The 251,943-nt window shown below is 42.3% G+C and overlaps 31 protein-coding genes, 2 long non-coding RNA genes and 2 other non-coding genes across 56 annotated transcripts; 17 read left to right on the plus strand and 18 right to left on the minus strand.

Annotated features, from left to right (window-relative positions):
* Positions 1-4,410: 4,410 nt before the first annotated feature.
* LOC135679779 (uncharacterized) lies at positions 4,411-17,663 on the minus strand. Its single transcript, XM_065193762.1, has 2 exons — positions 14,766-17,663; positions 4,411-5,937 (listed from the first exon to the last, which is right to left on the minus strand). Exons 1-2 carry the CDS (start codon positions 17,661-17,663, stop codon positions 4,411-4,413), a joined length of 4,425 nt encoding a protein of 1,474 aa, XP_065049834.1.
* Positions 17,664-20,281: 2,618 nt separating this feature from the next.
* Positions 20,282-22,003, minus strand: LOC135585421 (anthocyanidin 5,3-O-glucosyltransferase-like). The gene has a single exon (XM_065193338.1). The coding sequence runs from the start codon at positions 21,804-21,806 to the stop codon at positions 20,376-20,378; it is 1,431 nt and encodes a 476-aa protein (XP_065049410.1). The 5' UTR covers positions 21,807-22,003; the 3' UTR covers positions 20,282-20,375.
* Positions 22,004-22,115: 112 nt separating this feature from the next.
* LOC103992755 (neutral ceramidase) lies at positions 22,116-30,396 on the minus strand. The gene is made up of 10 exons (XM_009412594.3): positions 30,203-30,396; positions 28,823-29,220; positions 25,920-26,128; positions 25,343-25,711; positions 24,974-25,232; positions 24,622-24,886; positions 24,412-24,537; positions 23,711-23,774; positions 23,279-23,448; positions 22,116-22,744 (listed from the first exon to the last, which is right to left on the minus strand). Exons 2-10 carry the CDS (start codon positions 29,122-29,124, stop codon positions 22,199-22,201), a joined length of 2,310 nt encoding a protein of 769 aa, XP_009410869.2. The 5' UTR covers positions 29,125-29,220; positions 30,203-30,396; the 3' UTR covers positions 22,116-22,198.
* Positions 30,397-31,685: 1,289 nt separating this feature from the next.
* Positions 31,686-32,667, minus strand: LOC135680050 (uncharacterized). Its single transcript, XR_010515401.1, has 2 exons — positions 32,294-32,667; positions 31,686-32,028 (listed from the first exon to the last, which is right to left on the minus strand). It is a non-coding gene; the product is annotated as an uncharacterized LOC135680050 (long non-coding RNA).
* Positions 32,668-36,007: 3,340 nt separating this feature from the next.
* LOC103992757 (heat stress transcription factor C-1b) lies at positions 36,008-37,470 on the plus strand. Its single transcript, XM_009412597.3, has 2 exons — positions 36,008-36,473; positions 36,563-37,470. Exons 1-2 carry the CDS (start codon positions 36,246-36,248, stop codon positions 37,313-37,315), a joined length of 981 nt encoding a protein of 326 aa, XP_009410872.2. The 5' UTR covers positions 36,008-36,245; the 3' UTR covers positions 37,316-37,470.
* Positions 37,471-38,739: 1,269 nt separating this feature from the next.
* Positions 38,740-42,294, minus strand: LOC103992758 (GTP-binding protein At2g22870). The gene is made up of 4 exons (XM_009412598.3): positions 41,696-42,294; positions 41,409-41,478; positions 40,427-40,589; positions 38,740-39,143 (listed from the first exon to the last, which is right to left on the minus strand). Exons 1-4 carry the CDS (start codon positions 42,237-42,239, stop codon positions 38,925-38,927), a joined length of 996 nt encoding a protein of 331 aa, XP_009410873.2. The 5' UTR covers positions 42,240-42,294; the 3' UTR covers positions 38,740-38,924.
* Positions 42,295-43,425: 1,131 nt separating this feature from the next.
* On the minus strand, positions 43,426-47,720 carry LOC103992759 (uncharacterized). Its single transcript, XM_009412599.3, has 5 exons — positions 47,123-47,720; positions 47,003-47,040; positions 45,680-45,950; positions 45,042-45,328; positions 43,426-43,954 (listed from the first exon to the last, which is right to left on the minus strand). Exons 1-5 carry the CDS (start codon positions 47,522-47,524, stop codon positions 43,522-43,524), a joined length of 1,431 nt encoding a protein of 476 aa, XP_009410874.2. The 5' UTR covers positions 47,525-47,720; the 3' UTR covers positions 43,426-43,521.
* Positions 47,721-48,064: 344 nt separating this feature from the next.
* Positions 48,065-60,435, minus strand: LOC103992762 (uncharacterized). Of its 2 annotated transcripts, XM_009412601.3 has the most exons (15): positions 59,982-60,435; positions 58,100-58,493; positions 57,835-58,012; positions 56,027-56,166; positions 54,712-55,939; positions 54,523-54,623; positions 54,249-54,393; positions 52,678-52,746; positions 52,541-52,586; positions 52,041-52,429; positions 50,737-50,822; positions 50,468-50,603; positions 50,019-50,184; positions 49,023-49,105; positions 48,065-48,705 (listed from the first exon to the last, which is right to left on the minus strand). In XM_009412601.3, exons 1-15 carry the CDS (start codon positions 60,100-60,102, stop codon positions 48,571-48,573), a joined length of 3,417 nt encoding a protein of 1,138 aa, XP_009410876.2. In that variant the 5' UTR covers positions 60,103-60,435; the 3' UTR covers positions 48,065-48,570. The 2 variants fall into 2 exon arrangements, with proteins under 2 accessions (XP_009410876.2, XP_009410877.2); XM_009412602.3 differs by lacking the exon at positions 59,982-60,435 and having other exon boundaries at positions 57,835-58,026; positions 58,100-58,237.
* Positions 60,436-61,765: 1,330 nt separating this feature from the next.
* LOC103992760 (sulfite exporter TauE/SafE family protein 3-like) lies at positions 61,766-66,999 on the plus strand. Its single transcript, XM_009412600.3, has 12 exons — positions 61,766-62,440; positions 62,558-62,717; positions 63,109-63,309; positions 63,396-63,460; positions 63,553-63,580; positions 63,660-63,751; positions 63,833-63,919; positions 63,997-64,047; positions 64,129-64,350; positions 66,048-66,141; positions 66,335-66,475; positions 66,676-66,999. The coding sequence occupies exons 1-12, from the start codon at positions 62,219-62,221 to the stop codon at positions 66,759-66,761; spliced, it is 1,449 nt and encodes a 482-aa protein (XP_009410875.3). The 5' UTR covers positions 61,766-62,218; the 3' UTR covers positions 66,762-66,999.
* Positions 67,000-68,376: 1,377 nt separating this feature from the next.
* On the plus strand, positions 68,377-69,858 carry LOC135679504 (probable WRKY transcription factor 65). Its single transcript, XM_065193339.1, has 3 exons — positions 68,377-68,778; positions 68,861-68,998; positions 69,111-69,858. Exons 1-3 carry the CDS (start codon positions 68,612-68,614, stop codon positions 69,661-69,663), a joined length of 858 nt encoding a protein of 285 aa, XP_065049411.1. The 5' UTR covers positions 68,377-68,611; the 3' UTR covers positions 69,664-69,858.
* A 6,178-nt stretch (positions 69,859-76,036) lies between these two features.
* On the minus strand, positions 76,037-84,910 carry LOC135679505 (probable sugar phosphate/phosphate translocator At1g06470). Its single transcript, XM_065193340.1, has 12 exons — positions 83,627-84,910; positions 83,342-83,514; positions 82,515-82,600; positions 82,343-82,392; positions 82,179-82,246; positions 81,021-81,121; positions 80,899-80,911; positions 80,489-80,673; positions 80,250-80,336; positions 79,627-79,721; positions 78,811-78,965; positions 76,037-76,573 (listed from the first exon to the last, which is right to left on the minus strand). Exons 1-11 carry the CDS (start codon positions 84,130-84,132, stop codon positions 78,851-78,853), a joined length of 1,479 nt encoding a protein of 492 aa, XP_065049412.1. The 5' UTR covers positions 84,133-84,910; the 3' UTR covers positions 76,037-76,573; positions 78,811-78,850.
* A 171-nt stretch (positions 84,911-85,081) lies between these two features.
* LOC135679506 (RING-H2 finger protein ATL3-like) lies at positions 85,082-86,276 on the plus strand. Its single transcript, XM_065193341.1, has 3 exons — positions 85,082-85,219; positions 85,296-85,366; positions 85,436-86,276. The coding sequence occupies exons 1-3, from the start codon at positions 85,082-85,084 to the stop codon at positions 86,064-86,066; spliced, it is 840 nt and encodes a 279-aa protein (XP_065049413.1). The 3' UTR covers positions 86,067-86,276.
* Positions 86,277-86,564: 288 nt separating this feature from the next.
* Positions 86,565-91,941, minus strand: LOC135679507 (uncharacterized). The gene is made up of 4 exons (XM_065193342.1): positions 91,686-91,941; positions 89,070-89,192; positions 86,993-87,112; positions 86,565-86,909 (listed from the first exon to the last, which is right to left on the minus strand). Exons 1-4 carry the CDS (start codon positions 91,720-91,722, stop codon positions 86,845-86,847), a joined length of 345 nt encoding a protein of 114 aa, XP_065049414.1. The 5' UTR covers positions 91,723-91,941; the 3' UTR covers positions 86,565-86,844.
* Positions 91,942-94,219: 2,278 nt separating this feature from the next.
* Positions 94,220-97,996, minus strand: LOC135680051 (probable alpha,alpha-trehalose-phosphate synthase [UDP-forming] 7). The gene is made up of 3 exons (XM_065194040.1): positions 95,975-97,996; positions 95,311-95,584; positions 94,220-95,093 (listed from the first exon to the last, which is right to left on the minus strand). The coding sequence occupies exons 1-3, from the start codon at positions 97,975-97,977 to the stop codon at positions 94,749-94,751; spliced, it is 2,622 nt and encodes an 873-aa protein (XP_065050112.1). The 5' UTR covers positions 97,978-97,996; the 3' UTR covers positions 94,220-94,748.
* Positions 97,997-100,147: 2,151 nt separating this feature from the next.
* Positions 100,148-102,234, minus strand: LOC135679508 (receptor like protein 29-like). The gene has a single exon (XM_065193343.1). It carries the CDS (start codon positions 101,870-101,872, stop codon positions 100,283-100,285), a length of 1,590 nt encoding a protein of 529 aa, XP_065049415.1. The 5' UTR covers positions 101,873-102,234; the 3' UTR covers positions 100,148-100,282.
* Positions 102,235-104,450: 2,216 nt separating this feature from the next.
* On the plus strand, positions 104,451-107,239 carry LOC135679510 (uncharacterized). 2 transcript variants are annotated; one of them, XR_010515272.1, is made up of 4 exons: positions 104,451-104,586; positions 104,684-104,779; positions 104,911-105,040; positions 106,467-107,239. It is a non-coding gene; the product is annotated as an uncharacterized LOC135679510 (long non-coding RNA). The 2 variants fall into 2 exon arrangements; XR_010515271.1 differs by having other exon boundaries at positions 106,516-107,239.
* A 1,314-nt stretch (positions 107,240-108,553) lies between these two features.
* Positions 108,554-120,327, plus strand: LOC135679509 (serine/threonine-protein kinase 12-like). Its single transcript, XM_065193344.1, has 12 exons — positions 108,554-109,081; positions 110,663-110,737; positions 110,833-110,928; positions 114,677-114,762; positions 114,891-115,011; positions 115,632-115,711; positions 115,824-115,886; positions 116,012-116,130; positions 117,362-117,447; positions 118,265-118,386; positions 119,312-119,423; positions 119,985-120,327. The coding sequence occupies exons 1-12, from the start codon at positions 108,749-108,751 to the stop codon at positions 120,084-120,086; spliced, it is 1,395 nt and encodes a 464-aa protein (XP_065049416.1). The 5' UTR covers positions 108,554-108,748; the 3' UTR covers positions 120,087-120,327.
* Positions 120,328-134,019: 13,692 nt separating this feature from the next.
* LOC135679780 (protein S40-1-like) lies at positions 134,020-134,349 on the plus strand. Its single transcript, XM_065193763.1, has one exon. The coding sequence runs from the start codon at positions 134,020-134,022 to the stop codon at positions 134,347-134,349; it is 330 nt and encodes a 109-aa protein (XP_065049835.1).
* A 6,192-nt stretch (positions 134,350-140,541) lies between these two features.
* Positions 140,542-142,007, minus strand: LOC135679511 (uncharacterized). Its single transcript, XM_065193345.1, has 3 exons — positions 141,747-142,007; positions 141,310-141,535; positions 140,542-141,178 (listed from the first exon to the last, which is right to left on the minus strand). The coding sequence occupies exons 1-3, from the start codon at positions 141,951-141,953 to the stop codon at positions 140,769-140,771; spliced, it is 843 nt and encodes a 280-aa protein (XP_065049417.1). The 5' UTR covers positions 141,954-142,007; the 3' UTR covers positions 140,542-140,768.
* Positions 142,008-150,333: 8,326 nt separating this feature from the next.
* Positions 150,334-152,886, plus strand: LOC103992774 (probable L-type lectin-domain containing receptor kinase VII.2). Its single transcript, XM_009412613.3, has one exon. The coding sequence runs from the start codon at positions 150,473-150,475 to the stop codon at positions 152,654-152,656; it is 2,184 nt and encodes a 727-aa protein (XP_009410888.2). The 5' UTR covers positions 150,334-150,472; the 3' UTR covers positions 152,657-152,886.
* Positions 152,887-155,395: 2,509 nt separating this feature from the next.
* LOC135585445 (probable hexosyltransferase MUCI70) lies at positions 155,396-162,308 on the plus strand. Of its 2 annotated transcripts, none has more exons than XM_065193347.1 (10): positions 155,396-155,577; positions 155,691-156,084; positions 156,819-157,097; positions 157,200-157,413; positions 157,589-157,698; positions 157,804-158,003; positions 159,408-159,511; positions 161,007-161,194; positions 161,318-161,517; positions 161,863-162,308. In XM_065193347.1, exons 2-10 carry the CDS (start codon positions 155,832-155,834, stop codon positions 162,067-162,069), a joined length of 1,755 nt encoding a protein of 584 aa, XP_065049419.1. In that variant the 5' UTR covers positions 155,396-155,577; positions 155,691-155,831; the 3' UTR covers positions 162,070-162,308. The 2 variants fall into 2 exon arrangements, with proteins under 2 accessions (XP_065049419.1, XP_065049418.1); XM_065193346.1 differs by having other exon boundaries at positions 155,766-156,084.
* Positions 162,309-164,077: 1,769 nt separating this feature from the next.
* Positions 164,078-175,680, minus strand: LOC135679512 (dolichyl-diphosphooligosaccharide--protein glycosyltransferase subunit STT3A-like). The gene is made up of 23 exons (XM_065193348.1): positions 175,474-175,680; positions 175,257-175,319; positions 174,565-174,620; positions 174,400-174,471; positions 174,208-174,313; positions 174,066-174,116; positions 173,789-173,884; positions 173,554-173,613; positions 173,366-173,479; positions 173,154-173,240; positions 172,379-172,482; positions 172,142-172,237; positions 170,530-170,650; positions 168,849-168,929; positions 168,640-168,771; positions 168,283-168,519; positions 167,720-167,863; positions 165,616-165,802; positions 165,433-165,530; positions 164,944-165,023; positions 164,769-164,856; positions 164,478-164,567; positions 164,078-164,396 (listed from the first exon to the last, which is right to left on the minus strand). Exons 1-23 carry the CDS (start codon positions 175,591-175,593, stop codon positions 164,331-164,333), a joined length of 2,349 nt encoding a protein of 782 aa, XP_065049420.1. The 5' UTR covers positions 175,594-175,680; the 3' UTR covers positions 164,078-164,330.
* Positions 175,681-179,041: 3,361 nt separating this feature from the next.
* Positions 179,042-181,172, plus strand: LOC103992777 (GATA transcription factor 12-like). Of its 2 annotated transcripts, none has more exons than XM_009412619.3 (2): positions 179,042-179,737; positions 180,105-181,172. In XM_009412619.3, the coding sequence occupies exons 1-2, from the start codon at positions 179,420-179,422 to the stop codon at positions 180,900-180,902; spliced, it is 1,116 nt and encodes a 371-aa protein (XP_009410894.2). In that variant the 5' UTR covers positions 179,042-179,419; the 3' UTR covers positions 180,903-181,172. The 2 variants fall into 2 exon arrangements, with proteins under 2 accessions (XP_009410894.2, XP_009410893.2); XM_009412618.3 differs by having other exon boundaries at positions 179,047-179,737; positions 180,102-181,172.
* Positions 181,173-183,311: 2,139 nt separating this feature from the next.
* TRNAF-GAA (transfer RNA phenylalanine (anticodon GAA)) lies at positions 183,312-183,384 on the minus strand. The gene has a single exon. It is a non-coding gene; the product is annotated as a tRNA-Phe (tRNA).
* Positions 183,385-183,546: 162 nt separating this feature from the next.
* On the minus strand, positions 183,547-194,173 carry LOC135679515 (uncharacterized). Of its 5 annotated transcripts, XM_065193355.1 has the most exons (8): positions 193,265-194,173; positions 190,991-193,166; positions 189,496-190,625; positions 187,781-187,838; positions 187,526-187,689; positions 186,525-186,629; positions 186,258-186,363; positions 183,547-183,702 (listed from the first exon to the last, which is right to left on the minus strand). In XM_065193355.1, the coding sequence occupies exons 1-2, from the start codon at positions 193,981-193,983 to the stop codon at positions 192,518-192,520; spliced, it is 1,368 nt and encodes a 455-aa protein (XP_065049427.1). In that variant the 5' UTR covers positions 193,984-194,173; the 3' UTR covers positions 183,547-183,702; positions 186,258-186,363; positions 186,525-186,629; positions 187,526-187,689; positions 187,781-187,838; positions 189,496-190,625; positions 190,991-192,517. The 5 variants fall into 5 exon arrangements, with proteins under 5 accessions (XP_065049427.1, XP_065049425.1, XP_065049426.1 ...); XM_065193353.1 differs by lacking the exon at positions 186,525-186,629; XM_065193354.1 differs by lacking the exon at positions 183,547-183,702 and having other exon boundaries at positions 186,100-186,363.
* LOC135679517 (jasmonate-induced oxygenase 4-like) lies at positions 184,040-185,905 on the plus strand. Of its 3 annotated transcripts, none has more exons than XM_065193361.1 (4): positions 184,040-184,188; positions 184,290-184,809; positions 184,907-185,234; positions 185,353-185,761. In XM_065193361.1, exons 2-4 carry the CDS (start codon positions 184,292-184,294, stop codon positions 185,593-185,595), a joined length of 1,089 nt encoding a protein of 362 aa, XP_065049433.1. In that variant the 5' UTR covers positions 184,040-184,188; positions 184,290-184,291; the 3' UTR covers positions 185,596-185,761. The 3 variants fall into 3 exon arrangements, 2 of the variants coding, with proteins under 2 accessions (XP_065049433.1, XP_065049432.1); XR_010515274.1 differs by lacking the exon at positions 184,040-184,188 and adding an exon at positions 185,771-185,905 and having other exon boundaries at positions 184,234-184,809; positions 185,353-185,664; XM_065193360.1 differs by lacking the exon at positions 184,040-184,188 and having other exon boundaries at positions 184,234-184,809.
* Positions 189,913-192,112, plus strand: LOC135679514 (uncharacterized). Its single transcript, XM_065193350.1, has 3 exons — positions 189,913-190,019; positions 190,148-191,901; positions 191,977-192,112. Exons 1-3 carry the CDS (start codon positions 189,959-189,961, stop codon positions 192,025-192,027), a joined length of 1,866 nt encoding a protein of 621 aa, XP_065049422.1. The 5' UTR covers positions 189,913-189,958; the 3' UTR covers positions 192,028-192,112.
* Positions 194,174-197,280: 3,107 nt separating the features above from the next.
* LOC135679516 (putative leucine-rich repeat receptor-like serine/threonine-protein kinase At2g19230) lies at positions 197,281-200,985 on the plus strand. 2 transcript variants are annotated; one of them, XR_010515273.1, is made up of 5 exons: positions 197,281-197,426; positions 197,702-198,263; positions 198,752-199,230; positions 200,343-200,456; positions 200,558-200,985. XR_010515273.1 is itself a non-coding variant. In XM_065193356.1 (5 exons), the coding sequence occupies exons 1-5, from the start codon at positions 197,351-197,353 to the stop codon at positions 200,631-200,633; spliced, it is 1,329 nt and encodes a 442-aa protein (XP_065049428.1). In that variant the 5' UTR covers positions 197,281-197,350; the 3' UTR covers positions 200,634-200,982. The 2 variants fall into 2 exon arrangements, 1 of the variants encoding a protein (XP_065049428.1); XM_065193356.1 differs by having other exon boundaries at positions 200,321-200,456; positions 200,558-200,982.
* Positions 200,986-203,248: 2,263 nt separating this feature from the next.
* LOC135679513 (dolichyl-diphosphooligosaccharide--protein glycosyltransferase subunit STT3A-like) lies at positions 203,249-214,851 on the minus strand. The gene is made up of 23 exons (XM_065193349.1): positions 214,645-214,851; positions 214,428-214,490; positions 213,736-213,791; positions 213,571-213,642; positions 213,379-213,484; positions 213,237-213,287; positions 212,960-213,055; positions 212,725-212,784; positions 212,537-212,650; positions 212,325-212,411; positions 211,550-211,653; positions 211,313-211,408; positions 209,701-209,821; positions 208,020-208,100; positions 207,811-207,942; positions 207,454-207,690; positions 206,891-207,034; positions 204,787-204,973; positions 204,604-204,701; positions 204,115-204,194; positions 203,940-204,027; positions 203,649-203,738; positions 203,249-203,567 (listed from the first exon to the last, which is right to left on the minus strand). The coding sequence occupies exons 1-23, from the start codon at positions 214,762-214,764 to the stop codon at positions 203,502-203,504; spliced, it is 2,349 nt and encodes a 782-aa protein (XP_065049421.1). The 5' UTR covers positions 214,765-214,851; the 3' UTR covers positions 203,249-203,501.
* Positions 214,852-218,203: 3,352 nt separating this feature from the next.
* On the plus strand, positions 218,204-220,343 carry LOC135586172 (GATA transcription factor 12-like). 3 transcript variants are annotated; one of them, XM_065193357.1, is made up of 2 exons: positions 218,204-218,908; positions 219,117-220,343. In XM_065193357.1, exons 1-2 carry the CDS (start codon positions 218,591-218,593, stop codon positions 220,071-220,073), a joined length of 1,275 nt encoding a protein of 424 aa, XP_065049429.1. In that variant the 5' UTR covers positions 218,204-218,590; the 3' UTR covers positions 220,074-220,343. The 3 variants fall into 3 exon arrangements, with proteins under 3 accessions (XP_065049429.1, XP_065049431.1, XP_065049430.1); XM_065193359.1 differs by having other exon boundaries at positions 218,213-218,908; positions 219,276-220,343; XM_065193358.1 differs by having other exon boundaries at positions 218,218-218,908; positions 219,273-220,343.
* A 2,139-nt stretch (positions 220,344-222,482) lies between these two features.
* TRNAF-GAA (transfer RNA phenylalanine (anticodon GAA)) lies at positions 222,483-222,555 on the minus strand. Its single transcript has one exon. It is a non-coding gene; the product is annotated as a tRNA-Phe (tRNA).
* Positions 222,556-222,717: 162 nt separating this feature from the next.
* Positions 222,718-233,344, minus strand: LOC135679519 (uncharacterized). Of its 5 annotated transcripts, XM_065193367.1 has the most exons (8): positions 232,436-233,344; positions 230,162-232,337; positions 228,667-229,796; positions 226,952-227,009; positions 226,697-226,860; positions 225,696-225,800; positions 225,429-225,534; positions 222,718-222,873 (listed from the first exon to the last, which is right to left on the minus strand). In XM_065193367.1, exons 1-2 carry the CDS (start codon positions 233,152-233,154, stop codon positions 231,689-231,691), a joined length of 1,368 nt encoding a protein of 455 aa, XP_065049439.1. In that variant the 5' UTR covers positions 233,155-233,344; the 3' UTR covers positions 222,718-222,873; positions 225,429-225,534; positions 225,696-225,800; positions 226,697-226,860; positions 226,952-227,009; positions 228,667-229,796; positions 230,162-231,688. The 5 variants fall into 5 exon arrangements, with proteins under 5 accessions (XP_065049439.1, XP_065049437.1, XP_065049438.1 ...); XM_065193365.1 differs by lacking the exon at positions 225,696-225,800; XM_065193366.1 differs by lacking the exon at positions 222,718-222,873 and having other exon boundaries at positions 225,271-225,534.
* On the plus strand, positions 223,211-225,076 carry LOC135679521 (jasmonate-induced oxygenase 4-like). Of its 3 annotated transcripts, none has more exons than XM_065193369.1 (4): positions 223,211-223,359; positions 223,461-223,980; positions 224,078-224,405; positions 224,524-224,932. In XM_065193369.1, exons 2-4 carry the CDS (start codon positions 223,463-223,465, stop codon positions 224,764-224,766), a joined length of 1,089 nt encoding a protein of 362 aa, XP_065049441.1. In that variant the 5' UTR covers positions 223,211-223,359; positions 223,461-223,462; the 3' UTR covers positions 224,767-224,932. The 3 variants fall into 3 exon arrangements, 2 of the variants coding, with proteins under 2 accessions (XP_065049441.1, XP_065049440.1); XR_010515275.1 differs by lacking the exon at positions 223,211-223,359 and adding an exon at positions 224,942-225,076 and having other exon boundaries at positions 223,405-223,980; positions 224,524-224,835; XM_065193368.1 differs by lacking the exon at positions 223,211-223,359 and having other exon boundaries at positions 223,405-223,980.
* LOC135679518 (uncharacterized) lies at positions 229,083-231,283 on the plus strand. The gene is made up of 3 exons (XM_065193362.1): positions 229,083-229,190; positions 229,319-231,072; positions 231,148-231,283. The coding sequence occupies exons 1-3, from the start codon at positions 229,130-229,132 to the stop codon at positions 231,196-231,198; spliced, it is 1,866 nt and encodes a 621-aa protein (XP_065049434.1). The 5' UTR covers positions 229,083-229,129; the 3' UTR covers positions 231,199-231,283.
* A 3,106-nt stretch (positions 233,345-236,450) lies between the features above and the next one.
* LOC135586208 (putative leucine-rich repeat receptor-like protein kinase At2g19210) lies at positions 236,451-244,178 on the plus strand. 3 transcript variants are annotated; one of them, XM_065193370.1, is made up of 13 exons: positions 236,451-236,595; positions 236,871-237,432; positions 237,921-238,399; positions 239,490-239,625; positions 239,727-239,798; positions 240,295-240,366; positions 240,446-240,526; positions 240,850-241,022; positions 241,159-241,418; positions 241,795-241,921; positions 242,745-242,813; positions 242,898-243,084; positions 243,615-244,178. In XM_065193370.1, exons 1-13 carry the CDS (start codon positions 236,520-236,522, stop codon positions 244,039-244,041), a joined length of 2,721 nt encoding a protein of 906 aa, XP_065049442.1. In that variant the 5' UTR covers positions 236,451-236,519; the 3' UTR covers positions 244,042-244,178. The 3 variants fall into 3 exon arrangements, with proteins under 3 accessions (XP_065049442.1, XP_065049443.1, XP_065049445.1); XM_065193371.1 differs by having other exon boundaries at positions 241,165-241,418; XM_065193373.1 differs by lacking the exon at positions 236,451-236,595 and adding an exon at positions 236,604-236,738.
* The last annotated feature ends 7,765 nt before the right edge of the window (positions 244,179-251,943 follow it).

The raw sequence follows: 251,943 nt of genomic DNA on the forward strand, positions 1-251,943 counted from the left end.
CGTATATCGAGCATGGTGCTGTCAGACCCATACGGTTTCTACTCGAGTCTCGCTCTAATCGGATTCTCCCGGAGAACTCTTTCTCTCTCAACCCGAATGACCCTGGCCAGGGATTTGTCTGAGCAAGAACACATGGGATATTCCTCTCATGATACCGAGAGTGGATGATCCTCTATCGACACTCAATAGCCCTCGTAAGGTCGACTACCACTCCCAATGACCAGCTGTACTAGATCTGGGAACAGCCAAACCTATAAGTCTGGTATCAAAGAGTGGAGCACTCATACAGGACATCCTTGGTGTCTCAAGTCTAAGAACCAGATACACCACTAGGACTACGGAATCGTTGTCTGACAATAAGGCATCATCAACCATCCAGCATTCCGTAATCGGATCAATCAGTGAACTCATTCTCCAATGAGCACCTGTACTGTATCCCTAGTGTCCCTACACGAGCAGCTATGAGACCAGCTGCATCCATCATATGGACGAGTATACAGCACACCAGTCTATCCGGTTATCACGATGTCCCTCTCGAGTAACCTATGACCGGGATTATTTAGGATATGTGTTTAAAGGTGAATCGATCTCATTATCGTGATCTCATCACGATCCGATTCCCATTGCACAAATCCAAGGACATCACAATATATATGCATTTATGCAATAGTTATAAAGTGATATACGCCAAAATATAATAAGCAAAAAGATTCTATATCAAGTCACACGTGCCATCACTCACGTGATTGGCTTGCTGGGCACTTATGACTAGCAGTTAATGCGCCTGGGACGGCGTCCCAGGGTTTCGTTTGACCGTGGAGTGAAGTCACGGTACAGGGTGGCCGACGTCATTTACGTCGTTTCGCCATTATTGCACTCATCATATTCCCCCCCGGAAAGAAGTTATGCGTCGGTAGTCATAGCGAGAGTTCGGGGCATGGCTTTCGTTCTTCGAGTCAGTCGGGTGCGGAGTCGTAGACCCTGGGGGTGCGGCAGAGGAATGGACTCCCGTGCGGCCCAAGGCCGAGGGACCGGAAAGGGCCCTAGTATGTGTCGGGAGGTGGAAAGCCGAAGGGCCGAGGGGCGGCCGAGCATGTCTTGGGTGGCGTAAAGCCGATGTGCCGAGGAGCGGCCGAGCATTGTCTTGGGTGGCGTAAAGCCGAAGGGCCGAGGAGCCTCCCAGCATGTCTTGGGTGGCGTAAAGCGGGGGGTCGAGGAGCGGCCGAGCATGTCTTGGGTGGCGTAAAGCCGAGGGGCCGAGGAGCGGCCGAGCATGTCTTGGGTGGCGTAAAGCCGAAGGGCCGAGGAGCGACCGAGCGTGTCTTGGGTGGCGTAAAGCCGAGCGGCCGAGGGGCGGCCGAGCGTGTCTTGGGTGGCGTAAAGCCGAGCGGCCGAGGGGCGGCCGAGCATGTCTTGGGTGGCGTAAAGCCGAAGGGCCGAGGAGCGGCCGAGCGTGTCTTGGGTGGCGTAAAGCCGAGCGGCCGAGGGGCGGCCGAGCATGTCTTGGGTGGCGTAAAGCCGAAGGGCCGAGGAGCGGCCGAGCATGTCTTGGGTGGCGTAAAGCCGAAGGGCCGAGGAGCGACCGAGCGTGTCTTGGGTGGCGTAAAGCCGAGCGGCCGAGGGGCGGCCGCGCATGTCTTGGGTGGCGTAAAGCCGAAGGGCCGAGGAGCGGCCGGGCGTGTCTTGGGTGGCGTAAAGCCGAGCGGCCGAGGGGCGGCCGTGGCAGCTCTTAAATGCTGTCGTGTCGATCGTTGCCTTGTTGACGGGGGTTACTTTCTTTGCACGTTTCCCGGCGCTGAGGTCGAGGAGGTCCTTGGGCGGCACCGTGTCGTCCGGGCTCGCCACGTCAGGGCCTTTCTTTAATTCGGGGCGCCTTCGGGCGCTCTTCGATGTGACGTAACGGCCGCGCCTTTGCGCCAGTGCGCTGCCGCCCATTCTCGGGAAGCGATGAAGCATTGACTCCGGGGGGGGGTGTCTCTTTTAATCGTTTGGGCGCCTGTCCTGTCCTCCACCCCCTTGCTGCCGTGCTTCCTCCTTCGAGCCCCGTCATCGTGTCCCAGAGCTTGTCCCCGGCTTCTTCCCGGTTTTTATCTTCTTCTCGAGGTCAGTCGAGATGTCGTCCTCTCCTTCTTTGCTTTCCTCTCCGTCTTCCTCTCCCTCTTCTTCTTCCGTGCTTGGGGCTGGAGGGGGCGGTCCTCCTTCCACCCTTGACAAGTCCCCTGACGGGGAGGTAGCGCGGTCGCTTGAGGCTTTGATGTGGTCGCACGATATTGACTCAACTGTGAATGAACCTTTGCTGGAGGGACTCCGCGAACGCTATTGCATCCCGGGAGATCACACCCTCGGTATACCAGAGCCGGGGCAGCGGGCGTATGACCCGATCCCGAAGGGTTTCGCTTTGTCCCTTGATGCTCTGGAGGCGGGCTTGCGTTTCCCCCTTCATCCCTTCATTGTATCTTGTTTGTCCTTCTGGCGGGTTTCTCCGTCTCAGGTAACGCCGAACTCCTGGCGTTACCTAGTGGTATTCCTGGGGGAGTGCCATTATGCCCGTATCACCCCCACCCTCAGCCTCTTTCTTTCTTGCTACCGCTTTTGCAAAGGCTCGGAGGGTTACTTCTTAACGGCTCGAACTGGATTTCGCGTTGGGGGTGCCCCTTCCAATAACAAGGGATGGAAGGGGAGGTTTTTTTATGTCAGCCGTACGCAGGACTGGGGCTTCGGAGTTCGGTGGTCTGCGAGGGTGATTGACAACACCCCCCCTTGTTTGGGCGAAGTGGATCGCCGAGCTCGGGAGAGGCTCAGAGAGGTTCTCCCTAAGTCGCAGGCCATCCGGACCATGACTGAGCAGTGGTTGGTCGCGGCGGGCCTTAGCCCGGTGCCTCAGGGTATGTGAGTGATAGTTGTGTCGGGTCTTCTGGTGGCTGGTTTCGGACGCTAATGTTTTTCATTTCCTGTAGAGATGGTGAACCTTCGGTCACTCCTGGAGAATCCGGCGTCGCAGCCCCCTTCCCCGACTCCAGATACCACCTTGCGGCCTCCTCCCCCCGCTCCGGCGACCGAATCACAACCTCCACAGCCTACTCTGGCAACCGAGCCGTCGCCCCCTCCCTCGGCGGCGGTGACCGAATCGCAGCCCGGTACGGAGGGTGCCACCTTGGAGGTCGGGGACGGGCGCCCTTCAAAGAAGGCGAAGGTGTGTGCGTCCAAAGGGCCGGGAATGAGCTCCCATCAGGGGGGGGGGGGGGACCCGATCGGCGCGTGGCGGGGAAGGGGCCCCACCCTGTCTCCGTGCCTGGCTTGTGCCGGCTCCCGGCAGGGGATGGGGAGCCGTTCCTGGCACGGCTGGTAGGCGAGATCCCGCGTGGCGAACCCCGCGAGCCCCTGGTCGCCCGCTGGGAGGGTCTCTTCCGGGGGGATAGGGTGTGGGCCGGAGGGGATCCCTCTGCGGCGTTCCTCCGAGGGGCGCTCCACCCCGACCTGGCTCGGGATTTGTACACCCTGACCTCGGAAACGCTCCTTAACAAGTCTGCTCAGTCGCTGGTCTGGGTAAGTATATCTTTCTTTTGATGTTTGGCTGCTCGGTGTCGACTTTCTTGACACTCTTCTTCTTTCGCAGGGTCTTCATTATGCGACGGCCCTGATGGACAGGGTGCGGGATGCCGGCCGAACCGTCGGGGATCTCGTTTGTCGTAACGCTGAGCTCAGCCACCAGATGGCGGAGATTCAGGCAAAAAACGGGCCGGAGGTCGTGGCGGCTGCTGAGGAGCGTGCCTTGGGTTTTGAGGCGGAAGTCGTCCGTCTCTGATCGGAGCTTGAGGCTTCCCAAGAAGCTAACGACGCCATGAAGGAGGCCAACGGGGAGCTTCAAAAACTGATACGGATAGAGCGGACCGAGCTCCGTCTGGTGAAGGCCGAGGCGAGTGCCCTTAGCAAGAAGCTGGAGGGCGCAAACGCCGAGATAAAAAAGGCCTCGGAGGCGTTGGCGGAGGAAACCCTGCTTCGACCTCTGAAGGATAAGGCACTCATCGAGGCGTACAAGAAGTCGGAAGGGTTCGAACTTGGGCTGACGCGGACAGGGCGGGTATCTTTTGAATACGGGTATCGAATCGCTACTTCGCGCTTCCGTGCTCGTCATCCTGGTCTTGTGGTGGACGAGGACCCCTTCAATTCTCACCCCGAGGACCGAGGTGTGGACATGCCCGAGGAGGTTCCCTTTGACGACCGTTTGGAGGTCCCCCGGCCGTGAGGACGGTCTTCCGCCCTGTGGATTTTATGTGTGCCGAGCCTTTGTGCTTCTTCTGGGCGCCGATCCTTGTATTTCTCCATTTTTGAAATAAAGGAAGCTTTCTATTATTCGTGTACTGTCCGCCCAGAGAGGCCCTTTGCTTATCGGCGCGATCTTGCCTTGTTCTAAACAAAAAATCTTTTAAGGTTCCGGACGTTCCAAGTTCTCGGCAAGCGGGACCCGTCCATTGTCGCGAGCTTGTATGTGCCCGGTTGGACTACCTCGATGGTCCGATAAGGTCCCTCCCAGTTGGGGGCCAGCTTGCCCCCGGCCCTGGTCGGGTTGCTAACTTCGGCCCTTCGCAGGACTAAGTCGTTCATTTTAATGGGCCGAGGTCGTACCCTGCGGTTGTACACCCGGGCAACTGCTCTTTTGTAAGAAAGCTCCCTCCGGTGTGCGCCGGCGCGCCGCTCTTCGATCAGGTCCAGACCGGCGCGCAGCCCCTGGTCCGATGTGGTCTCTTGATATTCTTCTACTCGAGGGGTGGGGAATACTACCTCGGGGGGAAGGACGGCCTCGGTCCCATACGAGAGGCTGTAGGGTGACTCCCCGGTGGCTGTTTTGGGGGTGGTCCGCAAGGACCACAAGATGCTGGGTAACTCCTCGACCCAGGCCGTTCGGGAAGCTGATACCCTTCTTCTGAGCCCATCCAGGATAGATCGGTTTGTTACCTCGGCTAGTCCGTTCGTCTGGGGGTGGGCTACCGAGCTGTGTTTTAACCGGATTCCATAGCTGGCGCAGAATTCCTGAATCCTTTTGCCGGAGAACTGGGTCCCGTTGTCCGTGACAATGGTCCTGGGGAGGCCGAACCGGGTCACGATGTTTTTCCATATGAACTTCTCGATCTGCTGCTCGGTGATCGCCGCCAACGATTCGGCTTCCGGCCATCGGGTGAAGTAGTCTATTGCGACCACGATGTATCTTCTCTGCCCTGAGGCTGGTGGGAAGGGGCCGAGGAGATCCAGCCCCCATTGCGCGAATGGCCACGCGCATGTGATGGGGGAGAGCGGGACCGCCGGAAGTTGGGGGGTCCGGGCGTGCTTTTGGCACGGGCCGCACTTCCGTACGTAGGCCATCGCGTCCTGGACTATGGTGGGCCAGAAATAGCCTTGGCGGAGAATCTTGCAGGCCAGGGTCCGGCCGGCGATGTGCTCTCCACAAATCCCTTCGTGGACCTCAGCCAGGACAGCCGCCGCCTCTTCTGGCTCGAGGCACCGTAGAAGAGGGTGGGAGAAAGACCGCTTGTACAGCCGGCCGTTGGATTCGGAGTACCATGCATGTTTCCGGCGAATACGTCGGGCCGCGGCTTCGTCGGTGGGGAGGGTCCCGTCGCGTTTGTAGCGCAGCATGTCCCCTAACCAGGTGGCTTGGGAGCCGGCCGCCGAAACACACGCGACCGGGATAGAGGGGGAGGGGAGCTCCTCGATCCCGTGGGTGGCGCCCGGGGGTCGCTTCGAGGCTAGCTTGGCCAACTCATCGGCACGGTCGTTTTGTAGTCTTGGCACCCTGGATATCGTGAAGTGTGCGAAACAGGAGGCTAAGTTTTTTACCTCCGCTACGTATTTTGCCATGGCGGGTTCTCTGGCCACGTATCCGCCGTTAAGTTGCTCGGTCACTAGCTGCGAATCGGTGAGGACTTTGATGGCGTGGACCTGCATTTCGCGGGATAGTCTGAGCCCCGCCAGGAGTGCTTCGTGTTGGGAAATCATAGGGGGCGACATCATATGCGCAGCGGAAGAACAAGAAAACAAAAAATCCCCGATTCCCAAAAAGATGTTCATCGTCGTGCGAAGATTGGTGCGCAAAATCCGCAAAAAACACAAAACTGCGTATAGAGATTGTGTTACCTAGGGAGATCGTATATCCCTGTTTCCTTGCAGATCCTTAGGAGAGGGTGAAGGAGGTCAAGCGTCCTCCTCTCTAGCGGTGATCCACACAGCAGGGTTGCGACGACGCTCCTCAAAACTCCAGGCCTACTCTGAGGTGGAGAGGGAGAGGAGAATAGGAAGGGCAAGCAAAGACTCTAGCCTATGAGGCTGTGAATCCCTCCTATTTATAGAGATCCCGTGTCAAAACCCTAATGGGTCCTTTCCCTAGTGGGTATTGGATCTGCATCCAATAAGACAAGGGCTCCGTCGGATATCTCATATCCGAACCTCTACTCATCGCAATGCCTACCATATGTGTGTGACCCTCTAGGCCCAATATCGAGCTGGCCGTGAGTCATACCTGTCAGAACTCCTTCTAACTCAGTGAATTATTATCTCTGTAATAATTCACTCGACTCATCGACTACGGAAGTACTAGGCCACTACGTCGTAGTCCCCAGACGATACAGGGGAATCCAATCCATTGGACCTGTCTGTCCTCAGTTACCATGTACCTATAGTCCCTCATCCATCTAATATCCCAGAGACCGTATATCGAGCATGGTGCTGTCAGACCCATATGGTTTCTACTCGAGTCTCGCTCTAATCGGATTCTCCCGGAGAACTCTTTCTCTCTCAACCCGAATGACCCTGGCCAGGGATTTGTTTGAGCAAGAACACATGGGATATTCCTCTCATGATACCGAGAGTGGATGATCCTCTATCGACACTCAATAGCCCTCGTAAGGTCGACTACCACTCCCAATGACCAGCTGTACTAGATCTGGGAACAGCCAGACCTATAAGTCTGGTATCAAAGAGTGGAGCACTCATACAGGACATCCTTGGTGTCTCAAGTCTAAGAACCAGATACACCACTAGGACTACGGAATCGTTGTCTGACAATAAGGCATCATCAACCATCCAGCATTCCGTAAGCGGATCAATCAGTGAACTCATTCTCCAATGAGCACCTGTACTGTATCCCTAGTGTCCCTACACGAGCAGCTATGAGACCAGCTGCATCCATCATATGGACGGGTATACAGCACACCAGTCTATCCGGTTATCACGATGTCCCTCTCGAGTAACCTATGACCGGGATTATTTAGGATATGTGTTTAAAGGTGAATCGATCTCATTATCGTGATCTCATCACGATCCGATTCCCATTGCACAAATCCAAGGACATCACAATATATATGCATTTATGCAATAGTTATAAAGTGATATATGCCAAAATATAATAAGCAAAAAGATTCTGTATCAAGTCACACGTGCCATCACTCACGTGATTGGCTTGCTGGGCACTTATGACTAGCAATCTCCCACTTGACCTAAAGCCAATCACCTATGTGTCTGATCCCCATCAGACCCCTGTGACGCTCAAAGACAATCTGAGACAATGACTTTGTTAGTGGATCTGCAATGTTATCTTCGGATGGAACTCTTTCCACTGCTACATCTCCTCGGGTCACGATCTCTCTGATAAGGTGGAACCTCCTCAGAACATGCTTAGATTTCTGATGAGACCTAGGTTCCTTCGCTTGAGCAATTGCCCCGTTGTTGTCGCAATATAGGGAAATCGGCTCCTCACTATCCGGCACGACTCCCAAATCTGTGATGAACTTCTTCAACCAGACTCCCTCCTTTGCTGCATCTGATGCAGCAATGTACTCCGCCTCTGTGGTCGAGTCAGTAGTGGTATCTTGCTTGGAACTCTTCCAGCACACTGCTCCTCCATTCAAGATGTACACATACCCTGAATTCGACTTGCTATCATCGACATCAGACTGAAAACTTGAGTCAGTGTAGCCTTCAACCTTAAGGCTATTACCTCCATATACTAGTAAAAGATCCTTAGTCCTTCTCAAGTACTTAAGGATACACTTTACTGCTTTCCAGTGCTCCAAGCCTGGATCCGCCTGATACCTGCTCGTGACACTCAGAGCATGCGCTATATCAGGCCTAGTACATAGCATGGCATACATGATAGACCCTATTGCTGAGGCATAAGGTATCATATCCATGTTCGCCCTTTCTTCTGGAGTCTTTGGGGACATACTCGTAGAAAGCGATATCCCATGTCTCATCGGTATGAGACCTCTTTTGGAATTTTCCATGCCAAACCTTTTGACAATAGTTTCTATGTACCTGGACTGGGACAAGCCAAGCATCCTTTTGGATCTATCTCTATAGATTCTAATCCCCAAGATATAAGATGCTTCTCCTAAGTCCTTCATGGAGAAGTGTCTAGATAACCAAGCCTTTATTGTGGATAGCATTCCTATGTCATTCCCAATGATGAGGATGTCATCCACATATAACACCAAAAAGCTAATAGCGCTCCCACTTACCTTTCTGTATACACAAGGCTCATCTTCGTTCTTAACGAAGTCATAAGATCTGATTGCCTCATCAAATCTTATGTTCCAACTTCGGGAAGCTTGCTTTAGTTCATAAATGGATCTAAGCAACCTACACACCTTATCTGGGCAGTTCTTGGACACGAATCCCTCAGGTTGCATCATATACACCTCCTCCTCCAGGTTCCCGTTGAGGAATGCGGTTTTCACATCCATCTGCCAGATCTCATAATCATAGTGTGCTGCAATAGCCAATAGAATTCTGATGGATTTTAGCATTGCTACGGGTGAGAAAGTTTCGTCGTAGTCAACACCTTGCCTTTGACGATACCCCTTAGCCACTAGCCTTGCTTTATAGGTCTCTACCTTTCCATCTACTCCGATCTTTTTCTTAAAGATCCACTTGCAACCGATGGGTACAATACCTTCGGGTGCATCAACTAGGTTCCAAACCTTATTGGAGTACATAGAATCCATCTCAGAATTCATGGCTTCTTTCCACTTCCCGGAGTCTATACTCATAATAGCCTCCTCGTAGGTCTGAGGATCAATATCCTCTACATCCTCTGCTCTAATATGTCCCACATATCTCTCAGGAGGATGGGATACTCTATCAGACCTGCGTAAAGTTGAAACTTGTGTATTAGATACCTGAACAGACTCGGGCTGTAGAGTGGTGCTTGAGCTTGGTTCTCCAACCTCGCTCAATTCTATCATTCTCCCACTGTCTCTGTCAAGAATGTGTTCCTTCTCAAGGAACACTGCTCTCTTAGCTACAAAGACCTTTTGGTCCTCGAGATGATAGAAGTAATACCCACAAGTTTCCTTGGGGTATCCCACAAATTTACATCGCCCTGTCCTTGATTCTAACTTATCGGGGTTGTGTCTTTTAACATGGGCAGAGCAGCCCCAAATCTTAACTACTTTAAGATCAGGCTTCTTCCCTTTCCATATCTCATATGGTGTAGACACCACCGACTTAGTTGGAACTCTGTTCAGAAGGTAAGCTGCGGTTTCTAGGGCATATCCCCAGAATGAGATGGGTAGGTCAGCGAAACTCATCATGGACCGTACCATATCTAATAATGTACGATTTCTCCTTTCAGAGACACCATTGAGCTGAGGTGTATAAGGAGGTGTCCATTGGGATAATATCCCATGGTCCTTGAGGAAGTGAGTAAACTCTGTACTTAAGTACTCACCTCCTCGATCTGATCGAAGAGTTTTGATACTCTTTCCAGTCTGGTTCTCCACCTCATTCTTATACTCTCTGAATTTCTCAAAGGCCTCGGACTTGTACTTCATTAAGTACACATATCCATACCTTGAGAAATCATCAGTAAATGTAATGAAGTAGGAGTAACCTCCAATGGCATGAGTTGACATGGGTCCACATACATCACTATGTATGAGTTCCAACAACTCAGTGGCTCTCTCTCCAGTTCCACTAAATGGAGAGTTGGTCAGTTTTCCACGAATGCAAGGCTCACAAGTTGCATATGACACATAGTCGAATGGATCTAGATATCCATCATTTAGCAACTTTTGAATCCTTCTTTCATGGATGTGACCTAGCCTACAATGCCACAGGTATGCACTGTTCAACTCATCTCGTTTCCTTTTGGACACATTTATATTCATGATATGTGGAGTGGTGTCTAACATAAATAAACCATTATGCAATGTTCCTTTCGTGATGATCTTATCATCTAATAATATTGAACAACCATTGTTCTCAAAAACAAATTTATATCCACTAACTGTTAAACATGAAATGGAGATAATGTTTTTGATAATAGAAGGAACAAAATAACATGCATCTAATGCAATAAAAGCTCCACTAGGCAGATGTAGGGCGACCTCGCCAACAGCTAATACAGCAACTTTTGCTCCATTACCCATCTTGAGGTCCATCTCGCCTCTCTCTAGTCTCCTAGGCCTTGCCAGAACCTGCAACGAATTGCATATATGATAAGCACTACCGGTATCTAATACCCATGTGTTATCATAAGAGTCTGACAAATGGAGACTGATCATGAATGTACCTGAAGCTTCATCAAGCTTTTGTTTCGCCCTTTCTGCAAGGTACTCTTTGCAGTTTCTCTTCCAGTGCCCATCTTTACCACAGTGGAAGCACTGGCCTTTGTCCTTTGTTGGGTCTTTCTTAGCAACCTTTGCTTTACCTTGTTTGCCCTTGCCCTTTCCCTTCTTAAGGGACCTTTCTGCTTTCCTTTTCTTTCTGGTCTCACCAGTGTAGAGAACTGGCTTCTCTTTCTTAATAGTACTCTCTGCCTCCCTCAACATATTGAGGAGCTCTGGGAGAGTCACCTCAAGCTTGTTCATATTAAAGTTCATTATGAACTGTGAAAAGGAATCTGGTAGGGACTGAAGCACAATGTCCACACACAAGTTATCCTCTAGGACCATTCCTAGACCTGTGAGTTTCTCTATCCACTCAATCATCTTTAGGACATGGTTCTGAACCGGTGTCCCCTCAGTCATCCTAGCGCGGAAAAGGCTCTTGGATATCTCATATCGTTGAGTCCTTCCCTGTTCCTCAAACAATTTACGGACATGTAGGAGAATGGATCTGGCATCCATCTTTTCATGTTGTCTCTGTAACTCTGGAGTCATAGAGCCCAACATATAGCACTGAGCAAGAGTGGAGTCATCAATGTACTTCACGTAGCGAGCGATCTCATCCTCGCTTGCCCCTTCTTCGGGCGTAGGCATCACTGTATCAAGGACGTACACGATTTTCTCCGCTGTGAGAACAATTCTCAAGTTACGGAGCCAATCCGTATAATTTGGACCAGTGAGGCGGTTGACATCAAGTATGCCACGTAAGGGATTTGAAAGCGACATTTTCTGAAAATAAAGATGTAGCAAAAATGAATAACATGCAGATTTTGCAAGAAATAAACTATCAAGATATGGACTTCTATCTTAATATGCTCCCACTATTTTACTAACGAGTCACGCGACACCCTCAGCACGTGAAACGGAAGTCTCCGGCAGACTTCTAGTGGGGATCAGGATCCAATCAGCGTCTTAGTGTAACCTCGAGGGACTCGACCAATCACACTGAGCCTAAAAGGTAGACAACTCTTGCCGATCACAACTCCTTGTGATTCCCGTCCTGTTCGGCCTCCGAATCACCATGGCCTCGAGGGACTCGACCAACCATGATGCTCGGTTAAGTCAACACCTTCGTTACAAGATGAGTCTGATTTGATGATATACCCTCGAGGGACTCGACCAAGCATATCATGCCCTCAGGTCACCGGTGACATCTCTATGTCTTAAGCAAGATAGCAAATCGCGATATAGGTGAGTCTCGAGGGACTCGACCAACTCAACCTACACCGGGATTCGGTTCCTACTCATAACGATGGAAGGCCACGTGGGTCAATCTAATTGCCTCACGTTTACCGACTTAATTTTATCGAGAGATGTTTCTATGATTTGGTCTCCTAATATGACATGTCACACATATACATATTTAATACATATCTACATCGCATGCAAATATATATACATATCTAGTATGTGTATAAGTAATCACACCAGATGATCATGGACCACAACCTAATATGATTAGGCCCGAGCCAGTAGGCCTAATCACTCACATCAAGATCTATGTGTGCAACGGTGCATCTCCATGCCTTGTGATCGTCCATCTCGTCCTCGTCGGTTCCGTCGACATCTTGATGCATCTCCATGCATCACGATCGTCCGTCTCGTGGGTCCCGCTATGGCATCCACGCTCCCGCTGCGCCTCCTCATGTGATTACAACTTAATCATAGGCACGCAGGCCCGACAATAAACGAGAAATATAATGGAGGTTCGCAGACCTCAATAATAATAATCACAAGTACACACATCACACGGTCCATGATCATCCGTCCACTCATCATACATCACATGTATAAATAATCATCATCATGTAGGACTACTAGATAATAATAAAAATAATAATCAACTAAACCTTTTAATTAATTAATATTTTCTGAAATCAGGGATATATAGGGAATTTCTCAATTCCTAAGGGTATTTTCGTAATTTGGACAAAAGACAGAAACTGGAATTTCTCAAATTCCGAGGGGCAAAACTGTCTTTTTCCCAGAAAACCCTAATGCCCTTTCCCCTTTTCGCTGCTGCCGCCGCCGCCACCCTGCCGGCGGCAGCCTGTGCGGCGAGGGGCGGGGCGCTGCCCTCGCCTGCGGGCGGCACGCCCGCTGGGGTCGCTGCCGCTGCAGGTGGGCGCCCCCGCGGGCGCCGCCGCCTTCGCGGGCGGTTCTGCCCGCGAGTCAGCGCCCGCAGGTGGTGCTGTCTCGCTGGCGGCCGCCCCTGCGGGGTTTTTGCCCGTGGGAGCAGCGGCCACAGGCGCCGCTGCCCTGCGGTGCCTCAGCCCGCGCTGCTGCCCCGCGGCGCCTCTACCCGCGGGCTCAGCGGCCGCAGGCGCCTCTACCCGCGGGCTGCCAGCCCCGCCGGCAGCAAGCCTGCTGCAAGCAGGCCGCCGGCCGGCTGCTGCAGACACAGCGCTTGCGCATGCGCCGGCGCTGTGCTGCCTGGCTGCGACTGCGGCTGCCGCTGCAGGTGGCTGCAGGCATGCAGATCGAGGGCAGCAACTGTTGCTGCCCTTCCTCGCTTTTGCGTCAACGATTTTGACGTCAAAATTCTTCCTAAACACAATACACGCAGTTCAAAACCAATCATTCGCACGAACAACCTGGCTCTGATACCACTGTTGGGAAATCATAGGGGGCGACATCATATGCGCAGCGGAAGAACAAGAAAACAAAAAATCCCCGATTCCCAAAAAGATGTTCATCGTCGTGCGAAGATTGGTGCGCAAAATCCGCAAAAAACACAAAACTGCGTATAGAGATTGTGTTACCTAGGGAGATCGTATATCCCTGTTTCCTTGCAGATCCTTAGGAGAGGGTGAAGGAGGTCAAGCGTCCTCCTCTCTAGCGGTGATCCACACAGCAGGGTTGCGACGACGCTCCTCAAAACTCCAGGCCTACTCTGAGGTGGAGAGGGAGAGGAGAATAGGAAGGGCAAGCAAAGACTCTAGCCTATGAGGCTGTGAATCCCTCCTATTTATAGAGATCCCGTGTCAAAACCCTAATGGGTCCTTTCCCTAGTGGGTATTGGATCTGCATCCAATAAGACAAGGGCTCCGTCGGATATCTCATATCCGAACCTCTACTCATCGCAATGCCTACCATATGTGTGTGACCCTCTAGGCCCAATATCGAGCTGGCCGTGAGTCATACCTGTCAGAACTCCTTCTAACTCAGTGAATTATTATCTCTGTAATAATTCACTCGACTCATCGACTACGGAAGTACTAGGCCACTACGTCGTAGTCCCCAGACGATACAGGGGAATCCAATCCATTGGACCTGTCTGTCCTCAGTTACCATGTACCTATAGTCCCTCATCCATCTAATATCCCAGAGACCGTATATCGAGCATGGTGCTGTCAGACCCATACGGTTTCTACTCGAGTCTCGCTCTAATCGGATTCTCCCGGAGAACTCTTTCTCTCTCAACCCGAATGACCCTGGCCAGGGATTTGTTTGAGCAAGAACACATGGGATATTCCTCTCATGATACCGAGAGTGGATGATCCTCTATCGACACTCAATAGCCCTCGTAAGGTCGACTACCACTCCCAATGACCAGCTGTACTAGATCTGGGAACAGCCAGACCTATAAGTCTGGTATCAAAGAGTGGAGCACTCATACAGGACATCCTTGGTGTCTCAAGTCTAAGAACCAGATACACCACTAGGACTACGGAATCGTTGTCTGACAATAAGGCATCATCAACCATCCAGCATTCCGTAAGCGGATCAATCAGTGAACTCATTCTCCAATGAGCACCTGTACTGTATCCCTAGTGTCCCTACACGAGCAGCTATGAGACCAGCTGCATCCATCATATGGACGGGTATACAGCACACCAGTCTATCCGGTTATCACGATGTCCCTCTCGAGTAACCTATGACCGGGATTATTTAGGATATGTGTTTAAAGGTGAATCGATCTCATTATCGTGATCTCATCACGATCCGATTCCCATTGCACAAATCCAAGGACATCACAATATATATGCATTTATGCAATAGTTATAAAGTGATATATGCCAAAATATAATAAGCAAAAAGATTCTGTATCAAGTCACACGTGCCATCACTCACGTGATTGGCTTGCTGGGCACTTATGACTAGCACTTCGTACTCGGCTTCATTGTTGGTGGCATGGAACCCGAAGCGGAGGGAACGCTCGAACGTCTGCCCGTCGGGGGCCGACAGCACCAGTCCTGCGCCTGCGCCGGTTGAAGCGGACGAGCCGTCCACCTGTAGGACCCATGTTCCGCCTAGTTCACTCGGCCGCTCCTCGGGATGGGTGAGCTCGGAGATGAAGTCGGCCAGTGCTTGTGCTTTGATGGCGGTCCTGGGCGTGTAGTGGATGTCGAACTCTCCGAGTTCGACCGACCACTTGAGGAGTCGACCTGCGACGTCGAATTTTGATAGTACTTGACTGAGAGGTTGGTCGGTGATTACCTTGATCGGATGAGCTTGGAAGTAGGGGCGTAACTTTCGGGCTGCCAGCACGAGCGCGAGGGCGAGCTTCTCGATTGGAGGATATCGCTCCTCGGGCCCGGTCAGGACATGACTAGTGTAGTAGACGGGGAGCTGTTCGCCGGCTTCTTTGACGAGTACCGAGCTGACTGCGTGCTGTGAGGCAGCCAGGTAAATGCAGAGCTCTTCCCCAGTAGCGACTGAAGCAAGGCGGGGAAGGTTGGCTAAATGCTGCTGGACCTGTCGGAAAGCCTCCTCACACTGGGGCGTCCATTGGAATTTCTTCGGATCTCTTATTGCGCGGAAGAAGGCTAGGCAGCGATCGCCCGAACGGGACAGGAATCGGGATAGGGCGGACAGCCGTCCGTTCAGCCGCTGTAGGTCTTTGACCGTCCGAGGGGCCTGCATGTCGAGGATCGCCTGAACCTTTTCCGGGTTGACGTCGATCCCTCTTTCGTGTATAATGAATCCGAGGAACTTTCCTGTGCTGACGCCGAAGGCACATTTTGCGGGGTTGAGCCGAAGGCCGCAGTTTCGGAGTGTGGCAAATGTTTCTGATAGGTCCGTTAGGTGATCTCCCGAGACCCGGCTTTTTACAATCATGTCGTCTACATAGACCTCCAGGTTTCGCCCTATCTGCTGGGCGAATATCTTGTTGATGGTTCTCTGATAAGTTGCGCCTGCGTTCTTTAGTCCGAACGGCATTACTTTGTAAAAGTATGCCCCGAGGTTGGTGATGAAGGCTGTGTGTCTCTGGTCCTCAGGCGCCATTCGGATCTGATTATATCCGGAGAAGGCGTCCATGAATGAGAGTCGGGCGTGCCCCGCGGTTGCATCCACGAGCTGATCGATTCTTGGAAGGGGGTAGCAGTCCTTTGGGCACGCCTGATTAAGACTGGTGTAGTCAACACACATTCGCCAGCTCCCATTATGCTTTTTTACCAGAACTACATTGGATAGCCACTGTGGGTATTTGACCTCTTCTATAAAGTCGGCCGCTAAGAGCCGTTCTACCTCCTGGCGGACAGCTTGCTGCCTGTCCGGGGCCTGGGGTCGCGGCCTTTGTTTCACCGGGCGGGCATCAGGCGATATGTTGAGGTGATGTTGGGCTGCCTTCGGGTCCACGCCTGCCGCGTCAGATGGCGACCAAGCGAAGACGTCGGCGTTCTCCTGCAAGAGGCCGACGAGTTGTTCCCGCTCGTCCTGGGGTAGGTCAGCCCCGACCTTAATGGTTCGGTCCGGGCGTCCTTTTTTGAGTGACACGTCGTAGGTCGGGGACGACGGCTCGGGATGAGGATTTGGCCGCTTCATTTTTCTGGGATCGTCCAGGGGTGTTTCGGTTTTTGCCCTGTTGTGTAGGGAGACCGCCGTCAAGTCGCATCGCCTGGATTCCCGAGGGCTTCCCCAAGCCTCCCCAGTTCCCGCATGAGTCGGGAATTTCACTGTCTGATGGTAAGTGGAAACCAGGGCCCTGCTTTTGTTGAGGGAAGGTCGGCCGAGGATGGCATTGTACGCTGTGGGAAGGTCTACTATCAGAAAGGTCGACATCACCGTTTTAGTCTTGGGCGGTGTCCCCAGCGTCAGAGGTAGTGTGACTGATCCCAAAGGCGAAACCGAGTTGCCGGTGAATCCGGTGAGGTCCGAGCGGACGGGTTTCAGGGCTTGCTTCGTAAGTCCCAGCTTCTGGAAGGCGTCGTGGAACAGTATATCCGCCGAGCTTCCTGTGTCAATCATAATCCTTCTTACCTGGGCATTGGCGATTCTGGCGGTTATTACCAGCGCGTCGTCATGCTCCAGTCGTCCGGCGACCTCGGGGGGAAATGTGACCTGGGGGTCGGGAGTTCGATGGGGACCCTCGTCCCAGGCCGAGCGGGCGTAGGCCTTCCTTCCAGACATGCTATCCCCTCCGGACGCTGGTCCGCCAGTGATGACGCTGATCAGGCGCTCGGCCGGGCCGTCTGGGCAGGTGGGGGGGATGTTGCCTGTCTGATCGCCGGAGGGGTCGAGGCGTCCTTCCCGGCGGAGTTCGTAGATTTGCCGCGAGAGCTCGCGGCATTCCTCCGTGTCATGTCCGTTTTGGCGGTGGAAGCGACAGTACTTGGACCGGTCGGCCAGTTCTCGCGGGTTGTTCATCGGGTAAGGGGTTTTGAGCAGTCCCCTTTCCCTGATCTGGAGAAAGACTTCTGTGCGGGATGTACCCCTGAGGGGTCCTAGCAGGGGAGGATCGGGTTGGTGGAGCTTGCGTCTGGGAGGGGGAGGTCCCTGAGCCAGCTCTGGTCTTTCCCTCTTGTGCTCCTGCCGTTTCCCCCCCGTCCAGGCCTCGACTTCCACGAACTGGTTCGCGCGCTGGAGCATCTCGGGGACCGAGGTAGGAGGTCGCTCCACGAGAGACCAGAAGAGCCGGGAGGGACGCAGGCCTGTTACGAACGCCTGCATTGATAGTGAAGGGTGAGCGTCCGGGAGTTCCCGGATCCTTGTAGCAAAGCGATTTACATAAAGGGAGAGGGGCTCATCCTCCTTCTGGGTAAGCCCGAGGAGGAACGCCATGGAAGGCTTTGGGCGAGCGCAAGCTATGAAGTGGAGCTCGAAGTTCTTGGCGAGCTGATCGAATGAGGCGATCGTCGCAGTCTTCAAGCCTCCGTATCACGCGAGGGCCGGCCCTCTCAACGTGGTGGGGAATGCCCTGCTCATCAAGGCGTCAGAGGTCCCGTACAACGACATCTGTGCGCGGAAGGCCGCTGTGTGGTCGGCCGGGTCCGCGGAGCCGTCATAAGTGTCCAGGGGGGGGAGTCGGAAGCCTGGGGGAATGGCGTGCTCCAGTATCTTCGGCACGAACGGCGACCCCTGATCTGGGCCTTCCGTGGGCTCTCCTGGTGGTCCGGCACGGATTTCTCTTTGCACATTGTCAAGCCATTCGTTGACGAGACGCAGCTGAGCGCGGAGGGAAACTGCAGAGTTCGAGGATAGAGCCTCTGGCTCCGAGTGGCCTTCCGGGCAGACCGCCGCCTGCTCGCGGGCTTGAGATAGCAGCACCCGTGGTGAGGTGGGGGGCTCTCGAAGCTGGGTGGGAGCTTGAGTAGGGACCCCCTGTTGATACAACGGCTGGGGGCCCGGGGGCCGAGATGGACGAGAGACAAGGGGGACAATGGTTTGTACCATGTCGGTGAGTAGCTGGACTTGGTGAGTGAGGCCGTGGAAGGCTTCCGCCGATACGGGCGGCGGGTTGCCAGTGGTTCCGTCGGGGGGCGATAAGCCCGGATCGTTGAAGATCCGCCAGTAGCGCTCCGAAGCCGTAGCGGGACGCTCTTCCCGAGGTCCTCGGAGAGGGGGGAGTTCTCCCGCAGCCTCAGTCGGGAATGGTCCCCCGATCGCGAGTCTGGCACGCTCGTCGTGATGATCGCTCGACATGCTGGTGGCCCTCCTTCTAGCGCCAAAATGTTACGGTAAGTAACTTTTTAAGCCGTGGCCTCGGGGCCGACGCGGCTCGGTTCTGGGGCTCGGAATGTCGAGGATCTCGGGCGCAGCTCCCTCGGAGTCTCCCGGTCGGGATGGTGGCTGCGGGCAGTAGATCGGGTCGGCAGCCCCGCAGCGGCGCCGGGAAGAGGTCACCTCGTCTTCGCTCCTGCACACAGGTCGGGTCGGAAGCTCGGCCCGACCCCTCCGACGATCAAGTTAGGGAGAGATGTGGAGGAGGTTTTGGAGGACGGAATGCCTCCGTACAAGTGTGGTGTCCGAGTGTCTCCCCCTTTACCTCGTCTGGAACCCTCTAGTATTTATAGATGGGCCTGGGTAAGTACCTCGCGCTGCGTCTGACACGCCCATTGGGGCTGTGTTGGGGGCCGGGCTGCTGCAGGGTATGGCGCGTCTCGATTGGCGTGTTCCTTACCTTTGACCGAGCCCTGGAAGGCGCAGGGCTGGGCTCGTTGGACGAGGGGTGAGGGTGTTGTGGTGACGGACGGGATCCAGTCCGGGCGTTAATGCGCCTGGGACGGCGTCCCAGGGTTTCGTTTGACCGTGGTGTGAAGTCACGGTACAGGGTGGCCGACGTCATTTACGTCGTTTCGCCATTATTGCACTCATCAGAACTGTTAGCTAATCGTACCCCCAATAGGTCTCATTCCAGGAGGAGGAGAACAATGAGATCTATCAAATTGTTCATATGCATTCTCAACTAATTTGATCATATAGAAAAGGTTAATCGATCACGAATTAGGTTATTTCTCGAACAATGTCAATAAGGTGTCGAATGTCCAATTAGGCGTTCTGTGAGTAAGAATTACTTAAAATAGGAAAGAAGACTAGCATTTTACAAAACCTAAACCTACCGATCTCAACTCAATGAACGAAGCAAATGGGATCTTGATCAAACCAATATTTTTTAGATATATTATTAACAAAATCTTTTTTATCAGTAACAGAAAGAGGATTCGTACGTTTTTCGACGGTCAAGACAAGGAGGATGACTTCTCTCATTCAAAGACGCGATAGATCTCAGCCAAAATGGCATTGACATTGGCAACAAACGGCTTATAGGATTTATTGTCATTCAAATCTGAAGACAAGGAGTCATCGTGGAGCGACGACGACGAATCCCTCCTCACGCTTTGCCATTGTCGAACTCCATGCTTTCAACCGCATTAGCATAGACGAACAACCTTTATTTAATCGTCAGAGGAGTAGCATTAGACCCATAACTTTCTAAAGACAAAAATGGTATAAAAATTCAAACAGAAATGTTCTCCGATAAAAAGTGAAAATAATTTTTCTAAAGAATATATCGAATGAAAATTTTTTTCCCATACCTAAAGAATATTTTTTTTTGTCATTAAAATAACTTTGAAGAATATTATTATTATTATTCAACTATGCATGATAAAAATAAAATATTATTATTTACGATTTCATTTTTCAATTTTCACTATTTATAATTTATTTTAAAATTTTTAAGACAAATATATCTTCTTTTTTTTTAGGATAATATCTGAGTGAGTACAAACAATGATGATAATAAGCGAAGTGAAGTTAACAATAAGAGAGAAAGAAATAAGAAATTGTAAAAAGGTCAATGACGAGCGACGTGGACAAACGACAGTGGTAATAAGTGAAATGACGTTGGTAGCAAGGATGAAACAAGGGATTACGAGAAAAAAAAAATACTAAGATCCTAAATAATAAAAATAATATTTTATTATTTGTTATTATCTTTATTAGGGGCTAAATAATAAGCCTCTCCTTCTATCGACCACAAATCGTTATCCGTTAATTCCATGAAGAAGCCTTCAACGATTTCACGACTTCTAGCCACGCTCGCTGAGACGAACCCCCTTCTCTCCTTGCCTCCGCCGCCGTCTCCTTCATCGCCACCGCCCGCGCCCTCAGTTCCTGCCCTCCCTCCGACTCTATCAGCCACCTGATCTTGGCCTCCACTTCCTCCGCCGCCACCAGTTCCTTGTCGTAGCCCTCCATCGCCACCGCCATTCGCATCTGGTCCACCAGCAACACCTTGTTCAGCTTCTGCTCCGCGTACAGCGGCCACGCCACCATCGCCACCCCGGCCATGATGGCCTCCATCACCGAGTTCCACCCACAGTGGGTGACGAATCCGCCCACGGCCCGGTGGTTCAGCACCTCCACCTGCGGTGCCCACGACTTCACCACCAACCCCCTCTGCCTCGTCCGCTCCAAGAAACCTTCGGGCAACAGAGTCTCCAGGTCCGATTCGGTTAGTGGCTCCGACACCTGGTGCTCTACGCTCTCAGCCTCCGGGGCTCGCACCACCCACAGGAACCGCTGTCCGCTCCTCTCCAAGCCGGCGGCGATCTCCATCAACTGCTCTGCACGGAAGGTGCCCATGCTGCCGAAGCAGAGGAACACCACGCTCCCTCGCGGCTGCGCGTCCAACCACGCCACGCACTCCGCCTTTTCTTCCTTTACACGTCGGTCGTCCCCGCTCCAGTCCGCGACCAACGGCCCAATGCAGTAGACCGGCGGCATCCGACGGCCCGGAATGAAAGCACCATCCTGGAGGACCCTAACCGCCTGAACCTCCATGGATTCGAACGTATTGATCAGCAATCCGTCGGCGTTCGGCCCGCGTTCGGCGATGAGCAGCAATCTCTTATAGGATTCTCTGTTGCGGTCCAACGCGTCGGGAGGCATGTGGGAGGCGGGGACCGGCGGCAGCCCCGGGATGTGGAGCGGGGCGTCGTCGAGGTCCTTGAAGCTGAGGTGGGTGGTGAAGTGGAGGGTCGGGAAGTAGAGGAAAATTGCAAGATCGGCGGCGCCCGAGGTCCAGAAGAGGTAGGAGGGGAGGCGAAGCTCGGCGGTGACGTCTGCGTCGGTGCAGAAGAAGTCGAGGACGACGGCGCGGACGTCGTAGGTCTGGGAATGGGCGGCGACGAAGTGGAGAAACTGCGGGTTGTTGAGGCGAACGACGTCCAACAAGCGGACGGTGAACACGGCTTCCGGGTCGGGAACGGAGGAGACAGGCGGGAGGCGGTGGAAGGAGATGGAGGGGTAGTCGGAGGAGACGCGGGTAATAATGGAGTCAATGGAGGGGTGGTTGATAGGGGTGTCCATGAGGACAACGGTGACGGAGAAGTCGTGGAGGAGGAAGAGCTTGGCCAGCTCCAACATGGGCACCAGGTGGCCGATGCCGGGCACTGGGTACAACACCACCGCTTCCTTCATCGCCTTAATTACCTCCCTTTCGCTAGCCCTAAACGAAGCGAGTAGCGCAGGAAGATGAGAAAGATGGTGGCGGCACTCATTCCACCACTGCAAGGAGAGGATAAGATGAGGCTGCCGCTGCGCTTGGACATGTACGGACAGTTGCGCCGACAGTCCATGTCTTGTCGCGTTCTGCGTGTTCGGACACACACCACCATGTCAAAAGCCCCACCAAAGGAACTGTACAATACCAAGGCAGCAAAATGTCCTCAGCAACGCTTCGACCTTTATGCAATCAAGCGGAACATGAAGTGAACTTTGTACCTCAAGTGGCTGCAAAAGATTTCAGCTACTGCATTATTGATGAGGTGACAAGACCAAGACAGCCAGCTAATGGGGATGCAGTAAGCTTGCTAAAGCACAACAAAGGCGCGAGAAGTGCCAGTGAAATGGCTAATTTTCCCAAGCAGACTCTTCGACGCACCAAAATGCCTCAATCGATAGACGCCCGCAGTAGCCGATTCAGGGATTCGCCATTCCAGCGTTGCATGGCTATAAGAACTGAGCTGCGAAGGCCGAGACCACTTAAAGCGCAAGCTGAAATCATCATCGTCATACGCAGGAACCCAAGTGCTGCTGTCTAAGAACTCCACCAGAGAGAATGTACCCTTAGTCAGGAGGTCGTTCCTCGGGCAAGCAGACCAGAATGTGGCCGTCACCATGTCGCCGGGCCGGAACGTAGAGTTTTCAGGAACATCTGCGCTGGTGTCACCAAACTTAACGCCGGCTGGTGTTGCGTCCATGACAACAGGAGGAAGAAGACTGATTTGTTTGTCCAAGAGATCCGGAGGTTGCAAGTCTGATCCAAAGCTTTTGCCATTTAGAAGGGCTGAAGCAAGTTTTTTGAACTCCTGAATGTAACCACTGAGTGTGTGTGGACCATATAGTGTTGATGCTCCCTACAGAACAAAATAAGAGATTTAATGTAAGAATGTTCAAACTATAATTAACATTAAAGTAGATCACATGAAAATGGAAATAATAGCACAAGGCTTAGAAGAACTTTGTGGTTTATAAAGTCTGTGACTAAGCAATGTATATTTATTGGGAATACAACAGTGCAAAAGGATAAGATTGATATTACTGGTTTCCGATTGGCTTCTTCGACACACTAGTACAAACAGAGGCATACATATCAAAAATTTAAAGATGGTTTTCGCAGCCGACCCCAAATGGTTGGGACTTTCGATCTTGTTGTTGTTGTTGTTGTTGGTTTTCTAACAACTCATTCTAGATTGAAAAGTAACATGTCAAAGATAACATAATGAACGGTATACGATTAGTGCTGGCAGGTTAAAACTGATAAAATTTTGGATCTTAGAAAGGCTAAGGATGACTGGATGGATAAATGTAGACGATAAAAGAATGCTTTAAAAGAAATAGTTGCTATGTGAAAATGAACTAATATTGGCATAGCTTCTCATTTAGTGCACCTCATATCTTTGGATCTGGTACTCCTCAAATGTGGTCACATACTGTGAGTATGTGTTTGACAGCCCAGCAATGACAATCTGAACATTACTACCAAATTCACCACTGCCGTCACTGGTAAGTACTGTTCGCACCGCATCTCGGAGACGCCTTCCAGCCATTGTAGTAAACTCTGCAGAGAGAGAGAGAGAGAGAAAACACAGATAATTCATAACTCTTCCAAAACTCCACCTGACCTAGGAGTATTTTAAGGATAAAAAAACTAACATATCTGCAGAAGTAAATACTGAATATGTAAAAATAATAAACAAGAGAAATTTTCTATCTCAAAAGCTTTATGGTATGGCAAAGAAATTATAGATAAAGCATATATTTTTCTAAATACATGCCAAGATTGCAATTCTTTCTATGTGCCAAAAAACATAAGTATATACCTCCAGGGACACAGAGGATGACCACCTGTCCTATTCGGATTATTTGTACTGGAAGTATTGAAGGCTGGAAGGGAAAAGAAAATATCAGCCATAATAAAAATGGAAGGTTATATTCATTAATGTAGAAACAGCAAGAAGCCAGGCCATTGAATGATTACAATCACAGCAAATGCAAGTATCCACATAGCCATTGTAAAACAGCCATCAGTTATATGGATAGTTATCCGACTGAAATTGATGCAGAAACACATTCAATAGTGTCTTCTCAGAAGAAAGAATGCCTATTTAGTTGATGGTTATGATACATTCTGAATGTAGATTACTAGTCCTGTTGTCATATATCAATTTCATCAAAATCTTCATTCAATATTAATATTAGTCATTGGATATAGCTTCTTTAACAAATATCAGGAAAGAGAAAAGAAAATCCATGTTTCAACATCTCAGAGATAAAGATCATCCGACAGATAACTATTGAAAAACCTTTTCTTACAGTCAAATATTTTATTCTGTTTTTTTTAAACCTATATTGCAGATGCCATACTTATGAAGGGGAATCGAATCAAGTAAAGGCAATACAACTAACATTTGCTTGATATGGATAACCATTGGGCAAGACTTTCTACTTATGGTCAAATATTTATTAACAGACTCCTGTATGCAGTAGATCAAAGAACTTTGAAGCATAAGATGAAGCTCACCGCCCAATCATATGGTACATTCATGTCACCAGTGTCAAGTAAAATTGGCTTTGGCTGTTGACAAGCAATTTGCTCCTGGCTAGGTGTTTTCAGTATGTTCCTCACTAATTTCCAGAAAGCATTACCCTGAAGCAGCATTAATGATTACTGTTTAAATAGTTATCCAACATGCTTAACGAAAATGATAAAGACTAATTCCTCGTGACGAACCTTGTCATCCCCTTGCTTAAAATCAAACATTCCAGGACCATCTGTGGTTCCTGCAGCAAAAGCAAACCCCATGGCCACAGGGCATGTTTTAACAACCTTTTGATCTCCATCTGTAAGGGTGATCTGTAGCTTTGAGAAATCTAAGTAGGTCTGTCGATAGTCGACTTTTCCTTTTACCAGCTCAGAAGCTGTATCAAAGAGTTCAACAGCCTTAACAAATTGCCTGTCACCAATGATCCTTGTGCTTTCAAATTCATCTGGGTATCTGACAGATGAACCAGATCCAAGGGATTAACAGTTTATGAATTTTAGTACATAAAAGTTAAAGGACTGGAAAATTAAGTATGGATACCCTGGGCCTCGTCCATAGCAAAGTTCATTCTTCCCATTACAGGTACTGTGATTGAAATCACAAGGGAGTCCAGTATCGATGCAGAATGCCCCAAGCACATTCGGACTTACATCTCCACAATTTGATTGGCAAAACGCTGATACAAATTTAGGTTTGCCATCTTGCCTATCTCGAACACGTTGTGAGACACTTTTAGAACTTGCTAAATGCCTTCCACCTGATGCCGGGAAAGAGGATGCCAGCTGCTCTAACTCATAAACTGCAAAGGATTTGTACAAAGTCAAAGGATTGGGAGAAAGAATCTAGACATTGTAGGTAAATTTTAGTACATAGATTGACTAGAAGAATGTAGAGCATATCAAAACATACCATTCTCATGTGGCTGAGGAATGATGATTGAAACTCTTCGATAAAATCTGCTATGTCTGGGTCCAGTCACAACTGCACCATGATATCTACTGTCACTTCCTTTTGGAAGACCTTCCTGTTCTGCCCAATCCTCCATAAATCGTGCAGCAGCTCCTTTGTTATCTCCACTAATCAAAGAGTTTGTACGACTCATTGAGGTACCATGAGTAGCAAACCAGTTAAAACTCCCAACAGCACCCCATTTTTCATCTACGAACTTCAACAAAGTCATTTCTTTGTCAACATCATACTTATAGTGGCTTCGCTCTATAGCCGGATTATTTAGGTAGGCACTAGGACTACGATTTATGCTAGCATCCAAGAGCTCTCCTGAAAAAGAAAATAAGTAACTGCATTATGCACGAACATGCAGATAAGTACAGTTACAAGTTGCTCATGGCTAATATGAAAATGCCTGCATGCTCTAATTTCTTTCTCTAAACAAATTTTAATGGTAGATTTAATACAGAAATTAGGCATACTTTCTATGGTTATCTAAACAAAAACAACCAACATGAAACATGAGAGACTTCATTACCATTGTTAACAAAGATATTCCCAGGTCGGAGATTTTCATGGGCTTCTATGATGCTCTGCTCGATGCCATCAACAATGGCATCAAATGATTGCCTAACGAATCCAAGAGATGTTACAATATACACAACATATTGGAGGTAACCCCCAGGACCACTATGTGTATGAATTCCACTGATGGCTACATTTTTTTCATTATACATGTTCCCATACCTGCCAGAAAGTAAACACAGCTCACTATTTGCCAATATGGGGATAAGCTGAAAATTTGAAACATTTAAGTCAATGGAAAGATTCAAGTATAGGAATAGTTACATATGATATTCAAGTAAATGTCACTAGACCAACATTGCAGTATATGTACATGACTGATATATGGATGAATTCCCAAAGCTACACTATCAACTCCAGAAAAAAAGGCTTCAATTTAAATGCCAGAGTGATAGTTACATGAAAGTTGTGTAGAGCTTTCTTCATGTATCAGTAAACAAAATTGGTCAAATAAAAAAGACCAACAATATAAGTGAACCCAACATGAGTGTAATATTTTATTCCATGTGTTTGTAAGTTATATAAAAACGGTGCCGCTATCACGACCTAAAAGCCAGAATCACTGAGACGATGTAATTCGATCTGTAATTCTGGTATTACAAAGAAGCAGCAATGAAGCAATATTTAATCTTAGACTCTTACACTCGTAGAACTCCGAGAGTTCATATCAACGTGCACCGATCCACAGGCAGCCTAAAAGCCGTCAGTACAATCAGTACATCCTAAAATGGTAAATTAACTAAAAACCAACAACCAAAAGTTTCACAGAGAATAAAGGGGTGTAGTATAGAGATCAATCAGAAAACCCACTTTGCAACAGCACTCATTCAATAGTGAAACAACTAAAGGGAAGATATCTTTCTAAAGGAAAAAACAATGTAAATGTCTCCATCTCTTTCATGGAGAATGCCCCAATGATTCTTCAATTTCTAGTATAAAGATTTCGTGTGATATCTGAGCAGGTATGTAATACAAACCGCATAACCAGAAAGTTCAGTGTTTGATAGCAAACACACCCTAAATATTGCTAAAATCCTCATGGTATTAGGCAAATTGCCAATATGAGAACAGACTACCAATTGTGGTTTCAGATGCATTCAACTGTGTATGCACCCACAGATTGACTCCATAAATGCAGGTTCCTTGCAAATGTCAGTTCTTATGACAAGCATTAAAACAGTTCTGATAGGAAGAATATCATTCGATCAATCATCATCCAATACGTGATCTCCGTGTGACATTCAGGTTAGAAGGAGGCAGAACCTGTCCCCTATCAGTCTGCCCACGTGGACAAAGGTCCAAGGGATGCAGTTGCAAGCTGTCTCAACCCTTGTCACCCACGTGAAGAAAAGACCAAATGGAGGTTGTTAGAGATGGTTGAGGGCTAATTCCCCATAGAATATTCTACAGAATATTCCATCCATTTATGACCATGTATAAAAGCTCACTTTTAGCGCAAATGCAGGGAGTCACTTTACAGGATTCATCACCACATTCCCTTTCCTGGGGTTACTAACTTGAGCGTCGAAGAAACCGAATTGGAAACCCTTTCCCGACCTTGATCTTCATGCAGGTGGTGCGTTGGGAGCTCGATGTTTTCACCTCGGAGATACCTCGAACAACCTTGCACACACGGGTCTGAACCATATCGGGCTGAGCAAGACATCAACGATATCTTCCCATAACAAGTTTTATCTTGCTTTCCTTTCTACTGCAAAATTCTGTATTACTACATCATGTCATTTTCACCACCATCAAAGATATCATAAATCAGCATTATTTGATCGCACAATTCCTTACCACTAAGGTATTCAACAATGGACCATTAGTTATTGTAATGTTAGATAAATGTAAATGTCTCCATCTCTTTCATGCAAAATGCCCCCAATGGTTCTTCACTTTTGAGTATAAAGACTTCATGTGAGATCTGAGCAGGTATGTAATGCAAACCAAGAAAGTTCAGGTGACTGATAGCATCCACCATGGTATGCAATTTTGAATAGTACCACCCGGTACGGACGGTACGTACCAGTCCGACGATATACCGATACGCGAACTGCCCACTACTGGACGGAACGTGCTATAGTGCTACAGTGTAGCACTACTACAGTACTACAGTGCTATACGTAGCACTGCTACGGTACTACAGTAGAGGAAGAAATATTTAAAACCACTCGGTACGTCCTAGTGTACCGAGCAGTATATGGTACCGTACCGTACCGAGCCAACCTCGAAACACCGGTACGGTATTGCATACCTTGGCATCCACACCCTAAATATTACTAAAATCATCATGGTATTAAGTAAATTGGCATGATGAGCACAGACTGCCAATTGTGGATTTAGATATATTCAAACCATGGATCTACTCACAGATTGACTCCATAAATGTGAGTTCCTGCAAATGTCAATTCTTATGACAATAACTAAGAATTATAACAGTTCTATTTCTGCCTTCGTTTTTACTGCAAAATTCTCGATCGCTACATATAATTTTCACCACCATGAAAGACAATCAGAAATCAGCATTATTTGATTGAACAATGCCTTACCACTAGGGTTTTGGGTAATGGACCGTTAGTTGTTGCGATGCTATGCTTTACAAGAACAGGCTACATGATCATGTCCTATTCACTACAGAAAGTTATATGTGTAACATGCTTTTAGTGAAAAGTCTATGAAGCAGAAGCAGCAACAACAAAAAGCCATAAAGTTCAGTGGTGAAAAAAATTGCGAAGAAATATATGATCCATTTCATGCTATATAAATGCCCAAATTCAGTGGTGGCACTTAACAAAGCACTTTAGAGTTTAGAACTTATTGTAGCTGTCCTATAAAAAATTTAGCTTGAAATACCTTGACTTTAGTCTCTCATGCACTTTAATCGTCACAAGTTGAGATGCCATGCACGCATCAAGGTTCACGAAAACAACACGATTCCCTCCTGGCTCTGCAACAATAAATGTCCGTGCCTTGAGCCTGAAATGGACGCCAGAGGCAATCTGTTCCGCATTAGCATATCCCATCATATTGACATCAGCTGCTGGTCCTGTTATGTCATAGCTCCCAAGCCCAATTAAATATGTTGAATCTGATAGAGCTCCTCCAATGTTAAGAACAGAAACTAATAGCAAGATGCAAAACCACATGTCCATCATCGAATCAATGGTACAACAGAGAAGGGGAACTCTACTAGCACTGACAAAAAGACCTCCCAATCAAATTCATGTACACCAAGTCATCTTGAACCGAACCTATGAAGAGAAAAATAGCAACATATTGGAACAAGGAAAAACAGAAAGGAAAAAAAAACGATTGTATCAAGACATGATTATGCATGGCCGAAAATAAAATCTTGTATAATTCTATGATCGAATATGACACCTCAATTTAGTCTCTTATCGGAGGTGGGAGGAGGTTTGAGTTGATTATAGGACTAGAGCAGATATACTATTATCAAACTCATCCTATATGCTGTCAAGCTGGAATCATGCTATGGGCAGAAGATGTGGCAAGATGCCTTATAGAGATGGTCCTAAATAATCACCAAAAGTTCACCTTCCAACCTGAGGTTAATCTCGAAAAAAGCCAGTTTCCTATGTAGGTAATGGTGAAGCATAGTGTGCACAGATGGAAGTAACATTACCACGGGCATTAAATGAGAATCACACAGCTAGCCATATTTGCCTAAACAACTATTTGATCTTATCATAATTGAGTTCAGATCTGCTCTGGATACATATCCATATTGGGAGAAGCTGCGAATTAATTGTTTGTCATCAAAGGATCAGTATGGGAGAACATCTCTACAGTGAGAATATGTCTGAACAAGAAATATGATAGTGACATTGGGCACAAACATCAGACAAAGAATTGTGCAGGGTTTGCTTGTGACGGTGAGGATCGCAGAGGGTTGACGGAGGTGGGACTATACGGCCTTTCGATAACCATTGCCACTGAAAAATGAAGTGTTTTTACGGCGGCCATCGGCAGGGTCGGTGGTACCTTAAAGGCTTCCGATCGCACACCCAAGGCACAAGAGAGCGACTGAAAGAGAGGGGACGACATTGAAGCAGTGAGCAACTACTAGGTCAACCAAAGCAGCGAGATTTTGTCGGGATCCTACCCGCCGAAAAGTACAACGAACCACGCCTCGCCATGGATTCAGGTGACACTTGGCGTTAAGAGATAGATTCGAGTCGAGGGCACGAGAATGGAGGCGGACGATCGACTCACCTGGAACGGAGGGAGAGATATGCGTCGAGCACCAGCGGGTGAGACGATCCACAGCTCCTTCTCTCCCCTTTATACTCGGAAGCGAAGGGGGAGGGATGAGGGCGTGGTTTGGACACTACGGCGCTGCTTCTTGCCTTTCGTTGTCGAGGGGAACGACGACAAAGCGGCCTCGGGCTCCTCGCTCTCTTCGGTGAAGCGAGTGAGGTCGAAGCGACAAGAGACCGTGGCGTGAAGCGGGACGCCTTAAATTACATGTCGACCAGACCCATATGCGACAACCACGTGGCATCCTGGTCGAACCGGACTGTTCCCGGATCAGCCTTAAGCCGAACCGGTCTGAGATGGCAATTTCAAACCCTATTCCCGTACGGGAGAGAGGGAGTATGTTATTTAGTATTATAAGAATATTTAGTCTCATTCAAGAGTATGGGAATCAAGGGCAAGCGGGTGCGTCCATCGTTCAAAGCGGATAAGTCCAATGACCGATCGATCAAAGAGGGACTGTTCAACTCCATTCAACGAATCATTCGTCACTCTCGTCTACATGTACAGTTGCTTAGCAGCATGTTTTAGCTTGGTTTTAAGTTTTTTTGCTTGTAAAAATATAAGTTCGAACCGGTTATAGCGCTACAGTGCGACCGCTCACCGAATCAAGCAAAACAATTCCAAAATAGCCCCGTTTTTGCATGCCACGGGCTGATTTTCTATAGCCCATTGCTACACGCAAAACGTCAGCCATTTTAGCACCTTGGAACCCTGCAGATGGCATAGGGCTAGATGAGGCTTCGGTATAATGTCGGGCATTGAACAATCTTTCACAAATTTGCATGTTACCTTGATGAGAACTTGTTATCGCGCCCGACACTCGGTGACCAGCTGTTTGTGGACTTGTAGTTGTTCGTTCAACCTTCTAAAGTCCTTGTTTTCCCCCCCTCTCTCTCTTTTCTCTTGTGCACGCAAGGTGCTCGCTGAATTGCTTGTAAAGCTTTCCCTTTTCGTGAGACGTCGGGACTTGTCCGTCGCTTGTTCTTCGAACTAATCAACTTTTTCTTTTTACAAGTCCTTCGGGACCTGCGAGATGTTGCAAGTGGGCTGATCTTTACGGACGTAAATCACAAGGGCGAAGCGCGACTTAGGCAACGCAAGCTAAGTTTGCGTCTTTACCACAAGGGTGCCTCACGCCTTAAACAATTCCAGCTAAAACCATGACATTATATATATTATATATATATTCATAATAATATCTCTAATAAAACTTAAAGTTCATAAATCTCTTATTTTTTTTAATTTAATATCTTAATCCTTCCTTTATCTCTATTTGCTATATAAATCTTTATGATTCATGTCATTTGTTGTGGACATGATGACGAAGCATACCATTGTTTTCCTTAGGAGTTCACTGACTCAATCGTTCACAAATTAAATATTAATATTTCTTGTCAAGCAATTTCTAATAATTTTATGCATCAGTCAAATAAAATAATACAGGAAAAGTAGTTGTATTAAATAACGAACACATTTTACATTTCCCATTGATAGATATATCATGATCGTAAACACAAACAAATTACAAGTGTGGGTGAGTATGTATGCACAATATGTAGATGACGAGTCTATCTTCGTCCTCACGAACTAGCTAAAGCATTCCCATAACTGGAGCCAGGAGGTGCACTTGCTTGAGTAGAGGAGACAGTGCCTCCATTAACTTCTCGCATGGATGGTTGTGAACTCCTTCGTACGTGGTGACGACGATGCTCGTGTCCTCGGACATGCGTTGGACTTGCTTCTTCACGTTGCATGTGTGATGTGTACATCGGTAATAGCTTCTTCATTCACAACACAACACCAAATTCCATCAATCAGAATGACATGAAACGGAGAAGTGCATAGCAATATGTAGTCGATGTTTGTAGTGCTCCTCTTCCTTTCTATTCGAAGCTATCGCATATGGCATGGCTCGCTAATGGTTCTCATAGATTTGTGATGAACTATGGGATTTCTTGAGATTATTTCATGTATGTTGGATCAGTACACCGGGGAAGCTGCTCACCATCTCCGAGAACATTAAGGATGGGTGGAAGAAAGCCAAACCTGGGGAACATGCTGTTCTTGACCGCCTTCTGGCCGTACTTCCTCCACCGATAGCCATCGTCGAGGACGTCGTTGGCGCTCCTCGTCCGGAAAGCGAACCTCGGTCTGCTCACGACCTTCCTCGTCCTCCCGGAACTCCTTCCCTTCTCCCTCCTCGTTTCGCCTTCTCCCTCCTGCGTCGGTCTCGGCAACAGCAGCGAGGCCCAGTCGACGCCCGATGGCTCACCAGAAGCGAACGACAAGTGTTGTCCTTGCTGCTCTGGTGGGCTGTAGGGGTCGGAAGGACAGTACCGAGCTGCGCTTGCTGATGCAGTCTGATGTGAGAGACAAGGGAAGTGTGGTGATGGTTCCATTGGTTCCGCATCAGAATAAGCAAGAAGGAGAAGGGCGCTGATGCTTTAAGGAGAGGAGGAAAGCATATAATGTTTGCGTTTCTTGTAGATAGAGTGGAAGGTGGGAAGAGGGTGGGAAGTGTAGCTACAGCACACATGCGTGCACATCGTCTGAGAGATCCGTGCATGGGAACAGAGTGCAGCTTGGGATAGAGAGGCAACCACATCTCACCTACCTTCTTTCAGTTCAACTGCCATGAGTGCTCACTCTATCAATTGTATGTGAGCTAAGATAGGTTTACCGGTGGAAAGCTCTTCCAATCTTTTAGAGTCTCAAGGGACATTGAGTGCACCATTCTTTCTGCTACGTACATGTAATGTAACGTAGTATGTGAAGTTTAGCTACTATTAACATCAACAAGTGCCTCATTCTATTGCTTCTTCCCTTCCGGATTATGATGGTGATTAGGAAACATTACACCAAGTGCCTCGAAGTAGATTTGAGCTCTCATTCGAAGATAAGTATGTACAGCTACGAAAACTTCTAGTCCGGTCGAACTCACGAGCAATCTTTTCGCAGCAGCTTTGCAGGAGTGGGCACTAAGGCAGCCATAAATGATTCTTTAAGAGCAAAAGCTTGGAGTTTGATGGACGTTGAACATGGAATTCTACAAACTTGAGGATGCAGTCTTGTGCTCATGAGCACGCCATACGGGGGACTTCTTTGCTCCGGGGTTGCTGAGACTTTGAGAGCCCTGGTTTTGTCCGTTCGAGTCATGGATCATGGAAGATCCATTTTGTGACAGATAAGATCCGATGAAAGGATACATCAACAGATAGACCTAATGGTGTAAGTCCCGTTAAACTTTGTGATATTTGGGTTATGTTAAATAGTTTTGAGGATTATAGTCTGATAGATATATAGGGAAAACAATCGGGTGACCAATTGGTTGACCAGCTTTTCACACTTATATCTTCGATGATTTTGTATTATATATCTTTACTTTCTGATAAGACATATTTTGGATACCGACCACGTCATGACCCACTCCACGTCACGCCCTTTTCGAGTCAGTACGAGGATTGACTCATCACACCGAATCGAAGCTCGCACAGGAAGGCGCCCCCTTGGTAAGTTCCATCCCAGAAAGCTCGGGATGACGTCGTATGATACCATTCCATGCTCATCGAGCGGTGCCTGTACAAAGGTACCATTTGGTCACTCGAGGGTTGACCGTTGTGCCAAATCCGCGCATGATCGATCCTCGAGCAGCAGTATAAAAACCCCTGGTCGACACCTGGCTAGGGGTAAGAACAAAAAAAAGAGGAGAAAAAGAAAAAGACCACTGACTTAATCTACGATGGACCCAACTCGGGAACACCCCGACCAGGGTCTGTGTGCAAGAGTTCGGCCACCCCAGAGGTGCGACTGACCTGACCGGTGAGTCAGCTCATCCCCGGCACGTCCACCGTCCGATCGAGAAAAGCATCACCAACCTCTCGGGAGTTCCAGATATTGGCTCGTGGACTAAGCCATGTTGAACTCCTCGGCCACGACACTAAAATTCACCAACACTTTCGTTTAAATCCTATTTTAGCAAAGGAAAAAAACAAAAGGATTCATCTTCATAAGTTGTTATTATATTTATGAGAATTCCAGTATGACTCATCTTCTTGTCATAGTTATGTCCCTGCAAGCTGATATATCCTCATTGATCCTTACAGAATTGGTCTGTTCTTATATCTTGTCTAAGGGAAATGTCCCAAGTAGAAGAAGGTCACTGTCTACGGAACCTCTTTGGTACATGAAGTACCATATCGACATGGATTTAGCAGGGTGTGTAGAGAAGAAGGAAGCACTTGGGATTGGAGGCAGTTAATGTGCAGGTGAAGTCTTGTAGCAATCAGTCGCGATCATAGAGCAATTAATGGAGGCAACAGCAGTTAGAAGGCTTGTTGTGGACTGTCACGAGATGGGAGTTCACGATAAACAAGTCTGAAGGAAAATTAGATCATCGCTCGAATAATGCCATGGCACCGATCAGCTAAAGTCAGTGGAGGAGAGAGAGTGTCTCTTGTCGTCCTGATACTTTGATCCCAATACGATTTCACCCTCTCACACTTTGAAAGCTAATAATCGCATCATTTCACTGATAAATTTAGAGCGCAAGAGTTGTTAAGTCAATTTTTAATTATTCGAATCGAAAACTGATTCGAAGTCGATTGTGATTGTTCTTTCATGTCTCTCTCAATTTGATCTTGGTCGATAGCTGATTTATTCGAGTTCAAAGATGTCGAAATTTGAAAGGTTCGAAAGGAGCTCTAAAGTAGTATTCAAATGTCTTTAGATATTACAAGTATCAAAGGAAACCTTTCATAGTGGGATCTTAGGATCATTATTCGTATGTCCAACATCGACTATAGAAAATAATCTCGTGTTTCCTCTCGGGCACGATCATGATCGTATCGTGTCAAATCGAGGATATCACATTGTCATATATATATATATGGAACGTATGATACTAAAATATTGAGTGTAAGTCAATAATGTAAAACTAAGATATTGTGATGTTGATGTATCGTCATCTTTCAAAAGCTAATACTATTGATGGTAAAAAATTCAATCAATAAAAACGTAATCTTGACGTAGCCGATATGGCTAAGTTGTAATCGTGACTGTCATTATTATCGTAGGAGGATGCCTACCTACCTAATCGAAGATATTTGTAGGAACAGGAAAATAGTTGCATGTTGAAACCCTCCAAAGTCGAAACAAAGATCAAATGATTAAGTTGGTGATTTCAGTAGCTTCAGTACAAAACATCTGCCTCAGTTTGGTGGAAGTGAGCGAGTGCAGAGTGTCGAGGCTCTCTCCTTCGACCGACGGTGGCTCCGTACATTTCCATATCATAGGGTTGAATGTTGCATGAATAGTCTCGACATGACCTTCCCGGAAAAGAGGACCATTCTTAAATCTTACACACAGAGGACACCAGCATTTATTGGTGCTTTGGTGTACGACAAGTATCCTTACGGTTGTGTTGCAGACGATCCGCTCCTCAGCAGCATATCGAGTCTTCACACCCTGCAGTCACGGATGACTTGCGACTCTTACGTCTCCTCGTCCTTGGCCATTGTTTGGTAAACAGAGATGGACGTCACTGCAACTGCTCCTTCCCGTAAAAGGGTAGCTGAAGTCTTCGAGGGGAGAGAGAGAGAGAGAGAGGCCACGAGATCTACTGTGCTACTTACCAAATCCAGATTACTAAGACGCAAAATCATGGTTTCATCAATATAATAAGATCGGCATCGATAAAGATAGGATTTTGAGTGCTCTGTGAGCTCCACTGGATCGGATCGTAGAGTTAGTATCAGGAGGAGCAAGAAGATGACACGCGTCCACTGTCTCCGTCCTGCTGACCCCTCTCTGTGCCCCGCAAAACCTACAGATCGGTCTCTGAGTATTATATATTCCAACTTTTCAGGTGTTACCACTGTCCATAAGGTCTTGGGGAAGATCACAAAGACAACAGGGACTCGTTCGATTACTCATATCGCCTATATCTTAGAGAGAGAGAGAGAGAGAGAGAGAGAGAGAGAGAGAGAGAGTTGGGTGAGCAATGGAAGAGATTCGTAATACTAGCGTTGGCTACCAAGTACAGGCGGCTCCTTTCGTGGCGAAGACGTATGAGATGGTGAACGATCCGAGGACGGACTGCTTGATCCGGTGGGGGAAGGGGAACAACAGCTTCGTGGTGGTGAATCCCAGCGATTTCTCTCAGTTCCTGCTACCCTCCTATTTCAAGCACAGCAACTTCTCCAGCTTCGTCCGCCAGCTAAATACCTACGTCGGTGTCTCTTCTTCCGTTTCTCTTCCCGCCGGGGATCCGTCGTATCACATCTGCTCACCATGTCCGTCTTCTATTGTTGCGTTCAGGGATTCAGGAAGGTCGATCCGGATAGATGGGAGTTCGCTCACCACTTGTTCCTCCGAGGGCAGATTCACCTCCTCCCTCACGTCATACGACGGCCGAAGAAGAGCCATGTTGGACTGTGTGCAGGCAGCAGCAGCAGCATAAGTGGTGAGGAGAAGGGAGACGTGGAAGGGGAGGTTGAGAAGACGCTACTGCAAGAGCTGTATAGGCTGCGGCAGGAGCAGAGGGCCCTCGACGAAGAGCTACAGGTTATGAGCAGGCGACTGCAGGTTAATGAAAGGAGGCCACACCAGATGATGTCCTTCCTCATCAAAATGGCCGAGGACCCTGAGTCATTCTCCGGGCTCGTGATCTCCAAGAAGCAGCAGTCTGCAGCAGCGAAGAAGAGGCGTCTTGTTGCTGCTGCTGCTGCTCCTCCTGCTCATGCAATTAACGATGGAGTCTTCCTCCTACCTTCTCTTCTGGTTCCAGGGACAGAACAAACTGTGATCGAGACATTAGGCACCGGAAGCGATCGGATGAGTATCGAGGAAGTGAAGCCATTTGCATTTGTTCCCGATGTTTCTGCCATCCATAGCTACGATGCTGAGCTCGGTGGTCTCGCTACGGCTCCGGAGGCGAGCATCATCGGCCCCAATCATGCAAGCGGAATCAGCTTCCTACCCGACTTCGCTCTGAGCACGACGAGTTCGAGTTCAGAAACAGCAGCGGCATCCTCCTTCCCCTTCTCTTTACTCGGCCATGGATTCTGCTAGCCTCTACGAGCTTAAAGTATACTGTCAAACATGATCTTGCTTCTGCATCTTAGGAAGATATTGTTTGTTTCTGATCGCAAACTTGCTTAGCTTACCTCTATCCTCGAAATAGTGTACTTCATAGATATTAATTTCAAGAATCTTCAAACAGCAAAGTCGCTCGCCATGACTCGTACGTAAAGTAAAATTCAACTAGAGAAAGTAGATCGATATAGCGCGTGGAGTTAATGGACTGACCATCAGTATCCCTGAGGCCTCGACACTGGTGTACTCGTTGTCCTCATGCAAAAAGCGAACGAAGAAGCTTTAAGCTTTAGCTCCGTCCAAAGAGAGTCATACGCCGTGAGCAGAGAAAAAGAAGTGAGGGCGGTGATTGGGTCGATCGTGAGACATGAGCGGATAAGGGAAGGAGGGGCCGCCGTTGGTTTTTGTACGTAGGGGCGGCGTTGGACTTCAAGATAACGAGGCAGGGAATCCCGTGGGGCTTCTCTTTCGTCGACGAGGACAGGGAGAGGGTCCGTGGCGTGGAGGTGAACGAGGGATGGAGCAGAGCTCCAAATGGGTCCCATCAGGCTCTAAGCAGCCAAACCCGGCCAATATAGTGGTAATCGTGTGGGTCATACACATGTTGTGAGACTGATTGAGTGGTTGCCAGCCAAACGAAACATATTGTGACGTGATGAGAGGGGAAGGAGAGGGGGTGCGTAGCTGTAAAGATCGAACCCATTACAGTGACGCACGCACAGCGGTCCACCGTGCTTTTGGAGTGGGAAGGGGGAAAGGGACGGCTGCATGGGACTCCATCGATGCAGAAGCTGTATTATTTGGCAAGCATATGACGACCACTCAAATCTCCTCGATCAACTTATCCTTGCATGAGCGCAGCTCGGTCTGTCAAGTCACAGTAGAATGATCGATGATATCAGGAAGAACAATTCCATTTCTTGATCTCTTAAGTAAGCATCGTATTTATTACCGGTAAATTCCGCTGCTTGCTGGAGTTGGTTTCCTGGAGGGTTGAGTTGCAGAGTAGATGTCATTCCTGATGGTGCCTTTCGATCTCTTCCTGGCATCGATTCCGAAGATGTTACACCACATTCCCAATTGTCAGAAAACACCTGTGGGCAGTTTCAAGCAATCGTCAACAACACTTGGTATGCAGAATCTGGAGCAGCCTAAGATGAAACACCTACAAACATTCACAGACAGAGTAGGGCGATGGCATTTCCACTTGAATCCGGAGAGGGTAATCTTCAAGAAAAAGGATGTAGTTGAATGGATCATCCAATATATTCCAAGTTCAAACATAATAAAAAGACAACTGAAGCCAAGCAAAAAGCACAAGCAAAATGGTCACACTTAAAACACTGTATTCCTGTTACCTCAGACATGAAGCAGACTCATTGGAAGTGCTTCTTGAGCGATGAAGGTGAAATTATACCAATACGATTGATGTGAAATATGTGTCGGTCAAACCATAGCAGATTCGACAACCTCCAGAGAACAAGGTCTGCAATGCAGGTCCTTATCCTGATTGGAGAATTTCTAACAGCAGCATTTGTGCGTAATTTACATTGCAAAGGAGTGATCCCGGACTACATTCTATATCCTAATGTTTTAGCCAGTAGTTCCGCAACTGGGCCATATGCAATAATATCTCCTCCCGGCCTTGGTTGGTGACACTACTGGTCATTATCCAAGGCGGTGCTTCCTTGAAATATTCGCGTATCAATTTCTGAAAATCTTCAACATTTTCTTCAGGTCTTTTACCACCGTTCTTCTTCTTCTTACGTTTGTCACACTTCGTGAATAGTAGTGTCATTGGAATCTGACAGGTCAATGATAAAAAAAAGATGATGTCAAAATCTTCAGATAAGGATATATTCTCAAAGTACCTACCCACCTACTTGATGCAAAAATGTTGCGTAGATATAACCAAAGTGTGCCGCTTGCAGAGGGACAAGTAATACAGATGTTGCAGCTTTAAAGACACCAATGTCATAGTAACACGATACGAATGAAGGAGATGAATTATCTAGAGCAGCAATGTTGCAATCATGCTGGATGTTTTGGAAAAAGTTCACTCCCTACCAATAGTCACTGTCAGCTAGAGTTGACTTATTTTTCAAGGATGATGCATTTAGGAAGGCCATAGGGGAAGAAGAACAAATACAGATGGCTCTCGGTCTCAGCAGAGAATAAACAGCAGTGACCAAGTAGGATAGTAAAGCAGAACACAAGGCCACAACAGTTCTTTGATGGATCTGATGCCAGAATGAAGCATTTTGGTAAGCCACAGGGGAACAAATAAAGATTCTGCTGCCTCTCAGCAGAAAATAAACAGCAGTACGCAAGGAAATGGAACACTAAAATAGAAAACAAGAGCAACAAGAACTATTTTTCCATTGAATTGTTTTCTATGACAACATAACTAAAGAACAAGGTAAAAGAGAGTACAGATTGACAGTCAGCCAACTCAAAGAAAGCAAATTCCAGTCACAATAGTATCATGCAGATAACTTCTAAATATAAACAAGCAACATCTGTAATGATGCAAGGAAGACCTAGGGTGCCATCATATGGTGCATGCTACGCCATCCTCAACCATGACAGGAATCCTAGAATTGCTCCAGATCTAAGCCTTTCGTTAGTAGTCATGCATCACACATACATAGAATGTGTTCAGCACTAGTGGAATAAAAAGACATCAATCAGCTCAAGACTAAGAGCCTCAATAAGAAATGGATTCTACCAAGAAATAGCTTGCGGATTCAGTCTATCTGCAATCAAACTATCAGAAGCTAAGTCTAATAAAGAGCTTGAGTTCATCTAAGAAGGGAAGTCTATTAACCAAGGTCCAAGCTAGCCGCCATCTTTGGTACATCAACTGGACTCCAACAACAGTAACAACAGATGCTAATGAATTCCCAAACGAGAACACAAATAGAGCTCAAACATTTATTGAAGAGAACTCAAAAGAAATGTTGAACTTTACTGACTAACCCTCACAAAAGACACATAAAAAATTACTCCATCTACAGAGAGGGGAACATCTTGCAGCTATTAAAGGGAGAGCAGAAAAACTACAATACAGAAAGGGAAAATTCATACCTGATTTTGTCCAAGCCAACTAGCATATTCAAGATCAATCTTTTTAGCAGGGATGCTGGCATCTATAAGTAGGAAAACAGACACTAACGACTCTCGGTTGAGGAAGTAGTTTTTGGTGAATTCATACCAGTTAGCTCGCGCTTCTTGCGGTGCAGCTGCATATCTGCTCCAAAATGTTTCAAGAATTAGAAGACGCAAAATTTGAAGTACCTCTTCGCAGAACTATGAGTTTAAAGTGTAAACGGCTTAAGTTACTTCTACCAAATTCTCGTAGTCTTCTTCTTATTGAGCTTCAATAATTTGGTTTCAATTCTTACTATTTTGTTGCAACTTATAAATATAATAGTTTCTAAATAGGTAATTAGGTATCGGTTATGACAATGAATCATCATCTCATAATTTTTAACTCTATCAATTAGCTACATATATATGCACCTATATACCACCATGGATCATAAGTCCCTCTTCTGATCATCTGCTGCACCTGCTTTGGAGGACAAGCAAATAATTTACAAGATTACAGTGTGTGCTTTGCCACAGGTTGAAGATGGGAATGAAAATGAAGCTATTGGGAGCTTGTTATGACTTCTCCGCAAGGCTTAAAGTTGCCATCTTCACATAATCATAACCATAATGAGGTTAATTGTCAAGATGAGGTACTTAATTTGAAGGACCTGCTTCGGAAGCAATGAAATGCCACATCCTTATCACTAATCTTGTCCATTAACTGATACGCATGTGAGGGATAAAAAAACCACCAGTCAAATGATAAACTAATTTCCTTTTTGTAGTTAATTGAGAAAAGCAAGTATCTTCCAGGTTCATTTAACACAAACTGAGGTTAGGATACCTACAATACAATACATTCCGTGAATAACCAGCACACGAATCGCTGGTACATGGAACTGTGTTTCCGAGCAATATAACTTAACAATCTAAAGAGCTAGAGAAAATAAAATACAAGTCGGTTTTAGGGGCATACCCATAACCAGGCAGATCCACCAGGTACCAACTATCATTTATACGAAAATGATTAATGCATTGTGTTTTTCCTGCAACAGAAGAAGATATTCTCAATATAATTGAAACACTTCAAAGCCACAAATTGAGGTATCTCGACAAAAATACTCCGAATCATTAGGAAACGCATTTATCTATATTAACAGTACCCATCGAATGCCTGTTGTCCACTAAACCCTATAAACCCTAGCTGAGAAATCATGCACGGAATCATCCAGAAGAAGCATCAGTGGATAGAAGGAAACCGACCGGGCTTCTTGGAGGTGAGGGCGAGCCGCTTCCTCCTGACGAGGGAATTTAGGAGGGAGGATTTGCCGACGTTGGACCGGCCGACGAGGGCGAACTCGGGGAGGCCATCCGTGGGGCACTCCTCCGTCTTGGTGCTGCTCTTGATGAACTCGGCGGTGGCGACCTGGGCGTCGCGGGCGTAAGGTCCGAGCACGATGTTGGAGCCTCGGAGCACTCTCCCGCTGGCCATCGACGCCGCTTCCGCTAAGTCTACCCCCGGCGGCACGAAGAGCTTGTCGAAGGGAATCTGTACCTGGGGCCCGCCATCTTCCTCGTCAGCTATCTGCCGTAGGATTGGGGCGTCGACCTCCAAAGGGGCGGAGACGGCGAGCTGGGCTACGGTGGACAAGGAATGTGAACAGGCGAGGAGGGAGACGGGATTCCTTCTTCCGGAGGTGAGGAGTAGGAGGGGATGGTCGGACCGGAGAGACCCAGGCGGTGGCGCGGAGAAGGAGACGAAGGGGACGAGGAGGCGAGGGTGGAGGATTCGGTGATGGAGGAGCATCGCACTACGAACGCGTCGCGTCTGCGCCTGCGCCTGCACCCGAAATGTGCCCTTCGGCTGAGCCCTTTGTGCGATCGGTAACAGATAAGACTTGAAGATCTCCTGTATCGAGATAGACACGAAACACGTTCCCTTGCATCTTATGCAATCGGTGAGCCCCACCCCTTCGTCATCAAATCGTATACAGGCTGTTTCCTGCCTCAGCGGAGACACAGGAGCCAGAGCCATCATCTTACGTAGGAAAATATCCGAACTGCGGACACGTGGGGTCGCGAACGGGTCGGATGTGGTTCGCGAAGAGAGGACGGGTCATGCATGATGGACCAGAGATCCGTCGACCTGTACCTTATCGGACGCCCAAAGAAGCGGATCCAAATTCTACAGACCCCTTCATAGGGGGTTATGAAGGATGACTCTCTCCTCTAATCTTAAATGCCAACCTGATTCGATTGCATTAATTATTTAATACTAATTCTAATAAAAAAGATGAGAAAAGTGGGATGATTGTGGACTACAGATTTTGATGATCGACATGAACAATATGAAAATTTTCAGTTTTATTTTATTTTATTTTTGAACACTTGATTTTATTTGGTGCACCACATTCTTGGAGAAATTAGTGTTGGAACTCTCTGGGTGTGGGTTGAATTAGAGTTAGAATAACTAAATTAATCTATAATAAGCAACTGTAGTTAAGCGAATAAATAAAAGAGATGAGTAAACTACTTTCGTCAACCTCTCTGGAGATTCCAAGATGAATTATTTATGTAGCTCAGATTAATGAGATCAAATTGCAAACAGCACAAGGAAGAAGCATCTCAATTCAAGGATGGGGCTCTTCCTCATCAACAAACAACAACCAAACTCCTACAAAGACATGATTCTCCAAGGCCAGCATCACCTAACCAAGATAGATACTGCTACACTGGTTGATGAATTGAAGTCATTATCCTGAGACATAATGAGAAGGCAACACTGGAAGAAAACCACCAGTTTAAGTGTAATTTGATAGTCCAAATATATTCACCAACATACATAAAAAAAGTAATATCAATTCCCCCACAATCCTTTTATAATCTGGTCAGAAGGTTTAGATCATTTTAACTTCTCTCGAGCAAATGAATAGGTTGCTGAATCAGGCAATTAAATGGGACATACAGGTGGCTATTGAGAGAAGGAATAGTGGTAGAACAAAAAGATTAGCTTTAACCTTCCTTTTTCTGTATGTGAAGATACATAAAAAGGTCATAGCAGTTTTCCTAGCATAAAATGATCACATAAATCACATGATGTTAGTCGATGAACCAACTTCAAATGCAGCTGAAGAAGCCAAGTTGATTGCAGTCTGAACGAACAGCTCCCAGAACCAAAGATCAAGCGCAAGAAGAGATGAGAATATTAACAAAGCCAGTGTCTGATACCTGTTGAGAGGCCAGCCCAAAAGTTTTGCCAATGCCTTGAGGAACGGCAAGGACTGGCTGTCGAGCTTCTTGTTCTTTATGGACCATGCTGTTATCCATTGCACATGAGAAGGGACCATGTCAAACTCTTCTCGCAGTCGTCTACCAAGATCTGGCATGTGACCTCCTCCATAGAGAACTGCTATTCTCTGGTGCCCATTGTCTATCACTCTCCTCAGTTCGTCAGCTGCAACTCTGTTCCTTTCACCAATGATCACTGATTTTTCCTCTATAGCCGCAGTTATTTCAGTAAACCTTCACAAGAATTTCCCCAGGTAATACCCATTAGATATCATTTTCATAAAATGAGCATTTTAGGCTTAGATATCAAACGAACAATCCATATAGAAAATTTCGTATGTGAAACAGAAAGTAAAGATGAATTAACCAAACACTTACATTGTATTCATTTAAAAGACTCACAGGGATGGCCATCATTTATTTTTAAATTTGCACATAGTTTGCATATTTAAGGGCCTACACATTTGCACATAATTTGCACATTTTTAATGAAGCATATTAGACAAATTTCAATGACTTGTTTTTGTTACAGTTAAAAGAACTTTTCTTTTACTGTGTGGGCTCAAGAAAATGAAACTTGCCAAAGAATTTCAACCGGAGAGAAGTTATAAGAACCTTGTTAGATTATTAAACTAATCCCTTTTTTTCCTGGAAAATGACTTGGGATCTTTGTAGTTGATCTTGGAAATCCCACTAAGTGATGTGGTATCTTGGCTAGGCACTTGATACTGTCTTGTATAAGATATTTATCCCACTAAGAAAATTTTGGAGATATTTGTGTGCAACTTCAGAATCTAACATGTAGAGCTAAAAACTCTCTAGCACAGTAATATATACATTGGGGACATCTAAAATTGCAGTCAATAAAAATTGTTTGTTGAATGCAACATCAAAAGGACTTTATTACACATAAAAAAATTAGTCCGATGATATGCCTAATTCAACCGAAGTGTCCGAGTCCTCATCCTAATTAACAGAGCCCATAGGCTATGCAAAGAAAGTAAAATACTCCCACAGGGTAAATTATGGTAACATTATCTAATGTAACATGATAAGGCATTAATGCCCATTCTGGTATTATTAACAGAACTATTCATGTCATATTACATGCACCCAATAAAAAATATGATATGCCACTAACATAAAACTGAAGAACTCAATTTCTAATAAATTGCCTGCCACTTCAACTTGGAAACAAAATCAATTACAAGAACACTGAAAGGACACTCACAATCCCTAAATACTGTTCATGATTCTGGAACTGCACATTAATATATGGGATGTATACGAGAGGACCATATACAGGAGGTGATACACTCACTCAGATGTTAGCCGCTTGGCCAAGAAAATCTTCAATGCTGCTCCAATATCAAGTCTGGAAAGTGCTTCCAGTTCAGAGTACTCTGTGCTGTAACTTTCAAATGGTGAACATACGCTACTAATAATGAGAAGTCCAACAAGTGGCATGGGCAATACACGTGAAGCCCAAAGTAGCTTAGATTTCCAAGGACCAAGATCACCTGTTGTGGAAACAGGTTGAACCAAGGTTTTTGTAGATCTGAGGGTCATTTCTTTCGCTAGCGTGAAAAAGCTTTCACCTCTTTCATCCTGGAAAAAAGGGCAAGCAACATGTAGAGTGTTCAAAATATCAAGCACATTGAGCACATCCTCAGCCATTAAAAAGAAAGTAAAGCAAACCAGATCCCTATGTATAAGTTTATTATATATAAACTTAGCATTGAAGTTCAGAGACAAGACGATATAAGACAATCAACTCCTACACACTAAAAAGATTCATGGGTGCAGTGGGTACCAAAATAAGGTGAAGCAACACAGATTACTAGATGAATGGCTCTAGGAACCTCCATAATTAGGTTACGATTGGAGGTTTTATTTACAATTTCAAGTGGTATGCATCACATACATAATAAACAAAGAGAAAATTAAGATATTAAGTACCTGAAGTAATTTAAAAGTCTCATAATCAAGGTCAGCATGTTGCCACTTTTGACTTTCATAATCAAGACAATCTAATTGGAAATCAAGTGACAGAATTCTAGCCATCTGCCTTTGAATGAATCCAATAATATTAAAGCCTTTGGATCGTTTAGGTTTCAGTTTTCCCTTGGATTTTGAGTTTATTCTATTTTCTAGACTTTCCCTGCTTGCTACCATCTCATAGAGGACACAATCATAATATTCAAGTCCTCTTTGAAGAGTCTCAAAGTACCTGCATACCAAAACAAATTATTGGTAAGTCTCATTAAGAGGATGAAAAAGAACTTTGAACACAAAACAAGCTAGCGAAAAGCACTATTGTACCAATGTCATTATTTATCACAAGGAATATCAATTGAATCTTTAGTTAAGCAACTTAAAGCAAACTTCTAAAGAGAGAAGAATTCCATAACTCAGAGAAACTTCAGAAGCTCATGAGAAAGTTGAATCAGTATTGTCTTTCAGCATAGTGGAATCAGCGACATGGAAACTTCCAAGAGCCCCAGTAATATCTTATAAATCCCTAAAGAAGAATAATGAGCAAACAGGTGATACAAGTCCAACAACAACAAGAACAAGCCATAAGGAGGGTTTACAGCAAAGGGTCACTACATTAAATTTCCTGTTGTTGAGCTCTTTTGAAGGAAATGTTGCTAGTTAAACTAAAAGCCAGCAGATCTCTTTTCAGTGTTTCTAATAGAACTTTGCTAGACCTCCCTCTATCCGTCCTAATGCCAATGTTGGTCAAATTGCCTCATCTAACGATGTAGCTATACCTCTCTCTCGAACATGCCGCGCCACACCTTAAATAGCTTCCCCTCCACACAATTTTTGATCGAAAATAATCCGTAGTTATGAAATATATGTGGGAGAATGCAGCAAAGTGAGTATAAATTTGGCATATTAGGTTGCAACAGTAGTGTAAAATATTCTAGACATGGTTGAGACTAGTAATGTAGCAGTAGTGAAGATTAAAAATCAACAGTAAGAAGAACAGCTCGTAAGTCTGTCTCAAAGTCCATGCATTTTAAACTAAAAAAACATGCAGAATAGCATTCAACTGGACCGCATCATAACATAAAGATAAAAGTAGCATATCAAACGAGAGAGGGATGCATAGCCTAATGGCAATTTGCTTTGTCTAACCACATCCAGTTCATGAAATTATTGACTTCAAGCATCCAAGACAAATCAGAGTACCAAATGATGGACTAAATTAAACAAAGTAAAGAAGAAGCTTAACAGAACAATGAACAGATTTATCTTTGGGAGAAACCAACATACTGTTTGTCTGCAATATGGATCGTCGACACCAAATCAACCTGCAAAGACAAACTCGCACTAATCAATAATCAAATCCTTTACAACCAAAAGAAGCGGTAAGAAGAAGACAGCCAGCACTACCTCAAGAAAAGGATGGAGCAACGACCATGGGAACCGCTTCCGGTAGCTGACGACGGCGGTCTGCAATTCACCAGAGTGGCCACCGACTTGACCTTTCTTGAAGCGCATGAAGTCGGAGATGGAATTGTTGCGCAAGAACTTCTCGGTCGCGGGATCCTCATCGATCCCAGAGGATATCTTGGGGAACGACGCTCTGGCCAAGGCGACGAGGCGGCCGGATGAGCAGGCGGAGGAAGAAGACGAAGATAAAGCGCGGATCGGCTGCGGCCTCAGAGTTGCAGCGGTCCGCGACGGCCTGGAGGCGATAACAGAAGGCGGGGCGGCCTCGTTTGCGGCATGGGATGGGGACAAAGGAAGAGAGGAGAAGGGTGCATACCGCAAGGAAAGAGAGGCGGAAGCCATTGGCTTCTGTTTCCCAGATCGGGGGAGGGAAGAGGCGGGGAGGGGGCCGGCCAAGGGCAAGCGAGGAGGTGAGGTGCGAGCGTGTGTGGCTGTGATCTTGCGCACGCCACGGTGCGGTAAAGTGGCCTTCCGCTGCCAAGGCGCGGGGAAAACCGTCTGGTTTTTCCCCTAAACGATAACCAGTTTCGTATCCGGCGATAGCGCCCGGCTCTCCTACCGGTCTTGTGATTGGAGACGAGCGACGATACCCGTGTGGGTCCCACATCGATTTTTTTTGGGAGAAAACTTGGACGCTAACATCCACGAACGGAGTCGAGCCGACAGAACTCGACGAACACAAATTGCGTGGCGTCTCAAATCACAGGTAGAGTGTTCGAACATTATTCGATTTGGCACCCAGAAAAAATCAAGAGGCACACAAATGCACACCAGCACAGAATCCGTGTCCAAATAAAACTGGGATTCGGATGAAATGAAAATTAGTAAAGAGAATAAAAGTTAAGGCAGCAATATTTTAAACAAACAAAATTAGAGAGGGCAAGTTAAATAAGTTGGAGATTACGTGTTCCAATCACATCCGTCATCTTTACACCACTGATTTGGTTACTGAATCACGTGCCGAAATCTTTAAAAACATTAAAAAAAAAAAAAAGAAACAAAAGACTATACAATTAGGCCTCCATGACCCCCGAAAAAAACAGAAAAAAGGGCTTCTTGCAGATGAAGAGCCAAGGAATACTATATAACTGCACCATTCAACAGAAAAATACAAAACTTTTGCTAGAATTACCAGACCAAGCGCTCAAAAATCTCAGACTTGCAGCCAGGAGTAACCAGCTTCTAGGTATGCAAGCCAATACCTTAATGCTTATGCACAATGTTTCCCAAGGAAATGCATCGACGAATCATCAGTCATGGTCTTGCCAGATTTCAGATGACGGTATTTCCTGATGAGAGTCGGCAACTCACCCACGACTTTGGTCCAAACAAGCATGCCACCTGGTCCACCCCCATGAATCATCAGTCATGGTCCTGTGTAAGAGTGTTCATTGATTGATTTCTGATTCCAGCTGCTGATTATCTTCATGGCATCGCCTTACAACATCATTGAGTTCAGGAAATGCTGACAAAAACAGAAGCTCCAGAAGTTCTAGTGCAAACTGCTTCAAACAAACAGGGGACTGTACACAAGAACAAGACCACTTGATTAAGAATTATTAGATGACAATCTAATTCACAAGAACAAGACCACAAGGTATCATATTCACAATAACAATCTAATTCAGTGTTTTACTACGTTAAACACTTCTGAATATAAAAATTATTAGATTTTCATGTCCATGACTTGCCAAGTTTCCCAAGTCTGCGACTCGACAGGCCAGAATTTATATTTATTTTTCAAGACATGAAACATAGTAAGTTCGAGCATATAAAGATTCTAGCTGCATCTCGTTATCTCACATCCTTAATATTTACACAGTCCATTTTTAAAATGTACCTGAAGAAAGAAATATATATCCTGAGCACACTGCTCGTATTCCTTTCTGCCAACAAGACTTACCAAAGCAGCTGGTGCTTTATCTGCAGAAAAAGAATGAAAGTATTGTAGAATGTTAGAAGCACTGGGAAATCACAATGTCAGGAATACACATGAAACTTGTGTAGAGAACAATATTAGCAGTATTTCACATAGCATCATATGTTTGACAAAGTTAAAAAAGCTACCTGTTTTTTTATTTATTGCTTATAAGTAAATTGATTCTTTAAGCGACAAAACTCATTAGGTCTTAGGCATTAGCAAAGCATTATGAACCAATTAATTCTTATGATTTTTTACTTCTCACGCTAAAGTTAGTCATGGGCACATTGCTGTATCATTCATTTAATTGAAACAAGATGAAACATGCTGAACTCACAGAGGATAGCAGAGATACAAACTTCAAACAAGTGTGCATTAGAAAATTGAAATGCACAGCACTGAACAACTTAAATGTAGAGCTTTCTCGTGTGTCAAAGTAAAGCAAAAGAATCACAAGTTATTGTATGCAAAGATAGAGTGTGAAAGTTAATTACCACATTTGTATATTGAATTATTTAATTTTATATTTCATAGAACACACATAGGAACAGAAAAAGAACACATACAAAAAAGGGAAAAAAGGAACCAATATGATTGAGAAGATAAAGAGCAAAGGTATTTCTACAGATTCAAGTTCCGTTAATAGGGTTTAACCAGCTGCCATCTGGAACTTCCTTTTTGACAGAATAACCAACGGAACCAAAGGTATAAAGTCACAGATAGAAAAAGTACAACCCTTTGTACAATATTCCATTGTTTGCAAACATCACTTCCAGGTATTGGTATAACTATATCACCACTCTAGCCTCAGTATATAATAGATATCATACTGACTGCTTAATCTTTTCCTGCTTGCAATATAGATTAAATATACATTGACTAACTAAAAGGTAACAATGAAAGAATCAGCTTTACCTATTATTAGTTCATAAACAAATTTTGCCCGGCGATCAGCTTCTAGCTGTTGTTCAGTAGTCAATGGATTAGCGTTTTGGTTGTCCTGAGTGCCCGGTGAAGAAACTGGTGTTGGAGCTTTTCGTTTAGGATGTTTAGTTAAAAAAATTCCATCAGGCCAGAGAATCTGTTCAATTGACAAAAATTAGGTCAGAATATTTAGTGGAACTAAAAGTATATTAGTAAGCCACATAAAATGAAGGTATTAGTGTAAAAATGAGATGTAATTGAAATGTTTGAGTACACTACAATTCACCATAATAATAGTGCATGTGAACACAAGGAGAGAAAATTGTAGGATATTTGGAGCATTGCCACAGTAGGTCACTTGTAATTGATAGCAAGCCACAATGTTTCTTTTTAAAATGCACAGCTATGCTTATATTCAGTATGATAAATGCTTCCCTTACTTGCTCAATACGCTTTATAGCAGAAGCAATTACCACTCCCCTTCTAAGAAGCTGGATTTTCTCAATAAGCCAATCATCAAAAGCATCCCCCATTCCCAACTGTAATAACTGCTTAGCGATCCAAAAAGCTTGGCGCCTATACAAAAGAAAACACACATACATTTAGTATGCAACTAAAATAGTGTAAAGTGTAAACAAAAATTGTAACATAAAGCAGAAATGATGACCTTTTTGCTCAACTAACCATATAATCTAAACAGTAAACACACCTGATCCAACCGCCATCCTTCAGCTGGAAAATTACATCTACTAAATTCAATATGGGAATAGTCAAATTTGGAGGCACTGGCACCCACTGCATTAGGAGGAAAGATAATAAAATACCATAAGCAACTGGATAGAGAAACTTTTTACACATTCAGAAACAGTTTGAATGGATAAAGACAGAAAGGAAAAACAGCAAAGCCTTTGTGGTGCTGTCATGCACATGAAACGTAATAGCATCAAGAAAGGGAACTGTTAAATGGATAGTAATAAAAAGAAGCACCCGACATGAAATTAGCAATAAGCAAACTTTGAAGTTGTAGATGTATAGTTGGCACATAAACTGGTTAAACCTTAAGTGAGAACTTAGTAGTCAATGTTGGACAACCTATCAAAATTAATAGCAATAATTATAATCATAGACATTTAACCAAGGAATGCAATTTCAGATACCAAACATGTACCAATCCGGTATGGAAACCATCCATGCTAGCGATATTGACACATGGTGCACTGTGTACCATGGTACCAATGTGTGGGAGGGGGGAATGAAGAAGAAATGAAATAAAGGAAGAATGAAAAAAAGAAGGAAAGGGAGGAGGAGGACGAGGAGGAGGAGGAGGAGGAGCAGGCAACAGAGGAAGAGAAGGAGAAGAAACAGAAGGACAAGAAGTGCCAGAAATGAGGTGACAGCAGACAGGAAACAGCGATCAGGTTGTGGAGAGCAAAGAGGGAGACACTCGTGCAGACCCTAAAGGCACATAAGGACTCAGGGCGTTGAGAAGTAAAAAACAAAAAAACAAAATATGAAGCCATTTAAAATAAAGGACTGAACCAGACCATCTGAAATGGGGTGGTCCATGTCTCAGTTCATGCCTGGACCAGTAATAACAGTCAGCACAAACCGGCCCAAACAAAATTGAATCATTGCAATTAACTATAGAACAAATACATATTATCGCTCGTAAGGGCAGCATTAACCCACTGCATCAAGTAAAGCAAGTGGTTGATTTCTTAAGGCATGATATGATTGCTTTTCTGTCATAATGGCTCAGAGACATTCAAATAAATAAAATTCAACTGGCATATACTAAGATAATAATTGATGGTTTATATTTTTTCATGAGCACATATTTGAGTACAATCCCTTTGAGGATTACTTAGGCAATAAATCAGAACCATTCATTTTACCTGTTTTTAACTTGCTTAGCAATGCAAATTGTAAGCAAAGCTATTAATTTCAAACAAGATGCCACCTTATGGAGAGAACTCCCTATTTTTATTATATATACAGGAGTTACGAACTTACTTCAGTCGGAATGCTGAAGGCCCCACCAGAATGAATACTTTTAGAGCGCTCTTGCAAAGTCTCAACTCCCACTACTGAGTGTTTCTTTAGCTGGTCGGATTTGCCAGTAGATGGAACATTCTTCCCAAGCCTACTTTCTGGATCACTTCCTGTCTTGTCCTGACATGAATTCTTCTGCTCCTTTCTAGTATCTGGACCTGAAATTTTCTCCGTATATGGTTTTCTCAGTCTTAAACCATCAGATTCAGGGTAACTCTTACTCATTGGTGTAGCACTGTCTTTGATCTCATAATTTTGATTTTTCTCTGCAGAAAATAACTGACTATTGACATCTTCAATGGAATCAAAACTTTTCACACTCTTTTCATGTGGCTTAACATCAAGATTCACTGGAATGAAAAAAATCAGATATGAGGAAGATTTATATCAGTATATCAAACGAAAGATATGAAGAAAACAATTCAAGTCCACACCAAGAAAAAATAACATGAAATGAAAACCTGATAATGTTTGGATGATGGAGAGAGAATCTGAGAAAACATATGTCTGCAACATGGATAGCACTTTAAAAAATTTGTTCAGCCAAAAAGATATTGGACACAACAAAAATGACAATCATATTAGGTTTAATACCAACCTGTGAATCAACACTGAGAAAATCCCAGACCTCTATAGACTCTGATATGGTTGGAATCTGAAGAAGCTTCTGTGCAAAAAGAAAGACAAGTGTGTCACTAAAAGACAGAATAGCAAGACTAAAGGTTATCAGAAACCAAAAATAAAAGAGAGAATAAATTGAGAGTAGCATCATGCAAGAATTCAGGTTTCTTGCCATAATTCCCTACCATATTGGTACACATATTTTATTGAGGGAATGGCACCAGCAATATCATGGTATTGGGAAGCAGCATGAAACATACGAAATCCTACTTGTTTTTATTCATTTGTCTCTGTCTCGGATAACTGTTGTATTATTTTGAACCACCAGTACAGACCATAATAAGGTTTCCAAGAGTATCTATAGCTAATGACATCCAGTTGATGATCCTATGCTGTGATGCCTCTAAAATAGTCAAATACCGAATATGGACCACGACATCTGACATTACATATTTCAGTCCCAACTTCAGAGAATCTTGGAGACATCTCAGGTATTGTATCTGAAGAGGACCCAAATATGATTGTATGGATCAATCAACTAAGCAGGAAAGGACTCCATATGATATGGTTAAGACAAGTTGAAGCTTCCAGTGTTGCATGTTATATCTTAGATGATTTCAAAAGAAAATAACTTCACAATACACAGGGCTTTAACAAAAACATCAAAAATATATAAAGTGGCCTAATATTCTCAATCAATGAGCTATGACAGGTAGTATTGTACTTTTCTCACTAGGACTCCATACAATATGGTTAAGACAAGTTGAAGCTTCCAGTGTTGCACGTTATATCTTAGATGATTTCAAAAGAAAATAACTTCACGATACACAGGGCTTTAACAAAAACATCAAAAATATATAAAGTGGCCTAATATTCTCAATCAATGAGCTATGACAGGTAGTATTGGACTTTTCTCACTAAAAGCAAGCTAATGAGAAAGGTAATGATGTGAGACAAGGTACTTGGTTACCCTTCCAGAGATATCTGCACAGAAGGGGACATGCATGCTTGCATATGAACTTCTAAAGATTGTGTTACAAACTCTTTCAACCCTATCTTTCATTATAGGTATCAACACAGGAGCATCACTTAAACACCATGTTCCAGATTCTTATCCAGGACTCTTATCCTATTTGTCACCTGCATGCGAATGTTACTATGCTACAAACTGAACAAGCCAGTAGTTGTACTGCATCAAGGCCAATTGTCATATGTGCATGCTACAAAAGACATCTTGGAACCACGTGCTTTACTTGAGAATAAATTAAAAGGGTTGTGCCAAGAAAGAAGTATAATTTTCAGCATTATTTAGGAAAGGATAACTGTGTATATGTTACTAGCACGAATCTTGAATGCCTTCAAAGCTAAATCTAATAGATTGAGATACTCAGCATAGCTATGACCAAGCAACTTTTTGTTAATTGAAGGCCAAAGTCTGGAAAAAATTGAGAAGCAAACCAAAAAGGTGCTGGGTGCATGCTTGAACATAATCGTAAGCAATCTTGTGGAACAAGCATTGTCACCAAGAGTACTTCAAGACAAGCATACCTTCAAATATACATCAAGAAGCTTGCATCTTTCTTGAACAACAGGAACATCTAGTCCAGATGACAAAAAATGCTTGGGTGGCAAACTTAAATTATATTCAGGAAACTCTTTCAGACGTCGATGTAGCTCCTCAAAATGGCGAAACCTAACAAGAAAGCCCATAACCTTAAGGAAAATACCGAAAAAGGAACTTCCATTATGCAATGTGCATACCAAATGTCAAAATGTTTAAGAAAAATTCAACTGATACATCATACTGCCTTATCAAGCGAACCTTCTTTTTATAAACCAGCTATTGTTATTTGCATCAGTCACAGAAACTGAATACACAGCAAAGGTTCCTGAACCACTTTTTACAACATTGGCCCCAAGTACCTGCAGATCCATCATGTATCAGCATAGTGCTTACAACTATCACATGAAATGGAAGTATAAAGAAATGAAAGATCCTGAGAATTTCCACCTCACATCTCAACTTCAGAAATGTATCCGCTAATACAAGGATATCAGGAGACTTCATAGATGAATAAGATGACTCAGATGCTGAAACAGAGGAAAAAGAAGAAGAAGCCACAGCCCCACTGTAAATTCTACCCCTAACTTCCACATCTGACTCATCACTTAATTCCAATATTTTTGTATCGTTTTTTGAGGCATTAAGCACATCCTGACCATCTCCCAACAAAAATGATGTCCTCTGAACCTCCTGCCATAGTGGGACCTTTTGATTGCTTAACCTAAACCTTTTTCTTCCTGATGATGTTCCTGATGTCCTAGGATGGTGAACATAAACATTACTATTTTTCCTTGCTACATGACTTTCAGATGTTTCAAGAGGATGTCTTATGCTTGAAACGCCAGCATTTATTTTGTTTTTGCTTTCCCAAACTCTTGTTCCAGGGGAATCAAGTCCCATGACGGTACTGTTCTCATCATCCTCAGAGGTGTAGGAACTTTCACTTTCTTGTTCAAGCTCTTCATGATTACGCTGTTCAGTTCTTTTTTGAAGTGATGGGTTTGACTGGTTAGAGGCATTATAATCAGTAGCATGCAGACTTTCTACTTTGGAGATGATAGCACATTGCTTGGATATGTCACTTGGGTGTGTTTTGTCTTGGTTTGAGGTACCAGAATAAGTGTTAGTAAATCCTACAGATGAATTTTGTGCAACTGATTTTGCTGGCTTACAGACTTCTTTCTTTTTGTAATTTCGTCCTTTTGCCCACATATTGTCCAAATGTTCTGGTGCAAGAACTTGAGACTTTCTTTTGGAGATAACATCCAACATCTCCGCCCATTCACTTGCACCATTCCTTTTTCCATCATGATATTGAGAATCTGATAGCAAAGAGTTATTTGAGAAAGAATTCTGAGCTTCATTAAAGACAAAATCTGACTTATCAGGACAAGAGTCATCAATCGTTTCTAAGTTTGGACGTTTTCCCTTCTTTGTATAACATATCCCATTAGCTATGCTGTGATTATCTGAACTGGTCTTGCAAGTGTCATTTTTATACTGAACAAGTTCAACGCCTGGACTTGACCGATCCAGTGATCCAGATATTTGAACATCAGATGGTACTGAATGTGCTTTTCGCTTGACTATGGGTGCTTCTTCTGATGGTCCAGTTTTCTTGCTAGCCTTATTGGCATGGGAAAGAGCCAAAGACTCGATCCTTTCATTTATGAACCTGGAAGTCGAATAAAATCCATAAAATAGTAGTGGATAAAGTCTACGGAACATCAAGAAAGTGGTTAGACAGGAAACAAGCAATTACCTTGGATTAACTAAGTTCAGAACAGGCCTAATCACTGTGCAAGCAAGAAGCTCTCTGACTGTATAGCGGAAGAATGAACATTGTAAGTCTTCAGGCTTGAAAACTATAGACATAAGCCCATTGGCCAAATTCTGCAAAACCTGGTACATAATAAATAAAAAGAACATAAGAATGTTACTGTGAGATGTTCACGTTAATGAGATGTAAAAATAGGAAATAGTCAAAGAATATCATTCTACCATATACCCAAGAATAGTTTCATCTTATGAGATAGAGAGGAACTAGACAAAGTGCACCAATTAAATCTTAAAAAGGCTCAATAGCACAATTTTTAAACACAACAATGACATTTCAAGAACAAGGATGATGTCAAATAATATTACTTTTGACATTTATTTCACAGCTACAAGATGTAGCAAGCGATTAATTCAGAAGGCATTCAATACAACTGTGCCCAAAAAACACACTTTGTCGATTCTGAAGAAGTTCATACTGTATCACCAGAAAAGCAACTATAGTGTTGGCACTACAGAATTACTATCTAATGCACAGTTAACACTCAGTTCTACATGGTGTAAGAAACTAATATAGACAAGAAAGAGATGACAAAGCAACTACCAAGTGCAAACCATAAAATAGACCTAAAGCTACTTAAAGCATTATTATTCAAGCAACCTGGACCACAAATACTTGACACATTGATAGCTGTCACTTGAAGTTAACGAATATCAAGTTGTAAAGCTCTTCATTACATTGTCTCCTTGACAGGAATCACAGTCACATTCAAAATAAAACTTTTAACTCCTTGACAAGGATATACAGCCCAAGAAGACACTTCTGTCCTTGCAGAACCCAACAGTGGCTTATGCAAAATCAATGGATGATTCGACTTCGACCAACACTGTGAGCTTAGATAACTCTATTGTATGTTCTGATTTGGTCTTATTCTACGTTGAATAATATCTGTAATACTACTTAGTATCTTAATCTATTGAAAACAATGCAATACAAAGTCATCTGACCGGCCCTATTCATATTTTCAATTGAAAAGGATTCTAACCCATGCACAAACGAGTTTTGGATCCACAAACATTATTCAGAGGATAAAAGACCTAATCAGTAAGAAAACCCAGAATACACATTGCACAAAATGTCCAGAAAGAAAAGACATGTCAACAACAGGCCTAATAGCATTAAAAATAAACAAAGTATTCCCAAATTTGCATCAAAAAATAAGTGAAAGCAAACTTCAATTAAACCAACAAGTTCCTCTAGAGAAATTAAAAGCACAAACAGATAAGGAACTAGGAATGACATGAATAAAATTAGTCAGTGAACAAAATCTAAACTCAAAAAATATTGAACTTTACCACATCAATAGATTAAAAACAAATGTTTGGCCTATGGAATCAATTTCACAACATGACTACAATTAATCGAGCATCACAAGACCCTAGCTTTTCTTTATTGAATTCCATAGACCACTAAATTCTCAATTCATATGTCAGTCTACATATACACATATATATATAAATACATATACATATACATATATATATATATGTATGTATGTATATATATATATATATATATATATATATATATATATATATATATATGTATATGTGTATATACACATATATATATATACATATATATACACATATACATATACATATACATATATATACATATATATATATATACACACACGTATATATAAGGCTAATACAGCATGTAGAGTAAGAAAAATAATCTGTCAATATAGGTTTAATAAAAAAAATGAGAGATTTAAGCTTATATACAACCTTGTGTTCTGCTTCTCCAGAAAACAAAGCTGGATGTAACTTGTTCTCAGCTGCTAAAATAATTTTAATCTGTATATCTCGCCGGTCAGTGGGTAGCTTCATAATTTCCTGCTTCCCAATCTTAGCCTGGCTATACCGATAAAGCTCCAGATGGTTGCAAATCAGGTTGACAATATCCCTGAAGTACTCATCCTATTAGGACAGACTTAATATTAAAAGTTTGTCAAGCATGTTAGAAATGCTTAAGTACAGACAGGCCCAATACCTGGTCACAAGATCAATAAGATTTATATCTCTTGCACGAGAAGAAATTTCCCCAATGACGTCATTCATGATTTCAACTAGTTCTTCTGGACCATCTCTGTCTGATGTTATACGTGAGTACCAAAGATCAACCACCCACTCGGAGATTAGGTGTCTCGTGAATTGCTCTATTGCTGCCTCAACTGGAGGGGAATCCACCTTCTTTCTCCAGTCTGATTTTTCAAGGGAAAATTTGAGAAGTTCAACAGATTTCTTTTGAGTAAATTCATCAACAAGGGAAAGCTTGTCAGACACTGTGCTCCTCCTTCGAATATCCAGGTCACGTGACAAATAAAGACAAAATATGATAATAGCAGCAGCAGCAGGCAAGTTGACCCAAACTGAGGAGCTAGTTACTGAGAAAGAAAACAAAAACAATGGAATTGAGAAAGGAAACAAGAAAGGAAAATATGTATGTATATAATTGAACAGAAAATACAAACAAGAAAGGAGACAAAAACAATGGAATTGAACAGCAAATCCAAACAACACAAATAGAGAGAAAGGGAGAGAGAGGTAGTCTACAAAATATATATGTATACACTATGCATTTATGGTCATGAGCTAGTACCAAGATAATTTCCATCTCCTTCTCTAGAAAAAAATAAATATGCTTCTTATAATGCATTGTAAGTGAGTTTTATGATGGACGCTCTCTAGCAAAAAAATGACTACAAGGCCACTATGTATGGAAAGGACATTTAGTCTCAATTTCCAGAAGTTATGTGATCTTATATGAGTAAATTTATATGATATTTCTAATATTTTTGCATTAAATTTCTTCCTTAAACCAAGTAAATCAGAGAAATGAACTATATGATTAACACATACACATGGTACTAGGAATGTCAGGGTACTACTGTTAGAAGCATAAGCAAGACATAAGTGCTTCCTCACTAAAATGTATTGTCTGATTATCTTATAGATGCCATAATTAAACAGGATTCAGCTTGAGTATCAGTTAATAGGCAACTCATGTGCGCTGGTACTCAAACTCAAAACGGATGGTAGATTGGTGAATGTTACTCATGCCAACATTCACTTCCTTGAATTACTTCATCAATTTGGTTGGTTCTAGTGCCTACCATAATAGTCACTGAAGAAGAATAGTATGTCTTCTGATCACTGAAACAACTCCAAAATAAACAACCACATGATGTTCAAGATATTTCAATATTAGGATATCAAGTTACAGGGAATGACAATTTCTTAATACAGCACATCTTAAATGCAGTAAATGCAAAGAGATCATAGAGTTGTATACAAGCATATTGTCTATGCAAATTACAAAATCTTCATTATGGACAGAAGAAATTGTTAGTTGAGAGCATGTCCTGGAATGATATCACAAAATGAAAATGAAACAATTAGTTATTCACAAGTAGTTAATTTGAAGAACTATATCACCCACATAAGTAGCAATTTCAGGTGCCATTTTGCACTTTCAAGTTATAGTCAGATATGAGCTATATGTAATTATACAAAATTCGGACCATTTTTCATCAGGATTGAGTCATCCAATGGATATCAAAAGTTGCATCTACTGAAGTCCAAACGATCTAATCCGGTGGTACGCGACCAAGAATGATCAACCTCAAATATTAAGGAAACAATGCCTCAAACTCTTAGTGTCACGTCCATCCAAAAAAAAAAGAAAAAAAGAAGAAAATTAAACTAAAATATAGTGCAAGTCATGGTAAACGTGCAGAATGAACCAGAATCAATCAAACTGCTCTTGAAGAACACTGAACAGCAGTTGGAGCATCAGAGGAAGCAATCGATGGAGATCGGCCCAAACAACTTTAAGAAATTCATGTGAAAAAGTGGAAGGGGGCGATACATACGGGACATGAGGTAGGAGAGACCGAAGACGCATATGAGGAGCAACACCACCCGCTTCTTGGCCTCCTCCGCCAAGTCCCGCACCGTCTGCCTTCCCGTGCTCATCCCCCTTCCTCCCTCCATCCGATGCGATGGGATCGCCACGCAATTTCGGGCAATCACAGGATCAAAACCCTCCGATCGGACCTCTTTCTCTCCCGCCCCCCCCCCGCCTCCCGGGGCGATCGAAGAAAGACAAAGAATTAGGGCTCAAAAAAGAGAACGGCGGCGATCGGACTCCACATACGAGTAGAACTGTCTACACTAAGCAGTTGTTCAACAACCTTTCGAAGCCGAGGCCAAAGACGAAGCCGAAGCCTCTCTCTCTCTCTCTCTCTCCGCCCCTCCCTCTTCGGCTCTTCTTCCTATTCGATTCGCCTCTCGACTCCGCAAAGGGTGCGGTGAGCCTGATGCGAAATAATAATAATAATAATAACGATAAATGAACCTAAAGAAAATAGAAGGTTATTAAAGTCACATAAACCGCAGATGGAATCGGTGAGACCCAATTCGGAAACCGAACGAATTGGGCGCACGCCTGCCAGTCAACAACTGCTGGTCTTTCGGTGCAAAGCGCCCCAATAAAATTTCCCAATTACCTTTTTTTTTGTCTTCAAATTAATATTTTTTAGAATAATTTTTCGAAAAAAAAACCCTAATTTTAGGCTTTTTCAAAAGATAAAATTGTTTCAAAGAAAATTTCAAATTTACTTTTTATAAATTCATGTCTTGTTTTCATATGTTTGAATGGAGAAGATAATTTTGTTCCCTATTAGCATTAGATTTACATGTATTTTTAAAAATTTATAATATTTTTATGTTCAAATATAATATTTTTTTAATTATTTAATAAAAAAATAAAAATAATCAATATCTCGATATTATATAATCATGCTCTATAGCTAATACATCTCAATCATATGCTACTCTCTCGAATGTTATCATGACCATCAAATGATCCATTGTTTCGACGTAACTATGCTCAATATTAATGTTCATCCACAAGTATAATAATCCTAAAATTATACCTAAAAAATTCATTCAAATATGTTTCAAAAATATAAAATAACTTATAAACTCTTTGTGTGTATAATTTTAATAATATCGATAGGATCGATATCTCGCTAGAGTAAGTCTCATGATTTAGTTTTACAAGATTTGATGTTTCGGAGATACACATGGGATTGAGCCTCGGTTGATATCGAACCATTATTAATATAATTATACATCAAATTTTAATTTAAAATTAGTATTTATTATATTATATATCTAACAATATACACCACTTACTTGCCGTGTACACGAACCCGAAAACCAAATTTTGTTGGAAGGAAATTTTCTTACGACATTCTCAATACCAATTCGATACATATCCCAACAAAGTTCGTCAATCCAACACCTCATCTTTGCCTTCTTCCATTGCATACAAACGCACACCTCATCCATTCGTGGGTAAATATTTCCGCAAATTATTACAAGATTTTGGGATCGAATCCCGTCTTATAAAAGGAAACCTGCATGTCTACTACATGTTAGGGCAGCGACTATTGTCGTGGATCTTGTATTTCGAACGAACCATCAAACATCGAAGAGCACTTTCTCATTGGTTGATAGCGATCGAAGTATTGAAGTCTTTTGTGGGCCCCAACGGATCGGCCAGTTGGAGTTGGTGTTGAATTGTTTGACAGCCGGATCGAGACAGGACTTGCCTGACGGTACGTTTTGGTAGTACGCGCGCAGAGGCTCCCGCGACATTACGTGTGCGTCTGCTACGAAGGCGACTGATCCAACGGCCGCTTCTAATTTCGCCTCGGTTGCCGCCCTTGCGGTGCGATTCGCGCACCCGCTACGGAACGGATCGCGGAGCCTTTGGCATTCGCGAGGGTTCCTCGCAGCCTGTCGAGGGGCTCTTGGTTTCCGCCCGGTGATACCCTCCTCGCTCTCGATTTATAGCGGCCGCTGATGGTTTCCATTGATTTCTCCGCTCCCCCCGTTTCATCCTCTCGTTGGCAAAATATTCTCCTTTCCTATCTTTTCCGTAAAATTTCTTCTGTTGCTGTTCGTCGTCCGGTGGATTCGTAGTCGGGAGAGAAGGATTGACTTGGGTTCCGATATCTTTCCTTTTTTTCTGCTCTTAAGATCACTAGAGAGCACAATAATTGGATTTCTTTGCGGAGATTGTGGCAGAGTTGGCAACTCGATGGAAGAGAGACGGTGGCGGAGTCTGGGGTCGGCGGTGGCGGTTGGGCTCTGTTGCCTGTCTGCGGCAGCGGCGGTGGTTTCGGCGGAGCAAAGCCTTCGAGTTGAGGCTTCGAAAGACAAGACGAGCGTAAATGAAGTGGATATTGAATCGAACTATTTTTTAAAGGTCTCAAATTTTTTGTGGCAGGCCGATGGATCTTCTTACCATCCTGTTTGGCCGGTAATAAATTCTCTCTCTTTCTGCATCTTATGATAGGTTTTTGTTAGATTGTAGAAAATGGTTAGAAACTTGCTATTAACGTGGTTTTGCTTTTTGGTTGTTGTTTCGATACGATAGCCCCTGGAATTTGGGTGGCAAATCGTGGTGGGCACGATGATTGGGTTCTTTGGAGCAGCGTTTGGTAGTGTGGGGGGCGTTGGTGGTGGTGGCATTTTCGTTCCCATGCTTTCCCTGATCGTGGGGTTTGATCCCAAATCCTCCACAGCGATGTCAAAATGTAAGAACATTTCCTTTGAGCTTCAATTTTCCTTTTTTGTATCTTTTGTTTTGATTGTTTTTGCTTAGGGTTCATGACATTGTTTCCTTCATCCTTTTTTGTCCCCGACGAAGGGTTTTTGCCATGGAATTAAACAGGTCAGTTACATCGCAAGTATAATGAATTTGGGAATGTTCACAGAATATACTAGTAATATTGCTGAGGAGCAACCAATTATCTTCAGTTAGTTCGAAAAATTAAGTTCACATTGCATTCTTGTTGTTTTGTGTAGCATATTTTATGATGCTGTTGATGCTAAATTTTGTAGTATAACGGCTGGTTTTATGGTTGATTCATTTTCTTTTGAATGCATCTTCTCATGGGTACTGAAATCTTCATGTTCCTTGGGCAGGCATGATTATGGGCGCAGCAGGGTCCACCGTTTACTTCAACCTTAAGCTGAGGCATCCAATTTTAGATGTGCCTCTTATTGACTATGACCTGGCCGTGCTTATTCAACCCATGCTTATGCTTGGAATCAGTATTGGTGTTATTTTTAATGTGATATTCCCTGACTGGATGGTCACAATCCTCTTGATTGTCCTGTTCTTGGGTAATCTCTTACCTGATGTGTTTGGTCACTGTTGTTTTGTTAAAGGGCAAAGAGCATTTCTGATATAATTTGGTGGAATATCTTAGGGACATCAACCAAGGCTTTCATGAAAGGCGTTGACACTTGGAAAAAAGAGACAGTGCTTAAGAAGGTAGCAGCAATATCCCTATATTTAGTTTCTATTGAGATACGTATGCACGCAAGTAATTCTGATCTATCAGACTACTCGTTTTCTAATTTCAGGATGCTTATAAACGCTTAGTAACTAATGGTAAGGATGGGGAAAATTGTCAGTACAATTATCTTTAGTGCTCAAAGATGGGTCCTCTCAACTTTGCCATTTATATTAGGTGGAGGGAGTGAAGAAGTCGAATATAGATCTCTTCCTCTGGGTCCCAGCGATATTGATCGAAAGGGTGTCGAAATGACAGCAGAATCTGAGGTCGTATAGCAGTACAATTTTTAATTTCTTATCTCTAACTTGCTAACACCAATATGCTGGACTCCATGTCTGTAAATGCAGGTCCCAGTTCTTCAAAATGTTAGCTGGAAGGAGCTTGGTCTCCTTGTCTTTGTGTGGGTATTATTCCTTGTACTACAAGTTACAAAGGTGAGACTTGTGGCAATATCTACTGTTTAATGATTTCAAAGCTAGTTGATACAAGTTGGTTGATTTTATTTTCGCAGAATCACACGGCTACGTGTTCGACATGGTATTGGATTTTGAACTTCCTGCAAGTATGATGATTTGTTTTGTTCTTTAAGCATTTTAATGTGTTTCCGGAGTTTTAAAGTAATAATGAGGCCTTTTATGTACAGATTCCTGTCTCAGTTGCAGTGACTCTGCATGAAGCAATTAGTTTATACAAAGGAGAGAGAGTAATTGCATCCAGGGGTGATGAAGGGACAAATTGGAGAGTCAGTCAATTATTTGTCTTTTGTTTGTCTGGTATAATTGCCGGTATAGTAGGTGGGCTTCTTGGTCTAGGAGGAGGCTTTATTTTGGGTCCATTGTTTTTGGAACTTGGCATACCTCCTCAGGTGACTTATATCACTCTTTCCTGTTCAAGAAATGGTTATTAATACCTGAGATTTGCTTGATGTGTCACTGATACAAAGGAAACATGAAGTTGCAATTTATGCCATTCTTGATGTTCTCTAACGAGATAGATCATGCAAAATGTGTTATTTTTCTCTTAGTTACATTTGAGTAAATCTTTTTTTTCACATTTTTGGTGTGTTTTTCAGAATCTGTTGTCAAAGAATACCTTGGCATGTAAGTAGGTGTTCCTTATTTGATGTTACATAACTAGCTCATCGCATCTATTATACTCTTGGAGATAGTCATGGTAAACTGGTGAAACTGTGGTTTCTGATACTGGTCTGAAAACAACTATGGATGATAATCAGTGTTAATTCCTTGTTATATTTTCCAGATGTTATTGGGCTGTATGGATTGGTACACTGCCCTGTATACCTGTACTAGTATGGAGATTATCGAAGTAGGTTTTGGACCAAGATCTAAATCCTTGGGTTGAACTGCAATAACCAATGTGCAAATCTTATCAAGAACCAGACAGTTAAATACATAGAAAAATGTAAACCATGGGGATAGGAAACCAAAGGTGTGGTTTTTTTTTTTTTACGATGATGATATAGTACCAGTCTAAAAATTTAGGGTCTAAATTTAAGATAGCTGGCCTACTTCCTGCTTTTTGTCATATGACATTCATCAACAAGAAAAATACATCTTTTGAAATGTAATGCAATTGGATGAAATCTCTAACTCAAGGAAAACAAATTTTGGAAATTTCTTAAGAAAAAGAGAGAGACTGGGAATTGTCATTCATTATGCTTAGGGACGAGGCTATGGTAATTCTTCAAGATGCATGACTACTTCCAATCAATAAAATGCGTCCAAGAGAGGAGGTAATCAAGAAGTGGCATGCTGCAACCAAAGTTGTCTGTTATAAGATGGCACATATGTTCAGAGCTTCCAAGACAACAAATTGGAGTATGCACATTAATATAAGTCATGTATAGATGGTGGCGTTGGTAATATAACAAGTTAATTGTGTTCAAGGTGAATAGACAAGTGAAAATCAAAGCAAAAAGTGAAGTCATGGTTGATGGTTATATTGAATGCAGTCCACTATATTAGCCATTTTTAGTTATTTAAGAATTTATGTCTTGCCTGAATGGTTCCCATCTGAAATAGAAAAGTAAATTTCCAGCTGGTGATCAGAAACTTCACTGCCAACAGTCATTTATCAACTATAGAAGGCCAAATAGAAATGTCAAAGTTGGGAAAGGAAGTGAAAATTAGATACTGGGATTATAAGATAATGATTGTATAAGGATTACAACATTATATCTTTTTTTTCTTATACTTTTTTTTTTCTTCTTCAGAGATATTGACGTCGAAATAATCTTGTGATGCATGCATTGAAAACAAACCATGATTAATGATCGAATGATGGTTTCTGGTTCACAAGTTGTAGGAAGATCTATTGTATAGCATGAGAAGGACATGATGATAGAACCATTTAATAATTTCTAAGAAGTCAAGCTGGGAGGATGAGCTGGATAAGACTTAAGGATGTTGTTGAGGATGATTGAAAGTGGCAGCATGTTGTTTTATGTAGACATTCTGATACTGCATGCATCTATTTCTGTCTATATAATCAGTTTTGTTTTTGAATTTCTCAACTGAGTCTAACCCTGAAAGCCTTATGCAGGTTTCAAGTGCAACTGCAACTTTCGCCATGACATTCTCATCATCATTGTCTGTTGTAGAGTACTACCTTTTAAACCGTTTTCCAGTCCCATATGGTACCACAACTTACCATTGTGCTTTACCAATGAAAATAAAAATAAAAAAATCAAAGCTTCATGCTTAATGAATTGTTGAATCCAATAATCAGTTTAGAGGAAACATTTTTGATCCAAGATGATCTTCTGATCTTGTTTTACAATTGTGAAATCTGTAAACATGTCGTCTGACTAATTGCTTTTGTTCTGGCAGCTGTCTACTTCATCTTTGTGGCTGCCGTTGCTGCCTTTGTCGGGCAACATGTAGTAAGGAGGTTGGTCATATTAATCGGGAGGGCATCTCTCATCATCTTCATATTGGCTTCAATGATCTTTATCAGTGCCATCTCGTTAGGTAAACCAATGATTCTTTTGCCAATGCTACCTTGTTCGGTAAACTTGATATCTTTTGTTTTTACCAACAAGTATCTTGAAAATGAGTGTGCATGCAAGTTATTATTTCATTTAGCTATTACTCATCTAACAGTGGTTTTAGTGTCTGTTATCTGCCGGCATCTTCTCATGCGTTAATGCACCCTAAAATTTTCATTGCAGGTGGAGTTGGCATCGTCAACATGATCAAGAAAATTGAGGATAATGACTATATGGGTTTCGAGAACCTTTGCAGATACCAAGCATAGCAACAAAAACATTGCAGCATATGTGTAACTTTGTCTTCCTCAAAGTTTTTGCTTTTTAGATCTCTAATTGGTGGAATGGACCCTCGGGCATAGCAAATTTGAACTCGAGGATCTCGAATTTTTATTTCTTTTCGTCTTACTGATGCAAGAAATAGTTCCTGGCAACTGTTCTTGGATTTGTTGATCTAATCTTGTACACTTTTTTTGCAAGAAATGACATTGAAATTTTCAAGTTTGAGTTATGAAAACAAAAGCAATTATTTGATAAACGATGAGCCCATTCTTTTGCGAGGCTAATGATTTCATCGGCTATTCATGTGATGGATCTGTCATGAAGAAAAGTCAAACAGGTGCATTGACAAAACTCTTTGTCAACAACTTTTCTTGGATTATTATCTTGCAACTGTAGAACTCTTTGGATAACAAATGACAGGCAACGTTGATTGATTTGACGTACACTATAGATTCCAGACTTGTTCCAACTCCTGCGATACAGCGTTCTACCATCACGACAAGTCAAACCTGCGTTGGCTTACTTCCAGACGGTGGAAGATGGCGTCCGTTCAAGAAAAGTCATAGGCCGAGAATAAGCGAAGCTATCATCTTTTTCTTTTAATCTTACTGTTTCCATTCGAATAGATTACATCGTACGGTCACGATGATCCAAACCCTCACCCCCTATCAAGGCCTCACAAGAGGGAAGTAATGACGCGAGGGAATCTTCCCGGAGCTGGTTGCACAAGGTGTTCGACGAAACGAACGACATATTATACAAGCCCAGTTGCAACACGTCAACGAAGAAGCTTCCAAGTATATAATAGGAGAGAAGTTAATGAACACAGTGTAGAGCAAGCTGTGACGCCATAACCCCACGCTGACTTCCAGTGCGGATACGGCCATAAGATAATCGAACCCATCGAGTTATTGGACAGCACCTCCGTTCGAGCTTCAAGCTTGCCGCATTCAGCGGTTGGATCCATGTGAGCCGAAACGTCGACGTGGAAGGGACTCCACCATCGATGTGGGTGAAGAAAGATGAAAGCTCATCTCCGTGACGAGACGAGGAAGCTGCGGTCTGCAGGATGGTGTGTATAAGTGGCCGGATTCTCCTCCTCCCCGCCCCCCCCCACACACACAATGGTAAAAGCCAGCTTGAACTGTATCCTTTACTGTGTCACTCATGGCCAAGCTAGCCATGGACAGTGGATTCTTTGGGTCCCTCGTTATCCATCCAGTTCATGGCGAACAGATGCAGAGCATCTCTCCAGTTGAAAGGAGTGCGTGAGGGAAGAGATGATAATTAATGACGAAAGGAAATCGAAGAGGAGATGAATAGGAGAGGGGGGCGGTTGTGTATCTCCTCTGCCGGATCTCACCTCGTTTTGCCAATAACTAAAGGGCTACCTCAAATAATATATTTGCATCAGGATGTGCACTGCAACAAGGCTGAGGAGGAGTCGCTCTCGCCTCTTTGAATAGTTTAGTTGGAGTTACTTGCCTCCACATCTCTCTCTCTCTCTCTTCTCTCTCTCTCTCAGAGTCATGGAGAGCAACTCGTAGGCAACGTCTCGCGCAAACGACAAGGCCTTCGAGTATTTTAATACGATGGGTGGAGGTGAACGATGAGTATTAGAACTGCACCCGTCTGTCCCCATTGGCAACCCCACCAATAGCAACCACCACCTTCTCGCTCCATCTCCCTTCTTCTTCCTCCATCTTGTTTCCTGACAAAAAAGCTCTTTCGTTGCTGCTAAGAGCGTACGGAAATTACTGTTTGATGGAGTGAGTGGGTGCCTTGAATCGGCGGCGGAGGGAAGTCGTCACTGCGGGAAGCTTCTCTTCTGGTTGTGATGAACGGGAGCTGCAGCGACGAGCTCGAGAGGTGCGAGCCCGAGGAGGCCGGGATCGCGTCCGACGCCAACGATAGGAGCCTCCGGTCAGGTGGATCCGGCGATGACGCCAAACCTGTTCGCTCTTTGGCTCCTTCCTCCTCTTCAGCTCCCTCTCCGAAGAGAAGGTGGATCTTCTTGTCCTCCCATATCGTGCTCTCTCTCTCTCTCTGGATTTACTGTCTTTTAATTGGGTTCATGGATGAGCAGCCGGCGGGCGGTGGAAAAGCGGGTAGTGACGGTTCCGATCAGCGAAGCGAAGGGCACCGGCGAGGGGGCTCCGCCGGCTGATTCGTGGGCATGGCGGAAGTACGGACAGAAGCCCATCAAGGGCTCACCTTATCCCAGGTACGTGCGTGTGCTCTTCCTCGATTTAGCAGTAGAAGCACGATGGAGATCGAGATCAACGTGAAAGCCAACTGGTATGTTAAGCTATGGGTGTTCTTTATGGGACGTGCAGGGGTTACTACAGGTGTAGCAGCTCCAAGGGGTGCCCGGCGAGGAAGCAGGTGGAGCGGAGCAGAGTCGACCCGGATGCGATCGTGGTTACCTACTCCTTCGACCACAACCACCCATGGCCCCTCCCCAAGAACCACCACCACAAGCACGCAGCGGCGGCGATGCAGCAGACTGTCGAGGACCAGCCGCCACCGCAGAACCAGTCCAGTCCGCCAGAGTCCGCGGAGCGTGACGAGAAGTTCTCCGACCTGATCGCGGAGGAGGAACCGGCGCTCTTGGTCGACGCGCCCGGCGGCGGCTTCCAGTGGTTCGCTGACGTGTGCTCGACTTCCTCGACCTCCCCGTCCGCGGCCGGCTCCTGCGAGCTGCTCTACGGTTCGGTCTTCTTCGCCGGGGCCCAGGCCGCGGCCGCGCTGCCGGAGGAGCAGGAGGCCGGCGGCCGGGTGGTGGAAGAGGAGGACTCTTTGTTCGCGGGCCTGGGGGAGCTGCCCGAGTACTCGGTGGTGCTCCGCCGGGGCCTGGCGTCCGCCTCGTGGGTGGGGACCACCGGGTGAGTGAGCCCCACCCCACCACATCCCTTGGCAGCCAGGCCGGCCGTCGATCCGATCGAGGGGAGCCCCGTGCGCCGTACGATTGGCTAATCTTTCTCGGTAGTCGACGTCTCAAAACTGCCGTCTTCCCGATATTTTCTTCCTCCTCCCTTTCATCCATGGCTTCATCAATAATAGATCTCCGTGACATCGTTTTCACGTGTGGAAATTTCTCGCCAAGAAAAGGAGAGAAGCAATTCAAGATCGCTTCCTCCCCCCCTCCTCCTCGTGCTCATCGCCGGACTCCATCGTCGTCGCGCGTGTCGGCACGCCATCTCTGTGCGTGCGTGCGTGCGTCACCCGGCACACCAAACTCGCCGATTGGATGGACCACACCAGGCGACAAATGAGACATCAATCTCCAAGTAGGGGCCACGATTGCATGTGTTGGGTAGCCTTTTACCAGGGTGACGGTTTTGTTCTCACGTTGAACGGATGAGTTTCTATGATTGCTTTCGTTGCTTTCCATTCCGCCGACCGCAGCATATGTTCGGAGCGCATACCATCTGTTTGAATCAATGCCTCTTCCATATATAGTCGAGGAGGTGCAGGTTTGTCCGGCTTCCATTTATCTCTGACTCTCTGGTTCCCCTGTTCATTCATGATCTCGTCAAAGCATATCATCGACTCCAAATCTCACACAGGAAAGATGTTACCGAGGAGAGCCGGCAGAGCTGCACCTTTTAATTTTATGTGAACCAGGGAAACCATGTGGTATTAAACAATGGAACGTAGCTTAAAGCGGAAGATAAAAGGACACGACCATTCAAAAGCAAACAGCCGAAGCCGGACACGCAGGGAACGCAGAAGACATCGTGTGAGAGGGGTTAGATAAACATCACTGTCTCAATCATTTCATCTGTGTTTGTGAGGCTGTTGCTCGATTGGGACATGGAAAAGGATTTCGTTGGAAAAGATTGGATCTAGCGCATCATCGGTGGGCTGAAGCTAAGATGGTGTCACCATCTCGACTTGAATGGGTGGCTAGATGAGCATGATTATTAGTCTAATGGTAGCTCCAGCAGATCAATCGATTCACATGTGTGTGTGTGTGTGTGTGTGTGCGAAATTTGAATCGATTGATCTGCCCAGTAAACAGGACAAGTATTATTGGGCTTATGGCCCAATTAAGTTGTTAATGCTTGGGAAAAGATTGGAACAGGAACGCTACGTTTGGAACCTATCAACAATAGCCACGTGGCCGCCATTGGTTTCGGGTAGACGCGTCATCTACATATATGATGACCGGCATCGCTTTCGAGGATAACGAACCTTTTGTCTTCTCTTCTCGCTTGAAACCTCACTCCAATCTCCTCCTCCTCTCGTCTCCACCACTGCGACCGCCTCTGCCAGATCAAGAAGCAGCGGTAGCCGATCCCATCGCGCTTATTCTCCTGAAACGATGGCAGTCTCTCGTAAGCACTTCCCTTCATTTCTCTTGTGGAATTTTATTTTAGGAAGGCTTTCTGTGGAGATTACTCTGCTCTTAATCTCTCTTGCGATCGGAGCGATTTCATGGTTCTTTGACGTTTCTTTTCTTCTTTCCCTGGTAGTCGCCGGTAAACCCTTCTCCTTTTCATCTTCTAGTTGAAGATTGTATTTCTGATTCGTCATTAGTAATCTTTCCGAGCGTCTTCGCCTCTGTTGCTGGCTCTCTATCTCCCAAAGGCTACTAGCTGTGAACTCCATTTTGACTTTCTCTTCTAGGGCTGGATCCCGATCTCGATCAGGAGGCTCTGTCTAATTGATAGAAGATAAGAACAGCTTTCATCCTTATCCTGATACGATTCCATGTGCTAATTGATAAAAAGATAATATTTTTCTAACTATACGAGGAAATAATGTATTCAATCTAAAGTTATTTTAATAAAACTTCTTCACTTTTTTTTACTAAAGTTTCTGTAATAATTGTTCTTATATTTTATTATTTTTATCATGGTATCAGAGCCCTTGCCTAGAGCAAGCTTTCTTCGCTGTCGACTCATTTGTGCGCTAAATCTTTCCTCCTCGGCAAACGGCAACTATCTTCTCCACTGTCACTCTATACCAACTCAACTAGCATTCTTCTCTATTGTAGCATCTATTGTAGCATCGTTACAGTTTCCTCCTCTACTGCATCTCTATTGCTCTTGCCCTACTCACAAAGCCTCTAGCTCGTAAATCATTCTTTGCATCGATCCAAGATTTGTATCATTGATAGGATCACCATCTTGCGGGGCATGATAAAAGATAAAATTTTATTGATTATATGAGAAAATCTCTCTATTCTGTTGAGGGAAATCCTCTATTCTGTCGAGGAAAATCATCTCTCCTAATTTGTATAAATAGGAGAGGGACATGTTAATGTATTCAAGCTAAAATTATTTCAATAAAGCTTCTTCACTTCTTCTTCAATAAAGCTTCTACAACAATTGTTCTTATCTTCTATTATTTTCATCACTAATAGCGCACACCAGGATGGACTTCGATCATTCTACGTGAGTGTTTGTACAGTGGAACTATAGAAGGCGTATACATTAAGATCAATGTTCCTTCATTGCCCGCTCTTCTGACTTCCTCGCCTAAAAGGTAAAGTTCTCACTTGTTTAAATGCTTGAGATCCTTAATTTAGGTATACGTCCGTGGGAAGTTAGAGCAGTGGATTCAAATAAGAGGGTGAGAGAGATTCGTATGAATATGTTTATCTTTATAGGAGCTAGTGAAAGCTGATAAGATTTTTTTCAACTTTACAAGGAAATCTCGTTGCTCTATTGAGAAAAATCCTTCCTCATAACTTGTATAAACAGGGAGAACATATCAATGAAGAACATAGCTTCTATCTTCTAGCTTTTATCTCTTACCTTCTATCATGGTATTAGAGTTATTCTTGCATTAGCAATTCTGCTGTATATAGCTTTGTCGTTGGCTTCTTTTCAACTTTCGATATATCTGTTTAACCATATGCATATGTAATTACTAAGCTTTAGAAATAGCCACCAACGAATAATAGGACGCAAGCGCCCCCACCTTCTTCCTGCAAGGGTAGAGCCAAACCTTCTCCTTTATTGCTCGTCCCCTCTCCTCCCCATCACTACTATGCAAGGTAGAGATTAATGCGATGGAGGGAGCAAGTGGCATGATATACATAGTGCAAATCCAATCACTGTATTTCCAGCCCGATGGTCGAGTGTCACTTGAAACGACTAGAATGGCTGGCGTAGTTGTGGATGCCACAAGAACAGTACAAATCCCTAGGCTTTTGACTATTGCCTTTTTTGCCACTCTGATGCTTCTTTCCTCAACGTGGTATAACAGATCTGCGTTCCACGCTATCCCTCTTCTCTCTATCGGTCGACGAACTTCAACTATCTTCTTTTAAGTCAGTGGTGAACATTAATACCTCTATGCTACTATCAATTGGCAAATCGATTCTTCCTAAAAGATCTAGGAACCTTGAATTATTTTCTTAGAGTAGAAGCAACATATAAATATCAGGTCTCTTCCTATTACAAAGAAAGTACATTCATGATTTATTATAAAAAATAAACATGCAGGATGCAAATACGGTTAAAACTCCCATCTCTATTAATGAATCGCTCAAATTATCTGATGGAAGTCCTACTATGGAACCTACTCAATACCGATAAATAGTTGGCTCTTTACGGTACTTAGCTCTCACCCGTCTCGACATCTCATTTGCGGTCAATAAATTATCACAATTTATGCAATGGTCATCTACTACGCACTCGTCTGCAATCAAACGAATCTTGCGATATCTTAAAGGGACCCTCAATCATGGTCTCTTTCTCTGTAAACACTCTCCACTTCATTTCTATGCCTTTGTCGATGCTAATTGGGCAAAAAACTTTGATGATAGAACATCCACATCGAGGTATATTATTTTCGTTTGAGCTAATCCAATCAATTAGAGTTCTAAGAAGAAACGACAATCGTACGATCTACAATTAAAACTGAATACCGTGCTATTACCACCACTCATGCATAACTCAATTGGGTCACAAATCTGCTTAAGGAATTCGACATCAATTTCACTTTTATTTCTATAATATATTATAATAATTTCGAAGCTACCTATCTATGCTCCAATCCGGTATTTCACTCCCGCATAAAATATATTGCTATTGACTTTCACTTCATGCAAGATCAATTTTTCCGACATCAACTACGTGTTTCTCATATATATACGATCGATCAATTAGCAGACTCACCATGAAACCTCTCGCTCGTAAACTATTTTCATTGTATCGGTCCAAAATCGACATCCTTAGTAGGAATACCATCTTGCAGGAGCATGATAGTATATAAGATTTCTTCAATTATATGAAGAAATTTTACTGTCATGAGGGAATTTATAAATAAAGAGAACATATCAATGAGGAACATAACTTCTGTTTTCTAGCTTTTATCTCCTACCTTCTATCTATTAGACCCCCATATTTGAGGAGGCATCACAGGAAGCAAGCCCCTAGCCTCCTTAGGGCAGCTTGCTCCATAACTTCTCCGGAAGCATATGATTTGTTACGGTAATAATTAAAAAATTAATATTAGTGATACGAGAGGAGATAAAAAAAATTTAAAACCATTATAAATAAACATTTAAGTATTCTAAACTTAATCAAGTATATGACTTTTTTTACATATCTGAATGGTGATAAAAAAATCTATATAGTTAATTCCAAATAATTGATATTTACTATTTTATTATTATAGTATATCTTGAAATCTGGACAATTCGAATGTTATTAATATTACAAGTGAGGAACGGATAAAGCCCCTCTTTCTTATATGATAAAGAGTCATTTCATAATGTGTCTAAATCAAGAATTGAATATGAATGAAAAAATAAATAATGTGAAATGAAATTGACATATACTTAGAATATCTCCCGACGAGAATCAAACAATTCTTTTGCACAAAGAAACAAGATTGATCGTGTGGTAAAATCACTGTGAGTAACACATCTAAGTTTGTCTGATATTTTTTTTATAAATTTATATTTATTTTATTATTATTTTTGCTGGGAAAATCCCCGGAGAAAGTGTAAAGAAAATAAGACTTTGGGATGAGGGTGTCCGCTTTAGAGAGGCGGTCGATAAGTTCGATGACATCCTCTTCCTACTGAGGCGGTCGATAAGTACAAGGACATCCTCTTCCATCTCCGGTGCTGCAAGGAGGAATAGTTTATATATCAAAGGTATGCAACAGGTAGAGAAGCAGGAATTGACCCACTAAGATTGTTGCCTCACAAATTCCTGTAGAAGGAAAACAAAAGTTAGCCAGTCAATATTATTTTTCACTGCAAATTCTGAACATAGATATTAGCAATTCTTAGAAGAGATTTTGTGCGTAGTGCTTCTAATGTCCACCTTTTGTTACCACCCGGGTTGGTTGGATCTTAACACTGATGCAATCATTTGTCATTTGCCAACCATCAGAACATTGCTGTGTGAATCTTGATCCAATCCCTCCGATGTTGCATATGCTGCTTGAAATTCCACAGGGAGATGCAGGAATTTGGCCAAATGGAGTACACGTGGCTTGAACTGGTTCAAACTTTAGCATTGCTGAATGACTCCGATGGCAGGCTGTGGCGACAGGGTTGATGAGGGCACTTCTGCTTGAAGTTGATGTGCCATTGGCGAAGGGACCAAGTTTCTTGAAGTTGAGAGTGATGCCATTGGCAGCCTGCATCAATGCAGGCGCGGGATGGGCGAAGAAGGGCGGGTGTAATTTTTACTTAATATAAATTAAAATTATCATAAATATAAATAATATATTATTTTATTTAAATTATTAATTTTTTGTTTGTATAGTATAATTAAAAATTAATTGAGATTAATTTTCTTAATCATGTGAATGATTATAACGCTTTGCCTCTCGATCAAGAATCAGTTATAACTTGTAACGATCGTAATATCTTTCTTCTAGCGTTACGTCCACAAACGATAAGTCTTCCTTCTAGCATTACGTCACGTCCATAAGAGCGATAAGCGATAAGCCTATAATGATTGTAACTTCTTTCCCTTGATGTTTTATCCACGGGGACCGATCAACCGAATGAGGTAGACTTGAACAGTCACTTGCCAACCACATGGAGGTCGACAAGATCGACCCAAATGATCTCCTGTGACGGACATACCATATTTGCTTCATGTCACTACCCTGCGGGGGGTGATTGGGCCTGGTAGAATATTTCCTATCATCGTCAGGTGGAGGTGACGGAGCTTCGTGGTGGAATAGGGGCAGAGTCACGGACGGACGCAGAAACCATCATCCTGCAGAGTATAATACGTAAAGCAACAAACGAGCCAATGTTCTAAAATAATCATGGACGACGGAACATGGAATGGTACTAGCAAGTATTATGTGGGTGAATGGTACATAGAATATGTAGATGTTCTTTTATGACTTGGAAAATGTACTAATCCTATACATCTTTGAACATTGTTGGTTAGCAAAGACGAGGGAAGTATAGGGGAACTAATAAATATTCAATTAAATCAACAAATAAAACATGCAATCACCATCTTCAGATATCACTGAAGCCAAAAGCAACTTTATGCTCCGAAGAATAAGAATTGCGGCAGGAATCACCAAGAGTTGCATTGCACCTTTGTTTTGTTATCATAAACCAATTTCGGTAAGTTCTAATCATGTGAGCTCCCTGCCATAGAATAACCACTTTCCAGAAAGCTCGTCACATGACGCCTCCCACATGACATTTGAATAGAAGATGCAGGCGCGAGTAGAGTGAGTGTCCAAACTTGACATACATATCCTACAATTTTGCATTCATGAACTTTAACCATTGTCTAAACTCTACGCATGTCAACTCACCACACCTCAGAAGATGCATTCTGAAGGCTCCATGTACCTGCAAAATAAGTTTCAAATGGCATCCAAAACAGAAAAATAAAAAAGAAACCTGTTAAAACTGAAGCCATTTGTCTACTTTATTGTCGAGCGATCCAATAGGCAGGTATCAGCCCACTTCTGACTTGGGTACTGCTACCGACAAAATATATGGTAGCACACCGCACGTTACAAGGCCTCTCATTACTTGAACATTGTCCAGCACCTTTTGTAGAAATTTTTAATATGCTAGACGAGAGTGAACGCTGGGCAGGTGGTTCCTTAAAAAATCTAAATTTATTTTCAATATGATAACAAGTTCTTTACTTCTTAAAACTCTGTGTTTTTAAAGATGCTAGAAGCCAAGGTTCCAAAAAGTCTAAAGCGTTAGGCGCATACTCGAGCGAAATAAGACGCTCTAAAATGTTAAAGTATAAAAAATATACAATATATTTTTAAATTATATATAAAAATATAGTATAAAAATATATAATATATATAATATAAAAAATGATGACAATAGTTTTAATTATCAGTTCTAAGGATTAACAATCCACTGTTAACAGTAGTTATAATAATGTGCAGTAGGAAGGAGAATAGGAGTCACCGACAGGGCGACGATAACAAAGGTAACTTTGGACCGTAACAACAATGGAGGAGGAAGCTGCAGACGACAACAGTGACAAAGAAAGCTGCGGACATGTCCCTTGACAGCGGAGGGAGATACACACAAAATATTAGGCGGTAGAGAGAGCTGCGTACAAAAATAACAATGATGAAGGAGGAAGATTCAAACCTTTACATCGACAACAGACTTGTCGACGGCAAAAGAGGAAGATTGAACCTTTTCCTCAGTTGCAAAGGAAGCAACGATGGAACCTAGGGTTTACCGAGCAAGTCAAGGGGGAGGGGGGGTGAATTTCGATGTTTACTGTTGAACTTAATTGGTTTGATTGAACCAACTAAGTCACTATTGAATTGAACTAGAGTCTAAAAGTTGGTTCGACTCGTTGGATTCAATCGGGCAATCGCTCAAGGCGCGTGACACCTAGGCTCAGGCGAGCACCCAAGCCACGCTTCAATGAAGTGCATCACCTGGACCCTATGCGAGGCATTCGGGCTTCGTTTTGCCTAGCCTGAGCACCTAGGCGAATGCTCGAGCGCCTTTTAAAACCATTGCTTAAACTTAGTGAAAACTACTGAAAAATTTCACTTAAAAGTCACATGACCAACTTACTTCTCAAGAGATGTACTGTCAGCAAATGGAGAAAATTCTATTTGAGTGACTATAAAGAAGAGAAAACTGAACTATAGCACCATACTCAAAAAATTGTCAAAGAACATGTCGTTAATTTTCAAGTGCTTGTATAGAGAATAAATTTTGGAAAAATGCCATATTCCAATGACAATTTAAAGGTACTGTACATTCTCTTAAATTGTTGGTTTCATATGCCATGTGGTAGAACAACATGCAAATGAGCATTGCAGTTTACAGGTTAATCTCTCAGGGCCACTTAAGCTCCCTAATTCACCTAGCTCATTTGTTTGTAGGGTTATCCAAAAAGTCCTTGATTCGATATTTGTTTTCTACTTTTCTATAATCCGAGTATCATTTGAACTTGAGTTCTTTAGCAATTAGGAAAAACGTATGCTGCACAAATATCTTTTGTTAGAAACTTAGAATTATACTGTGTACTTAATATTATTTATCTAGTGTAAATAACATGTACATGTTTGTCAGAAGTGTGTCATCTATAACCACTGAAAGGTTTAGCAGCAGAACAACTACCTCATAATCTCGAGCCCCAAGCAGCACCAGGAAGGTCATAAACTAATCATAAGAACCATTGATTAGAATCAGCCTAAACATCTTTATTCCACTGCTGCCTAACTTCAATTAGAAAAATTAAAGATGGAGTACCAGCAGCAGTTTATCTCTTAATATGGCTATAACATTTGATGAAATACATAATTTCTAACACTAAGTTTTTGTTACTTCTTAAGGTTACTGATAGTAAACAATACACATCATACTCAAAGTGTTAGACCAATTTAACAGCTAGAAGTGAACAGATGTACAAGTATTCACCAATAATGTGACAACATTTGGTGAATAGAAAAAGACGACATTCTACAGCTAATGCATAAAGTTCAAATTTCTGAAAATAAAAATCAATTATAGTAGAATAAAATGGAGAAACTAACTAACAAAGATGATAGGGTGAGTTGCCATGTAAAATTATTAACAGAAGATCTTACCAGTTCATTACCAATGTTGTTGCCCCACAATGATGGATACTCAAGCATCTTGAAGCTCCATATCATCAAGAATGACATATTTTGCATCTCTATCTATTGATCTAGAATATGTTCCCTCATTTTCAGTTTGCTGACCTTTTATCAGTTTGTGATATCTGAACATCATATTGCAAACAAAAATTAAGCATAACCTATGAGACTGTATAAACTGGCTTACTGTAATCATGTCCTCACTAATCTTAAACATAATAGTCTACTTTTAGCTTATAATATCTCAATGGCAAGCAGACAACATACGACAAAAAACAATGTTGTACGTGAGAATGCTGCACTGATGTTTTTGACTAGTCTTTTAAGTGACTGGATTTCATTAAGCAAGTATCCTACCTAGTCCATGAATGATAAAATTCCTTTTCTAATGGATATTTTCCTTCTGAGCACAATTATGTCCATCAATTTGCTAATAGAATGAGCAAATGTCATTGACTTTAAAATTAAAATGCATTTAATAGGTATCACATTTGGCTCTCAATTAAACACAAATTGAAAATTCTCCATCAGTAACAAACTTCTTTATAAAACCAAGGTGTCAAACCTTGTCAGAGAATCTGGAACAAGTCAGAGAAAAAACTCAACATATTTGTTTTAACATGGCCTTCATTTAGCCTGTGTAAATTAACTATTTATGATCTTTTACGATAATAGCAGACTGAAGCAATAAGAGAACTGAGTGCCATTTACCAATATATGAAAGTGCATAAACCGCATGATAACATAAACCAGAAGCGGTTTAAGACATAAAATGTAAAGACTTACTTGTACCAATTAAACAAACTGACCCCAACCATAATTGTAAAAAGTCCAAATCCTTTTAACCAGGTAAATTGATCATGGAAGTAAAATACTGCAACCTGATAAACATGAAATGCTACATAAGTCAGAAATATATTACACAATAACACATTTTTCTACAACTTCAACAACGTATAAGTCAATATGCAATGAAAATGATGGTTAAGTCTACACATAATATTTTACTATCTATATATTATTAATATAAATGTTTTAAGTCAAGATATAGTACGGTTTAGCTATAGATTGCAACTACCTGATAATGTGACTTTCACTAAGTACTAAGTAAACAAGAAATACATGGTACATATGTCTAAGAATGATAAGTGAAAGTAACAGAAAGCCATCTGCAGTTCAAAGCTCATCAATGTTACGGAGTTAACTTTACTTGTAAAAGACAGGAGCCCTTATAATAACAACAACAATAATAATAACAATGAATAAATAAATAAACCATCTAGCATTTCAAGACAAGGTAGAATGCTTCAGGGTTCCTGATCTATCAATGATAATTAAAATAGCTTCAAAATTCACCTCAGAGAAAACATAAGACATGTCAAAGGTGTCAAGACAAAACTATGTCATACCATAATTGTCAGAGCCTCCTTCACAATGCCAGCTACTGTAACTGTTACTGCACTGGTTGCTGACACGAGAATATATTCAGTTAAAACCTGCATGACAAAGATGGTAGATTGCTTATTCAGTGTCGAAGAATGCTTATACATTGACAAGCAGAATTGTTTGATGATATCAGAAATATTGGTCCACGCTCATCAAATTCAACAAACTTACTTTTTCAGCATACTTAGTATGTAATTCTTACCATAAAAAATGCCAATGCTCCGCCAAGAAGCATAAGTAGGCAGCTTTGCATTATGTGTTTTGAGCTATTAAAGTAATTGTTTCCCTTGAACTTTTGCCATGGATCCAATAAGAGAGAGAGGACTGCAGTTATTAGTGCCATTACTGGTGTCACATAGCTCATCAGAGCAATTGGATTCTTTAAACCTGCACCACAAAAAAGAAAAAAAAAATGCATGTCTCATGTGGTCTTTTCTAAGGCTTAAATCATAAAGCAAGATTTGCAGTCTGTTGCAGCTGTTTAATTAAATGTGTCATGGTGAATATAAAAGTCATTAAAGAGATAGCTTTTCCTTGCAACAGCAAACCCATACAACCCACTTTCACGTAAAAACAAAATTGCTGATCACAATAATTTGAAATGCTGCTTACCGTAGGCCTCTTTCTTCAGCGTTATATTTGAAGCCAATGCACAGAGAAAAGCAATAAAACTTTAGATCTGGATATTAAATAAAACAAATATCAAAGTGTACAAAGCAGCTTTGACAGCCAACCTGCAACAGAATTTGAGTCATGCACCAGCGGAAACCAGACATTACAGCTGAGAGCATAACAAAAAGAAAGCCCCAGAATTCAAACTCGGTCTCTTTGGCAACTGAAAAGACAGGTGAATTGTTACTGGTCAACATAATAGTGCTGCAAAATTAAACAAAAATAGTAGATATGTTTAACGGTAAAGTATGCGGAAATGCAGTGTTGACATGCCACTGGTCTAGGTGTCAGAGTTTACAAGACAGTCCATCAGAGAGAATACACCTAACAATTTTAAGAAAGATAACAGTTAACATAAAAAACTCAGATGCTTGAGACAATCCCCAAAAGAATGGTATCCTAGATCATAGATAATGCAATAATCCTCCATGAAGGAAAAAAGTTAAAAAACAAACTCAGCCACAAAATGGTAACCAAATGAACTGACTGATTGCTAAATAAGTTCTGAATTCCATTTATTTAGTCTTCAAACATACACTTCTGCAACTTTTTTACGAAATTGTGACAAAATGATATATATTGTCTCTAGTTATAAGGGAAACAGATGGAAAACACAATCTTATGATTAGATTCATTATGTAGGACCTTCAACGGGTAAAGAGCAATGAGGGGAGGGGTGTGGGGTGTAAGGCTAGACCTAAACCAAAAAAGGGGTTCAAAAACAAACCTGAATTTGGTGGTACCACAGGGCTTACTGGGCAGTAAGCTCTATACTGCACCTGAACCACTCGAAAAGGGGCAATCCATATCCCAATTTATGCCTGGGCCCCTATGTAGCATCCAGCATGTATCCACAGAAAATTGCATTCCTTGGTAAAGTTGTGTGCTAGGACAATAATTGCCTCACTCTAATCACTAGCTCTAATAATCTGTGATATGGACATAGTCTGAAACTTTTCATTTCACTGGACATATGGGATAACTAGGACTGATTATTGAGCTTGATAGGCCACAAATAGCTAGAAGATCTGAAATTCCAATGGAGTTCACAAATTTCTTGTGCCCTTGATATACAACAGCAATATCGTAGTCACACACCCCAACTGGTAGAACAATTGTTGCCTTTGTATGAAACATGTGTGACATCATTTTAAAAGTTCCATTGAAAAACTACACATTTAAAATAAAATTAGCTAGAAGTGGTTGATGGAACAATCTACCTGTTAACAGAACACCAGCAGAAATAATAAGTATGATGCCTAACAGCTTAAAACTGGGAGTCTCCAACCTACAAATGTAAAAGAAAAAATTAAATAGGAATAAAAAGAAAAGACAATAGCATTTGTAATATCAGAAAAAAAAAGTTGGTGATGTCAACACTCACCTAAATACAAAAGCAAAAACAAGGAGAAATATCGGGGAGGCAGATTTACACTGCAAAAAAGAGTACCAAATATATATATATATTCATAAAATAAAATTATATTCACTGAAATCAACCGAATACAAAGAAATGGCGATTCAACTAATTCACTTAACTCAGTAGAGAGACGTACCATTGTTGCAAAAGTGACAGATATGAAAACAAGAGACTCATTGCTCAGATTTACATCCAATGCAGTTGCAATAGCTGTCGGGATAACTGCAAAATGTGATCCACACAAACCACTAGCATTAAAAAAGTGCAGAAAAGTGCAGATTGCAGAAAAAACGAAAGAACATCAACATAAAATAGATGATATCTGTTAACATTAAGCCAACCGTTTGATATTCAATGACAAACATGGACACATTATTCATAACAACTGGTAATTATGTTACCAAAGTATCCTTCATTTCTTTCATTTCCAACTCAATAACCAATACAACCCATGAACCAGTAAAAATTCAAAATATCATATATTCCAAGACGTGCAGGATGTTTTCCTGTTGCATATTCTGATATCATTTGCCTTGAACATTGCCCAACGGCGAACAAATATTCACTTAGACCACTTCCATTAGTTGGGACATCACTGCCTGTTGTGGTTGTTGTATATGTTGATACCGTATGTTAGATTTACATCTTGAAAGATCCAACTCAGAAAAGATTTTGCAATTTTTCAATAAGCTTCAGATGTGTACCTTCAACACTGCACATCAATTTTTATTTTCAATCTATGCAATATGGCATCATCCAGGACCTCAATGTCCTTCTACAGGATCACCCCTTAGAAACCTGAACAGAGATCACTATCCTACAGCAAACATCTAAAGGATGATAACAGAATTCATCTGATTGATTTTAATGCTACACAAGAAGAATTTTACGGTGTAAAATCGTTGGTCTACTGCTGTTCTTATATTTCTCTTCAGAGAAAAGAGATAATGGCAAAATCTCTACCTCTGATGAAGTAATCCTTCCATGACATGGTATTCCTGTTGCTTTCAGAAATCCGAGACTGAATATACACAATGGCATTGGATAAAATGGCTTGCATGGAAAAATGAACTGTATTCATCAGCAATGGAGCTGGAAATTTACCCAAGTGATCCCCTAACAATGTTTTATTGTACCTAAAAGCATCACAGCGACATGAATAAGAAAAGGGATCATCTAAAACTTGAAATTTTAGATCCACAATCAAGAGTAAGTTAAGTAAGCATTCACGTCGAATTAGGAACTCACACTGTCAAGCAGGTGCTGAAGGTGTACCAGCCCAGTATATAGAACAGAGTTTTGAACACGATCACGGCAGAGATGGGGCTCTCTTTGGACTGCTCCAACGACTGGAGCTTCGCTATCGAATCGCTGGCGTGCACACCGTTCTCGATGTCCAGAGGAGCGTACTTCGTTGCACTGTCATTCGCGTTGCCCGAGCACATGCTTCTCTGGCGAAAACTTTGGGACCTCATCTGGTCCTCGGTCTCCGCGTCCGCTTCCTCGGACCTGCCCTGATGGAGCAACGGCAGTTCGAACTCTTCGGATTCTTCGGCCGCCGAGCTGGTCTCCGGGGATCCAGCATCGGCCGCAGCATTCGATCGCAAGATCCCGTTCACGTCGCACCACCGCGAGAACGAAGGATCCCTGCGCAGCACTGGCTTATGGTGGTCCTCTTCTTTACCGACCTCGACGGCGTTAACTTCAGTGTCTGCTGCTGCAACTGCTGCTTCTTCTCTACTCTTCTCTTCCATCGTCACAGACGGTCGAGACTAGAACTCGAGCATCGATGCCGACCCAGATCTTGGGAGGCGCACCCTCGATCGAATAAAAAAATCGATTCAAGAAGTAGATCCAGGAACGATCGGACACTTTTCTGTCATCCTGATCTTTATCTCGACGGATCTGTAGATCTGATTTGAAGAGAGTGGTAGGTGGTTCGTCAGCGGTGGGGGAAGAGGGGGTTTTGGTGTGGGTTGTTGCGGCGAAGATGGCACGGATCGAGGGGAGGGATGGGTGTCGGCGTGGTGGTACAGAAGTTTCACCGTTCTTTTACGTCGGCGCGAGAGAGTCGGGCGGAGAAACGGCGGAGAGGGTTAGGGGAAGTTTGGTGCGACCGGGGCAGCGGAGGAGACTACGCGTTCAAGGCTGACCTGTGTCGACTCAGCCACCGGTTTCGTTAAAGATGCTTCTTAGTGGCTCATCAGCTGCGGGACGCATACGGTTCCGCCAATTTCCTACCGTTCGCGGCACCGAGACGCGGTAGATAGGGAGACGGAAGTCGTGTTTCCTGTCTCGAGATACGTATTGACGCACAAACTAGAAACAGCTATTGACACGAAACAGAGAGTTGGAACCAATGGGAGGACTCCACGCCTATCTTCCAATACCCGCATACGTGACTTCCATCACAGACAGTAAAAGTGTACTAATCAGGTCGACTCAAGAGGATTAAGTCGAGGATCGCATCGACTTCATCTGAGCCAAACATGTGCAGCGTTGAGAAAAGGGAATATTCGTTCTTTTCTTGCTTTGCTTTATGCTGTCGCTAAAGCTTTTGCAGAGCATCCATCGCGAGGATTCTTCAAGCAAAAGGTAAGAAAAAGCAGATTCCTCTACAGAGAATAATGCGCGCATAGAAAAGCATACCAGTTAGCATTCACATCCTCAAAGGGGGAATTGGGCTCCAACAGCAGCTGAAGCATGAGTTCCAACAACAACACCTTGATATACCCACGGGGTTGGAGGAATGGTAACGAGCATGGATCTTCGCAGTCGCCGGAACACGACCGCCGTCCGATCTGGCGGCCGAGCGTTCCTCATACCCTGATCCGACGGCCGGTATGCCTTGTTTTTGCCATGGATGTTAGAATCTCCACATCTACAGCTTTGCTTGCTGATTCTTCTTTCTCCCCAGGAAGAAGACCTGTACAATCCATGGAGATTGTTCGAGGAAAGAGTGAGGACGGGGCCTTTCGGCCTGACACGGTAAACTTTTGTATCGTGTATGGTTGTTATCATGACTACTTACTTTGACTTCGTGAGTTCTTTCATCAGCTTCCCTTCGCGGCCTCATTCTCCGGTACGAATCCTGGTCCTCAGTGGATCCGCCGACGACAGGGTGAACCCCAGGCTGACGCAGTTCATCAGGGATTCGCCGCCGCGGATCAGGGGCGAGTGGCACCTCGGCCAGGCGGCGGAGCCGGAAGACCAGGGCCTGACGGCCGAGGAGTTCAAGAAGGCCATGGGCAAGCTCAGGAAGCAGGTGTACAGCCCTCCCTACCCCCCGCGGAGGGCGTGGAAGCGCGGCCTCTTCAGCAGGAGGACCGACACCGGCGCCGACGACGCGGAGGAGGAAGACGGCAAGGACTGCACCATTTGCTTGGAGGCGTTCCTGCCGACCGACCAAGTCCTGGTGACGCCATGCAACCACATGTTCCACAACGACTGCTTGGTGCCGTGGGTGAAGAGCCAGGGGAAGTGCCCGGTGTGCAGGTTTGTGCTCTGCGAGAGGAAGGAGGGCGCACCGGTCAGAAGAAGCGACGGAGGCGCCAATAGCAACTATTTCCCCCACAACGCGAGCGATTTGGATGACGAGGAGTTGCCTTTGGACCTCGTCACGCTCATCAGGGCCATGGAAGAGGCCTTCGGTTGGGTCAACTACGCCCGCGCAGCTTCTCACCGCTAGAAGATGCTCCGAGCGAGCGACATGATGTGAGGTTGTGTTCTAGTGTTTACCAAGAATCCATCTGTAGTCTCTACTTGGTGGTTTGTGTCCGAGGCAGATAAACCACCATCTTACGTATACCTGACTGCCTCCTGGCGTGGGCAATAGCTGTGGGTATAGTAATACTCCATTAGAAATGAAACAACTAGCCTACGCTATGGTGCTTGATCAGATCAGATCCATAAGGTTAGACAATGATCACAGAGAAAAAAATTCATACACTTAAGGCATACCTACGGAGAGATCAAGATGAATTGGTCCAACCAAAAAGTACGGCAAAAATGAAAAGCCATAAAAGCTGGCGACATCACCTGACTGCTACCATCAAGAAGAGTTCGCATTTTTAATCTATTGAAAGTTCCGGTGGGATACCTTTGATGCCACGAGCATGTAGGAATGCACTAAAAGCAGCAGAAAGTAATTACAGGCGTTCTCATTTGCTTAGTAACCTGCATGATGTGAATCAGTAAAGGTATATCTTTGATTTGTCATTTACGGAACGTGAAATCTCCCCCCAGTGCAACCATAAAATTAAATACATGATGACAATGACTAAAGATCAACTTAACCATTACATGATGCTGCTACTCGTGAAACTTTGTGAGGAAGCTTGACAAGTAAATTATTGGAATCATTCTCTTAACGAAATCACAAACTGGAGTCGACAAGGGAGGGAAGAGAAGTCATTTACATGGTCTACATCGATGTATGGTTCGCGCTTGAGCACATGGCTTTTTGGTCAGCTATCTCGAATCAAATTAGTAGGCTCGCTCAAAACATACTTCGGTAGTTCATATTTTGCACCTGAAATGGAGGAAGAGGAAGAATTTTGCACATGCAATAATAAAAGTGTGTAAAAGACAAACATGACAAAAGATTGTTCTCACCTCTTTCATCATAGCAGAGAGTCATGTCAGCATTTGAAATAATTATGCCTGCACTGTCCACTATAGCTTGTGCAAGGTTTATATCAGCTTCCGCTGCAGCTCGGAGTGCATCCCATATCTCTGCCACAGTAAGATGAATTGTTTGGAATTTGTGGTGCTTGATACTAAAACCTGTTAGGATTTCACATTCCTACACTAGGCTCCTGTTTTATTAACACATAGACCCTGATACTCGAGATAGCAAGAATTACAAATGTGCCATATGCATGCTTTTCATAAATTATGCGACCATTCATTATGTAGTTGTCATTGTTGCGCCGTATCCAATCCGTTTAAGGATTTGATATCAAAGAAGCAGATAACAGATAACCTATTATAGTGATGAAATGATAAAAGAGTGTAGCGACGTGAACAATACGAAGCAGGTATCACCTAGATAGGAAAATTACTTGAGAAATATAATGATGCTAGTTTGAATTTTCTATGTTTGGGAAATATAAAATTACTTCTGCCGATTTTATTGTTCTCTTTATCAAAGAAAACAATAGTTTGAATTTTCTATGTTGTAAATTACTTCAGTTCAAGAAAGGTCCCCATTTAAAACAAGTGATTAAAGACTCTCAATAAGATGTATTTTCACTTCATTATTTTGCAGAACAAACTACGAAGTGAAACCGCCTTTCAATTGGTTTGAAATTTTGACAAAGTTTTTCTTTTCCCCCCTTAAGAGTGTTATTCTTTATCTGCACTAGAAGCATATATAGCTAAATTTGGTATTCAGTTAAGAATGGAAAAACTTTTAAGACTCTCTCCTAATATTGAATAATTAGCAACGTAATCTACAAAATTCCACAAATTTTCAGAGATTTACTCTTTCAGGGAGCATTTTTTTTTATTTTATTGCCTGTCAAAGCTGTTTAGGTCAGTGGACAGAAGATAAATACATTTTACCGAAGAAATATGTCTTATTTTGATTATACATATTTTTCTGCTAAAAATTATAAGCTCCATTTCCTACTAGATATGGCTTTTCTAAAAATCTTCAAGAGCAGTGAGAAAGCTGCTAAAGCAGATAAGGCAATTCCTATAAAAATAATGAAGCAAACCAATCAACCGAAAAAAACCTCTCCATTGCAAATGATAGTAGACAGGACAATTTATTTATTGTAAATAATATTTCTGGAGGTCTATAATCTTTTTACAATATATTGGAAGCACCATAGCACTGCAAGACTGCAAGTCTCTCCATAACAGCAGTACTTCATAAAATATTAAACTGGCTGGAACCTTCTTAAATAAAATGCTTTTAATGGAATTGAACATAATACCATCAACCAAGAAAGAAATCAATCATTTGCTACATTTAGAATGTGGTGTCTGCACTTATAACAAACATCCTTAGAATTTTTTTTAAGTTCCATGTGTTCAAATTATGATCATGATGGAAATTTTTAGTAGCTGTGCAAGAAACCTGCCCTATAACAATCCAGACACTTAAGTTTCAAAAAGAAACCAAGATTTCTTAAACACCACTTAAAATGCATGCAAACATAACTTATACAGTCAAATTTTAATGAAACAATTTATTTCAAAATTTGTAACCTTGAACAAAAATTCATTAGCCAAAACATGTTTTATAGAGATTCTCATATATGTAATATGTTGATGAGCTTCCATTTACTTAGAGAAGTTTTCCTTTTGCAAATGTGTTGTTCCAAACAAAAACCAAGTGTTATTTTTGCAAATGTGTTATCCCAAACAAAAACCTAACATGTCATTTATAAAATTAAAATTGAGCAAAATTTGTTTATAAAGCATAGATCAATATCCATTATGCTTGGGATTAAAACTGGTCCAATATTTTCTGGTATCGGAATGTAGAATACAATTTGAAAAACTAAAAAGGAACCTCCTACTGTGCCATGACATTTACATCTAAATTTCAGTTCATGCTTTTTCAGTTACTTCTAGAAAGACTTGAAATACAACAATAACAATAAAGGTTTCTGATTGAAAGGTCATGTGCGAAAGAAATCATTGCAGGTTAATAAAGCAAACAGCTGTTGGAAATGAGCACCTTTTTGGCCACCATAGTGAGGAGCAGTATCCCAGAATTCATCACGCATCTGCTTGAGATGTGTGCGGGTTATTGGCTCATTATGCTTCCAGGGCTTTGGTTTACGGAGTTTCTTAGTATTCTCTACGATCATTAAAGCCGATCAGATCATAAATAGACTCATTCAGGCTGACGGCCAAGTACAAATGTTAGCAGCAAGTTAAAACACAAACAAAATGGAGTTAAAGTTAAGAAGCATTATATAAAATCCTTGCATAGCTTATATGTTAACATCACTCACAAGAAAAATTCCATCATTCTCAAACAGAATCTTTGATATACTTAATGCAGGATACAGAACATTTTGAAGAATAGGGAACAACATAATTAGTATCCAGTAAAAAGCGCAAACTTAAAGCAAAGTCCATGAGTTAGTTATGATGGATGAATTTATGGGCAATAAAATTCAGTGTACAGTTATCCATTGTGTTACAAGGTCAAGACATCTGAAACACAAAAAATGTCATTCTGGTACAATTAAACCTCAAATACATCATTTAGTAATAGGTCATATTATTTCTCTGAAAAGCACAACACGATTTACATACATGATTCAAAAATTAGAAACTAAATGCAATACATTCTAAACATTCAACTGACTAAAATGTTTTCATTTATTGCTCAAATAATATGATTAATGATGCCTCAACTAGGATGAAAGTGCAATAATTGTCATAAATTAAGCAAGATGAGCACTATGCATCTATGTGAAAGGAGTCAAGTATCAATGGGAAAGGGTGAGTACCACGGAGGTTCAGCATAAATAAGCATGGAGAAAAAACATGGTTAAAACAATCAGTTTTAAGTCCACCCCTCCTTGTGTAAGTCTACCATTGCCCAACCAGGATTAAAATGATAAATCCTAATTAAAGATATCCAAAATAAAATATTTCAAGTACTCTTTCTAATTTATTCCATAAGCATCATTGACAAAGTCCCTATACCTGAAAAAAACTCAAAGCTAAAAATGACTTCTACATCACAATACATTATGACAAATCATTCATTGCAGATAGAAGTTCAAGTTTGGCACAAGACCAGAAGCTCGCAAAGAGGAGGTATCATCTGAAAAAATTGGATACTAGCAGCAAAATTGAGGCATGGTTTTTATTATGCATATGAGTCCATTTATGATTTAATTTCCGATACAGCCAGTCCTTCCAAAAAATTTAGAAAGTCACATTTGTGGATGAACATTGATAGGGACAGATTTGGCACCGTCCAGCTCCGTTCACCACGTGGACTAAATGACAACAAAAGCATGGAACCAGCAACCATCAATGGTGGCACGTCCCAGCCTCTTCACCTCCTAGCTGACATCTCGAGCCATGCATCTATGGCTGACAGCACTCTGCATTGATGACTGATAGCAAGCCACCCACATTAACTCCTTCGCCGCATAGGGCACGCCCTCATTAATACCTCTACCACCTTGGCTAATGCAGGGGAAGAGTGCACAACACCCAGGTATAAGAACCACACCCCAGGCCAAGCCACAGGGGAGGACCAACAGGCAACCTTCTCTCGATCCTTTACTCTCTCATTTTTACACAGCTCATACTGTTTTCTTTCGTCCCCTTCGCCTTGTACTGACTTAAGCATCGGAGGGGTCGAGCTGGGAAACCCCCCGGTGCCAACCTATTGTGCAGGATCATTGGCGACCAAGAGACAACCCCGCAGCTTGAAGATGACCCGACAGCCAAGAGATGACCTCGCGACTGAGTAGATCTCAGTTCCTCTACCTGGCCTCACCGCTCCAATGTCAAATAAGCCTTGGCAAACCGCCTCCCATGTAGACTTCCAACGCGGGTTCACTACATCAGCACTCCCACATCAGCGTGGAGGAGACATAAGGATGAACCTACGCCTTTGGCAGTGAACCAACCGTGCCAATTGGAGCCAACTCACCGGCCGACAGTATTGATGCACAATCAAACGTGACTACTCCTATTTAGCAAGTCAACAAAAACAGGGTCATATTTTTCTCCTGACTCCCCGTAATTAAAAATAGAGCTGTGTCCTTCACTCAGCTCACTTGCCAACTTTCCATACGTGGAGGAGTGATAGTAGAGTACCTCTTGTGACTGTATGAATGATCAAGGTTTGAATAGCAATACATTCCATGCATAGATGAACTAAATATCTGAGACTCCAACATTATATGTACGTCTACCCAATAAAAGACTTTACCGTCTAAGATGCAACTAATGCACTCTAACTAATCAGCATGAGAACCGAACAGGCAAAACACTAGATGCACCAGAAACAATTGGAAAGGAAATACTCATGAAAGAGTAGAATATAAGAGATACACGATGCCGATACATATCTATTCTGGATGCATTTTAGAAACCCCTTATCAAAATTTCCCTCCTGTGATGAGAATCTATCAATCAAACAGCAGCGAGAACAGAACGCCGCTACACGCGAAGAGATGAACATCACCCGTCGTCATTGGCGATTCAACAGAACGCAGCAACGATTTGACAATCAAGACAACAACAGGATTCAAGTTCATGCGAAAGAGGAAAGAATATATTCCGATGGACCGAAACGATAGGGTGGATCGGAATTCACCTTCTCCTTTGGTGGGAGTGGATCCAGCGCAGCCCATCCTGATGCGAACCAAAATCCAGTCGATTGCGATCGGGGACAGAGAGGGTAGAAATCAGACCATCGGGACCCTGAGTCGTAATGGGAAAGGAGGAGCGTAGATCGTGGTGGTCGGCGCCTCGGGCTCCGTCGAGGATCTCGAGATGGGAAGGGGAGGGGGCGGTGGCGAAGCTTCGGCCTTGAGGTCAAAAGCCGCGTGCGATAAAACGAGACGGCAAAATAATGGGGCTAATTATCTCCGTCACTGGAATTAAGATTTATATTAATTTATAAAAATAAATATTTAATTTTATTTATCGTAATATCACCGATTTATTAAGGAAGGATACAATACGTATGTGAATATTGTTAAAGACGATAGATAAAAAGATAATTTTATTTTTTTTAATTATATCTTAATTAAAATTTATTAGTCGATTCTTGTGGTAGTGACGGATGATAATACCATCGGGGGTCGTGAGTGACTGTTGTGGTAGTGGTCGACCTTGTCCAAATGGATCTGAACATCGATAACTGAGGTGAGGGTGGGCATCCGCAGTAGCGACGACGATTTGATGATGGTAGTGGGATGTCTTTGGAAATGGGTGGGGTGAAGTCTTTGAGGTGGAGTTGAAATAATTTCGTAACCACTTGTGAAAATAGGAGGAAGAAGAAGAAAAAGAAAAGACGGAGAGCGACCATAGGAGATGAGACAAAGGGAGAGGAAGAGGATGAGGACAATGGGCATGCCGACATAGATGTAATCATCCTTGTCCTCTTCCTCCTCTCCCTTAGCCTCATCTCTAGCTGTCGCACTCTCTCTCTTTCTTCCTCCTCCTCCCTTTACAAGAAGTCGTACAAGTTTCTCTAATCTACTTCTAGGACTCCACCTCATTTGTGTCCAAGGTCATCCATAATATCCATCACCACCATTATCAAACCCATTATCGCTACCATGGTAGTTGCTGTTGCCTTGGTTGATGGTGTTTGAATCCACATCGACAAGGTCGAATACCATGTCATTCTCGTCAACTACTTTCACAACAACCACTCGCGACTCACAGTGTCATCACGACTCACAGTGTCATTTGCCACTATCATAACAATCAACTAAGAAGTTTTAATTAGGATATAACAAAAGGAAATATAACTGGATGTTGAAAATACTTTTTTGTTTATCATTTTCATATCATTTCTATACATGTTGTTACGTACTATATCTTTCGCGATAAAACCGTGAAGGTAAATGAGGTTAAATATTTCACTTTCATAACTATAAAAATTTTATTATAAATTTATTAAGTCTAAATATCGAAATACTATAAAAGTCTAACTATAATAGGTAATTTATAATTAACCCCAAAAGGATGACTTCACATGGTTGGTTATTAACTCCTTTCCATATCATATAGTAGTCATAACGATAAGAATATGTCCTAAGTCATTAGATTTTGTAAGCATATATACAAAAAATAAATAAATTTATCATAATTTATTTTACCTAAAGTAAGAGATAAATAAAAAATAGTGTTAAGGAAAAATATCGTTGACGTCCTGATTAATCTAACATAGTCTAGACCTGTTTGTGTAGGATTGTCAAAAGAATCCCTATAGTAGAAATCGAGATCGAGAGTGGTTTTCAGACCTAATCTCTCGAATACTCAAGTTAGTAATTCGAGATCCCCAAAAGTGGATTTGAGTGATTCAAAGAAAAAGAAGAGCTTTTTGAAATATATTTTTTATACGTTAAAGGATTATAAGACTTAATCTTCCTTCTCATAAAAGAATAAAAGTAAGCTTGTGATTGCTTTTCTTGTTATAATAAATGAAAAGAAATTTTATATTTTCGTACATCGTACCCTATCAAATAATAAATTTGAATAAAATATGTAAATTTCTCTTTTTTATTCATATAATTTTATGATAAAAATTTTGATATCATACCAAGTGATAGGAGAATATTAATCATAATCATGACTCAAAACATAGTTAGCAAGGGAGGACGAGACTCGATCAATAGGTATACATCTAAAGGCTCGTACCATTATACTCGAGGTCATTTATTATTTTATTCAAAATTTAAAAAATTTAATTTTTTTGTTATCAGGAGATTATGTCAGAAATCTTAACCTCATCCGATCTTGATATTTGTATAAGTCGACATCCAAACAAACATTTGGGATTATTTTGTTTTAATTTAATAATCAATTGATTATCCAATCAAATCGAACTGGATTCATCAATTAGAACTATTGAATATATATCAAAAGTATCTCTATATATTTAAAATTATAAGGAAAATGGAGGAGGTAAAAGTGCTCGGTGGGTATAAACACATGAAAAAGAAAAAAAAACTCAAATATAATTTTAGCTTGCGTTCCAATCTATATGTGACATTTTACATCAAACATTTATAGACATATACATATACTGCATGTGATCTGCATTTATAGACAATCAAACATTTACAAGTAGATTACTCACTAAGAAAAGGCTTACCCTTTAGTAGAGGCAGTAGAAGAGAAAATTAACAGGCCATAAACCACAAGCACAGCAACAACGACATGCCTATCTCAGGAGGTTCTCTCTTTTCTTGGTGCCCATCTGCATGGCAATGCACGTCGTCGTTGTTATCCATGTCCTGCGGGAGCAGTCCTTGCTTCTTCCTTCTTGGACCTGTTTGAACAAGCAGAGAACCGTCCGTGTGCAGAGACGCAAACAATGAACCAAAATAATAACATCAAACACTTGTGTTATTGCTAAAACTTAGCTGCATCGAAAAAGATCTCCAGCACCACAAGAGTTTCGAAATGGCAGAAGAAATCATATCAATAGTGATATCTACTTCATAACTGGTTCTACTTGGATCTAAGAACAGAGCTCCCATTTAGAGTTGAAATGGAAACAATTAGGAAGGCCTGAAAGCATTCGGTGTCTTCAGCTCAGTTTGTGGACGTGAATGCTAACGAAGCTACCAGCCATCTGAACAAGTGCAACCAATCCGGATTAATCCTGTTGGTTCTCCATGAAAGAGAGCTGATGGATCGGTCATTGTGATGTTTCGGTTCTGTTCTCGGCGAGCGTGGGTGGTGGTCCGGGGATCTCCTCGGGGAAGGAGGTTGTTTCAGAGGATTCAGCGAGTGCTCCGAGCATGCTTACCACGTCTGTGGTGTCATCCAGATAGTACTTAGCCTTGCTTGGCTTCTGCCCCACCGTGCAAGCAAACAACGATGTGTGGGGGGCGACCAGGTTCCTCGTCATTATGCCAGCAATGCCTTCGAACATGTCCTCGTCCGACCTGTCATCCCCGATGCACAACACAAAGTCCGCTTGTCTCCCGTCCTCCATCATCGACGACAAGATCTTCTCTGCCACCAAGCCTTTACTGACTCCCTACGTATGGAAATGCAACAGGAGGAGACACATGCATCATCAAAACAGGAAAAGGGATGCTGATCGATGCTCTACGGTGTGTCTCTGCAACGGGATTATGCTCGTGGAAAAGAGATATGAACTGTTGGGTTGGGTCACGAACATGTATCCGAGGAATGCATTGCTTACAGAAGGGTGTAGTTGATTGACAAAGAAGAAGTGGAGAGTCGATGCTTACCTGAGGTTTCACTTCGACGATGAACTGACCACTCTTCACCAAGACTGGTTCGTTTGCCAACACACTCTCGAGATGGTCGAGCATTTCCTTAGCCTGAGCAGATCCGAAGCCAGGGTCAGCGTCTTGATGGTGCCACACCAAAGCACTTTCTTTGGTCTCCATATATGATCCATCCGTGGCTTCCGTGTATAGTTTCATCACTGGCTCGGCCATTTGCATCCACCCGAAGTCTGTGCTCTGGCTACAGGCTTCCCATTCGTTGTCTCTGGTCCATCTGCAATCAAATCCAAAAGTAATGGTCACAGAAGCAGCAGCAGCAGCAAGTGTTGCAGCCAAGAGATACAGAGAAGAACGTAACAACAACCACCGCACGTCCACATTCTCCATCATCGATCACATCCGATAGACAAACGACATATCTCTCATTAACCACATTTTAGTACACATATCACCATATTGTTTGGAGTGCCGAGGGTAAAGCCACCCTCCTCGTATCCTCCAATGCATTGGCAGCAGCCCCATGCATGAGGCGGTTCTTTTGTTGTTTTGAGCCTGACATCTAAATTGGTGAGGAACCTGCGACTCAAATGTTCTGGCCTGCGTAGCATACGAAATTGGAACTAGAACAGGAAAACAAGCAAGAAGAAGAAGAAGAAGAGCAAACCTCATGAAGAAGCCATGCTCAGCTGCAATCCCAAGCTTTTTGCACCGAGAGAACCATTTGCCTAAGCTGTCCCGCCCTCTTCCACTGACAACGAAGATCACGTTCTTTTTATCGGCACAGAGTGCATTGATGATCCTTATAATCTCTGCGCTGGGTTGCTTGTTGATGGATGTCTGGGGAACCAACGTGCCGTCGTAGTCCACAAATATTGCCCTACTCCTTGCCTTGTCGTAGGCGGACACGATGCCATCCACGCTGAGCTTCCTGAAATTGGGATCGAGAGCCACCACCCTGAATCCAAACCCCAGACCGATCCCCCAGCATCTCCTCCTGAAGTGATCCTTGCAGGTCCTCTCCAAATCATGCAGAAAGCTCTTGGACCAGAAGCTGACGTCGTGGGTGCTGACATACTTGTAGTGCTTATCGTGCCGCAGCTGCTTCTCCGAGTCGGAGAGCGCGATGGCCTCGTTCATCGCCTCGCCCGTGGTCTCGAAGTTCCACGGGTTGACGCGAATGGCACCGCTCAGCGACGGGGAGCAACCGATGAACTCGGAGACCACCAGCATGCTCTTCCTTGGGCACTCTGCCATGGAACCCGAATCAGCACCAGAGATGCCCTGTCTGCAGACAATGTACTCGTAGGGAGTGAGGTTCATGCCATCCCTGACCGCCGTGACCACCACGCACTCGGCAATGGTGTAGAACGCGATCCTCTCGACGAGGGGAACAGGGCGATCGATGAACACAACCGGACTGTACCCCTTATTCCCAAAAGCCTTGTTAATCCTCTCGCAGCTCTGCACTATCTCCTCCTGTATGCTCTCGACGTCCTTCCCTCGGCCGCGTGCGGGGTTGGCGATCTGGACCAGGACCGCCCGCCCTTGCCACTCGGGGTGCAACTTCAGCATATGCTCGAATGCGAGCAACTTCAGATTAATCCCCTTGAAGACATCCATGTCGTCGACCCCGAGAAGCACGGTCTTGCCCTCGAACTGCCGCCGGAGCTCCTCGACCCGCTGCTCCTTATCGGGCAGGCGGAGCACGGACTGCAGCTGGCCCATGTGGACGCCGACGGGCATGATCTTGATGCCGACGGTGCGGCCGAAGTAGTCTAGGCCGATGTAGCCCCGCTTGGACTGATACTCGAGGCCGAGCATGCGGCTGCAGCACGAGAGGAAGTGGCGTGCGTAGTCAAAGGTGTGGAAGCCGATGACGTCGCAGTTGAGAAGGGCCTTGAGGATCTGCTCGCGGACGGGGAGAGTGCGGTAGATCTCCGAGGAGGGGAAGGGACTGTGGAGGAAGAAGCCCATGCGGAGGCGGTTGAAGCGGCGGCGGAGGAAGGTGGGGAGGGCCATAAGGTGGTAGTCGTGGATCCAGATGTAGTCGTCCTCGGGGTTGATCACCTCGATGATCCGCTGTGAGAAGAGTTTGTTGGCTAGGACGTAAGACTCCCAGAGGGCGCGGTCGAAGCGGCCGCCTGCGCGGTGCTCGGAGGAGGAAAAGGGGAGCATGTAGTGGAAGAGAGGCCACAGCGCCTGCTTGCAGTAGCCGTGGTAGAACCGCTCGTTGACGTCGGCAGGGAGGAAGGCCGGCACGCACCGGAACCGCTCGAGGAGGACCTGTGCGACCTCGTCCTGTTCTCGGGGGTCGACGTGCACGCGGAGGGAGCCGACGTAGAGGACCTCCATGTCGTCCGGGAGGCCGCCCTTAAGCTGGAGGAGCAGAGAGTCATCGTCCCAGGCGAAGGACCAGCCGTGGCCGTCGGGACGACGGCGGGCGCGGACCGGAAGCTGATTAGCGACGATGATGACGCGGTCCTGGGCGATGGAGGAGGGCACGTCGGAGGAAACGCTGATAGCGCGGTCGTCGTCCTCATCGAGCCCAGAGAGCGAGCCGGGGACCGTCATGGTGCGCGACATCCGCCGCGACCGGCCGCCGAGGCTGAGCGCCGAGAAGTTCCCCGACGCGAGGTCGAGGAGGTTGGTGTACGATCTGGACATCATCTTGGCCCGTCCGCCCGCCCACTCACGCTCGCTGCCGGCCCGGCCCAACAGATCGGATCAGTAACCGCTCGTACCAATCCCCCCCTCTCCCTGCTCCTTTCAATGCCAATCTAATAAACGACAGATTCTTGGAGGATGGGTAGGAATTCATACCTCGACGGATAGAAGACGACGACGACGACGACGACAAGAAGAAACCGATGTCGTATCCAATCGACGATACACGGAGAGCCTTCGCTCTACTCACTTCTTTTCGGCCACTGTAGACGTACAAGGAAGGGAGGAAAAGATACAAAGAAAGATACGCAAATTGGAGTGGATGATGTGTGGTGATCTGATGGAGATTACCTGCCGAAATTTCGCTTTAAGGGAAGGGAAGAAAAAAAAAAGGAAAAAGGAAAAAAAAGAAAGAAGAAAAAGGTAACATTACGGAAAGGAAGGAGGAGACGCGTTGGTCCTATGGGAAGAGAGAGGAAGCGATCCCGGAGATAAGGCAGGCGAAGACACGCGTTTTGGGCGTTGTCGATCCGAGTCTACAGCTCAAGGTGGCGTTCGTTAACGCACGCCACTCCCCGGTGCGCTGTACCGGAGTTTAATTAGTTATCGCAGTATATATGTATATATATGTATATATACATATACATACATATATGTATATATATACATATACATATATATGTATATACATATATATATATATATATATATATATATATATATATATATATATATATATATATATATATATATATATACGTGCTGTGCGAGTGGGGAGCAGCAGATTAAGTGAGCGAAGGCGCAGTGGCCCCGAGCACGCCATGGCTGGCAGGGCTCAGGAGGAGGAAGTACCAGTTGTGCCGCATCCCCACGTGAGCTATTCCTGCCCCCGTCGTCCCCATCTCCCTCTCTTTATACACACCGTCAGAGCTCTGATGCACTCCCGGTCGCCGTTTCTTTTCCTTTACAGATGCATGTTTCGTGACATGCGATGTAATGTGGTAATGAACAAGGGAGAGAGAAGGGGGGGAAGTCCACAACGCTTGCCTCTCCCACTGTAATGGACAGTAGCAGTGCTGCCACTATAATGAGAGTGGAACGACTCCATTTTTACTGGCTTGGAAGCTTGGCTATAAACAGAGACTGCACTGGGGTAATGTATTGCTAAAGAGGAGCAAGCTTTGCCTTGTCATCTCATTATATGTACTTTGGAGACGCATCGCAGTCGTAATTGTTGTTCTACAGTCGCATCAGTACCAGATTGCAGGCTTCTGCTCGTGCATTTGATCCAATCTGAAGTCATTCTCCCTCATGGAATAAGGCGTGCAGTGTTCGCCTGCAGCCCTGCTGGTGCAGGCGCGCCTGCTGCGTTGACACTTCTTCTCCGCACCCATACGTTTCAGAAGTAATATTAAAGCGAGAAGTCAGGGCCTCTGCTTCCCAAAGTTGTACTGCAACGAAGACATCGAGCTCTTCCTTTCCGTGTTGTCTAGAGTTTGTGCTGTCTTCTTCGCTGGCCTCGATTGGATATATACAAGACAAGAACACATGCATGGAGTCGGAGACATCAAAGACGAGGCGTCGAAGTAGCATTTGCATTTAGACTACTCTGCGCCATGTTTGGAAAAGATGAGACAGATCCTACACAATCTCAGTTCGTAACCGTGGATCAGTTGGTGTTGGCAGGGGTCCAACCTTTTCCCAGCCTTGTAGAAGAATGGTGTGATCTAAGGCTGGATCGATGTACCTTCAACATCTTTCGAGTGATGGTGAACAACTGGCGCAAAGAGACAGCGTAAATTCTAACTCGGTAACTCGTCACTTCCGATCGATCGACCTCCTACCTGGCGTTACGACAACTCCAAAAGATCAGAAAGTGTTTTGGCTTTCAATTGTTCCTCCAAGCTTGCGCAAAGTTCTTTTTGGCTTTTAGCTGAATTAAGATGTCGAAAACTAAATTAAAGCAGCAAAGCCCACAGTTGTGGCAGAAAAAACAGTAGCAGTGAGTAGATCGTAAATTGAAGCTGAGGAAATCGGTGGAGTCAGATTTCAGAGATTGCCATGCCAAGTCATCCGCCCGTCAACGCTTAAATATGCGTGCTACCACATCTCACGATAACGCCTCTACAGAGAGAGCTTTCCCAAAGGATCGCCTCCGCTAAAGAACGAGCAGTCCATCAATACTGTAACATTCGAGTATCGATAGATTACGAAGAAGATCATATTGCCACTTGAGAAACAGAAGAAAAAGAAGAAGCGGCAGTTGAAAAGTATACAGAGCAATCGACTTCCTCGAGAGTATAGAATGTCACCACATCCAGAAAACTAAAAGACACATAAGTCGATAGTAGAAGACGCAGAGCAGAAATGGAGCTCCAGCTGAGTCGTCCAATGGCTTCGGCACGGAAGGAGAGTTATCCATGTTATCTCCACATGCAACGACACCGGCATCAATGCTCCTAAGGCTCTCGGACCCATTGTAGCAAAGGCCTGAGTTCCCCCTCAAGTCCAGGTTATTTCCAAGCCTATCGAGAAAGCCGACACCGAAGGGAACGATTCCGCTCAATTGATTCCTACTCAAGTTGAGGTGGTACAACTTCCCGAGGGCACTCAAACCAGCTGGAATCCCACCTGTGAGCCTGTTCTTCTCGAGGGAGAGAGTGGTGAGATTAGTTAGCCAAGCGAAGCTCCCTGGTATGGAACCTGTGTAACCTGAATTGGCGAGACGAAGCTCTTGAAGCGAAGCTAGCAGGCCGAGCTGCGATGGCAGGGTCACGAACATTGGGTTGTCGTCCATTATGAAGTACTGGAGGTCTTGGAGCTTGTCTATGCCTCGTGGGAAATCTCCACTGAGCTTGTTGTCGCTGAGAGCCAAGAAAACAAGGAAGCTGAGGCTCCCTAGGTTCTCAGGAATGCTTCCGACCAGTGAATTGGAGCTCAGATCAAGCTTCTGAAGAAGGCCTAACTGTCCGATGGACGGCGGGATGGTTCCACTTAGGTAATTATAGCTCATGTCAAGTCCTATCAGGCCCTTCAGTCTGCCTATGTGGCTTGGAATGCTGCCTGTGAGGGTGTTGTAGCTGAGATCGAGATGGATGAGGGAGGTTAGCTCCGAGATGCTGGCAGGAATTGCACCGCTGAGTTGGTTCTGTGAGAGTGTGAGGACTTGAAGGGATGTGAGAGAGGAGATGTGCGATGGAATAGCACCGACGAGGGATGGGTTTGATTTCAGACTCAGCTGTAGCAGAGAAGCATATGCTGCCGCTTTGTCATCAGCGGGGGGTGGAAGGGAGAGGTTGGTCTCAGCACCCTTGAAGCAGTCGAAGAAGAACATGGATTGGAGGCAAGGGAGACGAAAGGCCTCAGAGGGGAAGGTGGCATTCCTCCTGCAGGCTGGGTTCGGCACAGCACCGAAGTCCAGCCGTGTGACATGGAGCAGGTTGTCCGAGCCTGGCTTGCATTCAATCCCGGGCCATGAGGAGCCTGGCACGCACGGGTCAGGGTTGGAGGACCTCCAGTCCCTATCAGAGGACATGGTCTCCATCACGATGAACAGGGTGTCCCTCTCGAGCGGGTCCATGGTCATGGACTGCAGCACCGGGTCACTGGCGCTCCGGTTGTTCCCCTGCACGGCGGCGGACGCAGAGGTGCATGGAGGAAAGAAGGGCAGAAGCGGGAGCAGGGACAGCAGAGGAAGGGGCGACATTGTCGTAGCTGGAGAAGTGGGAAGCTCAAGTGGGGATGGAGTAAAGGTCTTTGACCCAGTGTGCCGTGGATTCCCATGGAGCAGGCGACGGGTGAGAATGATATAACTCCATAGCCGGTGAGAGGAAGAAGATAAAAAGCTGTGTTGTGTGGGTTTGATGCGACTGATAGGATGGGTTGGTGGGGTCCGCATGCTGCGTGTGAATTGTCAGACCATGTGGGGGTCAACAAAGATCGAAAAGTAGATTCTTTGGGTCGTGGACTGCGGTTTCATCGCTCGTGCAGGCCGGGCTGAGACGACCCATCACCACCAAGTTAACGTTTTGCAAACCTTCTTCTTTCTTTTGGTGCGACAGCTTTACATCGAGGAGATAATGGCATCCCATGGCTTTGGCTGCATGCTTGCACTCGAGACAAACGCTCGTAACAGTCGAAAGCGGTCCATCGGAGAAAGAGAGCAGAGCTTTAGACTCTGCCACCAGTGGTGGATGTGACTGCACGCAGCTGGGCCTGAGAAGGTATCAGAATTGTGAAGCTGCCGCATCGACGAAGGCACAGGGAGCCGCAGCTGCTTCCCTGTGCTCGGAACAGTGGGCCGTATGTGAAGGATTAATCTGAGACTCGTCTCCTCGAATCAAACAAGGGAAACCCCTGCCCCAACCATTTTAGGATTTCGCAGAGGGTGGGTCGCCCGTAGCAGATCTCACGGTGCATCAGCAAGAAGACGATGAGAGCCGAACTCCTCTCTCGATCCTCTTCTGCCAGATGCACTCACAGTGCAGTGAATGTGCTGGCTCTTTGTACGCCCGCGGTTGACTGCCGACACTCTTGCTTCGACTCTTTGCTCTCTTTGGATAAGAAATGGAATGGAATTCCATTCCATTCAGAGTCACAAGCCAGAGTGGTCCGATCTGCAAAGTTCAAAAGATGATGACAACTACTCCAATCCGACCTAGTGTCATGCTCATAATATTCAAGAACGCTATGATGGCATCTAAATTTGTCCTCGACGAAGGCAAAGACTGCACCCCATTTCTCACTTTTAGTCTCTGTACCTTCTTCGTGTGCATAAGCTCGCACATTATTACTGGTCATGAGCTTTCAAAGGACATCTATGTAATTTAGATGGTACAGTAAAGCCACTCTCATTTCAGGGCAGCGCATGAAGCTGCACTGCAACATGAAGCTATAACTCGGATCAAAGGTGCCGTGTCTCGAGCATGAGCTGCTGCATCAGCCCCGTCGAGATGCTGTGGATCATCGAGGTATTGATTACATGGACAGCATTACTGTTCGGCTTCGAAGTAAAAGAATGGACAGCTTCTCTGACGCCCTTGTCACCTCAAAGGGACCCCGGAAGACTGCCGATGAGCAGTGTCAATAGCTGTCACAAAACTAGTACATATAATTTGTACAGATGAAGAAAATTATAGGTTGCAGTGTCAAACTATGATGGATGAAATCAAGAGAGGAGAAAATACAGAACATGTAGTTTTTTATAATCGCAGTTATAAATATCCGAGACAAAAAAAGTTAACTAGAGATTATATTTATGTAAGTGGATGAGTAATTAATTATCATAGAAACTTTATTGAAGAAGCTTTATCGAAGAAGTAAAAAAACTTAAATATATTAACATGTCCTCTCTTATTTATACAGATTTTCTCGTATAGTTGAAGAAATTATGCTCCTGTCCAGCGAGAGTTGTGAGAGAACAAGAACAGATCATTATTGTTGTTACGATTGTTATTGTTGTGAGGGCACAGACGTTCCTTTCGTTCTCCTTATGTCCGCTAGAGATTTTCTCGTGTAGTTGGAGAAATCTTATCTTTTTATTACTACTATAATTTTAATATTTTTAATATTAATTTGTTATTAATAAATATATTTACTTTTATATGATGTTCCATTAAGTAAAAATATTATTTTTTTAAATAGAAGGATAAGAGAAATCAGGATATATATGATATAGGATCATTTCCTTCAGATTTTATGGTTTCTATATCTCATCAATTAAAAATTATGACCACAAGTTAGAGAATAAGAAAGATGATGAAATTAGACAACTAAAAGAAAATTATGAACAAAATACTTAAGTCAGAATAAGAAGGATGAAGAAATTTGATAATCAATAGAAATTGATTTGGTTTTTGAAAGAATTTTGTCTTTCTTTTTTTGAAATGTGAGCTATCATTATTATGGTTAATGTATCATAGTATACAGGTATACTGTTATGTATATATATATATATATATGTATATATGTAATTAAATGATAATAAAAACATGTGAATTATTATTGTGGATGTTACTTTCAAGATAAAAGTATATTAATTATTGTAGTTGGATAATTATAGCAATAGTAAACTATCACTATGGCTGTCTATTGTAGGATAAAAATATCTATCATTATAGTTGAATAATCACAGTAATAGCTAAACAATAACTATGATTTTCTTTTTCAGGGTAAAATTATATATTTTTTTTCCATAAAATAAAAATATTTATTACTGTAATCATGGAACCATAGTGATACATGAACTATTTTTATGATTTTCATTTGTTGAGAAAAATGTGATTGAATTACTACAGCAATATATAGATCTTTACATATGATTATAAAAATCATAATTAAATATTTATGATGGTATGTAGTGTCATTATTTTCAATCATAAAAATAAAGTTTGCTATAGATAAAAGAATAATAAATAAATAAATAAATAAAAACCTTGCTTACAAATAAAGTTTGTTATAGTGAATATATATGACCATAAGAGAGTTGGGCTGGACGGATCGGATCCATGACACGGGACCCATTAAAGGGTCGATTGATTGGGCGACGAAGGCTGAAACCCTAACGTCTCCTGCAGCTCTTCGGTGCGCCTTCCTTCGTGTCGCCTCTCGCTGGTACGCGCAGTTTCCACCATCCCGTTGGTTTCAATTTGGTGCAATGTTTTCTGTTTTTCTTGAGTTTAATTTTCGCCGGTGGTCTTGGAATCAGCAGGATGATCTGTATGCATGGTTTTGTTTGGAGGACGCGAGCAGTAATCCTGGCGCAAAGAGTGCAGAAGATCTGCTGAAGATGAAGATAATGGAGCAGGTGAGAGATAGAGAATTAATGTAGTCATTTTACAAGTAGCACTTAGTATTTTTTGGGTCGTAATTTGGTGCCATTTTTAGTGGTTTTCTAAGTAAAATTGTATGTGATTGATGCAAAATGATTTCTCATAGAAGACGAACGGAGATGAGGCGAGGCCCGATCGCCATTTTTAGTGTTATTCTAAGTAAAATCGCGCGGCCCTAAAACCCTAGATCTGTCGTGCGCCTCCCCATTCCGACGGTGCCGCACTCTCTCTCAGCGGTGTGTATTTCTTAGTGCTGATCCTTTCTTTAGCAGGCTTCTTCTTTGTAATCTTTTGCTCTTATTTTAATTTCGGTTTTGTTATACACCTCTGATGTTGTCGGGGTGCTTAACCTGTTGATCAGTCCTTGTGCATAAGAACCTTCGAATCATCACATGGAAGATCCTCTGTTTATGGTTCTGATATCTATCAATATCTCATTTATACTTGCACATAAAAATTATGATCATTATTCTTACACTTAGGACATACATAAAATTCAATGTGCACTTGCCGGATGATGTTGGGAAATTGCGCAAGGGCTTTGAGCACAGCATGACATTGCATGTTGCAATGAGATAATCTCAAGTTCTTCCCTCCTGATGGCAGTTATTATTGGGAGATTGAAAATATTGTTTTTTATTTATTTTCCTTTTCTTTTGATGTTCGCTTCTGTTCTCTGGATTCACGTAGGTTGAATTTGGAGATTCCTTTGAAAGCTTCCATTCTCGATTTACCAAAAGCTTTTTCCTTTAGAGAGATGACGAGAATTGGTCTTAATATGTGAAGCTCTTTCTAGTTTTAATGCTCATTTATATTTTGGTGCCAACTTTTACACCTCATTGTGAGGCTTTTTAACATAATTTGATTGTTATTGTTTTAGTATTTTAAGTGGGAATGAGGCTAGTGTGAACCCTTTTGTCTCTCATCTGGCGGCTTTCTTTCCTCTTCTATGCTATATGGGTTACATGAAACAAGTGAGCCTTTCTGAAGCTTCTGCAAAGATCCTCTTCTAGTAGAGGTTGCATATTAACAATTTCTACCGGTAGCAAATTGACTTAGAAATCTGGTGAATGTGCTTATGACGTGTTGCTCAGTCTCTGCTCATGGTTCTGAGATGATCCATCAATATCTCAGCTGAAATTGCACATAAAAATTGTATTTACAATTATGTTATATAAAATTGAATGTGCACTTGCAGTTGGCGCATGCCTCTTACGGCTTTTGCGTATTATTCTGAGTCACCATGACTAACAATTCCCATAGTGCTTATGATATATTTGTAGTTTCGATTGAAAGATTTTGCCAGATGATGTTGGGAAATTGCGCAAGGGCTTTGAGCACAGCTTGACATTGCAAGTTGCAATGAGACAATCTCCAGTTCTTCCCTCCTGATGGCAATTTTCGTGGAAACATAAAAAATATTTGTGTTTTTCATTCGTTTCCTTTTCGTTTGATGTTCACTAAGGTTTTTTCTCGATTTGCATTGGATGAATTTTGGTTGGAGATGTCTTCTGAAGCTTTCCGGTCTCGATTCACGGCAAACCTTCTAGACAAGAGTTGGTAATGATAAGTGATGGCTTTTTTGATTTATGTGCTCATTTATATTCTGATGCCACTTTTTATACTGCATCCAAAGGCTTTTTAACATAATTTCATTATTAGTTTTCGGTGCCTTTGTTGGGAGATTGAAGGGTGTTCCAATGTCATACAGCTAATGCCAACCTGATGATACTTAAAGCCCTTATTGCCAATGCCCTTGGGCTTAATTGGAAAGCTCAAAATTAGATGATGCACAATGGCCTCATAGCTAAGCTTGGAGCTCAAAATTAATTGGAGAGCTCATGGTTCTGAAAACCATCAAGATCTCAGTTGAAATTGCACACAGAAATTGTATTTACAATTCTGTTATATAAAATTGAATGTGCACTTGCATTTGGCGCATGCCTCTTATGGCTTTTAATTATTATTCGGAGAGTCACCATGACTAACAATTCCCATAGTGCTTATGATATCTTTGTAGTTTCTATTGAAAGATTTTGCCTGATGATGTTGGGAAATTGCGCAAGGGCTTTGAGCACAGCTTGACATTGCAAGTTGCAATGAGAATCTCCAGTTCTTCCCTCCTGATGGCAATTTTCATGGAAACATAAAAAATATTTGTGTTTTTCATTCGTTTCCTTTTCGTTTGATGTTCGCTAAGGTTTTTTCTCGATTTGCATTGGATGAATTTTGGTTGGAGATGTCTTCTGAAGCTTTCCGGTTTCATTCACCACAAGCCTTCTAGACAAGAGTTGGTAATGATATGTGATGGCTTTTTTTATTTATGTGCTCATTTGTATTCTGATGCCACTTTTTATACTGCATCCAAAGGCTTTTTAACATAATTTCATTATTAGTTTTCGGTGCCTTTGTTGGGAGATTGAAGGGTGTTCCAATGTCATACAGCTAATGTCAACCTGATGATACTGAAAGCTCTTATTGCCAATGTCCTTAGGCTTAATTGGAAAGCTCAAAATTAGATAATGCACAATGGCCTCTTGGAGTTAATTTTTAATGGCATAGCTATGTTCAGATATCAGGGTGGCCTGCTACTCCAGACCATTAACCATGTAAAAAATGCCTCTCTATGTCACACATCTTATCTTTTCATGATTATTACTCATCAGCTTTGAAATGACTTCATTATAATTGTAATGGTACAGGAAAGCTACTCTCGTTTCGGGGCAGCACATGAAGCTGCACTGCAAGTTGATGGTATTTCTCAGGCATGGGCTGCCGCATTTCTGTATAAAGACGAAGATGAGCAACGGTAGAAACGGGGCAAAGGGAGATAGCATGTTTAGTAAATAACGTTAGAGAGCCGAAGAAAGCATTGCCTCCCCACCTCCCATTGGAAAGAAGTTGACACCGGTGAGGTGCTCTCCATAATGCTGCATTGAGCTCGAGTCACCGTCAAAGAGGGTATTCATAAGCCGCTGGTTTGGTCTCCAGAGCTCCTCCAAGCTGAGAGCTCCTGTATCGGTTTTCTCGGAGCTTTTTGAAGTTTACTGCTTTGCGCTCGACGATGAGCTAACGTAACATCTGTCAGCCCGGTCAAGGGCCATATAGACATAACCGGGTAAGGCGGTTTGGTTTGGGCATACTGTTCCGGTTATCGTTGCATGCATGATTTTATTCTTTACTCTTTACGCTTTGCATCGGACTTCCTATATATATATATATATATATATATATATATATATGTTGCATTGAATTTTTCCCTTTCTTTATCTTTTAACATTTTAAATTTTCGTTATTTAAATAATTAAAAAAGACTGGATGTAAATAAAGATGGCTTTAAACTGTTGGTATAACTCATAAATCAACTTGTAAATGCTTTTTAACTTTCTTTTCGTTAAGACTATTTATGAGGGTCTAATTCGTGGGGGTTGTTCCAACGAATCAGACGGTGGGTCCCCTGGTCGTGGCAAACCAGGATGCGTCCTACCCTGCTCGGTGACTCGACGAAGACACGTCCGTTTCATTTGTTCTGATGGAACTATTTTGTGAGGGTCTAATTCATAGGGTTGTGCCAACGAATCAGACGGTGGCTCCCCGGGTCGCGGCGAACGAGGCTGCGTCCTACCCGGTTCGGTGCGTCGACGACGACACGTCCGCTTCATTTGTTCTGACAGAAGCTGACATCGGATTCCAACCCTCAATGCACCGTCAAATAAGAATAAAAATAAAAATGGGACTTTAGACACCACCACCGCCCACTATTACCAACTCCAACGCAAAGTCGTCTTCCGCCCATTGTTTGCGTCCAGAGCGGCTCCAAGAATCCAGGTGCTGAGTTTGAGTCTAATACCGAAACAGGGGTTTCCGGCTCCGAGTCAAACCCTAGTGATCCGATTCCGACCTCCTCCTCCTCCTCTTCCTCCCACATCTCTCCGAGTCCAGCAATGGAATCCAAGTCCACGGGGCGGTTCACACTCGGCAGGCAGTCCTCGCTCGCCCCCCGGGAGGATCGCGACGAGTCCCTGCGATCGGAGGTCCTCGACGGATCTCACGTCCCCGCCGAGATTGGCTCCGACATCCGCCTCATGTACCTCGCCAGCGAGGGTGACCTGGACGGAATCCAGGAGATCTTGGACTCCGGTGTCGACGTCAATTTCAGCGACATCGATGGCCGAACCGCGCTCCACGTCGCCGCCTGCCAGGGGTTCGCTGAAGTCGTCGAGCTACTGATCCGTAGGGACGCCAAAGTCGATCCCCAAGATCGGTGGGGCAGTTCGGTGAGGCCCCGCTGTTCTTAGATACTCGTGTTTTCTCCCGCTGTTCTTATGTTTCCTATTGGCTAGATATTGATAAGATCTTGGATCTTTTCTTTAGCGAAGTTAACTGATGGATGGATAGAAAACTAATGCTAGCATTGCTCTTGTTGCAAGCCCATCTTGATTGACTTGTGAAAGTACGAATGTGAGATGTGTAACATATAGGATAGTTCGGTAATGTTTTTAATCTTGTTCTCCATGGATGGCATAGAGATTGATTTACCTGATTTGGTGTCACATTGCATTTTACATTTTCATGAGATGAGGAATCTTTGTATTCTTTTATTGGTGGTTTAGATCACCCTCATGAAAGAAAACACATTGTCTTTAGCTGAAAGCGAAAGCGAATCATTGGCTGAAGACATGATTCTTTTGCCATCAACTGCTTCTTATTGTTGATAAAGCATGGTTGGCTAAGGACAAATAAAATCAGTGAAACAATTGTATGGTCTTTTGTTCCAAGTTGAGTGTATCTCTGAGTTTACAGTTAAACTCTATTTAAACCTTCTTAAATTAATGTGTTCTATATTGTTCTTAAGTTATGAATAACTTATTTGCTCTAGTTGGAATTTCACATTGTTTTTGCAATCATCTTCTGACAGGTTAGCAATTACTGAAATTCATTCGAATTTGTTAAATCTTTCTGACAAGTCATTCCTCTTATATAGATTGGTCATTTGCAAATATACAACAATAAGCTCTCAGAAGATATTTGTATTGTGTTCAAAATGCAACTTTAACATAACATTAGACCAAGAAGTCATGCCTTCAAATCAAGGGGTAAGATAACCTTTATTCTTTTGAAACTGTCATTCACAAGATGTAAACTTAAAAGTTAAGACTTCTTAACAATGCACCATATCAGAATTGAACATGTTAGGGAAAACAATATCAAGTATTCCAAACTTTTCTTAATGCTTCTGTCTGTGATAATTTAATCAGGATTTCCAGGAAATCTAGAATTTCATCGACTCCCATAATTATTTAAAAACATGGTACTGTTGCAATGCTCCTTCCAATGAAATCATTCCTTCTCTTCTCCTTTTGCTTTGTTGTGGGTAGTTCTCTGATGTTTCACTCAACTTTTATTTGGAGGGATCCTATATGGAATAGTGTAACACGCTACTGTTTTCTAGCTTTCTGGTTCATTGCTTTATCTTAGTTTCAGTGGAAGGGATTTTTAGGTGTTATTCTATCTCAATTCTTAGTGTTTGTTCAGGTCACTAATTCCTATCTAGTATTTTCTTTGCTAATGTAAGTGAAAAACTAGCCATATTTTTATGCATGTTTCATTGAGTGCCATTATTTTCCTTCAGGTGCATATTTGAGCCTCACCTTGGTTTATATATTTTAAAATTTTCTTCAAAATGATGATATTTCAGCCAATTAAATCCATGTGAGAACTGAAAAGATGAAGAAGCATGTGAATTAAGCTAACCAATGGATATTCTACAAAAACCAACAGGCTTTATCACCATAGAAACTTAGGAGCAACTCATATTCCTTTGATTTAGATATTTCTCACTGTTGCTTCACTGACAGCCCCTTGCAGATGCCATGCATTACAGAAACCATGAAGTGATCAGGATTCTGGAGCAGCATGGTGCTAAGCTTCCGGTATGTCATGCATGTCAATTGCATCATGGGTTGATGACATACTTTCCCATACTAAACTATTGAGATGACATTTGTTTCTTCTGTGTATTGTGTAGGCTGTCCCCACACATGCTAAGATTGCTCGAGAAGTACCAGAATATGAGATTGAATCCAATGAACTCGATTTCACTAACAGTGTTTTCATTACTAAGGTGCCTATTCATCTTCATCAGCACATACAACTCTTCCTGATATAGTATATAGTTCTACTTTCTATTTTGGTCTCTCAGTCTCTCTTCATAGCCACACAATTTAATCTTAATCTTCTTTAACAACTAAAATTTGGTCTCAACTTTAGGCTTCTTTCTTGGATCAGACTTTTCTTCGATCTGTTAGTCGTGTTACAATGTTACAATGTCTTGATTAACTTAAGAAATTTATAACCAAGTATAAGCTGGTTTTTCTATAAATATCAACAATGCCATTGTACTCAAATCAGTACTAAATCTTGGCTGCATGGATTTTCTTCTCCATTCAGTTCTATCGAGAGACATGTCTTAGCATATATCTAGGTCATAATGTTGGTTCTCATCTCCTGTTCAATACATAAAGTTTTCCTTGTTCTCCTCTCCCCACTGTAGCCTTTCACTAGATGTCCTTGTTATAAATGCCAGAAAAAAAAAAGTTTCCTCACTCTAAATTTCTGTGGCATCCAACTTTCCATTAATTTCATTGGTTCTTTTTATCTTAAGAGACGTAACATTACTTGCATTCAGATATAACATTTTGTGGAGACCACTCTTCTTTTGCCTCCATTGTGGCATCAGTAGACACTTTGATTCCATCTGATTGTGTACATAATTATCATCTTTATACGATTTCTATGTGATCTTTGGTGGGGTGCTCATACACTAACCACCAAATATAGACCTATCAAGCTAAGAAAGTTGTTGGTTTAACCAGTGTTGACCATGGTGGTGACAAAATAGCTATAGACAGAATTTGTAAATTTCATGGCCTGCATAATTAGAGCTATCCCAGTCAAGGTCTGTAGGAAAAACTATGCATACTTTTGGTTATGTAGCCAGTTCAAAGCTGAGACTCTCTTCTTCAGCATCTTCCTCAGCTAAGGTGATCAAAGTAACTAGCTTGAGTTTGTGGCTTGTTGTCCGCCTTTTGTCATCACAGAAACATAGTCCCTCTCTGATGCTTTGTGGCTCAGATATTGCCAAAGTTCTGGTTTCGACTGGATAAGTTGAAGAGACTGATTTGATTCTAGTCCACCACAATTTTAAAATAGTATGCCAATCTAGTCATCAGGAAGTGAGGATGAGATCAATCTACCTTCAGTCTTAAGGTCTGTACGGTGCTCCTGGTAGGAAAGATATTCTTTTGTAAGTCTGGTCTCATCAAAAACAGCAAGTGATTAAATAGTTTTCATTGTTAAGACCTAAGTGCCTAGACAAACTTTTAGGCTGCTGATGAACTATCTAGTTGGCATATTTTGGGAGAACTTTGGAAGCATATTGCTAATCCTTTCAAAAATTCTCCTGACTCTACTATAATTATCGACTAAGGCTATTGATGCAAGCCATTTTTATTAAGAACTTAGTGCCCAGGTGATCTTTTGGCTACCGATGAACTATCTGATCAACATGTGTTGAGAAAACTTCAGAAGCATCTTGCTGACTCTTTCAGACTTCTTCTGGAAAGCATGTGTCAACAAAATTTGAGAATTCTTTCTGGCTATAGAATTTTTTTTCATATATGTTTGCTAAGCACGTTGCTTTTGGTACTGGTTGTACCACAAAAAACAGTAGCAGCCTCCAAGTGAAAAAAAGGCTAATCAACCTTGGAGTCTAGAGGAGTAGATGTGCATTTAAAGAACTGCTTTTCCAGGAAGAGCCAACTTGTCGTGTTACCACTGAAAGCCAATTTTTGTTGTGTGAGCGAGGCTGATGCATTGTTGTAACTGTTTAACAAAGCTGCATGATCAATGTTTTATTGCTGCTAAGACTATAGCGCCAAACTATTCTTCCTTCTACCGGAGATTAGGTGCTGCATATAGTGCACGATTGACATAAATAATGTTATTGTTATACGGTTGGTGGTGGTGGGGAGGCTGCATAATGCACAATTAGAGGGTCATCATTATCATAGAAAGTCCTTCCTGATCGTTATAGGCTTCATCAGCTTCATTAGGGACGATCGTAACACTATTCAGCCTTATTTGGCTAAGCGAAGCCCAGATTTCAGCAGCCCACGCACCTCAATCCAAGTCCTAATAGGACTCGAATTAGAGCAGCCCTCAACCAAATAGGGGCAGCCATCAAGCAAGGGGGGTGTGGCAGCCCTACAAGGAAAATGGTAGCTGTGCGTGCACTGCAAGGAAAGCCCTACAAGGAAAATCCTAGTTATTGTGCCCCACAAGGAAAGTCTTTAAAACAAAGGGTGTTCCTTCATCTGAAGGCAACAGAAAAGAAGTCCCTAGCAATGCCCAGCTAGCCCTAGCTTTTCTAGCCTTAGAAGAGAGAAGAGATGAGAAGAGAGAAAGGAAGGGTTCTTCATAGCTGCAGCTCAACCTCTAGCCGCAGCCTTCTTCCTCAAATTTCAGCAGCCAAAGCTCCACTTCAAAGCTTCATCTAGCTGCTGTGAGAAGTCCCCAAAGCTTGCTGCCTTCTGTCCAAACCTCAGGAGGAGATTCCAGCCGCAAGAGAGGAGACCGAAAACTGACAGCGATACACAATTTGCCGAGAGCACCTACGTGCTGTCCAAAGACAACCTACGTTCTTAAGCATTCAGAAGCTTTCTATCACGCTTTTAATTCCATTATTGTATGTCTTGTAGTTAGCTTTTTAGCCTTACAAGCAATAAAAGTTGTTTTCTTTCGGTTTTATGCTTGATCTTTCTATGATAGTTCTCTCCTCCGTCAAAATTTCCATCCCAAATGTGGTATTGAGTCGACGGATCGTCAAACCCAAACCCCATATTGGATCAAGGTATATCCGTAAGGTGTTTGCTATGCAATCACCTTAGATTATAGGCTTGATTGACCTCTCTTGAAGTAATCACATTTGCATATGGGTTGTAGATATACCTTTAGGGAGTCTGCTATGCAATCACTTGAGGCTGAGGAACAGGCAGAAGACAATTCAATTTGGTAATATAGCACCAAGGATCTCTTCAATGTATCCACCTAAGTGCAAGACCACCTTAGGTGAATTTGGTGTATTGGCTTCGGAATCCATTAGGTAGTGTGACCAACCATTGTTTGTTCGGGTATTAGCATCATCACAATTCCCAGTTGTTGCTCGATCGTAGTTGTTTTTCTTTTGTTACCTTTGGTAACATTGGATCTGTTAAAATTCGTGCTTTGTTCTGGTGATGATGGGGTATGCTACAATGTAGCTTGATGTTTGATGCTATACGTGTGATGCAGCAACCACCCCCAACCCCTTATGCATCTCCAGTGTCCTCCAATCAGGTAAAGGCTGATCACCCCACATCCCTCTTGACAAAGCTGTTTCACCACATCAGCCACATCCGTTGCAAACTTCCATGACCAATGTCTGACCTACTGGGGCCGTCTGCCGTCTTTCAGCCCAAATTGGTTTCAAACAGGGGGACATTGCCATGTCTGAGTGCCAATTGGAGTTTACTGGCTTCTATTGGTTATTGAATCGTGCACTCCTCTCCCATGTGGCGATGACCACATGCTACTCATGATGACCAAACTTTGTGGAGAGGGGGGATGCAGCATGGCTTTCGTGAATGAAATACTTCAATGCTACACAGGAATAATGCCTGGAGTTAGCTTTGGGCAAGCGTTTCCTTGGTTTTACGTACTTGGGTATTGCTGTTAAAATATTTACATGAACTGCTTTGGCAGGTCTAGTAAATGGTAATTACAAATATGATACTTGTGAGTTTGTTTACCCCCTATTTTTGATATCTTTTCAGGGGACATTTCTATTAGCTACTTGGCGCGGAATTGAAGTTGCTGTTAAAATGTTTGGTGAAGATGTAATGACCGATGAAGATAAAGTGTGGGTTGGTCCTATATTATCTACAGAGTTATATGTTTGCTCAAATTATAATGTTTTCTTGGTGCGTATGTGCACCTTTCTTACTAGTAAATGATTTATCACTTGGAACCTCATTCTGTTTTTTTCAGGAGTGCATTTATGGATGAACTTGCCTTGCTTCAGAAAATTAGACATCCAAATGTAGTCCAGTTCTTGGGTGCTGTTACTCAAAGTAGCCCTATGATGATTGTCACAGAATATTTGCCAAAGGTTATATCCGTAGTCTGCATGACTGCCCTGCTTGATATCTAAAACTATCTATCATGTAAACCAATTTGGGTTTAGCTTGCTTTTATAACGTTCGTTATTTATCCTTTCCAGTATTTATTATTTGTCAATTGTTTCAGAGAATAGAATAAAATGATTCATTTGAACTCCATGTCACTTACTCGGCGTGCTTGTCACTTGGTCTGATAGGAACCTAGCTTTATGGTGCAGAAGCAAGAATAAAAAAGAGGGTGGTTATGGACTTAAAATCTAAGCAAATATCCATACAATTTATCACATGGCTGTGCCTGTGCTTTATGGGTTATTGGCACTGTGTAACATGCCTTGCTCAGCCGAAACCCACATATTAATCTTGCGCATGTGGCTGACACATGACTGGCACTGGTACATGACATGGCATCCTATGACTACATGTTTACCATGCCATGCCATCATGCCATGTGCTTTATATATTATCTTTATGGGGTTATGTGCTGTGGTTAGGATTGGCATTTCTTTCTGCCCAACCCACCTTTTATATTAATTGAATGGTTGACATTCTCATACAAATAGTGAACATTTTCTTCTTACTCTCATGCTATTTAGTTATTTTGCATATGCAGGGTGATTTGCGTGCCTTTTTGAATATGAAGGGACCTTTAAAACCAAGATTGGCAGTCAAATTCGCACTTGATATTGCTAGGTTGGTTGAACAATTTAAAGATGAGAGTCAATAATGCTAAACTATTGTTCTTGTTTAAAAGTTAATATACTTCATTTCTTTGACTAGTCTTTAACTAAGCAAATTTTGCCAGAGGAATGAATTACTTGCATGAGCACAAACCTGAAGCCATCATTCACCGTGATCTTGAGCCTTCGTGAGTGATCAGACTTAAAATTTCTTTTTGACTTTTACCATCTGAACTGATCTTTGCATGTTTATGTTGTCATCACCTTGATGGCTTCAATGGTTTAACATTCTTTTCTTATTGTAAGATAACAGAAATATTCTGCTTGATGATTCTGGACACCTGAAAGTTGCAGACTTTGGTATTAGTAAGATGTTAAGAATGGCAAAAACCATAAGAGAGGTTAGGCCATTGACTTCTCTAGACACTGCATGTAAGTGTAGCAATTCTCTCTTACTCCACTTTAATTCCTTTGATTAATAAAATTTTACTTGAAGTTAGGTTCTACTATTTGCTGTTGAACTATTTAATATGGTTGAATAAATTTGTACCTTGTTTGTCTTCTCTCCACCTTTCAGCATAAAAGGTTGTGATATCATTCAGATTCAATATAATATTTTCTATTAAGGATATCAGAACTTTTATTTTCTGTTAAGGATATACTTTTGCATATTAATCCCTTGATCTTATTTATCTGAAAGCCTATAATCATTTCAGTTGCAAACATTAATCCCTCTTCACTTCTCTCAACTGGGGTTAGTTTTTAACTTGGCAAAAATGAATTCGTGGCATAGAGTGAGGGTAGATATGCTTGCTTTACATGGGAAATAAATACATTTTTCTTCAGAATAGAGATGTTATCTAGTATGCTATTGCTAATGATCTAAAATGGTTAATGCAATTTAACCCGAATATTCAATCAATTTTAGCCATGGGACTAATATATACAAAGTTATAACAAAAAATTAGGGGACTTGTATGCAAAACTAAAAAGATTTGAGGGACTAATAGAAAAAAGGAGCCCAAGATTTTGATTACAATTCACCTAGATCTCCTTTATATATCTGTATATAAGATTTCAGGTATAAACATTTTTAGACTTATTTATATATTATTTTATTTTGAAAGCTACTTAAATCATTTTGAATATCTGATTTTTCTTCTTCTTTCTTATATTGTCTTCTCTTATAATTTTAGCTCTTCTCATCATCATCCTGTTTTTTTTATCTTACCTGTCATCTTTCATAAGAAACTTCTGCTTGACTTTCCTGATATTATTCTGTAACTATTGATAATTAAGTTCAAAACAATCATGAAGTTTAGAATAATGATGACATTCTGTTTCTAACTAACTTTTCTCCTTCATGCCTACTTATGCATGATATATGTATCATAAAAGCCTACATTCGTGTTTCTTAGTACTTCTATAGGAAGTTTTCTCCAGGCAAATCTCAAACATTTTACAGAGTTCTCTAGATATATTCATTTTCTAATTTTTTGCCGCTTGGATTTTTTTCTCTGAATGATGAACATGTGATTGTGGTTGTGCAAAGCTCCTGAAATAACTTCTTCATGACTGAATTTTCCAGTCAAACACTACTTTATTCTATGCTTTTCATATACACATGTAGCTTCTGTAATATGCTTTGCTTTTCTGTGAACAGGCAGATACATGGCCCCAGAAGTCTTTCGCAATGAAGAATATGACACAAAAGTAGATGTTTTTTCTTTTTCTTTGATTCTAAAAGAGGTAAGTTTTCTTTGCTTTTCTATTGAACTATTGTAGACTTTTTTCCAATATTTGTTTCATATGATTGGCATGTAGGTGTTGTTCTTTGATCGATCTTATTTAGTTTATTGGTACTCTTGATATGCGAATTTCAAGTTTCATAATTTGCTGGTTTTAAGTGTGTCATGTGTGGCATTCGCTATTTATCTCATGTCAGTCATGCATCTTGTGCTAAGAATTACTGTTTTGTTATAATTTCTCCTCATGGGTAATGTTGATTGTGACTATTTACTATATTTGCAAACTCTAGAATGCTTAATTAACTCAAATGATTCTACGATCCCCATGAACTATTGTGATTATTTTAGAAGTTCATTGAAAAAGTGTCACTAATCACAAAAATTGACATATAAACCAAAATAGAATGAGAAAGATTTTGGCTTGGCTGAATGACAGAGGTTATTCTTCTCTAGTCCTCTCTTCATTGAAGCTCAAATAAAATTCAAATTTGATTAGATTGTTTTTTTGTCTTATCTAAAATAAATACTATCTCATATGCCTGTCACACATTTGTGCTCTCACACTTGAGGCCAACCTTGAACTTCTCCATGTTCCAGGTCAATATCACTGCCAAGTTAACTATGATGGAGATTTGCCATATTACATTATATGCTCCCCTCAAAATAAGAAATGAAATTTCAACTCGTTTTAGAGTTCAATTTTTTGTTTAATCGATGTGACATGTTATGTCAATATATGGAAATAGTGCTCTCGTATACCCGATCAGGTACTTGTGGTTCAGTCAGAAGTTAAACTTATATCAGGTTTTTTTTGTCAGATGATTGAAGGATTCCTGCCTTTTAATAAAAAACAAGATGATGAAGTTCCCAAAGCATATGCATCTAAAGAGAGGCCTCCGTTTACAGCTCATCGAAAGAAGTATCCTCATGGACTGAAAGAGTATGTATTCTGCTGTCTTTGATGCTAGGATTTTTATGTGCTATAATACGGTGGTCAGCAGTGTACTCTAGTTGTTGCTTTATTTGGGGTAGACTACATGGATGTTTTTCTGCCATTGAATCGTGGGCATATTAAGGGAAAATAAAGTAACATGTGTAAATTTTCATTGATTAGTTTAGTTAATATAATGCTAGAGATTCTAGGTGTTGTTGAACAAAACCAAACAAGGATTGTTTAGAAACATCATGCACTTGAGGTATTTATTATTCCAGTTGATCCATGAAAACACATAAACAATGGAAAATTATGATCCATTCATTTTCTTTTAGTTGGCACACACATAATTTTGCAAGAAAAGAAGGTGCTTTTAGTGGCCAAAGTACAATGAGCAAATACCAAGGCTCTGTTTAATATTGCAACAGTACAAAGGGATAGAAAAGAGGTTAAACTGGGAGATTGGCTACTAAAACCAGTTAGCAAATCTGATGATATAACTACAATTTTGTCCGTAGAGCAAAGCTATAGAAATATAGATGAAGTAACCACAAAGCATTTAAGAAAGTTAGTCAACACTTGATTTGGTATTCCACTCTATTTGGAGCTCTTTTTTCTCCTTATCTCTGTTGGCACTATTTATCTTTCCTTGAAATTCCAGATAAGTAACTTATCCCTAAAGGTTCAGGCATTTTCTTTTACTATGCATATCGGTCCCTTTTTATTTCACTCTTATTTCTTAATATAGAGTTTCTTCCAGGAATTTGTATTGATTTATTACAATAGCTCAGTTCACTCTGAGCAATAGATTATGGTTGTCTTACTGGTGATAAGCTTGAAGCCATGAATTATCTCCTGTTGTTTTATGTAGTAGTAATCTGTTTTGATTTGAACACATTGATCACACATCTGAATTCCTGGTTCTTTATAGGTTGATTGAGCAGTGTTGGAGCGAGGACCCTGCCGAAAGACCAACTTTTAAAAATATAATTGACCAGTTGTTAATTATACAGAACCAAATTGCTCAAAAACAGCGTTGGAAGGTATATTTCTTATGATCTATAGTAGATTAGACTTTTTTCTGACTTTTCCCTAAATTTAACTTGAGAACTTTTTCTGTGCATATTTTGATTCTTGATCCATTTTCATGGTGTACCATGCGATTGTCATTTTCTCTCACCTTTGTGTTGCTACTGATTATTCTCCTTTTTGGCAAACAAAAACTAATCTGCACTTGGAAATGATATACAAACTTTTGGAATTAAAAAAGTACAACTATGACTTTCTGAAGGTCTTCTAAGCCACTTGAGAAGACAAAAGTTGCATTCAATAAAGAACCTGCAATGAAGCATCCGAGTGCATGGCACTTTGGAAACTGTCATGGTTAGTAATCTAAGGGCTACGATATTATTGATAGTGAGGAGTTTGTGAATGCATGTCATTTTGTCGACTGTTAAACATGAATCTTGTGCATGTAAGCTGTGGACTTTCTGGCTATTGTCTGCTTTCTTCGACTTCCGGCAACTGCACCCTTGTACTCTTATGGCAAAGCCTTGACACAAAGAAGTGGTCTTCACTTTGCTGTGATTTCTTTTTCTAACCAGGTGAGACCTTTGAAGGTTTTCTATAATTTTGAAGCCATATGGAAGAAAGACAACTCAAACCCTAGCAGCCGTTCATCACGCTCATCAAGAAATCTTCAGTAGCTGACTCCCTCAGTCGAGAAGAGACGAAGAAGACAGCATGAGTAAGATACTGAGGTTTGGTTTTAATTGATAGGAAGCACCGATAACTTGGTGATTCCTCTTGATCAAGGCTTGCTTTGTTGATAATATCTATGGGAAGGTGAACTTTTGGGACAAAAAGCATGTAGACGCTTTGACACAACTGTACTACAAATAAGTTCCCATTGTTATAATATTTGAACAGTTGATTGCTTTACTAAAATCATGTCACGATCGTTTTGATAGTGGATGAATCATATTGATGAAATAGAATTATTGTAGCCATTAAAACACAAAATAAAGTGATGTTATTTATCAACTAATAGTGTTTTCAAACTGCTATAGCCCACCAAATATTCGGACATTACAAGAGTGGCTTCTAACCATTGTTCAGCTCAATTCTCCGTAAGTGTCTGAATTGAAATAACATTATGAACGGCCCTCGTTTTTTTCCTTGGACGCCATCTTCCGCCGGTTTAGCTCTGCGAACCATTGTGCTCGACTTACATTTCATGGCCTTCAAAGCCCGCTGCTCACTGCACTCCTTCGTGCGTGTCGCCATTCGAGCACGGCAAATGCAGTGACCCGAAATCACACCAGTCTATTTTGCTATGCCATGTGTAGTGAAATCTCCTACATTCTGGTCATTGAAACCTGGCATCGTTCGTACACCAATTCGCTACGTACCTGACGTCCGACCAGTTGGATTCAAATTCGCAAGATTCCGAGTTCCCGACTTCCGAGCCTCCGTAAGTCCACCCCCACCTCGTCTCACCGTACCACGTCTGCTGCCCAATCACGTGCCCGAGACCCGCCGGGGTGCCATGTATCCTAAACCTCATCGTCACCGTTGGATCCGCTCTGTTCCAACTGCCTCCCATCCATCGATCATCACAGGCGGTGGTACGGTCCTCGCGACGTGAAGCAGCGTATGCCCCACCCGGAATTACTGCCGACGACCAACGAGAGGACCACTTTCTGTGTTTGATCGCTCGGTCAAGACACCGGAGGGACCGTACGCTGTCATGTCATGACGCGGGCCCCCCATCCCAACTAGCAGGTCCCATGTACGTGGATGCAATCCTTTGCGGGGTACGTTGCATGGGGAAAACAAACAGATTACCTGGGTTGTCGCTACACCAATTCATGCCGGTCTCGTTTCTAATTCTCCCAAGTAAAATCGACTCAATAAACATACACGCTTTCTGGAGAAGAAGCCCGGAATGAGCGGGAAAAATAGAAAGCGGTAGCGAGGAGGCAAAAGCGAACCGCTTGCTGTTATATGTCTGTCTCTCTCTCCTCTTGTCTTCTCTTCTCTTCCGCGACAACTATAAGATTCTTCCTCTCTCTCATTTTGCTCCTCGCAAACGAATCCATGGCTGTCGCGTTGGAGGGCTTCTCGATCCGGTAATGGATGCCTGAACCTTTTTCGCTTCTCCTCCTCCATCTTTGCATCTGATCTCGTCGTACGATGTTCTGTTCTTGTGATCGAAGGGAGTATGCGGCTAAGATGAGGAGTGTCGACATGGAAAAGTGCTGGCCGTTGGGCACCAGCGGAGGAGGGGAGCGATCGCTGCCGCCGATCCCGTTCCGGAAGTACCGATGGTGGTCCGACGAGTTGTGGGCCGTCCGCTCGGCCGCGGCCGGCGGATTGCCGGCCCTCGAGCGAGACAGATCCAGGGCAAAGGCGAAGCTAAGGGCTCCCAAGAAACGATCGGTGGCGGAGCTCTTCGCCGTTGCGCCGCAGATCGAGCGCATCGAGGAGGAAACGATCGGATGTGGTGGAGATGTTGGCCACGGAGTGGCTGCGGAAGACGGAGAACAGAAGAGGGGACGAGGACAAGGAGCCGACGATGTGCTGAGGGATCACGTTAGCAACAAGTGCTGGAAGAAGAAGAAGAAGAAGAAAAGATATATAGGCAAGAAGTGTTGGATCAGATCCGGAAGTAAGAAGCCGAAGACGCAACGGCAGGTGCTCATGCTTGTGATCGGCTCTCGGAAAAAGGTACACACAATTCTACTCTTTTGGTACAAAATGCGTCTGCGTTTTCTCGTCCCCTTCCTACAAAAAAAGATAAATGTAGGAGGATTTGCAACTGTTCCTCGTACTGCATCACGCGAGGGCATTAAGTCCACATAAACAACACTCAAAGGCATTAACCAAACGAAATCGCCCCCTTTTATTTTGTTGGGTGGGGGGCGTACTATCGTGGGATCGCATGTCGACGTGAGCGGACTAGGTTCGGTCAGGACATGAAAAATTAAGGGCATTCGAAAAACCTGTGACAGTCGTACGAAATGGTTGATTGGGTCTTAGACTAGTGAGGTGACACCGAGATGGTTTTTTGGATGGAGTTGGAGCATCCAAGGCGAGCCTAAGGAATGTTTTTGAATTCGACCTCTACTACACTTAAGTTAGCTTTGGGACGATTTATGATACAAAAGAGTTAGTTTCAGAAAGATTTGACTTTTAGACTAGCGTTAAGGGTCAACTTTTATATCTATCCATTCGAATTACTTATGATCATAATACTTTCCCCCTAGTATTGTGTCCACAAGAGTTATAGGCCTATAATGATTATTATGCCTTCCTCCTAGCATTTTGTCCACAAGAGTCAATCGAGGGAGGGGGGGGGGGTAGTCCTGAGCGATTGTCCATAGACCATTGTCCACAAAGGTCGATCAGACCGATCCAATTAGTCTCCTGTGGACTATTGTCTATGGGGTCGATGTGTCATAGTTGCCTCTATATCACTTCCCTTTGAGGGGTGATTAGATCTTTGTTTTTCGTGTTAGTAAACTATTGATGTAAACTATTGATGATCAACTAGCGGAATGAGATTGGTTACCAAAATATTCTCTATTAGGTATTGACTAAAAATGATTAAAATTTTTAATTCAGACTAATCATAATTAATATATATTGAATTAAATATCAATTCAATCTTAAACTTAAGTTGATAAATTATGAGCTAGACTCAAATATATATCATCCAGACTATTCTTAAAGTTTTATTTTTTTCAATCTCTTCTCATCCAATCAGAAAAACCTAGACTCACATTAATTGTTTACCTATATTTCAATTTTGTGTTGACATCATTATGTTGGACTTTCATAAATAAATAAATAAATAAATATATATATATATATATATAATATAATAACAAAATCATAGGTTCAAATAAAAGAAATCTGATAGACTTTGTACACTTAGCATAATTATTAATCTTGGACCTGACTTGGCCAGTCAGATTTATTAATTGTCTCATATTTGATTCGTATTGTCGGAAACATCATTATATAATCTTTTTAGAAAAGGAAAAAACAGTAACAACTCTCTATCATTCTTTCTCCTCTATCATTATTTGTCATCATCTTCCCCTTTGTTTCTGTTTTTTTTTTTCTCTTTCATCATAGCTGTTTTTCTTTACCATAATTATTTTTTTCTTATTTATCACTTATATATTGTGAATGTTTTTTATTTATCATCATTTTAATGGTTTTATTCCTTTTCTCCGCATCACTTAATATTGCAAAACCATGAGTTCAAATTATCATTTTTGGTTGATATCTCAGTTACTTGAAGACTCGGCATCCGAAAAGGAATCAAAGAAAGCTTCCAGACATTCTCTCGGCGGGCAAAAGAAGAAGAAGAAGAAGGCAGCGGCAACGAGTTTGCAGAACAAAGAAAACGAACAATTCCATGGTTCTAATCTGGTAGCCAGAAACCAAGAGGCGGCAGAGATTCTTCGAGTCAAAGGCATTCTCAGAAGTCCGAGAGAAACTTCTTCCATGAAGTCGAGATTTCTGAACGGAGATACACAGGCTGGTCACTCTTTCAAGCCTTGCTGTGCATTGGAAAAGCACGTCACCTTCTGTGGCAACGATGGGCATAACGAGACTTTTTCTCATACGAAGCTGCCTCAGTTGCTTAACCTTTGTATAAGGTTCTCAGATGCTTTGGCTGCATCATCGATATCTGATCTTAGCAGAGGTGATAAACTTCCACCAACCGAGCAGTCTAAGGTGACTAAAACTGGTGGAGCTCCAACTGTTGAAGGGAAGGCGCAGTTGATGGAGAGTGGTGTTCATGCTACCGCTGATCATCCAAGCAATCCCATCAGCCTGAACATTACGCGAAGACCCAAGACCTCCTTGAGAGAAACTATCGACTTCAATCATGCAATGCAAATCTCTAATGGTCTGAACATTGGTTACTCAGATTCTTCGTCTCGTCACTACAGTAATTGCAGTCCATCCATCAGGAATTCTTGTCCGGAAGAGAGATCAAATTCTGGTGTCGGATTTCATTCAGACATGTTAGATACTAGAGAAGTTATGCATGCTTCCATGACATCTGCTCCAAAATTGGAACCAGAAAGTTCACTGATTCCTATGTCTCAGTCTCAGCCTTCTTTGTCCTGCTTACCAGTGAGTGTCGATCAGAGGGAAGTAGATCGTCCGGTGGCCTTCAAGAAGAAGAGATACATCCAGATTCCAGCTATTCAACCTGTCTGCGATATCTCTCCCTCGGATCAAATGCTCAATGAATGTCCAGAGACGACAAGATCAATGTTGGATCCCATTGGCAAGTGCAACGGTATGTGCGTATCCGAGGATTCGATTGGTTCGCCTCTTAGTTCACAAGAACTCATCAAGTTACATTCAGATGCGAAGTTTGGTGCCAGTGACATCTTTAAGCAGCAAAATCTCTGTCCGGAGCACAGCTTTCAGGTTCCTTGTCTCACCGGATCTAAGAGTCATATGGACCGCGGAAACATGAGAGGCAAGTTTTGCTGCACGATGGCAGATCGGAACGATCAGAGAAGATGGAATTCCCATCACTTTTATCCTGCTAGAAAGCCAACGAAATCTGGGCTGGGTTATCTCCGGTTGCATTGCTCCGAGAGGATGGATGTTCAGAACCATGAATCATCGAGAGATAAAGATCAATCTCTCCATCATGGACAAAACCCCGTGAGCCTCTCTTGTGGTATGTGTGAAGAACTTAATCACCATGATCTTAACTGGACTCCTAGCGAAAGCTTCCACGCAGAAGAGAGCTTGGTGGAGTACAGGCTCGAGCCTACCGTTCCATCAACAATGCGCCTGATGGGTAAGAATGTCACGGTTGGTAGAAGCAGTGAAGACAGCAAATGTACCGACCATGGAACGACATGGACTGACAAGGAAATTATCACTCGACGCAGCCCATCCAGAATAGTGGTTGACAAAGCTCTTTTAGAGAGAAGGCTCCAAAGGGAATGTGTCACACATCCGATGTCTGGGATCTCAAGAGACTGTATAAGACGATTGCAAGACCTTCCATCAGATCCATATCATTTCCCTGCAGTCGACGAGCGATACGATCATACTTCCCTTGGTCATCAGTCACTGCTGACTTCAAGAAATGGCCATTTGTCAACCCTCACATATCACGGTACCAGCTATTCAACATCTCACAGATTGCTGAACCATTCACCCGAATCCGCAGTGAATTCAGGAACCAGGTGTCTTGGTTTTCTGCTGAACTCTACCCGTTACAGGCATAACCTGATGCTCTCCAGCAACATGTCATCATCAGCTTCTCATCCAGGATTGTCGAGCCCAAAATGCATGGATTTCATCGGACCATCATCATCAATTCCGCACTCATCTTGCCTCCAGCAGTGGCTGCTAGACGGAGAACAACCGATGATACAGCCTTCCACGTTTTCCACCTCCGATATCACTCATCCTGCATACAGTAAGGGTACTTCTCACTCCCTGAATTCCCTTCGTTCTTCATTCATTCCGCAACATCAAGCAAGCCGATTAGCTTCGACAGTCGGCATGACCTATCAAAATAAGACCAAGTACGAGAATCGGACCGAATCTATGTTTCTTTTTATTTTTTTGTTTTTTTTTATGTTTCATCATCCGGAAGATGTGAATTGTAACAGCAACGCTTACAAAAGGGCTCCAATCGAAGACGACAGAATCATGGGAGCCGTCAAGAAACCTCGAAGTGCAGTGCAACTGGAGGCGAACGGTCCAACAAGCCCAAGGAGAGAACAGCTGCTCGGATGCCTACCATATTGCTCGGAACCTTCGGAATTCCCTGCTTTTGAGAATGGTAAGCAATATGGCTCCGGTTTTCCAGTAATGAATGGTGAAAAATGATGAACTAGGCACTGTCACAGGATCTAACGCCGGCATACCTGCTAAATTGAGTGCAGGTGCAAATCATATGCTGAAACCTGATGGAAGTGAGGATCGTGGTGATGCCAGACCTACTCACTCATCCATACCATTTACATCCGGTATTAGTTCTGATACAGTTCCAATTGATTTCTCACAAGATTGCAGGAAGAGATTACAGGTTTGATGGTACGGTTCCAATTACAGGTACTCGAACTTCCACTGGAAGTTTCTATTGATGGCTTGTTCTTCAACTCAAGTTTCGATCACGTGACCGCAGGTAAATCAAAATGCTTTTCCCGAGAGTATTATTTGTGCGTCTTAATTTTCTTTAAAGCTGGTATTGAATATGCAGCGTTGAACGCTGCCCTAATGCACGCCTGTTTTACGGCTCTTCTTGGTGATCAAGATTTGATCATCTAAGAAGCATTTTGACATGAAATCCATCAAATTGGATATTGATGATTCTTGTGTTCAAAAGCATTTTCATGATTTCCTGATGTTAGGTGTATGATCTTCTGCACTGCGTGCAGAGGCTAAGTGTCAGATTGAAGTCTACAAAATTTGGTTAAGTTATGGGTCGAACTTAATATATGCCACTTGACTCCTTTAAGATTATGAAACTATTCTTAGTTCTTTTTCACTCTCTATATGATTGATGAATATTTTCTAATATGATCTCCTAATTTGTAAGGATAGGTCAAACTAAGATTTCAAGTTTTTCTTTCCTCATGGTTGCTACTACCGTTGTTTGGCTCCTAATTTGTAAGGATACAACGGTACTACCGTTGTTTGCTACTACCGTTGCTACTCACTCTTTATTTTATACAATGATGAGTCTAAGTTGAATCGATCAAAATAAGTTATGAGTCAAACCCAATAGTTATCAGTTGACTTTTTCAAATCTTAATAATATGAGATTATTCTCTTAGTTTATGTTAATCTCTGTATCATACAAGAACATTTTTTTCATGCAAAGACATAAGCATGCCTAGGTAATTAGTTTATGCAGTGTTAGATGAGCTTAATGATGATCATATATGAGGTTAGTATTTGTCTCCTTTGGACTCCCACCATCACTGCCACATGACTTTCTTTCATTCATTTTCTCTTATCAAATTGGTAAAAGAACCACTTTTGAAATGGTTAGTAGTATTCAAATGCAAATTGCTCGTCTCACTGGGAAGTGATGTAAATATTTAAATATTCAAACAAAAGTCTTATTTGGATCTAAAGATATCTTAAAGATCTTATAAAATCTTATAACAAATTAAGATTGATGAAATGACATGCAAAACAGATGTCCTCAAGGATTTTGAGAAATAAAAACATAATATTCCCCCTATACAAAGATTCAAATAATTCGAAAGATTATAGTCGTGGATGTTAGAAATTTAACAATGATGAGCTTAAGTCAAATTAGTCATAGCGGCTATGAGATGGTTCACTCATTAGTATATATATATATTTTTAGTATGACTCATCTTCATTTACTCAAACTCGTAATTTAATTTTTAGTTGAATTTATTTTTTTAATTCATTTATTATGTTTCAAATCTAACAAGGATAACATACATCTGATTTAGCACTACTGCATTCTCAAAACATAAGCTACTGGTGAGCCAAGTTCAATATATATATAATTTGATTCTTTTCGTTCGTAGCATTGCAAAATTATTTTTATAGTTCACCTTATTTCCCTACCACCTCGATAATTTTATTGGTTGATTGTGACAGTAAAAGAGAATCTTTAAGCTAATATTTTGGTCGCACTCCTATCCTTATCATTGTCATGTAAATAGAAGAAGTTATTATAAAGAGGAATGATTTTATTATTTAATCAGATCAATCATTCAAATTTATATTGTGAGAATGAGTGATGCATATTTATATATTTTTTGATAAAATAATTTTTCTCAATGTACTCAAATTATTTAATCAATCAATTGATTGTGAATGTAAGGAACGCTAGGATGTCATTTGATATATGTTTCGATTTTCTATCATGCCCTTGAGCTTCTCTCAAGAATGTCAATTTTAAATGATATAACTAAAATGTCTTATGAACAAAGGGTTTTGTGAGAGAGTATATTAGGGTTTTGTGAGAGAGTATATTAGTTGGTTAGAAGTATAAATATGATAAACATATAGTTGATGTCTTACAACTTGATCTCTAATCAAGTAAAAGTCGATGATAATATGTTTTCATGCATGAGGAATATCGGACTGTTGTGTAGCTTGGTGGCATTGATATTATCGTAGTATATTATAAGAGTAGACCGAAAAGTGACGCCAAGTTCGTATAATAGATTGGTTACCTAATTGAGTTCTATAGCAATAGTGGCAATAGCTCGATATTCAACTTTAATGATATATCTTATGATTATCTTTTGTTTCTTAAAGCTCTAATTTAAATTTGATTCAAGAAAGATAATGTATGCTAACATAGATGTTCTATCATTAGTATTGCTTATCCAATCAAGAGAATGTATAAAGATGAAATGATGAGTGTTTAGACAAATCCATGATTGGGAGTTCCTTTGAGATATTACAAGATATAGTTTAGTACAAACTAATGTATATGCATAAATAATAATAATTTATTGACTATAAATAAGATATTTGGACGAATAAGAGAAAAATATTTGGACGAATAAGAGAAAAATAAGATATTTGGACGAATAAGAGAAAAATATATTTGGACGAATAAGAGAAAAATACTATAAGGAACCAAGTACTTATTGATACCATATGTGATCTATAATAGGGCTGCCATCATATAATTTAAGTGATTCAAAGGTAGAGAGTGAGGTGGTGACTTCTTTCACATTATTTATATTCATCTTTAATAATAGATCTTAAATGTACTTTTTTATATTGAAAAAATTAAAAAAATGTGAACATTGTTTCTACTCCCAGAAAATAGCTTAAGGTTTTTAGATCGAGAATCGATCAACCAATTGCTTAAAGAATTGCCTAATCTCTATGAGATTATTGTCTCTTATGATAATATCAACATAAACCAGTAAATATATAGTACTTTCCTTTTATTATCATGGAAATAGAGACGTGTCAGATTTGGAATTCACAAAGTTGACTGATGTAAAAAATGAGTAAAGTTCGATATACCAAGCTCTTATAGCTTAGTGAAGTCCATAAATAATTTTTTTGTAGTTCACAAACATGGATTACATATTAAAAGTGGATGAAGCTAAGAGATTACTGCATAAAGACATATTCAGTTAAGGTCCCCTATAAAAAAGTATTATTAACATCTGACTGACATATATGCTAGTATTGAGTGATAGTCAAACTTAGGATGAGTCGGATTATCATTGGTTTAATAATTGAATTGAATGTTTCTATAAAATCAACATATAGTCATTGGTAAAATCCTTTGGCTACTAGATGTGTTTTGTATCTAATAATAGATCTATCTAAGTTTCGCTTAATTTGAAAGATCTACTTACAACTGGTGATATTTTGCATATAGTAAAATGGTACAAGGGTCCTTGTGGCATTGTGGACATCGTATTCTTCATGCATTGTTTTGTGCCAGTGTTGAGATTTTTGAGCTTGGGTGATAGTTATAGTTTCAGTAGGCTTAATTAAAGAGCTTGTCGTAGCATACAAATTAAAGATTTGACATGATTTAAATATATCGTTTCTGGAGTATATGGTCATGTGATGTTCAGATTCGATAATATTATTAAGTTGTGTTGGAGGTATGAGAATTGATAGAGAGTTAGTGACACGTATCTAATCTAGTTGATGCACTTAGGTGAGAGATATATTTGAATGAGTTTAAAGTATACTCAAATGAACCCAATGATTTCTTATTGTTATAGTTGTTCACATTGTTGAAGGAGCAAGATTTCGATAGGGAAACGTAGACTCAACAAAAATAATATGATGTAATACAAAGATCTTTTGAGTTTGAGGCTTATAGAAAAAAATTATGTTCAAATGAATACCTAATAAAGATGCAAGGTTTGGATCTTAGTGTGAACTTATATGATGTGTAGAGGCATAGCTAGGGATAACATAAATAACTAAATACGTTAAGTTTCTAAAGATTTAAAATTTTATGAAATAGTTTTTGAAATAGTAATTGGTGTTATAGGATTATAGTGAGCATTCAGTTCATGAGATGGATTATAGTTTGAAATGCTATTGACCAAAAGATTAGAAGTATTAAGGTTTGATGTAAAAGAATAAAACGAATTTCAACTATATGTCAATGCTTTTATTCAGTTCAACCTACTAGTTAAGATATGTGTGATGATAACTTGAGATATTGTATACTACAAAATGAGAATAAGTTGTTAGAGCTTGATATTTACTTTCTCCATTATAGTAAATCATTTTAATGGTGAAGTAGAAAAATTTTTTAACCATCATTCTTAAATGGGTAAAGATCTTAGTAACTTTCATTTATGTTTAAGAGGATATTATGATGTATATTTTATAAAGTAATCTATAAAAATAATATATAATATGAAATTATTAAAGGAAATGGTTCGTGTAGAGCCCTATATCAATGTAAATAATTTCAAACAATTTGAAACTTGATATAGAAGATGTTCTAACAAATAGTCTGTGACTTTTATTACTAAGGCAAGCATCATAATAAGATTTATATTCTACTTGATTTGGAGGTTAAAAGAGAGTAATGAGAAATTAACTATTATTAAATTAAGGATGATGGATGACCAAGATAATGATACCACACATTTAATGAAATATGAATTAAAACAAGAGCGATTAGTTTGATGATTTATAAAGCTGACGATCATTCGTATATATTATCTTTATTTTATTCTCAAATCGAAGATGGCTCGGATCCTTTACATGAAACGAGTCAAGAAAGAATTTGATAGAGGTATTATTTTATTAATAAAATTGAGAAATAAATGAGATTTCTTCTAATGACAAGTACACATCAAATATCATCATGTGTGAAAGTTTGTGTAAGTTAAGTGTTGTAGAACCAATGTGAGTAATAGGGATTTCATTACCATCACCAACGATGATATCTTCATTGCCTACAATAATTATTATGGATAGATAAAATTTTCAAATCAAAGATGATATAATAAAAAGCGCTAGAGTCAATAATCTAGTTGCTTGAATGAGTAGTTGGAGCAGTCATGATATTTGTGTGAGACTAGTTGGGTGTGACAGTAGGCGGTGTGACAGTAGGCTTAGGTTGAGATTAACAAACTTTTATTGTGTATTTAATTTTATCACATAGTTAGTAGATGAATTTATGTTTTGGACTATAGTTGCCTTCGTAAGGGTTAATAATGTAATAGAGGATGATAGTTTTGTGCGTTACTCATGTGTCCACGAAGCATCTTGTTCGATTTTTTATTAAAAATCTTGCTCTGATTACTCTTTTTTCTTATTTTTGACTAAATTTAATTATGATAGTTTGTCTTATCATCCTTTCTTTACATTTCTTATATGTTTCATGATCAACCAACTTATCATATAATTTTTCAAATAACATCAGTAAATCACATGCTTGAATTAGTACCGTCAATTTCTTATAGTCAACTTGAGAATATAAACAATAACTTCTTAAAGCTAAATTATTTATAATAATATTTAAAATTTATATATAACCAATAATAGTATTTTTCTTGTAAATTATTTTCATCAAGATAGATAAAAAACCTAGTATACGAGTGCAAGAGTAATTTGTGAAGGTGATTTATAACTTGAACTATACTTTTATCGTAGTAATATGTGAAGAGATTAATAGTGTTATATAGTTAGTAAATAAGGTTTGAATGATTTATAGAATAAGATGATCTTAATGTAATCATAATTTATGATTAAGATTTACCATTAGGGTTGATTCTTCTAATATTTGAATATTAGAGGTATTGATATAATATTCAAAGAAAAGATTATATTCAAAGAAAAGATTAATAAACTAAGCTCGTCAAGATGTATAAATGTCATTTTTAGAGATTAAAGTTGCTGCATTAATAGAAATGAGTCGGTAAAGAACAAATATTATTAAGTGAATAATCATCGAAACATCGTAGCTTCCTTAAGTAAATAATCATCAGGAGATTGGCACGCCAAAGAAATGGGCAGTAACGAATGATGCAAGGTTTGGCACGTCAAAGATGACACGTTGTGCGATGTCACCAATGGTCTTGGCACTCTTGCGGTGGGTCACACAGGGAAGCAGTGCTTGTGTTGCCGTGACGGCTGATGTTGTTGATCTAGGGAGGAGGAAGAATCGTCGATGCGCCGACGAGGCAGCAAATCAGCAAGGAGTCACCGTTGAATAATAGGGATCTCGGTGGCAGTGTTTGGGCCGCTACCGAGGGAGATGGTGACATCGCCGGTAATTGCCTAGTCACGGTGGTGGTGTTTTAGCGATGGTGGTTGGTGGTGGGCAGGCGGGTCGAGGCTAGAGTTTCCTCCCTGGTCTCCCGGTGCAAAGTACATATGAATGGAGGAGTCTTTGCAGGGAAAGGATGAAGGACTGATCAGATCAGATTGCCGGAGAGGGAAACGATCTAATGCAGATTGCCGGAGGATTGTTCAGATCAACAAGGTGGATGATTGATCAGATTACCAATGGAGAGGGGAACGATCACAGAGGCGACAGATCAGATCAGCATCGTCGTAGGACTAACCAGATCTATTGCGCAGGTCATGAAGGGGAGATCGTAGCGATCGGGGAGGGCTCCTGCTCCTGCTTCGGCTCCGGGAGTGGGTCGCGGGGAGAGTCCAAGAGCAACGATCGGGAGCAGCGATCGTCTCCTGCTTCGAGGAGGGTCTGAGAGCAGCCCCCTGCTGCGACTTCGGGAGCGCGTCGAAGGAGGCATCCGAGGAGGAAAGGCAATAGTAGGAAAAGGGGAACGCTTCCGACTACTTCGACGGTTATTGTGGAACGGCTCCCAACGGCTTCTGTGGAACAGAACAGAGGAGGCTGAAACAATGGCCGAGCAACAGATTCTGATTATACACTCAAATTACTTAATTAAATTAATTATTTAAATATATAATTTATCCTCAAATTATGAATTATTAAAATATAAAAAAAAATCAGGATATTAGTTTCATGTCTATTTCTATCTTTTATCGTACTCAACTTCGCACTCGACACCTCAGAACAATTGCCGATGCTTCGATCCGATCGAGAGACTGAAACTTCGCCGGAAAATTTTGTTCGTGGCAGCGCCTCCGCCTCGTGTGCTTTCGCGTGACAGATACATATCCTGTCTGTCCTCCACCGTCCATGAACGTGGCCATGACTTCACGTCCTATAGTTTATATCACCCATTTGTTCATCCATAACACACAGGTATTCCAATCATAAATATTTGTCGATCGGCCTCGTGCCAGCTCAACTCCATCTGGTTCTCAGCTCATCCTCAACAACGCTCGCATTGCAACCCTTCTTCTACTGGACTCTGTCCTTCCTTCACAGTAACATCAATCTTCTTTGTCCTGTCGCTGCCTTCCCTCCATTTTCTTGCCTCGTGTCGCCGAGCCAGTGTTTGCGTTAACGTACGCGTCGCCTCTTCCTTCGACTGCGTTCGAGCAGTAAACCCGACGGTTCCTTGGACGTCGTTTGTCGTATTAAGTTGGAGAAGAAGGTATCGAGCATTTGCTGCGGCCATCCAAACTAAGAGGAACACATGGTCTTCCCTTCTATATAGAACCCCGGCCGCAACGATGGAACATTAAGCTGAGGGTAAGTGATATATGGAGGAGTTGTGTGAGTCGGATGTGATGTGGCCGGACGGAGACGAGCGGCGGCCGTGCGACGCGCATAAAGCTTGCAGCAGCTCGTCGCGCGCTCGGACTCGGACGACGTCCGCGCCGGTGGCTATCCCGAGGGCCAGGGGCGCGCCAGTGGTCGACGAGGAGCGGGAGACGGAGCTGGTGCCGCCGCATGTCCTGGCGTCCCGCGGTAGGACGGTAGGGAAGGCGGCCTTCTCGCTGTGCACGGGGCAGGGGAGGACGCTCAAGGGCCGGGATCTGAGCCACGTCCGGAACTCCGTGCTCCGGATGACCGGCTTCCTCGAGGGATGAGGATGGAGTTGCAGTGGCGGCGCTGCGGGAGGAAACCAGAACCAACGCTGCGGGGAGAAGCTTCGATTCAGTCTCTTGTAATGTACAGCTGAAGAGTGGTGTGTGCTGCTGCAATCTACTGTAACCGGAAACAGAGTGAAGAAGACATCAATGCACCAAAATTTTCCTCTGTTTTACATTTTCTTCCATACTTTTAGAGTTTGCATCCTTTTTTTGTTTTTCCTTTCTGCTTAGTGGAATTTGCAACTCAAATCTCAGGATGTTCCTGACGTTGCAATTCAATCCATAAATTTTGAAGAGGAAGAAGCTTTAAGATTCAAATGGGCACCAAATTTTGCTTGCAAACTAGAGTTCCAAGATGGGAAGGTCTGTCAAACTCGTTATAGACTCTTAACTTTTGCATCAAATGATTTACCAAAGATTTGTTCTACCTGTCGCTTCATGCCAAAACTTCATTTTCCATGAAAAGAGAAGAAGGTCACTGAAATTGGAGATCACTGCAGCTTCTCCTAAAGAAGGATAAGGTTGGGAGGTGTTATCAGACTTCAGACATCCCAATCTGCAAGTTTCACTGCCGGCGTTCTCACGACTCTTATCATTTTTCCCACCGCATTAAAGGAAGCAAAAAACGACAGTAAAGAAAGCAAAAGCTCATAGCCAATCAAGCAGGACGCCATTGTTACTACACTGTATCATCTGATACAAGCTGTTCAAATGAGCACAGAGGAATGTTCATCATACAATTCTTACTGATGAAGAATCTGGTACAATAAGGCACGTCTTTTGAAGGTTGCTTCTGCTCTTCCCCAATCTGCAATTGGCTCCTAGCTTGTTCTTATCAGGAAGATGGAGACTTGACTTGGGGACACCACTGACGGAGTTCACAGCATTCTCAAAGTCGTCATGGCATGCATGCCCAATAATTAAAGAGTCACTTCACGTACGTTTGTGATGGAGATTCTCCTTTATAATTCATCAAAGAGGGGCCGAGAAGAGCATCCTGAAGTAGGAAACTTGACCTAAACGACAAGTTTACTTTGTGCAAGTGACATAAAAGAATGCGTAGTTGAAGCATCGATCAAGCAACATAACAAAGTCTGCATCTCGTGGAAGAAGAAGAAGAAGATCTAAACGCACAAACAAATGGGTTGACTTCGACTGAATCAGACCAAACTAGACGAATAGCAGATGATAATATACATATGATGTGGCCGTACGGGTCGACTTCTTCACCGCGTTATCTTGAAACAGCTGGAGAAGAAGAAGAACAGCAAACTGAAGCGTAAACAACAAACATCCATTCCTGCAGCTTTTTTCTTTCATGTCTTTGCACCGTTTTGTCAGAGTGCAGATTCCGGTGTGGACGTAAAACCACCAGACGAGAGTGACAAGTATTCCGGTCAACGAAGTGCTGTCCTTTTCGATCCCCCCCTGTCATTCCAAACCTTTAATTATCTTCCATATCCGATCATATTCTCATCCTCACATTCTTTCGTTTCCAAACTATTCGTAGGATATGCAGTACATCGTTTTGCGTTCCTGGAATTGGATGGTTTGACCGGCATATGCAGAAGTCTATGATCGACACACCTACAAATTAATGACCATGTCAATCTATCCATTAGATTATTTCTTGGCACAGCATCAAAATAGATTCAATTTCACTACTAATATAATCCAGCATTAGGACGCTATAAAATCTGCCAACAGATTTTTACGTTATGAAAATAATATACATGCATACATATATAGATATATATACATAGAGAGAGAGAGAGAGAGAGATGTAGTGATGATTTCTCTATTATATTTTGAGTTAGGTGATTCCATGCAATAATTGCAAGTCATGTAAATATCATCATCATCACTGCATATGTCAACATAACATCAAAAGTGTATCACCAAAAAAGAAAATTGCATGTTCTTCCTTGATGGGATGGCAAACAACATTCTCATCAAAGTATTCAAAGCTCTTTCTGGGATCACACATGGCAGCAGCTCAGTGGAGGTTGACTTGACGATCTAAACTCGGGTTATGGCAAGCGATGACACCATTCTGAGATGGAAGTGTGTTCATGAAGTCGCCCAAAGTCTCCAACCCCACCTTTAAACCTCCATAAATCTCCCATGGCTGCTGCTTCATGGCCTTGGTGTCTCGGGAGACGATGATGGAAGAAGAGTTGCAGGAGGCCGACATCTTGTGGCCGGAACATGAGCAGAAGGAGGAAGCCATGACCGAGACGTGTTGCTCGGCGGATGGAGATCGAGGGAAGGCATCCGACCCCATTAAGATCCCTTCGAAGTCTGCGTACGCACGCCGTCGTCGCACCTCCAACAACGATGACAGCGGTGATGGGGAGGACGACGACGGCGGGGGTAGGATCCCACCGCATGTCATCATCGCTAGGCGGGCGGCGGATAGGATGGAGTTCTCGGTGCGCGTCGGCAAAGGCAGGACCCTCAAAGGAAGGGACCTGAGTCGGGTCAGGAACTCCATTTTGCAGATGACTGGATTCCTGGAGAGGAGATGACGGACGAAGATTTCATTGTGACGGTATTAACACTGCTATCTATCGATCTCTGAGATTATGCAGGACAAGGTTTTGAATTGATTTACTTGGTGATGCATTGGATCTGTCGGTAGCTGGTGATGTGATGATTACTGCTAGTAATTTGCTACAGTTGTGACGGATTCTCAAGTAATATCATTTGGTTTCTGATTCGCTCTCATTCTCCAAATGCTTCTTCTTTTTCCGCTCAACCATGTGGCGTCGTCCATGATATCCACATGCACACGTCAAACAATGGAGTTCGTCAACGACCGGGCCATTCGTGATATCCACATTTCCTGGGAATTTATGGCCATGTGTGTATATATATATATATATAGATATGGATATTATTATATTTGAGATTTATGGAAAAAGAGACGATGAAATCTGCATGGAAGAATTTACATTGCCTGCCACTAACAGTTAGTATAAACAACTTTAAACCGTGGCCTCGGGGTCGACGTGACTAAGTTTGGATCCGAATGATGGGGATCTTCTCGAGACGACCTTCGAGTCCGCCGGGGTGGTCGGGACGATGTCGTTGTCTCCTCCAAGCATGAACTCTTCGCCTTCGCGTCTCGCGGTGACCTTGGCTTTGCTCTTGCACAAAGGTCAGGTTGGGGTGCTCGGCCCGAACCCTCTGACGATCAAGTTAGTTGATGTGAAGGGGATTTCGGATGGAGATGTCTTTTTGTGTGTCCGTTTCTCCCCCCCCCCCCCCCCCCTCCTTTCAAAGTGCGAGGGTATTTATAGGGAAGTGTTTCCCGATGTGCCCGCTTGCAGGGGGCAGGCTAATAACGTATGACATTGGTGCTGGCATAACGTGAAGAACCGAGCCTGCACAAGCGTTAATGCGCCTCGACCAACGTTCTGGTTCGTTTGACCAAGTGCTATCACGTCGATCGAGGCGTGAGGCGTCATTTGACGTCAGCCGAGTCTTATCTTAATTACTATCCTCATCATGTTCCCCCCCCCGAAAAGAAGCTATACGTCAGTCATTGAAACGAGAGTCCGAGGTATGGATTCAGCTTTCAAGCGGGCTAGTCGCGCAGGCACGGTCTTGGGGAGCATGGAGCCGAGGAGCATGACGCAGGCGGGCTGACCGCGCATGTGTGTCTCGGGAATCATGGGGCCGAGGAGCACGACGCAGGCGGGCTGGCTGCGCAGGTGTGTCCCGGGGAGCATGGAGCCGAGGAGCACGACGCAGGCGGGCTGGCCGCGCAGGTGTGTCTCGGGGAGCATGGAGCCGAGGAGCATGACGCAAGCAAGCTAGCCGCGCAGGTGTGGTCTCGGGCATCATGCGACCGAGGAGCACGACGTAGGCGGGCAGGCCACACAGGTGTGGTCTCGGGCATCATGCGACCAAGGGATGCGGCTCAAGCGGGGAGGCCGCCCTGAGGGGAACTCGGCAGTCTACGGCCGAGAGATGCAGCTCAGGCGGGAAGGCCGCCCTGAGGTGGACTCGGCAGTCTTCAGACGAGGGATATGGCAAAGGCCGAGGGACACAACTCAAGCGGGGAGGCTACCCTGAGGTGGACTCGGGTAGCCTACGGCCGAGTCTACGGCCAAGCCGTGTAGATACCGAAGGGGGTTAGGTCGGAGCTAACCGCGAACCGGGAGGCAGTCAGGTAGATACTGAGCCTTCGCTTGAAAAAGATTCCTTTTGCGAGGACTACATCGGATAGCCACCGCGGGTGCTTGACTTCTTCTATGAAGTTGTCCCTTCTCCTCACGGTCGCTCAGGCCTCCACCGCGATGTCCCAGTTAGCTCGTTGGAGCATCTCTGGCACCGTGGTGGGAGGTCGCTCCGCGAGGGACCAGAGGAATCTGGAAGGTCGCAAGCTTATCATAAATGCCTGCACTAACAGAGAGGGGTGAGTGTCCGGCAAACCCCGAATTTGCATGGCAAAGCGATCCACAAAATGTTAGAGGGGCTCGTCCTCCCTTTGTTTGAGTCCGAGGAGCAGTGCCACGGAAGGCTTCGGCTGTGCATAGGCCATGAAGTGGAGCTCGAAGTCTTTGACGAGCTGGTCGAAGGAAGCCATCGTTCCAGTCTTCAAGCCGCCATACCACGTGTGGGCCGGCCCTCTCAGAGTGGTAGGGAACGCTCTGCACATCAGGGCATCAGAGGTTCCGTATAGCGCTATTTGGGCGCGAAAAGCAGCTACATGGTCCGCTGGGTCGGTGGAGCCACCGTAAGTGTCCAAAGAGGGGAGCTGGAAGTCCGGGGGACTGTCTGATCTCGTATCTTGGGCGTGAAGGGAAACCCTTGGTTTGCGTCCTCCCTGAGCTCTCCCTTGGACCTGCGAACCTCTTTCAGCACCTCGTCGAGTTGTTGGCTGATGAAGCGCAATTGGGCCCGCAGGGAGTTCGAAGAGAGTGTCGTGGGTTCCGGGCGGCCGCTCGGGTTTGCCATCACTGGATCCCCGAGTGGGGCCGGTCGGACCCGAGGCGAACTGGGGGGCTCCGGAAGTGTCATGTGGGCTCGAACGGGTGCCTTACGTTATCGCAGTGGTTCGATCGCAGGCGGGTGCGCCGGATGAGAAACGAGCGGGATAATGGTTTGCACCATACCCGTCAGAGCTCGGACATGATGAGCGAGGTCCTGAAAGGCCTCGGACGACACGGGCAAGGGGTTGGCGGGGGCACCGTCGGGCGGCGACAAGCCCGGGTCATTGAATGTCCGCCCATATCGTTCTGGGGTCGTGGTGGGGTGTTCGTCACGATGGTCTCCGTGCGGGGGATGTTCCCCTGAGGCTTCAGTCAGGTGCAGCCTCTCAACCGTGGGCTCATCTGAGCCGCTCGGGTGATCACCCGATATTCTGGTCCCTCCTTCTAGTGCCAAAAATGTTAGTGTAAACAACTTTAAACCGTGGCCTCGGGGCCGACGCGGTTGGGTTCGGGTCCGAATGATGGGGATCTTCCAGATACGACCTTCGAGTCCGCCGGGGTGGTCGGGACGGTGTCGTTGTCTCCTTCGAGCAGGAACTCCTCGCCTTCACGTATCGTGAGGACCTTCGGCTTCGCTCCTTCACAAAGGTCGGGTCGGGGTGCTCGGCCCGACCCCTCCAACGATCAAGTTAGTTGATGTGAAGGGGATTTCGGATGGAGAAGTCTTTTGTGTGTCTGTTTCCCCCCCTCCTTTCAGAGTGCGAGGGTATTTACAGGGAAGCTTACTGTTTCCCGATGTGCCCTCTTGTAGGGGACAGGCTGATAACGTCTGACATTGGTGCTGGCGTAGCTTGAAGAACAGAGTCTGCGCAGGCATTAATGCGTCTCGACCGATGTTCTGATTCGTTTGACCAAGTACTATCACGTCGATCAAGGCATGATGCATCATTTGACGTTAGCCGAGTCGGCTGAATCTTATCTTAATTAGTATCCTCATCACCTTGCTATGTTCATGCACCGTTCGTTAGACATCATTGGACTAGTGGCTTCTTTTGTGTGGTGTTCCAAAAGGTGTTCGTTCATATGCCTCTTCGAGTTACAATGTTTATAAAGGATGACAGCTCACTGTAGTAAATTTGTCCATAGAAAATAAATGATCAAGATAACAACAAAACAATCGAGTTAAACGATGGTCCATAGAAAATTTTCCAAGCTCGATCGAGTTCAATGGTCCACAAGGTAGCTCACATCGTACAATAACACATCACAAGGGAATATATATATATATATATGTATATATATACATATATATGTATATATTTATATAATACTTATGTGGGTAGCCTCCCATCACTGATTCGGTCCTCTATTGACTGATAGCTCCACGATCGATGCGCTGTACTCAAGCGGGCATGACAAAACTGAAGCGGAGGTGCACGGCTCAAGCTCAGAAACACCCACCCCTAAATTTGCCGGTCACACCACTCTAACGGCGGTGAGGTGCAAGTCGAACGTCAACATGGAGGCCTTGCGTTTGGGCTGCCGCTCCGACACCGTGGGCGGGAAGGACATCAGCCTCGGGCCTGCCCTCTCCGGCGTGCCCAACCACTTGGACTGCATGTACTTGTGCTTCCGCCACGGCGCCATGTGCATCTTGTTCTCCTTCATGCACTTCTTCGCCGCCGCGCACACGATCTTGAGGACACCCCGCAGTTTCTCCGACTTTCCCACGAAAACCTCCGGCAGGAAGCTCACCAGGCGGTTGTACTCCTGGCTGCCTCTTGCCATCTCAAACTCCGCCCGGAAGTTTAACTCGATGACCAGCCTGACGGGGCCTTTCTTGCCGCTCTTCGTTTCCATCACCACGTCGACGTAGCTGTGTTCGCCTGTAACCATCGAACAGAGCAACATTAGACTTGGGAGGTGATTAACTCGAGCAGATATTCTGCAACTTGATGGAAAGAGACGTGAGTGAGGACAACGGGCGCAACGTGGTCGAAGGATGTCCAGCCTTTACCTGAAGGGATGTCCGGCGACCTCGTCCATTTGGACTTGCACAAGGCGCTGTTGTAGCCCAGCTGGTGAAGCTGTCGTGTGATGTAGGCTAGCGCGCAGTTGCGGCACTCCTTTGCCATGCTATTCGAGCAAGTGCAGACGACACCCTCGGCTTGCATCTTGGTCACGGCATCCTTTGTGCGCTGCAGTAACTTGGCCTCGGTGGAGCTCGTCCGAGATAGCGCTTCCTGTATCCGATCCGATCAGGACAGAAAACAAGGCGCGATTAACTCGTTGCAAAATCATCATCGACTATTTCTTTCGACATCTATATTGCGGATACAAAATCTTTGGAATGCCTTTCATAAACCAATCTTTGGAATACATAAACAAATCTTTTCAAGTCAAACATTTACATGCGCGAAAGGAATAGCCAAAATTATGGCAGCAATTACTTACCCGAAGAAGCTGTTGCTGCGACTCCCAGAAGGCCTTCTTCTCCGCGGTGCTGTGCCTCGTCCCCTCCTCGTCGTCGCCGCTGTCTAAGCCATCACCACCATCATGACAGCCCCCTTCCGCGCTCCCACCGACTCCTCCTCCTTCCTCCAAAAAACTGAACACCGTGTCGAACAGGCTCATCCGACCATCCATGGCCTCCGTGCTCATTCACACCCTTACCCCCGCCGAGCTTTTGCCCCTTTGGACAGCTCGGCCATCCGATGGCGTCGACGGCCCACCTTAAATACGAGGCGAATCGTCGGGGGGGGCGGAGCCCACAGGGACAACGTGGATGAACGGGCCGCCGCGAGCGGAAAGGTGGGGACAGCTTGGCCGCCCACGAGGCGGACAACGATTGGGTGCACAGGTCCGGCGGGCCCGTGTGGATTTCGGTGAGGGGGGTTGAACACAGCGCGGATCCACGTCGGGCACCGGCGTCTCTGCCTTAATTATTGACCAACTCGGACCTTCTTATCCCTCTCTCTCTCAGTTAGCCCCTGCGGGCGTAACTCCCTCGTTGCGACAAAACCACCAGCCAGAGTGATGGGTACCCACTCTTTTGACTGGGTCCCACTTCAGTAACCATCGGCATTGTAACCGTATCTGTTTGGTGGCTCGATTGGACAGGCGAACTGCAACCCCGCGTACATAGGAGTATTCCATTTGCCCTCCACTCGGGGATGGGATAAGGACGAGACGCTTTGGATCGCAAAACCGCGATGCAGCACCCGAAGACCGTCTTCTCGTTGAGTGCTCCGCCTCCGCGCCGCGGGCGGTCACGGGGCCAACTCACCACCCGGTATCCGTAAACACGTCGTATGATTATTTCTCACTGGAAACAGCTATTAATTTCACACATTAGGAATACTTTCAAAATGGAGGTATATATATTCAGTTTTTTTTTTCTCGTAATTTAAATATAAACATAATTACTTCACCATCATCCGGTATATATATATATATATATATATATATATATATATATATATATATACAGATATTTTGGAGGATGATGCGGACAAGTAGATGATCTGAAACCTCATCAAGTCTTCGTCGACTAGTAGAAGGAAGAAGGATTAGGTGAAGTGACCTGATCAGAATGTGTCTATAGTCGATTCATCACTGTTATCACAAGCAGCATATCTACCAGCAACAAAACAAACCAACGCTAGAGAACAAATTTGGATCATGAGGCAGAACTATTGGTGGATGTCTCCAAGGGGTTGTCATCGTCAATGTTGTCATCCTCGATGATGGGGCTGAGATAAGAGAAGAAAAGGAGCAGAAAATGCACTTGAGAGTGCCTATGTCGGCAAGGGGTTTGTTAGTGTAAACAACTTTAAGTCGTGGTCTCGGGGTCGACGCGGCTTGGTTCAAGTCCGAATGATAAGGGATCTCCCGGGGATGTGTCCCGAGACTGCTGAGGCGACCGCTTGTGAGGGTCCTGCGCGTCTTCTCGCCTGCGTGTCTTGTGAGGACCGTCGGCTTTACACCTGCATAAATGTCGGGTCGGGGTGCTCGGCTCGACCCCTCCGACGATCAAGTCAGTGTAAGGTGAAGGGAGTTTCTTTTTTGATCTCCTCTTCCCCTCAGAGCATAAGAGTTTTTATAGTAAGAATTACCGTTGCATGACATGCTTGCCGACAGGGAGCAGGATCGTACTTATGATAGTGTTTGACGTTGCCGTTGGCGTGTGACGTGAGGGATTGAGCCCGAGCAGGGTATTAATGTCCCTCGGCAGGCGTTTCGGTCCGTGTTGACATGATGGCTCATCAAGTTGATAGAGGCGAGATGCGTCACCTGATGCAGCTGATGTCATGTGAGTCATATCGTAATTATTATCCTCAGGATTATCATGGTGGGGCCGGTGCAAGTGACCAAGACCACTTCCACCACCACCACCAAACCCACGAGGGAGGGTGCTTCTCGTGGAAAATGGTGGATCTCCCACGTCTGTCTGGTGTCGGCATCCAATCATATACTATGGGCAGTAGCTGGAGGAGAAAACCATGGCTGCACCATGTCCCCGAGAGCGAGAGAAAGAGAGGAGGAGTCATTGATTTGCCCATGGGTTTGGCGGTGGATAAGCACAGTTCAAAGATTTGGGATGGAATCTACGTCCCACAAGAAGAGAGAGAGAGAGAGAGAGCTGCTGCTCTTGCTGTCTCATTTGGAAGGACAGCAAGAGGCTGTGGCTGGAACAGCAAAAACTCGGCAACTCGTGACTCATCGAAGTCAAAACACAAAGTATTGATAGATTGATGTGCCGTGGCTGATTGAGTCACCACGGCCTGATCCACGTGGTAACGTCGGGAGTCTCGATCGATTGAGCTGGGTTTCGAGATCGATCAAACACCACTTTGAACGTCAGCAGCGAGGATCAATGCCTTCTAGCCTGCGATGATAGCTTTCCTGTAAAAAAGATCGTCGTCGAATGTTTCATGATTTTGGTCCCTCCAACAATCAAGTCAACGGTGGGTTAGAGTTTTTCTTTTTTTTTCCCTCGATCGGATACTGACCAGGTGCTTTTATGTTACTGTATGCAGGTCGATCGTATGCGGGCGTAGCAACCGATCCTCGGGAGATGAGACGATACCTTTGTGCGGTCGTCGTTCCGAGATGCGCGGAACAATGCCATGTGGCGTCATCCCGAGCTTTCCAGGACAGGACGCATCGAGCCACGTCTTGATACTGGCTCGACGTATTGACACGGACTTAGCTGGTTTTGCCTAAGTCGTGCGGCACCCTTGCGCGTCCGTCCGCAAAGGTCAGCCTCCCCGAAGCCTCCCATCGTCCATTAGGACCAACAAAAGAGAGAACGGGTTAAAGAGAACGCCTCAATCGGGATCCACAAGCAAACATGTCCGAAAAACACTTCATAGATAATGCAAATTACAAACAGACTTTACAAGCTCTGAATAGTTACACAACAAAGGGTAAAATGGTCCATTACAGACAGAAAAGCTCTCGCATGTGTCCACATGACACAACCTTTATTTACAAGCCTAAAGAGGCCACCAACCCAACTAAAATGAGACTTATAAGCCTTCGGCTGCCCCTCTACACGCTGTACAAGGCATGAACATGCCAACAGACACGGACAGATATAAGCATTACATCAAACATCCTGTTTCAAAGTTTGGCCGTGACATTCTCCCCCACTTATCCCTTCGACGTCCTCGTCGAAGCCTTTGTGAACACTACAACTCTTCACCTTTGCTGAGTCTTCAATCTTCTGCTCCAGCTGCAATGCGCCTCCTGGCTCCCAACTGCTCTCCACTGCTGTTTCTGAGTAGTCGAACCTTTGATCCGCCATGCTGCTTCAACTCGCCAATGACTCTGACTCTGGTGTGGGGTTGGCTGAGTTGTATTGATCCTCGTTGATTCCTGCGGATCCACCAAATGAAGGAAAAGACCATCTTTACTGCGCCAGTCTCTCAAAATTTCCACATGCTGCTTGAACTGGGTGGATGCTTGTTGGAGCTTTAACGAGCATCGCCTCGCAAACTTCTGAAGTTTTGGGTCCTTCCTCCACAAAATCTGCTCATTGACTCTTCTTTCAGTTAGTTGTCACATCCAAGTAGGTTCGCATCACTTCCGCTTTCGATTGGCATTTCGTTGGGAAATGAGGCGGACAATCTACTCTCAGTAGCACTAATCACCGTTGGTGAGGATTTGACAACTATTGTCTTCCATTATCTTCGAAGGGTCTTTGAACTTGTGCAGCGCTCCTCTGCTGGATAGATAAGAGAATTGGGGTACTTGGTTTTCGCCCATTCTCTTAAGAGTTGAGAAGGCAAAGGTTACTTGACTTCGCCCGCCTCCTCGAGGTTGTACTTCATGCATCGAGCTGGTTACTGGCCTTCGCCTGCTCTTTGCTCACACTTCTGAAGCACTTGAAGTGTTTGCACTCCTTGCGTTGAGTTAGCTACTGTGATTCACCTTCTCAATGCCATCGAACTTCTGGAATGCAGGAAGTTTTCACCCCAACTTGGAGTAATTCTCTTATAGATGAGGTCGCCTCTGGGATTGTACCGTATTCTCCATCAACCCTGCCGCCTACTCCACTGAGTAGCAAAGGTACAACACCACGTACTGCCTGCTTCATTCCTTGGTCGTGCACTCTTGCATGACCCGAAGTCCTTCACTTACGGCTATCTTAATGAGAAACTTGTTGACACCGGTCTTACGAAGTTTCTTGGCCTCTGCCCTTCAGCCTTGTCTCGGTACTTGGAGATTGCCTCTGCATGCTCCACCTCCTCGGCCCCTTTCACGACCAAGCGCTCTCCCTCTATGAGAGCAAGGGATCAATGACTTGCACGGAAGTCCCGCCTCTGCGGTACCATGGCGCTGCCATGCCCATGGCCCTACTATCCGTCGCCTCGCCTCTGTATCCTTTTTCTTCACAATCAGTAGAGATGTCTCCGTGGCACTCCTCTGAGTCCACCTCCATTCTAACTGATGCTTGATTTTGGGTAGCTAAGTCCCTCTGGACTCATCGTCGCTTCCTCGCCCCTTTCGACCCCCTGCTTCAACACCTCTGTGTTCTCCAAGCAGTCCGCTTGGTCGATGGAAAGACAGACTGTAACTCCCATGCATGGCCTCTGCCATCACGTTGTAGAGTTTGCACCAATTCTGTTCTCCTTAGCTTCCTTGGTAGCAACGTTCGCTTACTCGACCTTGTCCTCTGACTTGTTGGGCTCCCTTAAGCGAATATGAGCTCTGGAGAAGTCCAACTCTCCAACTGCTTCGATCATACCTCTGCATGATCAAGTCCCTCCCATGGAACTCACTAGTACTTGCATTCGAACTTTTCCCTTGGTGGAACCCAGCCCCATATGCTGATGACCAAGGTTTTCATCCGATGCAAAATTCGGTGCACGCTCGGAAGACCCGCCTCTGCGGTACCATGGCCTTCACTCCTTGAATCCATAGCCCTTCTTGCCGTCGTGTTGTTCACCAAAGCTGAGCTCCCAGTAGCTCCCGATCATACCTCCATATGATCTCATCCCTCACGGGACAGATTGTGTGTATCGCATTGCCACGAACTGTTCCACCACGATCCGCTGCACCATGTCGCCTCCCGGTGACATCTCCATTGCATTATGATCCTTGTGGAATAAACTCGAATTGTGAACCCTCCATGTGTGGCCTCTGCCAATACATCGCAGGGTCCCTTCCACCTTCGATTTTGTTCACTCCTCTGGCAATCGACCTTCATCCACCCACTCCTGGGTCACACCTAGATGAAGCACCGCTCTAGGACAGTCCGTCACCTAGTAGCTCCCGAAGTCCACCAACTTCACTATAATTTGTGCACCATTGTCTGGATCCTGGGCCTCTGCCCCTACCAGCACAATCTTCACTACGCACCGCTTCCTTCATAGCAACTCGAATGGCAACACTGTGGCATATTCTTCAAGAGTATCCGCCTCTGCGTCCTCTTGCCCCGTGCTAAGGCCTTCTGAACCCAACTTCGCCTCCGCAAATTGAGTCGCCTTAGTTCCTCCATCAAATGCTTCTCCGAGATAAGGTGCATGTGCCTCGAAGCTCCCTTCGTCTTTGGCACCATGCAAGATGAGTCCACTCCGTCAGAATGAAGGACCCATGGAACAACATGATCCTACTCTTGCCTCTGTAAGAGTTCATGTCCTTGACCTCTGTCTAAGAAAAGCATTGTGCCTCTGCTCCATGTTCCAACTTCTATGCTGGCTCCCTTCATGCGGCTTGGGTACTTCGCCAAGTTACACCCAAGTTGCTCCGCTCCTCGTTTTTGCATTGAGTCGATGGTGGCTCTCGCACCCACTATTTCACGGGTCAGCCCTCCCTTGAGTCCGATCTCCACATCGACTCCAAGTGTACCTTCATAAGTTGCTTTAGGTCACTCCCCCACTTGATCTCGCAATGCATCCACCAATGCATTCTCTCAAGCGAGATCATGCGACGACTCCTCGCCGCTTGCTCAGTCCATCGAGCTTCGTGGAGTTGTTGTTTGTTGAGGTACTCCTCCTCAACATGTGAGGTCCGTCTCACATGATTCTCCCTCTGGAGAGCCGGGACTTATCCCTCCTGGATAACTATCCCGTTGGAGTAACATCTCTCTTCGTTTCGAAGACTACCATCCCCTTGGACTACTCCGATCTGCTAAACAAACTGTGCATTGTTCTGCCTCCTGCAAACGCACTTGCTAGATTGCACCTCCTCGTCAATACAGCCCCCGTTGCGCCCCTCAAGGCCTAGCAACATGCTGAACTCGTTGCACACTTCAGCCTCCTACGGACGTATCCTTCACATGCCGAAGAGAAAGTTTCAATGCTCCATGGCGCCGAGTCTCGGTCGCCTTGGGATGGCCATGAACATTCCGTCGTCTGCATACAAGCAATGCATGAGTACCAAATTCTTCGAGTTAGCAATTCCCCTCACCTCTGTGAGCTTTGCATAACTCTTTTGGTCGTTGAACAACTCATTCCACCTTGCATGATCTCATTCTTGCCGAGCGCCTCGCTTGCCTAGAGCACCATCAAGTATAGTTGTCAACGTTGAGCCGTAGCTCAAACTTAGCCATCCCAACCTTTGTGCGCTCCGCATTCTTCCAAGCTTGCCTGTTCTCGTGGTGCCTCTTGCGCGAAGGGTTGGTCATTCCTCTGAATGCCAATGTTAGATGCCCGCTCCTCTGAGCGACTCTTTTCCCTACATCTCCATGCTCGTTTTCCCTCAAACGGTCGCGCGTTGCTGACTGCCCTCAACGCAGCCCCGCTAGGTCCCCCACGTTTGCATGTCAAGTGTTTCTATGAGTGCTTGTCCCGCTCTGATACCATATGACACGAACTTAGTTGGTTTTGCCTAAGTCGTGCGACACCCTTGCGCGTCCGTCCGCAAAGGTCAGCCTCCCCGAAGCCTCCCATCGTCCCTTAGGACCAACAAAAGAGAGAACGGGTTAAAAAGAACGCCTCAATCGGGATCCACAAGCAAACATGTCCGAAAAACACTTCATAGACAATGCAAATTACAAACAGACTTTACAAGCTCTGAATAGTTGCACAACAAAGGGTAAAATGGTCCATTACAGACCGAAAAGCTCTCGCACGTGTCCACATGACACAACCTTTATTTACAAGCCTAAAGAGGCCACCAACCCAACTAAAATGAGACTTATAAGCCTTCGGCTGCCCCTCTACACGCTGTACAAGGCATGAACATGCCAACAGACACGAACAGATATAAGCATTACATCAAACATCCTGTTTCCAAGTTTGTCCGTGACAATATGGGAGTGCTCCTGAACGTAATGCTACGTCGCATTGATCGTGACGTAGCGTGAACCCAAAATATATCTTATCACGAACACATCAATGGGAAGGCTGTACGACCGTCCACGTTTAACATGGGCGATAAGGTTGGCAGCTTCCTCCAGCCGACTTCGCCATCCTACGTGGAGCCCATGGCTTTGTCGCACGAGAAAGGTTGGGTGGGTGGGTCGACTCCTACCTTCTCGGTGACTTCGCTATGAGCACATGATGATACTATTTGGATGATGGAAACCCTAATACGCATTCAACTAAATTATCATTTGTTTAACAAAAAAAATGATATAAAATAAAATTAAACGAAAATGCAAGAAAGATAAGAATGCTAAGAATTAAAATCCGTCAAAAAATGACACATCCGTCAGAAAGTATCCAAAGAGTTGAAACGAATGATTCGACACAACCTTTTGCTGAAGATGCTTCCACGCCATGCTCTACGCAGCAGCCTTTCTTCAGCTTCAGACCCCAAGGATTCTGTATGTCTCACAACATGACAACAGAAGAAGTTCCAACAACAGTCAATTGCGACCACCAAGCATTGATGATGCTCACTAAAAGACTGTACATGATTCATGTTTGGATATTCCGAGGGTCCAACGATAGGACATAAATAGAAAGCAAGCAAGTCATCTCCTCCGATGTGTTTTGTAGTGTATGCTGGGCATCGCACGTTGACGCCTCTTGAGACGAAGTTGAAATTAATCTTCCGACGGTCCCCTGCAATTAGGCCGAAACCTACCGTCCTACTATGGGCCGCCAACTTGGGTAAAGGCCCGTGTGCCGCTGACAATCTCATGTTCCACTCGTGTGATAGATAACGTAAAAAGTTGGGGTCCACAGAGACTTTTCAGTATAAATTGAATTAAATTAAGAATCTCCTTTCAGTATAAATGCTGCTGACATCTCTACCTTTGAACGTGGAGATTTTCTGCATGACCCGATCGAGTTTGGCACAAAACATGATTTTAATTAAATATTTTTTTATTTTTTTATTTATACTTTTCATATAAGGATAGTCGAAAGCTTAACGACCTCAATTTAATTGGGTTTGATGATCATTTTGAATGCATCAAAGTGGCTGTTCCATGAAGTTTTTGTTAACTGCAGCGTAATGTAAAGAGGAAGACGAAGAAGAGTACGGTCGTACGTGGTAAGGAAGGGATTGACCGGCAGCCACCCAACGCCAAGACTCTTCTCGTCTTCCTATTCGATGACTCAACAAGTGGCAGCCTCCGAGGGTGAAACCGACATTTCATGCGTTCCATTTCCGCTTCTCAGTGGTCAATTTGACCACCGCGGTGGTGATGAAATAGAGGAGGATGATTTGCTTGCTGAGCTTGACGGAGTTCACTCCTTCCAGCTCACCTCTCTCTGCTGATCATGTCGAAGTGGCGCAGGAAAGCCAAACCAACACTGCCCCAACGTCTCCTCGTCCCGCTCCTCATGCTCATCTTCCACTTCACCCCCTCCGCCGCCATCGATCTCCTCTTCAACGGCTTCGAGGCCTCCGACCTCGACCTCTACGCCAACGCCACCCTCGAGCCGTTCCCCTCCTCCGCCGCCCCCGTCCAACGTCGCCACCGCCGCCGCTACCTCTCCCTCACCGCCAACGACACCTTCTCCCTCGGTCGCGCCCTTCTACCCTCCCCCGTCACCACCAAGTCCCCCAACTCCTCCGAGGCGCTGCCCTTCGCTACCTCCTTCCTCTTCTCCATCGCCCCCGTGCCCCAAGCTCTCCCTGGTCACGGCATCGCCTTCCTCTTCGCCCCCGAACCTGGCACCCTCGGCGCCACGTCTTCCCAGCACCTCGGCCTCTTCAACCTCTCCACCGACGGCGACCCCTCCGACCGCGTACTCGCCGTCGAGTTCGACGTCTTCCAGAACGAGGAGTTCCACGACATCAACGCCAACCACATCGGCGTCGACCGCAACTCCCTTACCTCCGTCGCCGCCGCCCCTGCCGGTTACTGGCCCGACGACGAGGGCGGTGCCGCTGCCTCCTTCGTCGGACTCACCCTGAACGACGGGACCAACTACCAGGCTTGGGTCGACTACGCAGGCGGCCGGCTCAATGTCACCATGGCCCCGGTCTCGTTCGGTCGGAAGCCGCGCCGCCCCCTCCTCTCCGTTGAGATCGACCTCTCCGACCTCTTCCTCGACAAGATGTACGTCGGGTTCTGCGCCTCCACCGGGCGATTGGTGGAGCACCACCGCGTCCTCGGCTGGAGCTTCAGCAACTCCAACTTCTCCGCCGCAGACGGCCTAATCACCTCCGATCTCCCCAATTTCATCCCGCCGGCGACCGAATCCGATGCGATTTCGAGAAGGCACCTCGTCATCGGCCTCTCCGTGGCTGCGATCGTCGTTCTGCTCTCGATCTTGGGGATATGGATGGCGATCCGTCGCAGGAGAAGTAGGAAACGAAGCACGGAAGAGGTATGCGAGGAGACGATCGAGGACTGGGAATCCGAGTATTGGCCGCATCGAATTGCTTACCAGGAGATCGTCACCGCCACGGAGGGTTTCTCCAACAGCAACCTAATCGGCCGCGGCGGCAATGGGAGGGTCTACAAAGGAGTTCTCGGCGGCGCACAGGTGGCCGTGAAGCTCTTCTCTCAGACCAACGAGGAGGAGGCGAAGCATTTCGCAGCGGAGGTCTCGACCCTCGGCCGGCTGAAGCACCGGAACCTGGTCGGCCTCCGCGGATGGTGCCGGGCACGACGAACGGCCGCTGCCGGTGGCGGCGACGCGATGATCCTGGTGTACGACTACATGGAGAACGGGAGCCTGGACCAATGGATCTTCGGCGCCGGTCAGCCGCTGGATTGGGGATCGAGTGTGAGGATCCTCCGGGATGTGGCGGCGGCGGCGCTATACCTGCACGAGGGTTGGGGCGAGGCGGTGGTGCTCCACCGCGACATCAAGGCAAGTAACGTGATGCTGGACGGGGCGATGACCGGCCGTTTAGGGGACTTCGGCCTGGCGCGGGCCCACCAGCGGGGGCGGGCGCTGGGGACCACCCGGGTGGTGGGTTCGGCGGGTTACCTTGCGCCGGAGGTGGTGCGGACCGGCCGGGCGACGACGGCGACGGACGTGTACGCCTTCGGAGTGCTGGCGCTGGAGGTGGCGAGCTGGCGGCGGGCAGCGGAGGAGGGGCTGCCGCCGCTGGTGGCCTGGGCGAGGGAGGCCGCCGCGATGGGCGGGGAGGCGGCTGTGGTGGACCGGAGGGTGAGGGCGTCGGAGCGGTACGACGAGGGGGAGGCGGCGCGGGTGGTGGCGGTGGGGCTGGCGTGCACGCGCGTCGCCGCGGCTGCGCGGCCCACGATGAGACAAGTGGTGCGGATGTTCGAAGCCGGCGAGGACGAAACGGCTGACGGCGGGGACGACTCGACGTCCTTGCTGCTGGACGCCAGACTGAAGCCGGCGATGCGGTCCGACAAGGCGTTTGCCTCCGCAGGGGCCCAACGGCAGCCGCACCGCCATCTCACGTTCGAGGAGCTGCGGCACTCGATTTCCTGTTCGACGTCGCTCTCCGGATCCGACGTCATCTTAGAGGGACGCTAAAATTCTCCGTTTCGTTACCTTTTCACACACACACATATATATATATATATATATATATATAGGAAACGTTCAAATGATGAGTTTTCTTTATTTAAAGGGTGTTTTTTTTTCTTTGGAAATTTCCATAGATTTGTTTTGGTGAAAGCCAACTTGATGTTGTAGTTGCCCTTGCTACCATTTCTGTAAAAAGAAATTTAAATTCGTCATGTTTTATATATGTAATTTTAGCACTTGGTTTGTGCTTTCCAAATCTTCATATTATTCCATTTCTTTGAATATATTAGCAAAAACCGATTAAATTGTTTCACACAATAATACTTCAGCCTCCAATTACAATATAAAGAATTCATGCGTCTATCCTTGTCAATATGCATCGAATCCTACGTTGCAACGCATAGATTACGTACCTGACATCTGCAAACAGGTGTACAATACAAAAGTTGCAACCATGCACGGCCGGCCTGGACACACTATATTCTCCTCAAAGGAATTAGAATGAGGTATGGTGGTCAGATATTACACGTAACGTGGTGTCGGATTGTACCTAACTCTTGCATCCCTCTGCCATTCTCCTCCTTGTCTCTACTGACGCAACCACAGCCAATGCAAACTTTGACTCTTTGTTCTATCTATCGCACTTAATTACGTCCTTCTGCCGTGTGGTTTGGTCAGGTCGCATTCCCTGCAACCTTCACTATTCTATTACGTCAAATGTACAAGGCAGAAAGAGAGCCAAGAAGACTGTGTGATCGAACAGAGCAGCAGCAACATACGTCCAATGCCCTGTGGAGACTGTCATCACTCACCGGTCAAAGAAGAGGGCTACAGTTTGCATTGACAAGCTCCATTGGTCAGAGCACAGCTCCTAAGAAAACACAAGCAGAGAATGGTGCTCTGTCCATTTCGCAGGGTATGTTTCCAGATTAAAAAAAATAAAGACTTATCTTCTTTAGCCCAGTCAATGCCGGTGTCTGAATCCCCCCACCTTATGCATCCCACGCTGTCCCACATCGGACATCCTGTGACGTCTTGTCACCTTTGTAGGTAACGACCGGACAAATATGCAATTGATAGAAGGTTGCAAAGCAAAGAACACTTCAATGGGAAGATATTTATATAATTCAAAACCACAAATTTCGACGTGACTGATCCCCTGATTCTGACTGTGATATGCTAATACAAGTCAGATAGGAAGTCCAACACCATATTTTGATGAATTGATATGCTAAACCAAGAATATATCTCCATCTTTTGACCAAGCACTCGGCATATCCAATTGGTCTTTTTAATCATATCATGAATATAAATCATTCTTATATCTTTGACATTTAAAATTATATCATTCAGTAAACTTTTGAATCGTCGGTCGAGGAGTCGGTACGATTCGGTTAAATCCCGAATATGCAAGATTGTTCACGTGAAGAATTTGGCAGCTAAAGTGAGTGTCGGGTCGGGTTAAGCTATGAATCTTGTTGTATGTTTCTTCATCGTCAAACCTTGCACACAAGTTGAGATCGGGTAGGAGATTTTTCGACTCGATCCCTCCGAAACTCAAGTTAGCCTTGAGTGTAATGAGAGTGAGTTGAGTATACGAAAAGTCTCCCCTGACGTTGGCCAAGTGACACGTTTTTATATTTGCATATAGGGGTCGATTGTACCTGGTTCATTGATGATCGTCGACCCCTTAAGCGATCAGCCTATATCTTTCGTGTAGACACCGGTTGGCTTACACGGATCGATGTCGACCAATGCCATTCTGAGTTTTCCGAAACAGCTTCATACTCGATGATGTCATCCCAAACTTTCCAAGACCAACTTCATATCGTGCGGTGCACCTCGCACGACCTCGTACAACGTGGGAGGATGATCATGTCATCTAAGTCTAAGGCATCATGTTAACATGATCCACCATATCGACTTTGAAATTTTACATCGGTTCGCCTATGGACAGCTGCCAAAGGGCGTGCTACTAAATTATGCATTATTAAAACCAATTTCTCATCTACCCCCATCAAATTAAATTGACACAATTAATTCGTATCCGAATACATTGACTAATCGGGCAATTCACGTTTCTTGGTGATGCAAGAATTTAATAGCATATGATCTGATTCACTCTGTCGCATTTGATATCTTCTTTATTTGTCGCCCTTTTTTCCTTTTATTTTCTTATTAAATTGTGAAATAAAAGAAGAAGAAGAATAAATGAATTGAATTAGATCCTGTAATGTTATCTTCGAAACCAACGGACGTGTTTCTGACTGAGATCTCAAACGGAGTACCGACAGTTGCAGACGAAGGCCTCGATCACCGTCCATCGTGCTCGGTATTCGTGTTTGCACGTATCGTTAAGCAAGTCGAACGGTGATAGAGGCTATGCAAACGGTTCCCTTCGTCACAGAAGCGTCAGCCGGACAACAGCTCCAGGACGTAACGGACTATCTTGCAGCCACTTTCTGTAACGGATTGCCGTAACGGCGAACGCAGCGACGAAACGGGGAACTCCTGACCTCACGTCGAAACGAATGTCTGTCTCTCGCTGCACATTAGTGAGGGGCACAGGGACCCACGCCACCGAGGGTTGGGTTCGTCAGGTAGACGATCGAGTAATGTTTCGACGGGTAGCTGAAGTAGTTATTTGGATGGAAAATTAGCTTGTAATCCGATGATTAACTCTTCTTGGAACCCAATTAGTAGGCATAATTAATAATTAATCCGTTCTCGCTTCCTCCCCCGTCTTCCTTCTCGCGTATTATTAACCACTTCGAGCCCGGCGCTCGAAGACGGACATCAGGGTTTCGATCGGAGATCCCGCAGCGGAAACCCTGATACCCACCGCCCCTGCGGATCGTCTTCCTTGATTTCTTCCAATTCGCGCTATCGTTTGCGAAGCCGTGGTTGATGACGAGGAAGATCGATCTGTAAGAAATTTGATCTCTCTTGAAACAAAGTCTTTCTGCGTTCTAGATTCGAGCGAGAGCTCTCGGATTTTTGTGTAAAATCAAGTAGATCTTGTAGCGTTTGGTGGATTTAGGTTGGTCAATTGCAGGGGAGCGGGGATTTACAGATCTCGAATTCATTCTTTTGTGGTTGTCTTGATTCATTATAGGCCGGATGAGTGGGTTCTGTGAAGGGGAAGGGAGATGAGAGGACCGCCAGTGGGTTGGGAGGGACAATGACCGGAGCGTCATTGGGTCTACGATCAGGGAGTTATGGATCAGTGCAGCAACCCAGCGGTGCCCTTTTGTCGACTCAATCGCCGCCCTACTTATTCCGCAAACCTTCGAAAATATCCCTTTCCGGACCAAGAGAAAGGGAGAGGATCTTGCCGAGGATCTGCAACTTTGCCGGGAGAAGGAAGGTCAGGATGTTGCTCTTGCTCGTCGCTTCAGCTGCAGTACTGTCTTTCATTACTGTCGTCAGTAAAGGTTTGGCCTGTTTTCCCTTCCTTTTTCTCTTTTTGCATGCAAGTTGCTGGTGGAGAATTAGGTTTTGATGCTACAGTCATGCCTTATGTCTAGTAATTGATTGACTGGTCATACTTTTTACATGTCCGGAGTCATCTCAAGATCTCTGTTTTCGGGGCATAACCATTCTAGTCTTCTGCATGTTTCTAGCAGTTCTCGTCCCCTACGGATTTTTTACAGGATGATAACAACTGAAACCAGCGACTGTAGATTTATGTGCCAATTGTTTGATGATCAAACACAGTAATAAATGGCTGATGCAAGTCTTATTTAACATTTCTTTTTCACAAAGACACAGTGATAGCATTAGTTCGGTGCAATCTGTATGGGAAGTCTGTTATGTAGTTACTGAACCATTTGTATTTGATTCTGTAATAGGTTGTTGGTTATGATTATAACTGTGTGTGTCAAGCGATGGCTGTCGAATAATCAGCAAACAAGCGAATCTTTGAACTTGTGTTACTCAACATGGCTTGCTGCTACTTGGATCACATTATTTGTCATCATAACACAAACTGCCACCGATAACAATACCGGCTTTAAGATAGATATACCCGTTAGAGTGCAGATGGATATTCTGCCAGTGTAATATTGTTGTTTTCTTAAATTTAAGTGTCCAATGTTTTTGTGCATATAACTATACATCTGTTATCTATTATCGTAGCATGTGATGATTTCTTCAGTTGCTACTCCAGGTGATGACGCATCAGCGAACCCCGACACTCGCATGGCTTTCGCAGATCAGGTCCAGAACTTCGTAGATTCTGGTATCCCACCATTGAATAATTTTAGACCTCCATTCATTCCTGCAAAAAAAAAGAAAGTTGGTATAACTACACATTCACACCAGGAGTCTGCAACTACCCATAATGTAACCCATATTTCTGCCCCCATTTTTCCTCCCAAACTGCATCCTTGTGATAGTTTCTCTTCTCCTCCTCCACCAGCTGATAAGAGGCGCATTGGTCCACGTCGTAAGTCTTGAGCTCTTGACTATTCAGAGAACAAGATTTTGTAGTTTCAGTTCATTCTTAAACCAACTATTCTTCTAACTCTCTCATTTTTCTGTTTTGTAGCATGTCCTGTCTGTTATGTGCCTGCAGAGCAGGCTGCACTTCTTATGCCACCTTCGCCCTCAGCATCACCTGTTCTTAAGAATTTAAGTTATTTTTCAGAAGATAACTTGATTGCTAATGAGTCAATTGGCGGCTCTATCTTTGGGGGATATCCATCTCTGCTTGAGAGGAATGAATCTTTCAATATAAAAGAATCGATGATGGTGCACTGTGGGTATGATTTACTTTTCTTGCCAGTCCATATTTCCCATTTGGACAAAACTAACTATTTCACAAATTTTGTGGCCCAAAACTTTTTAATTGGACCTTCCTTATGGATGTGCTTATGTAAGTGAAGTGGCCTTCTAACTGCTGTATTTAGCTAAGCCCATTAAACTATTCTTCGTCAGATTTGCCAAAGGAAAGAAACCTGGTCAAGGAACTGGATTTGATATAAATGACACTGATCTTCTTGAAATGGAAGAATGTGATGATGTTGTTGTAGCCTCTGCTATTTTTGGTATAAATGCACTACTTCTCATGTTGTTTTTCAGTCGTTTTACCCTTTCATCATTGCTTCTCCTTTCCTTTTGATTAATTCACTTATGCTCTTCTTGTTGATCAGGAAATTATGATATAATGCAACAACCAAAGAATATTAGTGAATATGCAAAGAGGAATGCATGCTTTTATATGTTTGTTGATGAACAAACTGAAGCATATATGAGGAACTCTAGTGGTCTAGATGATTCCAAAAGAGTTGGTCTATGGAAAACTGTGGTAGTTCGAAACCTTCCTTATGTAGATGCAAGACGCAACGGGAAGGTATGTTTCACTCTTAGACCACCATTGGTTACTTCAACTTTCATCTAGCATCATCTAACACTTGAAGATAATATGGTCAGACTATTTTCACCAACAAGTAGATCAGCCAAATTTTGTTGATATATGGATTAAAGTTTCTGAAACCTTCAGGATGTTGTTAAAATATTTTTCAGAGAAACAAAATTACATCCTACTAAAAAATATATAGTTTACTTGAATTGCCTATATCTACCATGCAGGATTATGAGTTAGGACTGATCCTCACTGTGGAATTTCCTTTACTGGATAGACATCTCAATATGTTGAAAAACATCTCTTTCTACTGATGCCCACTTTCCACTATATAATTGGTAAAGCTAACTAGCTCGTTTAGGTATTATTTATTGACCAAGAAGAAAGTAGGAAGTTCCAGCACTTGATTAAAGTCACTTAAGATGTTGCCTTGTAATGGTCCAAATGATTGTAAGGACGTTTAGGGATCTGAACGTTTTGGAGTCTAGAAGTATCACTTCATCAGTCTGTTATAAGGATTTTCACTGGCAATAATGACTGTGAACTAACAAGAAGAGAAATTATATGACTTGGAGACTAAAGATCAACAATTCAACATGAAAGCTAACCTAGCTAAAAGAAGAAAAACTTAGACATAGAGATGATGACTTGAAGCAGCTGTCTCAGACACAGGTTGCTCTAAGTAATTGGGGAACACACTAAGACACTAGCAGTTGCCTACTAGTCAAAAGGAATTCTGCAGCTCTAAGGCTCCTGGATAGCCATCTTCAATTAGTTAATTGAGCCTTAGGTAGATCAAGGGATGCAAATGTTCTTTTATATATTCACTTTTTTTAGTTTTTATAGATGTGTGCTAAGATCGACAGGCGGTGTGTACAAAAGTAACTTTATCAGTGTGTAAACCTGTGAACATATTTTGGAGTACCAGATTTCATGTTTAATTCAAACAAATAGTAACTTTAGCCAGTGTTAAAAAGTCTTTATTTTATCATTTATCTGATCTTATTTTTAATATATTTGACAATAATCACATTTTTCTGATTGCATCTTTAACACCTGTTTCTTGGTCTTTCTAGTTTTGGACTGCAGAGCTAATTAAGACAGTACACTCAGATAAAATAAGATTTAAACAGTCATCTGATAACATGATTCTATAAATAAGTTTGACTAGAATTGACACATAATGATGCTTTTTCTTATTCTTATGTTATTTTATTTAATTAGAAAACTGTTAGTTGTAAACAATTGGTTGAGGTGATGAGTTGCTTTAAGTCATAAATACCTGGTTTAATTGCAATCTTGATTTATACTGAGAGTATTCTAAAAGGTTTTTTTTTTTGTGCAATGCTCGATACATGTTATAGATAGTTCCTGACTCGTTAACTTTAGCAGGTTCCAAAACTTTTGCTCCATAGGCTATTCCCAAATGCCAGGTTTTCTCTTTGGATTGATGGAAAACTTGAGCTTGTTGCGGATCCCTATCAAGTTCTTGAGAGGTATACTTCATTTAAGGGCTTGCTTCTTATATTTTTCTTAGCCTGTGTGAATAACATTATTGTGTATCAAGTAGGTTTAAAATTTAAATACGTCACATTGATGTAATCCATCTGACAGAACCATGGAGATGTTTTACACATGTTGGATTGTGCTTTAATAGCAACCAAAGCACTGGTGCATCTTAAATTATGTATGTATAACTTCATTAGGAGTCTAGCAAGGAATATGTTAACTAGTTTTTTTCATAAATAAAAGGAATTGCTTGATTTGAGCCTTCAATTGGGGGCCCTAACTATTATGATCCCTAGGTTTTTTTGTCATTTTTGTGGAAAAGGACAACTAAACACAAGTTTCTACGAGCTGAAATATGTTCTATTTAATGGTGGTCAACTAGCTTGAGTTTCTACAAAATGGTATGTCATAACTAATGGTGATGGTAACTTACGTTTATGCTTAATGGAACTGTACCTGATGAACATCAAATCATCCCACATCAAGAGTTTTGTGCAGTTACATATATAAAACAATGTAACATCTAACTGTAAATTGCATATTTTTGCATGCATTTATTAGGTAGGCGAGCTTGTCGTTATGATGCGGTTGTTACTCCCTTGCAATCCTTGCAATCTTTGTGTTAGAACCATGAAAATAACCTTTTTACTTACAGGCTTAAGGGTACACACATTGGTCTAGATGATGGATTGGTAGGAGCCTCATAATCTGGGCTACCTGTTTATGTTCTATTGGTTATGGAACTATGAACATCTAAATTTAGGCAAAAATTTTGTTGTATTTTTTACAGTACCTAATTTAGATGCTAGAGCAGAGGTTAATGATCAACCAACTGTGATACTAGTTTGAAGCATCTATTGCATATGAAATAACAATTACATTTTGTAACGATACAAAATCTTATAAATCATGCATTTAGCAAGATCATTGAAGGGTTTGTACTTGGATGCTCGAATTTTAGTGCTTATAGCATTTCTGTATTCTTTTTCTTTCTCCACTAGTGGCATGAGAATGATGTTATGCCAGAATCTTTTTAATTTGTTGGCCGAGTATGTTGACCTTCATGATGCAGCATTGATTATGATGTCACCCATGTTCCTTTGTCCTCAAAAAATGAATTGGTCCCTCTTTTCATCCCCTATGGCTCATCGGTTAATAATGTGATTAAATAATTTTTATTATATTAATCATACAATCCCAAATAGTTGGGATTTATTGTTTTGTTGTTGTTGTAATTATCCTTGAACTTTTCTTGTTGAGAAAGTGATTGTCCCACACCTCATGTCTGATCTAACATGCAGGAAACTATGATTGGAAGTGTTTGCTGAAGAGTTACACAAAAAGGACACCTGTGTTTTAATTTGTTTAAGTTGCCTATTAGCTTATGTTCAAGTGTGATGTTCGAAATGCCATTCATTAAAATGTATGATTGGAATTTGGATATCTTACGTATAAACTACAAAGAGATTCACTGATTTTCAGATTCTTGTGGCGGAAGAACTACACTTTAGCGATCTCCAGGCACTACAGGCGCTTTGATGTTTTCGAGGAAGCAGAGGCTAACAAAGCTGCTGGGAAGTATGACAATGCATCTATAGATTATCAAATCGAGTTTTATAAGAAAGAGGGTCTGACACCTTATTCTTCATCTAAGCTTCCTATTACAAGTGGTGAGTGTGGAAATCTTTATACTATAGATTTCTTTTTTTTTTTTCTTTTTATAGGAAGATACTGTAGGTTTATCTCTGGAACCGCATGTCCTAAAAGTTTGTGATGCTGATTGCTAATTACAGATGTACCTGAGGGATGTGTGATCATAAAAGAGCACATACCCATTACCAATCTGTTCACCTGTCTATGGTTCAACGAAGTGGACCGCTTTACTTCTAGGGATCAAATCAGTTTCAGCACTGTAAGGGATAAGATAATGTCTCAAGTGAATTGGACAATCAACATGTTTATGGACTGTGAAAGACGCAACTTTGTCGTTCAGGTACTTCCGACTCTTAACCATGTCCTTCATTCAATACGCATTATAAAGGGTATCCACTACATTATAAAATGAAAACACGAGAGGTAGAAGCATGGATTGCCTGTACATGACACCATTCGTGTCTACCGGAATAGATGGGCAAAGCACAGTTACTTGTTCTGGCACTACCGGCAACCATACTTTTAGTTGGGAATAAACTATGAAGTTCTTCTGCAGCCCTCTGCTTGAAGTGGTTTCTGTTCGCCGTGGTGTGGAGTCATGCACTCCTCAAATATGATGGGGATGTTTCATCTGACCTCTCAAACTTGGATTCTTTTTCTTGATCATGTAGTTTCTGTCATGCAGGCGTACCACAGAGACTTGTTGGAACAACGGAAAGCACTCGCAGCCCTAGTCCGTCCACCACCTCCTGCATTGGCTAACGACAGGCTCACCAGAGCTCCTCCATCGAGGAAGCTACCGGGGAAGATATCCATGAGGCGTGGGAGGGACAAGAGACCAGGTTCAAGGCGTCATCATCCTAGGGCTGCTGGCGCCGGCGGAAACAGGTAACGATTCCAACTGCAAAGTTTTGTTTTTGTCCTCTTGCATGGCCGTTCTACGGCATTAACTGCAGGGTGTGCGGAATCAGGACGAACGTCTTGTAGAGGACCTACCATCGAGTATGGTGCTCTATTATTTTTGTGAGGGATTGACAGTATCAATTCATTTTTTTTTTTTTTTGTTATTTGTTGTAAATAACCGATTCAAAAATAAGTAGCATTGAGAATTTATTGGTTGGCAACAAAGGCTTGTCCTTGCATCATATTACTTACTAGTGGCTCCTTTGGAACATTAAGGTTTTGCTTTTTTTTTTTTTTTAAATTACTGTTTGAGCTAGTAACTAATTAAATCTCATGGCATCATAGACAGCGAATATTATATACTTGATTAGATAATCTTACCTTGCGTTTGATGGTTGCCTCTCCGGGTGGGGGCTTAAGTGGCACCACAGGAAAACAAGGAGGTGGTGTCAAAGGAAAAGCCAAACATCGACGATAGGTGTTCTTTACTTGTCAGGTTAGTATATGTATTGACGGGTGGTTGTCGAAGGAAGGGGCTATAGCTTAAGTCTAGTTGATCAATTTATTATAAGGTCCTTGGTTTAAATCTTGTTTTCGTCGTTTATTCATTGTTAGAAAAGATAATAATAATAACTTAGTTCGATCGACTAAACCAATATGATGGGGTTGAATCATATTAGTAACTTATTAGGCGCTTTAGTTAACGCCTAATAAGTTACTATATACCTTTATTTTTTGGTGGTTCATTTCTGATGATGTATTATCGCTTCAACTTAAATTTACTAGTTCATTTGTGATGGTGTATTATAATAATATTATATCCCCCTCTATAGATCCGATCACATGAAAAATAATATAAAATATATTTTTAACTTGATTTGAAGAATAATTTTTCATTTTGATATTTCTTTATTGACGGAATTTTGATTTATAAAAAAGTAAATCTTTAGTATCTCTCATCGAGATTTTTAATCTTCAATCTATATATATATATATATTCTTCTGTTTTTCTGTATTTATTTTCCTTTTTTTTTTCATCTTGAATAGATCATGTGATGATGACACAAGTAACATGCTTCACCACAGTCCAGCTGTTCCGTCTCTCCCTCTCAAATTTCTCTCCTCTGTCGAAATCTCTTTTCTCTCCCTCCCTCACTCTCTCATTGCAGAATTTTAATTCTCCCCCTAAATCTTTCAATATGCAAGGATGTCTCTTCATCTATTACGCACAGCCAATTATTCAACGGAATACACTTCCATATTGGACCAATTAGAGAGGATCTGGAGAGAAGATTTTATATTACCTGAGTCTCACACATTAAATTACAATGAATATATCAATAAAAATATAAATAATATATATATGTTACCGTTGGTCCAATATGAGATTATATCAATTAAAAATATATAAATAATATACATATATATATATATATGATATATATATATATATGATATATATATATATGATATATATATATATATATATGATATATATATATATATGATTTATATATATATATATAATATAATATAAAAATTAAAATATGAGATTATATCTGCGAAGTATAACTTGATTATATCTTCGATTTTAAAATTAAAATTACATTGTATCTGATAAGCTTACATATAGTGACTATGAGAACAACAGGGACAACCCAAATGCCCTACGAAAAATTATCATGAATGTGAAACAAGATATGAAATACGAGTGCCTTGGCTTCTAACCTTAGGAGAAGGAATAACTGAACAATTATTTCACGCCTTAACTTCTACTACCCTCATGAACTTAAGAGCTTAAAGCGGTATAAAACGATATCAGTTGATATTTGTAACGGAGGTTGCCCCACATTCTCGTTTTCAACTAAGGAAATCGATATTATCAGGTTGCCGAAAACGATTCAGCATGCTATTTCTGCTATCTTCTCTGGTTGGGATCCACCGTTACAAGCCAAACGATCCGAGGTTACACAGATGAATCACTATCACATGACAAATGACAAATCTAAAAGGGTCTTTCTTGTTAAGCTATCAAAAATCTCATATCTCCCCCTGATGATGCAAGGCAAAAAATAGATAAAAGATATAATAGGGACTGTGTGATCATAGTCTTGTATTTAGTCCTCTGCCAAGCATCCGCCGCTATTAGCTGCAACTCACTCTTCCAATAGTTCATGAGCAAAACGGCAAGAATAGTCTATGGGAAGGGCCAGCTACACTATACCGGACGGCCAATTTGCTTTATTCAAATCACTGCCAGGGGTTCTTCCGTAAGTTACCGTGCCTCTTCGAATTGCTTGGACTTGTTTTGGAATTCTGCAAAAGAGAGATGGACGACATAAGAAATGCTTAGCAGGAACTAAATTCCAAGCACTTGTGTACAGTTCCTCCACATACTGATTTAGATTTCTTTGATTTTCCCCGGATCCTATTCTTTGGGGGTTTCAATTTGTAAATACGGACCATCCAATGATGTGTAGTGAACACCTGGAACAAACACAAAAGCAAATAATTTGACGGGTTGCAGATTCATTCATTGAAAATCCTGTAACTTGTTTTCTTAACATCCGATTTTGTCAATCTTGTGGAAAAACGAAGCAGTTCTCCAATCGGAAGAGCTACATTCATTTATAGATAATAGTCTGCAATCTAGCAAAGGAAACAAAACAAAACAAAAAAAGATATTACCTCCTCAAAATGGGTTAGTTTGAAATGTTTTTTCCCTATTTCTGTCCTCCTGACTCTATCAAAGCCTTTACCATCTGTTTCTACAAACCTGGAAACAAAGCAAGACAGACAGAAGGGAGCCTCACTTGTAACTATTAACTATTTATCAGGTCACCGAATAGAGAGATTTGCAAACCTGTAATAAGACAGCTTGTACATAAGGCAGTTCAACATTGTTGGAGTTGCCTGTGCATCGATTCGATATTGGCCATCCCTCTTTTTTGAGAACGGGAATATCAAAAGTAGAGCATTCAGATTTATATATAGACATCTACTAAACGAAAGAAAATTCTCTTACTGTTGTTCCAGAAATACTTACTAAAGCTATAACATACACAGTTAATGGTGCTCTTCAAAATATTGAGATTTATTTAGTGTACATGGCAAGAATATGCAGCAAAACTTTGTATATTTCTCACTAGTAAACATTCCAGATAAATTTCATGCAATTATACATTTGGTTTAACATAGCTTTGTTACAACAGATATAGTACCATCTGCCAGTGATTTGATGAAAATCTATAAAATTCAGAAGTGTTTCCATCGAATCAATCATTTGAAAAATGACAAACAAAAGGTTGCAATATGATACCCTTCAATAAAAGAAAAAAAATGCAGAACTTACAAGGTAGTCAGGCTCCCTGATATGTGGAAACACACCTCCTCCAATTCGAACCATCCAAAGGAACTTATTAATATCATCACTCGGGTAGCCAACAAGACCTAACCATTGCAAGAAAATTTAAAGTTACAGAATCCAAGTATCTAAATAAAGTTTCTTAAGGAGATCACAGATTAATATGGCAACCTCCAAAGACAACCAGAACATATTTGACATCCAGGGAGTTGAATATCTCCCATGCCGGCTTTTCTGGAGAAGACATAGCAGTGCCAACAGTTGCAATATGAGTGTTATTCCAGGTGTTATTATCAACAATGACAGTACGATTTGCCATTGCGGTTGTTTGGTAACCATAGTCCCACCAAGAGGCAACCTGCAGAACCTTATCCTTTTAAAAAACTTGATTCACACAAGGCATTCTTTGGGGATAGTTGAAATATATGCACTCTATATATCTTGTAGACAAGCATATTCAACTTCTACTGTTGATATGGCTTAAGACAAAACAACAGAAAAAGAACATTTTAGTTTATTTTTCAGGATGCAGGAAGAGATACTATTTAACAATTTCTGCTTCAAGGTTCCAGATAGCTTGGGTTTGAACATGTTGAACAAATTGAAGTGCCTTTGCATTACCATCTGCTACACACCAGACTAGTATAAGAAATAACCAAAGAGAGCCGATCATGAGAATTACTTTAGGATATCCATATTTAGTTTCACAACCTAAGCAAGAACAAGCATGTTTGGAACTATATCATAAGACCAATGCAAAGTGATTATATGTCCCTTCACTAACAAAGGCACCCACAGTCATATAATGCATTAGGTATGTTTTACCTTCAAGGTTGACTTATGGTTCCTTCTCCTGAAGAAAATATTAACTGTGCAACTTACCTTTAAATATTCAGCAAACAACCTTCCTAAATTTCTAGAAGTCACATGTTTAAAAGGCTAGAGGTTTTGCTTTTGTACAATCTAGAATGATGAAAGGTGACCAATTCAACTACTGATGACAGCCTGATTCCAATACCAGAATTGAGACCTTGGAAAACATCGCCATCTTGTTATCAAGGTTTTAAATACTGGTTAGACCGGTACATGTCAACAGTATTTACTGGTTTATCCATGGAACAATATTGGACCATATAAGTCAGCACCAATTAATATTTAATCTTATATTATTTTTATAGTGATACCAGGCCAGTAGAAGTCAGCCTACCATCTGGTGTCTTCGTACCATACCGGTTAGACCAGCGACCGAAATGTATCAGAATCAATACTAAAAACCTAGTCTCCTAGGTCTTGCAATAAAGTGAGTTCATTATATTCCTAACTTGGTTATATTCTTATAATGTTTAATCTCTCTCTACAAAGAAACAAGACTAAGAAATCACAAAGAGTACACTGTCACCAGTTCCAGCAAATAACACAAAATATCAGATATGAATGATCCATCAAATAGCTTTTTCTTCATTCACATGCTTAAGCTTGTATGAGGTTCAAACGATTATGAGCGAGTCATTGTAAGACAACAATATCAGACCCAAATTAACTGCTGCAGCAACAATAACATCAAATCCGGATTAGTTGCTGCAATAACTACTAACAGTACTAGAGATCGAATTCATATAAGTTACATGTTTCATTCATCAGAAAGAAACTATATGTTCTAACATAATCATTCAGCTGGTATTCATCATCAAAGATATGCAACACAATTTTGAGTTTTATAAATAAACAGGACTCTCCAGTCCTTTTGGTCTCTCAGTGATTCAAAAAAATGAAACAACACAACACTAAAACAAAGATATACATGATTCATAATTTCATCTATCCCGTCTTTCTTGATAGTCATCGTCAAGAATAAGGTATGCAATTTCATACCGTACAAAAGTTTCGACATTTGCTCAGTACGGTACGAAACTGTATACCGTTCGGTATACTACTCGGTATATATATATATATATATATATATATATATATATATATATATATATATATATATATATATATAATATTTTTTTTTTGTTCCGTCCGGTAACGGGTTGTCCATGTATCGATAAGCTGACGGACCGGTACGTACCAATCGTACCGGACGGTATTATTCGAAATTGCCTACCTTAGTCAAGAAAAGCATCTAAGAACTATAAGTTGCATAAGTATATCAAACATAAATTTTTTGTTCACTTAATAACCAAATTACTATTATTGGAAAATTAGAGAATCGAGCAAAAACATAAATTAACATGCAGAATAGACATAAAAAGGAAAGGGAATGAGAAATAACCTTATCATCTACATCAGTATTATGCCTCAACCATGCATAGGCTTCGCGAAAATCATCAAAAACGTGTAATCCATCATGGGAATGAGATGTTAGAACAATTGATGGGGCAGAATAAGCTTCTGCTGCTGCCCATACACAATGAACCTGTAACAAATAATAATAAAACCTTCAAAGCATGCCCCAAAAAAGCCCTCAATACAAACCTATATCCACATTGCTATATGGCATACATGAATTGCAGAAAGAATATATCTTAACCATATTATCCATTAACTCAGTATGTTTTCCTTGCTTTTACTCATAGTGGTATGAACAAGTTGGTCCTAACCAAGTCAAGTTGCAGATATCTAGTTATCATCAATAAATGTAAAAGTAGGTCCTTGTTGAAGTGACAACCTATCAAATTCATGGTGCCAAGAGCCCATGAATGATCTAACCTTGCAAACTAATTAATAGATCTCTATATTTAACTATTGACAAAAATAGAACCATTGAAACTATATCATGATCTAGGACAACAGTGCTAACTTTAGCAAATATCTGAAATCAAGAATTTTTCATACCACATAAAAAGCACCAAGTATGATCAGTAGAAGAATTGCGACTGCAGATGCCTCCAGAGGCAGCACCAGAAGTCTTTTTGCCTTTAGAGGCCTTTTAATAGTAGTTTCCACAATTTCTTTTTCCTTTTTCCTATTCTTCTTTGATGGTCTTTCTTTTGGAGCAGTTTCAGATTTATCAGTTGCTGCCTTGTTATCCACCTTTACAACTTCATCTTGAGCGGAATCAATATCCCCTGACTTGAAATTCATATCAGAACAAAAAGCATTAAGGGCTACTCAAAACAAAATCCATCAAGTTTAGGCCTTCTTAAAAAAGTTCAATGGATAACAGACTGAAACAAGTCCACGGTCACATACACCAGGAGGAGGACTTTCAAATAATTTAGGCAACTGAAGTTTTATTGACCGTGTGAAGACATCAAAGGCTTCAGAAAGTGCAATCCCAGACATAATGCATGCAGCTGGAGCTAGTACAAGCATAAGACGCACCTGCCAAAATATAGCAAACAATGAGGATGATAATTTTTTGTTAGTGATGTTGATCAACTCCACATTTTGACACTTACCATGACACCAGAAAAGTATACTGATGTTGTTATATACAGAACCATAAACGAGCTAGCATCAGACAGAGGCAAAAAACATGCCTGCATTACATATTGAAATACTTCCTAGTCAATATTTGGCAGAATTAATAATATAATCTGACATGATAAATAAATAAACATTATGCAAGCAGTACTCTGAGTCTGAAAACTAGACAAATAAAGATCCTCGTAGTGAATAACTAAAGCATATTTGCAGTTAATGCTGATGGAATTTGCTAGGTGCTACTCGGACCATGTGGTAGGGGAAAAACATTCTTTGGGATGATCTACTCAACTTGTAAAGACTGGTTCTTCTAAAATATCAGCCATGGGAATTAAATGTCTCAGACAAGAAAAAAATACCTAACCGCCGTTGTCAAAAGCATAAAACACTAGAGCAAATTGAAAACTGCAAATAGATAAAGAGTAACAATGAAGAACTTAAGTGAGGTAGAAGCAATGTTTTCAAAAGGCACAGGGCGAGGCGAGACACGAGCACCTCGCAACACCTCATGGTGAGGCATTTCAACTTTCAATGAAACACGGCTCGGGCACTCGCCTAAGCTCAGGTGTCGAGCACCTTAGCCAAATCGGGCCAACTTCGACCCTGGGTTCGATTGGACGAGTATGTTGGTTCAATCGAACCAACTAATGTAATTCCCTACCAACCCCCTCTCGTAGCCAACCCAGCAAAAGAAGCCAAAAGCGAAAGCAAAACCCTATGCTTGTCGCCTTTGTATGCTCTGTCCGACATTGCAGCTCCAACTGCCGCTGTCAACAAACTTGTCCACCGCCTTCGTCCGCTACCGTTGGCAACCTCGTCTTCTGCCTTTGTCCACCATTGTAGCTTCATTCATTCGCCATTGCAGCTTTGTTCGCTACCCTCTCATTCCCCCACCTTCCTCCATACCCTCTCCTTCCCCCACTATCCCATTTTGATTAACTTGCTGCACCCCATTGAGGTGGTGCATCGTTACTCTATACGAGTTAAAACTGTTTTAACATCATATTGAAAACACTGGGAGGTTTAATTTGGTACTTTATATGATTTCAATTTGATGTGTCATTTTTATTTTTTTGACCATATTTATCAATCATAGCATATATTTTTAAAATTTTGTTATTCAAAAGTGCCTTGTTTTGCTCGAGTGGGCACCTAGCACCATTTTGGGATCTTAGCGTCTTTTGGTGCCTATCGCTTTTAAATACACTGGGTAACAGTTTACTGCTGATGAAATTTATTAGGTGCTACCTAGCCTATGCAATAGGAGAAGAATATTCTTGGGATAGTTTGTTCAACTAGAAGACAACAATTGTTCTAAAATATGTTTCATGGAAGTTCACCGTCTGAAGCAACATGACCCACCACATGATTTAAGCAAGCAAAAACAAAGTGTCTACTAAAACAGAGAATTTTTATAAACATACAAGAAATCTTACAGTTGAAAATTGCAGCAACAAAATAAAGCATGCATGGTTGCAGATCAAATTCTTATAGCTGTATGTGTTCTATAACCTTATTCCTAGACAAACCAACCACTAGTAAAATAGAAGAGGTTAGAAAAAAAGTATAACCATAATAATCATAGCATATTTACACATAAAGGATGAAACAAGCATGTATAAGTTGAAGGCTAAATATAGAAAGTAACACACTTACAACAATACCAGCTGGAACCAAGAATGCCAACACATTGATGTCCATGAAATAAGAAGGCCATGTCGGTGGCTGATGTTCACTAACACTAGCAATGATGGGTATGTACTTGCTTGCGTAAGTTCTGTTTCATCAATAGAATAGAAGGATCAAGATGATATATCAAGATTGAGATTGTTTAGATCTTTCAGTCACTCAAAGATAGCTAGCCCAATGTTTCTAATGACTATTATATACCTCAGCATTTATGTTAAGGATAGCATGCTTATCTGAATGGTTTTTAGGTCCCTTTTTGCTCTAATTGTGCTTATGTAGTTTCGCCATACTCAAGTAGCCTCCATATCTAAGGATGCCAAATTGTTAATATGTCGAATTTGTCATGTGCAAAGGGACAGTTTTCATCTCAATTCCCATGTTAAATGTGCTAGATGGGAAATTATTTACATGTTTGGTGGATCTATAGTCAAACCAGCAGATTGTGTATCAGTATGTTACCTGCATATCCGTATGCCAGAAAAATTAAATGGCCATAACTACCAAATATGTTCTACCTAATTCCACTGCTAACATCTAAGTAAAAAATCAAATTTATTTACTTCAGATGCTTCCCATGTCAAATATAGGATAGCTTTTTATCTGTCAATAGATTATGCATACCCAACCACAAATGCATAAAGATGCATATTAGAAAGGTGTATCTATGTTTAGTTCAGTAACTATGTCTCAAAATATTGTTCTTAAGGGGTGTTTCTCCTTCCAAACTGTTTATTTGTTCACTTTTATTATACAAAGTAAAAAAAAAAAGATTGCGCTATCCTTTCATGATTAGTATCACATCAATGTTTCTAATGACTATTATATACCTCAGCATTTATGTTAAGGATAGCATGCTTATCTGATGGTTTTTAGGTCCCTTTTTGCTCTAATTGTGCTTGTGTAGCTTCACCATACTCAAGTAGGCTCCATATTTAAGGATGCCAAATTGTTAATATGTCGAATTTGTCATGTGCAAAGGGACAGTTTTCATCTCAATTCCCATGTTAAATGTGCTAGATAAGAAATTATTTACATGTTTGGTGGATCTATAGTCAAACCAGCAGATTGTTTATCAGTATGTTACCTGCATAGCTGTATGCCAGAAAAATTAAATGGCCATAACTACCAAATATATTCTGCCTAATTCCACTGCTAAAAAATCAAATTTATTTACTTCAGATGCTTCCCATGCCAAATATAGGATAGCTTTTTATCTGTCAATAGATTATGCATACCCAACCACAAAGGCATAAAGATGCATATTAGAAAGGTGTATTTATGTTTAGTTCAGTAACTATGCCTCCTTAAGGGGTGTTAATCCTTCCAAACTGTTTATTTGTTCACTTTTATTATACAAAGTAAAAAATAAGATTGTGTTATCCTTTCAGGATTAGTATCACATCAATGCACCATGTAATATAAAAGATGTACATGACCATAGTTCAGAACCCTTACTATCGTTCTTGCAGTGCATTTTTTGTTAACATTGCAGAACTTACTCTAAAAGGCCTATAAATTACAAATATTTATGGGTGACTATCAAAGTTGGTGACAATCAATGTCGGGAGTAGATGCTTACGGATCAAGAAGACTCAAGCTACGCCCACTCCAACCTTTTGTAGGACTAGAGGCCACCAGTGCTATAAGAATAGCCAACACTGCACAACAAACAGCACTGAAAGGGAAGTTTCTTAGAGAATAATGAATGTCAAATATGGATAAGATTATTTAATTCATGTAGTCATCCTGTATATTATCAAATGCTTCCACTGTGTATCTGCAAACAACACGTGAACTGCAGAATGCGAAAACTTACATGCCAATCGTCACAACAAGTGTCACAGCCACTTTAAACATCTTGGGAGATAGAATTCCTTTGATATAATAAACAAGTGCAACCACATGAATTATTATAAAAACCTGCATAATTTCATACAATGTTAGCAGAAGTGCACAAGGAACACAAATTACAAACAATACATTCCATGTCATTGGGAAATAAAAAAGAACAAAGTTTTAGCAATTCATTTACATCAGCAGATGATACCACAAGCATTCCAGTGTAATACTGTAATGATATAAAAGAAACAATGTATACATATAACCATGTTTTGAAAAGACATGTAACTTTGATGTGCACAAAGTCAATACTTTTCATATCAGTCCGATGACATGCGGGCCTCCACAAAGTCAATCGAAGTTTGTTCCTCCCAAAAATAACATATAGCCTGACCTAATAATAACATGATAGATTTTGTAATGTTATTTTGTAAAGTGAGCCGACCATAAATATCTATTAGTGCAGAAGACCAATATGACTGGAGCGATGTCCAATCAGTGAAATAATTGGCATTTCCTGGCATGTCATAAAACAAGTAAACATACTTGAGCAAATTAAATTATAATATAAACTAAATTGTCAGACAATTTTTTATCAAATTTTGCATCAGACAGGAATCTTAGAAAAGAAATAAAATGTATGAGTTGTTAATGAGCAGGTAACAGCAAAGTTTTGTCTAGAAAGAATGTAAACATTGCATGGCACCAAATAAATTTCTACAGAAATAAAGTAGTGATATCGAAAAACAGACCAAAAATGAAGCAAAATGCTCCGATGTCATCACGGCATTGAAACCCACCACAGGCACCAAAGAGGCTAGAAGTGTTCCCAAAACAACCTGCGTATATGCACTATTTAAACTGACCAGAATAATCTTTCTTTATCGGAAAATAGTTTCATGTATTATACCCTAAAAATAAGAAGAAATAGATAGCAAACACCTACACAACTGCTAATACTTACAAGAGGGGCATAGGCAATGTACAACCGTGGAGAGTAACGACCAGTTACAATACATAGCAAAACATGCATTGGAATAAGGTTAATGATGAATGTATAGCCTCCCCAAGAGCACACCTGTAAAGAGAAAAACATAGAATTAATTGATTTGCTTAGGAGATGAGGCGCAAAATGGGAAGAGCACATTATACCATGTAGAAGTATGACAGAGAATTTAAGGTAGCATAGAAGAGTGATCCCGTATTCAGTGTCTGCATACAGTTTCATGATATCAGCAAATCATGCATAACAAAAAAATGATAACTTTTACGTGTTCCAAGTAAACAATATTTCCCAAACACTGGCTAAGTGAGCCAATATAAACTAGATTTCATAATAAGATTTCAAAAATGATTTTTTATCACAAATTAATTAGTTTTTTTTTACCTTGGTATAAAGATAAAACGTGAATATTAAGGCAAATATTGCAACGGCTTCATTGTCATAGCTACCAGCCACAGATCTTGATATGTACGAGGGCACCTGCACATAGAGAAGACAGAACAGATCTTTCTTGAGTTTTGAAAGAATTGAGCAGATCAAAAGAAACATATGAAAAAAAAATGTTGCCACTGAAACCCCCAATTGGAAAGCAAATTTTATTTTCAGATGCATATTTTCATCATTCATTTTCCATAAAATACACAAGTGAGTACATGGTTACCATTGCCAATAGGGCTGCAGCAGTTAATCCAGCTCCAGTTCCCTTAACTTCCTGTAACAAACATGTAAGAAGCATGACAAAGAAAGCAATTGCCAGGTATCTGGACAAACATGAAAAGCAAAGATCAACAATATATGTCTACCTTCGTGAGAAGGTATGTAGCCCAAGATGCATTAGCTGAAAAGATTGGAGCTGTGAATACACAGACGGTCTCCACTGACAGAGGAATGTTCAGGTTATTCAGCAGCCTGCAATAAAAAAAAATAGATGCTTTCTTGCTCGATTAAGACTCTGACAACAATGTAATTCTTTACTACACATCTCACAGACATACCACCATATGGAACCTGCTGTTAGCGTCAAACCAGGGTAAACAGTTCCACCAATTACACGACCAAGGGGATACCTACCAATGAACAGTGCAAACATAAACTCAACCCGGCATCAATAAAACATGGAGTTTCTGCAATTTAAGTAGACATGTTTATGGATGCAGTACCAGGTTCGATCATCAAACCAGTTCCAGAAATCATATATTCCATTCTTTGTAAGAAACTGAAACAGTAAGTAATATCATCAGGGACAGAAGATGTACATTTTAAGAAAAGAAACAAATTGACAGAACAATATGGAACTTTTCAGGACACCTATTCCAAGAGCAAAATGGTTGATGCTATGAACTCTTATTTTCAGACTGTGATTGTACCAATGCCCAGAGATCCTATTATCATGATGTCTTGAAACTACAAGATTGTTACTCCTATAAAGCGTGCTGAATGAAACTTTGGAAGACTCCATCTGAAATAAAGAAAGCTTCTATTCTAAAGAATTTTCTATATCATATACTAAATGCTAAAAGATTGTAACATAGATTGCCTTTCCAAAAAAGAAAATGATGAATCGTTTCATTGCTTTATATGAAAAAGAAGGATCTCTTGATTTTATTATAGGAGATCAAATTCTACGATTTACAACATAAGGTTCGAGATTCCAGGGGCTACAATTTCGTTTAGGTCTCATATGTCAACGTATCTTGGTACCATATACATCGAGTACATAAACAACCCTCAAAATCAGAAGAAGAGATGATAAACTACTCACTACGAGGAGCTCTAGAACAAGCTCGCATCAATGAAACGGTCATAGTAGTGTGCAAGAGAAAGGGAAGGGAGAAGTTCGGAGGAATCAAACCTGAGTGACTCTGTAGTTGAAGTACGGATCGAACTCGTGAATCACGCTCTCGTACTTGATAACCTGGTGGTTCAAATCGAACAACAGAAACGTCACTACATCAGCAGAAATCGGTAAACCAGGAAGAAAGACAAGTATCCGGTCCAATCCTGCACTCTGGATTTCAGATCTAGGGTTTCGAGGTCGTCAGCGAAGGGTCGAGGGTAGCAGGACTTACGGAGAAGAGGCGGATCGAGAAGGCGAGGGCTCCGATCAGGAGGAGAATGAAGAAGCCGAGAACGCCCCCGAAAGCCTTCCTCAGGGTTCCTTCCCCTTTGGTCTCGGACGAAGCCGCCATCGACGGCGGGATCAAGCACGGGAGCAGGCGAAGGGACGGAAGACGAGACCGCGACGAAGACTTTGCAAGGGTTTCGGATTCATCGATCGGCTCCCCGGCCCGAAGCCGGCCTTTATATATCCATTAAAATTACTAAATGGTCCTCGATCATTTATGCCTTCGTGCGGGGTCTTTGTGTAAAAGTCTCACTCGGAAGGTCTGGATGGTTGCCACAGAAGCATGTAATAATCGCGTCCGTCGATCAATTTCGCTCAGGTCCCAAGGATGCGAACGGACGGTGAAGATTGAAGAGTTTTCATTTGTGGTCCTCCGTTGAAGTTCTTTGACTAGTTGGGATGATCCCCACCGTCCATTTTCTAGATCGATGGTTGATTGCAGCAATCAAGATTCGTGCAGCATCACCTTCATCGTCTATTTCAATTTAATGTGGGTAAATCTTATTTACTCGAATACAGAGTGTGAGTTCTCCGAGTTTCATCTAAGAAGGAAGGATATAAAATAATAAGAACGAGACATACTCTATGAAAGGATATTATGTTTAATTATGTCTATAAACCATTAGTTTATACCGAGACTCTGAAAAATAGATTATCAATCAATAAGACATACAAAACAAATTTTAAGTTATGAGTTACCAATTGAGATCTCACAAGCATAATTCAATGGATAAAGATAGCCTAAGTAGTTAATGCTTAAGTGACACCATCTAAGCTCGATTAATGTAGTGTCGCTTGTGATCGATTCATTTTTCTTTCAAAAATAATATCCGAAAGAATTCTATCACGAGACTATAAAAGAATTCTATCACGATTGATCTATCAATCGTGCAAACTGAGAAGAATAAGTAGATAGTTTATGACTCTATCAACGACATTCTGACAACAATCCCACCATAAAACTTATTATAAAATATTATGAAAAAAATTTTATTGCTATAATTTGATAAGACATATTTTGGTTCTAGAAGTGCAACCAGCAACATCGTACATCATCATCAACGAACGTAACACCACACGCCGTTAGAACCACGAAGAGCACGCCACGTCAAGTTCAGTATAATACATTGTGCAACTTGACCACCCCGGGAGCTCAGGGCGGTACCATCTGCTCTTGGGATAGTGTCGTCTGACGCCGCTCAGTCACCCACAAAAGATGTCATCTCGTCAGAGAAGTTGTCCCACCCTCACGAAAGTCAACGGCCACGTTGAACCAAAGCGCAACAAACTCTCGCACACAGGTATAAAAACCCCTGCCCGAAGCCCGGCCAGGGGGAGAGAAAAAAGAGGGCGGACTGACTTTCTCGTCGAAGGGGCCAAAGTCGGGAAATACCCGACGAAGACCATTTTGTAGGGAGGTGGGCACCCCCGAGCGGCGGGCGTCTTCACCCCGGAGTCATCATCCGATGCGTAGAGGAGGGTGGTCCGTCGCCCTCCTTCCCAAGGGTGCACCCACGTTGCGAAGGAAAGTTGCCAACCACCCCGGGAACGAGAGGGCACAATCCGCCACAAACGACACTCAAGTCGACAGGCCTCGGAGCACCAACCCCCACGAGGGCTCAACCAAACCCCGCCGGCTCGACCCTTGCCCGAGACGCTCAAGAGGCACAGCCACCTCAGCATCCTACTCATTCCACCAGAAGTTCCCGACGTCGACCCACGTATCTAACCGTGACTCATCAGCTATGGTACTTTTGTTCACTAACATAATTGATGAGTCTCGAGTTTGAATCCAAGTATAAGCATCATATATTCTATTTGATGTAATGAAAATTTTATTATCATAATCTTAAAAAGTAAAAAAATAATTTAAGAATAAGAATGCCAACCATGCAAAATAAACAGATGAAGACGTGGGGAATAGATCAAGCAAGATTATTGTAGTGGTATATACAGAAGTGTGAGGGAATTTGAATCTTGTTTTATGTCCTCATTGTCCACACGCAGTAAAATCATATTTGATATTCGTTAATTTTGAAAGGATGACATCTGTAGATAACAAATACTCGTGTTATTTATAGTTTACGATAAAATGTGATAATTTAATGGCCAGTAGTTACATTTGTCAGCATAATAATTATTGGAATCATGGCCCACATGGTCCCACAATTATGGTACTATTCGTACAATTCGGAGGGTGAGCGTTCATCGTGGATGTTGGTAGTGTTGCCAATTGAATCGATTAGCCAATGGATGGGCCAACTTCGTACCAAACCCTTTAGATGAAAAGTAACTTTAAATCTGATACGACATATTTTGTTAACCTGCTCTCTAACTACTGTTTACAATCACATCAACATCAAGGTCAACATAATGGACCACGCCCGTGTAAGCACACCGCCTGATGGATCGACAACCATAAATATGATAAGTACTATCAGTTTTCGGGCTAAAGGATAAAAACTCATCACGGCGACGATGAAGGAGATCGATTCTTGACCCATTTTTTATCCGGTTCTAACTAAATCTTTGGAGGGGTCGAAGTCGGGAGTCCCCTTCCTGACCCTGATCTGTGTGCAAGGACAGACGATAGAAATGAGGGCGACCAGCCAAAGAGGGAGTCTCCGGATCTTGAAGTCAAAGCTCAAGCCCGACCCTATCCAACGATGACTCCCGTTGCCCTAGTACTGACACGAATGATCTTGCATACCCGGGACAGAACCGAACCGTGTTGATCCCTCAACCACGGTATAAAGGATCACTATCAAAATCGACTTTAAATTACATTTTTATTTTATCTGACACGTGAGCATATGGTTTTTGGACAACTTCGATTCCATCGTGACATCAAATGTTGGAACCACGCCATCGAGTTCCGATGCGTCGCAGGAGGAACCCAATCGAGGCGCGACCCACATGATCGCTGACACCTCATCACGTGCCCCCTCCGGTCCCATCGTAAAGAATGGCACTGGGTTAACGTGGTCCAATTATTAATAGCGATACGAAGTCTTAGTCGGACTTAAGCTACTACGACTTCGGTGCTCTCGCTTTGCAGTGGTAATAACAACGAGTCTCATCAGGATCGTTAATTCCAGGAATGATCGAATGCACGATTGTCGAAGCGGGATAACATTTCAACGACAAAGACATCACGACGTGCCACGTTTAGGGAAGAAGGAATCCAACGGTAGACTCGCTCTTCCTCCCGAACCTTTTTACCAACGAGGCGGATGACGTGGATATTATTATGGGATGAGCAGATGAAACTGGGAATTACTAAGAAATAAAAAAGAAATTAGAGAAAAAGGAAATTACATGAGGGAGAAGGAGGGGGGGGCAGAGGAATCCGGCTGTAAACTTGGACGCCACCGCACGAGTGGCAGCCACGAACACCGTGGATCGATTCCTTAGGAGGGTTGAATTGAACTCTTAATAACCCCTTTTCCTTAATTCTTATACCATTACCCTTAAATCAGCCATTAATCGGACGGATTAACGGAACGGAACGGAAACCGCCCTTTAATCATTACGTCTAAGCCACTTTGTCCTGAGAAAATTGTTGAAATCTCATTACTACCCTCGGCACATTGCTAGTTTTCCGTTATTTGGTGGGAGACGAGAGGACAGAACGGTCAGTTAACGGACTAAAACAGAATCTGAAGCTTCGTGGTCAGAAGACGAGTGAGGGCATAGGTGTCAATAAGTATGACTAACCGGCGGGTAAATACGACGATGTGCTTCTCTCTTGCACGCCCGTTTCAGTAGTCCGACGGTCACCCTCAAATAAACCGTACCCCGCTCCACCTTTTCTCCCTGGCTTCGTCTCCCCTTTTGGTTTCTGATCCCCTCTCTCGCTCGCTCGCTCTCATAAACCCTGATTCGGAGCGATGGAGACACCTGAGTACTTCCACGGCGGCTTCTACCGCGGCGGGAACCCGCAGTGCGGGCCGGAGAAAAAGGCCGGCGGCTGTGGCGGAGGTGGGGAGGACCAGTTCTCCCTGGAGGACCTGCTCGACTTCTCCAACGAGGAGGAGGACGAGACGGGAGGTACGCTCGCCGCCGCCGGGAACTCGACCGACTCCTCCACCGTGACCGCCGTGGATAGCTGCAGCAACTCCTTCTCCGGCCTCGAGCCGCATTTCTCCAACGACCTCGTCGGCCGGAGCCTCGCCGATGCCAGCCGTTCCGGCGACCTGTGCGAGCCGGTAATCCCACATCTCCTTCCCTCGACGAAGACTACCATAAAATTCATCGGGGTTCCGTCATTTGTATTCCCCGTTAATTACTCCCGAATTTTTTTCAGGCCCAAAAAAAGAGGATAATTTTATGAACTGCATTTTCTAATATAATTACCATTTTCTCCGAATTAGAGTTGCGTTTGGTCTCCTACTGGTTCGTCTTTTTTGGGGACAGGAAGAAGGAAGAAAGCGAGATGAAACGTCCTCACAGTATATTAGTAGTTACACTCGAGAACACAAATCTGTACCGGAAATGGAAAATTGTGTGGAAGCCAGAGGCTTGTCGAAAGAATCGATTTTTAATGTTTTTGTTGGGCATTTTTGGATGCAGCAGTACGAAGAGCTGGCGGAGTTGGAATGGCTTTCTAATTTCGTGGAGGAATCCTTCTCCAGCGAAGACCTCCACAAGCTTCACCCCATCTCCGGCGTTAGTTCCACCACCACCGGCTCCTCCTCTACGACCACCGCCGCGGCAGCTGCCCGAACTGAGGTCTCCGCTCACACCCAGGTCGCCGCCGGTGGCCGCGTCAACCACGTGGCCCCCTTCCGTCCCGAGGCGATCGTCCCCGGCAAGGCGCGGAGCAAGCGCTCCCGCGCCGCACCCTGCAGCTGGTCCTCCCGGCTGCTTGTGCTCTCCCCATCCCTGGCGACCGCCTCGTCGCCGGAGTCGGAGCTCATCGTGCCCGCCAGCGCCGCCGCGGCCTCCGCTGGCGGCGGAGGAAAGAAGGCGGTGAAGCCGGCGTCGAAGAAGAAGGACCTGACGGCAGGCACCGCCGTAGCGGCGGGGAACGGGCGCAAGTGCCTGCACTGCCAGACTGACAAGACGCCGCAATGGCGGACGGGACCATTGGGCCCCAAGACGCTGTGCAACGCCTGCGGCGTCCGCTATAAGTCCGGCCGCCTCGTACCGGAGTACCGCCCGGCCGCCAGCCCCACCTTCGTGGTCTCCAAACACTCCAACTCCCACCGGAAGGTGCTCGAGCTCCGCCGCCAGAAAGAGCTCCAGCAGCAACAACTCTTCCACGCCGGCGGCGTCGCCTCCTTCTACGACGGACCCATGCCGGTGGCCGCCGCCGCCGCCGACGACGACGACTTCTTGATCCACGGCCCCGACTTCCGGCATCTCATCTAATGGTGTAATCTTAGGAGGGACCGATCGCGTCGAGGGGCCAAACAACAAAAAAAGCTCTCGCAGCTCTCGTAGAAATTAATTTAGAAGGATTTAGGCTATTTTTCATGCTTTTTCCTCTTTAGCATCTCTTCAATGTCCTCCATTTTTTCCTAATCAGCTCCTTTTACTAGAAATTAATCTTAGGACAAATTGAGTTGTAGCTCGAACATTTCTTCATTCCACACAAAAAGAAATCAAGAAATGAGACAACTTGCAAGTCTTTCACTTCAACCCTCTTGCTCTGTGTTGTCTATTCCCACTCACGGCATCTCACACATGTATCTTCTTCTTCTTCTTTCTAAATGCAGGTCAAGTAGATGGTGATGGCGGAGTGCCTTCTCTATAGATAACATGGGAATGTGCTCCCGCAAAGCTTTCGGAACGTGAACGTTAAGAACAAAGGGTCACCTCTTTCGAATGGCAGTAAAGCTCTACGGGGTGCGGTCACCTCGGGATCGTGCATCGTTTTACTGAACTTACATAGAGGAGTTGGTACGTGCCAATCCCATCGGTGAAGAAGGTACGTGTACCAATGACTACATTGGTAGGAGCGTCCTCGGGATCCCAGACACTGCTGCTGATCCTAAAGAATGATAAAGTCGAACATCGACAACGAGGATTAATCCATCCGTGGTGGGGCAGAGGGAAAGGCTATGTAACAGTGGTCACATGGCTGTCCACCATTATTCGTTGCGGGAATAACGTGGTACCCTTCTACTGTTCCGACCACGACGAGCAGTGCCGCCGGTCACGTCTCCGAGCACGTGCTGGCACGTGGGATACAAGTACACGTCGTTGTCGGTGGGTGACTTGGCACTGCTTCGACTCCTTTGCATGTGGAGAATGCCGTCATGTCTGGAAAGAGGTTCTTAGGCTGACGTCTTATTCACGTCGATAATTTAATTTTAAAAATGATAAATAATTCTGATTCAAGAATATTGTTTTTTTATTCAATTAATCAGTTTGAATCAAATTTAACTAATTTAATTTAAAATATATTAATTTGACTAAATTCAATTTTTAATCAATTCAAATTGACTAATCAAATCGATCCAAATATCTTATTTTATAAATAACATGACATCCAATTGGATCAAGATTTTGATTTGATTCAATTCAATTGAACCAATTCATTTAATACATACATATATATATATATATATATTATTTAAGATTATAAATTGATTAATCAGTTAATCAAATCCGATTAAATATATTTGAATTGATTTCAATTCATACTATCTTATTTTAACTGAACCAAATCGAAAAAATAATTCAAATAAAAAATAATAAATACCCCTACACTTTTCCCTTTGAATATTTGTGTACAGCCTCTAACAGTAACCTCAATTTGATTGCACAAAATTTAGGAGAGTAAGGAGAAGCACCAAAGGCATCGACTTAGGAACCAAACAGCACTTCAAAGTTGGTTTTGATAGAGTTTGATGTCTATGCAATTAACCTACTAAAAAATCTTTTAAGCACATTACATCCTATCTAACACCATTTGTCATGACTTACTTAACCCGATAATATAATCTACTCTCATCAACTTGATGAATCTGTCTCTCTAATCCCATATTTGAAATTAGTCTAAACTTATACAAAACTCATTTACAGGAGAAGATCCATGTAGCTACCAAACAGTTTGAATATAACGATCTATTGTTGTATTTGGTAGCAAAACTAAGATGGGTTAATACCGACCCAGAATGAAGACATGTCGCAATTAAGATTTTGGGTTACGAGACATTATTGTAACGTTTATTCTCAAAGTAATCAATTAATTTCATCGTTTCAATATTTTTCTTTAAAAAATTATTTATAAATTTAAATCTTTATATATTCCCAAAATGTCTAGTGAAAATCATTATAATCTAATAATAAGAAAACGCATTACAATTTTAGAGAGAAAAACATCCCTTATACATTAGTCGTAGCTTATAAAACATTCATTAAAGATATCAATAATTACTCATTTAAGATAATATATTAAACACCATGGTTTATTGTTGTATTTGGTAACAAAACTAAAATAGGTTAATACCAGCCCAGAATCAAAATATGTCACAACTAAGATTTTGGGTTAGGAGACATTAATTTAATGTTAATTATCGACGTAATCAACTAATTTTATCATTTCAAAGTTTTTTTTTAAAAATATTTAAATATTTAAATTCCTTTATATATTCCCAAAATGTCTACTAATAATAAGAAAAATTATTACAATTTTAGAAAAATAATATCCCTAATACATTAGTCCTAGCTTATATATATATATATATATATATATATGATTTTACCTAAAACCAAACAAGAAAATGCCAGAGGGAGAGAGAATGAAGAATAAGTAGCAAAAAAAACATATATTGCGGTGAGCGTGGATCGAACACGCGACCTTCAGATCTTCAGTCTGACGCTCTCCCAACTGAGCTATCCCCGCAATCTGATTCTTTTCAACATGAGATTAAAGTAAGCATTAGACTAGCAATAGAAGACATCAGCGGCGAATAGGGAAGATAACGCAAGTCTATGGAATCAAGGCAAAGTGCAGAAGAAGAACATGACCAAATGATGCATCCAGGACAAGCAATGTGCACGCCTGTCAGAAATCTGGATCGAGTTTTCTTTCCCTTTATTGGATCCTAATGTGCAAGCATTCAGATTTTGCATCTTGAAAGGCAGTAAAGAACCTCCTCCAGTACATCAGCACCGCCCATCTTACACCAACCAGTGGAGTGGCTTTAGCTTTTCAGTTCATCTGCATGCAATGAAAAAGGACACTGCTAAGGACTTGAATCAGATACATATATATGCTTCTTTTCTATAAAGTCTATCAGACATTGTTTCAGCCTCAGAAAGATGATGTAGGGTGAGGGTGAACCAACAACAAGTTTCCTATTTTTCTCCGGCAGATCTCTCATCTGTCAAACTAATTGCTGCATGCAGTGCTCTGTTTAAAAGCCAAATCACATAACAGTCCTCTTAGTTTACACATCCAATGGTAATGACTAATCTGGTGATCTTGTTTGATAACAGCTTCTAAGGCGATCGATCCATGTATCATTATTACGATTACTATTCAGAGAAAGGCTTTTGTTGGGTATGCTGTCTAAATTCTATTTGTACAAAGTTCCGGAAGCAAGATAGGCTAAAAGCAAAGCAGAAAAGGAAAAGAGCAGAGCCCTCGAGAACTCCTCACCTCTGCCAGCAGTCCAGATCGATTCTGGAACATATGCCATCATCGGTACGCCCCACCGCCCACCTTTCGCTTTCCCTTTCCCTTCGCCCCTTTTTCTTTTATTTACTCCCTCCGTCTCCCTCGTATGGCTTCCTCTCCTCTAAAAGCCATGCTACCTCCGCCGGAGTTCCGAGCCCCGCCGCCGTCTCCGGTAGCCGGTGTGCATCCTCATGGCCTGGACTCCCCAGACGGCGACGACGAGTTCGCCGGGTTCTTGAGCCACTCCCTCCGAGTACCCAAACTCAACCTGCCGCATCGCATCTTCCCCCAGGAAGCAACGGCGTGGAACCCACCGGCGATCGACTTCCAGCCGTTGATCTCGCCGGGGGACGCCGAATCAGGCGCCGCCGATCTTGTCAAGTCCGCGGCAGCAGCATTCGGGTGCTTTCAACTCGTGAACCATGGGATCTCACCGGGCCTCGTCGCGGCGGTCGGAGCCGCGGCGTGCCCCGCGTTCGGAATCCCGCTCGAATCGAGGACAAAGGCGGCGAGATCCCCGGAGAGGCGGTGGGGATTCGAAGTGGAAGAGGAAGGGGAAGGCGAGGAGTTCTTGTGGTGGTGTAGGAGCGGGATGGGAGACCGAAGAGAGTTGGCGGCGATTTGGCCACGGAGTTATAAGGATTTCAGGTAAATAAATAACGCGTCCGACTTCCCGCCTTTTGACGCGCTTATTTTGATCTACATCGGACGGTCATGCGAGGACCGTCAATGCATCTCTTTGCAGCGATAAAGTAGAGGGCTTGTGGTGCGAGATCCAGAAGATTGCAAGCAGAGTCGAAGAGGTTTTGTTGGGTAAGAAGGCGGGAAGAGAGGAGGAAGCAGCAGATGGCTCTTTGCTTTGCCTCCACAAGCATGCACCAAATGGAAGCCATAATGGTGGGATAAAGCATGAACTGCTAAGGATGCTGGTGAGGAGTTGGAGCTGCTCTTGTGATTTGAGCCTGCATCTCCCAGGTGGCGCTTCGGAGTTCCATATCTACTCCAAGCGAGGTTGGTACCGGTTTTGTCCGGAGAATGCAGCCATCGTCGTCACCGTTGGCGATCAAATCCAGGTGATCATTTAAGGTGATATCTGTTTGTTCATATTTCTTGAACGGAATCTGAATCAGACTGATCCTGCGAACATCTGGAGATGGCGGCATCATGCTGAACTCGAATTTTTTGCATCAGGCATGCAGTGGTGGGTTCTACAAGCACGTCATCGGGAAGCCAGTTCTGAAGAAAGGAGACCCCCAGGATTCCATCTCCATGGCATTCCACCACACCACACATCAAGCCATCGTCCACGGCATCTCCCGACCGAATCTACACTCGGAAAAGGAAAAGACCATCTCTCTCGCTGAGCAAATCATGGTGGCAGCGTGCCTAGCAATTGCCTACCACATAATAGCCTTCTTCTTCTGTCGTAGTTGAATGATGCGGCGTTATGTTATGGGAGATGTTTGGTGTTCCTATCTCTAGTGTGTACGCAATTACAGAATGGTGAGTGCATTTGATCTTTTCTTTTACTGTAATAAAGGTTACTACTACAAATACAGTTTTCATTGAGAACAAAGCTTAACTATTGCACACTCTGGAACTTGCTCAGGATTAACAGTGAATATCCTTGGATACGGTCCACGTTAATACAACGAACACTTGTAAACGACAACCGATCTTGAATTTGAGGAAAGGTTCAGCAAAAGTGATCCCTACAAACAAACTACTACACTGCGATAAATTGTTACCATGGAGAACATGGCAACAGTGTGCTAACGTGAAATGGGACTTTATCTTTCTTGATTTACTTATTTAGCATTTCATTTCCATCATTACGGAATGCATATTAAGACCCTTCTGTTGCTATTTTCACGAAGAATCAAATGGAACCTTCAGCAGTTCCTACCTGCTTTAAGTCCGTTCTACTGTCTCAGGACATATCAAAAACCTCGTTCTGTAAACGATATGCCGAGAGCCTGAATGGGCCCAAAGTACTAGCAAGCATAAATAAAGCGACATATGCGATGTGTTGAATCGTTTCAGTTACTGGGACTGAAATCAATAGAACAAAATGATATAGTGGAAGATGCTTATACCTTAAAGTTGCAGCTAAATCTGGGGGTGGCCAAATGCATTGCTGTCCTCGAACCACGCAATCATGACCGAGGCAGGCTGGTCCAGTTATTCTCACGAGCGTGGAACCTGAGATTAGATTTGTTTGGTAAACAGAATGTAGATAAACGACTCTGTCATTATCATATCCATTTGGGAACCAAATATTTTAACAGCCTACCGAAATTTGAACATACATCACATTTTAACTGCTACATGTAATGGGAGATAAAAGATATAATGAAACTAACTTGGTTCGTGAATGCAGCACAAACACAAACACATGCGCGCGCACACACACACACACACCATTGTGCCGAGATGAATGAAAACTGTCATAATTAGTGGGATGCCTTCTGTATATAGAAGAAAGCAAAAACAAAGAAATGGAAAAGGAAAACTCATAATTAGTGGGATGCCTTCTGTATATAGAAGAAAGCAAAAACAAAGAAATGGAAAAGGAAAACTACAACAATGAAGCAGCATAAACATTTTGTGGAGCGAACAACTTTTGACTGTGATTCTCAAACACACACTCAAAGAAGAGAAAAATATGACAAAAGACCACTACATGATGAAATTCCAGTAGTTTATATGGAGAATGGCTAATAGCTGTAAGGCATAAATCACGATACACTCAGAATGACATGAATATTATATACATACAATTAATCTTTCCACCAACAAAGAGAAATGGGATGATCAACATCTGGAACACAGATTTTGCGAACGACTAAAATTTTATAGTGTAAGCCAATGCAAAAGTTTCAATTGCAAGCAGTAGAGCCACGATAAAATTACTCAATTGCAACCTAAGTGGACATGATTGAAGTTATGAAAATAGTCTCTCTGCTTGCATGATTAAATATATCAAGTCTCCTGAGTCTGGTATTGGAGCCTTGTGCATATATCCACTTAATTTGTTCAAGAATTTTGACCATACTAATTTACAATGGGGAAAAAAAAAACACTAGATAGATCCTCTTGTGTATCATGTCTTTTGCAAATGGTGAACCATTTGTTTTACGACAGTATACACAGTATACACCAGTATAGATGGTAAGAGATCAAAGGACTCTAAAAAGAAGATATGGGTTTACGATTCAAGAGTTAAAGAACTAACAAATGAAGAAAACTATCAACGAAAACGAAATTAATCTGCTTTAGAGTTAAAAAAAGGATACATCAAAAGATCAGAGGTTTAGCTATTTGTCTATCCCAAACAAACGGCAAGCAGTCACCTAGACATTACCCAAATAAGTCAGCACGAGTGGGGATTACAGGAACAAGATAGTTCCCAAATGGTGAATCAAAACTTCTATAATTTCCAAGGCATCCTTCTTGTTGTGCCTGTGTAACTGCAAATTTCTTGGCCTGCTGAATTTGCAATTGCACTCTGGCTGGTGCTGTTGGGATCTGTATCTAATTAAAAATTATATATTAACGAACAGATGAAGGAAAGAGGAAAATAAAACTGAAAAAAGAAGCACAAGGTGCAAAAACACACAGGGGAACCAGTTGAAGAAGCTGCAGCATTATCTTTTACAGCAAGTGATGGCACATTCCTGCATGAGAAAAAAAGAATAGAAATGAAAATGACCGAGAAGGCAAGCAGAGACAAACAAAAATATGCAGTTTACACTGGAAATGTGTTTTGAAACAGGCCTATGCTTGTGTCTTTGTTCATGTCTTAACACTAACGCAATCCCATTGCCCAGAGATGAAAAAAAAAATGGACTAGAACCAATCAATTTTAGGATTAAATAGCCTTGAATACAGTTGATATGTTGCAGCTGTAATAGGAAAATAGAAAACATAGAGGTAGATAGCTCAAGATCATAGTAGTTCAAGATCCAATTGGATTGATCATTTAAAATATAGCAGATTGATAGGTTATAGCAAGTTTTTTTTTTTTTGGCAAATGGTAAGTGGTGAAGGTGGGTTTTGATCTTAGAGACTGATAATGACAAAATCTTTACCGACCAAGCTAACTAGCAACTTCAAAAAAACATGTAGCAAGGATTAGAAAGATAATGAAGGTAGCAGAACCGGAGAAGAGCAAAAATAATACATAAAAAAGGAGAAAACAAATGACTAGAAGGAATCCAATGTCAACAAAAGAAAGCAACATTCTCAAAATCCACCTACAATCTAGGTTTGAGACAACCAACCCCTAGCACTACTCAAATAAATAATCTCAAAACCTTGGAAACTCTCAAAGTAAATTTAAACAAGACAATTGACTATCCATTTAATGGAAAAGAAACTATAGGTAAAATGAATCCAATACTGTACAACAACATGTTAGAATTAATGTGAAAGATCCTCCAGAGAATAGAAAAACAATAAACCAGATAATAATGCACAACACTAAAACATAAGCCTAGATTAGGACAGGCCAAGTTTACGGTAATAAATGGGTTTACTTACTGGCAATTTTAAGGTAAATAGTGCTCGGAAGAAAGTTAGCAGTTGTCCGGGTTAAATATTGTTCTTGGTTCTCCCTTAATCTTTATGCAGACTGCCAAATTATGGTCTACAATAAACACCCGTAAGAGATTAAGAAGACCAAGCTCATCAAAGACATACACCAGAAACACTGTTTGCAAACGTAGATGATGCCTCTAAATGGCATCAACCCGAATGATATTTCAAATAGGATTAATATTCAGCTACAACATTTCGATTTTATCATCTTCTAATATGGATCATCTAAGCTTATTCTGGAACAGCAGCATAATTTTTGGATGATTTTTGAAATCAGGCACATAACCAACGGACACAGGCCTAAGATCAACAATATACACTCCCGAAATTTACGAATGAGCCCTGTGAACGAAACCTTTAGACAAGCTCAAATTGGTTGTAATAGAGCATCTATCATCCATCGCGAACCCTCGTATTTTCTAAACATTGCACGTTCCGATGGAAATCTCTGAGATGCTCCCCTAACAGTGAATCTTTCATCCATGTTTCAACAGCGACCAATATAACCTACTTAAAGTTGTGCAGAAAAGTTACCCGAGTATGCCTATTTAGCACAACAAGAACTCTCGATTCTCTCCCGGTAATCACGAACAGAACAAAAACCCCAGGTCATCCTATTTCGAACCAGATTCATATTCGCGAGACACCGTGAAGTGAAACAGGTACATCACCAGATGAACTAAACAAAGGAAAATTTCCTGGTGCAACGAGAGGGAGATCGGAGAGCAGCGTTACCCTTTCTTCGCCTCGATCCTCCGTTTCTTGGCGAAGGAAGCCATGGTCCTGCGCTTCGGGCCGTGTGATGTTGCCCTCTTCTGCGTGGTCGAGGTCGGTGGTTAACTGTTGGGCTTGGGCCGGAACGAGAGATGGGAAGGGCGACGTCGGTTATTGACAACCCCGTCTGGCTCTCTAATATAATATTGTATGATATAGTATTTTCTATTTCCTAATAATTAATTATACCTAAATAATGATATGATAATTTAATACGCCAATATAATTTGGTCCTCGTTGTTTAAATTGGTCTGCCAGGACACTGCAACTCGAAGCCGTCTGAGGACGCCACCTGTTGCTTCTCACCAACGGTCGGATGAGATATTCGAAATTTGAATATAAGGTCATAAGCTACAAAATCACCAACGGTCGGATCTCGTCACCTCTGCAAGTAGAAATCCAAGACGAAAAAGAAACGAGATCAATGGATTTCTCTACGAATAGTCGCTCACCGAACTCTTGGTATCGCAAGCCGTTCCCTTGTGGTGAATTTCTCGACTTTGATCTCCCCTTTTCATCATTTTCGATTTGCATTTTTTGATGAGATTGGAATATCATTGGGTTTCAAGGTTCAATAGCTCGTCTTGATGAGGGCCTTTTTTTTTGGTTGCAGATTCCCAAAGAAGAAGCTCTGGTAAAGGAATGAAAGACGCCGGAGAGACTGACGAAAACAGCAGGCCTTTTTTAGTAGGGAAGGAAGGCAAGAACTTAATGACTACGGCCATGTCTTCGGCTGCGAAGAGGAAGATCTTGTCCGAGAAGAACAACCGCGCGATCTTACCGGAGTCCTGTCATGACGCCCGCTTGGGAGCGCAAATGGGCTCGGATCTTTCTTCGAGGTTCTGTCTTTGTGGGGATCGAGATGAAGCCAGCTCTAGTCCTTCCAACCCTGTTTCTTATGATCCGCTGACGAATTGCACCTCCCCGAGGCCGCAGTTCCTCCGCTATAACCCGCATAGGCGCCGGCAGATTCTCATGCGCTTCGTGGGAGAGAAGAGGGAGGAAGATTACGGATCGGGAGGCGACTCGAGCCTTTCTTCGGATCCGGAGAAGCTTGATGCAGAAGACTTGCTCCCGGCGCCTTCCAAATCCTTACAAGAATGCGAGAAAGAAGAAGTTAGCGACGTTGAAGATATCATCATGGGAGAGGAGGAGGAGGAGGAGGAGGTGGATCAGAGGCCTGGGTGGTCTAAATTGGCATGGAAGATGTTCCTCATTGGGATTTTGCTATTCTCTTCTTATTACGTTTCTTCCATGAGCTCAGATTTCGAACATGGAGATGGGGAAGTGAACCGTCGAGCCTGTGATCAGAACACCTTTTCTGGAAACATGATGGTGACTCTGATGGGGCTGTCTAAGGTTTGCTTGGATGTGCCTCACAAAGAATTTACTTGTGGAAACGACGATAACGACAGCAATCTATCAGATTCAGATGGTCTAAGAATGCGATACTTACAAGAGAACAAATCGCTTCATGGAATTGAAGTGGCAACAAGGAAAGATGGAGGATCGATGGTTGAGAATGGAATTGGTACTGAAGATGACTTTGTGGTTGAAGCAATGACTGACGAGGCTGCTGATTCCCAGTTCGCTGAGCAGCACAAATGCAGTCTTTCTCTTCCAGATGAATGGAGCGAGGAGATTCTGGGTGACACTCATCATGTGCCGGCTGTCTCCTCACAAGTTTCAGAGACTCAATTTGCTGATACCACCTCTTCAGATGATCAAGATGAAATTGTGGACCTCCGGGAGGCACCGTGGGCGGAGGGCGGCGCAGAGCTAAATGAATCTTTGTGGCTTCCTCGTTCCCAAATCTTCTCAAGCCTGGTGTCAGATGATCGAAAAATGGACGACAGTGAAGTCACTGATACAGGGAAGAACGAGTTCAAATGGGACCATAACTTTGTGTTTGCCTCGAAGAATGTTCGTAGGATACTACTATCAATGTCTTTGCTGACGCTTACGCTGAGTACTATCTTGTACAAGTCTTGTCTGAAGCACCAGAAGACCTCAGCGCCAGCATCCACGCCCACCTGTGAGATGAACATTCAGGATGAGGTTATATCTTCCATTAGAGGGAAAGAGGATAAGGTAAGCGATTCAAATGTTTGTCATAAGCCTCTGAGTCACACAAGCAATGAAGGAACAGAGTTAGCTGGTACTCGGCCACCGGTGGTGGAATTGCTTGGGGAGTACACCATCGTTGGGAGAACTGCCCATCCAACAGGTTCAACCCAAAGATTCAGAGGAAGAGGAGCAGATCCGGTTGAGGAATCAAAGCCAGATCAATATCCAACAGATCCGTCGGAGACTTCAGCGATTATGAACAGAAGTCCTGCCGTTCAGAGGTCACTCATTAGGGAACAGGTCAGTTGTCTTCTGTTCTAGCCAAGAAACATGTGTGGAGCTTCAGATTCTCAACTTCTCTATTTTGTGCTGCAGAGTTCTTTAAGGCGCTCAGCCCGACTCCGTAAACGGGTCACTGCACCTTGAGATGAAGTTAGCGAGGTTCTTGATGCTGATTCTAATGCCAGAAATCAGAAACAGAGCATCATCTTGTTGTTTCATTTGATGCTTCCTTCCCTTATTTGACTCATGAATTATCAATTTCCTGTATTGATATTACTGACATGTTGATCCAATAAAGGTTATTTCCCATCAATATATAACTCTGAATGATTCATCGAAGAGTCTTTCGTACTCGTATAGTTGCAGTCACGCTTCTTTTTGTTCTAGTAAGCATCAAAACCTGTGGATTTGCGCAATCATGGTAGCATCAGCACAGGATGCAATGGAAATTGGGTGATATGAAAATAATGCTAGAAATAATCCTGCTCGCATTACTCCTAAGATTCATAAAACAAAAAAATGATAACAGTGATATCAACAAAACAGAGGAAACGATTCTTGTGATCAAACAAAAGACTGCTGAAAGCCTGTAGTCATCACATCACATGAACAAGGAGGAACTTGGCCATCCTCTTCAAGGGGCGTACTCTTGCTGGTCTTGGGAAAGCTCCTTGCGTAGCTTGTGGGAGAACAACTGGCAAGCATCTCCGCTGAGATCAATGGCTGCTGAAAGCGCTATAAAGAGAGCGACGTCCGCCATGCACGATACGTGCTGCACCCCGACTTGAACTGTTGGCTTGCTCACCTTGCCTTGACCTTCCACCGTCGCTGCCATCACGAAGCCACCGGCGAAGGGCCCTGACTTTTCGACGACGCCAGGATCGATGCAGAAGTGGCCACCTTTGCGCATGCTGAGGGACGACTCCACGATGGGGACTCCGCGGTTTGGTCCGGCGTCGGTCATGAGCTCGAACCTGTAGCCCAGGGCGTCGACGGGGCCTTTCTCGCGCCAGGCCACGAGCCGTCCCCATGGCTTCCAGTTGGTGGCGGACGGGCCGACGGCGCGGAGTATGAGCCATGCGCCGGGGTTGGAGCGCGAGACACGGTCTGAACCGGGGGAGGCCACGAAGGGAGTGACGATGGACGCGGCAGCCACCGGGGATCCCGAGAGGTCATGAATGGTTACAGTCCACCCCTTGCGCTGCTCCCTGCTCTCGTGGTCTCTTTCTCCACCCAGTGAACCAAACCAACATCTTCTCCGGTTGCTTTTGGTTGGCGGTGAGCTGTGGATAATATATGGAGTAGTTTAGTCCAACATATTCCTATTTCATTAATGACTTGAGAGGTCTGGCAAACATAACAATGGTCGAAATAAGCTCACGTGGTTCGGGTGGTCCGCCGACGGTCAGCGGAGAACCGGCAACTGAACACCGGTTGGCGAACGCAACCGCCGTGGCCAGTCCCACCGCCTCCTTGGATTTGGTACACCACCGGGCTGCACTCCGGCTCGCTCCCGAACTGGAACACGAACCTGGGGTCCGGCTCCGTCCGCACCACCAGGTGGAGCCGCGCCGCCGACAGCCCGCTCCCCATGCTGACCCACCCGCTCTGTATCACCGCCGCCCGCGTGGCAGCCGACTCGAGGTCCACCGCCACTCTGACCCGGCCGAGCAGCCGGCCGGAGCTGAACCCGCACGTGCTCCCCGTCCGGCCCGCGTAGACCGCCACGGTCAGGCTTGCTGGTCTGCCTGACGGCCTCCGCAACGCGGCTGGCTCGAGACTGATGACGACCGCGGAGGAGGCAACGGCAGAAGTGGACGCTGCTGGTTCGATCAAGTTGGTGGTCGACGTGGGGTCGACGGCGAGAGGGAGAGGAGCGGTCTGGGTGGAGGAGGGGCAGTCTTGGAGTTGGACGGTGCAGAAGCATGGGGTGGCGGAGGGGTGGACGCCAGGGCCTGCCGGCTTCGCCACTGGCGGTAGCTTCAACGCAAGAGATTCCACGATGAGCCGAACGAATGGGCAGGGATCCATCTCTCTCGCTCGCTCTCTCTCTCTCTCTCTCGTATTAACTTCGCTGTGGTGGATCTTTATAGGAAGCATTCGATTCGTCTTTATACAGAAGACAAGATTGAGTGACTGTCTTCATATTATATGATCCACGTAAAAGCAGATTCATCCTACACGAATTTGGAGTTGTACCAGTTCAAGCAACGTGTCACTCCGATTCATGTAGAGATTGGATTAACTACGCCTTCATGCTGGTGAGATCTCAAGAACACCCACCAATCGGCTCACCTCGCCCATGATCAGCTTAAAGAAAGGAGGCAAAATGGGAAAGGTGACAAGGAGGAGGATTAGGATGGGCTGGAGATATTGGTTGGTGCGATGTTGTCACCGGACCCAGCGCATGCAGCTGGAACTAGCTGTGTGCAACCCCTTTCCAAGCGAGCATTTGCCACATAGCGACATCAGATGCAGGCAATCTCTTGGCGTCGATATATCCGCTAATTGGCCGCAGAAGGATAATTGGTGGTTGATTTAGATGGAAACTGCTGATTCAGGTGCCTTTAACATATGGCCACGACATCTCACTGGATCCAGCCAATGAGCAGCTCATCGTATCGAGAAACTGGATGGTGAATTCAAATAGATGCTTGCAGTAGATTTCAAGAAACACGACTGTCAATCTTTGGTGTCCTTGTTTTGGAAGACAGACGACGGTGGATGCCTGCGTTTTGAAGTGTGGGTGAAGAAACCCCCTGTTGGTAGGATGGGTTGCGCCGCAGCTGCTGCAAACATGTCTGTGTGCAAGACAATGTCGTCAAAGCAACACCGGGAAGGTTGACATCCTATGAAGCTGGGGATCTAAATGTGGCTGCACTCTCTCCTAGTTCAAGCTTGTGGTTCTTGACCTAATGAACTGTCGTGGGCAACAAAAGAAAGCATGATAGATGAGCTGTGAGTGAATTGTCCAACAAGTTCCAGTTCCAGTTACGAACTTGTTTGCATTGATGACCAGTTCTTCCAAGTATTCAATTATATACTTGTTAATGCACCCATATGTACTTGGCACTCAACTCAAAAAAGACTCTGGATCTTCACAATTTGTTGATTATTTTGCAGATGAAATCCATGTTGACCTGATGTGGTGAGCCTCCTCCTTCAGTCAGGCAAGTCTCCAAACGTAAAAGAGTTCTGCACTGTCAGGATCTCTCATCCACCATTAGAGATAGAAGAAGGAACACATCATAGGATTCCTCTGAAACAAATATTTCTAACACACATAAGCCTTTTCTTTCTGCATCAGAACAAGAAGACATACATTGATTACACACACACACACACATATTCTATGCAACCCCTGGATGCATGTATCATAGGATCCTCTGGCCAAGGATAGAATTTACCCTCTACTACCTTCCAAATTTTAGGTCTACTCTTGGGTGCCTTTCAACTCGACCTTGCATGGAAGCCCAAGGACAACATGACTGTTTGCAGGACTAGAATAAGAGTTGGAGGCATGTGGCTGTCTTAGATATCCAACTCATCTCCACGTGTAACCCAGATCTCCTGGCTTGACCAGTCTCCTCCATCTCCGGTGATCTTTATCCCTCCGAGGAGAGGGTGTCGGCTGATCATTGCAGCTCCAACGCATGTTACCAGTGATCGTATCCTCAATGGACATGTGCATCCCAACAATTCACGTGGAAGTGCAAGAAATATGTACGTCTAGAATAAGTGTATTACAAGGAAAAGGAATGTTAATTGGAGTAATTATGAAGGAAAAAAAACTATGAAAATTAGGATTTGGATCTCATATTTGAGTATGATGTGATGAATGTTTTGGGTGCTCATGGCCTCTTTGGGATGTCTTGAAAGCATGTTATATTAGGTTTATATATATATATATATATATATATATATATATATATATATATATATATATATATATATATATATATATATATATATATATATATATATATTAAATTTATATGAAATTTATGCATAACTTAAAAAATAAATATTAATCTCACGTTATAAAAAATTTAATCTTCTCGATAAATATAGGTGAAAAATGTCAAGCTATATTAATCTTTATGTGAAGTATATTATTTGATAATTGAACTTTGAGTTTTTTTTGTTGTTTGGAGTTATTCACTCCCTCCACAACAAAATATATTGAATATTTATACCCATTATATTATTTTTTAAAATTATAATGAGATTTAGGTAGGAGGTCTTTTAAGATTTGAATTGAGATAATTATTATTAGAGGGTAAAGTCAATTATAACTGAAATGGGTATTAGTTTATTTTTATATTTGTGTTATTTAATGTTAAAAAGTAGGTGAGTTGGCTTTTTCATCGTGCGCTAATTATATATTATCCTGTATACTTAGTTATATTTAATATCTTAATTTTTATATTTTAAAAATTATATTAAGATTTTTATATTTATGAAAGTAAAACATTTAATCATATTACTTCGATAAAGTCTTTTTCTCTTAATTTTTAATTCTATATAGAAATTTTATTGTTTCACTTTAATAAGTATAGAAATTCTAATGTAATTTTTAAAGATAGAACGGAATATTAAAGATAATTAATTACATAAAAATTATATATAATTAATCCTAACATTAACGATTAAACTAAGGTGGATCAACGTACATAAGACATTCAGAGTCCCGGATAGAGATAGAACACATAGGTCAATCTCACCCCAACCAGAGTCACCCTATGTGGATGCACGATGCTTATCAGAATTTGGACGAACAAGAAGATGACCCCATCAAAATTGATTTATGTCTAATAAAAGGTCAAACTAGTTCCATTACCTACTCCCATCTTTTATCTGCATTGCAAATAATGCATGATGATCTGTGAATCTCCTGTCATTTTATAAGTATGTTATTGCAAGTGACATTAACATAGTCGCTCTCCGTGATATCATCATCATCTTCTGATCATTAGTTTCCTGCCTTGCAGTCGCAATCACATCCGTCTAAAGATGCGGCGGCGTCTTCCTCTCCGGCCGCTGCTTAAAGACCGTGTCAGAAGGCAGCTACCACGAAATCATTCTACTACTCGGTTTCGAATTCAGACTCCCATACAGTGGACGCTACCATAAAACCATTGACTTTGACATCGGTGACCTGTTACGCATGTGAATGGACAGATCAGCAACCCCATTTCTTGCTGCTTTACTCTGTAACAGCTGCAGCTGTTAAGCATCCAATGCTTCAATCGTTTCAGGTGGAACCCGCACGCTTTATGTACACGTGTATCATGCTTAGTTTCTCGGCTCTGCCGAAGCGTGTCCGCAGGAAGCCAGCAATCCAAAGAGCTGGTGAGGAAGGGCTTGGTCAAAGTCCGCGATCAGGTCATCTACCAACCTCTTCTACTAAAGCAGGAGATGGCCGGCCATCTGATTTCGCGCATTGGGTGGTGTTGGCTCGTGGAGTATGGCCTTTTGGTTCTTCCTTCTTCTGGCGATCGCGTCTCTGAGCACAAGTCACGCACAGCTTCCTACTACTGACGGTGATCCAGCTTCTACTGGAGCTTAATCTGATATCGTTGTTGCTTCTTCCTATTTATTCACAGCAGTTCTCTAGCAAATGATGGCATATACGTTTCCAGATGATTTTATCATGCATTTAGGCAGTAGCTGATCCTTGATTCATGTCAGTTTTGATGCCTCCCTCAAATGTCATATGATTCACGACACTTCCTTGAAAATGATTTCGGCAATCTCTTGGCAAATGTTCACTAACAATCACAGTGGTCAATCTTCATTCCATCATCATCTTTTGCAGGATACGTGAGTATCGACTGTGGCATCAGCAGCAACACAAATTACACCGACGAAACCACCAACATACCATACGTATCAGACGACGGGTTCATCGACACAGGGACGGACCACACCATCGCCTCCAACTACGCAGGCTCCTCGCTCGAGAAACAACTACAGACTCTTCGAAGCTTTCCAAATGGATCTCGGAATTGCTACGCACTGACGGTGACGCCGGGTCAGAAGTACTTGGTGAGAGCCTCCTTCATGTACGGGAGCTACGACGGCCTGAACGGAGCGAGCCCCAGCAATCCCCTCCTCTTCGACCTTCACCTTGGCGTCAACCTTTGGACGACCGTCAACATCACCAAGGCATCCGATGTTCATCGGGCAGAGGCCATTTTTGTTGCTTCTGCTGATTCCGCATCGGTCTGCTTGGTAAAGACTGGCTCTGCAACTCCCTTCATATCTGCACTGGAGCTGCGGCCGCTCAAGAACGCCATCTATTCTTACGCCAATGCTACGCAAAATCTGGTCCTGTTCTTGCGAATTAACCTGGCACCGACCACGAATAACTTGTTGAGGTGAGCCGAAGCATCACAGCTGCTGATCACCAAAATATTTCTGTTTTCTTTCAAATTACTCATAGAATTTGATTTGATTTGATTTGATTATATTTTTAAAATATTTTTTTATTATATTACAGTATTTTTTTGATATTATCAAAAAATATTATAACGTTGTAAAAATATTATAAGACCGAATTATAGGAAAAGAAAAGAGAAAGAAAAGGGGAAGTGTATGTCTTTGGGTATTTATGATATTAGGTAAAAAAAATAAAAAGAGGAGTTTTTTTTTAAATATATTTGTTCTCACAAATTTTGATAAAACAAATTTATTTTTATTTAAATATTAAAATATTTCCATTAAGTTTTTAGATTTTATAAGAATATATATATATATATATATATATATATATATATAATAGGATAATTTATTTTAAATAAAAAAGAATATAACGAGAAAGTGAGCTAACCGTACGATATACTTGTGATGTGGTGATGATCAACAGATATCCGTTCGACCGCTACGATCGCATCTGGCGGCCCTCCGTTGCTGCGACCGGTTGGACCTCCATATCTACCAACCTCACAGTAAATAACTACGCCAAGGATCAATTCGAGGCTCCGTCGGCTGTGATGCAAACGGCGGCAGTGCCCGTTAACGCCAGCATGTTGGAATTCTACTGGGACTTTGTGGGTTCGGGCGCCCCCGTTAACGAGTTCTACGCCAACCTCCACTTCTCGGAGCTTCTCCCGAACACCTCGAGGGCGTTCAACGTTTACCTCAATGGCGACAAGTGGTACGCTAACTATACCCCGCCCTACCTCATGTCCGATGCCATATACAGCACCACCCCCCTGACTCCTAGTCTGCGGTATAATTGGACTCTCAACTCCTCGGGCCTGTCCACGCTTCCTCCAATCCTCAACGCGCTCGAAGTCTACGCGCCGATGTTTGTCAAGAACACGCCGACCGACTCTGACGACGGTACGTTAGGATATTTCTTATTTCCTTTTACTTGAGCTGCACATCATGATAATTATCATTTCCATGACATTATATATTGTCAGCACAAGTAGAGGGCAAATTCGCCAATAGATTTTCTTCGAACAAATGCTTGAGCAGGGTCGAAATATGATGTTGATTTACAAGTGGTAAACTGATCTTAAAATTTAATATTCCCTTTTCTGGTGTCGGTTTCAAGCTCCCGTGTCTAGTTAATCATCAGAGAATTCTCATCTTCTAGGTTCAAAACCTGTTTGAGCCTAAATTTGGCTTTCTTGTATAGGCTTCTGATTACTGACATCAACTGACCAGTTCATGAACCTTAAATTTGTCAGCCACTCACAGGTTGACTTTTCTAATGCTTATTAGTCGGGCTATCGCATTTTAGGCCTTTGGACCATATTTAATCTAACAGGAGAGCCATTAATCTTAGATTGTAAGAAAATTAGGAATAACGGGAATTGCTCATAAAATGCCTTCGTACCATATTATAACATTACCTTTTTTTTCATACTCGCTGCAAGTTTAATTTTTGAGGATTCATGAGTGTTCTGAGATGATCTTACTAATGCAGGACAGGGTTAACAAAACGGATGTCAGGTAGATGTAGATGATGAAAGAATACTTGATCCTACCATTCTATAAGATCATGTGTTTGGTTTGCAATCATCGTTAGTAATAGATCATGTGGTTTAGTGAAATATCTTTTACAGAATCCTGTGTTTGAAATGGATGCATTGCAGAATACATGGAATAATATGTTTGTTTAGAGGCTACGATTATAATATGAAAAACAGAGTCTACTTAAAAGTACACCCTGAAGAAAAAAAAATGTTACATACTGAAAACATTATGAGATATGCATGCTTTGAGATATTTGATACCTTGATGTTCATAATCATGTGAAAGTTTATTTTATGTTTTCTTTTGATCCCTGTTTTTATTATTTTGTATCTTTTGTCTTGCACTAAATCTGCTATTCGAATTACACTTTAGTAATTATTTTATTGAACAAATGATATGTCACTACACTTAGTGATTTTGGCTTGGTTTCTAATAATTTTGGAATCAGTTGATGCCATTATCAATGTCAGGGTACAATATCAACTGAAGAGAAACTGGATGGGTGATCCATGTTCCCCAAAAGAATATGCTTGGGATGGCTTGAAGTGCAGCTATGATCTCAATTCACCAAGGATCACAGATGTGTGAGTATCCAGCATAAAGATGAAGAGAATTGCAATGATGTGAAAATCAGGTTTTTAAGAAAATTCTTAAGCACCGTCTAAAAGACCAAAATGTTTTGCAGAAACCTGTCAGCAAGTGCATTGACTGGCCCTATTTCCTCTTCTTTTGCCAAGCTCACAGCAATCAAGTACCTGTAAGTGCTGGTAGCTTTGTTTATTCTTGATCTGCTCTCTCATTTGGTTCTGGCATAAGAAAATTGGACTAGGAATTTTTGAACCACTTAGAAATTCTATGTTAAGAAGTTAATTTACATTTTAATTTGGCTAAAATCTCATTGAAGTGTTTGATTAAAGAGGTGATTCCAGAATAATCTGTGTAAATGACATATTTGACCAAAGATACTACATAGGAATGCTATAAATTTGACACTTATGTGAATCTTTACTATAATCAACTTTTACTTTAGAGGAAAAAATTAGTTGTTGCATGACTGTCCATTTGTCATGACTTGTATTAAGTTGGCTAGTCTAAATCATGTGCCATATTAATTTGGCTAGTGTAACGGATCATTGATACGATGTAGTTTCTGTCATGCAGGCGTACCACAGAGACTTGTTGGAACAACGGAAAGCACTCGCAGCCCTAGTCCGTCCACCACCTCCTGCATTGGCTAACGACAGGCTCACCAGAGCTCCTCCATCGAGGAAGCTACCGGGGAAGATATCCATGAGGCGTGGGAGGGACAAGAGACCAGGTTCAAGGCGTCATCATCCTAGGGCTGCTGGCGCCGGCGGAAACAGGTAACGATTCCAACTGCAAAGTTTTGTTTTTGTCCTCTTGCATGGCCGTTCTACGGCATTAACTGCAGGGTGTGCGGAATCAGGACGAACGTCTTGTAGAGGACCTACCATCGAGTATGGTGCTCTATTATTTTTGTGAGGGATTGACAGTATCAATTCATTTTTTTTTTTTTTTGTTATTTGTTGTAAATAACCGATTCAAAAATAAGTAGCATTGAGAATTTATTGGTTGGCAACAAAGGCTTGTCCTTGCATCATATTACTTACTAGTGGCTCCTTTGGAACATTAAGGTTTTGCTTTTTTTTTTTTTTTAAATTACTGTTTGAGCTAGTAACTAATTAAATCTCATGGCATCATAGACAGCGAATATTATATACTTGATTAGATAATCTTACCTTGCGTTTGATGGTTGCCTCTCCGGGTGGGGGCTTAAGTGGCACCACAGGAAAACAAGGAGGTGGTGTCAAAGGAAAAGCCAAACATCGACGATAGGTGTTCTTTACTTGTCAGGTTAGTATATGTATTGACGGGTGGTTGTCGAAGGAAGGGGCTATAGCTTAAGTCTAGTTGATCAATTTATTATAAGGTCCTTGGTTTAAATCTTGTTTTCGTCGTTTATTCATTGTTAGAAAAGATAATAATAATAACTTAGTTCGATCGACTAAACCAATATGATGGGGTTGAATCATATTAGTAACTTATTAGGCGCTTTAGTTAACGCCTAATAAGTTACTATATACCTTTATTTTTTGGTGGTTCATTTCTGATGATGTATTATCGCTTCAACTTAAATTTACTAGTTCATTTGTGATGGTGTATTATAATAATATTATATCCCCCTCTATAGATCCGATCACATGAAAAATAATATAAAATATATTTTTAACTTGATTTGAAGAATAATTTTTCATTTTGATATTTCTTTATTGACGGAATTTTGATTTATAAAAAAGTAAATCTTTAGTATCTCTCATCGAGATTTTTAATCTTCAATCTATATATATATATATATTCTTCTGTTTTTCTGTATTTATTTTCCTTTTTTTTTTCATCTTGAATAGATCATGTGATGATGACACAAGTAACATGCTTCACCACAGTCCAGCTGTTCCGTCTCTCCCTCTCAAATTTCTCTCCTCTGTCGAAATCTCTTTTCTCTCCCTCCCTCACTCTCTCATTGCAGAATTTTAATTCTCCCCCTAAATCTTTCAATATGCAAGGATGTCTCTTCATCTATTACGCACAGCCAATTATTCAACGGAATACACTTCCATATTGGACCAATTAGAGAGGATCTGGAGAGAAGATTTTATATTACCTGAGTCTCACACATTAAATTACAATGAATATATCAATAAAAATATAAATAATATATATATGTTACCGTTGGTCCAATATGAGATTATATCAATTAAAAATATATAAATAATATACATATATATATATATATGATATATATATATATATGATATATATATATATGATATATATATATATATATATGATATATATATATATATGATTTATATATATATATATAATATAATATAAAAATTAAAATATGAGATTATATCTGCGAAGTATAACTTGATTATATCTTCGATTTTAAAATTAAAATTACATTGTATCTGATAAGCTTACATATAGTGACTATGAGAACAACAGGGACAACCCAAATGCCCTACGAAAAATTATCATGAATGTGAAACAAGATATGAAATACGAGTGCCTTGGCTTCTAACCTTAGGAGAAGGAATAACTGAACAATTATTTCACGCCTTAACTTCTACTACCCTCATGAACTTAAGAGCTTAAAGCGGTATAAAACGATATCAGTTGATATTTGTAACGGAGGTTGCCCCACATTCTCGTTTTCAACTAAGGAAATCGATATTATCAGGTTGCCGAAAACGATTCAGCATGCTATTTCTGCTATCTTCTCTGGTTGGGATCCACCGTTACAAGCCAAACGATCCGAGGTTACACAGATGAATCACTATCACATGACAAATGACAAATCTAAAAGGGTCTTTCTTGTTAAGCTATCAAAAATCTCATATCTCCCCCTGATGATGCAAGGCAAAAAATAGATAAAAGATATAATAGGGACTGTGTGATCATAGTCTTGTATTTAGTCCTCTGCCAAGCATCCGCCGCTATTAGCTGCAACTCACTCTTCCAATAGTTCATGAGCAAAACGGCAAGAATAGTCTATGGGAAGGGCCAGCTACACTATACCGGACGGCCAATTTGCTTTATTCAAATCACTGCCAGGGGTTCTTCCGTAAGTTACCGTGCCTCTTCGAATTGCTTGGACTTGTTTTGGAATTCTGCAAAAGAGAGATGGACGACATAAGAAATGCTTAGCAGGAACTAAATTCCAAGCACTTGTGTACAGTTCCTCCACATACTGATTTAGATTTCTTTGATTTTCCCCGGATCCTATTCTTTGGGGGTTTCAATTTGTAAATACGGACCATCCAATGATGTGTAGTGAACACCTGGAACAAACACAAAAGCAAATAATTTGACGGGTTGCAGATTCATTCATTGAAAATCCTGTAACTTGTTTTCTTAACATCCGATTTTGTCAATCTTGTGGAAAAACGAAGCAGTTCTCCAATCGGAAGAGCTACATTCATTTATAGATAATAGTCTGCAATCTAGCAAAGGAAACAAAACAAAACAAAAAAAGATATTACCTCCTCAAAATGGGTTAGTTTGAAATGTTTTTTCCCTATTTCTGTCCTCCTGACTCTATCAAAGCCTTTACCATCTGTTTCTACAAACCTGGAAACAAAGCAAGACAGACAGAAGGGAGCCTCACTTGTAACTATTAACTATTTATCAGGTCACCGAATAGAGAGATTTGCAAACCTGTAATAAGACAGCTTGTACATAAGGCAGTTCAACATTGTTGGAGTTGCCTGTGCATCGATTCGATATTGGCCATCCCTCTTTTTTGAGAACGGGAATATCAAAAGTAGAGCATTCAGATTTATATATAGACATCTACTAAACGAAAGAAAATTCTCTTACTGTTGTTCCAGAAATACTTACTAAAGCTATAACATACACAGTTAATGGTGCTCTTCAAAATATTGAGATTTATTTAGTGTACATGGCAAGAATATGCAGCAAAACTTTGTATATTTCTCACTAGTAAACATTCCAGATAAATTTCATGCAATTATACATTTGGTTTAACATAGCTTTGTTACAACAGATATAGTACCATCTGCCAGTGATTTGATGAAAATCTATAAAATTCAGAAGTGTTTCCATCGAATCAATCATTTGAAAAATGACAAACAAAAGGTTGCAATATGATACCCTTCAATAAAAGAAAAAAAATGCAGAACTTACAAGGTAGTCAGGCTCCCTGATATGTGGAAACACACCTCCTCCAATTCGAACCATCCAAAGGAACTTATTAATATCATCACTCGGGTAGCCAACAAGACCTAACCATTGCAAGAAAATTTAAAGTTACAGAATCCAAGTATCTAAATAAAGTTTCTTAAGGAGATCACAGATTAATATGGCAACCTCCAAAGACAACCAGAACATATTTGACATCCAGGGAGTTGAATATCTCCCATGCCGGCTTTTCTGGAGAAGACATAGCAGTGCCAACAGTTGCAATATGAGTGTTATTCCAGGTGTTATTATCAACAATGACAGTACGATTTGCCATTGCGGTTGTTTGGTAACCATAGTCCCACCAAGAGGCAACCTGCAGAACCTTATCCTTTTAAAAAACTTGATTCACACAAGGCATTCTTTGGGGATAGTTGAAATATATGCACTCTATATATCTTGTAGACAAGCATATTCAACTTCTACTGTTGATATGGCTTAAGACAAAACAACAGAAAAAGAACATTTTAGTTTATTTTTCAGGATGCAGGAAGAGATACTATTTAACAATTTCTGCTTCAAGGTTCCAGATAGCTTGGGTTTGAACATGTTGAACAAATTGAAGTGCCTTTGCATTACCATCTGCTACACACCAGACTAGTATAAGAAATAACCAAAGAGAGCCGATCATGAGAATTACTTTAGGATATCCATATTTAGTTTCACAACCTAAGCAAGAACAAGCATGTTTGGAACTATATCATAAGACCAATGCAAAGTGATTATATGTCCCTTCACTAACAAAGGCACCCACAGTCATATAATGCATTAGGTATGTTTTACCTTCAAGGTTGACTTATGGTTCCTTCTCCTGAAGAAAATATTAACTGTGCAACTTACCTTTAAATATTCAGCAAACAACCTTCCTAAATTTCTAGAAGTCACATGTTTAAAAGGCTAGAGGTTTTGCTTTTGTACAATCTAGAATGATGAAAGGTGACCAATTCAACTACTGATGACAGCCTGATTCCAATACCAGAATTGAGACCTTGGAAAACATCGCCATCTTGTTATCAAGGTTTTAAATACTGGTTAGACCGGTACATGTCAACAGTATTTACTGGTTTATCCATGGAACAATATTGGACCATATAAGTCAGCACCAATTAATATTTAATCTTATATTATTTTTATAGTGATACCAGGCCAGTAGAAGTCAGCCTACCATCTGGTGTCTTCGTACCATACCGGTTAGACCAGCGACCGAAATGTATCAGAATCAATACTAAAAACCTAGTCTCCTAGGTCTTGCAATAAAGTGAGTTCATTATATTCCTAACTTGGTTATATTCTTATAATGTTTAATCTCTCTCTACAAAGAAACAAGACTAAGAAATCACAAAGAGTACACTGTCACCAGTTCCAGCAAATAACACAAAATATCAGATATGAATGATCCATCAAATAGCTTTTTCTTCATTCACATGCTTAAGCTTGTATGAGGTTCAAACGATTATGAGCGAGTCATTGTAAGACAACAATATCAGACCCAAATTAACTGCTGCAGCAACAATAACATCAAATCCGGATTAGTTGCTGCAATAACTACTAACAGTACTAGAGATCGAATTCATATAAGTTACATGTTTCATTCATCAGAAAGAAACTATATGTTCTAACATAATCATTCAGCTGGTATTCATCATCAAAGATATGCAACACAATTTTGAGTTTTATAAATAAACAGGACTCTCCAGTCCTTTTGGTCTCTCAGTGATTCAAAAAAATGAAACAACACAACACTAAAACAAAGATATACATGATTCATAATTTCATCTATCCCGTCTTTCTTGATAGTCATCGTCAAGAATAAGGTATGCAATTTCATACCGTACAAAAGTTTCGACATTTGCTCAGTACGGTACGAAACTGTATACCGTTCGGTATACTACTCGGTATATATATATATATATATATATATATATATATATATATATATATATATATATATATATATATAATATTTTTTTTTTGTTCCGTCCGGTAACGGGTTGTCCATGTATCGATAAGCTGACGGACCGGTACGTACCAATCGTACCGGACGGTATTATTCGAAATTGCCTACCTTAGTCAAGAAAAGCATCTAAGAACTATAAGTTGCATAAGTATATCAAACATAAATTTTTTGTTCACTTAATAACCAAATTACTATTATTGGAAAATTAGAGAATCGAGCAAAAACATAAATTAACATGCAGAATAGACATAAAAAGGAAAGGGAATGAGAAATAACCTTATCATCTACATCAGTATTATGCCTCAACCATGCATAGGCTTCGCGAAAATCATCAAAAACGTGTAATCCATCATGGGAATGAGATGTTAGAACAATTGATGGGGCAGAATAAGCTTCTGCTGCTGCCCATACACAATGAACCTGTAACAAATAATAATAAAACCTTCAAAGCATGCCCCAAAAAAGCCCTCAATACAAACCTATATCCACATTGCTATATGGCATACATGAATTGCAGAAAGAATATATCTTAACCATATTATCCATTAACTCAGTATGTTTTCCTTGCTTTTACTCATAGTGGTATGAACAAGTTGGTCCTAACCAAGTCAAGTTGCAGATATCTAGTTATCATCAATAAATGTAAAAGTAGGTCCTTGTTGAAGTGACAACCTATCAAATTCATGGTGCCAAGAGCCCATGAATGATCTAACCTTGCAAACTAATTAATAGATCTCTATATTTAACTATTGACAAAAATAGAACCATTGAAACTATATCATGATCTAGGACAACAGTGCTAACTTTAGCAAATATCTGAAATCAAGAATTTTTCATACCACATAAAAAGCACCAAGTATGATCAGTAGAAGAATTGCGACTGCAGATGCCTCCAGAGGCAGCACCAGAAGTCTTTTTGCCTTTAGAGGCCTTTTAATAGTAGTTTCCACAATTTCTTTTTCCTTTTTCCTATTCTTCTTTGATGGTCTTTCTTTTGGAGCAGTTTCAGATTTATCAGTTGCTGCCTTGTTATCCACCTTTACAACTTCATCTTGAGCGGAATCAATATCCCCTGACTTGAAATTCATATCAGAACAAAAAGCATTAAGGGCTACTCAAAACAAAATCCATCAAGTTTAGGCCTTCTTAAAAAAGTTCAATGGATAACAGACTGAAACAAGTCCACGGTCACATACACCAGGAGGAGGACTTTCAAATAATTTAGGCAACTGAAGTTTTATTGACCGTGTGAAGACATCAAAGGCTTCAGAAAGTGCAATCCCAGACATAATGCATGCAGCTGGAGCTAGTACAAGCATAAGACGCACCTGCCAAAATATAGCAAACAATGAGGATGATAATTTTTTGTTAGTGATGTTGATCAACTCCACATTTTGACACTTACCATGACACCAGAAAAGTATACTGATGTTGTTATATACAGAACCATAAACGAGCTAGCATCAGACAGAGGCAAAAAACATGCCTGCATTACATATTGAAATACTTCCTAGTCAATATTTGGCAGAATTAATAATATAATCTGACATGATAAATAAATAAACATTATGCAAGCAGTACTCTGAGTCTGAAAACTAGACAAATAAAGATCCTCGTAGTGAATAACTAAAGCATATTTGCAGTTAATGCTGATGGAATTTGCTAGGTGCTACTCGGACCATGTGGTAGGGGAAAAACATTCTTTGGGATGATCTACTCAACTTGTAAAGACTGGTTCTTCTAAAATATCAGCCATGGGAATTAAATGTCTCAGACAAGAAAAAAATACCTAACCGCCGTTGTCAAAAGCATAAAACACTAGAGCAAATTGAAAACTGCAAATAGATAAAGAGTAACAATGAAGAACTTAAGTGAGGTAGAAGCAATGTTTTCAAAAGGCACAGGGCGAGGCGAGACACGAGCACCTCGCAACACCTCATGGTGAGGCATTTCAACTTTCAATGAAACACGGCTCGGGCACTCGCCTAAGCTCAGGTGTCGAGCACCTTAGCCAAATCGGGCCAACTTCGACCCTGGGTTCGATTGGACGAGTATGTTGGTTCAATCGAACCAACTAATGTAATTCCCTACCAACCCCCTCTCGTAGCCAACCCAGCAAAAGAAGCCAAAAGCGAAAGCAAAACCCTATGCTTGTCGCCTTTGTATGCTCTGTCCGACATTGCAGCTCCAACTGCCGCTGTCAACAAACTTGTCCACCGCCTTCGTCCGCTACCGTTGGCAACCTCGTCTTCTGCCTTTGTCCACCATTGTAGCTTCATTCATTCGCCATTGCAGCTTTGTTCGCTACCCTCTCATTCCCCCACCTTCCTCCATACCCTCTCCTTCCCCCACTATCCCATTTTGATTAACTTGCTGCACCCCATTGAGGTGGTGCATCGTTACTCTATACGAGTTAAAACTGTTTTAACATCATATTGAAAACACTGGGAGGTTTAATTTGGTACTTTATATGATTTCAATTTGATGTGTCATTTTTATTTTTTTGACCATATTTATCAATCATAGCATATATTTTTAAAATTTTGTTATTCAAAAGTGCCTTGTTTTGCTCGAGTGGGCACCTAGCACCATTTTGGGATCTTAGCGTCTTTTGGTGCCTATCGCTTTTAAATACACTGGGTAACAGTTTACTGCTGATGAAATTTATTAGGTGCTACCTAGCCTATGCAATAGGAGAAGAATATTCTTGGGATAGTTTGTTCAACTAGAAGACAACAATTGTTCTAAAATATGTTTCATGGAAGTTCACCGTCTGAAGCAACATGACCCACCACATGATTTAAGCAAGCAAAAACAAAGTGTCTACTAAAACAGAGAATTTTTATAAACATACAAGAAATCTTACAGTTGAAAATTGCAGCAACAAAATAAAGCATGCATGGTTGCAGATCAAATTCTTATAGCTGTATGTGTTCTATAACCTTATTCCTAGACAAACCAACCACTAGTAAAATAGAAGAGGTTAGAAAAAAAGTATAACCATAATAATCATAGCATATTTACACATAAAGGATGAAACAAGCATGTATAAGTTGAAGGCTAAATATAGAAAGTAACACACTTACAACAATACCAGCTGGAACCAAGAATGCCAACACATTGATGTCCATGAAATAAGAAGGCCATGTCGGTGGCTGATGTTCACTAACACTAGCAATGATGGGTATGTACTTGCTTGCGTAAGTTCTGTTTCATCAATAGAATAGAAGGATCAAGATGATATATCAAGATTGAGATTGTTTAGATCTTTCAGTCACTCAAAGATAGCTAGCCCAATGTTTCTAATGACTATTATATACCTCAGCATTTATGTTAAGGATAGCATGCTTATCTGAATGGTTTTTAGGTCCCTTTTTGCTCTAATTGTGCTTATGTAGTTTCGCCATACTCAAGTAGCCTCCATATCTAAGGATGCCAAATTGTTAATATGTCGAATTTGTCATGTGCAAAGGGACAGTTTTCATCTCAATTCCCATGTTAAATGTGCTAGATGGGAAATTATTTACATGTTTGGTGGATCTATAGTCAAACCAGCAGATTGTGTATCAGTATGTTACCTGCATATCCGTATGCCAGAAAAATTAAATGGCCATAACTACCAAATATGTTCTACCTAATTCCACTGCTAACATCTAAGTAAAAAATCAAATTTATTTACTTCAGATGCTTCCCATGTCAAATATAGGATAGCTTTTTATCTGTCAATAGATTATGCATACCCAACCACAAATGCATAAAGATGCATATTAGAAAGGTGTATCTATGTTTAGTTCAGTAACTATGTCTCAAAATATTGTTCTTAAGGGGTGTTTCTCCTTCCAAACTGTTTATTTGTTCACTTTTATTATACAAAGTAAAAAAAAAAAGATTGCGCTATCCTTTCATGATTAGTATCACATCAATGTTTCTAATGACTATTATATACCTCAGCATTTATGTTAAGGATAGCATGCTTATCTGATGGTTTTTAGGTCCCTTTTTGCTCTAATTGTGCTTGTGTAGCTTCACCATACTCAAGTAGGCTCCATATTTAAGGATGCCAAATTGTTAATATGTCGAATTTGTCATGTGCAAAGGGACAGTTTTCATCTCAATTCCCATGTTAAATGTGCTAGATAAGAAATTATTTACATGTTTGGTGGATCTATAGTCAAACCAGCAGATTGTTTATCAGTATGTTACCTGCATAGCTGTATGCCAGAAAAATTAAATGGCCATAACTACCAAATATATTCTGCCTAATTCCACTGCTAAAAAATCAAATTTATTTACTTCAGATGCTTCCCATGCCAAATATAGGATAGCTTTTTATCTGTCAATAGATTATGCATACCCAACCACAAAGGCATAAAGATGCATATTAGAAAGGTGTATTTATGTTTAGTTCAGTAACTATGCCTCCTTAAGGGGTGTTAATCCTTCCAAACTGTTTATTTGTTCACTTTTATTATACAAAGTAAAAAATAAGATTGTGTTATCCTTTCAGGATTAGTATCACATCAATGCACCATGTAATATAAAAGATGTACATGACCATAGTTCAGAACCCTTACTATCGTTCTTGCAGTGCATTTTTTGTTAACATTGCAGAACTTACTCTAAAAGGCCTATAAATTACAAATATTTATGGGTGACTATCAAAGTTGGTGACAATCAATGTCGGGAGTAGATGCTTACGGATCAAGAAGACTCAAGCTACGCCCACTCCAACCTTTTGTAGGACTAGAGGCCACCAGTGCTATAAGAATAGCCAACACTGCACAACAAACAGCACTGAAAGGGAAGTTTCTTAGAGAATAATGAATGTCAAATATGGATAAGATTATTTAATTCATGTAGTCATCCTGTATATTATCAAATGCTTCCACTGTGTATCTGCAAACAACACGTGAACTGCAGAATGCGAAAACTTACATGCCAATCGTCACAACAAGTGTCACAGCCACTTTAAACATCTTGGGAGATAGAATTCCTTTGATATAATAAACAAGTGCAACCACATGAATTATTATAAAAACCTGCATAATTTCATACAATGTTAGCAGAAGTGCACAAGGAACACAAATTACAAACAATACATTCCATGTCATTGGGAAATAAAAAAGAACAAAGTTTTAGCAATTCATTTACATCAGCAGATGATACCACAAGCATTCCAGTGTAATACTGTAATGATATAAAAGAAACAATGTATACATATAACCATGTTTTGAAAAGACATGTAACTTTGATGTGCACAAAGTCAATACTTTTCATATCAGTCCGATGACATGCGGGCCTCCACAAAGTCAATCGAAGTTTGTTCCTCCCAAAAATAACATATAGCCTGACCTAATAATAACATGATAGATTTTGTAATGTTATTTTGTAAAGTGAGCCGACCATAAATATCTATTAGTGCAGAAGACCAATATGACTGGAGCGATGTCCAATCAGTGAAATAATTGGCATTTCCTGGCATGTCATAAAACAAGTAAACATACTTGAGCAAATTAAATTATAATATAAACTAAATTGTCAGACAATTTTTTATCAAATTTTGCATCAGACAGGAATCTTAGAAAAGAAATAAAATGTATGAGTTGTTAATGAGCAGGTAACAGCAAAGTTTTGTCTAGAAAGAATGTAAACATTGCATGGCACCAAATAAATTTCTACAGAAATAAAGTAGTGATATCGAAAAACAGACCAAAAATGAAGCAAAATGCTCCGATGTCATCACGGCATTGAAACCCACCACAGGCACCAAAGAGGCTAGAAGTGTTCCCAAAACAACCTGCGTATATGCACTATTTAAACTGACCAGAATAATCTTTCTTTATCGGAAAATAGTTTCATGTATTATACCCTAAAAATAAGAAGAAATAGATAGCAAACACCTACACAACTGCTAATACTTACAAGAGGGGCATAGGCAATGTACAACCGTGGAGAGTAACGACCAGTTACAATACATAGCAAAACATGCATTGGAATAAGGTTAATGATGAATGTATAGCCTCCCCAAGAGCACACCTGTAAAGAGAAAAACATAGAATTAATTGATTTGCTTAGGAGATGAGGCGCAAAATGGGAAGAGCACATTATACCATGTAGAAGTATGACAGAGAATTTAAGGTAGCATAGAAGAGTGATCCCGTATTCAGTGTCTGCATACAGTTTCATGATATCAGCAAATCATGCATAACAAAAAAATGATAACTTTTACGTGTTCCAAGTAAACAATATTTCCCAAACACTGGCTAAGTGAGCCAATATAAACTAGATTTCATAATAAGATTTCAAAAATGATTTTTTATCACAAATTAATTAGTTTTTTTTTACCTTGGTATAAAGATAAAACGTGAATATTAAGGCAAATATTGCAACGGCTTCATTGTCATAGCTACCAGCCACAGATCTTGATATGTACGAGGGCACCTGCACATAGAGAAGACAGAACAGATCTTTCTTGAGTTTTGAAAGAATTGAGCAGATCAAAAGAAACATATGAAAAAAAAATGTTGCCACTGAAACCCCCAATTGGAAAGCAAATTTTATTTTCAGATGCATATTTTCATCATTCATTTTCCATAAAATACACAAGTGAGTACATGGTTACCATTGCCAATAGGGCTGCAGCAGTTAATCCAGCTCCAGTTCCCTTAACTTCCTGTAACAAACATGTAAGAAGCATGACAAAGAAAGCAATTGCCAGGTATCTGGACAAACATGAAAAGCAAAGATCAACAATATATGTCTACCTTCGTGAGAAGGTATGTAGCCCAAGATGCATTAGCTGAAAAGATTGGAGCTGTGAATACACAGACGGTCTCCACTGACAGAGGAATGTTCAGGTTATTCAGCAGCCTGCAATAAAAAAAAATAGATGCTTTCTTGCTCGATTAAGACTCTGACAACAATGTAATTCTTTACTACACATCTCACAGACATACCACCATATGGAACCTGCTGTTAGCGTCAAACCAGGGTAAACAGTTCCACCAATTACACGACCAAGGGGATACCTACCAATGAACAGTGCAAACATAAACTCAACCCGGCATCAATAAAACATGGAGTTTCTGCAATTTAAGTAGACATGTTTATGGATGCAGTACCAGGTTCGATCATCAAACCAGTTCCAGAAATCATATATTCCATTCTTTGTAAGAAACTGAAACAGTAAGTAATATCATCAGGGACAGAAGATGTACATTTTAAGAAAAGAAACAAATTGACAGAACAATATGGAACTTTTCAGGACACCTATTCCAAGAGCAAAATGGTTGATGCTATGAACTCTTATTTTCAGACTGTGATTGTACCAATGCCCAGAGATCCTATTATCATGATGTCTTGAAACTACAAGATTGTTACTCCTATAAAGCGTGCTGAATGAAACTTTGGAAGACTCCATCTGAAATAAAGAAAGCTTCTATTCTAAAGAATTTTCTATATCATATACTAAATGCTAAAAGATTGTAACATAGATTGCCTTTCCAAAAAAGAAAATGATGAATCGTTTCATTGCTTTATATGAAAAAGAAGGATCTCTTGATTTTATTATAGGAGATCAAATTCTACGATTTACAACATAAGGTTCGAGATTCCAGGGGCTACAATTTCGTTTAGGTCTCATATGTCAACGTATCTTGGTACCATATACATCGAGTACATAAACAACCCTCAAAATCAGAAGAAGAGATGATAAACTACTCACTACGAGGAGCTCTAGAACAAGCTCGCATCAATGAAACGGTCATAGTAGTGTGCAAGAGAAAGGGAAGGGAGAAGTTCGGAGGAATCAAACCTGAGTGACTCTGTAGTTGAAGTACGGATCGAACTCGTGAATCACGCTCTCGTACTTGATAACCTGGTGGTTCAAATCGAACAACAGAAACGTCACTACATCAGCAGAAATCGGTAAACCAGGAAGAAAGACAAGTATCCGGTCCAATCCTGCACTCTGGATTTCAGATCTAGGGTTTCGAGGTCGTCAGCGAAGGGTCGAGGGTAGCAGGACTTACGGAGAAGAGGCGGATCGAGAAGGCGAGGGCTCCGATCAGGAGGAGAATGAAGAAGCCGAGAACGCCCCCGAAAGCCTTCCTCAGGGTTCCTTCCCCTTTGGTCTCGGACGAAGCCGCCATCGACGGCGGGATCAAGCACGGGAGCAGGCGAAGGGACGGAAGACGAGACCGCGACGAAGACTTTGCAAGGGTTTCGGATTCATCGATCGGCTCCCCGGCCCGAAGCCGGCCTTTATATATCCATTAAAATTACTAAATGGTCCTCGATCATTTATGCCTTCGTGCGGGGTCTTTGTGTAAAAGTCTCACTCGGAAGGTCTGGATGGTTGCCACAGAAGCATGTAATAATCGCGTCCGTCGATCAATTTCGCTCAGGTCCCAAGGATGCGAACGGACGGTGAAGATTGAAGAGTTTTCATTTGTGGTCCTCCGTTGAAGTTCTTTGACTAGTTGGGATGATCCCCACCGTCCATTTTCTAGATCGATGGTTGATTGCAGCAATCAAGATTCGTGCAGCATCACCTTCATCGTCTATTTCAATTTAATGTGGGTAAATCTTATTTACTCGAATACAGAGTGTGAGTTCTCCGAGTTTCATCTAAGAAGGAAGGATATAAAATAATAAGAACGAGACATACTCTATGAAAGGATATTATGTTTAATTATGTCTATAAACCATTAGTTTATACCGAGACTCTGAAAAATAGATTATCAATCAATAAGACATACAAAACAAATTTTAAGTTATGAGTTACCAATTGAGATCTCACAAGCATAATTCAATGGATAAAGATAGCCTAAGTAGTTAATGCTTAAGTGACACCATCTAAGCTCGATTAATGTAGTGTCGCTTGTGATCGATTCATTTTTCTTTCAAAAATAATATCCGAAAGAATTCTATCACGAGACTATAAAAGAATTCTATCACGATTGATCTATCAATCGTGCAAACTGAGAAGAATAAGTAGATAGTTTATGACTCTATCAACGACATTCTGACAACAATCCCACCATAAAACTTATTATAAAATATTATGAAAAAAATTTTATTGCTATAATTTGATAAGACATATTTTGGTTCTAGAAGTGCAACCAGCAACATCGTACATCATCATCAACGAACGTAACACCACACGCCGTTAGAACCACGAAGAGCACGCCACGTCAAGTTCAGTATAATACATTGTGCAACTTGACCACCCCGGGAGCTCAGGGCGGTACCATCTGCTCTTGGGATAGTGTCGTCTGACGCCGCTCAGTCACCCACAAAAGATGTCATCTCGTCAGAGAAGTTGTCCCACCCTCACGAAAGTCAACGGCCACGTTGAACCAAAGCGCAACAAACTCTCGCACACAGGTATAAAAACCCCTGCCCGAAGCCCGGCCAGGGGGAGAGAAAAAAGAGGGCGGACTGACTTTCTCGTCGAAGGGGCCAAAGTCGGGAAATACCCGACGAAGACCATTTTGTAGGGAGGTGGGCACCCCCGAGCGGCGGGCGTCTTCACCCCGGAGTCATCATCCGATGCGTAGAGGAGGGTGGTCCGTCGCCCTCCTTCCCAAGGGTGCACCCACGTTGCGAAGGAAAGTTGCCAACCACCCCGGGAACGAGAGGGCACAATCCGCCACAAACGACACTCAAGTCGACAGGCCTCGGAGCACCAACCCCCACGAGGGCTCAACCAAACCCCGCCGGCTCGACCCTTGCCCGAGACGCTCAAGAGGCACAGCCACCTCAGCATCCTACTCATTCCACCAGAAGTTCCCGACGTCGACCCACGTATCTAACCGTGACTCATCAGCTATGGTACTTTTGTTCACTAACATAATTGATGAGTCTCGAGTTTGAATCCAAGTATAAGCATCATATATTCTATTTGATGTAATGAAAATTTTATTATCATAATCTTAAAAAGTAAAAAAATAATTTAAGAATAAGAATGCCAACCATGCAAAATAAACAGATGAAGACGTGGGGAATAGATCAAGCAAGATTATTGTAGTGGTATATACAGAAGTGTGAGGGAATTTGAATCTTGTTTTATGTCCTCATTGTCCACACGCAGTAAAATCATATTTGATATTCGTTAATTTTGAAAGGATGACATCTGTAGATAACAAATACTCGTGTTATTTATAGTTTACGATAAAATGTGATAATTTAATGGCCAGTAGTTACATTTGTCAGCATAATAATTATTGGAATCATGGCCCACATGGTCCCACAATTATGGTACTATTCGTACAATTCGGAGGGTGAGCGTTCATCGTGGATGTTGGTAGTGTTGCCAATTGAATCGATTAGCCAATGGATGGGCCAACTTCGTACCAAACCCTTTAGATGAAAAGTAACTTTAAATCTGATACGACATATTTTGTTAACCTGCTCTCTAACTACTGTTTACAATCACATCAACATCAAGGTCAACATAATGGACCACGCCCGTGTAAGCACACCGCCTGATGGATCGACAACCATAAATATGATAAGTACTATCAGTTTTCGGGCTAAAGGATAAAAACTCATCACGGCGACGATGAAGGAGATCGATTCTTGACCCATTTTTTATCCGGTTCTAACTAAATCTTTGGAGGGGTCGAAGTCGGGAGTCCCCTTCCTGACCCTGATCTGTGTGCAAGGACAGACGATAGAAATGAGGGCGACCAGCCAAAGAGGGAGTCTCCGGATCTTGAAGTCAAAGCTCAAGCCCGACCCTATCCAACGATGACTCCCGTTGCCCTAGTACTGACACGAATGATCTTGCATACCCGGGACAGAACCGAACCGTGTTGATCCCTCAACCACGGTATAAAGGATCACTATCAAAATCGACTTTAAATTACATTTTTATTTTATCTGACACGTGAGCATATGGTTTTTGGACAACTTCGATTCCATCGTGACATCAAATGTTGGAACCACGCCATCGAGTTCCGATGCGTCGCAGGAGGAACCCAATCGAGGCGCGACCCACATGATCGCTGACACCTCATCACGTGCCCCCTCCGGTCCCATCGTAAAGAATGGCACTGGGTTAACGTGGTCCAATTATTAATAGCGATACGAAGTCTTAGTCGGACTTAAGCTACTACGACTTCGGTGCTCTCGCTTTGCAGTGGTAATAACAACGAGTCTCATCAGGATCGTTAATTCCAGGAATGATCGAATGCACGATTGTCGAAGCGGGATAACATTTCAACGACAAAGACATCACGACGTGCCACGTTTAGGGAAGAAGGAATCCAACGGTAGACTCGCTCTTCCTCCCGAACCTTTTTACCAACGAGGCGGATGACGTGGATATTATTATGGGATGAGCAGATGAAACTGGGAATTACTAAGAAATAAAAAAGAAATTAGAGAAAAAGGAAATTACATGAGGGAGAAGGAGGGGGGGGCAGAGGAATCCGGCTGTAAACTTGGACGCCACCGCACGAGTGGCAGCCACGAACACCGTGGATCGATTCCTTAGGAGGGTTGAATTGAACTCTTAATAACCCCTTTTCCTTAATTCTTATACCATTACCCTTAAATCAGCCATTAATCGGACGGATTAACGGAACGGAACGGAAACCGCCCTTTAATCATTACGTCTAAGCCACTTTGTCCTGAGAAAATTGTTGAAATCTCATTACTACCCTCGGCACATTGCTAGTTTTCCGTTATTTGGTGGGAGACGAGAGGACAGAACGGTCAGTTAACGGACTAAAACAGAATCTGAAGCTTCGTGGTCAGAAGACGAGTGAGGGCATAGGTGTCAATAAGTATGACTAACCGGCGGGTAAATACGACGATGTGCTTCTCTCTTGCACGCCCGTTTCAGTAGTCCGACGGTCACCCTCAAATAAACCGTACCCCGCTCCACCTTTTCTCCCTGGCTTCGTCTCCCCTTTTGGTTTCTGATCCCCTCTCTCGCTCGCTCGCTCTCATAAACCCTGATTCGGAGCGATGGAGACACCTGAGTACTTCCACGGCGGCTTCTACCGCGGCGGGAACCCGCAGTGCGGGCCGGAGAAAAAGGCCGGCGGCTGTGGCGGAGGTGGGGAGGACCAGTTCTCCCTGGAGGACCTGCTCGACTTCTCCAACGAGGAGGAGGACGAGACGGGAGGTACGCTCGCCGCCGCCGGGAACTCGACCGACTCCTCCACCGTGACCGCCGTGGATAGCTGCAGCAACTCCTTCTCCGGCCTCGAGCCGCATTTCTCCAACGACCTCGTCGGCCGGAGCCTCGCCGATGCCAGCCGTTCCGGCGACCTGTGCGAGCCGGTAATCCCACATCTCCTTCCCTCGACGAAGACTACCATAAAATTCATCGGGGTTCCGTCATTTGTATTCCCCGTTAATTACTCCCGAATTTTTTTCAGGCCCAAAAAAAGAGGATAATTTTATGAACTGCATTTTCTAATATAATTACCATTTTCTCCGAATTAGAGTTGCGTTTGGTCTCCTACTGGTTCGTCTTTTTTGGGGACAGGAAGAAGGAAGAAAGCGAGATGAAACGTCCTCACAGTATATTAGTAGTTACACTCGAGAACACAAATCTGTACCGGAAATGGAAAATTGTGTGGAAGCCAGAGGCTTGTCGAAAGAATCGATTTTTAATGTTTTTGTTGGGCATTTTTGGATGCAGCAGTACGAAGAGCTGGCGGAGTTGGAATGGCTTTCTAATTTCGTGGAGGAATCCTTCTCCAGCGAAGACCTCCACAAGCTTCACCCCATCTCCGGCGTTAGTTCCACCACCACCGGCTCCTCCTCTACGACCACCGCCGCGGCAGCTGCCCGAACTGAGGTCTCCGCTCACACCCAGGTCGCCGCCGGTGGCCGCGTCAACCACGTGGCCCCCTTCCGTCCCGAGGCGATCGTCCCCGGCAAGGCGCGGAGCAAGCGCTCCCGCGCCGCACCCTGCAGCTGGTCCTCCCGGCTGCTTGTGCTCTCCCCATCCCTGGCGACCGCCTCGTCGCCGGAGTCGGAGCTCATCGTGCCCGCCAGCGCCGCCGCGGCCTCCGCTGGCGGCGGAGGAAAGAAGGCGGTGAAGCCGGCGTCGAAGAAGAAGGACCTGACGGCAGGCACCGCCGTAGCGGCGGGGAACGGGCGCAAGTGCCTGCACTGCCAGACTGACAAGACGCCGCAATGGCGGACGGGACCATTGGGCCCCAAGACGCTGTGCAACGCCTGCGGCGTCCGCTATAAGTCCGGCCGCCTCGTACCGGAGTACCGCCCGGCCGCCAGCCCCACCTTCGTGGTCTCCAAACACTCCAACTCCCACCGGAAGGTGCTCGAGCTCCGCCGCCAGAAAGAGCTCCAGCAGCAACAACTCTTCCACGCCGGCGGCGTCGCCTCCTTCTACGACGGACCCATGCCGGTGGCCGCCGCCGCCGCCGACGACGACGACTTCTTGATCCACGGCCCCGACTTCCGGCATCTCATCTAATGGTGTAATCTTAGGAGGGACCGATCGCGTCGAGGGGCCAAACAACAAAAAAAGCTCTCGCAGCTCTCGTAGAAATTAATTTAGAAGGATTTAGGCTATTTTTCATGCTTTTTCCTCTTTAGCATCTCTTCAATGTCCTCCATTTTTTCCTAATCAGCTCCTTTTACTAGAAATTAATCTTAGGACAAATTGAGTTGTAGCTCGAACATTTCTTCATTCCACACAAAAAGAAATCAAGAAATGAGACAACTTGCAAGTCTTTCACTTCAACCCTCTTGCTCTGTGTTGTCTATTCCCACTCACGGCATCTCACACATGTATCTTCTTCTTCTTCTTTCTAAATGCAGGTCAAGTAGATGGTGATGGCGGAGTGCCTTCTCTATAGATAACATGGGAATGTGCTCCCGCAAAGCTTTCGGAACGTGAACGTTAAGAACAAAGGGTCACCTCTTTCGAATGGCAGTAAAGCTCTACGGGGTGCGGTCACCTCGGGATCGTGCATCGTTTTACTGAACTTACATAGAGGAGTTGGTACGTGCCAATCCCATCGGTGAAGAAGGTACGTGTACCAATGACTACATTGGTAGGAGCGTCCTCGGGATCCCAGACACTGCTGCTGATCCTAAAGAATGATAAAGTCGAACATCGACAACGAGGATTAATCCATCCGTGGTGGGGCAGAGGGAAAGGCTATGTAACAGTGGTCACATGGCTGTCCACCATTATTCGTTGCGGGAATAACGTGGTACCCTTCTACTGTTCCGACCACGACGAGCAGTGCCGCCGGTCACGTCTCCGAGCACGTGCTGGCACGTGGGATACAAGTACACGTCGTTGTCGGTGGGTGACTTGGCACTGCTTCGACTCCTTTGCATGTGGAGAATGCCGTCATGTCTGGAAAGAGGTTCTTAGGCTGACGTCTTATTCACGTCGATAATTTAATTTTAAAAATGATAAATAATTCTGATTCAAGAATATTGTTTTTTTATTCAATTAATCAGTTTGAATCAAATTTAACTAATTTAATTTAAAATATATTAATTTGACTAAATTCAATTTTTAATCAATTCAAATTGACTAATCAAATCGATCCAAATATCTTATTTTATAAATAACATGACATCCAATTGGATCAAGATTTTGATTTGATTCAATTCAATTGAACCAATTCATTTAATACATACATATATATATATATATATATTATTTAAGATTATAAATTGATTAATCAGTTAATCAAATCCGATTAAATATATTTGAATTGATTTCAATTCATACTATCTTATTTTAACTGAACCAAATCGAAAAAATAATTCAAATAAAAAATAATAAATACCCCTACACTTTTCCCTTTGAATATTTGTGTACAGCCTCTAACAGTAACCTCAATTTGATTGCACAAAATTTAGGAGAGTAAGGAGAAGCACCAAAGGCATCGACTTAGGAACCAAACAGCACTTCAAAGTTGGTTTTGATAGAGTTTGATGTCTATGCAATTAACCTACTAAAAAATCTTTTAAGCACATTACATCCTATCTAACACCATTTGTCATGACTTACTTAACCCGATAATATAATCTACTCTCATCAACTTGATGAATCTGTCTCTCTAATCCCATATTTGAAATTAGTCTAAACTTATACAAAACTCATTTACAGGAGAAGATCCATGTAGCTACCAAACAGTTTGAATATAACGATCTATTGTTGTATTTGGTAGCAAAACTAAGATGGGTTAATACCGACCCAGAATGAAGACATGTCGCAATTAAGATTTTGGGTTACGAGACATTATTGTAACGTTTATTCTCAAAGTAATCAATTAATTTCATCGTTTCAATATTTTTCTTTAAAAAATTATTTATAAATTTAAATCTTTATATATTCCCAAAATGTCTAGTGAAAATCATTATAATCTAATAATAAGAAAACGCATTACAATTTTAGAGAGAAAAACATCCCTTATACATTAGTCGTAGCTTATAAAACATTCATTAAAGATATCAATAATTACTCATTTAAGATAATATATTAAACACCATGGTTTATTGTTGTATTTGGTAACAAAACTAAAATAGGTTAATACCAGCCCAGAATCAAAATATGTCACAACTAAGATTTTGGGTTAGGAGACATTAATTTAATGTTAATTATCGACGTAATCAACTAATTTTATCATTTCAAAGTTTTTTTTTAAAAATATTTAAATATTTAAATTCCTTTATATATTCCCAAAATGTCTACTAATAATAAGAAAAATTATTACAATTTTAGAAAAATAATATCCCTAATACATTAGTCCTAGCTTATATATATATATATATATATATATATGATTTTACCTAAAACCAAACAAGAAAATGCCAGAGGGAGAGAGAATGAAGAATAAGTAGCAAAAAAAACATATATTGCGGTGAGCGTGGATCGAACACGCGACCTTCAGATCTTCAGTCTGACGCTCTCCCAACTGAGCTATCCCCGCAATCTGATTCTTTTCAACATGAGATTAAAGTAAGCATTAGACTAGCAATAGAAGACATCAGCGGCGAATAGGGAAGATAACGCAAGTCTATGGAATCAAGGCAAAGTGCAGAAGAAGAACATGACCAAATGATGCATCCAGGACAAGCAATGTGCACGCCTGTCAGAAATCTGGATCGAGTTTTCTTTCCCTTTATTGGATCCTAATGTGCAAGCATTCAGATTTTGCATCTTGAAAGGCAGTAAAGAACCTCCTCCAGTACATCAGCACCGCCCATCTTACACCAACCAGTGGAGTGGCTTTAGCTTTTCAGTTCATCTGCATGCAATGAAAAAGGACACTGCTAAGGACTTGAATCAGATACATATATATGCTTCTTTTCTATAAAGTCTATCAGACATTGTTTCAGCCTCAGAAAGATGATGTAGGGTGAGGGTGAACCAACAACAAGTTTCCTATTTTTCTCCGGCAGATCTCTCATCTGTCAAACTAATTGCTGCATGCAGTGCTCTGTTTAAAAGCCAAATCACATAACAGTCCTCTTAGTTTACACATCCAATGGTAATGACTAATCTGGTGATCTTGTTTGATAACAGCTTCTAAGGCGATCGATCCATGTATCATTATTACGATTACTATTCAGAGAAAGGCTTTTGTTGGGTATGCTGTCTAAATTCTATTTGTACAAAGTTCCGGAAGCAAGATAGGCTAAAAGCAAAGCAGAAAAGGAAAAGAGCAGAGCCCTCGAGAACTCCTCACCTCTGCCAGCAGTCCAGATCGATTCTGGAACATATGCCATCATCGGTACGCCCCACCGCCCACCTTTCGCTTTCCCTTTCCCTTCGCCCCTTTTTCTTTTATTTACTCCCTCCGTCTCCCTCGTATGGCTTCCTCTCCTCTAAAAGCCATGCTACCTCCGCCGGAGTTCCGAGCCCCGCCGCCGTCTCCGGTAGCCGGTGTGCATCCTCATGGCCTGGACTCCCCAGACGGCGACGACGAGTTCGCCGGGTTCTTGAGCCACTCCCTCCGAGTACCCAAACTCAACCTGCCGCATCGCATCTTCCCCCAGGAAGCAACGGCGTGGAACCCACCGGCGATCGACTTCCAGCCGTTGATCTCGCCGGGGGACGCCGAATCAGGCGCCGCCGATCTTGTCAAGTCCGCGGCAGCAGCATTCGGGTGCTTTCAACTCGTGAACCATGGGATCTCACCGGGCCTCGTCGCGGCGGTCGGAGCCGCGGCGTGCCCCGCGTTCGGAATCCCGCTCGAATCGAGGACAAAGGCGGCGAGATCCCCGGAGAGGCGGTGGGGATTCGAAGTGGAAGAGGAAGGGGAAGGCGAGGAGTTCTTGTGGTGGTGTAGGAGCGGGATGGGAGACCGAAGAGAGTTGGCGGCGATTTGGCCACGGAGTTATAAGGATTTCAGGTAAATAAATAACGCGTCCGACTTCCCGCCTTTTGACGCGCTTATTTTGATCTACATCGGACGGTCATGCGAGGACCGTCAATGCATCTCTTTGCAGCGATAAAGTAGAGGGCTTGTGGTGCGAGATCCAGAAGATTGCAAGCAGAGTCGAAGAGGTTTTGTTGGGTAAGAAGGCGGGAAGAGAGGAGGAAGCAGCAGATGGCTCTTTGCTTTGCCTCCACAAGCATGCACCAAATGGAAGCCATAATGGTGGGATAAAGCATGAACTGCTAAGGATGCTGGTGAGGAGTTGGAGCTGCTCTTGTGATTTGAGCCTGCATCTCCCAGGTGGCGCTTCGGAGTTCCATATCTACTCCAAGCGAGGTTGGTACCGGTTTTGTCCGGAGAATGCAGCCATCGTCGTCACCGTTGGCGATCAAATCCAGGTGATCATTTAAGGTGATATCTGTTTGTTCATATTTCTTGAACGGAATCTGAATCAGACTGATCCTGCGAACATCTGGAGATGGCGGCATCATGCTGAACTCGAATTTTTTGCATCAGGCATGCAGTGGTGGGTTCTACAAGCACGTCATCGGGAAGCCAGTTCTGAAGAAAGGAGACCCCCAGGATTCCATCTCCATGGCATTCCACCACACCACACATCAAGCCATCGTCCACGGCATCTCCCGACCGAATCTACACTCGGAAAAGGAAAAGACCATCTCTCTCGCTGAGCAAATCATGGTGGCAGCGTGCCTAGCAATTGCCTACCACATAATAGCCTTCTTCTTCTGTCGTAGTTGAATGATGCGGCGTTATGTTATGGGAGATGTTTGGTGTTCCTATCTCTAGTGTGTACGCAATTACAGAATGGTGAGTGCATTTGATCTTTTCTTTTACTGTAATAAAGGTTACTACTACAAATACAGTTTTCATTGAGAACAAAGCTTAACTATTGCACACTCTGGAACTTGCTCAGGATTAACAGTGAATATCCTTGGATACGGTCCACGTTAATACAACGAACACTTGTAAACGACAACCGATCTTGAATTTGAGGAAAGGTTCAGCAAAAGTGATCCCTACAAACAAACTACTACACTGCGATAAATTGTTACCATGGAGAACATGGCAACAGTGTGCTAACGTGAAATGGGACTTTATCTTTCTTGATTTACTTATTTAGCATTTCATTTCCATCATTACGGAATGCATATTAAGACCCTTCTGTTGCTATTTTCACGAAGAATCAAATGGAACCTTCAGCAGTTCCTACCTGCTTTAAGTCCGTTCTACTGTCTCAGGACATATCAAAAACCTCGTTCTGTAAACGATATGCCGAGAGCCTGAATGGGCCCAAAGTACTAGCAAGCATAAATAAAGCGACATATGCGATGTGTTGAATCGTTTCAGTTACTGGGACTGAAATCAATAGAACAAAATGATATAGTGGAAGATGCTTATACCTTAAAGTTGCAGCTAAATCTGGGGGTGGCCAAATGCATTGCTGTCCTCGAACCACGCAATCATGACCGAGGCAGGCTGGTCCAGTTATTCTCACGAGCGTGGAACCTGAGATTAGATTTGTTTGGTAAACAGAATGTAGATAAACGACTCTGTCATTATCATATCCATTTGGGAACCAAATATTTTAACAGCCTACCGAAATTTGAACATACATCACATTTTAACTGCTACATGTAATGGGAGATAAAAGATATAATGAAACTAACTTGGTTCGTGAATGCAGCACAAACACAAACACATGCGCGCGCACACACACACACACACCATTGTGCCGAGATGAATGAAAACTGTCATAATTAGTGGGATGCCTTCTGTATATAGAAGAAAGCAAAAACAAAGAAATGGAAAAGGAAAACTCATAATTAGTGGGATGCCTTCTGTATATAGAAGAAAGCAAAAACAAAGAAATGGAAAAGGAAAACTACAACAATGAAGCAGCATAAACATTTTGTGGAGCGAACAACTTTTGACTGTGATTCTCAAACACACACTCAAAGAAGAGAAAAATATGACAAAAGACCACTACATGATGAAATTCCAGTAGTTTATATGGAGAATGGCTAATAGCTGTAAGGCATAAATCACGATACACTCAGAATGACATGAATATTATATACATACAATTAATCTTTCCACCAACAAAGAGAAATGGGATGATCAACATCTGGAACACAGATTTTGCGAACGACTAAAATTTTATAGTGTAAGCCAATGCAAAAGTTTCAATTGCAAGCAGTAGAGCCACGATAAAATTACTCAATTGCAACCTAAGTGGACATGATTGAAGTTATGAAAATAGTCTCTCTGCTTGCATGATTAAATATATCAAGTCTCCTGAGTCTGGTATTGGAGCCTTGTGCATATATCCACTTAATTTGTTCAAGAATTTTGACCATACTAATTTACAATGGGGAAAAAAAAAACACTAGATAGATCCTCTTGTGTATCATGTCTTTTGCAAATGGTGAACCATTTGTTTTACGACAGTATACACAGTATACACCAGTATAGATGGTAAGAGATCAAAGGACTCTAAAAAGAAGATATGGGTTTACGATTCAAGAGTTAAAGAACTAACAAATGAAGAAAACTATCAACGAAAACGAAATTAATCTGCTTTAGAGTTAAAAAAAGGATACATCAAAAGATCAGAGGTTTAGCTATTTGTCTATCCCAAACAAACGGCAAGCAGTCACCTAGACATTACCCAAATAAGTCAGCACGAGTGGGGATTACAGGAACAAGATAGTTCCCAAATGGTGAATCAAAACTTCTATAATTTCCAAGGCATCCTTCTTGTTGTGCCTGTGTAACTGCAAATTTCTTGGCCTGCTGAATTTGCAATTGCACTCTGGCTGGTGCTGTTGGGATCTGTATCTAATTAAAAATTATATATTAACGAACAGATGAAGGAAAGAGGAAAATAAAACTGAAAAAAGAAGCACAAGGTGCAAAAACACACAGGGGAACCAGTTGAAGAAGCTGCAGCATTATCTTTTACAGCAAGTGATGGCACATTCCTGCATGAGAAAAAAAGAATAGAAATGAAAATGACCGAGAAGGCAAGCAGAGACAAACAAAAATATGCAGTTTACACTGGAAATGTGTTTTGAAACAGGCCTATGCTTGTGTCTTTGTTCATGTCTTAACACTAACGCAATCCCATTGCCCAGAGATGAAAAAAAAAATGGACTAGAACCAATCAATTTTAGGATTAAATAGCCTTGAATACAGTTGATATGTTGCAGCTGTAATAGGAAAATAGAAAACATAGAGGTAGATAGCTCAAGATCATAGTAGTTCAAGATCCAATTGGATTGATCATTTAAAATATAGCAGATTGATAGGTTATAGCAAGTTTTTTTTTTTTTGGCAAATGGTAAGTGGTGAAGGTGGGTTTTGATCTTAGAGACTGATAATGACAAAATCTTTACCGACCAAGCTAACTAGCAACTTCAAAAAAACATGTAGCAAGGATTAGAAAGATAATGAAGGTAGCAGAACCGGAGAAGAGCAAAAATAATACATAAAAAAGGAGAAAACAAATGACTAGAAGGAATCCAATGTCAACAAAAGAAAGCAACATTCTCAAAATCCACCTACAATCTAGGTTTGAGACAACCAACCCCTAGCACTACTCAAATAAATAATCTCAAAACCTTGGAAACTCTCAAAGTAAATTTAAACAAGACAATTGACTATCCATTTAATGGAAAAGAAACTATAGGTAAAATGAATCCAATACTGTACAACAACATGTTAGAATTAATGTGAAAGATCCTCCAGAGAATAGAAAAACAATAAACCAGATAATAATGCACAACACTAAAACATAAGCCTAGATTAGGACAGGCCAAGTTTACGGTAATAAATGGGTTTACTTACTGGCAATTTTAAGGTAAATAGTGCTCGGAAGAAAGTTAGCAGTTGTCCGGGTTAAATATTGTTCTTGGTTCTCCCTTAATCTTTATGCAGACTGCCAAATTATGGTCTACAATAAACACCCGTAAGAGATTAAGAAGACCAAGCTCATCAAAGACATACACCAGAAACACTGTTTGCAAACGTAGATGATGCCTCTAAATGGCATCAACCCGAATGATATTTCAAATAGGATTAATATTCAGCTACAACATTTCGATTTTATCATCTTCTAATATGGATCATCTAAGCTTATTCTGGAACAGCAGCATAATTTTTGGATGATTTTTGAAATCAGGCACATAACCAACGGACACAGGCCTAAGATCAACAATATACACTCCCGAAATTTACGAATGAGCCCTGTGAACGAAACCTTTAGACAAGCTCAAATTGGTTGTAATAGAGCATCTATCATCCATCGCGAACCCTCGTATTTTCTAAACATTGCACGTTCCGATGGAAATCTCTGAGATGCTCCCCTAACAGTGAATCTTTCATCCATGTTTCAACAGCGACCAATATAACCTACTTAAAGTTGTGCAGAAAAGTTACCCGAGTATGCCTATTTAGCACAACAAGAACTCTCGATTCTCTCCCGGTAATCACGAACAGAACAAAAACCCCAGGTCATCCTATTTCGAACCAGATTCATATTCGCGAGACACCGTGAAGTGAAACAGGTACATCACCAGATGAACTAAACAAAGGAAAATTTCCTGGTGCAACGAGAGGGAGATCGGAGAGCAGCGTTACCCTTTCTTCGCCTCGATCCTCCGTTTCTTGGCGAAGGAAGCCATGGTCCTGCGCTTCGGGCCGTGTGATGTTGCCCTCTTCTGCGTGGTCGAGGTCGGTGGTTAACTGTTGGGCTTGGGCCGGAACGAGAGATGGGAAGGGCGACGTCGGTTATTGACAACCCCGTCTGGCTCTCTAATATAATATTGTATGATATAGTATTTTCTATTTCCTAATAATTAATTATACCTAAATAATGATATGATAATTTAATACGCCAATATAATTTGGTCCTCGTTGTTTAAATTGGTCTGCCAGGACACTGCAACTCGAAGCCGTCTGAGGACGCCACCTGTTGCTTCTCACCAACGGTCGGATGAGATATTCGAAATTTGAATATAAGGTCATAAGCTACAAAATCACCAACGGTCGGATCTCGTCACCTCTGCAAGTAGAAATCCAAGACGAAAAAGAAACGAGATCAATGGATTTCTCTACGAATAGTCGCTCACCGAACTCTTGGTATCGCAAGCCGTTCCCTTGTGGTGAATTTCTCGACTTTGATCTCCCCTTTTCATCATTTTCGATTTGCATTTTTTGATGAGATTGGAATATCATTGGGTTTCAAGGTTCAATAGCTCGTCTTGATGAGGGCCTTTTTTTTTGGTTGCAGATTCCCAAAGAAGAAGCTCTGGTAAAGGAATGAAAGACGCCGGAGAGACTGACGAAAACAGCAGGCCTTTTTTAGTAGGGAAGGAAGGCAAGAACTTAATGACTACGGCCATGTCTTCGGCTGCGAAGAGGAAGATCTTGTCCGAGAAGAACAACCGCGCGATCTTACCGGAGTCCTGTCATGACGCCCGCTTGGGAGCGCAAATGGGCTCGGATCTTTCTTCGAGGTTCTGTCTTTGTGGGGATCGAGATGAAGCCAGCTCTAGTCCTTCCAACCCTGTTTCTTATGATCCGCTGACGAATTGCACCTCCCCGAGGCCGCAGTTCCTCCGCTATAACCCGCATAGGCGCCGGCAGATTCTCATGCGCTTCGTGGGAGAGAAGAGGGAGGAAGATTACGGATCGGGAGGCGACTCGAGCCTTTCTTCGGATCCGGAGAAGCTTGATGCAGAAGACTTGCTCCCGGCGCCTTCCAAATCCTTACAAGAATGCGAGAAAGAAGAAGTTAGCGACGTTGAAGATATCATCATGGGAGAGGAGGAGGAGGAGGAGGAGGTGGATCAGAGGCCTGGGTGGTCTAAATTGGCATGGAAGATGTTCCTCATTGGGATTTTGCTATTCTCTTCTTATTACGTTTCTTCCATGAGCTCAGATTTCGAACATGGAGATGGGGAAGTGAACCGTCGAGCCTGTGATCAGAACACCTTTTCTGGAAACATGATGGTGACTCTGATGGGGCTGTCTAAGGTTTGCTTGGATGTGCCTCACAAAGAATTTACTTGTGGAAACGACGATAACGACAGCAATCTATCAGATTCAGATGGTCTAAGAATGCGATACTTACAAGAGAACAAATCGCTTCATGGAATTGAAGTGGCAACAAGGAAAGATGGAGGATCGATGGTTGAGAATGGAATTGGTACTGAAGATGACTTTGTGGTTGAAGCAATGACTGACGAGGCTGCTGATTCCCAGTTCGCTGAGCAGCACAAATGCAGTCTTTCTCTTCCAGATGAATGGAGCGAGGAGATTCTGGGTGACACTCATCATGTGCCGGCTGTCTCCTCACAAGTTTCAGAGACTCAATTTGCTGATACCACCTCTTCAGATGATCAAGATGAAATTGTGGACCTCCGGGAGGCACCGTGGGCGGAGGGCGGCGCAGAGCTAAATGAATCTTTGTGGCTTCCTCGTTCCCAAATCTTCTCAAGCCTGGTGTCAGATGATCGAAAAATGGACGACAGTGAAGTCACTGATACAGGGAAGAACGAGTTCAAATGGGACCATAACTTTGTGTTTGCCTCGAAGAATGTTCGTAGGATACTACTATCAATGTCTTTGCTGACGCTTACGCTGAGTACTATCTTGTACAAGTCTTGTCTGAAGCACCAGAAGACCTCAGCGCCAGCATCCACGCCCACCTGTGAGATGAACATTCAGGATGAGGTTATATCTTCCATTAGAGGGAAAGAGGATAAGGTAAGCGATTCAAATGTTTGTCATAAGCCTCTGAGTCACACAAGCAATGAAGGAACAGAGTTAGCTGGTACTCGGCCACCGGTGGTGGAATTGCTTGGGGAGTACACCATCGTTGGGAGAACTGCCCATCCAACAGGTTCAACCCAAAGATTCAGAGGAAGAGGAGCAGATCCGGTTGAGGAATCAAAGCCAGATCAATATCCAACAGATCCGTCGGAGACTTCAGCGATTATGAACAGAAGTCCTGCCGTTCAGAGGTCACTCATTAGGGAACAGGTCAGTTGTCTTCTGTTCTAGCCAAGAAACATGTGTGGAGCTTCAGATTCTCAACTTCTCTATTTTGTGCTGCAGAGTTCTTTAAGGCGCTCAGCCCGACTCCGTAAACGGGTCACTGCACCTTGAGATGAAGTTAGCGAGGTTCTTGATGCTGATTCTAATGCCAGAAATCAGAAACAGAGCATCATCTTGTTGTTTCATTTGATGCTTCCTTCCCTTATTTGACTCATGAATTATCAATTTCCTGTATTGATATTACTGACATGTTGATCCAATAAAGGTTATTTCCCATCAATATATAACTCTGAATGATTCATCGAAGAGTCTTTCGTACTCGTATAGTTGCAGTCACGCTTCTTTTTGTTCTAGTAAGCATCAAAACCTGTGGATTTGCGCAATCATGGTAGCATCAGCACAGGATGCAATGGAAATTGGGTGATATGAAAATAATGCTAGAAATAATCCTGCTCGCATTACTCCTAAGATTCATAAAACAAAAAAATGATAACAGTGATATCAACAAAACAGAGGAAACGATTCTTGTGATCAAACAAAAGACTGCTGAAAGCCTGTAGTCATCACATCACATGAACAAGGAGGAACTTGGCCATCCTCTTCAAGGGGCGTACTCTTGCTGGTCTTGGGAAAGCTCCTTGCGTAGCTTGTGGGAGAACAACTGGCAAGCATCTCCGCTGAGATCAATGGCTGCTGAAAGCGCTATAAAGAGAGCGACGTCCGCCATGCACGATACGTGCTGCACCCCGACTTGAACTGTTGGCTTGCTCACCTTGCCTTGACCTTCCACCGTCGCTGCCATCACGAAGCCACCGGCGAAGGGCCCTGACTTTTCGACGACGCCAGGATCGATGCAGAAGTGGCCACCTTTGCGCATGCTGAGGGACGACTCCACGATGGGGACTCCGCGGTTTGGTCCGGCGTCGGTCATGAGCTCGAACCTGTAGCCCAGGGCGTCGACGGGGCCTTTCTCGCGCCAGGCCACGAGCCGTCCCCATGGCTTCCAGTTGGTGGCGGACGGGCCGACGGCGCGGAGTATGAGCCATGCGCCGGGGTTGGAGCGCGAGACACGGTCTGAACCGGGGGAGGCCACGAAGGGAGTGACGATGGACGCGGCAGCCACCGGGGATCCCGAGAGGTCATGAATGGTTACAGTCCACCCCTTGCGCTGCTCCCTGCTCTCGTGGTCTCTTTCTCCACCCAGTGAACCAAACCAACATCTTCTCCGGTTGCTTTTGGTTGGCGGTGAGCTGTGGATAATATATGGAGTAGTTTAGTCCAACATATTCCTATTTCATTAATGACTTGAGAGGTCTGGCAAACATAACAATGGTCGAAATAAGCTCACGTGGTTCGGGTGGTCCGCCGACGGTCAGCGGAGAACCGGCAACTGAACACCGGTTGGCGAACGCAACCGCCGTGGCCAGTCCCACCGCCTCCTTGGATTTGGTACACCACCGGGCTGCACTCCGGCTCGCTCCCGAACTGGAACACGAACCTGGGGTCCGGCTCCGTCCGCACCACCAGGTGGAGCCGCGCCGCCGACAGCCCGCTCCCCATGCTGACCCACCCGCTCTGTATCACCGCCGCCCGCGTGGCAGCCGACTCGAGGTCCACCGCCACTCTGACCCGGCCGAGCAGCCGGCCGGAGCTGAACCCGCACGTGCTCCCCGTCCGGCCCGCGTAGACCGCCACGGTCAGGCTTGCTGGTCTGCCTGACGGCCTCCGCAACGCGGCTGGCTCGAGACTGATGACGACCGCGGAGGAGGCAACGGCAGAAGTGGACGCTGCTGGTTCGATCAAGTTGGTGGTCGACGTGGGGTCGACGGCGAGAGGGAGAGGAGCGGTCTGGGTGGAGGAGGGGCAGTCTTGGAGTTGGACGGTGCAGAAGCATGGGGTGGCGGAGGGGTGGACGCCAGGGCCTGCCGGCTTCGCCACTGGCGGTAGCTTCAACGCAAGAGATTCCACGATGAGCCGAACGAATGGGCAGGGATCCATCTCTCTCGCTCGCTCTCTCTCTCTCTCTCTCGTATTAACTTCGCTGTGGTGGATCTTTATAGGAAGCATTCGATTCGTCTTTATACAGAAGACAAGATTGAGTGACTGTCTTCATATTATATGATCCACGTAAAAGCAGATTCATCCTACACGAATTTGGAGTTGTACCAGTTCAAGCAACGTGTCACTCCGATTCATGTAGAGATTGGATTAACTACGCCTTCATGCTGGTGAGATCTCAAGAACACCCACCAATCGGCTCACCTCGCCCATGATCAGCTTAAAGAAAGGAGGCAAAATGGGAAAGGTGACAAGGAGGAGGATTAGGATGGGCTGGAGATATTGGTTGGTGCGATGTTGTCACCGGACCCAGCGCATGCAGCTGGAACTAGCTGTGTGCAACCCCTTTCCAAGCGAGCATTTGCCACATAGCGACATCAGATGCAGGCAATCTCTTGGCGTCGATATATCCGCTAATTGGCCGCAGAAGGATAATTGGTGGTTGATTTAGATGGAAACTGCTGATTCAGGTGCCTTTAACATATGGCCACGACATCTCACTGGATCCAGCCAATGAGCAGCTCATCGTATCGAGAAACTGGATGGTGAATTCAAATAGATGCTTGCAGTAGATTTCAAGAAACACGACTGTCAATCTTTGGTGTCCTTGTTTTGGAAGACAGACGACGGTGGATGCCTGCGTTTTGAAGTGTGGGTGAAGAAACCCCCTGTTGGTAGGATGGGTTGCGCCGCAGCTGCTGCAAACATGTCTGTGTGCAAGACAATGTCGTCAAAGCAACACCGGGAAGGTTGACATCCTATGAAGCTGGGGATCTAAATGTGGCTGCACTCTCTCCTAGTTCAAGCTTGTGGTTCTTGACCTAATGAACTGTCGTGGGCAACAAAAGAAAGCATGATAGATGAGCTGTGAGTGAATTGTCCAACAAGTTCCAGTTCCAGTTACGAACTTGTTTGCATTGATGACCAGTTCTTCCAAGTATTCAATTATATACTTGTTAATGCACCCATATGTACTTGGCACTCAACTCAAAAAAGACTCTGGATCTTCACAATTTGTTGATTATTTTGCAGATGAAATCCATGTTGACCTGATGTGGTGAGCCTCCTCCTTCAGTCAGGCAAGTCTCCAAACGTAAAAGAGTTCTGCACTGTCAGGATCTCTCATCCACCATTAGAGATAGAAGAAGGAACACATCATAGGATTCCTCTGAAACAAATATTTCTAACACACATAAGCCTTTTCTTTCTGCATCAGAACAAGAAGACATACATTGATTACACACACACACACACATATTCTATGCAACCCCTGGATGCATGTATCATAGGATCCTCTGGCCAAGGATAGAATTTACCCTCTACTACCTTCCAAATTTTAGGTCTACTCTTGGGTGCCTTTCAACTCGACCTTGCATGGAAGCCCAAGGACAACATGACTGTTTGCAGGACTAGAATAAGAGTTGGAGGCATGTGGCTGTCTTAGATATCCAACTCATCTCCACGTGTAACCCAGATCTCCTGGCTTGACCAGTCTCCTCCATCTCCGGTGATCTTTATCCCTCCGAGGAGAGGGTGTCGGCTGATCATTGCAGCTCCAACGCATGTTACCAGTGATCGTATCCTCAATGGACATGTGCATCCCAACAATTCACGTGGAAGTGCAAGAAATATGTACGTCTAGAATAAGTGTATTACAAGGAAAAGGAATGTTAATTGGAGTAATTATGAAGGAAAAAAAACTATGAAAATTAGGATTTGGATCTCATATTTGAGTATGATGTGATGAATGTTTTGGGTGCTCATGGCCTCTTTGGGATGTCTTGAAAGCATGTTATATTAGGTTTATATATATATATATATATATATATATATATATATATATATATATATATATATATATATATATATATATATATATATATATATATATATTAAATTTATATGAAATTTATGCATAACTTAAAAAATAAATATTAATCTCACGTTATAAAAAATTTAATCTTCTCGATAAATATAGGTGAAAAATGTCAAGCTATATTAATCTTTATGTGAAGTATATTATTTGATAATTGAACTTTGAGTTTTTTTTGTTGTTTGGAGTTATTCACTCCCTCCACAACAAAATATATTGAATATTTATACCCATTATATTATTTTTTAAAATTATAATGAGATTTAGGTAGGAGGTCTTTTAAGATTTGAATTGAGATAATTATTATTAGAGGGTAAAGTCAATTATAACTGAAATGGGTATTAGTTTATTTTTATATTTGTGTTATTTAATGTTAAAAAGTAGGTGAGTTGGCTTTTTCATCGTGCGCTAATTATATATTATCCTGTATACTTAGTTATATTTAATATCTTAATTTTTATATTTTAAAAATTATATTAAGATTTTTATATTTATGAAAGTAAAACATTTAATCATATTACTTCGATAAAGTCTTTTTCTCTTAATTTTTAATTCTATATAGAAATTTTATTGTTTCACTTTAATAAGTATAGAAATTCTAATGTAATTTTTAAAGATAGAACGGAATATTAAAGATAATTAATTACATAAAAATTATATATAATTAATCCTAACATTAACGATTAAACTAAGGTGGATCAACGTACATAAGACATTCAGAGTCCCGGATAGAGATAGAACACATAGGTCAATCTCACCCCAACCAGAGTCACCCTATGTGGATGCACGATGCTTATCAGAATTTGGACGAACAAGAAGATGACCCCATCAAAATTGATTTATGTCTAATAAAAGGTCAAACTAGTTCCATTACCTACTCCCATCTTTTATCTGCATTGCAAATAATGCATGATGATCTGTGAATCTCCTGTCATTTTATAAGTATGTTATTGCAAGTGACATTAACATAGTCGCTCTCCGTGATATCATCATCATCTTCTGATCATTAGTTTCCTGCCTTGCAGTCGCAATCACATCCGTCTAAAGATGCGGCGGCGTCTTCCTCTCCGGCCGCTGCTTAAAGACCGTGTCAGAAGGCAGCTACCACGAAATCATTCTACTACTCGGTTTCGAATTCAGACTCCCATACAGTGGACGCTACCATAAAACCATTGACTTTGACATCGGTGACCTGTTACGCATGTGAATGGACAGATCAGCAACCCCATTTCTTGCTGCTTTACTCTGTAACAGCTGCAGCTGTTAAGCATCCAATGCTTCAATCGTTTCAGGTGGAACCCGCACGCTTTATGTACACGTGTATCATGCTTAGTTTCTCGGCTCTGCCGAAGCGTGTCCGCAGGAAGCCAGCAATCCAAAGAGCTGGTGAGGAAGGGCTTGGTCAAAGTCCGCGATCAGGTCATCTACCAACCTCTTCTACTAAAGCAGGAGATGGCCGGCCATCTGATTTCGCGCATTGGGTGGTGTTGGCTCGTGGAGTATGGCCTTTTGGTTCTTCCTTCTTCTGGCGATCGCGTCTCTGAGCACAAGTCACGCACAGCTTCCTACTACTGACGGTGATCCAGCTTCTACTGGAGCTTAATCTGATATCGTTGTTGCTTCTTCCTATTTATTCACAGCAGTTCTCTAGCAAATGATGGCATATACGTTTCCAGATGATTTTATCATGCATTTAGGCAGTAGCTGATCCTTGATTCATGTCAGTTTTGATGCCTCCCTCAAATGTCATATGATTCACGACACTTCCTTGAAAATGATTTCGGCAATCTCTTGGCAAATGTTCACTAACAATCACAGTGGTCAATCTTCATTCCATCATCATCTTTTGCAGGATACGTGAGTATCGACTGTGGCATCAGCAGCAACACAAATTACACCGACGAAACCACCAACATACCATACGTATCAGACGACGGGTTCATCGACACAGGGACGGACCACACCATCGCCTCCAACTACGCAGGCTCCTCGCTCGAGAAACAACTACAGACTCTTCGAAGCTTTCCAAATGGATCTCGGAATTGCTACGCACTGACGGTGACGCCGGGTCAGAAGTACTTGGTGAGAGCCTCCTTCATGTACGGGAGCTACGACGGCCTGAACGGAGCGAGCCCCAGCAATCCCCTCCTCTTCGACCTTCACCTTGGCGTCAACCTTTGGACGACCGTCAACATCACCAAGGCATCCGATGTTCATCGGGCAGAGGCCATTTTTGTTGCTTCTGCTGATTCCGCATCGGTCTGCTTGGTAAAGACTGGCTCTGCAACTCCCTTCATATCTGCACTGGAGCTGCGGCCGCTCAAGAACGCCATCTATTCTTACGCCAATGCTACGCAAAATCTGGTCCTGTTCTTGCGAATTAACCTGGCACCGACCACGAATAACTTGTTGAGGTGAGCCGAAGCATCACAGCTGCTGATCACCAAAATATTTCTGTTTTCTTTCAAATTACTCATAGAATTTGATTTGATTTGATTTGATTATATTTTTAAAATATTTTTTTATTATATTACAGTATTTTTTTGATATTATCAAAAAATATTATAACGTTGTAAAAATATTATAAGACCGAATTATAGGAAAAGAAAAGAGAAAGAAAAGGGGAAGTGTATGTCTTTGGGTATTTATGATATTAGGTAAAAAAAATAAAAAGAGGAGTTTTTTTTTAAATATATTTGTTCTCACAAATTTTGATAAAACAAATTTATTTTTATTTAAATATTAAAATATTTCCATTAAGTTTTTAGATTTTATAAGAATATATATATATATATATATATATATATATATATAATAGGATAATTTATTTTAAATAAAAAAGAATATAACGAGAAAGTGAGCTAACCGTACGATATACTTGTGATGTGGTGATGATCAACAGATATCCGTTCGACCGCTACGATCGCATCTGGCGGCCCTCCGTTGCTGCGACCGGTTGGACCTCCATATCTACCAACCTCACAGTAAATAACTACGCCAAGGATCAATTCGAGGCTCCGTCGGCTGTGATGCAAACGGCGGCAGTGCCCGTTAACGCCAGCATGTTGGAATTCTACTGGGACTTTGTGGGTTCGGGCGCCCCCGTTAACGAGTTCTACGCCAACCTCCACTTCTCGGAGCTTCTCCCGAACACCTCGAGGGCGTTCAACGTTTACCTCAATGGCGACAAGTGGTACGCTAACTATACCCCGCCCTACCTCATGTCCGATGCCATATACAGCACCACCCCCCTGACTCCTAGTCTGCGGTATAATTGGACTCTCAACTCCTCGGGCCTGTCCACGCTTCCTCCAATCCTCAACGCGCTCGAAGTCTACGCGCCGATGTTTGTCAAGAACACGCCGACCGACTCTGACGACGGTACGTTAGGATATTTCTTATTTCCTTTTACTTGAGCTGCACATCATGATAATTATCATTTCCATGACATTATATATTGTCAGCACAAGTAGAGGGCAAATTCGCCAATAGATTTTCTTCGAACAAATGCTTGAGCAGGGTCGAAATATGATGTTGATTTACAAGTGGTAAACTGATCTTAAAATTTAATATTCCCTTTTCTGGTGTCGGTTTCAAGCTCCCGTGTCTAGTTAATCATCAGAGAATTCTCATCTTCTAGGTTCAAAACCTGTTTGAGCCTAAATTTGGCTTTCTTGTATAGGCTTCTGATTACTGACATCAACTGACCAGTTCATGAACCTTAAATTTGTCAGCCACTCACAGGTTGACTTTTCTAATGCTTATTAGTCGGGCTATCGCATTTTAGGCCTTTGGACCATATTTAATCTAACAGGAGAGCCATTAATCTTAGATTGTAAGAAAATTAGGAATAACGGGAATTGCTCATAAAATGCCTTCGTACCATATTATAACATTACCTTTTTTTTCATACTCGCTGCAAGTTTAATTTTTGAGGATTCATGAGTGTTCTGAGATGATCTTACTAATGCAGGACAGGGTTAACAAAACGGATGTCAGGTAGATGTAGATGATGAAAGAATACTTGATCCTACCATTCTATAAGATCATGTGTTTGGTTTGCAATCATCGTTAGTAATAGATCATGTGGTTTAGTGAAATATCTTTTACAGAATCCTGTGTTTGAAATGGATGCATTGCAGAATACATGGAATAATATGTTTGTTTAGAGGCTACGATTATAATATGAAAAACAGAGTCTACTTAAAAGTACACCCTGAAGAAAAAAAAATGTTACATACTGAAAACATTATGAGATATGCATGCTTTGAGATATTTGATACCTTGATGTTCATAATCATGTGAAAGTTTATTTTATGTTTTCTTTTGATCCCTGTTTTTATTATTTTGTATCTTTTGTCTTGCACTAAATCTGCTATTCGAATTACACTTTAGTAATTATTTTATTGAACAAATGATATGTCACTACACTTAGTGATTTTGGCTTGGTTTCTAATAATTTTGGAATCAGTTGATGCCATTATCAATGTCAGGGTACAATATCAACTGAAGAGAAACTGGATGGGTGATCCATGTTCCCCAAAAGAATATGCTTGGGATGGCTTGAAGTGCAGCTATGATCTCAATTCACCAAGGATCACAGATGTGTGAGTATCCAGCATAAAGATGAAGAGAATTGCAATGATGTGAAAATCAGGTTTTTAAGAAAATTCTTAAGCACCGTCTAAAAGACCAAAATGTTTTGCAGAAACCTGTCAGCAAGTGCATTGACTGGCCCTATTTCCTCTTCTTTTGCCAAGCTCACAGCAATCAAGTACCTGTAAGTGCTGGTAGCTTTGTTTATTCTTGATCTGCTCTCTCATTTGGTTCTGGCATAAGAAAATTGGACTAGGAATTTTTGAACCACTTAGAAATTCTATGTTAAGAAGTTAATTTACATTTTAATTTGGCTAAAATCTCATTGAAGTGTTTGATTAAAGAGGTGATTCCAGAATAATCTGTGTAAATGACATATTTGACCAAAGATACTACATAGGAATGCTATAAATTTGACACTTATGTGAATCTTTACTATAATCAACTTTTACTTTAGAGGAAAAAATTAGTTGTTGCATGACTGTCCATTTGTCATGACTTGTATTAAGTTGGCTAGTCTAAATCATGTGCCATATTAATTTGGCTAGTGTAACGGATCATTGATACTATGCGATGCATTATTTTCTCTTGGTCTCTATTTGAGGTGGAAATCAGTGATCACATACGTATGTGACTTTCCAAATCAGTAATTGACTAATGTATGTGACTTTCCATGTCAGTGACTTGTCATATAACAACCTAACAGGATCCTTGCCAGATGTTCTGGGAAATTTGCCATCGCTTCAAGTCCTGTAAGAATTGCTACTCTTTATCATCAGATTTGCAATGAAAAGGAAAATTGACCCGCTAACTTTTGGTTTCCTTCTACAGGAATTTGGCAGGCAACAATCTTTCTGGGCCAATTCCTGCTTCTCTACTAAAAAGATCACAGCAAGGGTTGCTGATACTTAGGTCTGTTTCTTTTGTTATCCTACTTATGAAGTTATAGAGGCATCTGTCATAGAGTTCTTTTTTTTTTTGGAGCAAAAAATGAGGTTTAATATAGAGTTTAAGGGTGGTGATGGTAATAACTGAATTTTTGTTCTTTTTGCTTTGGGTTTCACCTTGTTCTCTTTTTCCAATGCCACTGCACCTAAAACATGTCCTTCGGTCTAAAACTGCAATCTCTAGTAATAATGCAACAGTTTATTTCATTTAAACTTTAACTTTTTTGAAGAAGAAACATAGACTAATTGCTAACCAATACTAATATCAAGTTAATAATTCTACTGTAGAACTGAAGGCAATCAAAATTTATGCGCCAGTGGAAATTCATGTGAGATAAAGACGGACACAGAATCAAAAAAGAAGAAGATTGCAACACCTATTATCGTGATTATTTGTCTAGTTCCTGTGGTGCTATTTCTTGTGGCTATATTTATCTTCTGTCGAATGAGAAAATCAAAAGGTAAGTGCTTGCTGCAGCAAATTATAACTGTCCATTCATGTCTTTGATGCATACTAGCTCAGATATTTGCAAGCATTAGCTACTTAATCACTCCCATACGACCTACAATTTATAATTATCATGTTTTATTTGAAAGGGTCAGCAAATATCTTGGTGCAGCCAGAGAAGGAAAGATTGTCCAACTTAGTAAAGGGTCATCAAGATAATCCTTTGCAACTTGATAATCGACAGTTTACGTACACGGAGGTGTTGAGAATAACCAACAACTTTGAAAGAACTCTTGGCAAGGGTGGATTTGGCACTGTGCACCATGGATATTTGGAAGATGGTACTCAAGTCGCAGTCAAGACACGCTCTCAATCATCTTCACAGGGAACCAAAGAGTTTCTAGCTGAGGTAACTATTTCAACCCTAACAGATTATAGATCTTAAATTTACAAGATGTCTTTCAGTTAAACGTAATATGTTTTTGAAGGGATTAGTTAGTTTAATTTGTAACTGGAGTATGGTCTGCAAACTCAAATATGCATTAGAATGTTAGTTAACTAGTGCACTTCTCCGATGGAAATATACTCTTCAATACAGGTGATGCTTTGTTTTGTAGCAGGCAGTGAATCTTGGTACTTTCTTGATAATTTATTCGTCATATTGTGTGATTTTCTAAAGCCCATTAATGCAAGGCAGGTTTTCAACATTGAGCATATTGCTTTTCCATTATTGAGGGTCAGCTTCTTTTAAGCTCTGCATTTGACAATTCTGGTTTTGTTTGCAGGTGCAGCACCTGATAAGGATTCATCACAAAAGTCTAGTTTCTTTGGTTGGCTACTGCATGGATGGAGATCATCTGGCTCTTGTCTATGAGTACATGTCTCAAGGAACACTGCTGGATTATATTAGAGGTTATGAATTGTGCATCTCATTGTTGAATTTGCATCCTGAAATTGGAATTTTGCACATTAGATTCCTGATGTTTCTATAAAGAATAGGATTTCTGTTTGGTTCATTTTCATAGCAGCTTTTGAGTGAAACATAAGCAAATTATAGGTTAGCATATCAACCTTATCCATCTTGCAGTTTGAGAAAAGGTAAATTGGCCATTTATTTCATTTTTTAGATCCATTTTTCTTTGAGGAAAAGTAAGATCATTTGATTTTACTATACTAGCCTGTGGTTATAGAAGGTTTCATCAACATGATGGCATGGACCGTGGGAAATGGTGACATTTTAATTATTTTCTTGTTTCAGTTTTCTTTGGTTATAGTTATAGAAGATCATCTATAGAATTCTTATATGACAAATTGACACAAAATTTGTTCTTTGGCAGAAAGAGATGTTGCCTCCTCATACTTTGTAAGTCATAATAAAGCAACTTAAAAACTTATATCTTAAACTAAAAGGAAAATTCACATAAAGTGAAAGTTCTACTGAAGAAGAAATCCTGATGGTGATTATATGACATCCTATTCACTTTAGAACCTGATGAAACTATGTAAAAGACCTTGCTAAGCTAGTGCACCCTTGCTGCTTTCCACAATCAAATGCAGCAATTTTCACATTTGACGCACAGCAATTTCTTATGCCTTGATTACTAGAAAGGCATCACTATTGTCTTGAGCGTCAAACTGACAACTGTAACAGGAATTAAGCACTCTGTATTACATAATTTTCAGTAAACTTCCAGTGAACTGATGAAAGCGTTATTGTAATCGTCTTCTTCGACAGGGAAAACTCGCAATGCCAGTGCTTTTAGTTGGGGAAAACGCCTCCAGATCGCAATTGAAGCTGCACAAGGTTTGGTAGCAAATTAGAAACGCACAATATTAAGCTGTTTGTGTATCTCTTCATTTTACATTTGCAGTTTTCCATGACGTGCAGGTCTAGAATATTTGCACAAGGGATGCAAACCACCACTAATACATAGGGATGTGAAGACTGCAAATATCCTTTTGAGTGAACAGCTAGAGGCAAAGATTGCAGATTTTGGACTGTCCAAGGCTATCCAAAATGATGTTACTAATGTGTCCACGGCAGTGGTTGGCACACCCGGATACCTTGATCCAGAGTACGTAACAAACTGTTTCATTATTCTTTTTTATTTTGGCCCATATAGATATATATGTCACTAAAATTTATCACTAAGAACAGGAAGAATGTTTCTCTTCCACACGGCTGAACTTATGGGATTATGAGTCCAAATTAGATTTTTGACTTCTGAGAGCATGCTATTTTGTGAAGAGGAATTAATAAGAGATTTAACTTAACTTTATACTGCATCTTGCTATGGAAAAAATAAGATAAAGTAACCTCAGTCAGCTGGCCTGATGTTTCTTAAAGCTAGACTTAAGGTGATGTGCTCTAAATAGAGGCAGTATACTTGTGTTACATAGAGCACAGATTGGTGTACCCCTGTCGACTTACCATACTGTCATGAATAAACTGCGTTAAATTATCTTTCAATTATTGTTATCCCCGGTGCATAATCCTATTTGTTTTCTTAGTAAGAAGTATTTTTCTTCCAAAAAAGACTCATGTAACATATATAGTGAACCATGACAGTGAGGCTAATTCTGATATGCTTTGGTGCTTGTTCAGGTATTACATCTCCTGCCAACTCAGTGAGAAGAGTGATGTGTATGGATTTGGGGTGATCCTGTTGGAGCTCATCACAGCTGAGCCGCCAATTCTTATAGGCAGACAGAATGCTCATATAGTTCAACGGGTGCGCGAAAGGCTTGCCAACGGGAATATCGAGGACGTCATCGATTCCAAGCTGCAGGGGGAGTACGATGTGAATTCGGTGTGGAAGGTTGCTGATATAGCATTTAGGTGCACGGCACAAGCCTCCCACCAGAGACCCACCATGACGGACGTTGTAGCAGAGCTGAAGGAGAGCTTGGCACTGGAGTGTCCTCATGATACCATGAGCAATAGTAACATCTATTCCGAAACCAATGAGGCGAGCCAGAATACCACTATAGAAATGGAACGATTTGTGGAGTTCTCTCCATCAGCAAGATAGAACCATGGGCTGTGTGGGATGATGCGTACTTCTACGTTCAATTGAGCTCTAATTTTGTCTTAGAGACTGATATGTACTATAATGTTGTGCTTTGATGAGTGTACGGTAAACACTAAGCTAAATAAGTTCTGGGTGAATCTTGGATGTGCGTGGTTCGAATTGTCCGAAACCATGTTGAAGGCTACTGTGCCCTGTCGATACGCTGTGTTTTGTGTACAGTGCAGGTTGATCCTTGTGGATAATAATACTCTGTCCATCTGCTCTTCCACGCCGCCCCGTAAGCGTTCTGCCTTATCTTCTTCCTCCTCTCTCTCTCTCTCTCTCTCTCTCCCTTCGGCTTCGCCCACCTTTACTTCTCAAACATAAGAATACAATTCATAATCCTTCAGCTAGCCTGTAGGATTTGACATTCTCTTGGAGAGGCATTGGCTCATGCGTGGCATGCATGACTGACATTGACACAAATGGCTTAGGAAGAATCTGCAGGGCATGTTTCGTGCATTGTCCTACAACGACAGCCATCAGACCAGCGGATAACGGTAAGAGAAATACTGAACGTCCGTTGACCTCCACCAAGTCAGAAGGTCATTTCGTAGAGGTCTCTTTCTTCTTCACTGGCTAGGATGTAACGATGCACGAATCTTAATGTACGTCACACTTCTTGAGAAGAAACCACGGGCCAGATTATGTCAACGCATCAGACTTTGTCGAGAACCCCGTCATCTTACGATCTCAAATTCTCACCTATATTTCTTGCTAATTGAACACGTCTTGCATACGCTCGGTGGACTTCATTATTCACAGAAGAAATCTGGCATGACAAGTAATCTAATACATGTAGCTGGAAGCAGATGTTATTAATCATGCATCCACTTACCAAAAGAACGAAGTATATGTATGAAGTATAATATACCTTCGTTCCCTTAACGTGGTTTCGTTCTTCTTCTTCGTGGGATGGAGGAGTTGACCCACAACGAAGTATTAAGTACGAAGTCGTCTCCCTCTGCCAAAAGCTGACCGAGGGATCATCTCAGCTCGGGGACGAGACGGATGGCTCTTTGGTTCTTTCTTCTGTTGGAGATTGCAGTACTTGTCACAGTTCATGGCCAGGACAGTCGAGGTGATCCATCTCTTTGTCTAAAGCTAATCATAAAGATGTTTGCATTGTCATTTTGAATCCTTAGTTTATGGTTTCCTCGAATAGTGTTATGGTTATGATGCTACGCAGGCTGTGATCGTATAATCGCTAGCTGTTAGTGTAAACAACCTTAAGCCGTGGCCTCGGGGCTGACGTGGCTTGGTTCGAGTCCGGATGATGGGGGATCTTCCTGAGACGGCCCTTGAGACTGATGAGGAGGTCGAATGCGGGGGTCCGATTGGGACGGGGTCACCGCTCCCTTCGGGAGTGAGCTCCTTGTTGAATCTCGTATTTTGATGATGAAACCACTTGATATATGTTTATGATTTAATCTGCGTTTTGAGTGACGCAGGATGCTTCGATCAGGATGAGACAATTAAAGCAGGAAAATCATGTTGTGCCGAAGGAACATGTCAAAAGATTGGACGTCGGGCCGGTGGATCGGTCGACGTATCGACAGAAGGCGTCGGGCCGTGGACTCGGGCATCGGGCCAAGAAGAGCGGGTATTGTGCCAAGGATATCGGAGTTGCGGAGTCAACTGGCCGATTGGGCAATAGGCTGCAGAAGAGGACGATGCGCCGAAGAATCGGACGAAGCGTCGAGGGACCAATGACATGTCGGACAACTTGGTTAATTGCTTAGGATTAATTGTCTCGATCGAAGTTTTGATTTGTTGTGCAGGATTAACTACGATGAGAGTAAGACAAGCAGCAGGTGTTGCGCCGGAGTCAAGATCATGATCACGTTGGGAGTTCGAGAGTTCGACGGAAGTTCGGACGGTCGTCGGAGGTTCAGCGAGAACAGATCCGAGAAGTCCAGAAGCTTGCCAAGCGAAGCTCGTCGGAACTCGCCAAGTGGATCGTCGCAAAGTCCAGGAGTATGTCGGATGTCCACAGAAGGATCACCGAGGGTTTATCGGATGATCGACGGAAGTTCGCCGGAAACTCGCCGGAAGAAGCGATTGACGCATCGGAGCATAGCTGCAGAAGTTGTCTTAGAGTTAATCGTAGTTAGCACGATGATTAAGCTTGAAAATGGGAGGTGATCCCATTAGCTTAATCTTGGGGCAATTGGGCCCCTGAAAAGATTCAAATTGGGCCGAATGGAGCTAACCATTCGGACCCTGATTGCACCAGGCGGTGCAACCGCCCCAGCCAGGAGGTGCAACCGCCAGGGCTGCGAGGCTGGGCGGTGCAACCGCCCCAGCCAAGAGGTGCAACCGCCCAGAGCTCAGTCTTCGAGCTAGACTGGGCGGTGCAACCTCCTCTGTCAAGAGGTAGCACCGCCAGAGCTCAAGTTTCGAGCTCTGCCAGGCGGTGCAACCACCGAGCTCAGTCTTCGAGCTCTGGCAGAGAGGTGCATCAGCCTGAGCTCAGTCTCGAGCTCTGCCAGGTGATGCAACCACCGAGCTCAGTCTTCGAGCTCTGGCAGAGTGGTGCATCAGCCTGAGCTCAATTTCGAGCTCTGCCAGGTGATGCAACCACCGAGCTCAGACTTCGAGCTCTGCCAGGCGGTGCAACCACCGAGCTCAGTCTTCGAGCTCTGCCAGGCGGTGCAACCATCGAGCTCAGTCTTCGAGCTCTGGCAGAGAGGTGCAATCGCCTGAGCTCAGTCGTCGAGCTCTGCCAGGCGGTGCCACCTCTCCAGTCAAGAGGTGCAACCGCCTGATCCCAGAATTCTGGGATTTGATCGATTTGATCGTTTTGAGCTCCAAATTTGAACTGGGTTGGGGCCTATAAATACCCCACCCATTCAGCACTGAAAAGTAACAGATCCACACCGAATTCTTGATCTTTTCAGTGATTCTAAGAGCTCAAATTTGTGTAAAGTCCTAAAGTTCTCCTCCTTCTGTTCTTCAAGTTTTGAGTTGTAAAGAGAGGAGAGAAAGGATCTGTAAAGGTTGTCTCCTGAGCCTGTCAAAAGGAGAGAAACTGTAAAAGGGCAGTTAGCCTTCGCCCATTGAAGGAAGGCAGCTAGTTGACGTTGGTGACCTCGTCGGAGGAGGAAGCCAAAAGTGGAGTAGGTCAAGACTGACCGAACCACTCTAAATCTCTGGTTTGCTTTTACCTTGAGCACTTTATCATTACTGCAAACCTCCTACATTGCTACTGCCCTCTGCGCCTTTACGAACGAGTTTCTAAGCTCTGATCTTTCAGAATCTGCATTCAAACGTAAATCGTGTTTTCGTACGATCTTCACACTGCGGTTTACGCTTACATTCGGATTCCATTTATAACTGCAAATTGCTTTCTACGTAAAACGCTTTTCAAGGTTCAAAACTGCTTTTAGACGCAAAACTACATTTAGACGTAAAATTACGTTTAGACGTAAAACTGCGTTTAGACGCAAAACTGCGTTTAGACGTAAAACTGCGTTTAGACGTAAAACTACGTTTAGATGCAAAACTGCGTTTAGACGCAAAACTGCGTTTAGACGTAAAACTGCGTTTTGACGTAAAACTGCGTTTTGACGTAAAACTGTGTTTGAACGTAAAACTGCGTTTAGACGTAAAACTGCGTTTAGACGCAAACTGTGCTTAGACACAAACTATGCTTAGACGCAAACTATGCTTAGACGCAAACTGTGTTTAGACGCAAACTGCGCTTAGTTTTGCGTTTAGACGCAAACTGCACTGTGATTCTGCTTTTATATCGAAATCATTTTTTATCGGACGAACGCAGCTTTAGCTTTTAAATTACTGTAAGATTTCCGCTGCACTAATTCACCCCCCCCCCCCCTCTTAGTGCTCTCGATCCTAACAATTGGTATCAGAGCGGGGTATTTCTCATTTCGGATTTACACCCGAGAGAAATGACTTTTCAAGAGGGCTGTTCGATCTTTCGTCCACCGTTCTTTAACGGATTGGACTACACTTATTGGAAAACTCGAATGAGAGTTTTCTTAATTTCTCTAAATCTGGATTTATGGAATATCATTGAAAACGGTTTTCAACTTCCCTCTAAACCGATGAACGAATGGTCGGTTTTAGAGAAGAAGTATTTTTCTTTAAACGCAAAGGCTATGAATGCCTTATTTTGCGCTTTGGACAAAAATGAGTTCAATCGGGTTTCTTTGTGCGAAACGGCTTTCGATATTTGGCGCACTCTTGAAATCACACACGAGGGAACTAGTAGAGTCAAAGACTCGAAAGTTAATATTTTACTGCATGATTTCGAGCTTTTTCATATGAAACCAAACGAAACCGTTGTCGACATGTTCACCCGTTTTACAGATGTCGTCAATGGTTTAAAATCACTTGGTAAAAGCTTTTCGGATTTTGAACTCGTTGACAAAGTTTTGCGCTCACTTTCTAAAACTTGGGATTCAAAAGTAACTGCTATTCAAGAATCGAAAAACTTGAACCAATTTCCACTTGAAGAACTAATTGGTTCATTAATCACATATGAAATGACGTGCAATGCACGTGAAGAACTTGAGAACCACCTTCCAAAGAACAGGAAGGATTTGGGACATAGAACATTTGAAGACCACTCGAGCATAAGCTCAAGTGATGGTGAACTTAAACTACAAATGAAATGAAAATTAAAAAGCAAAAAGAATGGAACTACTTGCTTTAAACGCAAGAAGAAGAACAAAAATTGGGATGAATCGAGCTCATCTGAAGACGAGAAAGTCAACAAAAGCGAGGCGACAAAATACGCCTTACCAGCCTACGACGTTGAGGTAATTAAAATGCCTTTGGTTTATTTTGAAATTACTTGATGCTTTCATGATATATTTTCTTTTTTAGCTTAGAATTAATTTTCTTGAAAATTACATGTTTAAAAATAAAAATACAAAAATTATGATCATGCTGATAATTTCGAAAATAATATTACATATTTTATGATAAACAAACAAAATGATTTTGATCATGGTTAAGAAGTAATAATGTGTATCATGTTTGATTAACATCGTTGAATGAAATCACGTTTGATTTAAAGTAATGCATAAAGATGTAATATGAAATGGTTATTAACAATTTTATGCATGTGATTTTAAGTTATCCATGATCATGAGCTTGTTTGATCTTCTTGACTTAATTTTAAGATCTATAGCAAAAATCATGTCTGAATATATGAAAGTGTTAATTTCATTTTTGGATTCACTTAACAATTGGTATCCTAACAATCAGATTCTCTCGTACACTTATGAAAAATATTTTTCTAAAATGGATTTGATGAAATGATTCCTGCTTATAAATTCCATCTTGAAATATGAATGATAGTGTTTTTGCTTACAAAGATTTGTTTCACGTTCATATCTCCTATGATTCATGTGCAGAAAAAGAATTTATAAATCATAATACAATGAGATTTCTTATGCAAAAATAAAGTGCTTTTGTGATTCTTTGCTAAAGAGAATAATTATTAAAATCATGATCTTGGTAATTATAACATGGAGCTCTTTATAAATCAAGATCGTTCATTATGCTCCCTACATTTATCAAAAAAGGAGTTCTTCAAATGAAATGCAATTCAATGAAGTGTCATATTGATATCTTGAAACTTGGAATATTTTAAAATGTGATCTTGATAAGAATGTTTCAAGTTGCTCTTTGTACTATATCTTTTCGAATGAATCATGAGCCTTGATATCATATATTTCATAATACAAGATTTCTTTGCCTTATGTCTTGAACTTTAATGCTTATCTTAATTTGGCATATAAAGACTAAGGCATGCTTAGGTGAAAAAGAATCTCATAAAAAATGCTTTTCCCATCTGATCGAGATTAATGATTTCATGATATTTTGTGAATCTCGAAATTAATTTTAATGACTAGATTATGAATTTCAAATTAATGATTTGATTTGAATAAGTTTTATCTAAATCATAATCTTGATCTTGCAAAATTGAAGTCACAAATAATATCTTGTGGTATTCATGAATTGATACTCACAATATGAAAGCATTGATATTCATGACTTGAATTGGATTGAAACATTGTATGCTTAATTTAATCATTCTCCTATGTTTCAAAAATTTCTTAAATGCCTTATGTGATGATTGAAAACTAATTTGCTTTATGATGAATTACGAATCATGACTTGATATAAATGCCTTGAAATGATTGAAATATTTAACACTTTTATGCTCTACCTCCTACTTTCTTCTTGTTTTCAATGATAAAATGGGGAGAAGTTTTGATCATGCATGGTAGGATATAATTTGACAAAATTGATACCATCATGATACGAAACATTAATGTAATTATGAATGGTGATATGATATCATGCATGTAATACTTCAACTTATGATAATGATGCATGCAATGATAAAATATTCATGATGAAAAATTGTCTTGACATTCATAACTTGATTATCCATCATTTGTCATGATTTTGAAATCGTTCTAAAAGGAAAAGAGAACTACAAAACTGTATTCTCTCTTTCATTTTTACAATGACAAAGGGGGAGATAGCTAGCTTGTACAAGTCAAGAAGATGCAAAAACTTGATTGCGAGCTTGCCTATTTTAAGAAGCAAAGATTGCTAACTTGCTTATTTCAAGAAGAAAAATTGTCTTCTTGAACATCACTATCTTGAATATCTCAAGAAGCAAAACTTGCAATTTGCACATTGCAATAGGAAGCAAGAATCATGAGCTTACACAAGAAATTTATCTTGCATTTGCTTTCGAAATTTTTGCTAGCTTATATATTGTGAAACTTGTATATCATAAAAATTGCTAGCTTGTTGGTCTAAAGAGAAGCAAAAAGTTGCTATCTCAAAAGAAGAAAATGTGCTATCTTGCCTATCTCAGGAGGCAAAAGTGCTAACTTGCGCATCTAGCAAAGTGAGCAAAATTTTCAAGAAGCAAGAGTTGCCTTCTTGAACATCTCTAATTTGCTAGCTTGCATAATATAGAACTTGCTATCTTGAACATTACCAAAAGTGCTATCTTATATGTTATAAAACTTGAATATCTAAAACTTGATAGCATGAATGTTCTAAGCATGATATAACACTTGCTAAATCTTCTAGCTCCAAGATTGCATGATGATAAAACTTGATACTATGTTTTTCATGCAATGAGTTGAATCAACATCACAAACACTTGATTGTGATACTTCTCCTTTTTGTTGATGACAAAGGGGGAGAAGTATGTTGATGACATGACATGTGATGCATAAGTTTATGCATATGCTCATGTTGACGTGTTGCAAGTATTCATGATGAATATTGCAATGACTTGAATTCAGTTTGAATTCAAGGTTCTATCAATATGGCATATTGGTAGGGGGAGTTTGTTTAAACTCCGGGAGTTAAGTTTAACTCCGTCATCAAGTGGTTGTCATCATCAAAAAGGGGGAGATTGTTGAATCTCGTATTTTGATGATGAAACCACTTGATATATGTTTATGATTTAATCTGCGTTTTGAGTGACGCAGGATGCTTCGATCAGGATGAGACAATTAAAGCAGGAAAATCATGTTGTGCCGAAGGAACATGTCAAAAGATTGGACGTCGGGCCGGTGGATCGGTCGACGTATCGACAGAAGGCTTCGGGCCGTGGACTCGGGCATCGGGCCAAGAAGAGCGGGTATTGTGCCAAGGATATCGGAGTTGCGGAGTCAACTGGCCGATTGGGCAATAGGCTGCAGAAGAGGACGATGCGCCGAAGAATCGGACGAAGCGTCGAGGGACCAATGACATGTCGGACAACTTGGTTAATTGCTTAGGATTAATTGTCTCGATCGAAGTTTTGATTTGTTGTGCAGGATTAACTACGATGAGAGTAAGACAAGCAGCAGGTGTTGC

This window comes from Musa acuminata, chromosome BXJ1-7 (genome assembly GCF_036884655.1).
Source record: "Musa acuminata AAA Group cultivar baxijiao chromosome BXJ1-7, Cavendish_Baxijiao_AAA, whole genome shotgun sequence".
NCBI classification, from domain to species: domain Eukaryota; kingdom Viridiplantae; phylum Streptophyta; class Magnoliopsida; order Zingiberales; family Musaceae; genus Musa; species Musa acuminata.

Coding starts and splice junctions, on each gene's coding strand:
- LOC135679779 (XM_065193762.1), bottom strand. CDS start 17,663: ATGGCGTTCCTCCTCGGGCTTACCCAGAAGGAGGATGAGCCCCTCTCC. Junction 5,938..14,765: donor ACAATGAAGCCGAGTACGAA/GTGCTAGTCATA, acceptor CGCGAAATGCAG/GTCCACGCCATCAAAGTCCT.
- LOC135585421 (XM_065193338.1), bottom strand. CDS start 21,806: ATGAAGGAAGCGGTGGTGTTGTACCCAGTGCCCGGCATCGGCCACCTG.
- LOC103992755 (XM_009412594.3), bottom strand. CDS start 29,124: ATGATGGACATGTGGTTTTGCATCTTGCTATTAGTTTCTGTTCTTAAC. Junction 24,887..24,973: donor TGCTATGGACGAGGCCCAGG/GTATCCATACTT, acceptor TTCATCTGTCAG/ATACCCAGATGAATTTGAAA. Junction 23,449..23,710: donor CATCCTCTGTGTCCCTGGAG/GTATATACTTAT, acceptor CTCTCTCTGCAG/AGTTTACTACAATGGCTGGA.
- LOC103992757 (XM_009412597.3), top strand. CDS start 36,246: ATGGAAGAGATTCGTAATACTAGCGTTGGCTACCAAGTACAGGCGGCT. Junction 36,474..36,562: donor TCCGCCAGCTAAATACCTAC/GTCGGTGTCTCT, acceptor TGTTGCGTTCAG/GGATTCAGGAAGGTCGATCC.
- LOC103992758 (XM_009412598.3), bottom strand. CDS start 42,239: ATGCTCCTCCATCACCGAATCCTCCACCCTCGCCTCCTCGTCCCCTTC. Junction 41,479..41,695: donor CCTCACCTCCAAGAAGCCCG/GTCGGTTTCCTT, acceptor CTTCTGTTGCAG/GAAAAACACAATGCATTAAT. Junction 40,590..41,408: donor GTGGATCTGCCTGGTTATGG/GTATGCCCCTAA, acceptor ATTTTGGAGCAG/ATATGCAGCTGCACCGCAAG.
- LOC103992759 (XM_009412599.3), bottom strand. CDS start 47,524: ATGGCTTCCGCCTCTCTTTCCTTGCGGTATGCACCCTTCTCCTCTCTT. Junction 47,041..47,122: donor TGCTCCATCCTTTTCTTGAG/GTAGTGCTGGCT, acceptor TTGTCTTTGCAG/GTTGATTTGGTGTCGACGAT. Junction 45,951..47,002: donor ATCCATATTGCAGACAAACA/GTATGTTGGTTT, acceptor TTTGGTATGCAG/GTACTTTGAGACTCTTCAAA.
- LOC103992762 (XM_009412601.3), bottom strand. CDS start 60,102: ATGGAGGGAGGAAGGGGGATGAGCACGGGAAGGCAGACGGTGCGGGAC. Junction 49,106..50,018: donor TGTTTATGAACTAATAATAG/GTAAAGCTGATT, acceptor CTTTTTCTGCAG/ATAAAGCACCAGCTGCTTTG. Junction 48,706..49,022: donor ATATATATTTCTTTCTTCAG/GTACATTTTAAA, acceptor TCTTGTGTACAG/TCCCCTGTTTGTTTGAAGCA.
- LOC103992760 (XM_009412600.3), top strand. CDS start 62,219: ATGGAAGAGAGACGGTGGCGGAGTCTGGGGTCGGCGGTGGCGGTTGGG. Junction 62,718..63,108: donor CTCCACAGCGATGTCAAAAT/GTAAGAACATTT, acceptor TTCCTTGGGCAG/GCATGATTATGGGCGCAGCA. Junction 63,310..63,395: donor CTTGATTGTCCTGTTCTTGG/GTAATCTCTTAC, acceptor GGAATATCTTAG/GGACATCAACCAAGGCTTTC.
- LOC135679504 (XM_065193339.1), top strand. CDS start 68,612: ATGAACGGGAGCTGCAGCGACGAGCTCGAGAGGTGCGAGCCCGAGGAG. Junction 68,779..68,860: donor GCTCCCTCTCCGAAGAGAAG/GTGGATCTTCTT, acceptor ATGGATGAGCAG/CCGGCGGGCGGTGGAAAAGC. Junction 68,999..69,110: donor AAGGGCTCACCTTATCCCAG/GTACGTGCGTGT, acceptor TGGGACGTGCAG/GGGTTACTACAGGTGTAGCA.
- LOC135679505 (XM_065193340.1), bottom strand. CDS start 84,132: ATGGAAGAGAAGAGTAGAGAAGAAGCAGCAGTTGCAGCAGCAGACACT. Junction 83,515..83,626: donor TTCAGCACCTGCTTGACAGT/GTGAGTTCCTAA, acceptor TGATGCTTTTAG/GTACAATAAAACATTGTTAG. Junction 78,966..79,626: donor AGTTTGTTTAATTGGTACAA/GTAAGTCTTTAC, acceptor TATGATGTTCAG/ATATCACAAACTGATAAAAG.
- LOC135679506 (XM_065193341.1), top strand. CDS start 85,082: ATGAGTTCCAACAACAACACCTTGATATACCCACGGGGTTGGAGGAAT. Junction 85,220..85,295: donor ATACCCTGATCCGACGGCCG/GTATGCCTTGTT, acceptor CTTTCTCCCCAG/GAAGAAGACCTGTACAATCC. Junction 85,367..85,435: donor GGGCCTTTCGGCCTGACACG/GTAAACTTTTGT, acceptor TTCTTTCATCAG/CTTCCCTTCGCGGCCTCATT.
- LOC135679507 (XM_065193342.1), bottom strand. CDS start 91,722: ATGGGCTGCGCTGGATCCACTCCCACCAAAGGAGAAG. Junction 87,113..89,069: donor TCACTATGGTGGCCAAAAAG/GTGCTCATTTCC, acceptor TTACTGTGGCAG/AGATATGGGATGCACTCCGA. Junction 86,910..86,992: donor TCTCTGCTATGATGAAAGAG/GTGAGAACAATC, acceptor CCTCCATTTCAG/GTGCAAAATATGAACTACCG.
- LOC135680051 (XM_065194040.1), bottom strand. CDS start 97,977: ATGATGTCCAGATCGTACACCAACCTCCTCGACCTCGCGTCGGGGAAC. Junction 95,585..95,974: donor GAGCATGGCTTCTTCATGAG/GTTTGCTCTTCT, acceptor ATTTGATTGCAG/ATGGACCAGAGACAACGAAT. Junction 95,094..95,310: donor TCGTCGAAGTGAAACCTCAG/GTAAGCATCGAC, acceptor TTCCATACGTAG/GGAGTCAGTAAAGGCTTGGT.
- LOC135679508 (XM_065193343.1), bottom strand. CDS start 101,872: ATGCGGACCCCACCAACCCATCCTATCAGTCGCATCAAACCCACACAA.
- LOC135679509 (XM_065193344.1), top strand. CDS start 108,749: ATGGAATCCAAGTCCACGGGGCGGTTCACACTCGGCAGGCAGTCCTCG. Junction 115,887..116,011: donor CACCGTGATCTTGAGCCTTC/GTGAGTGATCAG, acceptor GTAAGATAACAG/AAATATTCTGCTTGATGATT. Junction 119,424..119,984: donor CTCAAAAACAGCGTTGGAAG/GTATATTTCTTA, acceptor TTTTCTAACCAG/GTGAGACCTTTGAAGGTTTT.
- LOC135679780 (XM_065193763.1), top strand. CDS start 134,020: ATGGAGGAGTTGTGTGAGTCGGATGTGATGTGGCCGGACGGAGACGAG.
- LOC135679511 (XM_065193345.1), bottom strand. CDS start 141,953: ATGAGCACGGAGGCCATGGATGGTCGGATGAGCCTGTTCGACACGGTG. Junction 141,536..141,746: donor CGCAGCAACAGCTTCTTCGG/GTAAGTAATTGC, acceptor GATCGGATACAG/GAAGCGCTATCTCGGACGAG. Junction 141,179..141,309: donor GTCGCCGGACATCCCTTCAG/GTAAAGGCTGGA, acceptor CGATGGTTACAG/GCGAACACAGCTACGTCGAC.
- LOC103992774 (XM_009412613.3), top strand. CDS start 150,473: ATGTCGAAGTGGCGCAGGAAAGCCAAACCAACACTGCCCCAACGTCTC.
- LOC135585445 (XM_065193347.1), top strand. CDS start 155,832: ATGACCGGAGCGTCATTGGGTCTACGATCAGGGAGTTATGGATCAGTG. Junction 157,414..157,588: donor TCGATGATGGTGCACTGTGG/GTATGATTTACT, acceptor ATTCTTCGTCAG/ATTTGCCAAAGGAAAGAAAC. Junction 157,699..157,803: donor TGTAGCCTCTGCTATTTTTG/GTATAAATGCAC, acceptor CTTGTTGATCAG/GAAATTATGATATAATGCAA.
- LOC135679512 (XM_065193348.1), bottom strand. CDS start 175,593: ATGGCGGCTTCGTCCGAGACCAAAGGGGAAGGAACCCTGAGGAAGGCT. Junction 173,614..173,788: donor CGTTTTATCTTTATACCAAG/GTAAAAAAAAAC, acceptor AACTGTATGCAG/ACACTGAATACGGGATCACT. Junction 170,651..172,141: donor AGCTTGAGTCTTCTTGATCC/GTAAGCATCTAC, acceptor TTGATGAAACAG/AACTTACGCAAGCAAGTACA.
- LOC103992777 (XM_009412618.3), top strand. CDS start 179,420: ATGGAGACACCTGAGTACTTCCACGGCGGCTTCTACCGCGGCGGGAAC. Junction 179,738..180,101: donor CCGGCGACCTGTGCGAGCCG/GTAATCCCACAT, acceptor TTTTGGATGCAG/CAGTACGAAGAGCTGGCGGA.
- LOC135679517 (XM_065193360.1), top strand. CDS start 184,268: ATGGCTTCCTCTCCTCTAAAAGCCATGCTACCTCCGCCGGAGTTCCGA. Junction 184,810..184,906: donor CGGAGTTATAAGGATTTCAG/GTAAATAAATAA, acceptor ATCTCTTTGCAG/CGATAAAGTAGAGGGCTTGT. Junction 185,235..185,352: donor CCGTTGGCGATCAAATCCAG/GTGATCATTTAA, acceptor TTTTTGCATCAG/GCATGCAGTGGTGGGTTCTA.
- LOC135679514 (XM_065193350.1), top strand. CDS start 189,959: ATGGATTTCTCTACGAATAGTCGCTCACCGAACTCTTGGTATCGCAAG. Junction 190,020..190,147: donor TCGCAAGCCGTTCCCTTGTG/GTGAATTTCTCG, acceptor TTTTGGTTGCAG/ATTCCCAAAGAAGAAGCTCT. Junction 191,902..191,976: donor GGTCACTCATTAGGGAACAG/GTCAGTTGTCTT, acceptor TTTGTGCTGCAG/AGTTCTTTAAGGCGCTCAGC.
- LOC135679515 (XM_065193353.1), bottom strand. CDS start 193,983: ATGCTTCCTATAAAGATCCACCACAGCGAAGTTAATACGAGAGAGAGA. Junction 193,167..193,264: donor CGGCGGACCACCCGAACCAC/GTGAGCTTATTT, acceptor TATTATCCACAG/CTCACCGCCAACCAAAAGCA.
- LOC135679516 (XM_065193356.1), top strand. CDS start 197,351: ATGGCCTTTTGGTTCTTCCTTCTTCTGGCGATCGCGTCTCTGAGCACA. Junction 199,231..200,320: donor GCCGACCGACTCTGACGACG/GTACGTTAGGAT, acceptor TTTTGGAATCAG/TTGATGCCATTATCAATGTC. Junction 200,457..200,557: donor TCACCAAGGATCACAGATGT/GTGAGTATCCAG, acceptor AATGTTTTGCAG/AAACCTGTCAGCAAGTGCAT.
- LOC135679513 (XM_065193349.1), bottom strand. CDS start 214,764: ATGGCGGCTTCGTCCGAGACCAAAGGGGAAGGAACCCTGAGGAAGGCT. Junction 211,654..212,324: donor AGCATTTTGCTTCATTTTTG/GTCTGTTTTTCG, acceptor GAAATTATGCAG/GTTTTTATAATAATTCATGT. Junction 209,822..211,312: donor AGCTTGAGTCTTCTTGATCC/GTAAGCATCTAC, acceptor TTGATGAAACAG/AACTTACGCAAGCAAGTACA.
- LOC135586172 (XM_065193357.1), top strand. CDS start 218,591: ATGGAGACACCTGAGTACTTCCACGGCGGCTTCTACCGCGGCGGGAAC. Junction 218,909..219,116: donor CCGGCGACCTGTGCGAGCCG/GTAATCCCACAT, acceptor TTTTGGGGACAG/GAAGAAGGAAGAAAGCGAGA.
- LOC135679521 (XM_065193368.1), top strand. CDS start 223,439: ATGGCTTCCTCTCCTCTAAAAGCCATGCTACCTCCGCCGGAGTTCCGA. Junction 223,981..224,077: donor CGGAGTTATAAGGATTTCAG/GTAAATAAATAA, acceptor ATCTCTTTGCAG/CGATAAAGTAGAGGGCTTGT. Junction 224,406..224,523: donor CCGTTGGCGATCAAATCCAG/GTGATCATTTAA, acceptor TTTTTGCATCAG/GCATGCAGTGGTGGGTTCTA.
- LOC135679518 (XM_065193362.1), top strand. CDS start 229,130: ATGGATTTCTCTACGAATAGTCGCTCACCGAACTCTTGGTATCGCAAG. Junction 229,191..229,318: donor TCGCAAGCCGTTCCCTTGTG/GTGAATTTCTCG, acceptor TTTTGGTTGCAG/ATTCCCAAAGAAGAAGCTCT. Junction 231,073..231,147: donor GGTCACTCATTAGGGAACAG/GTCAGTTGTCTT, acceptor TTTGTGCTGCAG/AGTTCTTTAAGGCGCTCAGC.
- LOC135679519 (XM_065193365.1), bottom strand. CDS start 233,154: ATGCTTCCTATAAAGATCCACCACAGCGAAGTTAATACGAGAGAGAGA. Junction 232,338..232,435: donor CGGCGGACCACCCGAACCAC/GTGAGCTTATTT, acceptor TATTATCCACAG/CTCACCGCCAACCAAAAGCA.
- LOC135586208 (XM_065193370.1), top strand. CDS start 236,520: ATGGCCTTTTGGTTCTTCCTTCTTCTGGCGATCGCGTCTCTGAGCACA. Junction 236,596..236,870: donor ACAGCTTCCTACTACTGACG/GTGATCCAGCTT, acceptor CATCTTTTGCAG/GATACGTGAGTATCGACTGT. Junction 238,400..239,489: donor GCCGACCGACTCTGACGACG/GTACGTTAGGAT, acceptor TTTTGGAATCAG/TTGATGCCATTATCAATGTC.